At 38.1% G+C, this 243,793-nt stretch overlaps 4 protein-coding genes across 9 annotated transcripts; 1 reads left to right on the top strand and 3 right to left on the bottom strand.

The window, feature by feature from the left end:
• Nucleotides 1-2,615: 2,615 nt before the first annotated feature.
• On the bottom strand, nucleotides 2,616-161,300 carry LOC128014322 (N-acetyl-beta-glucosaminyl-glycoprotein 4-beta-N-acetylgalactosaminyltransferase 1). Of its 3 annotated transcripts, XM_052597802.1 has the most exons (21): nucleotides 161,246-161,300; nucleotides 160,862-160,944; nucleotides 107,335-107,447; nucleotides 80,820-80,921; nucleotides 68,867-68,962; nucleotides 57,108-57,198; nucleotides 56,906-57,006; nucleotides 51,310-51,377; nucleotides 29,991-30,069; nucleotides 20,314-20,380; nucleotides 14,430-14,573; nucleotides 14,125-14,234; nucleotides 13,492-13,592; nucleotides 13,207-13,280; nucleotides 11,039-12,332; nucleotides 10,016-10,374; nucleotides 8,814-8,967; nucleotides 8,507-8,579; nucleotides 7,701-7,854; nucleotides 7,491-7,617; nucleotides 2,616-4,703 (listed from the first exon to the last, which is right to left on the bottom strand). In XM_052597802.1, exons 3-21 carry the CDS (start codon nucleotides 107,431-107,433, stop codon nucleotides 4,589-4,591), a joined length of 3,408 nt encoding a protein of 1,135 aa, XP_052453762.1. In that variant the 5' UTR covers nucleotides 107,434-107,447; nucleotides 160,862-160,944; nucleotides 161,246-161,300; the 3' UTR covers nucleotides 2,616-4,588. The 3 variants fall into 3 exon arrangements, with proteins under 3 accessions (XP_052453762.1, XP_052453763.1, XP_052453761.1); XM_052597803.1 differs by lacking the exon at nucleotides 161,246-161,300 and having other exon boundaries at nucleotides 160,862-160,998; XM_052597801.1 differs by lacking the exons at nucleotides 160,862-160,944; nucleotides 161,246-161,300 and adding an exon at nucleotides 156,266-158,169.
• A 16,284-nt stretch (nucleotides 161,301-177,584) lies between these two features.
• Nucleotides 177,585-188,786, bottom strand: LOC128014203 (lysoplasmalogenase-like protein TMEM86A). The gene is made up of 3 exons (XM_052597582.1): nucleotides 188,619-188,786; nucleotides 185,505-185,769; nucleotides 177,585-183,495 (listed from the first exon to the last, which is right to left on the bottom strand). Exons 1-3 carry the CDS (start codon nucleotides 188,637-188,639, stop codon nucleotides 183,068-183,070), a joined length of 714 nt encoding a protein of 237 aa, XP_052453542.1. The 5' UTR covers nucleotides 188,640-188,786; the 3' UTR covers nucleotides 177,585-183,067.
• An 818-nt stretch (nucleotides 188,787-189,604) lies between these two features.
• Nucleotides 189,605-198,012, top strand: LOC128014202 (protein SPT2 homolog). Of its 4 annotated transcripts, none has more exons than XM_052597581.1 (7): nucleotides 189,605-190,126; nucleotides 190,403-190,517; nucleotides 192,702-193,976; nucleotides 194,013-194,117; nucleotides 195,851-196,007; nucleotides 197,133-197,210; nucleotides 197,525-198,012. In XM_052597581.1, the coding sequence occupies exons 1-7, from the start codon at nucleotides 190,067-190,069 to the stop codon at nucleotides 197,622-197,624; spliced, it is 1,890 nt and encodes a 629-aa protein (XP_052453541.1). In that variant the 5' UTR covers nucleotides 189,605-190,066; the 3' UTR covers nucleotides 197,625-198,012. The 4 variants fall into 4 exon arrangements, with proteins under 4 accessions (XP_052453541.1, XP_052453540.1, XP_052453538.1 ...); XM_052597580.1 differs by adding an exon at nucleotides 197,355-197,444 and having other exon boundaries at nucleotides 192,702-194,117; nucleotides 197,525-197,665; XM_052597578.1 differs by having other exon boundaries at nucleotides 192,702-194,117.
• A 4,967-nt stretch (nucleotides 198,013-202,979) lies between these two features.
• Nucleotides 202,980-231,682, bottom strand: LOC128014473 (USP6 N-terminal-like protein). Its single transcript, XM_052598067.1, has 14 exons — nucleotides 231,536-231,682; nucleotides 224,984-225,057; nucleotides 221,155-221,240; nucleotides 220,842-220,881; nucleotides 220,588-220,668; nucleotides 220,230-220,337; nucleotides 213,632-213,741; nucleotides 210,793-210,841; nucleotides 209,004-209,124; nucleotides 208,799-208,893; nucleotides 208,646-208,711; nucleotides 207,849-207,948; nucleotides 207,445-207,597; nucleotides 202,980-205,242 (listed from the first exon to the last, which is right to left on the bottom strand). The coding sequence occupies exons 2-14, from the start codon at nucleotides 225,047-225,049 to the stop codon at nucleotides 204,008-204,010; spliced, it is 2,310 nt and encodes a 769-aa protein (XP_052454027.1). The 5' UTR covers nucleotides 225,050-225,057; nucleotides 231,536-231,682; the 3' UTR covers nucleotides 202,980-204,007.
• Between the last annotated feature and the right edge of the window lie 12,111 nt (nucleotides 231,683-243,793).

Below are 243,793 nucleotides of genomic sequence, written 5' to 3'. Positions count from 1 at the left end.
CTCCCGTTCCACCACATCCCAAAGACGCTCTATTGGGTTGAGATCTGGTGACTGTGGGGGACATTTTAGTACAGTGAATTCATTGTCATGTTCAAGAAACCAATATGAAATGATTCGATCCCTATCTTTTCCTTCCCTTCGCCTCTTTATTAATGTGCTTGGACACAGAGCTCTGTGAACAGCCAGCCTCTTTTGCAATGACCTTTTGTGTCTTGTCCTCCTTGTTATAGGTGTCAATGCTCGTCTTTTGGACAACTGTCAAGTCAGCAGTCTTCCCCATGATTGTGTAGCCTACAGAACTAGACTGAGAGACCATTTAAAAGCCTTTTCAGGTGTTTTGAGTTAATTAGCTGATTAAAGTGTGGCACCAGGTGTCTTCAATATTGAACCTTTTCACAATATTCTAATTTTCTGAGAGACTGAATTTGGGATTTTCCTTAGTTGTCAGTTATAATCAAACAAAATTAAAAGAAATAAACATTTGAAATATATCAGTCTGTCTGTAATGAATGAATATAATATACAAGTTTCACTTTTTGAGTAGAATTAGTGAAATAAATCAACTTTTTGATGATATTCTAATTATATGACCAGCACCTTTATATATATACAGAACAGACCAAAAGTTTGGAAACATTACTATTTTTAATGTTTTTTAAAGAAGCTCCTTCTGCTCATCAAGCCTGCATTTATTTTATCAAAAATACAGAAAAAACTGTAATATTGTGATATATTATTATTTTTACATTTATTATACTTTAAATGATAATTTATTTCTGTGATGCAAAGCTGAATTTTTAGGATCATTATCACATGATCCTTTAGAAATCATTCTAATATGATGATTCATTATCAAAGTTGGAAACAGTTCTGCTGCTTAATATTTTTTCAGAACATGTGATACTTTTTTAGGATACTTTGATGAATAAAAAGAAAAAAAAGAAGAAGCTATGTTTTTAAAATATAAATATTTAGTAATAACAATATACACTACTGGTCAGTAAATTTTTTTTCTTTCTTTTGTTTTTAAATAAAATTAATACTTTAATTCAGCAAGGATCTGTTAAATTGATAAAAAGTGATAGTAAAGAAAATATATTAATAAAATATATTATTATTAGTTTATTTTTTTTGAATAAATGCGGTTCTTTTTAACCTTTTATTGATCAAATATATTAGACAGCAGAGATGTTTCCAACACTCATGATAAATCTGAATATTAGAATGATTTCTAAATGATCATGTGATCGACTGATGTTACATGTGACACTGAAGAATGGAGTAATGATGCTGAAAATTCAGCCTTGCATCACAGGAATAAATTATTTTTTAAAGTATATTCAAATAGAAAACTATTACTTTAAGTTGTAGTAATATTTCACAATATTACAGTTTTTTCTGTATTTTTGATCAAAGGCAGGCTTGATGAGCAAAAGAAACTTCTTTCAAAACATTAAAAATAGTAATGTTTACAAACTTTTGGTCTGTAGTGTATGTATATATACATATATATATGCTCATTGTAGGCCTATAAGATCATGTGAACAAGCATTAGACTTTTGCAATAATAGTTTACATGTTTAATACTTTTAAGGAGAATCACAATATAGATTATTCACCAATCCTCGACCCATAATCTCACACTCTGAATCATTACCTAAGGCTTATTTTTGGGTTTATGAATCAGAGTTTGACTGTGCTCATTGCCTCATGTTCAGTCTTGTGTAATAAAGTCGTGATTTAAAGTGTACTTAAGCTAACAGGAGATTGTGCATTCAAAGATATATGGGCAGTGGATTTGCTATGACTTTGGTTTCCATGATCCTGCTTGTATGCACATTTTAAAGTATCGCATCAGAAATGAGGATTGCAAATGCTGTATTTTGAATAAAAAATCCTTTTTACGCTCACTCGAGGTGGTTTTTGACTTGTGTGGAAAATGAGTTAATGCAAACAATGGGAGATGGAAATGTATTTTACAAAAAAGTCATATGTGTATCTCATTCCATTTAAAATGTTGTTATGGTCTTTCGGAAATGCCTGAGCAATTCTGTCATCAAAGTAATTCTGTGTTATTGCTTCAAAGAAATGTCCTACACTATATAGGAGCAGCATTCACTTTCATTTTTTTGCAATTCGTCTGCTCGCTCTGAGGTACAATTAATTTATTATATAAGAAAATTTTTATATTTAGTAGCTTCTCCTACTTTTCTTGATGTATAGTGCCAGTTTATCAGGAAGTGTCAATTTTGTTCTATTTGACTCATTGGATGGAAACAGTGCTTGTTTTCCCGCAATTGTTTTATGCAATATTTACATTTTGTGCAATAAATTAAATTTGCAACTTCGCAAGGAAACCTGGCTAATGACCTTGAACATCAGGTTTACTTTGCATAATGAATTGCAGATGTGACGCAAAAAAATTTTTTTCAAATACGTGCGTTAAAATTTGGAAGCCACAAAATGTTATCCCAAATGACTAAGTTCACAGAATATGTATATTTTACCCACGACCTCATTGTTAAAGTGATGCTATACATGTTGAGCTTAAAAATATGAATAATAAATTGTTTCTAAGATCAAAAAGGGTAATTAAACAAACATACCCAAGGTGCTTCAACTTTCAACTTTATTTTTCAGAAAAAGGAACCCAAAAATGTTAAAATAAAATGCAAACATTCTGAAAAATTTCTAACACAACAATTTCACAGAAATTACCTTGTAATGCAGATCCCTGTATTAAGCGTAATGTATTAGTGTCCTGTCTACGTTTCGTTTTAAATAGGCAGCCAGAAATTACATCGAACCAAGACGAGGAATAGAAGAAAGAAACATCTCCATTTAGGCTACTCTTTAAAAAGATGAAGTTTTACGCACACGTTGAACTTTATAAGTCTCGGTATTTCTGATATGAAATAAAAACACGTCAAAGTTTTATGCCAGCTTGTAAACATGGTCGTTTGTATGTTGCAGATGCTTGTACGGTATAGTGACATAACGATACATCATTTCACACACTCAAGCTGCCCGTATCAGTGTAAGACATTGTTTTAATCAAATATATGTAGTCAAACAAAATACAGTCGAATATCACCGAAAAATCACTTAGACTCGTCCATATTGTAAATTCGCATTTACAGTAACGCAATTACAATGGAAGTATATGGAGCAAGATATACCAGACTATGCAATAGCTGAAACTACAGCTATTTTTGGTTTTTAAATGATTTTCGCAGAAAAATAGGTGTTATTTGAGATGTAATGCTGTCTAAACAACACTTTATCTTTGGGCTACAGTTTAAGGTGGATGAATGCCAACAAAGGTGGATTTTAAAAGTAGTTAATTAATAGTTATGTCACTTTAGTTTCCGGTATCTTTTGCCATCTTTACCGTCTTTATGTGGTTCTTACAGCATTTGAAATAACTTATTCTACCACACGTCTCATGTTAACATCTACAATGTTATATTTAGTACCCCATATACTTCAGTTTTATGTCCTTTACTGTAAACACAAATTGTGTTTGTCTGTACAAGCTGGGAAAGAAGTCAAACTTATTTTAAAATGTGGTAAAACATCCACTTTCGAGGGTGAAAAGAATCTGGAACATTTCTTTAAAAATGGAACAAACAATAGGTGAAAACTCTGGACAAGTCCAAAATTCGATTAAAAAACATTTATTTTCTTTCTAAACATGTTTTACTATTCAATCATCTCCATAAAACAATGCTATTTGGGGACTTACACAACCCAGACAGCTAAACATCAGGTCTCCTTCTTAACCCTGTATGGACTGCCATGTTAAATTACATCAAAGAAAGGCACACAGCTTCTGAAGAACATCTTTATCCCACGGTTAAGCTCTGTAGAAATGGCTACTGCATCAATGGGACCGAGATTACGGCTAGCCTAAAACCCAGACTAAAACAGAAGTCTGAAAGGTTTTTCTGCATCTGTGAAACTAGCCAGTAAAGACCAAACCTCTTCTGAAATCAACCGGAAAGGAGGAAAGGAAGCAGCTCAGACATACAGACAAATGCAAAGATGAATAATTTGAATATCATAGCTCGACAGGCCATTCTTGGTCCTGTCGTGTCCAGAAGTTCAGCAGGACTTTAGAAAGGAGTCGCCACATATCAGATCATTTCAAGTGTAAGAAGGCGTCGCTCCTGAACAGGAAGTGACATTTACAGTTGTATAAAAGCAGACGTCTAAGTACCAGCGCACATCTAAACCTTTAGACAATAACTTCAGCAGGTAATATCTTAAGTGCAAACCATATCTATGTGACCCAAAGTGCCTGAGCTGCTAGTTTTGGAGTTAAAATTGAAACCATTTCCTTTAAATGTTCAGTAATCACTCAAGTTTCACTTCTGACCTAACAGACAGAGATACACACAAATACACACTCGGTGAATGAGTCTCTGTGGCTCTTTCCAGTGTGAGTTTGGACAGCAGCTTGGCAGTGTCACGGGTCCTCCTGTATGAGACGGGCCTCACCAAAGGGTCCCAGAGACACAACGCTTTGGTCCTTTAAGGTCCCGTTCTCGTGCAGAGTTAGTTTGAAGTCTCTCAGCGAGGCTCAGTTTTATCCTTTAGGAGCTTTACTGGACTGTGAGTTCCACATGCCTCTTTTCGAGTGATAGTAGTGAAAGAAGTTTCTCAGTCTTAAACGCTCAACCTCCAGACCGTTTTGTAGAACTCTGAAAGAGAGAGAGAGATTCATTTAATAATGAATGTATTTTTTTTATTCATTTGAAATTATTTACAAATTATATTAATATCTATTTTCAACGATATTTTCATTAATAATACTAATAATATATTAAATTGTATTATTATTCAATATCATAATTTAATTAATATTAATAACTTTTTTGTATTATTATTAACAGTAACAACATTTATTATTATTATAATTTTTATAACATCAAAACTAATGTCAATGTCAAATCCTCACTTGTCATTTCAATATTATAATTTTATATAGTTATTTTTATTTTTTATTATTATTTTTTACATTCATTTAACATTTATTAAAAATATTGTTATTAGTAATAAAAATAACAACAACATCAATGTCAAAATATAATTCACCTCAATATTATATTAATAATAATATTAATTATATCTAAGAATAATATATAAAAATAATTACACTATGAAAATCTCACAATTCTCACAATTTTAATATTATTAATAGTTATATTATATATTATCATCAACAACAAAATTATTGTCACAGTCTGAAACTCAATTCAATATCATAATTGTATAATATTATGTCATATTAATAATAAAATAATATTTAATATGACTGATGATGATGATTACTATATAATATTAACATCAATGTGCAAATCATCATTTTAATAACATAATAATGTTTAATATAATTTTAATGATATTATTAATTATATTTAACTTATTATTATTATTATTATTATTATTATTATTATTATTATTAATGATAACATCACTTTCAAATTCTCTAAATTATCATTAAAAATTTAAATACTACTACTACTATTATTATTATTATTATTATTATTATTATTATAACTGCAAAATGAACTACAAAAAAAACACATTATCATTATTATTATTATTACTGATAATAATACTAACAAAACATCACAGTCAACGTCTCTAAACCATAAATAACTTATACCATCATAATAATAATTCCTGAACTACTACTTCTACTAATGTCTTATGCTTCGTTCACACCAGACGCGACTTGCGTGAATAAATCGCTCTATTCGTGCGTAGTTGGACGCTTGAACATTTTGAGTTTAGGCGCTTCATTCGCGCGCGAAATTAACTTCACAACAGATGCGAATTTGCGTCATGGGGGGGTTTCTGCCAGTTGAGTTCACGCAGCATTTTCAAGTGTTCGAATTGTGTCGAAGCTTTAGTATTTCCTTGCATTAATTAATATTCACTTGTGTGTGCTTATACAAGTATCTTTTTAATGTATAATTTGAAAATCTAGTGTTTGATCATGTCTAAATATTTATTCAAGTGTAAAACCTAAAAGTAAGTAAGCAGTTAGGACCTGCAATACTCTTTTGAGCAACTAAACTAGATACATGTATATTTATTAGGGTGGGTAAACAATGGCATTGCAAATGGAAATAATTTTTCTGGCCACAAAATTACTTTAATTTGCCTCTTTGCATTCATTTAACCTTCAATACTACACTAATTGTATTAGGCTATACATAATAACAGAAAATAGGGTACAATTCATAACAAAAACGGTTGATCTGCATGTTTGCCTTCAGCGTAATAATCAATGCATGTGTGTCTCACGTTAGCAACCCTACTTTGTCATCGTTGACACAAAAAAAACCTTCACCTGATGAACATTTTCATCAGTAATAATGTCCTTATTTAAATCAACACTGTTTTTGAGCAGTTAAGGTTACTAGATTTAAAATTATTTGTTTAATTCAGAATGGGTGCAATGCTAGCTTTTTTCTCAGAATTACGTTAGATGGTTAATTTACAACTAACAATCCGATAGTGAGCTAGCATCATAAGATAAAAAAAACAACAATTGACAGACCAAGATTATAATGAAAGTGAGTGTCCGATTCGAAGATAAACACTTATTCAGTAGCAGTAAATTAGGTGTACCAAACAATCATAAAACAAATACATATTATCTTACCGTCACCGTGAGGTAAAATAATGAGGAAGGATCACTCTGCCAGCCGATCAGAACACAGCGACGTGTGGCACACTTGAGCGTATTTACAGACGCACATTTAATTTGAAGTAGCTTTTTATGGGAGCGGCAGCGCAATACTTTGATAAAAAATAGATAGGGCTATGTCAAATATTGTTTCTATTTTAGTTTTAATGAAAAACCAGGGGATCCTCCCAGCCCCCCCTCATTTCGAACACTGTTTTCAACCACCATTTTTATTCGGATGACTTTCAGAATATTACTGTTATCGTATCATGAAATGTAGTTTTAAAAGTATTTCATGTGAGAATGTAGTTGTTTTAAACTCAAATCTGTGGTTTATTTATAAAGTGTTAAATAATGTGTTTTGCCGATTTCGGAGACGGTGACTCCACACGATCAGCGGGAGCTCAGTGCTCATGTATCCGTCGAAAGCAGCCTCACCTCTGCTAGACCTCCTGACATGTGCCTCTGGCTCTGATGTCTCTTTAGTGGTTCAAGATAAAATATAACTCGTTTGGGGTAAATTTAATATTTGGTCTTTATTCAGTTAATCTATTAATATTATATATACTGTACAAGCAGGATCCGCGTCAAAATGCCCGAAACTTGCCATTTGCGCCGCCTCATTCACGCGAAACACGCCGCAGGTTGTCTATTCACGTCTTTGCATTGACTTAACGTTGAAATCACTCGCGCCAGACGCTCTATTCGCATCTGGTGTGAACGCACCATTAGATTGTATTGTATAAATTAATAGTTTTAAATAATCTTGTTTCCTGGAAAGCGCTTCTACCTGTCCAGTAGTTCCCAGTCTTCTCCTCCCCAGCGGTCCTTAAACTCCTCCGTGTTCATCCCACCAATCTTGTCAAAATCGGATTTGTAGATCCCAAACAGGCCGAAGCCGTTGACCTCCCAGTAACCTGCAGACACAGAGCCGTGGGATCGATGAAGTCCAGTGTGAGAGCGGCTGTTTTTGAGCACATGTGTGTGAGGTGTGTCGTACCGTCAGGCTCCTGCGGGGAGCTGCCGCAGCCCAGTCTCATCACTATCGGAGCGAAGGCCAGTTTGCCCTCCACACAGTGTTTCCTGATGCTCTCCAGGATGTTCAGAGGGAAATGAATGTGCAGGTCACACAGAAACACGATACTGTGACTGTCCTGCAAAACATCAGCCCACACTGCTACAGCACTGAACTTCACGACTGATCAAACACATCCTGCTCATCATCTTTGTTTTCTAAGTTACATTATAGCAACAGCTGTGAATCACCAGCCACATTTATACACTCATTAACACGAGGAGGATTCCTAGAAATGGTTGTGAATCACTGATAATCACACTGGTGTTGGGCTTACAGGTTTAATCTCTGTATGGGAAACCGTGACATAACGCTGCTTCATGCTGGATTTACCGCAAGTGTGAGTTAACAACTCATAAAAAAAAAAAAAATTCACATGCTTTTCAGACTGATTTCTGATTTTATGAAAGATGCATCTTTTTCCAATTGACTGTAAATCTTGGTAGTTAGTTTGTGTTTGGTTTAAGTCTTTGGGAACTAAAGCTACATTTGTTTATGCTGTATAAATTTCACACTTTATCCAAAGCATTTTACATCAGTACATATGAATCGAACCCGTGACCTTGGCATTCCTAGATCCACCGACAGGAACAATTTGTGCGCTGTTATGCACTTTACCACAGCTACGAAACATTACTGAGAATGTCTGAACATCTACAATGTGTTATTTTGGAATCATAATAAATCCGATTTGAAATCTGATCATCTTAAAGCTGTGAGTTTATGATCACCTCGATGGTGTCCACACCGATCTGTAACCCAGCAGAACGTTCAAAGTTTCCTTCTCTCCTCAGATACTCATATCTGTGTACAAAAATAAAAAACACAACTGTAATAAGCCTCTGTTTATTTGATAAATACACAAATGTCCATCTGATATCATCTGATATCCATTTTGTCTCTCAATTAAATTGCTATTTAATATAGTTTTTGAAGAAGTTTGGCACATTGGAGTGCAATGTATCTACTTCCCACAATAGCAAGTTTCTATATAAAGAAGAAACTAACAAAGTGGCATGAAAGCATGTGTTGGCGTACCGTGGAACGGAGCTTTCTCTGAGAGCCTGTTCCACGTCCATGTCTTCACTCTGGAAGTCCACGATGATGATGTTGAAGTTGTTGTCCTTGGTCTCACGGTGCAGGAACTCCATGTCTGAGATGAACTGCTGAACCCAACGCGCCTGATTCTTCACTGTAGGAAACAAATCAACACATACATTATAATACCACATAATATTAATACATCAGCTACATCAAAACAAAGATTCGCTGTTTTATTTCTTAAGCAGAAAACTTACTTGGGAAGAACTTAATAAAAAAAAAAAAAAAACGGAAAAATATACTTGTTTTTATATTTTATATAAAAAATATTTCAAGGATCCATTGGAGTGCAAGTGATGTAATGCTAAATTTCTCCCAATCTGATAAAGAAACAAATTCATCCTCATCTTAGATAGCCTGAGGACATAATCAGCAAATACTATTCCTATACAACAGTTTAACAGTTTATTCCTTTAAACCAACTTTTTTTTTTCTTCTACGAGTGAGAATTATCTAAACTGGTTGCCTGTAGTTTGAGTTTCTGCTAAACAAATCCAAATCCACTGCAATCCAAACTGTGACAGATTCCACGTACACGGCTGGAATTTATGATCAGGCAAGGGACATTTTTTTCTTCACATATCTGCCAATCACAACTAACCCACCATGCAAAACCTTTCAAATTCACTGCTACACAAAACAAATTGAAAGAAAATTGAGAAACAACCATGAAAAACAAAGCAGGTCCCAACCTTTATTTGAATTTTTAAAATATAGTGCCCCCAAGAGGTACAAATGTCAGTGCTCTCAAACAAGGTGGCATTTAAACAGAGCACAAGCACAGGATTTATGGCGATACATTTAAGTCACATCAGGGATTCTCAACTCTTATCCACGGGGTCCACTTCTCTGCAGAGTTTGGCTCCAAACCTAATTAAACACACCTGAACAAGCTAATTATTCATGATCACTAGTAATTTCTAGGAAAGTTACAAGCAGGTGAGTTTGAACAAGGTTAGAGCCAGAGTTGCCAGGTTTTCACAACATAACCCACCCAATTTCTACTCAAAACTAGTCCAGTCGTGTTTCGAGGGGGGTCCCCCAAGTACAAAAATCACATTCCTGAAAGATAACCTGTGCAGGAAAGTGGAACATCTGGGTACATGATTCACAAAAATAGATAGATATTTATCACTTACCTGGTACCACAAAATGCACCATGACATTCTTTTTCCACTGCAGCATCACTGGCTGGCACAGGAGCGGTTTGGCATACACTGTGCCCCACTGCGGGGTGCCGTGGGCCCCTCGGGTAGGTGTGCGGGAAGGTGGAGCAGGTGGGCTGGCGATAGGGGAAGAGGGGGATGATGCTGTGACCCCTTCCATATTCTCCAGACTGTCTTCTACCCGACCACGGTGCAACAGCATGTAGATGTACTCAGACAGACGGACCACTTTACGACCTCTCTCCATTAGCTCCAGCTCTATCAGGTAGCGGTTACCACGTGCAGAGTCACGCCGCTTCTCTACATTTATAATGCGGAGGAGAGTGTAAATCCTGAGAAAGAGGGAGGGAAAAAGAGATTGCATGGTGGAGTGAGTGGCTGTACGATTACTTGAAAATGCACACCAGTGCAATATTAAATGTAAACGAATGGTAAGGTGCCTATTTTCAACAATAATTACAGTAATTATTTTCATTGCTTAAAAACTGTGCAGTTGGAAAGAGGTAAAAGAAACTGAAAACAAATATTTTACACATATTTTGCTAATTAAATTATTTAAAATTTTCTGAAATTATTTTCAGCAAAACAACAACAAAAAAGGAACTTTACCAATATTTGCAAGTGAAATTTGTATGAATTTAGTTATAACAGTAATTATGAGAATTTTCAAATACTTGTTCAGTGAGGAAAAAGATATAAAGAACTGTAACAATAAATGGTAATATAAATACACGCATTCACTACTAATATTTTACAAGTATTTTCTAATCAAATGTGGATTAAATGTGTCTAAAAATACATATGCCAAAACCGATATTTACCGATATATATTGTGAATTGAATGTGTAAGTCTCTGAATCTGCAAATGGCTGTAGAGTTACACAGCAGAATTTGTTTTTAATATAAAAATACTGATATAAATACAAATATACAGTGTAAATACTGATTTTACAGATATATCGGAAACTAAAATATTGGTTTCTACATCAGCCTCACCCTCCATTAAGTTCATTGAGTTTCTCCATGTACTGTGCAAGAACGTCCACCACTTCGCTTTCAGATAGCTGCAGGTTTCCAGATACGTTGCACCGGAGATCATTCCAGTCAGAGCGCAATGTCTCAAAGTCCATGCTATTAACGGAAAACGTCCTCTGCCAATTAATGGCCTCCTCCGCCCACCCGGGACGAGGCTCCACATCCTCATAGCTATACTCCGAAAGGCCTCCTTCCTCCTCTGGTTCTGGGTCCGTGTCCTGCCGCTGCTGTTGGGACTCGGTAATCTCAGAGGTTTGCAAGTAGGAAGTGACACGGAGAGGCTCAGTTGGAGGCATGTTCTCAGAGGAGTTAGCAGACGGAGGGGTGGGCGCAGGAGGTGGTCGAGCGGTTGCGATGGGCCTCAAGGGACGCTGGTGTTTTTCCCAGACGCCTCGTATCCTTCTCTCAAAGCGGCTTGGGATTGCTGCTCTGTTTGGGGGCATGGGATTTTCAGCTGGCTTGCTGAAGTTGGGGCTCGCTGGAAAGACCTTGTTTTCATGCAGAGAAGACCGTGCAAATAACTGGGATGCACGTAAAGCTCCTTTGCTGAGCTTTGGTTTGGCACTGAGGTTCACCAGCTTTGTGGTCTTGCCATTCTGGTACAGGAAAACGCCCGGGAAGACCTCTCTGGGTTGGCGTGAAACAAGACTTTGCTTCTCCTTAGCAGGGCGAGGTCTTGTGACGTAGATTTTGTTGTCCTCCTTCTTGCGTTCCTTGTTGGTGTGGCTATTTCCAGGATTGTGGCTGTTGTCATGAGCATGGTTGTTACCTGGGGAAGGAACGGCGAGGGCAGGACTGCTGAGGGTTTGTTTAGCACGACTGTTGAGGGCCACCAATGAGGATTTTGGCGGGAAAAGCAAAGCAGATCTGCTTATTTTCTGTAAGCGATCTTCTGACCAACCCCCTCTGAGGTCCCGGCGGTCTCTTTGAACCCAAGTGAGAGAACGACCTCGCACGACACTCTCACTTTTTGGTAACCCTACCTTAGCCTGATGGTCCAGAGTGCCTTGGTCTGTCTCTTGAGGTTGAGACCCAACCACTTGCCTTGCTCTTGTGAAAAAGCGCCTTTGCTCTCTCCTAAATGTTGGGTTGCCTGGCTCTACCTCTTTTTTCTCCACCATTGTGGGAATGGGTTTATCAGAGGGGCTTGAGGTGTGACTTGAGTGGCTAGGTTGGACAGTCTTTGTTACTGACAGGGTGCCAACAACTTGTGCTTCATCCTCTGGATCCACCCCCTCTTCTTCTTCAAGAAAATCTAAAGCAGAATGCCAAAAACAAACAATATGAGTGTAACTCCACCACTTGTGGCCAAGCTCGCAAAGAGACCTTGAAAAATAATTCTTGGACATTTGCAACTTATAGGTCTATTCATAACAAGACTTTAAAGCTGCAGTATGAAACTTCTACAAGTGGCACCTAGTGGAATCGCAATATGTTTGAGAGACCCTGCAGTAGGAGTTGTGAAATAAACCTTACCTGTAAACACACTTTTCTGACACTGAAATAGGCCATGTACAGGTATGTGATTTATACAAATCTTGAGTTTATATGGGCATATGAATGCATATCTGACAGGAACTGACATGAAATGTTTTAATGGCATTTTCTTTTCATCTTAACTATGGGTTACGTTTAATGAAATCGTGTTTATGAGTGCACTGCTTTGTGTACAAGGTAACTGTCGTAGCTATTGTATTTCTGTTTTCCATAAGCGCCACCTACTGGAGAATTAATTTGTATTTTTATTCAGCCGGTCTTCTGTTCATGTTCAGACTTGTTGTTTTTATCAAAACTTGCACTATTTGAACAGTAAAGTTGTTTAAATAATAGTTTTACAGTTATTTTATAGGCAGTTACCAGGATTTTATAGTTTAGAATGTTGATACCTAAACAACATGTTGTTTGTCTTATGAAAGCGCCTTTGGTCTGCAATTTTCACGTTGTTGTCGATGTAACCAGGCCTTAACCCTTTGAAAATAAACACAACTTCTTTTCTGGCTCAAACCTAAGGCCATTATCTCCTGATGAATATATCAGCCATGTTCAAACATAGAAGCTTGTGACGGAGCGATGCACTAATGAAGTGTTATTCCTCTTCTGGATCACTGATCACACACATGAAAACTCACCATCAGGATTAGGGAAGAAGAATGGCCTGTCATCTTCCTCCTCATCCATCTTCATGTATTTATAGAAGCCAAACCTGTTAGAGATAGAGATGGAGAGAAAAAGATCAAGTCTGTGAAAAACAGAAATACAGAGTTTTAAAGAAATGTATTTATTCATCTCTGTTTCAGTGAAAATAACGACTCAGAGGACCATTTCATTGAGACATTGACTTGATAAATGTCCTTGGTCTTACTGTACACACTATTTCAATATATGTATTGCCAATATAATCTATAAAAGCTTACTTCTCCAAATAGATGGGTGACTCTCTATAGAAGCACTTGTTATCTCTTTCCATGTGTGTGAGGCGGGTGAAGTCATTGGGATAGACAAAAGAAAGATAGACCTGCAGACAAAATACCAGATATGACAACCCTATTAATTCACTTGGCATGTCAGTAGTTCACCACTGAACAGTAGAATATCTCTGTGAATACTAGATAAAAGCCTATTGTCTAGTATATGCTGTACTGCAAGCTGCCTACAAATCCTTTGAAAAATAATGTGAAAGTATGCAACAATATAGCATTTAAATATTGTGACAAATCTCAGGAAACTGACGTTATGTATCATATCTTTACCTATAGTATTCAAATTACACATAATAAGTAAAAAAAAAATGTAGCATTGTGAAGTCCAAATGTTTCTTCATTTGATGCTCTCACCTTAATCTTAATTGTTTTTCTGCTTTTGATTGGCTTTTACGGTATGCCTGTAATTACTTTTGTCAGCCAAAAGGGGGCAGTAATCACACAGGAAGTTTTAGTACACTGCAGCAGCAAGTCAATACGGCAACAGGTGCAAGTGTTACTCAAAAGGCATTTTCTGTTGCACTATTTTGCAAAATGTGTGCAGAAATATATGTTTGTTAGACTCACAAACTGTAGGCCTTGATAGCGTGCGATAGGGAAGTCTTTGACCACATATGTTGGCGAGTAGAGACAGGTGGGCAACACATTTTCAAGATGAGAGGGGTCAATCATGGGAACTATGGAGAGTATTGTGAGAAAGACAGTTTAATATTACCAGAAGCAGATTATCAAATTGTCCTTTCAAACATTATTTGTCACTAAGGAACACAAAATGAAGAACTATTTCAGTAGATCCAATAGCAAAAGAGAGACAGAGGAAACAAATAAAAAGGGACTATAAAGTGGACCTGAACAGACGGATAGAGGCTTACTGTTGAAGAAGGTGTCGCGCGGGTCTGGTTGCAGCATATCGGCACCGTGTTTGCTGCGGGTGTGGGTCACTGCTGGGACAGGCCCATGGCTGGCCAGTGTCTGAGGAATGTGATCCACATGGTTCATCTTCAAACTGCTCTCATCTTTCACAAAGAAAGAAGAAGGGATAAATGTTAATGGAGATGGGAAGCCATTGTTTATGAACAGTCAGTGCACAGAAGGACTGTAAAAGGAAAAATAAAGCAGAATTTACAGCACAAAGAATTTCTAATGAAACTGAAGTAGGGGACTAAGTTATATCTAGAAATCAGAATATCATAAAGAAGCACGGAAGGGATTTTTGACTTGGCCAAGTAAGGCCCTGTCAACTGTTTAACAACTCCCAGCTAAAACACAACAGGCATACCTTATGTTGTCAAAAGTACTGACTTCGGTACCAGTCGGTTTTAAAAACGTCCATTTCCCGCTAACATTTGAGCCCTGTTGAGCCAATTCCTAAACACTACTGATTGGCCAATGTGATCACATGCTCAACAGATTTGACTATGATAATCAGCAGTGTTCAAGAATTGGGTCAACAGCCCTCAGATGTTAGCAGGAAATCGACTTTTTTTTTATTTTTATTTCATAACATAATTTATTAATGTTTTTTTTTTTTTTTTTTGACAACACCACTCATAGTACCCCAGTAACACCATAAAACACCCAGAACACACTGGTATGTGCCTATCAACATTTGAATGCTTAGCGAATGCCTAACACGCCTCAGGAACCACCAGGAAAACATTAGCAACCATCTAACAACATCCCAGTCTAACAACTTCTTAGCTACCCCCAGAAATCCACAACAAGTGGCTAACAATCCCAGTTTAACTGTTCATGACAAACAAGGGACTCACAAACTAAAAAAAAAAAAAATTCAGCTGTAGATCATTCAGGTAACAAGATCAAGGGGATGTAAACTTTTGAACAGGGCCATTTTTATAGATTCAACTATTATTTTCTGTTGTCGACTGTAATGTATATTTTATGTGAAGTATCTTATTCAGATCAGTACTAAATAATTAATAACATGCATGATCCCTTTTATTTCAGCAAAATAATGAACATTTTGCAGATTATGAAAGGGGGATGTAAACTTTTGACCTTAACTGTTGTACACATTAACAATCACCCAACAGCAACTTCAACAACCCAAGAAACTACCCATAATGCCCTACCTAACGCCTAACAACATAATAAACACTCAGAACACCCTGACAAGTGCCTATCAACTTCCAGAAAACTCTAGCAACTAGAGCTGCCCAATTAATTGAATGCAATGGTCATGCGCAGTTTGTTATTAAATCATCATCACATGCTTTCAGATGAAGTAGCCTTTACTACACAGAGCCGTAGTTCACTAACAAGTTACACACACACACAAAAATTGCTGACAATATTATTGCGCGATTATGAAATCAAAGAAAGGGCACGATTTATTTAATTTCATAATCGCACAACAATATCATCTGCAATTTTTTTTGTGCTTTTTTTGTGTAACTTGATAATGAAAGCTGTTTGCGTAGCTTCTCAATGAACTATGGCTCTATATAGTAAATGCTGTTCCAACTGAAAGCATGTGAATATACCACATTTAATAACATTTTTACTCCAAACTCACTTCACAGCATCCAAATCGAGTGTTTGAAATAAATCCTTCTGTGAGATTACGTGGCTCCTTACACATAATAAGGCATGCTACTTACTTCATAGTATTCTAAGCAGTGATAAAGGCATTACATTATAAATATACTTTATTTTAATTAAAATTATAATAATAATAACTCGGATGAAATATATATTGTCATAATCGTGTGTTTATTAGTCACGTCGAATCAATAAAAGCAGTTAAATCTTCTGTTTATCCAGCTACGGCGTTTCCCGGGTTTCTACCGCGTGGCGTATTTGGAGTTTCAGCGCGAGAGCGCCCTCTGGCCTCCGGATGGACTGCTGATCACAGAACTGTGCTTCACTGAAAGATGAGCATGAAAATCTTCTGTCTAATTGATTCCATTTCAATTGAACGTGCAGCCCTACTAGTAATAAAAATGGCCTAGCAAACACCATCTAACAACACCCTAGTGACTTCTTAGCTAGCCCCCATAGTCACTGCATTACAACATCATAGAAAGATCTAGATCTGTGACGACATAGCAACCACCCATAACTCCCAAGCATCATTCTGACAGCACCCTAGCAGTCACTCAAGACCCACTGGCAACTGCCTATCAACAACCACAGGAGCCACACAGAACACCTGAACCATCATTAAACAATGTCCAAACCACCACCCATAACACTCTAGAAACAACTTACCACCACCCTAGCAACTGCCTAACCATGCCCTAGTAAACACCCAGAACTCCCTTGCAACTGTTTATCAGCATCCTAGTGCCCTTGAAGAACACTGTAACAATCCACTTGCCAACCATTTTAGGACTCCATTGACAGATTTACCTATGCCTATGTGCAGAGTATCTGGCTGCTTAAGTTCAATGTCATGCCTTGCTAATATGTGGGTCACTCCACATCAGATACACCTGAATGTCTGGGTGACAAATGCCGGTGCCACCCTTCAAACGGCGAGGACCACAGAGCCCTTCCATGCAGATGAGACAGGCTTTGATGTGTGCTTGAAACCCAAGAGAGAGCAGAGGTGGCTGCCGTCACACACTGCACTTTAATGTGTGTGAGACGAACACTGTGAAGTGCTTAAGCTCTGTGTTATGTTCAAATGGAGTTCACATGACGGTCAAAGATGCTAGCTAGCAGCTCAACTCAAACAAGAACCAAAAAGAAAGGGAACACAGTCTAGTATTTAACATTACAATGCCACCAACGTACCAAACAAGAACTTTCCATTCAGGCCTTGGGCTATTTTAGCACACAACAACAGAACAAGGTGTTCAAAATATACGTTTCTCACACATGCAAATGTGGCACTGATAATAACCAGTGGTGGCATGCTGTATTTTTGCGGCATGATTTAATTGTTCTTTTTCATGCATCAAATGTCTCATGGGTCTTACACCTACAACCCTTTGGTTATCAGCCCCAGTCTACCCCCTAATCATATCAAACCCTGCTGTCACTGCAAACTATATGAATGGGGTTCTTCATTATGTTGCATATGAAAAGCCTTGTACAATGCACAATACAATCACAATTCTGAAGGGAATTCATTTCATAGTATTTGACACTCGATGCAAGAAAGCCCTTGTCAGAACTCAATTTTTCACACGAGGCATTCAAGCGTAACTCGGAGTCTTTTAGGACGACTGATGGCTTTTACCAGTCGTGTTGCCTAGAGACACATTCACCACAAACCTTTGCTTCCAACAGCTTTGTCCCTGAAGAACTAAACGTGTAAAAAGAAAAGAGACTCACATTAATAGTTTATAGAAAGTTTTAACATTGAGGATAAAATGTTATTGCTCAGATGGTACCTTTTATAGCTCAAAAGCTTTCTTTGAAGCATCCTTCCTTTCTTGTAAAATTCCAAAGCATAAATAAAAAGGGACACTAATGAAGACAACTGGTTTTAAGTTTAGAGTATTGTGGCTAGCATAAATTAATTTTATGATAAATTCGTTCATATTGAACTGGCCATCCATCTGTTTCCATTGCTTTGGACTGAGATACTGGAATAGGCTCCAGCTTTGCGACCTTACAGTGGATATCAAAAATTAGAGAACAATATTGTTAATCTTCATCACTCAAACTTTGAAGTAATATTAGCTCTAGGTATACCACTGTTCTACTAACATGTTTGACAAAATAACCAAAAACCTTTATTTTGTGACAATAGTGATCAATATTAGAGAACAGTAACCACTGTTGCACAAAAGAAGAATACAACAACAATTTCGGAGCATTTTTAATTGTAGAGGCCCTTGCTCTGAATGACTTCAGCACACTGCGTCCTCAGGACATCACTAGTCTCTCACACTGTGCCGGTGTGATCTTGGGCCATTCTTCCATTGTTTGGTAGCTGTAGTGGGTTTCTTGGGTATAACTTTGTTGCCAAGGATTTTCCAGAGATTTTCAGATCAGGTTTATATCAGGACTCTGGATCAGCCATTTCATTATTTCAGTATTATTTCACTGAAGTGAACTTTGCACCAGTTCTCCTCTCTCCACACGACACGCTCCTCCACAAAGGTGAGTCTAGCCTTTTGATTCGTTGTTCTGATAAGAGCTTGGTCACTGCAGAGTGGGCTTTCAGTCCAAATTCTCTTAAACATTTTGAGAGAGATCCTTATACTATTCAGCACTGAACTGGCAAGCAATCCCAGCTGCAGTGCTGAACCTACTCCCCACTGAGTGTCTCAGCATTATCCTGTCTTCTCGTGCAGTTGTCTAACATAGACAACCAGCCGTTTTGGGCGACTTGAATTAGTGTCACTGTAAACCTGCAATATTCGAGAAATCACAGATTTGGAGTGACCAACTTCTCTTGCAGTTACTGAAAGGGTCATCCCTTCGGCCTTTATCTGGACAACCTCCTGTCACAGAATTTCAGTCACCCCAGAGCAGCCTGCCATCTAGCAATCCCAATGAAAATTGGAGGAATTCTGCCAGTTAAACAGGGTTTGGCATATAATGAAGAAAATTGGAAATTCAACGTTGATTTTTTATTTTGATCACAGCCGTACATAGGACAAATCGTTTGGAGCAGTGGTCCCCAAACACATTCCTTGAGTTCCCCCAGCACTGCACATTTTGCATGTATCCCTCCTGATTCAACTCATCAGCTCATTAGCAGAAACTCCAAGAATGGGTGTGACGGATAAATAAGACACGCAAAATGTGCAGAGTTGGGGTACTGAAGGAAAGTGGTAAGGAACCACTGGTTTGCAGAATGGACGAATAGTTCATACTGAGACATTGGGGAGATGTCTTAGGAAATTCAAGAATAGAGGTTAGATTATTCAGGTCTTTTTTTTCTCAGGAGAGCACTTAAAAGCAATATTCTTCTACTTTGCTACCTAATTAATGTCATTGCTTTCTAGAAGAAACCATTTAAATTTAATGGAGATTAAATTTGCAATTCTTCCTTCCATCTTGAACTCTATAAGGGATGTGTGCGCTGTGAAATAGCTGAAAACAGATAAGCGCCATTGTGTTTCAAGGTGGCATTTGTACTGAAGACACTTCCAAAAGGCTATCTGTGAAGGTCAGCATCATCACTATGGCAACAGTCTGCAAGCTAAGGATGTTAGCACTGCATGCCTGATCTCGCTTTAAGAGCACGCAAGAGCCAACAGAGTCTTTATAACCTTGCTCTTTTCCCCGTGTCCTTTCTCTCTTCATGTCACAGCAGCTCTAAGCACATTTTCAATTTTGCTTCACCTCAGGGCACTAACACCAAAAAGTGTTAAAAGCAAATTATGTCCACTAAACTCATCAATTTTGTAGCGAACTCTGTAGGAAGCTATTAAAATCTTTGCGCACTCAACTTTAGGGCACGGAAACCAACTTTAAACTGTAATGCAGCTAATACATCTAGTCATTTTAAGTCCTATGGGACACACTGCACCAATCCCTGCACAAAGCCCAGCGGTTGGAAACAGCATCTGGCAGAAGCAGTCACTGTCATCAATCTCAATGATCCCGAAAAAGCCACTTTCTTCCTTCTTGAAAACTCTCGGAGGCACGGTCTGTTTCATAAACCGTTCACACCGAAAGCTCTCAAGCACCTCAGAGAATAACATAAAAAACTGAAGTTCAAACTCTCCAGCATCAAGCCACTCAAACCATGATGGCGTGGTGGCAGTACGATGGCTGGTCAGCGCGGGTGAGTTTTGAAATTGGTGGAGTTGGTAAGAGAGGGAGGGTTACCTGTATACAAGGAGATGTAGGCAGAATCGATGACCTCGTACTTGAGTCCTGGCAGGAAAGGGCGCCACTGTAATAGAGACAAAGAGAGACATTTAGAGAGAAACTAGTCTCAAGCCTCATGTGGCATGGCCACGGTTGGCCAACAGACCATCCTTAGACTGCATGAAGCATATTGCAAAGAAACCAGCAAGATTTGGTTGGACTTGACAGTTCTAGCAATTTTTAGGAATCAGGGCACATAGGTTTTCATCAGTCTACCAGGAAATAGTGTTGTGTTTGGGTAGCAATTGAACACAACAAGTGCTATTGAGAAACAATCAGCTGATGAATGGTTCACGCTATTAAATCAATTGAAAGACATTCTAGAATTTTGTAGGATATGCTTGAGACAGTACTTTTTCATCCTTTTGCCTAAAGGGATAGTTCACCTAAAAATAAAAATTATGTCATTAATTACTCACTGTCATGTCGTTCTAAACCTGTTTTTATTAATGACGTTGATTCGATATCGGTTCTCAAAAGCCGCAAATCGATATTTTCCGGTATTTATTTCAGCAAACTTTTAAAACAAAATCTGATTAATGTGAATCTTATCTTATTATTAGTCTTTTCAATTAGATGTCAGCCTCTTATTTAACTTGCGCGATGTTACAACAGAAAACCTGTCATTGATTCAATGCTTATCAGGGCGGAGATACTGCTGACAAGAACCAAAAGTCAAAAGTCTGCCAACAATAGACTGAAAAGAAACTGTGTAGTAATGAGACACTAAGTTGTGGAAAAAGTATTGCACAAAGTGACGAAATCACCTGTTAACGACGGACATCTCATCAAACCCTTTAGTGCCGACAGGTCTGATTAAAGTTTTGAAATGGTGTAGCAACTGTGCCTTAATCAGATGTGATGGCAAGTTTCTGATCTCAATTTGGAAATGTTGCGCAACCGATAAAATATCATTACACTTGGAGCTACGGCTAGAAACTCTGATTAGCATAAAAGAGATGGAATTGCTTGTCAATTTATCACATTAATCCTATTTAGGACATGTTGAAAAGTCGTCTTTTTTTGGAATCCTTTATTCCTGTATTGATTGCGAATTTTTTTGTATTTTTATTGATGACCAATGAATGGAACTATAAGAGATGGAGGGATTTCCTGCATTGCTATTTGTCTTTATTTCAAGCAAGGTCACCCTCACGAAATAGATTCACCCGTCCAATCACAAGACAACATGCAGCAGGAAATGAGAGACACACTCACATCAACAGTAGCTTCTTCAGCTGCACACTTACAAGCCATCAGACAAGCTACAATTCTTTTAATGACGCCGTGCAATTACCATGTCACTTCTGCTTATGCTCGCTGTAATGAGGAGAGACGGGCCATTTTCTACAGCCAAACACACACATTAAGCTCATTTTACCCTTAAACTTTACCCTGAAATATCATTATCCGGATATTCATTATTTCATTATTTTTCATTTTAAAGTCAACATTAAATTAAATGATAAAATTAAAAGCAGTTCAACAATAGGACCATTATATATGAATATATAATGACTAAATTTTAATTTTAAAATTTATTAATGAACTTTTGCATCATGATAATGATAAAAAAGAAAAATGTATCAAATTAGTAAAAATACTTAATTCATAATTATAATTGTTAATGTATTGTCTTAAATAAATAAAATATTATTATTTTTTTAAAAGATAATTTCTTTATTTTCTTGACCCAGAGGTCAAGAAAGAGACAGAAAGAGAAAGTGCATGAAAAGAAAAATGTGTTGTGCCAGAGAATAACTATAAAAGGTTTTGTATTTGTGTGTGTGTGTGTGTATCAGGTTTTGACCAATTGTTATGCAACAATATCTTCAAATGCAAACAACAGCCATTCAGTAGGGTTAAGGAATAGTGTATTGTAATCACGAGGAGCTAATATTTAATATAAATTGTGATATGTCCCCATTGAGAAAGCTAAAGAAATGTGTGTGCTTTGAATTAGTTGTGCCTGTCTTCACGTCTCATGTCTCTGATGACATTTCTTCAGTGAAACAGAAGTCCAGTTCAGTGGCCTGAAGCATTCAGTGTGAAGAGACGGAAATCAATACAAGAGGGAAAACAACAAAATGCAACACACAGTCAGAAAAGTGCAAGTGTGGCTGACAGTATTTTATTATGCTCTGTGTCTGGCAAATGTGTACAGTCACGTAAGAGTTTTATAATGTGGTTTCTCTATCAAACGTTCTGACAAAGTTGAATTGCTGGGAATTTCAATTCATACTCAAAACAATGCTGTTTTTAATGTCTTAAAATGAAAGAAATAGTTCACCCGTAAATTTATATTTGCAAAATTGACTCACCCTCAGTTCATCCAAGATGTAGATGAGTTGGCTTCTTCATCTGATTTGGAGAAATGTAGCATTGCAGCACTTGCTCACCAATGAATGGGTGCCGTCAAAATGAGAGTGTTTTTTTTTACAAACACACAGCTTTTCACTTCACACGTCATTAACTGATGGACTGGAGTTGTGTGGATTACTTGTGGATCATTGTGATGTTTTAATCAGCTGTCTGGACTCTCATTCTGACGGCACCCATTCACTACAGAGGATGCATTGGTGAACAAGTGATGCACTTCTACATTTCTCCAAATCTGATGAAGAAACAAACTCATCTACATCTTTGATGGATTTAGGGTGAGGACATTTTCAGTAAATTTGAGTTTTCTTTAACAGCTCTATTTTTATTCGATGCATGTCTTCCAGCAACAACTGCTGTATGAGATGACATTTACTGCTAATAAAATATATTCAGAAATCGCTTATATTTTGTTTTTCCATTTACAATATTTACCAAATAAATATTAGAATATATAAAAATAGCAAGCACCACACCCATGACCTCACAGTGGAATGCATCTTCCCCAAAATTAGTTGTCAATAAATATTTTTTTATATATTTTTATATAATATTATTATTATTATTATTTTTTAACACTGCAACTACAAAAATATTAATAATCTTTTTCTTTTAGTCACCGTTACATTGTTAACTTACTCTATTGCACCAACTTTAATTATAAACAATTTTGTGCTTCTGAGAACAATTGTTTTATGGAAAAGTTACTGTTTTTGATAAAATATTTTTTCCTCATAAGCTCACCGAGCGACTCAGCTCAAGATCTTTTCTCAGAAGCTCCATCACCCTCACCTCAGTCCAGAGCAGACGGTCAAAGTCAGGAAATATATTCTGAAAATGTCATTTGGAGGCTCTTTTTTGTATTTGCTCAATGCTTTTAGTGAAATGAGGAGCAGCCAGCTGCAGCTAAATCAAACCTAAAGTAGTTTGAAACACTCTTTCTATCTCTCTCTCTCCTGCAGAGCGTGTGATACAGAACGATGCTTGCTGATGGCTTCACAAAAGGGGGCTGTAATTGTTATCTTTGGCGTTTGTGATGATAATGTGATGACGTTCATTTAATTTACCATGTTTGTTCTGCTTCTTTCTAAAACAACAGAAGGCTGTGCACATCTTTTTATGAACTATTTATATTTGCCCTCACATACTTACAGCATTGTCTATATAATTAGTGGGGATAAATAGCTTTTTTCCTTTTTGGTACTAACTAATATCAGTAGGCTGATGCAGACGGTTTGTGTATTCATTGACAGGGTTTGCAGAATTCTAGATTCCTAAAATATAAAGCCAGGTGTATATTTTCATGAATACCTATTTACATTGTTGGTCTCCCCTATGCAGTTATAACAGATTTCACTATTCTGAGAAGACTTCCATGAGATTTTGGGGCGTAATTATTGCCCATTCATCCAGTACAGGGATGAGAATGCCTGACGTATAGTCTTTGTTTCAGTTTATCCCAAAGGTTTTGGATGGGGTTGAGGTCAAAACTCTGCCCGAGCAAGTCAAGATCTTCCACACCAAACTCATCCAACCATGGCTTTATGGACCTTGCTTCGAGCACTGGGTCAAAGTCACATTGGAATAGAGAAAAGGCCTTCCACAAACTATTCCCAAAAAGTTGAATGCATAGCATTGTCCAAAATGTATCAGTGTGCTGAAGCATCAAGTTTTCCCTCCACTGGAAGTAAGAGGGCCAGACCAACCCCTGAAAAACGACCTTATCTAGAGCCCTATGATTACTTGGTGATGTGAGGCTTGCGTGCAGCGGCTTGCCCATGGAAACCCATTCCATGAAGCTCCCACCACAGATTTTAAGCTTATCAATGCATGTGGAAGTCTGGAGCTCTTCAGGTGGAATCAGCAGAGTGTCAGCAACTTTTACGCACCATGTGTCCCAGCACTCGGTACTTTGCTTAGTTTCTTCTGTTCATGAAAGCTTCCATTTTCCAATAATATCATTTCCAGTTGACTAAGTAATATCTAGCAACCTATCACAGTACCCCGCTTGAATTCATTGAGGTAGGAGGAGCCATCTGGTCAGAGAGAGTGATAGGCAGAGACAGGCAGTACTTGTCCAAATACAATAAACAAAGATTCCTACTGCATATTAATGGATATCAGAAACAAGGCACATTTGGTTGCATTTTATTCTGTGATTTTACTAAAACAAAGAGTGAGGTGAAGCACAGTGAATATATCACCTCTAAAAGGTCCAGCAACTGCCAGAAGACAAGTGCAATGCTTGATGTAATAAACTGAAAGGTTTAGTACAGTTGTAAAAATGAAGGAAGAAAAATGGACTGGAGCATAAATGGATGTTTTTTTAGGATTTTGTAAAAATATATTTTTTACACACATATATATATATATATATATATATATATATATATATATATATATGTCACACACCTGGACTCATTTAATGTGTTTTTGCCCGTGACCCAGTTTCTGTCTTTCCGTGTTTGATTAGTTCCCAGGTGTGTCCATTATCTTCCTCATGTGTTCCATGTCCCTGTTAATTTAATGATTCCATCCACCTGTGTTTCCCCAATTATCTGTTGTACATAAGCCTTGTCCCTTCTGTTCTGTTTGGTCGGGTCTTCTCACTTGTGCTCACTTGCAGCTCACTTGTGACACTTGCTACTTACGTGTGTCTACCTCTGTGCTCCATGTTGGATATCCCCTGTGTTGGATATATTAAAAACCTTATTCCGTTTATCCTCGACTCCGTATTCCTTCAGGCAGCGTAAAACCGTGACAGAAGACCCGACCTAAAGGAGAAAATAGAAAACTGCGTGTTCTTCCCTCCGTTTTGCTTTTGTTTTTTCACAGTCTTTTCGTTTCTTAGTGTCTATGGATCCCCTCTATCGTCCCGAATTCCTCATCCTCCTGCTGAAGCAGGAAGGACGTTCTCTCGAGGACCATACCAGACAGTTTTCCTTATTAGCTAATGCCACCAGCTACCCGGACGGCGCGCTCTGCACCTTCTACAACACCAGCCTGAACTCCAAATGCAGAGCGTTGTCGTCCGAAGATGGTCCTCGAGAGGATTTCGCCGCATACGTGGAGTGGACTCTGGCGAGAAATGGGTCACCTCTCACCGTCTGCCCCATAGAGGACCTCGCCAGCCCCACTCCCGTCCCAGAGACCAGCCAGCCACCATCACGCCGCACGGAGCCAGAGCCCACCGCAGCCGCAGAGCCCGAGCCATCCACTGTCAGGGAACAGGATCTCGAGAGCACGACTGACCAGGTGTGTGAGCCGGCAACACCGTGCATCGTGGGAGTCCTCGTGGAGATCGAGGGCGTGGAGGAAAGCCCTGCCCACACTCCTGCGACTGAGGGTGAGCTGTATACAGTCTCTGAAAGTCATATGGAGCAAGTTCTGGATCTGATGGACTGGTCTATGGAGGTAATCCCTAATTTTCCTGTTTCCCCGCTGGTTCCGTCCAGCCCTGATTCCCCTGTATACCCTCTCAGTCTCCCACTCCTACCTCCTCCAGTCATTTCCTCTGCTCCATTTCCGCTGGTTCCGCCCAGCCCTGAGTTTTCTGTTTCTCCGCTGGTTACGCCCAGCCCTGAGTTTTCTGTTTCTCCGCTGGTTACGCCCAGCCCTGAGTTTTCTGTTTCTCCGCTGGTTCCGCCCAGCCCTGAGTTTCCTGTGTCTCCGCTGGTTCCGCCCAGCTCTGAATCTTCTGTGTCTCCGCTGGTTCCGCCCAGCTCTGAATCTTCTGTGTCTCCGCTGGTTCCGCCCAGCTCTGAATCTTCTGTGTCTCCGCTGGTTCCGCCCAGCTCTGAATCTTCTGTGTCTCCGCTGGTTCCGCCCAGCTCTGAATCTTCTGTGTCTCCGCTGGTTCCGCCCAGCTCTGAATCTTCTGTGTCTCCACTGGTTCCGCCCAGCTCTGAATCTTCTGTGTCTCCGCTGGTTCCGCCCAGCTCTGAATCTTCTGTGTCTCCGCTGGTTCCGCCCAGCTCTGAATCTTCTGTGTCTCCGCTGGTTCCGCCCAGCTCTGAATTTTCTGTGTCTCCGCTGGTTCCGCCCAGCCATGATTTTTCTGTTTCACCGCTGGTTCCGCCCAGCCCTGAATCTTCTGTGTCTCCTGTATTCCCTCCCAGCCTCCCTCTCCCGCCTCCTCCCAAACCTGCTGGTCCCTCTACTCCTCTTTCGCTGGTTCCGTCCAGTCCTGATCCTCCTGTCCTTCCTCCCATCCTTCTCCTCTCTCCTCCTCCTAGACCAGCCAGTTCCTCGCCATCCCTGCTGGTGCCAGTCAGTCCCGCAGCTCACCCTCAGTCCGCGCCATCGGGGCGCGGTGGTTCGCCGCTGGACTGCCAGTCTCCAGCTCCGCCTTGGCGTGTTAAGGCCCTGTCTCCGCCTCCAGCCTCCGAGCCCTGGACTCCTCCTCGGTCCTTCGACCCAGCGGCTCCGCCTTGGCTCTTAGCTCCCTCGTCTCCACCGTGGCCTGTCATCCCACCTGCTCCACCGGGCTCCCTCGTCCCTCCGGCTCCACCTTGGTCAGTCGTCGACCATCCGCCGCCTCGGGACTCCACTCCTCTGGTTCCACCTCGTCACTCCATCCCTCCGGCTCTGTCAGGCTCCTCCTTCCCTCCGGTTCCACCTCCATCCTCGGTCGCTCCGGCTCCACATCGGTCTGCCAGGACCCTGCCTCCGCCTTGGTCGCCTGAGCCTTCTGCTCCACCTAGGCCCTCCGGAACCTCGACGTCCCCCTGGCTCTGCGGCTGTGCTGCTCCATCTTGGGCTCCTCACCCACCGGTGCAGTCTCCGCCTGTCGGCCCCCTGGTGTCGTCGACCCTTCCTTCACCATGGCTCCTCCCGCCGTCGACTCCACCTTGGATCTCCGTCCTGGCTGGTCTCTGGTGGACCATCTGGCTCCTCCTGCTCCTGTCTCCTCCCTGGCTCCTTCCTCCGTCGTCTCCTCCCTGGCTCCTCCTTCTGTGGTCCCTGTCTGCTGGCCCCCTCCTGGAAGTCCGTCCTCCACCGGAACCTCCTCCCAAGTTCCCACCTACGCCTCCCCCTGTTGTTTCTACGGTGCGAGGACGCACCTACCGGGAGGGGGGAGTACTGTCACACACCTGGACTCATTTAATGTGTTTTTGCCCGTGACCCAGTTTCTGTCTTTCCGTGTTTGATTAGTTCCCAGGTGTGTCCATTATCTTCCTCATGTGTTCCATGTCCCTGTTAATTTAATGATTCCATCCACCTGTGTTTCCCCAATTATCTGTTGTACATAAGCCTTGTCCCTTCTGTTCTGTTTGGTCGGGTCTTCTCACTTGTGCTCACTTGCAGCTCACTTGTGACACTTGCTACTTACGTGTGTCTACCTCTGTGCTCCATGTTGGATATCCCCTGTGTTGGATATATTAAAAACCTTATTCCGTTTATCCTCGACTCCGTATTCCTTCAGGCAGCGTAAAACCGTGACAATATATTTCATTTGTTATGAATAAAATACATGCAAAAATGTACTCCTCTTAAAATGTGCGCCTAAAAATTAATTCCAGAGGCAAATATTAAATAAGTCAATTTCTAGTACTGGATGTTCTAGTATGGATCCATTTAGGCAAGAAAAGGCTGTTTAGAAGAGGGTTACACAAAATATATTTGCCACAAAAAAGTGTGCATTTTTTTTTTTGACAATTTAATTTCATAAATGTATGTTTTATAATATTAAAATTGTTAATGTTTATTTTCATATAGAATATAATATTATTTTATAATAAATGTATACATTTATTTATCAATTTCTTATTCAAACCGCAGAACATGTTAAGTAAAGGCTATAATAGCATCTTTAAAAAAGTCTTTCCAACACATTGAACTCTTGGAAGTACTGATAACTAAACAAACAATAGAAAAACAAATAATAAAATACAATTTAGGTAACACCTATTCTCACAATTAACTAGCAGCATAGTAACATGCCAATATTGGTTGTTTATTAGTTGATATAAAGCACATGTTCTGCATGACCATATTCTATATCCCTACATCCCTATATTCTAAACCTACCCAATACCTAAACTTAACAATTACATTACTACCTATTAATAAGCAGCAATAAGTTGCTTATTGAGGTAAAAGTTGTAGTTAATGGTTTGTCAATAGCGATAATTGGACCTTAAGATAAAGTGTGATCAAAAGTAATGTAATGTTTTATTATTTATGTAATCAAATAAAAAAAGACTAAAATTTAATTAAATTAAATAAAAATAAGAGAAATCAAATGGAATGACCTGGTCACCCACTCTTAAAAACCTTAACGTGTGGCTTTCAGAGGATTCTCGGCTCTCTCAAGCCGACTGAAACTGAATGGTCATATCTGTTTTCACTGACAGCTTTTGATAACAGTCCAACTGTTATCGAAAGCTGTGAGTGAGAGCAGATATGGCCATTCAGTTTCTTTAGCCTCTATTTTCAATTGTCAGAATAGCCCATAGACTGAAAGGACTGGTATACTAGCGTTTATCAAAGTAGACAATAACAGCTGTTATTGCACTGTAGATAACGGATAGTGAAGGATTGGTGATTGTGCATTTTTAGACGGGATCAACAGAAGCTGAATTGGGAAGTGCTGTGTAGTCTGAAGCACATTAGAGGGATAGTCCATCCAAAATTTAAATTTTTATTTTTATCTGCTTTCCCTCAGGGCATCCAAGATGTAGGTGACTTTGTTTCTTCAGTAGAACACAAACCAAGATTTTTAACTGTTGTGCACGTTAGGAGGCGGCTGCTTCTTCTTGCTTTATGGCAGATCGCAGACTTTTGGCACTCTATCTACAATCTCAACTAGCAGTGTCAATGGTCCACCTGAGAGATAGGTGGCAGTAATGCACTTATAAGTCTGCGAACCGCCATAAAGAAGAAGCCTCCTCATGCGCCTGCTTAAGAACGTGCACAACAGGAAACCTTCAGGAGAGTTTTAACAGTTCGGACATTGCGTGAATCAGAGGTAAAAAAAAAATTATATATAAATACCGTTCAGTTTCTTACCCATCGTTTTTTTTTTATTGTATAGTTTTAGCTGTGATTCCCATCCACTTACATTATAAGACTGATAGACTGCAACAGTTTCAGTTAAAAATCTTGGTTTGTTCTACTAAAGAAACAAAGTCACCTAAATCTTGGATTCCCCGAGGGTAAGCAGATTAACATCCAATTTTTATTTTTGGGTGAACTATCCCTCTAAGAGTCCCCTATGAACCTCTGAGCTCTGAGTTGAACTGATTCAAACTCACCCCGACTTCAACATGATCCGAGCCTTTGTCATCCTGCTTGTGGAGAATCTCGAAGTAGTATCGTCTGGAGGCCATGAGACTGGAGAGGAAAGAACAGACATGAAATCTTAATACCTTTCATTTGTACGTCCTGTATTTTTATTACTGCATTATCACATCATATTGTATCTCATCATTTCCTATATTGTAACATCATAGTATAGCTTAAATAAACTGGATTATTGCTTTCAGAAAAAAGCAACAACAGCAATACTTTAAAAAGGGAGAATGTTCAATAAAGTTACATTTATTAATAGTAATAACTGGAAAATAGTTCCCTATCGGTCAGTCACTATGAGTTATTTTGAATGACATATGGTGTCTCATTTGGGAGCCCAATTATCTCTGAGTTTAAGAGAAAACACTGATGAGAATTGGCTAATGTTTTTTTTTCATGCTGACCACTTCCCATGTACATGAGTATATCAGGCGACAACGTGCATTCACTTATTAGATTTTTGCTTCGGAGCTGAGTGGTTGTATGAAAAGCTGTTATACTCCACAAAGCCATTAATCTGCTGTGTGTTGGGAAGCTGTTCTGGTTGGCGGTATGGTGCGAATGGCGGAGTCTCTTTCAGCAATTCCCCTGGGCACTTTAACTAAAATAGCATATTTCCTAAAATAGAAAATAACAGACGATTTGCGTCTTTTTAAAGATGCCATTTCATTTGTATCCTTCTGGTTATGGCCGTTACCTGTCCTCTGACAATGGCCATGAGCGTTGTCTTCCGTGTCTGGGCACTCAGCATGCTGAACAATGTTTATGTGGATGGTTCGTGCCCACACTGCGAGTGCATGACCATGGCAATGCTGAAATCTCTCTGTTCTTAAAGGGAAAGGAGCAGAGCCCTCTGTCACTACCTATCCCAGTTTCTCTGCCATGAGCCGAGGACCGCCGACTAGTGCTCTGGGAGATTTGAGAGTGACAGTCGTCAGGTCTCCGTCAGGTCACCCCCCACAGACCTCTTACACCTTCTGCCGCGCTTGTCTTTTGCAGCTGCAGAGTGATTCTGCTTCATTGTCTTATGGCGGTCAAAGCATTTCATGTCGCCGGGGATTGCAGCATCGGGGGATGGGCCATTGACCTCTGTAGATGAAGATTTGGTGGGGCTTCCTCCCTCGGGTGTTGTCGCCACTGCTGAATCATACCTAGAGTTGGCTGTGCTGTCCCGGGCAGCTGTGAGCATAATGGTAGAAGGTGAACGCACCACCCAGCCTTGAGTGCTCGCAGGTGGATAACTGGTTTCTCGTGTATAGTGTGGCTCACAACCGGGTTCTGCTCTGGTTCCTGCTCTGGAAGTGAAGTAGTCATGGATGGCCCCTTTTTAAATTAAATTTTATCTGTATTTATATATTCTGCGGAAGGCGTAGGACCAAGAAATGTACGTCCAATCAAAACGCTTGGTCAAAGCATTTTAAATAGCTTTCCTACCTGCCTGTCAACATATGTATCTGCACACCTCTGCACACCCTGTTCGCGCAGACAGAATACATCATTAGCACATTCTCATACACTGTGCAGACAGAGCTAGAGCGGTCCTTTACACACATCAACAACCCGGTCTTCCTTCCTGGTATTATAGTACTTTTAAAGTTTTCTCACTGCTTAATGACACATGATGTAGCCCAGCAGTTCCCAATTCCAGTGCTCGAGCACATATTTTGCATGTCTTGCTTAGTTAACACACCCGATTCAGATGACCATTTCAAACTACATGAATGAACTGTGTTCAAATTTATGTTTTCTACACCATGTTCATTGCTCCCTACTCCCTAAACATGGGTTTACTTCACTTCGGAACATGGACTGGAATTGGGAACTGCTGATGTAACCTATTGTAGTAAGGTTTTCTCTGGTATTCTGGTCTGTGAGCATAAATGCGTTCAGGGGGTGTGGCTTTGGACATCGATTGCAGGAAGGGTGGGACATTCACTTTTTTAGTGCTATCAGGCTAATGTTCCAAGATCTCCTATGAATGACTTAAGTCACGACATAGTCCCTCGGGAAATCAATGTCCACTCTGGTGGTCCAGAAGCACCATCTCTGGCTCAGCCTGGTCGAGATGAGATAGGTTGACAAAGTGCACTTTCTTGACGCTCCCATCTCCCAGGCTGGCCTGTGCGGCACCACTGTCGAGAGCTGTGCCAAGCAGTTCTCAGCAGTACAACAGCAGACTGAGGTCATATAGCACATCTTGCCCTCACGTGATCTTCCAACTGCCACTGTTCCGCCACGGTGGGTACATCGACTGTTTCTTTGGTCTCACTCGTACAGAGTTTAGGAGCATGGCTTGGGTTGTCCTACCCCTCCTTCAGGCTCATTCAGATGCAAGTTCAAGTACAAGTTCTTCTCCTTTGGGCTCTCCCTGTCCGCCCATAATTTCACGAAAATCACAGAGAACGCCCTTGCCCCAGTATGGGAAGTGATCAGGATCTGTCAATGATTGGCTCATCATGGCCTGGTCGCAAGAGGAGTTGTGCGATTACAGGGACTTGGTGCTTCGGCACATCAGTCAGTTGGGGCTTTAGGTCAACAGAGAAAAGGGCAAGCTCTCCCCTGGGCTAAGAATCTCTTATCTCGGTATGAAGTTTGAGTATGATGGCATGTCTCACCAACGAATGTGCCCAGTCATTGCTGAACTGCCTGAGTTCCTTCAGAGGTGGAACAGTGGTACCACTTAAACATTTTCGAAGGCTCCTGGGGTATATGGCATCCGCAGCCACAGTCACACCACATGGATAGGTTAATATGTGAACACTTCAGCACTTGTTACACTCCCAAGTCGGTACATTTACATTTACATTTATTCATTTAGGTGCCTCACAGTGGATTCGAACCCGGGTCTCCCACACCACAGACATGTGTCTTATCCACTGCGCTAACACCACCCCGCATTGTGTCACCACCATGGGCTGGGGTGCCCTTAGAATAAGTGTCCCGGCATGTGCATGGATGCCTTTCTGGCCCTCCCAGACCTGGTTTTCAGAACTCATGCTCCAAGTGACAGCCCCTCCCTGGCGCATCCTAGGAAGTCCTTCTTCAGGGGCTGAGCACCATATGACACTATCACTCAGGCTAGAGCACCTTCTATGAGGCAGGCCTATGCTTTAAAGTGGAGTCTGTTTACGAATTGGTGTTCTTCTCATCGAGAAGACCCCCGGAGATGCTTGATTAGAGTCGATCATGCTTTCTTTCCTAAAAGAATGATTGGAGCATAGGCTGTCACCCTCCACCTTGAAAGTGTATGTTGCTGCTATCACAGCATATCACAATGCAGTGGACAGCAGGTCCCTAGGGCAGCATGGCATGATCGTTAGTTTCCTGAGGGGTGGTTGAATCCTCCTAGGACACTCCTGATACCCTCTTTGGATATCTCTGTTGTCCTGGCTGGACTTCAGAAGGGTCCCTTTGAGCCGATTGATTCAGTTGAGCTGAAGTTCCTGTCTCTTAAGATCTCGCTCTTCCATCAAGAGAGTCAGGAAACTCCAAGCATTTTCGGTAAGCCTTGTGTTTGGGCCTGCCTACTCTCACGTTGTTCTGAGACCCCGGGCCTGGATATGTGTCCAAGGTTCCCACCACTCCGTTCTGAGATCAGTTAGTGAACCTGCAAGCACTGCCCACAGAGGAGCCAGATCCAACGTTGGCGTTGCTGTGTCCCATAACCGTGTTACGCATATATGTGGACTGCACCTAAAGCTTCAGAAGCTCTGAGCAGCTCCTTGTATGCTTTGGAGGTCAACAGAAAGGGAAGGCTGTCCCCAAGCAGAGGTTGGCCCACTGGATAGTGGATGCCATCACCTTGGCTCTGAGTTTTGCCTTCTCCTGGGTGCTGGCATGTGGCACCTCTCTGGCAGACATCTGTCAAGCTGCGGGCTGAGCGACACAAAACACCTTCGCGAGGTTTTACAACCTTTGTGCAGAGCCGGTTTCTTCCTGTGTGTTGGGGAACAAGTAATTGGCGGGAAGATCTGACTCGATGTCACGCTTGCTGCACCTTTTTCCTCTCAGTAGAGTTCCCCGGTTGGCGAACCCTGGTTGAGCATCCTCCAGCCCCCCCAGCAGTCAGACTTGGTGGAGCAGTCTGACGCTTTGCCAAGTACTGGTGTTAGCATGCCCAGGGTCCTGGTCAGGTGTTCATATGGCTTGATTCTCTACAGGTAATCCCATATATGTATTCTTCCACAGTAAGGTTTCCCTCTCTGTAAACATGTGTCTTCCCTTGAATGACCTGCTCTGTCGGTCTCTTCTGGCAGTTGTTCCATCCCTACTCTAAGGTAGGACCTGCCTCAAAGATCCATTCCATATGTAGTACTGCCCCCTGGGTCAGTCATAACAATATCTCTACATGTCACCTCCCTACAGGCAGGATGTAGTCTCCATAGCGACCAAGGCTTTCTTCCCCATCATCCTGTCAGGCTGAAAGAACAAATAGGAAAGATTTGAGACAATCTTTCACTGAAGGTTGACATCCCTTTCAAAAACTTTTTTTGTGAATGGAACACCAGCAGCAAAGTACTCACCATTTGGTCCCCTTAGGTATCAAGGTCAGTGAATTTGCACTGGGGCTTTGGGAAGGTTACAACTTTAAAGTAGCTTTTGTTTCGACACGCTATGGCTTCTGCCGCGCCACAGGGTTGTGACGGTGTTCAGGTTGAGATGTTTTCCCATTTTCATTCAACATAACTCGTAGTGACTGACAGATAGGGGATGTCTCGGTTACGTACGAAACCCTCGTACTCTGATGGAACGGAGGGAACGGAGACGTTATTTCACCATGCCACAACTTTGAACTATTTGTTGTTGCTGGGACATGTTCTTGACTCCTCAGCATACAACCTAATGAGTGGATGTACAATGTCGCCTTATATACCCATGTACACGGGGAGTGGATCAGCATGCAAAGTCCACTAGCCAATTCTCACTGGTGTTTTCTCTTAAACTCAGAGATGATTGCGCTCCCAAGTGAGATGTTGTTTGAGATGTCTCCATTCCTTCCATCAGGGAACGAGGGTTACGAACGTAAACGAGACCTTCTCTTGCCAAGTGATATGTGTCTAACTGTGAGCTGTTTACAGTTGCAGAGGAACAAAAAAACTATGAAATATTAATATAGAAATTATGGCCATGTTTACATGCATTTCACAACGCCTATAAACTTGAGCTCAGAATTACAGTCAGAACTGTAATATTTTGCATTGTTTTGTCTATATCTATATATAAATGGAACAAAGCAGTGTAGTAAATCATATTTTGTTGTTATGATCCATATAATATATCATAACATATCACATCACAGATCATAATATTGTATCGCTGTAGTGTTTCAGATTGCATCATATATTGTAACAGTGTAAATTATATAGCATGACATATGTTATAACTGTATTGCTTTACTGAATAATGTAATATGATGTAATATGTAAAATGCAGTCACATGCAAATGAGCTTCCCTAATACTTCTTATGAAATTGATTGTATTGTAATTACAACAACCCTTCCGCTCATGTCATATACTCACAACTCAACAAAACATATCTCCAGGGTGATTCTCCACCTTATGTTTACATGCACTTATTATTTTGTATAAATAAATAAATAAATAAATAAAATATATATATATAAATATATATATATATATATATATATATTTTTTTTTTTTTGGTGCCCTGGCAATTTGAGAGATGATATTTGTAAACATGAGGTTCCCCATGAGTAAATTATCTCATGCATATTCATAAGCGCTGCTAATGCATGAGACATAATTTAGCTCTGATGCTCACACAAATGTCTTGTTTGCTCCAGTGGGCCTATGAAATACTGAGAGCAAATACAAAGAGGGAGAACAGATGTGGAAAGGAGATAAAAAACTGATGAATTGAAAAGCAAGATAAATCAAGAAACAACCAATTTATACAGGGGAACACTATATTACTTCGAATCGAATCTAATCTAATCTAATATAATCTAATATAATCTAATATAATCAAATATAATCAAATATAATATAATATAATATAATGTTATTTATAATAAATAAATATGAAAATTGAGCAAACTGTAGAGAACCCACTATATAGTTTTATACTATACTTTACTACACTATATTTTAATATAAACACCTAAAACCAAACTGTAGAGAACCCACTATATTATTTAATACTATACTACACTATAATATAATATAAACAGATAGTTATATTACAACTATGAGTTGTAATATAAGCTAGTTAAAGCCAGTTAGCTAGTTATGTACAAAAATCTATTATTTATAATAAATAAATATGGAAAGTTAGCAAACTGTATAAAGAATCCACTATATTATTTAATTATATAATAATCCATTATGAATAAATAAATAAAAATAAGAAAAGTGAGCAAAATATAGAGAGAACACACATTATCATATTATAATTCAATAATATAATATAATAAAGCACACTATCTTAAATTTATAATTAATAGAGCATATAATAAACAAGTTTTGGATTCAAATTATCCTTACATATTTATATAGTTAATAATATATGAAATATTTAAGGGATAGTTCTACCAAAAATGAAATTTCTGTCTTTAATTACTCACCCTCATGTCGTTCCAAGCCGTTAAGACCTTCGTTCCTCTTCTGAACACAGTTTAAGATATTATTGATGGAATCTGAGGGCTCTATGACCCTCCATTGACAACAACACAACTGTTATGTTCCCAGGTCCAAAAACGTAGTTAAGGACATCAGTAAAACAGTCCATGTGACATCAGTGGCTCAAACACAATTTTACAAATTGTGCAAAGAAAACAAAAATTATTTATTTAACAATTCCTCTCCCCCGAGTTAAATCTTCTGCTATTTTGGGGAGTACCTAAGTGTTTATAATGTAATAAGCATTTTTTTACACATAGTGTAAAGTGTGCTGTGTGCGTATGAATTGATACTCTTCAAAATGGAAAAAAAAAAGATTTTTATTTTCTTTGCGCACAAAAAGTATGCTTGCAGCTTCGCAAAATTTAAGCCACTGACATCACATGGACTTTTTAATCGATGTACTTACTATGTTTCTGTACCTGGTAACAGTTTTGTTGCTGTCTATGGAGGGTCAGAGAGTTCTTAAATATCTTACTTTGTGTTATTTTGGTTTTACAGGTTTTTTTTTAATGAGATGAGGGTAATTAATGATATAATTTTCATTTTGGGGTGAACTTACCCTTTAAAATAAATAAATTATAAACAAACACAAACACATGTAAACGAACCTTACAACAACTTCACCTGATGATAACACATTGCAATGGCTCTCTGAGATCTGGTTGGTATGTTATGACCCGCACTACGGGGTCTCATAACCTCATACATCAAAAACTGCAGTAATGTACTGTAAAATTACTGATAGAAAAAAAAACATCTTTGTTTAAAACGAGGAAGAATCTAAGAGCCGGTGAGACAAAATGGAGGAACCGATAAAACGTGAAAGTGAGTGAAAGAGGAAAACCAGGAAGTGTGAGAGAGACTGCAGTAAAAGTAGAAAATTTAGGCTCACAGCAGGAGAATAGTGTGAGTGGGCCGAGAGCTCTCAGATTGAGAATTATGCTCAGAGTAGGGTGTCGGTGACAGTGCAATTTCCTCGACTTCACACCGACTGATCCACAGTACAATCAATCACAGCAGGTGTGCAGGCATCCTGCCAAAACAACCAGGACCTTCAGAGATCTGTGGACTTCTGCTCTCTTCTCATATCAATTTGCCCACCTAGACTTGATTTTAATCACCACTGTAGGAAGGGTTGTTTTAAATTACAATTTATTTGTCATGAAGATGGCAAAGATGGAAATTGGGACCTGGATCTTTCATGAAGATGGAAAAACAAGAGTACATGGGGGAACAGTTACATTTTTCCTCCAAGATTCCAAAATGAGCAACAGGAAGTAGAAATCAATATTCAATTATTTAGCCAAGTATGACTCTCAAATTATTTATTGCAAAATTGTAACTCAAGGCGGTAACAATTTAAACAATACATTTTATTTGTGAACTGATGTTGAGCTATTCTTTTAAATGTTTTTTCTTAAAAACTCTTTTTAATGTTTCGGATCATCAGTCATCAAAGCTTGGTAAATATTGGTGACAGACACTGACATTTACTTAAATTTGACCATGCCGATTACTTAGTAAAAACTCTCAAAGATCATGCTTTCACACCATTTCAAGTCTTATTTTGACAAAACAAAATGGTTATATCTAAGTGTGTGAGTTGTTTACTTACTTTTTTATTAGTCTCCCCATTAACGCCATTATATTGTTAATTCAGACTGATTTGTGAATGTGGGAGGCGGTTTTTACCACATGAACCAATCACAGATGAACATAACCAGTCATATCTGATCATATCGCATTGCCTTCTTTCATGTGACTTTCCCCCATTCATTCTCAATTACCCCCCAGCAAACTCACCACATGCTTTAAGGGGGCTGTTATAACTCAAAGGGCTCAGGGGAGTCAAGAGAAATGCTGTAACTTTAACTGCTGGTGTCGCTGTTGGATAATGTTTCTTTAGTTTCTTTATGTTCAAGCATAAGGGTGTCCATAAGTGCACTTTGCACCAGGACACCCTAGGCCGGAGATCAACGATCGACTGATCACCACCTGGTGGCGATCCGATGGCGGGGGAGGAAACTGGACAGGCTAGTGTAGCCAAACGTATTGTGAGGGTCTGTTGGGAACGTTTGGCTGAGCCCCCTGTCAGAGAGATTTTCAATTCCCTCCTCAGGCTGAGCTTCGACCAGGTTCCGACGGAGGCTGGAGACATTGAGTCCGAGTGGACCATGTTCTCTGCCTCCATTGTCAATGCGCCCACTCAGAGCTGTGGCCGTAAGGTCTCTGGTGCCTGTCGAGGCGGCAATCCCCGAACCCGGTGGTGGATACCGGAAGTAAGGGATGCTGTCAAGCTGAAGAAAGAGTCCTACAAGGCCTGACTGACTTGCAGGACTCCTGAGGAAGCTGACGGTAACCGGCAGGCCAAGCAGGCTGCAGCTTGGGTGGTTGTGGAGGCTAAAACTCGGGTCTGGGAGGAGTTTGGTGAGGCCATGTAGAAAGACTATCGGTTGGCCGATGGAGTTTCGCTTCCTTGCCGCTGTCGCCTCTGGCTTGCTTAGTTGGGGTCACTTCAGCGATATCATTGACTTGATTGCAAATAAATGCACAGACACTATTTAAACTGAACAGAGATGAAATAACTGAATTCAATGATGAACTGCCTTTAACTATCATTTTGCATCATTGAGACACTGTTTTCCAAATGAATGTTGTTCAGTGCTTTGACGCAATGTATTTTGTTTAAAGCACTATATAAATAAAGGTGATTGATTGATCGTCGAACGGTGGAAGGAATACTTCGAGGATCTCCTCAACCCCACCGACATGCCTTCCGTGGAGGAAGCAGAGGCTGAGGGCTCAGAGGTGGACTTGTCCATCACCCAAGCTGAAGTCACCGAGGTAGTTAAGAAGCTTCTTGGTGGCAAGGCACCAGGGGTGGATTAGATCGGCCCTGAGTACCTCAAGTCCCTGGATGTTGTGGGGCTGTCTTGGCTGACATGTCTCTGCAGCATCACGTGGCGGTAGGGGACAGTGGCTCTGGGTTTGTTCCAACTACAGGGGGATCACACTACTCAGCCTTCCTGGGAAAGTCTATGCCAGGGTACTGGAGAGGAGAATTTGGCTGATAGTCGAACCTTGGATTCAGGAGGAACAATGCGGTTTTCGTCCCGGTCGTGGAACACTGGAGCAGCTTTATACCCTCACCAGGGTGCTGGAGGATTCATGGGAGTTTGCCCAACCAGTCCACATATGTTTTGTGGATTTGGAGAAGGCATTCGACCGTGTCCCTCCTGTGGTGGGTGCTCCGGGAGTATGGGGTACAGGGCCCTCTGTTAAGGGCTGTCAGGTCCCTGTATGACCGGAGCAGGAGCTTGGTTCACATTGCAGGCAGTAAGTCAGACTTGTTCCCAGTGCATGCTGGACTCCGGCAGTGCTGCCCTTTATCACCGGTGCTGTTCATAACTTTTATGGACAGGATTTCTAGGCGCAGCCAGGGGCCAGAAGGTGGTTTAAGTATTTGATCACTCGACTAGTCTATGCAAGCCCTAATATATATATATATATATATATATATATATATATATATATATATATATATATATATATATATATATATATATATATATATATATATATATATTCCCTAATTTGACTGTAAACAAGTGCAAGTATTAGTACTGTATTAGTGTTTTTACTGCCATTTTTATCTGATTACGTCATTCAAAATTCTTCAAAGGATGGAAGTTCATTGGCTTATAAAAGAAAAGGGTTGGAGTTTTCTCTGTATCAGTGTGCAGCTCTGTCTCAGAGGTGTGTGTGTGTGTATGTTTGCTCATTCACACGTCCAGAGATGATGAATAGAGCCACAGTCAGACTGAGAGAGAGCGAGCAAGCGACAGAGAGGACAAGCTCCTAATTGTCTGACTAATTGCAAACTCGGTCTCTCAGTAACTGTGTCGAGTCGAGCCCAGACATGAAGATGAATGTGAGGAAGAATCTAACAACCTCATTACCGTCACACTCTGTGCCAACAAGATCTGTCACAAGCCATTTTATTTTATTTTGTCCAACAGAACAACATTTCAGCACAGAAACAAACAGAAAAATGCTTATCTGTTTCCACAACAGGAGAAGCAAGTGATGAAAACTGAAAATATGTGAAATGGTAAAACACTCAAAACTTCAGATTTTTCACAAACAGAGCAGGCCAGTGCCTTTTTCAATAATTCAGATGGTCTGATGGCCGAATCGCCTCCCTTTGCAGCATATCAAAAAATAACCAGGAAAACACAGTGTCTCTACTGACAGCAGAGTCAGATGGAAATGCTTTTCACTGAAGTTTGTCTTCATCAGAATAGACAGTGTTTTTAATTTAAAGTCTACATAAAATACAAAGCCTTTTACTTCTATAAAAAATTGCATGTATTATATTGTATGCATTTTAAAACATTAACTTTACTGAGTGGTAGCTTATTATGGGCTTAATTTGAGGCCCTGTTATTTGAAACAGCATTGCAAAAATTGACCGTTTTTGATTGGTAAAGTGATCTGGTAGACCTGTACAACAACATTGGAGACCCATGTATGCTTTATCAGAAGATAGTCTAGGGAAAATCGAACTTGAGTTGAATCCAAGCAATTTCATCGACTGACTTGCTTAGACCTTAAAACACGCGTCGCTGCTGCAGTGTTGACACCCTTGACTTTGACTTCATCGCACTAATGAACTCCACAAATTCTCGGGCAGCGGCGGTATCATTAAGATTCACACAGTTTTAGCTCTGTGTGTTTGTAGCGTAGAGTATTAATGTGAAGTGCATGGTTTCTGGGATCTCAGCCACTTCACAGCAGACGTCAGACTGATGTCTCCAGAGAGAGTAGGAGTTCAGAATCCAACGAGCATCAGCTACCATCAATAAACTGCATTTTTGTTTAATCTTAAAGACATATATGTGAAAGTTTAAGCTCACTGTGATATTCTGGACTTTAGATATGGCTCAGAGCCCTCTTTATAAAGAATTAGGGCTCATTAAAAATATCTCATTTCGCAAATCATAGTATTTTTTTTAAGTGAATCAGAAACTTTCAGTTGGACCAGTGTAGTCATGATTCACTAACAAATGACTCTTAAGAAACGGTTCATTTTAGTGAATCAGAACCATACAGTTGGGAGTAGTCCTGGGTCACACACACACACACACACACACACACACACACACACACACACACACACACACACACACACACACACACACACAAAAGCTGTTTTGAGCCAGTTCTTTTCAGTGAATCAGAAACATACAGTGTCCTGATTCACTAACAAATAACTTTTATGAAACAGTTATTTTTAGTGAATTAGAAACATATTTGGGACCAGTCTAGTCCTGATTCGCTCACAAATGACTCTTGAAATGGTTATGTTTTGTGAATCAGAAACGTTCATTTGGGACCAGTGTAGCCCTTATTTACTAACAAATAAGTCTTATAGTTCTTTTTAGTGAATCAGAAACATTCAGTATGACCAGTGTAGTCCAGATTAACTAACAAATTACTTAGTTCTTTTTAGTAAATCAAAAAACAGGCAGCATAACCAGAAAATTGTGATTAAGGTAAAAACGTCTCTTGTAAGTTTTTTTCCCCCTGCATATTATTGTGAATAAATAATCAAAAGACTGTATACAATGCATAAGTGATTGACATTGAATCAATCAATAAAGTTGAATCATCTAAATTAATGATCTAAATGAGAGCTAATGAATCAGAGTCAAAATAAATCTGAAAGTCTGTTTCAATACCCATCACTATAAGTCATATACTGAAGTGGAAGGATTTCCAGGCGCAAATGACACAGCACTTTTGTGGAAATGCCAGAAGCCTCACTAAAAACCCTTGGATATGCCGGGCTCTCTATCTCTCTTCTGTAAAAGGGCAGAAATGTATCAAGGGGTGAGTCACATCCAGTGGAATCCATCTCCATATCCTCCCTTTGCCTTTCTACAGGCATTAGGGCCACCTGGTCTTCCCACACACCATTTGTCCTCCAATCACATCATTATCCAATCACATAAGCAGCACTAATCTAATGGAAAGCCCAGCAGAGACTTCATGATTCAGATCTAATGTTCGTCAGCCATTTGATGAAGGTATTCCTTTCCCACAGAAGTACTTTGAGAGATGATCCAGCTTCTAAGAAGAGGAAATTATGCAGGAAATATTCTTCTTCTCTGTGAGGAACAACGTTTGCCAGGTATTCTACATATACACACATATATATATATATATATATATATATATATATATATATATATTAGGGGTGTGCCCGAAACCGAATACCTTGGCTTCAAAAATGAAACCAAAAACCGCATTGCAGTTGCCACGCCATACTTCTCTCAGAAATCAGAGCTTGGCAAGAGTAGGGTTGATATAACCTAAAATATTACATCATACACGTTCTACTATTTGTTCTACTATTTAAAGCTTACAAGCTACGGTATGATACACAAATGAATAAGTACAGTGCAATTGCCAATCAAATAGACGTGTTGCCCTCTCTGCGCGTCTCCATCTCTCAAAAACCAAACAAGCTCTCTGTCAAGAGTATAGGCCAATAATCAAAACTTAAATACAGATACATTTTCTATTAGTCCTACATGTTTGCTTCCTTAACTTTTGCTGGTTTGCGTGGCACATGCACATTTGTTTAGTGAAGTTTAATACGACTCGTTTAAATAGTTATGCGTAATGAAATGTTAGTCTTGAATTAATATATTCACTAAATGTTTGTCATGAAATCGTCCTACTTGTATGATTATTCATTTTAGATTCTAGAACTCTGAATAACTGAACACGGCAGTATCTGTCCAGCACTGCATAGTTGTGCAAAAGGCCCTGTTTAAGTCAAATTGTTTCATTTTAATAGTTCTATCAAATTCGATTTATTCTAGTTATTACATCAGCTGAGTAGGCGTGGTTACAGATAGTCTCGCGAGTTCAGAGAGATCAATGGGAGATTGAATGCAGCAATGATAGAAAGACGAAGATAACGTGCAATGGCTGTTATAAACTATCGAAGAGCGTTTGATTGAAGCCTTCGAGCGAGAGATTGGTCATAAGCATACAGATTGTAAGTAAATGGAAGATTTTCCACACGGATGGTTGGCTGATGCTGTGAGATTGCTACAGTTCGTTGGGATTACCTGTTGAGTTTTTCGTGTGCGTCATTAATGATTATATTTGTGGGTTCTCACGTTTAGCCACATGAAGCTTTAATGACTCAGCAACTGTTACACAGATCGCCTCGGAAACTAATTTAGTTTATTTTCTTTATTATAGAACCACACACATAAACATCACAAATCGCACAAATTATATGAGTATTGTCAGTACTTCACACGTCCAGCGTGTCACTACACAGAAAAGGACAACTATTCACCACATCTGCCTGTTCAAGTCTCCGTGTGAGGATTACTACGAGTCCAATCATCTGTTTGCACCTATCCCTCCTTTCAAGTAGACATTTCCCTGAAACTATCGGGACTTATCAGAACTGAGAACTACCTCACTGCACAATCTTAATACCTCTACATCTTTGAATCCTGTCTGTGCATACTGTTCTTTATTTTGATTATTTATTGTTGCGCAGGCCTGCAGTTTCCTTTATTTAGACAAATGTGTATTTCTATATGGGATTTACAGGTGTGAATAATTAGTACATACTGTAGTTGAATCCTAATATAAGACTCTGGCCTTTTTACTCCTCTCTTGGTCACTGGACATGAATTAGGGATTCCGCCTTCTAAAGTGATTGGTATCGCAATAGTAATCAGTGCTTCATACAGTCTCTAATACATTTTATGGTCCTTCGAGCCGGAGACTATAATCTCTTTAGCTATGATGTCCAGACCTAGAGAGGAGACACTAAAGCCAGAGACTGTCCACCTGCATAGAATAACTGGAAAGCCACTGTTTTTGCAAGACTACAAAGTTAGTTATACAAAAAAACCGCTATTGTTTAAAGATGAGCAGTTTGATATGCTTGCTTGTATTCAGGAAATTAGGGAGTAAAATAGGAAAATGAGGCATGCAACGCCTATCTGATATAATTGCTAACTCTCCTGTGTTAGTTTCTCAGGCTTCAGGACCTGTGCAGCAGCCTTTGGCTGAAGCATCTACACCAAAGTCTAAAGAGTATGCAGGTGTCATTTCAGGATGATGGAAATCCTAGACAGATGGAACATGGTAAATGGTAAATGTACTGCATTTATATAGGGCTTTCAACAGACCACATGGCCATCCAAAACGCTTTACAATCTGCCTCACATTCACCCATTCATTCACCCATTCACACACCGACTGCAGTGTCAGCCATTCAAGGCGCCATCCAGCTCGTCGGGAGCAGCTGGGGTTAGATGTCTTGCTCAAGGACACCTCGACACTTGGTCAGGTGGAGCCGGGGATTGAACCACCAATCTTCCAGTTTGTACACAACCTACATGAACCACTGAGCCACTGTCGCCCAATACTCATTTGATGCCACCTAGAGATGAATGAGGGATCTTGCAGTTCATGGCCGCAAACAAGATCTCATTGAGGAACTGACAGACAGTCTAAAGAGAGTAGGCAGGTGGAGCAATAGTCAGTGTAGTTCAGGTATGTCAACTCCTTCATATACCTCACCCCATGATAGCAAGAAGGACTCACCACGCCTGTTCCTGGCTACGATAATTATGTTCCTTTAAGGGAACATGGTCTGATCTCTCTCACCATCATACAGATGATGTTTCCTTACTGCGGCCCAGTATGCCGTTTCATGAGGTTTCTTATCGACCAACAACAGATCCTTACTATCGCCGCTCAAGTGACAGAGTAGATTACTTGAGGCTGTTTTGACTGATCGCTTTAATCATTCTTCAGGTGATTGGAGGTGATAGTCCAATCATGATAATAGACAGTTTCATACATCTGATCGTTCTTACCATTCATTGGGTCAGTCTGAGAGTAATCAATCACCCATTGCACCCTTCACCGATGCAATATCGAGGTCCCACTCCGACAACCCCGATTTCAGTCATGATGATCCCAGAGAATTCACTCTGCAATGTCCTTCCTGACGATGCTTCTGAGTCCTTCAAGTTCCAAATACTTTTGGAGCATCTTGAATTGGAAGATGCCTTGCTTGTCGCTGACTCCTATAGTCAAAGTGGTTATCCATTCAGCAACACAATAATAGCGTTCACTGATGTGTATGGGCAGGCACATCAGTTGGCCTTGCAAAGGATTACTAACCTTATAGACGGGCACAATATCAGGAGTGGAGATGTGAAGTCTTTCAAGGGATTCGCTCTTCGTGTTCGAGCACTGGTCGGAATGTTAAATCAGTTAGGTAGCCCAGGATGGACTGAACTGAGGTGTGGCTCACATGTTTCGTGGCTTTTAGCTAAGTTGCCACACAATCTAAGAGCTAATTTCAAGAGATTCATTAACCCCCTCTTCTGACTCCTATCCCAACACTGCTGGACTTTGCCGACTGGCTGGAGTACGAGGTCCGAGTGCAGGTAGAAGGAACCCAGTATGGGACCTCTCTTGAACATGACAAGCACAGTGCTCGTAAGGACAAGAGAACTGTCTTTGTCCCCTGAAGACCGACCACCGTTCTTCATGGTAGAGAGCTGAAAACAGGATCAGTGGAGATTCAAATGGCTGGACATACAGACTCAGACAGGCCACAGGAGAAGCCCAAGAAGTATTGTCCATTCTGTGAAACAGTTCAGCACTACAAGAATCAGTGCTCCAACTTAAAACTCTTAAATAAGGAGCAGATTGAAAGATCCAAATGCTCATTAAAAGCAAGGTGCAAAAGATGTGAGAGAAGGCATCTTGATGTTCTGCATGATGTTAATGCCAGTTCAGATACCCAGAGTAAAGGCAACATCAAAATGTCAGAGAAAACCACAACAATGTTTAGCCCTGCCTCTCAAACCTTGTATTTAGATTGGCCCACAAGTAGCAAGCAAGCGCTGCTTAAGTTAAGTCGAGTAAATATGTGGTTGTATACCTGCACAGTTTTAAGCAGCTTTAATCACCTTTTGGTAACTTCATGACTTAACTGACAATGGAATTACGACACTGCATGCTCATGGTTTCTTTTCACTCTTATGAACCTGCTCTTTTAATGAATCAAAAACGGACAACACAACCATTGTAACCCTAGTCTCAAGTAACTCGTATTAAGTTTTGAGACATTCGAGACATTCTGAACAGTTCAAAGATGAGTCACCATTTAAATGCCTCTCAGAAAGCAAATGTAAGTTTCTCCATGTTGTAATAACAGAATTTGTAAGAACAAAGACTAAGTAAATAGATTTTTCTCATCAAAGAAACATGTTAAACTGTAAACACATCTCGATTCACACGCAGGCTGGAGTTCTTCGGCATAAAAGCAGGTCCTCAGCTCAACTCAATATAAGCAGGCGAGTGCACTCTGAATGGGTGCCAGTGGAGAAGTCTGTCTTTTCTTGTGTTGGCTAGATGTGCTCTTAGATAAGATACCTTATCTAATCAATGCTTTGTAAGGGTGGAAAAGACTCTTCTACAGGATGAACTATCCTTCTTAAAAGCAAAGTGCTTAACCTCCGATCAATACCCATCATTTCCCTTCTCTTTCTCTTTTCCTCAAACTCAATAGCGGCATTGATTTATGATCACGGTAATCATGAAAAATGGCATTGTGAAAAATCTTAACTATGCCTACACATTTGTCTTTTTTTCCTGACGTTGCTTGATTCAATCTCTGCACTTTAAGACAGGAATGTTATTGAAATAATAGCTGTGTAACAAAAAATTACTGAGATTTTATGTCTTAAGACACAAAGATTTGTCTAAAGAGTGTAATTATGCTGTGCTAAGATACCTTCTTCTCTCTAAGTTTTAAGGCAGTATTGCATGGATCATTTATAGAAAATGAAGCACTGCGCTGAGCTCAGTAGAAAGGTCTATTGAAAATAAATATATTTTATTCAAATGCTGTAGAAAAAAATACTTTTTACCCAGTATTTGAGTAGCATTTATTTTTGTTAAAAGTATCTAGTTGTTAGCTTAGCAAAATGCTAAAAACAAGCTCAACTGAAGTCAATTCTGGTTCATGTTTATCCTGCTAACCAAATACTATTGTAAATGTGATTATCTGGTTATTAGCCTAGCAAAGCTAAAAATAAACTCAATTGGAATCATTCGCGGTTTGGATTTACCATGCACTTCACAAACGAAACAACGGGTTGTTATCTTAGCAAAATGCTAAAGCCAAATTAATGGTGTATGCACAGCAAAATTTAATGAAATTATTTTCTGTGAGTAGTTTACATTCAAAGTCAGTGCAAAGGTGCAAATGACGTGATTTGGGTGCAAGATTTCCACAAATGCACGCTATACACCTCAATTGCATCTTCTACTTGAGTTGTTGCATTGTAGCCCAACCAGTCAGCAAAAAAGCTTATTTATACATCAGGTTTGACACACCCTGTTGTATCAGAAAATGGAGGAGAGCATTACACAATTATTTTATTTGTGAGAGTGACATGAAAATCTAGAGCGATAATGCTTTGAGAATATATTAGTTTTATTGCACATATTAGGATTTGGTATGCACACACCATAACTGTAATCAATCATGGTTTGTGTTTACCATGCACCAAACAAAAAATATGCTAATAGGGCTGTGCGATTTGGGGAAAATATGTATTTGCGATTTTTTTTTTTTGCAGTAGACAATATTATAGTTTACAATAAAGCCTAATATAATTCCCATTATGACCCTTAACTCCATGAAATTTTCTATTGTGTTTTGGGAGGGGTTATATTGTTTTGTTTTTGTTTAGCAGGAAATATTAATTGTATTACTACTATTACAGAATTGACTTAATTATTGAATTTCACAGGAAAGATTAGTTTATTTTGTGTAAATAAAGAACTGTATTTAGTCAATTATTAAACAGTTACATAGGTTACATTTGTCTGTCATTTCGAAGCCAAGTAATCTCATAATCTCATACTCATACTAGTATTAATTTGCCTAACTATCGACCCTGCAGATGCCATAATCACACACACACACACACACACACACACACACACAAACACACACTCTCTCTCTCTCTCCCACTATCCTTTTTTTATGGTGGGTGTTTACGCAGTTTGTTAGAGCAGTTCTGATAGGGAAGAACGGAGGTGAGCTCACTCTATTGGTTAGTAAGGCTGCCACTCAAGGCTGCCAGTCAAGCATATGCTCTGGAACAGAGTAATATTGCGTCCACTTCGCAGGCTTTGCGATTAGCAAAATCGCAACGTCTCAAATCGCGATTGCGATTCGATTAATCGCATAGTCAATTGTGGGTTGAGATTACAATGCACTTCGTAAACGAAACATTTGATTGTTAGCTTAGCAACAGGCTAAAGCTAAACCCAATGGGAATCATTTGTAGGACAAGGTTATAATGCACTTCGCAAGCAAAACACTAAATGTGAGTATCTAGTTGTTAGCTTAAAAACATGCTAATGTTACACTCAACAAGGATCAAAACTTTGGGACACTTTTGTGCATGTGTGAGTTTTACTCGCCCATGTTGTTCCAATACAGTATGCCCTTCTTTCTTTTTCAGACCACAAAATGAGATTTAAAAAAAAAGTTCTGGGAGAATTAAAATGGGGTTTGGTAAGAAAAACAAACAATGTGTGTATAATTTAACAAAAATCCTGTTCTTGGCAATTGGATTCTGTTCATTAGCACAACAGTTAACTCCAAATCGCCTAGGAAAGCAAACAAGATTGATAAAACAACGTGAAATTCAATGCTTACTTCATTCATTGAGTTGAATATCTCCAGAGTGAAACTCCAGTTGACAGATGAACATCATGACTTGTTACGAAGAACACAACAGATATATTTCCCTCAGAGAGGAAAGTTCATGGATGGAATTGTTTTGTGTTTTTATTAATCTCGATTTGTCAAAATGGTGTACTTGTGTGTTTTTTTTCTGGGTGAGACAGTATGAACAGAGTTGCTAAGGAAGGACATGTCTTAAATTTCAGTCTTAAATTGAAAGAAGCCCATACGGTGTTGAAACTGTGACTTGAAGATGAAACTATAAAAAACATCAGCATGTTTCTTTGATATTGTTGTGAACCTTCTTGAATGGCAGAGAAAACAAGGACAAAACAATGCAGTTAATATTATACCGGCTGACATTCATCATATAAAGTGGGTTGTTCTTTGATATCTAATCTGAGGCTAATTATGGATCTGCTTAATTAAAAAGTAAAGTAATTAAGACATTATTAGCATCCACCAGTAATAGATAAGCCTTTTGATTCATAGCACACATCACAAGAGGTAAACAAAGTATCCCTGGACTTTTGGCAAAGATTAGCAATGAGTTCATTTTAATAAAAGCTTTCATGTTGGCAAACTTGCTTTTAATAATCTCAAAATGGGTTTGGTGCATTGGTCTGTTTTCTTGCCCTCTCTGTATACTTTCCTAAACATTTCCATGCAGTGGTCTTCATAAAAAAAAAAAAAAAAAAACTCATATTGTGCAGAAGGAGGGTTAAATGCTGTGTTTCTATTCAGGTCTGGGATCATAGTGTCATTCCCGAGGGGGCACTTCCTCCATCCAGCCCCACGTCAAGGGCAGTAATAGGTGAAACGCTTACACGCAGTAACACTGGATGAATAATGGAGAAAAATCAAATGCTCTTTAGTGACTCACAGCCAACAGCCAAGAGCAGGTGAGTGTGCTGTGTGTCAGAAAACAGCATTCAAATGTTCATATATGAGGATATGAGACATTTACATTATCCATATAATTACAGAGCCACAAAACATTACCAGCATTGTGGAAATATACAAGATTGTCAAATTACACACAGCCTCAATCTGGCAGCCCAGATGTCTAATATCCCGCACTTTTACAAATGGAAATGGTATTCCTAAATATAAAGGCTTAAATCATCTAGGCAGCGCATTATCTGCTGGAGTACAAATCTAAAACGGTGCCTCAGTGGTTACTATCTATACGCGCAGGTTCGCGAAATGAGGTCGGATTAGTTTATGCATAATTAAAAACTCTCAAGATAAAGGCCAGGCTATGGATCACTTTACAGCCACACAAATGGAAACAAACCCTCTGCTAATTCCAGCAGATCCATTTGAAGCCATTATTAATGGAGAATCAGTGCAGAGAGCTGAATTAAAAGGGTTTGCTGGCTTTTTATGGAAAGGCTAGAAATATGATATGCTAATCGACCGTTCGTACGCTGCTTATTTGAAGCGGTAAAGGTGTTTCTATATTTGAAGCGACACTGCTCTTTCTTCGATGTGATATTTAAATCACAGCAGTCATGCGGCTTTAAATTATGCGAGCGCTTAGAGCCGAAAGGCGATCATTAAATGCCCGATCAGATAAAGGCCAGCAATTTCCTCCAATTACCAACCCAATCGACACCATCAGGGGTAAAATAACTGCATCAATAGACATGAGTGTGGGCGGTCTGTTTACAAAGGGGGAATTGAGGCCCTCGATTGGACAATACAACAGGAAGTGATACACACAAACATACACAGCATGCACAATTTCCCACAGCGTAATGCATTCGCTCAAAGCTTCCTAAGATGTGACTGTGTGTATACAGTATGTACTTACTGCACAGACTTGGACACCTGAGACCGGAACTTGGTAAACTCTCCTGGCGCGGTCCATTCAGATCCCAGCTGAAACACAGAACACACCAAAGGATTCCTTGAACATTAATGGTGTAATGTAATGAATGTGTAATTTGGCTTACTTAAAATGATCTGCTAAATGAGACTTCAGTTACTTACAGGAATAGTTCACCCCCCAAAACTTACTTACCTTCAGGCCATCCAAGATATATAAATTTTGTTTGTTCACGGGGAACAGATTTGGAGAAATGTAGCATCGCATCACTTGTTCCCCAAAGAATCCTGTGCAGTAAATGGGTGCATATATATACTGGAGACATGTGGATTGCTTGTGGATTATTGTGATGTTTGGACTATCATTCTGACGGCACCCATTGACTGAAGAGGATCCATTTGTGAGCAAGTGATGCAATGCTAAACTCATCTCCATCTTGGATTTTCTGAAAATGTTCTTGTGGAAGAGATATTGCATGCAAGTTTTTAAGTACAATGAAGCCTTTTAAAGACAAAATGAATAACTGAGAGAAAATTCATTTTTGGGTGAACTATCCCTTTAATAAAAAAAAATCTTTTTTTATGTACACAATCCGAAACATCCGTTTCTTGACCCCCAGGGTGAGTGCAGCGATTTGCCCACCAAACCTCGGTAACTAACACATGCTTTTGAAGCAGTGATCCAGAATGAAATCTCCAGCGCTCATCCCAGCATGCCTCTCTTTAATTGTCATGTGTGGCGTCTCTCTCGCTCTCAATGCTTCTCTTCACAACACACATCGATGTAATGAATCATAATGCTTTCTGGATCATCCACGAGCCCCGCTGCCCTCAAAGACTCCTTTCATTCATCACACAAACACACACACACACACACACACTGACCAACAAAGTCCCGCAGAGCTGCAGATTCCCCAGACTTGCCCCTCTATTCGCCAAACGGAGCGTGTTTACTGTCGCACACCTTGCGCGGACATCAGCATCAACACATGTGTGACTCGTCCAATGCTAATCACATCCACTGCCAAAAACAACTCGTCTCTCGCAGGGATTAGAGGACAAAGACATGTTTTGTGTGTGTGTGTGTGTGTGTTTGTGCATCTGCCTCCAGAGGCCAAAGCTACAGTATATTTCCACTTTAAGGTGACTTTAGGAAAATGTGAGGGTAAGAGAAAACACTGAGTCAAGGTGTTTACCGGCAAGTTCAATACAATCCACAGCTTTCACTGTGGTTTGTAAAAGAGTAGGGTACAACAGCGTCCAAAGTGTATGATTGCATTAAAAATATATACATTTGCAATGAACATTTATGGAGCAACAGATTTTGTGTGAAAATGCATCATACAAGTTGTATGGCTTTTACCCCACACACAAGGTAAAAGGCTTACTAGCATGGGGTAAGCCTATATAAATAACAGTACATAACAGGATTGATACAAATACTTTAGCTAAAATCATTTTTATAACGTATTAAAGTATCAAAACAATCACTTTAGCAAAGTTTGTACTATTTTCTGCTTATTTAGAATTTTTTTTCATATAAATATACTGCCATTAAAATATGTTAACATATTTTAAAATACAGATTTTTGTTTACAAAGTAAAGATTCATAAAGCATTGAAGGAGATCCCATTATAATTTAATATAGATTTACAGCAGTAACAACGAATGATATTTTATTATATGATATGATTAACATCATGTTTTTAAATATGATGGTTTAATTCTAAACATGGTGATGATCTCTAAAATGGACACCCAACATAATATATGATATTTATCATCTGAATGTCAATTTGCTTCTTAAAACTACAACATTTTTAAAAGCATCAAATATTAGATCAAGTAAGCACAGGATCAACTTTGCGCTGTTGCTCGCGATCGCGTCAAGGATCTGCCAACCTTGCACCAGCATCTTAAAAAATGAAAGTGGGAAAAGGAAAGTTACTGTCTATGGGAGGTTCAGAGAACTTTGAGTTCTGAAGATGAACGAAGGTCTTACAGGTTTGGAATGACATGTTCGCAATGTGCACATTTTTTTATTTTTGGGTGAACATGCTCTTTTTCAGAATCGATTCAAGTGGGTTAAGAAACTGTTAAAAATTTACTATAAGTACACTCAGACTGACTTTTTCATTAAAATTATCTGAAAGTAGCTTCTTGAAAACAGAATTTTAAGATCTACACTACAAGTGCACATTCAATACAATTAAGCAGACTTAAGACATAAGAACATTAAAAATTATATGGACACACATGATTATTCCACTCTAGTACCGTTTCCCTCCAAAACACTGGGAGGGATACCCATAATGCTTTACAGCTAGAAGTATTTATATTTACACGGATGACTCATTTTTCTGCATGAGCTCCACAGAACATCCACCCGCTAAAGGGAAAAATGTGAATGGTACTTATGGAAAATTTGTTTTGAGCTACAGGGCGTTGTTGTGTAGTTTATAAAAGGGTATTCAGGGTGTTTTTCTGTGTTTGCTTGCTGGTCTGAGTCAAAAGAGTCCTCTCGTAGTCTCCAGATATGGAGTCATCCTTTCAGTGTATGTCTATGGGATTTTGTACGCATGTTTTATTGTCCATCAGGTGAGACTCTTAAAGGGATAGTACACCCTAAAAAACTTAATTCTGGAAGATCTTTACTCCCTTTCATGGCCAACTCTGGTGACAATCAATATGTCTGTTCACATCAGATGCCACAGGCCACCAAATAACAGTACATAACCAGATGTGCTGCGACACACAATAGATGTATCTTTTCATGTTAATCGATGTTTTGTATGTTAAGAGGAGAAATAAATAAAAATGTTTATACATTGAAATACGGCACATCAAGCAACAATTAATCAAAAAACAGACGAACCAATGCTGTTGTTGAACGGCCATCAGTGTTGGGTGTAATGCATTACAAGTAACGTAGTCAGCTTTCTTTTTCAAGTAGCTAGTAAAGTAATGCATTACTTTTAAATTTACAACATTTCTTCACTGACACTTCTCCTTTCCCCATGTTAAGAGGAATAAGGAATGCAAATGCAAAAAGACAAAAAGTAACGTAAAACAATTAGTTACTTTTTTTATGGAGTAGTGCAATGTTGTAATACATTACTTTTAAAAGTAACTTTCCCCAACACTGCTTGACATGGTGCATTACAGTAAATAAGAATGTTGTGGATAAGTTCATTTATTTCAGTAATTCAACTCAAATTGTGAAACTTGAGTATAAATTCAGTGCACACCGACTGAAGTAGTTTAAGTCTTTTGTTATTTTAATTGTGATGATTTTGGCTCACATTTAACAAAAACCCACCAATTCACTATCTCAACAAATTAGAATATTGTGACATGACAATCAGGTAATCAACTCAAAACACCTATAAAGGTTTCCTGAGCCTTCAAAATGGTCTCTCAGTTTGGTTCACTAGGCTACACAATCATGGGGAAGACTGCTCATCTGACAGTTGTTCACAAGACAATCATTGACAACCTTCACAAGAAGGGTAAGCCACAAACATTTATTTCCAAAGAAGCTGGCTGTTCACAGAGTGCTGTATCCAAGCATGTTGAGTGGAAAGTTGAGTGGAAGAAAAAGATGCACATCCACCTGAGAGAACCGCAGCCTTATGAGGATTGTCAAGCAATATCGATTCAAGAATTTGAGAGAACTTCACAAGGAATGGACTGAGGCTGGGGTCAGGGCATACAGACGTGTCAAGGAATTTGACTACAGTTGTTGTATTCCTCTTGTTAAGCCACTCCTGAACCACAGACAACATGAGAGGCATCTTACCTGGGCTAAGGAGAAGAAGAACTGGACTGTTGCCCAGTGGTCCAAAGTCCTCTTTTCAGATGAGAGCAAGTTTTGTATTTCATTTGGAGGCTCAAAGACTCAAAGACTTAGTCTGTGTGCACTAAATTTATTTTATCCATGATTTTCACAATTTGAGTTGAATTACTGAAATAAATGAACATTTCCAAGACATTCCAATTTATTGCAATGCACCTGTATATTCAATTGTTTGTAAAGACGTTGAGTTTTATCTTGTTTCCTATCCAGACACAATGTAATATGACTCTAGAAAAGCAGAGTCAATGGTTGGTTTTTGTGCTTTGCCATCTCGGCGTTAAGAGGACAAAACTTGTGAAAATGTACCATTTATCATAAGTTGCGGCATTACATGGTCTCAGCGAGGTGTTTTTTTAAGTAATTATTCAAAGGTCAGTCTCTTTCACACACAAAGCTTTTGTTCAGTCTCAGAAGACTTGGAATATAGTGATAGTAGCACTTCACCATTTTCATCATTTCTGGTGATTGACGGCCCCTCTGCGTATTTTTATTTATTTTTTTTCAGCTTAAGATATTTATCATTTTGGACACTGTAAATTTTTTAAAAACACTGAAAGTAAAGAAAGTCATTTAGGTTTGAAACAACAAAGTGTAAATGATGGCAAAATTTCATTTTTGAGTGAACTATCCCTTGAACTACTCTGTAACAGAATTTGCCTGGATATTGGACATGTAGTGTATAACCTAGCAGCTGTATTTTTCATCTTTCAGAGGCGTCAGAGGTACTTCTGTTGGAGTTGCCCCACTGCTCCTCTCTCCGTTATGCTCTTCTGTCTATTTTTGAGCCATGTGAACTTTCCCCAAACACAGAATTAAATTGAAGAAACTCATTTTGTCTATCTGCGACCCCGGAGTCTTGAATAAATGGAAAGGGGGCAAATAGAGAAAATACGAGAGCAATAGAGTCACACCTCTATTATAGTGAAGCGAGATATTGCTCTTTGTTCTTCGTGTCTTTCTTCCCTCTCAGCTCTTCTGTTCCCACTTCATTCTCTATTTGTCAAGTCGTCGCCTCAAAATTGAAACAAATCTTCGCTAAATGAACCTTCAGACGAATCTCGAAACATTTGTGCGTCTATATTTGCGCCAACAGATACAATGAGTTTCTCTGTTGCCCCATCTACAGGTGACTGGAAAAGGTCTGTCGCTTCCGTAAAGAGTCGCTTGGAATTCCAGACAGGCTGCGATTCTTTTCTTAGACAAAGAGACGCCTCTGAGCCTCGGCGTTTCAATCGATCACACGTCTCTGTGACAGGGTATCGAGTCCTTGGCTGGCGAGCGTGAGCGCCAAGCTCCGTCTGAGCCAGACGTAATCGATACGCCAGTAAACCGCACATTCCCTGTACAGTCTCTTCTGGCTGAGGCGCTAATTGTGTTTTACAAAGCCAGTGCTCCCTCACATTGTACAAATCTTCACTTCTAAGTACTAAGACCTCTGGGGAGTAAATCTAAATGAAATCCACCATGCAGTAACAGAAAGGTCCTCCGTTTGAGGAAATAACCGCCGCTGCCCGCAGTGACTCTGGAATCTGTTATTCAGAGACTAATGAAAGGAGGGCTGAATGATATTTATTCTTTAAAACCAACGCGACTCTAAACCCGTGATACAAACCAAACCGCAAGTTGAACCGTTCCACCCTTAATATATATATATATATATATATAGTAAATTTGTTTCACTGAATTTGTTTTCATTAACTAAGATAATAATATTAAATAACTTACCTTTCCCACATAGGCCATGAGACGAGCGTTGAGAGGACTGTCATCTGAACTCAGCCAGAACTCGGAGTTATCATCGGAAGAAACCGCAAACTGAAAATCACCTGCATATAAAATATACCTTCTTATTCTTTGATAACATGCATGTGTGTGATTGTGAGGGTTTGCACCCATTTGCACCTTGTTAATATGAACAAGCATTTACCATCTTTGTAAGGAAGGATGTATCCGAATATTCTCAGGCCATAGTTCTTCCATTTTGGAGCCACGGCCAGCTTCTTCACAACAGTTCTCGTCTGGAGAGATAAAATGCATGATTATGAAATTAGCATGTGGTGGGATGAGCAAAGACAAATAAAGTACTGTTGTATTTTTCAAACACCTTTGGAATAATTTAGCCTTGCTAAAGCTAATATTTTGGGTTCTTTCACACATTTAGCATAGTTTGACAAAATCACAGCTTGGTTGGAAGTGACAAAATATTTATTTCGTTTTTTTTTTTTCACACATCATTTAATATTTGAATAAAGCTCTTTGCTGACACTGCTGCCACCTTATTAAACATGTTAATAAACGTAAAAAAAAGGCATTAATAGTCATAAAATTGATGGTTTTGTTGCAGATTATGCCAGAGAGAAAGTTATAATGTGTAAAATAATAATAATAATAATAATTTCACATGCACACACACAATAAATAAATTATATAAAAAATACATTTATTCTATTGTATGTTTACATTTTCACGATTTTATAATAAAACAGCACTATGAATAATGAAGACATTAAAACTGACTTTACATTAAAACTTTTTATGTGATTGTCATCAAATTGTTATAAAAGTCTTATATCTGTCATAAAAATCAATCACTGAGACATAATGGAGCTCATTTTATTTCAAATAAAACACCTCTATGAGTTCTGAAGCCGTTCCTGCTGTGTCTGTACAGTTTCATCCTGACATAAATGCTAAACAGACACACATAATAACCTGTGTGAGACCAGAATCTCAGATATCTGTCATCTGTTTACAACAATCACAGAGACAGACAGACGGAGATAAAGAAGCGGAGGAACAGAGAGAAGGATTTCCGGAACAGAGTAAGTCTTTTCACAGTATGTGGCTGTACGTGATTTTAATTTGGGGTGAGTTCTGTCAGACATCTTGATCTGTGATCTATAAAAACAGGCCTGCCAAAAAAGAACCGAAAATGAAATATATAAATAAATGGCAAAGTAAAGTTGTGGAGGTGGGAGGACTGTGTAGGTGGTCTGAACTAAACAGAATTCACAAAGACAGATCAGGAGGAGCCAACTGTATAATTCCACCCATTACAACCTGTAGGGGCTTTCAATTAAATTCAACCACCCACACGAGGAGAGAACGCTGGAGGTTTGCAGACACACCTTCCAAAACCCTATAATAAATCAACAGAAACTGCAGTTTGCCATAAATCAAAGGAATACTTCACTGAAAAATAGGTGAGTTAAATGACAACAGAATTGTGCTATGGCAATGTCATAACAAAATAAAAGTAATACAAATAAATTAAATAAAATAATTTCATGGTGACATCAAATAATAATAATAAATGATTTTCATGGTTATAAACAAACAAATAAATAAATACATTTATTTATTGTTGACTCCAAAATAAATGTATTTAAATAACGACAACAATAATAATAATAATAATAATACATTTTTTCATGGTGATAAATAAATAAATTAATTAATTAATGATTAAATAAATAAATACATTTATTTTTTGGTGACTCCAAAATAAATGTAATTAAACAACAACAACAACAGCAATAATAATAAATTGTTTTCATGGTGATAAATAAATAAATGCATTAATTTTGTGGTGACTCCAAATAAATGTAATTAAACAACAACAATACATCCAAATAATTCATGATTCATTATCAAAACTAAAATATATAATCGTATAATTATTAAGCCAACAATCAACTTATATATTTTACTTATATTTAATAAACCAATAAATTTCTACTTAAAGGCCATGTGAAATTGATCAACAAGTGCAATTTCATTTATTTTCCCTATTTGTTCATTTTATTTTTTATTTTTTATTTATTAGGTTTAATTTTTACTTCTTACGATGAAACAGGAAGTTGGGTTGGGCAGATTGAAGGGCTCTTTCCATTTTTAATAAAGACCAACAGACTTTCATCACATCCCAGCCATCTAACCTGATTAACTAATTGCTAATACAAAAAGTAGTTGGTACAAGGAGGAGGGGCATTATTTTTTTTGAGAGAATGGGATTGGATGAAATTCGGACACGCCCTTCAGTGCAGGATGAAATGCTGGATTTTAAATGTTCATTTTAAATGCATATATTTAAGATAAAATATTTGCATCAGATGCTATTTTAGACTGGATTCCATGAAACCAAATCTAAAAGCACTGAAGTTGTTTTTCCACGGAAGAGAAATTTATTTTCCAACTGAGTTTAGCACACTGACAAGTTCTTCTAAAGAGCACATTCCTCCCAACGATCACATAGCTGCTTGTTTACTCGGCTTTCTGCTAATATTTACTTTCCACCGTTTCAGTTACGCTTCACTGGGCTCACTGTGCAAATTTACGGCCGCTGTAGTGAAAGACGTGGGCTTGTGTTTTAAAATCTAACCAAACACAGCGCTGTCACATTACTCTAAAACTCAATTATGTTTTTTTTCATATCAGCGGGACAGCTGCCATCAAACCAAAACACGCTCCATATCCCTACTAAAGTTCACTGTACCAATAACTATGTATTTTGTACATTTTTTCCCCTTTTTTATAAGAATACAGACTTCACTATTAGTCTTTCCATTTAGCTCAACTCCATCATAAGAGTGTCCTCCATCTCATAAATCATACAAGCTAAACAGATATTCAATAATTAATGTGTTGAAATTAATAATTAACTCTCTCATCTAAAAACAAATTGTCCTCTTTAAAGCTTCCTGCTGTAAAAACCGGCCATGGGCCAATCAAAAAGACTACAAACTGTTTCAAGATTTGAATTAAAGATTCATTTTTAATATCTCATGCACTGCACATCAGTAAATCCACACCCGTTTTTGCTATTAATTATCTCAGGAAACATAATTACGCACAATTTTCAGTATGCAGGGCATCATCTTCGACTATTTTTCCCTTCAAACTCCTGATGTTTATGTGAGCAGAGCACACACATACACTCGCGAGAGACAGGAATATGAGTTATAGCCGCTTCAGGACAACAGACAAACCAATTTCATCTCTACATCACCCAAGAATACATGAACGTGAGATCTGGTCTGTGGGAGTTTTGAATTATGAAAGACACAGAGAAGCACAGAAATGCACACACTCTCAAGAAAATAACAAACAGACACATCCAACTAACCAGCCGTTTGGGACTTCTTACATTAAAGGGGTCATATGAGGCTTTTTTAAAGGTCCCCTTCTTCGTGATCCCATGTTTTAAACTTTAGTTAGTGTGTAATGTTGTTGTTACAGTATAAATAATATCTATAAAATTCTAAAGCTCAAAGTTCAATGCCAAGCGAGATATTTGATTTAACAGAATTCGCCTACAAAAAACGACCCGTTTGGACTACATCCCTCTAGTTCCTGTAGTAATGACGTCACTAAAACAGTTTTTTGACTAACCTCCACCCACATGAATACACAAAAAAGGGGGCGTGGTCTTGTTGTGCTCGCACGGAGAAGAAGGAAGAGCTGCGTTTGTGTTCGACATGCCGTTGAAACGCTGTTATTTTCATCTCGGAGTCCAATCACCTTTGTTTGGGCTTCCCAGGGATGCTGTACTTGGAGATTAATGGTTACAATTTATGTTTAACTCAGTTCCCGAAAATTATAATCCACATGTAAAACTATGTGCAGCACATTTTGCTAAGGAAAGCTTCCTCAATCTCAATCAGTGTAATGCTGGATTCGCACAAAAATTATTCTTGAAAGATGGAGCAGTTCCCCCTTTGTCTGGAGAAGGCGTTGTTTATGGACCACAACCGGTAAGTGTATTTTATTATTTAAGTTGGTGCGTTTAACAGTTTCTGTAACTTACTACACAAAGGGCAAAGCTGTTTAGCTTTGTTAACTAGATGGTAGGGATGTGCAAAAAAATTGAATGCGATTTTCATGCGCATCTCGTCAGTAAAAACGCTCCTGTCATTATAAGTACATCTCCAGCATGTGCGTTCTAGCCCAATTGCGTTTCCAGGAGGGCAGCGTGCGCTGGTGTCGAAACACAACACAGGAACCGCTGGCCCAATCAGAACTCGTTACGTATTTCTGAAGGAGGGACTTTATAGAACAAGGAAGACATCAGCCCGTTTTTATGACACTGAAAACAGCGCTATACACATAGGTGAATTGTGTGGAAAATACCGTTTTTTTACATGCGAAACATGAACACATGTTATATTGCACACTGTAAACACAATCAAAGCTTCAAAAAAGCGCGAATAACGGGACCTTTACAGATCACTATTTTGTGTATTTGGTGTAACAGAATATGTTGGCATTCTTTAATTTTCCAAAAACACATTATTGTACATTATTGTAGGTCCTATATGCCTAGTCTCTCTCAAACGCATCGTTATCTACAAAGTCCCTCCCTCTGACAAGCGCAGTCTGCTCTGATTGGCCAACTGACCCGGTGCATTGTGATTGGCCGAACACAGCCAGCACTCGTCGGAAATGTAACACACCTTTCCATTATCTTGAGCTTCATCTTTCAAAATAAATGTAAAGACATTATAATGTCCTTAGTTTTACCATCACTTCAAGCCTGAAAGGGGAACAGAGTGGTGTGACAGACACAGTGATGAAGCTCCTATGTGTTATGTGTTTGAAGTACACAAGCCACAGACGGTTGAGACAGCTGACTCCACTGTGTGACCCTGTCTCTCTCTCTCTCTCTCTCATGATGCACAAAACAAAAAAAGCAGTTGAAAAGTCAATAGCAAATACTTAAACTAATAAGAGAACATACTTTCAGTAGCTGATTCAGAAGCACCAGATTGTCGTAGCAAAGTCAGAAGTTACCTCCTCTCTTAGGTTCACGAAACGGTCATCAATAAAATGCGTTGCTGTTCTGTTGTGAGTAATCTTAAAGATTCCGAAATGCATCTACTTTCAGAAGGCCAAATAAAGTGCTTTTGCTTTCTCCTAGAAACACACAGCATCTCCCTGACATGACTGCTTCAACACTAACTGTGCTACTGAAACCACGCCTTCTTTCTTTGCGTGAACATTTGGGCGGCATTACACAAATATTTCCACATAGTGATGTAGACATGTGGGGGCGTGGCAGAGTCTTAACTTTGATAAAGAATATCTCTTTGGATTTGAGACTTTACTCTTTGCAACCTTACAGATATTCTTTATGCGCCAAGAGCTTGTAACACTCCAAAGAAAAATATATTTTTTTTTATCTCATCATATGACCCCTTTAAAGCACAAGATGTTCTTTGGATCGTCTCGGTTACGTACGTAACCCTCGTTCCCTGATGGAGGGAACGGAGACGTTATGTCGACCGACAAATGGGGTCTCACTTGGGAGGCCAATCATCTCTGATTTTAAGAGAAAACGCCAATGAAATTGGCAAGTGGATTAACACACCTGAGCCACTCCCCGTGCCAGCGGGTATAAATAGGGCGACAGGTGCATCCACTCATTAGGTTTTACGCTGAGGAGCCGAGAACGTGTCCCGGCAACAGCGAATGGTTCAAGGTTGTGGCATGGGGACATAACGTCTCCGTTCCCTCCATCAGGGAACGAGGGTTACGTACGTAACCGAGACGTTCCCTATCTGTCGGTCACTACGAGTTATGTCGACCGACAAATGGGGTCCTATGGAAAACGCCATAACCTGAACCTCGTCACAACCCTGAGGCGCTGCAATTGTTGACAAGCCTTGGCGTGCCACAAAAGCTACGCTTAAGGTCGTAACCTTCCCAAAGCCCCAGCGCAAATTCACTGACCTTGGTACCGAAGGGGCCAAAGGGTGAGTACATCGCTGCTGGAGAAGGCCATGCTGCTGTTCCGCCCACATAAAGTAAATGGAAGGGATTTCAACCTTCAGTGAAAGATTGCTTCAAATCTTCCCTATTTGTTCTTTCAGCTGGCAAGACAATGGGGAAGCGAGCCTTTAGGAAAGGTCGCTACGGAGACCACATCCTACCCGTAGGGAGGTGACATGTGGATATACCGATATGGACTGACCCAGGGGGCAGTACTACATATGGAAAGGGTCTCTGAGGCAGGTCCTACCTTGGAGTAGGGATGGAACAGCTGCCAGAAGAGACTGACAGAGCGATCTGTCAAGGGAAGACACGGGTTTGCCAAGAGGGAAACCTTACCGTGGAAGAATACACATATGGGATTACCCGTAGGGAACCCAGCCATATGGACACCTAGCCCAGTACAGGGGCTGACCGGCTCCGGGCATGCTAACGCCAGTACTGGGCCTGGCGACAGACTGCTCCGCCAAGTCTGACGCCGAGGGTGCTGGAGGATGCTCGACCAGGGTACGCCAACCGGGGAACTCTACTGGGAGAAGAAGGCGCTCACATCCCCGTGTTAGGGGGAATGGCGCAGCAAGCGAGACACCCAGCCAGCCCTTCCCGCCAATTACCTGTTACCCAACACACGGGAGGAAACTGGCTCTACACGGAGGTTGTAAAACCTCGCAAAGGTGTTAGGTGTCGCCCAGCCCGCAGCTCGACAAATGTCTGCCAGAGAGGCGCCGTGCGCCAACGCATAGGAGGAGGCCACACTCCGTGTGGAGTGGGCCCTCACCCCCAGGGGGCACGGCTCGCCTTGGGAATGGTAAGCCAAGGCGATGGCGTCCACTATCCAGTGGGCCAACCTCTGCTTAGAGACAGCCTTCCCCTTCTGCTGACCTCCAAAGCAGACCAGGAGCTGCTCAGAGCTTCTGAAGCTCTGGGTGCGGTCCACGTATATGCGAAGCGCTCTTACGGGACACAGCAACGACAAGGCTGGATCTGCCTCCTCCAGGGGCAGCGCTTGCAGGTTCACCACCTGGTCTCGGAAGGGAGTGGTGGGAACCTTGGGCACGTATCCAGGCCGGGGTCTCAGGACAACGTGAGAGTAGGCCGGCCCGAAAACAAGGCACTCTTCACTTACCGAAAATGCTTGGAGGTCCCCGACCCTCTTGATGGAAGTGAGCGCGATCAGGAGCGCTGTCTTGAGAGACAGGAACTTCAGCTCAACCGAATCCAGCGGCTCAAAGGGACCCCTCTGAAGTCCCGCCAGGGCAATAGAGAGGTCCCAGGAGGGAATCAGGGGTGTCCTAGGAGGATGTAACCTTCTGGCACCCCTCAGGAACCTAACGATCAGGTCATGCCTCCCCAGGGACCGGCCGTCCACTGCATCGTGATGTGCTGCAATGGCAGCCACATACACCTTCAGGGTGGAGGGTGACAGCCCACGCTCCAGCCTACCTTGCAGGAAAGAAAGCACGACTCTGACCGGGCATCTCCGGGGGTCTTCCCGGTGAGAAGAACACCAATTCGTGAACAGACTCCACTTCAGAGCATAGGCCTGCCTCGTTGAAGGGGCTCTAGCCTGAGTGATAGTGTCTACCACCGCTGGGGGCAGATCACTTAGGTCTGCCGCGTCCCGTCTAGAAGCCACACATGGAGGTTCCAGAGATCTGGGCGCGGGTGCCAAATGGTGCCAGGCCCCTGAGAGAGAAGGTCTCTCCTCAGGGGGATGCGCCAGAGAGGGGCTGTCACGAGGAGCATGAGTTCCGAAAACCAGGTCCGGGTGGGCCAGTAAGGCGCAACCAACAGGACCTGTTCCTCGTCCTCCCTGACCTTGCACAGTGTCTGTGCGAGCAGGCTCACTGGGGGAACGCATACTTGCGTAAAGCCAGAGGCCAGCTGTGTGCCAGTGCATCTGTGCCCAGGGGGGCCTGGGACAGGGAATAGTACAGCTGGCAGTGGGAGGACTCGTGGGAAGCAAACAGGTCTACCTGGGCTTCCCGAATCGACTCCAGATCAGCTGGACCGTCTGGGGATGGAGTCGCCATTCCCCGGGGAAAGTGAGCTGTCGTGAGAGCACGCTGGCTGCACGATTGAGCTCCCCCGGGATGTGGACAGCACGCAGCGACTTGAGCCACGTCTGACTCCAGAGGAGGAGATGACGGGCGAGTTGAGACATGCGACGTGATCGTAAACCGCCCTGTCGGTTGATGTACGAAACAGCCGCAGTGTTGTCCGTGCGGACCAACACGTGCTTGTCCAGCGCTAGCGGACGAAACCGTCGCAAAGCTAGATGCACTGCCAGCAACTCCAGGCAGTTGATGTGCCACAGCAGTCGAGGTCCTGTCCAGGACCCTGAAGCTGCCTGCCCGTTGCATGTCGCGCCCCAGCCCGAGTTGGAGGCATCTGTTGTGACAACAACGTGCCGGGACACTTGTTCTAAGGGCACGCCGGCCCGTAGAAAAGCAAGGTCCGACCAAGGACTGAATAGGCGGCGACACATCAGTGTGATGGTGACACGATGTGTACCGCGGCGCCATGCCCATCTCGGGACTCGGGAGTGTAACTAGTGCTGAAGTGGTCTCATATGAAGCAACCCGAGCGGCGTGACTGCGGCTGCGGATGCCATATGCCCCAGGAGCCTCTGAAAGTGTTTCAGCGGTACCACTGTCCTGCCTCTGAAGGAACTCAGGCAGTTCAGCACTGAGTGGGCACGCTCGCTGGTGAGACGTGCCATCATACTCACCGAGTCTAACTCCATACCGAGATAAGAGATTCTCTGCACAGGGGAGAGCTTGCTCTTCTCCCGGTTGACCTGAAGCCCCAACTGACTGAGGTGCCGAAGCACGAAGTCCCTGTGATCGCACAACTCTTCTCGGGACCGGGCCATAATGAGCCAGTCGTCGAGATAGTTGAGGATCCTGATGCCCACTTCCCAAAGTGGGGCAAGGGCGCCCTCCGCGACCTTCATGAAGACACGGGGGGACAGGGAGAGCCCGAAGGGGAGGACCTTGTACTGCCATGCCTGACCCTCGGAAGCAAAGCGCAGGAACGGTCTGTGACGAGGGAGGATAGAGACATGAAAGTACGCGTCTTTCAGGTCGATCGCTGCAAACCAGTCCTGGGGCTGGACGCATTTGATAACGCGTTTCTGCGTCAACATCCTGAACGGGAGCTTGTGTAGGGCCCGATTCAAGACTCGCAGAACCAGGATAGGTCGAAGGCCACCGCTTTTCTTGGGCACGATGAAGTAAGGGCAGTAAAGCCCCGTCCTCATCTCGGCTGGAGGGACCGGCTCGATTGCATCCTTCGCCAGGAGGACAGCAATCTCCTCGCGCAAGACAGGGGCGTCCTGGACTGCCACCGAAGTCTCGAGCATGCCATTGAACTTGGGGGGGGTCGCCGGGCGAACTGAATCGCATAGCCGAGTCGAACCGTCCGGATGAGCCAGCGTGACGGGTTGGGCAGCGCAAGCCACGCTCCCAGATACCGTACAAGTGGCACCAAAGGGACAGTCGACATACCCGCAGTGGTGCAGCGATGGGGAGTCGTGCCGGAAGGCCCAGAAGGCACTGCGTCCTGGGTCATCGCAACCACACTCCCCGTGTTCCCGGAGGAACTGGCCAGAGACGCGTGGAGAGGCGTTGCGTCTCCGAACCGCGACCTCTTGGCCGCTGGCGAAAGGGGGCGTCGTGGGTGAGAATGAGGAAGCTGTGCGTCGCTCATTGTCAGCCCACAAGCCTTGCAACTCGGAGGAAGGAGAAATTGCTCTTCCAATGAAAATGTGGGTGCCACTGGCCGTTCGACCAGCGGCGGAACAGAACCAGAAGATTCTCCACCCGGCCCTCCTCCGGGGGAGGGAGTGGCGCTCTCTCCGCCATCTCCTGAAGAGCAGTTCTCCGCATCTCCGAGTTGCCCGTGTCAGGGCCGCTTAGTCGACTTCCTCGAGGACTTTGCAGCCGGGAGTGACACGGGGGGCGCCGCTCTCCTGCGCGGGGCTCGACGCGCCGGCCTCGAAGAACTCTCAGCACGGGGCGGAGCTGGTGTGGAGGACGCAGGGGGGCGCCCTCGGCGACGAGCAGGCTGAGGCACTGCCTGCGACGGAATGGTGGCAACCAGAGGATCACGTCGTGGCAAGATGTGCTGTATGGCCTCAGTCTGCTGTTGTTCTGTCAGGAACTACTGGGCACAGCCCCTGACAGCGTCGCCACACAGGACAGCCTGGGACATGGGAGCATCGAGAAAATGCACTTTGTCAATGTCTCTCATACAGACCAGGCTGAACCTGAAACGGCACTACTGGACCACCAGAGTGGACATCGCTTACCCGAGGGACTGCGTTGTGACTTCCGTCACCCAGAAGGGGGAGGTCAGTCGCCATGCGCAGCTCCTGCATCAACCTCGGGTTGGACCTACCCTCGTGCATTTGTTAAAGCCTTGGCTTGTTGGGTTTGCAGGATAGCCATGGCATGCAAAGCAGAGACAGCTTGGCCCGCAGCACTGTAAGCCTTGGTAGCGAGCGCGGCCGACAGCTTAAAGGCCTTGGGTGAGGGGCGCGGACTATCCCTCCCAGTGGCGGCGTTTTGCGGACACAAGTGCACCGCAATCGCACTCTCCTGCTGGGGAATGTCAACACACCCCTAGCTGCCTCGCCATCGAGGGTAGTGAGGACGGAGGAACGAAATGAGCTGCTTCCGGCCGTAAAAGGGGCCATCCACGACTACATCACTTCCCCATGCACATCCGGGAAGAAAGGAACCAGAGTAAAACGCGGTTGTGAGTCGCGCTCCACACCGAGAACCAATCAAACAGCCATGAGCACTCAGGGCTGGCGGTGCATTCACCTCCATCCTGATGCTCACAGCTGCCCGGGCAAGCACGGCTGTCGACTCTGGGTCCAATTCGGCAGTGGCGACAACACCCGAGGGGGGCAGCCCCGCCGAATCTTCATCCACAGAGGTCGATAACCCATCCCCCGATGCTGCAATCGACATCTGATCTCCGGCGGCAAACTGAATGACCCGCTGGGACTGCCATAAGACAGCCCAGCAAAATCACCCAGCAGCTGCACAGGACAAACACTGCGGAAGGGGTAAGAGGTCCGTGGGGCGTGGCCCGGCGGAGAAGCTCTCACGGTCACCTTCAAATCTCCCAGAGCACTAGCCGGCGGTCCTCTGCTCGAGACAGAGAAACCAGAACGGGTAGTGACAGAGGGGTCTGCTCCCTTCCCTTTAAGAAAGGGGAGACGCGATCACAGCGTTGCCATGGTCACACACGCAGTGCGTGCATGAACCATCCACGAACGCGCCTTCAGCGTGCTGAATGCCCAGACACGGAAGAGAGCGAACGTGGCCGTTGTCAGAGAACAGGAAACGACCGCATCCAGAAGGACGCGGACGAAACGGCGTCTTGAAAAAGACGCGAATCGTCCGCGATTTGCTCTTTTAGGAAATCTGCTCTCTTAGTTGAAGCGCCCAGGGGAATCGCTGAAAGGGACACCGCTGTTTGCGCCGTACCGCCAACCAGAACAGCTTCCCGACACAGCAGATGAATGGCTTTGTGGAGTATAACGGCTTTCATACAACCACTCGGCTCCGAAGCAAAAATCTAATGAGTGGATGCACCTGTCGCCCTATTTATACCCGCTGGCACGGGGAGTGGCTCAGGTGTGTTAATCCACTTGCCAATTTCATTGGCGTTTTCTCTTAAAATCAGAGATGATTGGCCTCCCAAGTGAGACCCCATTTGTCGGTCGACATAACTCGTAGTGACCGACAGATAGGGAACATAAGGTTTTGCTCATGTCAACTTGAGTGCTGCTGTCAGAAAACCAAATACTAATACGAATCAAAATGTTATGCTAATAATATGATATGCCAGCAAAAATGCTAAACAGAGGTAGTCTCAGATTTTGAAGCAGAAGGTGATACTCACATGGGGGTAGAGGGGAAAATGCAGGTTCTTCCTGAGCTGAGCGACTGAGGAGCCACACCAGTCCTCAAAGACGTGGAGATTCGCCTGACCTTTAAACTGGGAAGAAGAAGAAACATGGAAGACCTGAAGATTACTTTCTGACACATTGCTGAAGTGGATAAAATTTTTAATAAAAATGAATTTAATGTGTTTTTTAATTGAAGAATTGCGGTTTTAAAAAAAAAAATATATATATATATTACCAAATACTCATATAAAGCACACTGGCATTATGCTAACAAGAACAGTTAAGAGAAAAGAAACATCCGGCTGCAAGGTGGCGCACACAATAAAGCGCGCTCTATGAAAGACCATAACGTTACAGAGCAGAATGCATTTTTTCGTAGATAAAGATGGCAGTGTAATGGAAAAACAACACAAGGTTATGAGACATCAGTAACTTGAGTACTACTTTTAACTTGAGTAGCATATTTTTTGTTTCAAGCATGAGACGCTGCATAAGATGCAAGAGTTGAACGCAAATGTCAAACACATTTACACGAAAACAATGGAAAATCAGCGCAAGGGAATGAAAAACCTGTAAGGAACCACTACTGTATATCTGATATTTCATGCTTGCATGATGCTCATGGGCTGATTTTTTTTAAAGATATTTAATGTTAATGTTCTATGGGTGTTATACTTTTAGTCATTTTGAATTTGAATAGCCTTGACATTCAGAAGCATTTTGAAATAGCCTTGACACAAAGATGCTTTTTTTTTTTTTAGCATTTTTTAAAATATATTATTTCTGAAAATATATTATAGGATATGTTTAAGAAAAGTTTGTACTTGTTGGTTGACTGTAGCATAACATTTTGTGATGCTTGTAGTTTGGAAAGTTAAAGTTTCAAAGCAGCTTCCCAAACACTGGCAGAAACCCATGCTGAGACCAGCATCCAACACCCAACGTGCTGGTCACCAGCTGTGCTCGTCTCTTCAGCAGGGAGCCAGTGTGTTCCTGGATGAAAACAAAATATCCACAGTCTTTCAAAAAACACTAGCTTCTGTATTATGAGATTTACAGCAGGACCACACCAGGGATTGAGTCACCAAACCGCTGAAGATCTGTCAGAGCATCAAAACCTGTCCTGACCGCTGCCGTGTGACCTCAGCTGGACCGACCCGCCACAATCTGATCCACAGGGAGTTGAGCATTAATAAAACACCACAGCAGTTTAGATGACTGGTGTTTTGGCACATTGTTCCACACAGCATCCACAGGCTACCCAAAAACCACAACATCAAGAGGTGTTACAGCCTGCAGCGAAAAGCAAGAAAACCAGAAGATTTTCCAGCCAAGTAGAAAAATCGAATCGTTTCAGAATGCACTCACGGCGCTCACTTCTGATGGGCCGCGTCACAAACCATTAGCATCAGTTAGCACGCTAAAGCACGGATGACCACGCGCAATACAGAGACCGCCGGATCTCGCCGATGTCAGTTAAAGCTCTTTAAGCCCGACAAATAGAACCGACATATTCACATTAGACAGCCGGCTACACTTTCAACCCAGTTTATTTTATTCCCGGTATCTGGTGTCTGTCAGAAGACATTAGACTGTGGCAGGCAGAAGAGAACTGGGAGTTATTGTTTATTCCTTGCTGTTGGCGCAAAATTGATTCCTTTCTCTCCCTTGGCGAATTTTTTAAATGCGATCAATACAAGAAAATCAGAAGCACAATTCTGTTACACAGCACATTTGCACACACCACAGAGACTGAGGGAATAAAGGCACCTTGCGGTTGAAGTACTGGAGGGAAATTCATTCACTTTCATGAAGTGGAGAAACTTTGGTTGCATCAGTTCGCAATGAATCTTTGATGAACAAATGTTCCTGACCATCACAGCTGAGGTGAACTCGGTCAGCTCATCAGTTCTGTAGTTTATCTAATAGTCGTTTCGGGAACTGACCTCGGGTTCAGGAGGAATGGTTGGTGTCCTGCTGAGAAAGTGTGAAGTGGTTGATGATGCAATTTAAAGGCCTTTCTTACAGGAGTCATATCATGCAAAAACTATAAAAAATAATCATAGTAATATATTTTGATTATTTGTATTTAGTGGTTTGGGATGAGAAAAGTGCTATTAATTAAATGCATTATTATTTTTTTTGATAAATGTTACATGTAGTCATATAAATGTCATGATTTTGTTTGTAAGAATAATTCATCTGCCATGAATGAACGACTGACAGGATGAACATACAAACACATTAATACATTAAATTTCAATTTCATAAACAATATGCGTCAACCTCAATATGCTAATCAATGACCAATGCTATTTTTGTCAAATATCTGAATGATTTTTTAAATACTATTTACCGTTTAGTGAATTCTTTTGACTGATTCATTCCAAAGAACCAGTTCATGAGAGTCATTTGTTTGTGTAATGAACATCATAGTTAAAGAAGACCAAACTTAGACAAAATCCAGGAATCCAAGAAAGTGTAGCGAACATTTGAAAATGTCAATATTTGAAAATATTCATATACAGTATATTGCTATTCTACTGACAATAGGCAATGGATCTTTTCGTGCGAAGATTTTTACTGAAATTTCACTAATGTAACAACACACACTAAATATGAAATTAATTCCACCTCAATATTATATTACAAAACCGCATATTTATATTACCGGAAAGATTTCTCTCTTTTACATTTATACCAATTTTGTCACTATTTGAAGCCTGGGTGAAGCAGTGCTAGCTATATTAGAATAAGAGAAAAAACTATTGTGCCTTTGGATGTCAGAATTGGAATGGAAATCATTTTTAGGTTAGCCAATCATAACAAAAGATTAGCTCAAGCAGAAGTACATTCTGTCATCATTCACTGACCTTAATGTTTTTACACACCTCTATGACTTTCTTATATATCTTATAAGATATTATGAGAAAGAACAATGTCCAAACACTGAGACATTTTTTTACTTCTTTTGTGGCCAGAAGAAAAGTCTTAAAATGTTCAGGAAAACCATAAAATGATTAAAAAGTGAATGATATGACCACTTTAACTGCAGGTTTGAAAGCAGTGACCACACAGTGATCTTAGACCACATTTATTTCTATCCTTAACATGTCACGCCCACCCTTAATTTCTGTTAAGGGAAATTAAAGTTGCCGACATACAGAAATAGTTTCTGTTTCTACATCATAAACATCAACACCAGGGACTCTGATTGGATCCTCGCAGCTGTTTTATTACATACACTGTTGAATTCAGTGAGTCAGTCTCTCATTTGTGCTGTGAGCTTTTATCCTTGGTACCAGCCCACAAACTAGGCCACAGAGATTAACCCTGCGATTCCACGGCTATAAATAAACACCTTCAAGCAGAACATACTGTATTTTCATAGAGTGCCATTCTTTTTTAAACCGCAGGGATTTTTATGGGGAGGTTTTGATTAAACTCAATCGCCTTCATGGGTAAATATGGCATCTGTCTTCAACGTTTATATAATCCTTACGTGCTTTAATATCTCCTGCGTGTTTGATTCATAGCTATAAAAGTACAGTGATTGCTAACAAAATCAAGTCTTGTGAAGTCAAATAATAGCTTTATGTGATTTAACGCTTTTCAGTGACAATCTACTCTCCAGTCAGCGATTAACTCAAGAATCACTGAGACCAGATCAGTGAATCACTGATTCACTGAGTCACTGAGCTGAATTTGAAAACTGAATCAGTAAACGAATCGCTCTTTGGAAACAATTCTTTTCAGCGATCTGGTTCGCAAATCAAACTGAATACATTGTGAATAAAAAGAACTGATTCAATACTGAATTAGAACTCAATGGTTCTTCAAAAGTTCACATTTGGGTGTTTTTATGAAACTGGATGTGGTTATACAAGAAACCAGTGACCGTATAAAGAATCACATTTGCTCTTTCAGTAACGTTTATCCTAAAACACATCTTTCTCGCAAAAGAGAACGGCCACAGCTATGAATCTGATTTAAGAACCTTCTTATGCCTTTCTTAACGTGCTCAAAACCAAGCGTAATTACAAGTAAAAGTATTCAACAGGACACTTTACAATTAAAATTACACAAGTCGTCAATGTCCTTAGGACTTCATTGACTTGTGTAAATTTGCAATTTGAGTTGAACTGTATGAAACAAGTCAAATCCAGAACAATGTCATTCAATATACTCAAGACTTGAATCTACTCCAACATGAATAGTGAGAAATGCCATACATCAATTGGATTAGTTATTGTGTGCAGCGCTGTTTAATGTATCCATCAACCGATCTCTCAAGCGATCACTCATCTGTGTCCTTTATGATGTCACATGGCCTCACACTGATTGATGATAGTAATCAAACGTTCTCATTAATGCATTAATGGAAACCCTCCTGCTTCCCAGAACTGCTGCTAATGACCTGTATTTGGGAAGACGGAGAGACAGAGACCCGCTCCTTTAGATTAATGTTGCACAGCCTATAGGGGCGCAATGACATCATCGCATCGTCGTTGAATTTTTGAATAAAGGTGTGGTTACAGCACATCATCTACTAGTGGGTGTTAACTGCTAATGCTAACCTGATCTCTCATTTTATTAAATATTTTATGGAAAATTACCTTTTTTTTAATTATTATCCTTTTTAATGTTATTTAAATGGAGAATGATGTTTCTTGCATAAGTGTAGACACATCATCTGCCAGTAGGGGCGAACCAGAGCTCAGAATCTCACTAAAAACAAATGGCTTGTGGTCGCTTTGTCACTGCAAATGCCGTGAATGCCCCATGAGTGTTGTGTTTGGGAGTCTTCTGGTAGGGTTCACATACTACAAAACAACTGTGACATTCACTCACCGGTCAGAAAATCACACCGTATAAACTTTACACAGCCAGAAAAGATGGCTCTATTCCAGCACAAAGAATAACCAGAGAAATATTTCTCCCAGGAGCCTATTGTATTTCTTAGAGCAAACCTCATATCCCACGAGTGTGTCTATAAAAACATGACCTTCACTTTTCTCAGTCAGTCTGGTGGAGGCCCATTGATCTAAATCCTCTCAATACCAGACAGACCTGCTTCACTCCAAACTCTCCTCCTGTCTCAAGCACAACAGCAACCCACGGAGGAATCACGTCCCACGAAAGCAGGTTTGTGCATGACATAGACAAACAATTAGTCTCTGCTCACAATGACAAGCCATGGCAACATTTGTCACCTACAATTCCTCTGGGATTGGGCATCAGAGACGTGATGTGTACCACAATCATGCAACTGTGGGCATCTAATGCAGGATTGCTCTCTCGAGTCGCTCCAGACTGTATGCTACACCGCTGATGTGGAATGAGCCACAATGGTCGGCTAGTCTAACAACGACCAACAAGCTGATTGGTGATGTCCCAAGTTACCTGAGAGCACAAAGCATTTCCACAGTGCATTTTTTCAGCAACTTTGGTTCCGGATGTGTTTTTCATTCCTTTTCCATTCCAAGCCATGAACCAAACCAACCATCTATAAGGAGAACTAAATATTTATTTTAAAATCAGACAAAAAGACAAAGGTACAGGACTGTATTTAATGGTTTTAGTGAGTAAAGGGACTACAATCCCATGAAGCAATGTTAATGACAAATTAAAAACAATGGAGAGAAAAAAATGTCTACTTTTAAGTGTTCATTGTACAAAATAAATAAAGATGAATCTTTGTTAAAGTTGTTTGTGTTTTGTTGTTTGATTAAGGTAACTGACACCGACAGCAGCAGCTATAGCTGCTATCACTTTAAGACCTAATGCACGGATCCGATATACTGACTGTGTTTATGGAAATAATTGCAGAGAAGACTATTTTGAGATCATTTGAGTATATTCGTCCATTCAAACTCAAGGACTTGTGAAAGAGAGTTGAATTCTGTGATCGAAGTGCCAAAGCTAAGTTCTCTTTCACAATACAATGTTTTAAAATCACTTGAATATTTAAATAACAGATTTATTGTCTCTATGTATTTTAATTAGATTCGATTTTCCAAACTAATCATTTAATGTACTGGTTTAGCATACAATTATTGGATTAGCCTGATAGCTTAGTCTACAGTTTTACCCTGTGTAAAAATACATGCTAAGCTAATGTGTTTAGCAGGTAGCAGTCAAAGCAATCCGGTCTACAACACGCTTAACTGAACCTTTGCAATAGGTCAACAAATTACGCAATTGGAATAATAACTAAAGATGCGATCACGTCAATGAAATTTCAGCAACATTTCATAACCAAAAATAGGTCCATTGTCTATTGTTAATAGTGTAGCTATGTTTAAAGTACATCTCACATTTTCAATTTTGTGTTGGTCAACGTGACAAATTTGGTTGGGGAATCTTTCACTCTCACATAAAATTCCTAATCGTGTGGAGTAATAAAGAATTAACCAAAATTTGCTTCACGGTAAATGTGACTATATTTGATGTTATTCTAAGCATGTACAATGTTGTTTGATAAGGCATTGCAAACGGCAGACAGAACTCAGTGGATGTTGTGCTCTTGTGATGATATGTCAAGTTCATAACAATTAGAGCGCAATAGTCTTTGTCATGATCTGCTCTATCTAGCTGTTAAACTTGATTCATGCTAAGTTAAATAAAGTAATTAATTAATCACACTCATGTCGTTCCAAACCCATAAGACCTTCATTCATCTTCAGAACACAAATTAAGATATTTTTGATGAATTCAAAGAGCTCTCTAACTTGCATACACAGCAATGCAACTGACACATTCTAGACCACAAAAGCTAGTAAGGACATCGATAAAAATAGTCCGTGTGACATCATGGTTCAACCGTAATTTTATGAAGCTATGAGAATACTTCTTGTGCACAAAGAAAACTACAATAATGACTTTATTCCACATTTATTTTTCTCTTTTGTGTCAGTCTTCATCTTCATCATAAAATTAAGGTTGAACAGATGTCACGTGAACTATTTTAACTCCTTACTACCTATCTGAGCTTAAGACTTGTCAGTTTGCAGTCTACACGTTCAGAAAGCTCTATGATTTCATCAAAAATATCTAAAAAAAAATTCTGAAGATGAATAAAGGTCTTACGGGTTTTTAATGAAATAAGGGTGAGTAATTAATGACAGAATTGTCCTTTTTGGATGAACTATCCCTTTAAGCGTTCGTCACTTCATCACTTCCTCAAAATCAATTATTCAACTAATCTATAGTTTGGCTACTACAGAAGAAGTTCGTGTTTGAGATATATCACAGATTGAATACAGATATCCTACCGGCTCTGGTCTTCGTGACTGTACTGTAATAACCCGACAGGAAATCACTGATGCTCACAATTTTCTCAACTCTCTAATGACACATAATGGCTTCGGATAACTGCTGCCAGCACTGTCATTTAGTGGTAACTGGGAAACTAAAGAGAGTTCCTCAAAGGCGGAAACGGATAGCATCCTCAGATGAGGGAAAAAGCAATGATGCTCTTAGCACAGAGGCAACAAAAGTGGAAATGAAACTGAGAGGTCAAAGTCTTCTATATGGAACTGATGCATCATGTGGCCCACTGGCATTACAGCTCATCTATAAAGTGCCATTAATTCAAGACCCCGTCAACGGTCTGTAGTCCTGCTAATGGTCTGGGTGCCCATTACCATCAATCCTCCATCAAAGCGTTTCCCTTTTCCTCGCACCTACATCTCTCCACCTGAAGGATTCATAGTCTGTCAGAACGGTCAGATCTCACAAAAGCCGAACCTTGTGATAGCATTAAGAAAAGAATTGCTCTTAATTCAAGCGATAGCAGCCTGTGTTTGCATTGCTAAGCTGTGAACATCTGCCTGATCTCAGGGCTGTTATTCGGCCGGATATCACCTGTGCTCACTCCTATAAATAACACAGCGTCTGAGAGCTGTCAGGGACCGGCCATCCATTCCCCAGAAGCAACTGTGGCTGGTGCGCAACACAACATTCAGTTGCCAACACACCAGAGAAAGGCAAAAAAGACAACATAAAGATCCGTGCTAAGGATAGAGCAGTCACAAAAAAATTTAGAGATGCAGAATATATCAGTACCATTTTGACTATAGGACAATTTTACAAATTTTGTTTTTCGGGTAACGTTCCATTTTATATACTATATATATTATTTATTCATATATTTTAAATATACATTTTATATATTGTATATATTTTTGTATACAATTACAAGCTAGAAAAAGAAGGAATAAAGATGAATTTTTAAGATGAAACCAAATATTTTGAAAGAGATGAGTTTTCAGCTGTCGCTTGAAAATTGTCAAGGATTCAGTCTTCGGATAGTGGAAGATCATTCCACCAGCCAGGAATGGTGAACGAGAATGTTCTGGAAAGTGATTTTGAGCCTCTCTGTGGTGGTACCATGAGACGTCGTTCACTAGTGGATCTCAGACTTCTATCAATGTCTTGAAAGAGAGGTGTACCATGATCTCTTTTGGGTTCATTGAAGACCAGTTGTGCCGCTGCATTCTGAATCATTTGTAAAGGTTTGATTGTGCTTGATGGAAGTCTCTTATGTAAACAGATGCATATGAAAAATTATGTGATCATCAGCAATAGACAGCATATAAATGAAAACTGCATAATGTTACAGAGTAAACTGTTGATCCAGACCATCAAAATCATCAAAATGGTGGCTGGCAACTTTTTTCTAAAATGCAGGCGGGGAAAGAGTTAAAAATTCTACAGATTTTGTTGTTTTTATAGCCTAAATTAAAGTTGTAAACTATCAGCATTGTTGTTATTGTTAACTACAACTAGAAATCTGCATCTGAAATCAAGCTGAAACAAAATAAATAAATACTAGATGAAAAAGTTAAAACTGAAAAAAAAAAATGCTAAATGGAATATAAAGCTAAAATAAAGCCTAAATATAAATATATGAAAAAATAAATATATAAAAATATAAATATAAAATCTAATTCAAAATCTTAATACTTTTTAAATAACTTAAAAAAAAGAGTTTTACATAATTTTAAAAAGTCACAAATAAAACGCAAGAAATGCAAGTGCTGTCATTTATCACTGGCTTAACGTTATTCTTTAAACAATATTTTATATTACATTTTATAACACAGTTAAATGTAATCTTTGGCAAATGTTATCTTTTATGCTATACATTATAGTGTTGTGATGCCCAATTTCAGTAAGCATTTCAAACTATTACTTGCATTTCTAGCGTGTATTTATATATTTTAGCATTTAAAAATAATAATAATAATATCGGTGTATCCCTATGAAACTAGTTTAAAATATGATAATACTTTAACATCAAGTAACCTCAGTGCACACTTGAAAAGATCCAGGTTAAATCGTATTTAATGATGGTTTCTTTCCAGATGAGCACGAAAAATGCTAAGAGGGATCAGGCCTGGCCTTTGTGAAGGTCAGTTGAATTTTTCCACAGACTCAGTAAAGGGTTTCAGTCTGCACCTCACTTCAAGCACAGGGGTATTGTCATGCTGGAACCGCCACAAGTGGCTTGAATCCGTCTACAACCAGAGGCACCGAAGCGGCACGTCGTCTCTGAATGTTCCCTTACACGGACAATCAGCTGCTGTGAGCGATACTAAACTTAAGCAAAGGTAAGACGGGAAAAATAACTCGCTATCCTACTTTATTTACTGTGCAGTAGCTGTATAGTTGTCTGGCTAGTGAGTGTGAGAGCCCTGTGTTTACCGGACCTGAGAGCGTCAACAAACCTCTGCCACTGACCGGCAGAATATCCCTAGATCGCCATTATTATTTAAAAAGGTGCATCTAATTCTCCTGCATTTATACTGATTTCTGCAGCAGCTCTGGCTCATTATTCTGCATGTGCTGGTTTGTTTGACGGGCCTCATTGGCTGAAATGCCCACCGTTCTGAGCACTGCGTTAAATCCTGTGCTTTCCAAAATAAGCAGCTTAGGAGAAAACCTTTTTACTTTATCTCACAGGAATAATCATGACAATAATGTAACTTTAATGGAGATGGATAAACCATCCAATTTAATACATCATCATCCAACTGTTTGGAATGGAAGCTTGTTTCCATTACGCAATGAAAAAATTCAAATTAAAAGTTAATTGCTTTTCAACTCACAATTCTGATTCTTACATCTTGTAATTTTAACTTTTTTTTTTGCTCAGAATTCAGAACTCAGATTCACACACACACACACAGACACACACACACATAAGGTAATAGCAACTTTATATCTCAGTTCAGGCTATTATTTATGCAATTTGAAGTTTATGTCTCACAATTCTGACTTTTATTTCTTAGACTGTGAGTTTAGATTTTTCAGTTTGGACATTTTTCTTGGAATTCAGACTTTACATATGGCAACATATATATATATATATATATATATATATATATATATATATATATATATATATATATATATATATATATATTTTGCTACAATAAATAAATAAATAAAAAATAGAAATTAAAAGGTGTTTGGAAAATGTTGTGTTTGTATATATTTTCTTATTAACGTAATTATATTTGGGGATTTGTTTGTGATTGTATACGTTTTGTTATTAACGTAATTATATTTGGGGGTTTGTTTGTGATTGTATACGTTTTGTTATTAACGTAATTATATTTGGGGGTTTGTTTGTGATTGTATACGTTTTGTTATTAAAGTAATTATATTCGGGGGTTTGTTTGTGATTGTATACGTTTTGTTATTAACGTAATTATATTCGGGGGTTTGTTTGTGATTGTATACGTTTTGTTATTAACGTAATTATATTCGGGGGTTTGTTTGTGATTGTATACGTTTTGTTATTAACGTAATTATATTCGGGGGTTTGTTTGTGATTGTATACGTTTTGTTATTAACGTAATTATATTCGGGGGTTTGTTTGTGATTGTATACGTTTTGTTATTAACGTAATTATATTCGGGGGTTTGTTTGTGATTGTATACGTTTTGTTATTAACGTAATTATATTCGGGGGTTTGTTTGTGTTTGTATATTTTTTGTTATTAATGCAATTATATTTGGGGATCTGTATATGTTTTTTTTTATTAACGTAATTATATTTGGGGATTTGTTTGTAATTGTATACGTTTTTTTTATTAACGTAATTATATTTGGGGATTTGTATATGTTTCGTTATTAACATAATTTGTTTGGGGATTTCTTTCACTTTGTTGTTTGAAATAGTTTTGTAAAAAATTAAATAATATCATAAGATGCATTTTGCTTATCTAATTTAAAATTCATATTTGCTCACAAATAAGAGTTTTCATTTCATAATTCTTAATTTTTTACCAAAGTTTTCATCTCATGATTTTGATTAAAATTTAATTAAAAGGTGATTGCACATTTTTTTCTCACAATTTCAACTTTTTCTAAGAATCGCAATTACGGGTTTATATGACAGTTAAGACTTTTCTTCTCAAAATAGCAAATTTATATCTCACAATTTTGAATTTATATCTTACAGTTCAGTACTCAGAGTAAAAAAATGTGATATGTAAATTCAGAAGTCAAAGTCAGAATTGTGAGATAAAAAGATTAAAAAAAAAAACTTAATCTTAGTCTAATATAGGCCAAAAAAAAAAAAAAGCCAGAAATAAACTTCTTTTTTTAATCCAGTAAATTGAGCAGCAGTTCAATCCAGTATTCAGCGAATTTGAATACTAATGAGCACTTTAACTCTAGCCATGAAATCGTGGGCTAAATCTTGCCAGATATTACAGCTGATATTAAAATATGACATTAAAACAGTTTGTTCATTACACAAAATTGCATGTTACAGAAAATGGTGCAGGCCAGCATGTGCTAATTAAGAGCTTCAGTGAAAGTTTGAGAACTTCTTATTAAGAACCTACACAGCTGACGACAAACAAAAGTGCGATAATGAGTCATTGTCCAACGTAAAATGACAAAAATAAAACGAAAAGCATGATACTCATACCTCTGGTTTCCATGGCAACTTTTTGTACTTCTGTGTGATGAACTTGCGGATTTCAGCTTGATCTTTATCATGAAGGGTCCCAGCGTTGGGCTCATCCTCCTGCTAGAGAGAAACAGAGACGGCCATTTACATATATTATGACGTTATTAAATGAATAACTCATCATGCTATTTTCTAATATATTTTAAAATATTCACATTAACATTTTACTGACGTGTTTATATATATATATATACATATACAAACATTTTAATATGTATTTTTTAATTTGTATTTATAAAAAAATAATAATAATAAATAAGGTGACAAAAGGTGACAGATGGGTCACATTATCTTCCAAAATATTTATAAAAATAATAAATATAATGAAATAATCAGAAAGAAAAAAAATAAAGATTTGCATATTACTTCTGTTACATGTATATCAAATGTATAAATACTGTAATGTGAATCTCCATTGAGAATAATAAAAATGACAAAAAAAAAAAAAAAACTCTAAAATAATGGATGCACAATATGGGGTGAAAATGTGCATGAAATGTCATGAAAAAAATTCTGAATATATCTTAATTATCATTATGATTCTAAAACAGTCTTAGTTTTCCTAATACAAAATAGAATTATGCATGTTTTTTAAATGTCTTGGGGTTAAATTTGACCTGGACATGTTTATGACATTAGAAAGCAGCTCAGATATTAATACGGTCTGTCAGACATGCAGCAGCTTTTCTTTGGTGAGTTCATCGGCAAAGAAACAGAGTGCTCTTCTCTTCTCTTCTCTTCAGCTCTCAGTTCATTTCTCTCCATATTAATCTCCTGCTTCAGTCATGTGTCACATGTCAATGTTCAGCGCTAATTGAAAATTGCACCGAAGCATCACAAAACCCGATTAGGAGTGGCTTAAAGTCAATACTGTCGAAGAGAAGTCACAGTAATAAAGGCCTTTATATACCGTGTTAGTTATTATGTGTCTCATTTGACAGCTGGAATGACTGGCTATGTTCACAAACCCATAAGTATAAGTGTATAAGTATCTATACTGTGAATGCATATGTTCTCTATGCAAACAAGATCTGGATGACCTGAGCATATTATGCTAGGAATTCTATCCCAGAATGCAATGCACTTAAATTAACCTTGTATTCCCTTCATGTTATCCATAATCACTTCACATTAAACATTAAAAAAGAATTATTTTTCTTTGTAAAATAAAAACTGGATGCAAATGTTTGAATTATGCAAGTAATGAGGTCATGCGACAACAAAGTAGCACAATAACGATTAAAAGATGTATTTTTTTTTCATAAGGGACAATGGTAAACCAAAATGTCCATGATATAGGAGAAATATTTGAAAAATTACATTCAAGTTCTTAGAAATGTACAATTTGTATGCTGTTTCTACATTGTTTTGAACACCTTTTCTTACGATTTAATACAATTCTAATTAAATATCTGTAAAAAACATCATGTGATGTAAACAAGTAAAAAGCAACAATATTTCATAACACTTTGAATACATGTGAGTTTACTAAATCATAATGTTTTTGTATAGTGTATGTGTAAACCTTTGTAGGTAGTGTACAGTATATATTAAATTCATTTTTTATTTTTGAATAATCAATATATCCAAACCACTGACCGATAATGCATTTCACATAATATTATTTTCAAAGTAATAGATAGAATCCAGTATTTATGCAGTAAGCTACTATTCGATTTTAAATGTTGTGACGAAGGGGGGTGGGGCCAAAAGCCATGGGAACAAAAGCATTCTTCAAATTAAAACTTCTTGCACTCAAGTACTGATCCGTAACCAGCTTCCATCTTCAAAACCACACCCTCATCTAATATTACAATCACAGCAAAACTGATCTGAAGTCAGATCTCCTCTCAAGACAAAGGGACAAACACCACACAAGTTCTGAGATGGATCCCATGTGGGTTTGCAAGTACGAGACCAGAATATAAAGGAGGTTAATTAATTCTCCTCGTTCAGGGGTAAACAGGCTCACTCTAGGAGCAGGAGACTGGGGCACATTTTTCACGTCCAGTTATCCGGCAGAATGACAAAACACAGCCCCTCCACAAATCAAATTTTAATTTTCTCTGCCCTGTAACGTAGAGGATAATGACCCAAGCGATCGGTTTCATCAGTCATCTTCATCTCCGCTCTGATGAACTACAAACACTAGCTGGAGTGAGAAATGGAAAGGTGTTTAGATGATGCACACAAGGTTAATGCATTCATCTGACGACGAACAACAGCATGCTACACGTTCACGAAAAACTTGCTTATGATTTGTCTTCATGCAATGCACTCAACAACAATTATGGGTAAAAAAGGCTTTGGCTACATTTACCTCAATTTCAAGTTCACCGATCAGTTCAGATCAGTGACTGGTGAAGTGAGTCTAGCAGATTTGTCAATATATTGGACTTCAAAATGGAACAATAGAAACTCAAGAGCTGTTAACTGGATGACTGGTCATTTCGTAACCAGTAAAGGCTATTGGGAAATGCCCAACTCATCTTGTGCAAACACACCCGAAGGACACACAATGGAAGACAGTGTTAATGGGTTATTGTTGAAAGCCATATTTACAATACTTGACAGCTGCTGCAAATTGCAGGTGATAATTGATTTAACTGGCTGGTAATTAATAAAGTAAACAGGAGAAGGTCTAACAAATATGAGAGTCCTCCAAGCTTGAGGGATTCACAAGTTGTCAGCTGGGAGTATACAACTTCTATTGAAGGGATAGAAGAATGGTTTAATCAAAGAATGGATGAATAGATGGGCATTTTGATGAATGGAATGTATCAAGGGAATAATGAAAGAATGGATGGATAGAGACATGAATTAATAGATGGATGGATGGGTGGATGGATGGATGGATGGATGGATGGATGGATCGATGGACGGACAGACAGATGAAAATGGGATGGAGACCAATTAATCAATGGATGGATAGATTTATAGATATATTAATGGGTGAAAAGAGGGATGGAGACATTAGTTAATTAATGGATGGATGGCGATATTAATAGAATTCATGTATGGACAGAAAGGCAGTTTAATGAAAGGGTGAATGTAGTGAGGGATGGAGGAAAGAAAGAATGGATGGGTGAAAGGAGGTATGTAGATATGGATGATGGATAGATGGAGACATTAATGGATGAATAGATGGATGAAAACATGAATTAATTAATGAATGGTTGAAGAATGACAAAGTGAGAGATGCTTGGAAATAAGGATGTAGTGAGGGATGGGTGCAAATGCATGAATGGATAGATGGATATAAATCAATGGGTCTAACAGAATGGCTGGAAAAATAGATGGATGGAGACATGGATTAATCGATGCATGGACAGAAGGGCCGTTTAATGAATGCAGAGATGTAGCGATGGATGGAGGAATAAAAGAAGGGAGTGATTAATGGATGGATGGATGGATGAAAGGAGGGATGGAGAGATGAAAGGATGGAGAAAACTAATTAGTAGGTGAATTTAAGGAGGGATGGATGAATGGATGAATATAAAAATGGCTGGACAGTGGAATGATATTACAGGACATTATAGGTCAGCATTGACTTGAAGCCAACATTTTTGTTTTTTCAGCTTTTAGATGCTCAGATGGTTTAGCTGGTATCCCGGACTAACATTCCCAGTGTCCCTCAACACAGGCGACACAATGCTGCCACTCTGGACACTCTGGAACTTTGCCTGGACAAGAGGGCTGGAAAAATGACTGTCAAGCGTGAGCTCATAACAGCTCTTACCCTCCTCACCAGGATCTCCACCCAGAGCAGAGACAAAACTTGATTTATGTCTGGAAGTTTCCAAATTGCTTAACTGTTTTGATGTTTTCAGATTTGCTTTGGTACATTGAACCACCTATTGAACATTTGCTGGAACTGTATGTACAGTAATGCAGCGATGCTGACAAAACACTGTTCTGTTTACGCCATCATGAAGGACTCTTGAATCAATAGATCTCATGAGAATCAATCTCATGGAAAACTCTAAACAAATATTTAAAACATATTTCACAACAAAACTAAAAGAAATGCATAAAGAAAAGACTGTATAAGGATTTTATTTTTATTAGTATTATTTTATGTACATTGTCCAGGAAACATATTTAAACTAGAGACAAAAGAAAAGAAAAAAAAAGAAAGAAAGAAAACAGCAAAATTACAAATTAAGACCTTTTTTTTTCCTTTACACTGACATAATTTTCATAGTAATTAGGAACTTTTTAATTTCAAACACTTAACACCATAACATACAAAAATCATAACATAATTAAAACTGAAACTCAGTACAATATTTCTTTACAAAATTCATTTCAAAATGTTCTTTGCAAATTTACTTCACAATTTACACCGCAAAAAATTTTTTTTCAAGCAAATATTTTTTTTCTTGTTTCCAGCCAAAATACCAAAAACTTCTTGAATAAAGAAGGATTTTCTAGACCAGTTAAAATTGTTGTATTGTTTTCAGAAAAAAATCAAAAACAATCAAACTTAAGTGAGTTTTTAAACATTTATTTTGTAATAAATAAATACAAATTTACTATTTGTGTGTTTGTGTGTGTGTGTTACGATGATAAGAATGACTTATGTGTTGTGGTACACTAAAAAAAATTGGTAAATAAAGTAAATTAATACAAAAATAAATAAATAGTTAGAATTTAAGTTGTGAAGTAATTTTATAAAACTAAGTACATAATTTATGATTAAATTCAAATTATATTACAATAAGGAGATTATTTTAATAGTGAAGAATATGCATAATTTTCTTTATAGAAAATACAATGTCTCCTTTTTTCCTTCCTTTTGGGTATAAAATGTTTCCTAAAATATTCTTCATGAGATTTACAGACACAAGTATAAATAGTTAAAGACTTAAACAGAAAAACATCTTGAAAGACTCCAAGAATCAAATACACAGGAAGTTCACGAACACAGCAGGAATATGATGTCTGAAACTCCTCGCTATCAATGTATGAGCATCGCAATACTTGTCTCTTGGGAATGTTTTCTGTGTCATGATTTATTGGTCAACATCTTAGTTTCTTATGGCAGAATGGCAGATAGGCGAAAAAAATCCTTTAAAATAATTACTGCTTCATATATCACTTCTCAACATAAAGAGTTTACACCTCTCAGGTCAGATTTGTTCTGTGAAGATGGTAACACCGCACTACCAGCAGGTGCAGATCTCACACCAGTGCTTTTCTCCTCCCGCTGCTGATCTGGAATCAGTCAGGGGTGCGCGGCGGCGAGGAGAGTGACAGGCCAGCGGGACGGAGGAGACAGGGGACAGCAGGGGTGACGGAGCTGCCATACACGCTCCTATGAGACAGGTCTGATCCAGCGCAGGCTGTCAGACAACCACTGTCACATCACGGCTGTCACTAACAATCAGAGCGGCTTCACAAACACACCAGCTTCTGCTGTGAGTACTGCTGAGCAAACCTCAAACCCTACGAACAGATGCTAATGTTCTCCTACGTTTACAAGTCTGAATCTAAATTGAAATAAAACGTGTTAAGTTGGTCCGAATCAGGTTACATTTGAAAAATGCCTTTCATTAATGAAATAGTTTTTCATTAACAGATTTGGAAGATTGCAGCATTGCATCACTTGCTCACCAATGGATCCTCTGCAGTGAATGGGTGCCGTCAGACTGAGAGTCCAAACAGCTGCTAAACTTATATTTTAGACTCATATTTGGGCCAGAAGCAACAGTTTATAGATAAACACTTCTTAACGATGGATTTGTTCCTTACAAACGTACAGCTTTTCACTTCACAAGACAGTAACTGATGGACTGGAGTGGTTTACTTGTGGATTATTGTGATGGTTTTATCAGCTACTTGGACTCTCAATCTGATGGCACCCATTCACTGCAGAGGATCCTCTGGTGAGTACGTGATTCAGTGCTAAATTTCTCCAAATCTGTTCACATGAACAAACAAACCAATCATCAATTTGAAGTCAAATTAATTGTCGAGTGAACTAGCCGTTCATTACTGATGCTAAATATATGTAAACAGACGTTTGGAAGAAATCTTTCATGCTAATCAAAGTAAAAGATCCAAAGTTCATTATTATTTGGACCCAGAGCTGGACCAGAAATTCTCGTATGAAATTGAGAGCTTATATTAAATATGGTTATTAAATTTCTAAAAGCATAAATTATGTTTAATGCTTGCAATTTCTGAGGTAAACATCTATGATCTAAAAAAGGCTTAAAAAAATGTTTTTATATATATTTTAACTTTTATTAAAACACATTAACACATTTTACACATTAGTAACACACAGTAAAATCAAATATGTTTTTATAATAATATACACCAAACATTTTATTAATTTTATTAATTCAGTTCAGTTCCCTGTGGATGGTCATGTCTTGCTTTTTGTTTTTCTCACTTATTCATGCAGAAATATGTCAGCTTACAGAAGTAAATTGCATTGCAAATTCCATTTTATGTTGACTTTATGATTTTTAACCTGAATTCAAATGCTCAAACCGAACAGCTGAACACTATTATTTAGGGGGAATGAATTACTCAATCAATTAATCAATACATCAATAAATCAATGAATCGAAAAGTTTTTTTTTACATATTTTTGAAAGAAAATATTTTTTGAAAGAATTATCTTCCTCTAAAATTCATATTAAAATTCATATTTGCACCGAACGTTTTTTTTTTAATTTTCTTCCTACATTTCCAGTGAATTCCAGCTTCATTTTGCTTTCTAGCTAAAGATGCATACAAACAAGCAGATTTATGCTTATATTTATATGTATGTATTTACAATGGATGAAACAATGGACATTATATAATTAAGTAGTCTTATTAAAATGACTGGGAAATGAATGAGCATTTCACAGGTGGCGGTTAGATAAACAACCCTCGCTCGTCTCTGGTCAATGGTTTTCTCAATCACTCCATCGATACGGATGCAGCCGAACTGGAAGCTCAATGGCCATATCTGCTCATAAAGCCAGGCTCAACAGCGGCTCATGGCACAGCTGTGGGCCTGATTTATTAACTCTCTAATAGGCTTATGGCCTCAACCCCATCTCTGTCTGTGACATTTGTGCTGAGCTGCGATCTTCTGCCTCCGTGTGTTTGTGTCTCCTGACTCTAACACCTCACCTTCCCTCCAGACAAACCCCGCTCATCCTCAATTTCATGCCATTCACTTCTTATCGCAATTCTTTACCACGACCTATTGGTTTTGGACACTACTGGTATTTAATAACTTGACATTTTTTTGTGGGTGGGAAAGAAAAAAGAAACTATTTAAGATCATGCCCAGGTTATATTTCACCCCAAATTCATTGGTAACCTCTTTTTAGACTGCATGACATTCTTTGGGCAACTAAGTGCAGTTCTATTTCCCTTTGATGTATTTCCGGTTGAAACAGTGGGGCATATCGAATTAAAATAAGCTGTAGTTATGTTTCAAACCGAATAATTATTTTATTATAATCTGGCTATGTTTTGTGTGTGAGTGTGTGAAATACAAACTGATTTTAGGGAGAAATAGGACAAATAATGGAATTTTGTTTGTGAAACTGTTACACAATTACACAAATACACAAAACTTAATAACAGTAAAGGTGCATGTATGCAGTGTTATTTTTAAGTGCTTTCAAAAACACCCCTCGTTGCTTTATTGATTTCCTTTGTGCCATGTGTGTACCGCTTCAAATGCGCCTGCTCTCAAATCTATTTGTATTTTATGAAAGGCCCTCATAATAAAAACCCATTTAGCCTTGGCTCTGTCCTTCTCACCATGCGGTTTGCGCAATTATTTTCCCATATTTTCTCGCTCTGTTCATTTGGTCACTCAGTTGCAGGATGAGTGCCATGTGCCGCGAGCCACGCATGACGAGTCTCATCATTACACTAATAGGTGAGGATGACAATCTGATGAAGGGGAGATGTTGATGACTCAGAGTTTGGAGGTAACACTATGGCGATGACCAGTAAACAAATACGACACTTTCAGGTCACATAACGTGTTTGTGTGTGGAGGCTGGGTACACGTGGAAAGGCGTTCTACATTTTTTGCAGTATGCTGTGTGCGTGCTGTGCACAGTATGAGAATATTCTGTATGCATATGCAAAATACCCAACTGACAAAAGACATTTCCCAAAATATGCAGTATGCAACCACAGCAGACTGCAGGACACAGTATCCTACAATACAAATCTGCCCGACCGGAATTTAAATATCCATTGTCAAATGAACTGTTCTGTTTGTTTTGTTTATTTGTTTTAGTCATGTTTGTTTGTTTTTCATGATTCAGTCAATACTTTAATGTGATTTTTATTTTATTTTTTCTGAAATGGCAAAATCATTTTAGTCAACTACAACAACAAAAACATTTTAGTTCACAAATATATGCAAAATTAATAATGTGCACTTTTACAAACCAATTTTTTATATTGGTTTGTTATATCAGCCCCCTAAAATATAATTTAATATAAAAATAGAAGTATTGTATAGTATTATTACTCTTCAAAATTTGGTATTTGCCAAATTAAAAAGTAAATATGTTTTTGAAAGAAGTGTATTTTGCTCACCAAGGCTATATTTGTTTGATCAAAATGCAGTAAAAACAGTAATATTGTGAAATACCATTACTATTTAAAATAACCGTTTTCTTTTGAATTTATTGTAAAATGTAATTTATTGCTGTGATGTAAAGATGAATTTTCTTCATCATTACGCCAGTCCTTAGCGTTACATGATCCTTCATAAATAATTATAATTTACTGCTCAAAAAAACCATTTCTGATTATTACCAATGATTAAAACAGTTTGCAAATTACCATGTTTCCCGGAATTATTTGAAATATTTTCGAAATAACTTAATTTTATTGAATTATTTTGTTTATTTTATTATTTTATTTTAACTTAATTATTTTGTAACATAATAAATATCTTTACTGACCCATCTTGATCAATGTAATGCCTTATATTCCTTGCATATTCTACATCTTTTAAAATAATTCCACTTACGTTATTAGCATTTTTTTAGCGTCTTTTATTTTCTTTTATAGTGTTTGTTTTATTGTCGCATGTTTCAATATTAAAGGGATAGTTCATATATCATTACTGGACCTGGACTGTTTCACTGCTTTCTCATGATGTTACATTAAAACAGCCGACTTTTCACATTCTAATTATTTATCAAATGTAATATATATGGTCAAAAATGTTTTTGCCATTAAAGAATAAAATGCAATTTCAATGACTAGACTAGTGTCACTAGATGCTATAAAGGCATTCGAAGGAATTGCATTTTAATCTCACTCTTACAAAATCATACACTCACACTCAACAGGACGATTAAGAGGCATTCTAAAAAGAGCTGCTACTGGACCTGTTAGAGCACAGGAGAAAATATGCAGTAGAAAACCAACTGCAAAAATTAGCATCACAAAGCTAGCTATTATGTCATAAACTACAGCACCTGGGCTGCTCTTAAGACAGGGAACATGAGGACAATTTATGCTCCCATAAAGACAATTGCAAATGTCCGAGCTGTGAGCTGGAGTCCATGAATGGAAAATTAAGTCCTCTTTCTTAAACTAAACTTACAAAAACTAAAGTACATTTTGACAAAACAATAGAAAACCATGCATATAATTCATGAGCATAATGTTGGCAGTAGAAATTATGCCGGCCTTGATCTCCGGAGAAACAGCAAGCTGAATGAAGCTTTTGGCTCCGAGCAGGAGCAGAAGTCTACAGCTGAAGCCTGTTCTGTTGTTAATATTCAAAGAGTGCAATTACATGGCATTTCCCAACCCCAGCGGTGATAACACACTTAAAAGCCCTGCGTGTTTAAGTAGTTATGATCATTTGAAGTTAAGGCTGTGAAAAAGACAAAGTAGGTGAGTTCAGAACTTTAAAGTAAATTCATAGAACTTTGAAAGAGTAATGCGGTTTTGCTTGTTGGCACAACGTGTTTCCACTTCTTCCCGATGCTATGCTTTAATTTATTTTATTATATCTAGTTACTTTTGCAAGCATGCATGGATGCAGTTTTATTAGCAAAAATGCAAATTTGCTTATCATAGTACCATTTTATGGTAAATTCTTGCAAAACGTGATACACAGACTCATTTTAAGAGTACGTACGAAACATGTTCACTTTTAAAAAAGTCAGCCATTTCAACCTTACAAGCTGTTGAAATTTGATTGGATGTTGGTGGCCGTGTTTTTCAGTTTGTCTAATGCTCTGTGCACACCAAAAGGGAAGTGAATGTTCGCATTGCGTTATCACTAGATTACACATGGAATGTTGTCACTTGTGCAAATAAAAATTGTATTTTCTGATACAACCAGACAGGTCAAAAAACTATTCGCTTATTGGCTCGTGTGGCAATGTGTCATGCAAATTTTCTGTTCAAGTTGAAATGTTTCAATTTGTGTGGAAGACATGACTGAGGTGTATATTGCGCATTCGCAACAAGCGTTTCGCCCAGTTGGGACAACAGCAGCTACAGCAAGAGAACAGTAATGACGGACCCCAGCTTCTCACTCAGGGCTGTATACTAATAGTGCAGAGAGTGTCACAAATGGGTGGGACTTTCACCGAAAATGTCATCATAGTCTGGAACTGCTTGTGTAGACAGACTGTTTATGTTTTTTTGGAATTATAAAACAATGAGTGAGTGGATTTTTATCATTATAGGCTGGCTCTTTTCACACACTGAGGCCACACAATTGTCTGCAAACACCTTATAAAAGTGTTTTTGCATTCCATGGCACCTTTAAATTCAATCACTATATTTGAATACTTTAAATCTGTCTACTATTTTGTGAAGAAAACCCACATATAGTACTACAGATGTCATGAAATTGTATCCGCAAATTACCACAACTGCCTTTTTCCTTCCTAATACCACTTGCCTCTGACAAACAGTAGCTGTACTTGGTGTTTCATGACAAATTGTTCAGTAATTTCAGACATCTAATCAAAAACCTATTCAAAATGAATAAATAAATAATAAATAACCCATTGACAATGGTTTGACGATTGAACCGGAACTGCTAAAATGCTACCATCTCGCAGCAATCTATTTAATTACCCTTAAATTATGTCTTCTTTTGGGAAAGAAAAAATTGAAAAAATTTGGGACACACAGTACTACCTCGTCAAAAAATTGCATCTTCAAACAATGACATGCTTTTTGTCTCTTACTACCACTTGCCTCGCCCTCTTTTTCTTAACTCGATGTTCATCTACAAACTCTTTTTCAATTTTTTACAGAAGTAAACACACAAGCAAACAATGTTCAATGTTCATCAAACCACTTCATGGGGTCTTTGAAGGACTGTTGTTATCAGGCTCAAGGTATTCGAGCTCCTCAATATCAAACACACATACAAACACGCACACACAATCTGTCCACTGCCATGGCATATGTTGACTGTTAGTCATCAACTGCACCTTTGAAGGCTTCCCATCTCTGACGACACAACTCCTATGTCGCCAAGCCAGCAGGTACAAAAAGCTAATGACTAACAGTCATAAACCGGACAACGCTACCGTGCAACTCGCAGCGGACAGCTGGTGGTGATGTCATTTATTGGGAGGCTCGGACCCCTTTTACCATTTGTAACAATAGAAAAGTGTCTGTGGTCCATTTGTAGTCTCGGACAAAGGGGCTAAGAGGGTGAGCGGGGGAAATCAATGCTTTTGCAGGGGAGATCAATCACGGGGCCGGCAGGCTGATAAAAATCAATGTGAAGTGAGGACCATGGGTTGTTTTTCAAAAGGAGACAGTGCATTATGAACTGCAAACACAGAGACAGTAAGCGGGGTGGACTAGCGTTCTTCTCAGGAGAGAGCCTGCAATGACTTCTGAATCTGGGGTAGAAGCCAGAAATGGTTTCGGCCTGAGACCGTTTGGTGACTGTCTGGTCCATACGGCCGAACAAAAAAATAGCTGAAGAGTTAGCAACTAGCATACACAATCATACAAATAAGTATGTTCTTCTATGTTATGTCCACAATTATTAGTGCATGGACAGGCACTGTTTTCCTATTAGTTTAAACAACAATGGTCAACAATATTGCAGTATCGTCTTTTTCAGACTTTTTTTTGCCTGTAAATGTGAACAGAGGGCATTCACTTTATTTTAGTCAGACCTTTTTTAAAACAAAATGAGGCTCTTACACTACATACATTTACACTCTGTGGTTCAGTCCACTCGGCAGCCATTTAGTTAATGCCATGTTAACATGTTTATACCATGTTTGAGGATAAAAGATTCCAAAAAACAAATACTCAGAAATAGAGTATATTAAAATTAAATTAAATTAGTGCATTATCCAGACGCTTTTATCCAAAGCGACTTTCAATGCATTCAGGCTTACATTTTTTACCTAACATGTTCCCTGGGAATCGAACCCACAACCTTGTGTTGCTAACTCAATGCTTGAGGAACACTACAAAAACACACTTGTTACACACTGAAAAAGGAACACTACAGAGATATAACTTTTTCTAACACTCATAATCAGATTCCAGTTACTTTTTTTAAGGATCACATTGATGTTAATGGGCTTACATTAAGCCCAGTTTGAGAAACCCTGGTTTAATGTTGAATGCATATTATTGTAAAAACACAGATTTTACTGTGGATTCTGTAATAGCCTCTATTCACAATAGGGAACATGCAAAGCTTATTAAGAATTTGACCAAAATAATTTATTGAAGTAGTCTGTGCAATTAAGATGCCTAGCTTTTGGAAATGCCTCAACAATGAGAGAGTGCCTACAGTGCATTAAAATGCTGCCTCCGAAGGCAACTTGCTAGGTTTCGACTCACCTTGATCTCTAAAAAGTTTCATGGTTCAGGCCCTGAAAAAGAGCTAGTGGTTAACCAAGGCACATCTCCTGAGACGGTTCAGAGATCAAGAGCTCAAGAAGTTAGTCGAATACTGCAGAGAATTATGATACTCAAAGTTGAGATGGTCGAAAGCTTGAAAAGTCAAGAATATAAGGTGGACTGGAACGGAGAAGTCAGTGACCAGGGATGACAACTTGAACTGGAGGTGAATAAAGATCCAGGGATGTGGTTAAGAGCAAAAAATAGAGGTGGACACTGATTATATGTGGGTGGACAAGAAATCCAAGCAGCCAGTGTCATTTCCCAGACACATATTGCATGATTCAAGATATTATTCATGCAGGATGTATATAAAAAAAAAAAAAAAAGTGGTATGAATTTAGGGTTTATTTTTATGTATAAAAAGGAAAAGAAAGGACAGGAGCGGACGTGATGTGACCTGAGACTCAAACCCGCAACAATTTCGACTCTCTAACCATTAGACGACTTATTATAAAATACATATATAGTAATATTTCATTTACAATGTAGGTTTAAATAATGAAACTATTACATTTATGTGAAGTTACACATTTTATTAATGTAGGTCACCACTGAGATATAACTATATAACACTATAAAAACATTTAATGAGAGCGGCTTAAAGAGTATCAAGCCACAAATGTTCTTCAGTAGCGAGACGCAACAAAAAAAGAGAAAAAACGTAACAATAGGAAACATGCTGTCTTTGAAATGTACGGGGAAACATGAAAGCATGTAGACGTCCCACAGGAATGAAAGACAATGCAGACCTTAAAAACATGCATGCTACGGCAGACCAAAGACACAAGAGAAAAAATAAACGCTTAGACTGAGATTTTCACATCAATTATTCATCATGCTGAAGGCCTCCGTGCTGCAAGGCTGCCAAATCTCATGTCAACGTTTCTTTGCCTGGTACTTCAAACAACTGAGACTGCCAGAAAAGAAAAAAAAAATCCTTCACTATTTTAGTTTCTTTAGGGATCTTTTTATCTTCCACCATCTATATCTGACTTCTGCCCAAAAGCAAAGAATAAAAGTGATACAGTTCTGCTCTTGTTAAACTTTTCTTGGCAAGGCAACAGTGTTAAAGCAATAGCTTGTGTACGTGATTCAATCCGCTGACCTTGGTCATGCTAAAAGACAACACCGTGGTCTTAAAAGCTAATCCAATGGCAATGTGATGGTGCAATGGTGCCACATGTTCAACACAAGTGATCCTCTTCTTTTTTTTCAAACTGCATCAAAACAAAGAAATCGCTCAGATGTGCCCTATTTCTGTAACTAAAAAAAACTTGCCCCACATGTTATGGATTTCATTTTACATATCTAACGTTGTTTTTGCTGCTGGTCTGCTGTCATCTGGTGTTTGCACTGACATTTCTATGATTGTGAGTGATATTTTACTTGTTAAACTTCAGTGATAATTTAATATAACCATGCAAAGAATGTAAACAACTTTATTTTGTAAGACACACTACGGGCCCCATCATACACCTGGTGCAATGCTACGCAAGGGCGCAGAACAAGAGTGTTTGCTAGTTTCAGTCTGGCGACGTTCGCATTTTCCCGTCCAGCGCCATGTCGTTTAATTAGGAAATGCATTTGTGCTGGGTGTGCTGGTCTATAAAAAAAAGAGGTGTGTTCAGGCGCATTGGCGGCGCAATACTCTTTTAAGGAGCTGAAAATAGCCTGCGTTTCAATGTTTTTTCTTTGTTATTTAAAAAAACGTGTTAGTATAGGCCGGTCCAAAAAGCGCGTACACGCTGCTTATTCCCAAACATCCCAAATATTAAGAATTAAAGGATTGTTGAGATTATATATATATATATATATATATATATATATATATATATATATATATATATATATATATATATATATATATATATAAATTCCTACATGTCATAATGGATAGTCCTAACATGTATCAGAATTAGACTCTATTTGCTCATAAACGAGCAGCTCCGTTTCATCTCAGAGATGTTTTCTGCGCTTGCCAAATTCCGCCGTGTAAATAGCAAATCCATCATGGCACGTGCACAACTGGCTCTTAAAGGTAATTGAAGATGAGACTGTGATTGGTTTAATGCACGTTACACCCCAAAACACACATTACTCATTAAGAGAATAGGGACAACCCGTTTAGACCATGAGCCCAGGCTCGTCAACTGTTTTTCTTTCACTTTTAATCGCATCTGTGTGTGGTAAACATGGGAAGGGAAATGAAAGATTTAATGAATTAAGAATTCCTTCTATTTATTAATTTGTTCCCTTATTTCAACATATTAAGCCTCGTACACACCGGGAAATTAATCACGCATATGCTTATTGCCAAAGTTTTTCGATGCGTCATTTGTGTTCATACCCAAATGATTTTCACTGGCGATGAGCCAAGTGAACGTGCAAAATCCACTCCATGAAAATATATGGTGCATAAAGAAAAACAAATACACCAGTTCACATCTGCATTTCTTCTCCATAACAACTCCTTTTATCAAGATTTTTGTAGTCGCTGTCGCATTTGTCATAAAGCCCTTTGTGTTCAGACACCAATGAGACCAGCAGCTCTACATTCATCTTGCCTCGATGCATCTTGAGCGCCACCAAGAAGTGTTTTACTGTGACTTCAGCAGCTCCAGGCATGTGAACAATCTTTGCCAAAGTTTTTAATGCGGCACGTCAAACCAAAAAAAAAAAAAAAAACTAGCTTAAATTATGCTTTTGCGCCTCGCATTTTGCGTGTCAGTGTGCACACTCACATTGGCACCCTTCATTAAATGACGGCAATAATCATGCGCAATATTTGTCCCAGTGTGAAATAGCTTTTAGATTGATTTCCGAAAGATCATGTGACCCTGAAGGCTGGAGTAATGATCTGATTTGATCATAGGAATAAATTACATTTTTAAATATATTTTCATAGAAAACATTTTACAATAATGTAAAAAACATTTTACATTTTACAAATATTTTTACAGATATTTCACAATAATGATGTTTTACTGTATTTTCAAACAATAAATGAAATTGTAAGAGATATATATATATATATAAAAAAAAAACATACAAAAAAATCTTCCCAACTTCATGCTTTTTAACAGTGGTGTTCTTTTGCAGCACATAAAATACCTGGCAAGACAATGTAACTATCCTGACTATTTCAGTTATGACACATTAACTAAAAACAAGTTCTTCACATCTCTGACAGAGTCATCCCTAGAGTTTCAGCCTTAATCATTGACCTTGTCCTCTGGCTAAGCCCTAGAACCTCTTCAGAGAAAGCAAACCCCATGAGGATACACCCACCAGGGCCCTAAAGTAAATTGGTTTCAGCACCTCAATCCCATCCTCATTCTGCACATGATTTAGAGGAGGAGCAGTGATCTCTGGGGTGCCTGCAAGCCACAGAGCTTTCATACAGAACACAGTCTGACACCAGAGCCGCCCGCTCCATTCCCCAGGAACCTCCTGGAAGACCCGTGCTGTCGTTCCCTCAGTTTAGCCCATTAGCTGCAGGTTTATGGAGCATAGAGTGAAGCAGGAGTCTGAATCATGAGGAGATCATCAGCCCCAGGGCCCAATGCCTGCTGTGACCTTTGAAATAACCCCCAGTAAGAAGCCAATCAGAACCAGAGACATCTTCCAATTCTTCAATATTTAGTAGAAACGGTTGGGATAAAGGGATATAGGGCATCTAAGAAGCAGAAATATTTTCAGAGCAAAAAAACAATGAAATAGAGGGGTGGTCATTGGTTAACTGTCACTGGTTTAAGCTTGATCTTCAGAAATAATTTCTCTAGAATGAATCAATTATTCCTAAATCTACTACAGTAGTAGTAGCACAACAGTGTATTTATGCCCAATGGCATGTGGGTTTGTGTATAAACGAGATTGCATCGAGTGCAAAAATAGATCTGTCACTATAGCGCTTTTGTGTGAACCAGGAATGGCGAAATTCCCAACAGTTCCCCAGTATTTCAAGCACATAGTCCTCTCTGTCAACACATTCAAGAAATGCTTTCACAATATTGTCATACAGTTTGACCTCTGATAGGTTTAATAAAAGCCCTCACATTAAGAAATGGAAAAAGCGAGGTGGTGCTGAAAATATAGACCCACTCTGGTCTACCTCAAAGTTTCAGTTACATGAAGCGAAATCTTTGTGAAGGTCTTCATTCATTCAAATGCCGGCGCTTACACTGAAATGTGAAAAATTCCATTATCAGTGCTGTAATATGGAAAAAAAGGACATCATTATGATGTGTCCCAATCCTCAAGATACCTCGTTTTTTTATTACCTTTTTCCAAGATCTCCTCATTTTTGTTTAAACCTCCAAATCACTTCAAATATCAATCCACAAAAACGCTAATGAAAAAACAAAGTCAACCTTTGTGTTAGGGTTACTGTTAACTGAGCTAAACTTGCAACCTCAGTGTTTTATAGTGTGGTATAAAATGTATGTTAGCTTTGTAGTGGAGTAATATCACTATTTAAACAAGGCCTATTGATCCCCCATGACCTAATTATTGCCTATCCCACAGCACAGCTATTAAAATACCAACTAGGCAATTAGCAAGATCTACTGGTATATATGTAAAGCTTTAAGCATTAAGAGGTGTATCCTGGCCCCATATGAGCCTTATCAACCTCACAGCTGACAGGCTCAGATATTGATTTAACACGTCATCTATAATGGCCAAATCCATATTGACTGCCTGTTCGCCTTTACCCACCATTGACGATGACTGACTAACTATTTTTACAGCAGTGTGCTTGAGGAACTCTGCAAAGGGCAAGCTAAAAGCATAAGTTTATTTATTGGGCAGGCTGGAGCTGGAAACATCGGTCACTGCCAGAGTGACAGATGGTGTGACAGGCCTCCCCACTGCCCGTAAAGCATAAGCGAGGCTGAAGAGCTTTATTTTAACAGCAATAAGTTTGAACAGTCAGCATTCACTGCAAAAAGCTTTAAGTGGGTGAATAGACACCAAAGTAATTAAAATCTGGTGAGCCCTGAAAACCGGCTTCCATGTCAAGCAAATACCTTATTTAAAGTCTTACCAGAATCTATGATTTGTCCACGTCAATGCAGTAATCTGTCAGTGTAGTTTCTCAGTTGCCATGAAAGACTTGAAAAGTGCCATTTGAAATCTCCCATCATTGCTCATGAGAACTTATGGACAAATACATATTTGAGCCAATCACCCAAGCTGTAAATTAACTCTGTTCATTTAGCATATAGCACAGGAATTACAATTTTTATTTATATTATTTTAGTGTCTTAGCTTATTTTAGCTAAGACACATTTGACGATTCAGATTTCTATCCAGTTAGAGTGCTTCAAATGGTTGAAGTCACCAGTTAGAAACAGGTCCTCTCTCATGTAAATCCTGACTTCCAGACTCATTTGGTCTTTCCTGCCACCCTGCATCTCCACTGGCTCTGCAGCCATAAATCTTGTAGGAATTGCTTGTGAACCCTGAGACCCCTTCTTTTCCACAAAGTCTGGTTGCGGTAGACATTTAAACAATCAATTGCGGTTAGTGCCTAAGTGGGCCCATTACTACTTCTAGGGCCCAGCAATGGCATCTTCAACCATTAACAGTTGCATGGATTCCCAGGCAATTATATGAAGAGGCTGGCTACAGACTGAGTGGTTTTATCGTCTGTTTGCCTGGAGACAGCAAACCTCTTGCAAATGTCAAGAGTTCTGTTGTTCTGTTGGGGTATATAAGATGTATCCAGTGCTATACAAGGTGAGAATCTCTTTCGAAATATCTGATGGCGGTTCCTCTGCCTTTAGCTGTGAATGCTAAGCTCAGGTGCAAGGTCTCACCTTAAAGAAATCCTGAGAGTCATTAATATGGATGACACCCACAACACTCCGACCTCCAATTCTGCACCATACAGTGCTGCCACATCAACCCTTGGGGTAACATTCATAGGCAACAGGAAGGTGAAAAGAGTAACTGATTTTAATGAACAGTTGAACAACGGAATATATTTGCATTATTTACTAACACTGATCCTTCACAATCCTGAATGACCTTCTTTCATCAGTGAAACCCAAGAGGGGAAACCTTGAAGAATGCTTGCTGTTCTCTACCTTACAATGGGAACATGTAGTGAGGAGTCCAAATTCAGTCCTGGGGGGCAACTGTCCTGCAGAGTTTAGCTCCAATTTCCCTCAACATACCTGTCTGGAAGATTCTAGTATGCCTGGTAAGACCTTGATGAGCTGGTTCAGGTGTATTTAATTGGGGTTGGAGCTAAACTCTGCAGGACAGTGGTCCTGCAGGGACAGGATTAGACACCCTTGTCATAAGGTGTCAACCTAATATACATCTTCAGCAAACCATGAATATAGCACAGATAGTTATATACACTACATTCATGACACCTCTAAGGTCCTTATTTTCATTTTCTGAAGGTTGACAGGCTGTGGTCACTGTAAAACTCTTCAAAAGTGAGCCCTTTTTGTCACACTAAAGAAATGAAGTGATACGGGGAAGAACATTACGGTGGGATGCTGAGAGAATTTGCATTTTCGGGGTGAACTATTGCTTTAAATATGTGTTATAATAGATTTGTGAGCTATTCAAAGTACTTCAAAGTTAGATAAGACTTTGTGCTCTGGCAGATTGTGAAAATGTGACTAAATGAGTATAGGCAAAGCTATTAATTAGCTCTCATGCTAGCCTGTAAAGAACTACATCCTTCAATTACTTTAAAGAGTTCAGTTTCCCTCTAATTCAGTCTCAAGTGCGCTCTGGAATGGAGTCCACATGTCTCTGGTATTTTACACTCATCTGTCATTTTAGATATCGCAGACTTTCTGATGGTCTGTCAGCGCACAACTAGTATGGCCTGAAGAGCTTTGCTGGTTTATATGCATGTGGCTAGTGTATGTACTGAAGCTGGGCTCTTCCACACATATGAGAACAAAGAAATGATAAATGGATTGTCTAATTTTATATGAGAGTGATGCATAAAGGGCTAAAAAACATCCAACAGAGTCCAGTACATCCCTGAGGCTTGTGTCACATGCATGCACACACACACACACAAACACAAACACTGTTCTCTCCACCCTGAGTCCATGTTATTGGTGTAAGGCTGGAAATGATCCCACAGGAGTGTACCGAGTGTTACCATGGAGACCAGTATCTGACAATACAATGCTATATAGCCCACAGTGCTTTGCTAAAAAAGACTTTCAACCACTTCGAATTTTAACGAATTACAAAACTATTACAACGTTCATTTAACGTGACATTGGTTTGAGTCACATTTTCAAATGTGCACTTTATTTCTAACTGACTGGATATCATTCACTTAAATTGACAGTGAAGGATTTCTAGTAGGCAATGGTTATTAAAATACTTTTGTGATATGAATATGCAATAGATTCAGCTGTATTGTATTGTTTTCTTTTTTTTTTTACTTTTTATCGCATGTTAAATGACCATGCAAATTTGTAATTTAAAAAAAATACACATCAAAATGCAGGATTATTTAAAAATAGGTGATTCTAAACAGAAATGACAAGCTTAAATATCTATTATATCTAGTAAATTCATTTAAAAATCTTAATGAAAAAAAAACATAGATAAACACTAGTGCTGTCAAAATTAGCGCGTTAACGCATTCGATTAATTTGAAATATTTAACGCGTTAAAAAAAAATAACGCAATTAACGCGGTTGCAGTTTTTTTTTATTTCCAGTTGTGGCCTATGTGTGTTCAACGTGCAAAGAAATATGGATAAGACCAAGGAAGGACTTTTAGACGGAAAGTTTCAGTATAAAACTCTGCCGGATTACTCTTCAATCTGCCACAAGAAACAGCAACATTAAAATCATGAACTCAAATGTCATTGTTTAAAAAAAAAAACTAAAAAAACAATGACTGTAACAGTGCGTAAATCAGACCTTTCTGTAACGCTAACGTTAATAAGCTTAAACGAAAATAAGGAAATAATTGTGTAGCGGAGTATTTTTTGTACACAGTGCCGCGAACTGTCAATCACTCCTGTACGCGTGCATCACTGTCCTCCCCGCAGCTGCAGCAACTTGCGCTCTCTCTCTTCATCAAGCTTTAAAACAAAAAGGGGACAAAAAGATCATATTGTCTTTGTGCATGGGCTATAGATTAATTAGATAAATGAATATCTAAATTTGTGCCTTGCAGTCTACGGTATTTTTTTAGAACTTAGAAAAAAGATGCTGCAGCCAATGAACAGCCAGCGGGGGCTGCAGGACGACTCAACCTCCGCAGACAGTTTTTAATGTTTATCAGACAATAAATACTCAAGATTTTGCTTTAGTATAACTCACAACGAGTTTCACACACCTTCTCCGGCCACGTTGAGTTGTTGACACTTAACAGTGGGAAAAGCGACACATGCGCTATTCACTTGTATAATTTAAGGGTGAATGGGTAATGTAGTTTCTGCTCTGGGTGGGATGAATTAGGAAGCTTGCATTGTGAAGGGCGCTCTGAAAATCGGCAGTGCAGGTAAAAGATTAAAACCTCTATTAAAACAGATGTCCAAATGAGCGTAGCGGTACGCTACAAGCACGTTCTGGGCACACGGAGAGGTGGCGATACGCTCAAGAGCTATATTTGGAAGTGGCGGTACTGAGTGCATACCGGCCCACTTAAAGCACTGGCAATGACTATACTTTGGAATTTTTTTGCAGTACACTTAGAATTCAACATAACAGAAATCATTTTTGTTTTTTATTGGCATTGATTGTTTTGAAATTCAAATGGTACTTACATGCCTGTGTTTTTATTTCTGTAATAAATATGGCTTTCAAGCCAACAGTTAATTTGGAGGATATTGATGGTTTATTGCAGGTATGTTGTTTACATGAGAAAATCTGTGTTACAAGTTAAACAAAAATTCCAATAAACAATCATATTTTGAATTTAAATAGTTTCTTTGTCTTGAGTTTACATTAATTATTTACATTTTACATTTACATATCCAAAAAGTTTCAGTCTTTTAATCGCGATTAATTTTAAAAAATTGTGCGATTAATTAGTTAATTTTTTTTAATCGATTGACAGCACTAATAAACACACTTAGCAACTTAACTGCTTCACTAATTAACTGCAACTGAACAAATATTATCCTAAAAGTGAAATAGGGCTAAATGTTTGCAAACATTTTACAGTATATTTTGTGCAGTTACTGTATTGACAATAGTATGGTATTTAAAGTATGCTATTTAAAACTATATTCAGTTAAATATATTGGTATTGTATGGTATGATCAACATAACCGTTTATGTCAGTGATGCGCGGGTTGATCCAAAATGAGCGGGTGCCCGTGGTCACCTGCGGTTACGAGTCATCCAAAAATATTTCATTTATTTTTTCATTAAGTTTTGTTTTATAGAAAACTCTTTTTTAAAAGATTTTCGTTTTGTATAAATTGCATCTTAATTTTGATCAATGTTTTATAAATCAATTGCCTGTATTTAATAAATAAGAAGCAAATATATAGCAGACAATGTAATGAGGTGCCGGCATGTGAACTGGAGGGCGCCGAAACTCACCTTGTGCCTCACAGATTTGAGAAATAAAGGCTATATATTACAGAAAGTTTGAAATGTCTACTTTTAAGCGAAAATATTCAAACCAAAATAAATAGGCTACTCTCTGATTATGTAATCCATATGAAATGTGCATTTCTTTCTGGCGTTCATGGCGAGTCCGCATCCTCAACTTCATCTTTGCTATAGCCTATTTAAGTGATTAAATTAATATAAAGGGGCGATTTGTCCACAAATGGCTTAAATGAACAACTACTGGTCGACTTTTTATAATTCTTGACAAAATTAGAATATATTAAGTTTTTTTTTTTTTTTTTAGGTGGGCCTGTTCAAAAGCCACGATGCCGTGCTTGCTCCACAGGCTGGATTAATGGATAATATAGGCCTCAGCCTCAGATGTCACGCCTACAGTCCATTGGCTGAACGTCGGATGCATATGGGACACAAAAGTGGAAAAACTTCAGAAGTGTCAAAGTCGTCATCAGAATGGTTGAATCCTACAGCATTTCTATGAGACGTGTGTATTGCGTTCTTTAATGTTCCGCCTGCAAACAAAGATTCTGTGGTGCTAAACTTACAACTGTGACAACGAGCGATTATCAGGATCAACTTAATGCTGGATTTTCAAAAGAACTGTATGGTAAATATTTCAAGTTTGCGGCATAGAATTTTTAAAATATGTCAGAGAGTTTTACACACCAGTCTGTTATTGTGGCGACATTTCCACGCCCCAAAACGTGACGCTGGACGAAATTAACTGTGACTGGTTGTTTGACATGTCAGTCAAACAGCCTCATTGGCGGATATATATAGAAAGAGTTTGGTTCCAAAACGCAAACATTTTTTGATTTACCAAGAAAGTGGCAAGATAAAAAAAACTCTATTTTCTGTTTCAAATTTTCACATGGCATCTGTAGGTTATAATAACATAAAAATTTCCATGATTTTCAAATATTTATTAAATATTTATTTAAATGTTTTCTTTTTTTTATGTTTTTCCGATTTATCATGCGGCCCTTGTTTGTTGATCACAAAGTACAAAGTAAATGAGGAAAACTAGGATGTCGGGTGTATTCAAAGTGCCACCATTACTGTCTAGAGAGGATTGAATGGTGTGCTGTGATTGGTTTTTACCATCTAGAGTGTATGGAATGGTGTGCTGTGATTGGTTGAGCGGATATATTGCATTCTGCAAAAAAGGGAGACTGGCGTTTGTCACGGTTTGTAGAAAAAGGGAGAAAACATGACCTAATAACTAAAATTAAAAAAATTCCTTTACTTTTCCAGATGCAATACTGATTTTGGCGGAAACTCTATTGCGTTTTGGAACAGAACTCTTCGAGTGTGTGTGTATGTGTGTGTGTGTGTGTGTGTGTGTGTGTGTGTGTGTGTGTGTGTATATATATATATATATATATATATATATATATATATATATATATATATATATATATATTGTAATCATACCATATATTTGTTTTGAATATTGTTAGAAGAAATTTAAAACTATGTTAGATATACAGTACCATTAACATGTATGGCTCTTCATGCACATTTACTAATTTTTTTGTTTTATTTTAGCTCTATAAAATATTAAGACATGAAAGCAGATGAACTCTGTACACCTATTTTCACTTGTAAATTATTCATAATAAACTAACTGCCAAGTACCGCAGATTAATAGCCAATTGCTTGAAGGTGACGATTGTATGCAGATTATTGTGTGGGTATTAAATAATGAATCGTTTCTAAACAAGGTCTTTGGGAACTTCTGGCCATAATACTACATCATTCCTGAACTTCTGACTAAAAGAAAACTGCTTAGGGACAAACTTTCCGTGTAAAGGCTGCGTGTGACATTGAGATTATGAAGCAGAACTAAACAGCAGTAATGTATTCACAGCACAGCACAGGAAATGATAGATTTATCTCCACACACATAAATCACTCCACCAGCACAGCATCTGTCACAGACACTCTGTTTGTCCACATCATCTTCTGCAATCTCCATTCCATTATGACTTGATAAATCCTTCCCTCGCAGCTTTAAAGCCACAGAATTAAAAATTCCATGCTATGGTTTGACGAATGCAATTTGTTGACATATTTCCTATCGTAACAAGATTCATAAATCTGCTGAAAGTTAATTCTGTCAGCTTGTACACTACATAGATGACTTCAAAGCTAGCGGAAGGCGAAAAACTCTTTTTGTGCAGTAAAAATATTCACAACAGTGCTTAATATTAAGTGAGGGTGTTCGCTTTGCATCCACATATGGCTGTGCAACTGATGTTATTTGACAGTGAGGTTTTATTAGTCCTGTGAGTGATGCGGAGAGCATTTGGACTAGCTTGTGAGTGACACTGATAGTACGCAGTGTGCTGTGCTTGAGATGAAAGGTGCTAAAAGCCGTGCCCCTTTGTGCCGTGCGAAGGACGGAAATGCAGCGAAGACTCTTTTGAGTAACATCTTGGACGAGCGCAAAGGCCATCAATCATTTAAGCCGGTATGAACTGTATCTTATTCCCGACTGTATATCCTCATCTTTCAGAGGCTGAATTGACCTGATGTGTCCTCAGTAAGAGAAATAAAGTCAACTTTTAGGAATGGATCCATGGACTAAAAGAGCTTCTTGCAAAAAGTGCAGTGTGTTTCGGGTTTTCTCAGACAGAAACAGCTCCACATCAGCCTCGTCATGGTTATGTTTTTGAATTGGGATGAGACAGAGATATTACTTATTGGACCAAAAACTGCACACAGAATCTCTTGGATTACAATCTGCAACTAGACGGATGTACTGTTACTTCCTCTACAGTCAAAACTCTGGGTGTTATATTAGACAGCAACTTGTCTTTTCAAAATCTAATTTTGCGTGTTACAAAAACTGCATTCTTCCATCTTAGAAACATTGCCAAGCTACGAAACATGTTATCTGTTTCTGATGCAGAAAAGCTAGTTCATGCATTTATGATCTATAGACTGGACTATTGTAATGCACTTCTAGGTGGTTGTCCTGCTTCTTCAATAAACAAGCTACAGGTAGTCGTTACCAGGTCAAGAAAATATGATCATATTACCCCAATTTTACAGTCTCTGCAATGGCTACATATTAAGTTCTGTATCAGTTACAAATTATCATTACTTACCTATAAGGCCCTAAATGGTTTAGCTCTTGCATACCTATTGTTCTACCACGCTACAACCCATCACGCACCCTAAGGTCACGCTGGATTTTTGGTAGTTCCTAGGATAGCAAAGTCCACTAAAGGAGGTTGAGCTTTTTCACATTTGGCTCCCAAACTCTGGAATAGCCTTCCTGATAATGTTCGGGGTTCAGACACACTCTCTCTGTTTAAATCTAGATTAAAAACACATCTCGTTGGCTTCAAATAATGCATCTCATAATCTTGGTCTGCAGCTGTATCTGATCAAATGCACATTATTATTCCTTGGCTTCTGAACAAATCGTTTTTGCTTCGTTGGAACAGCAGCTACGCTAATTATGTTTCTATTTGTTTCTCTGTTTTTGTGTCACTAGGATTTACACAAGCTCCAGTGTGGATCCAGAACACCTGAGAAGAGATGATCTCAACCCCTCAGAGGACCCCAGATGATGCCAACCCTGAAACCACATGAACTACCAGATTTTGCTACAAGTTTGATTGAAACATATAATAAACGGAATTTTACCATGAATTTCTGCCATATGTACATCAATTTGAAAGTCACCACTGATAAGCTATTGCTAAATATATTGAAGAAACTTAATTTTGTGGTAACATTAAGGCTGAAATACCACTTTGTGATTAATTGGAAGAGCAATATATATTTTTTTAAATATAACTCCTATTGGATTTGTCTGAAAAAAGAAAGTCATATACACCTAGGATGCTTTGAGGGTGACTAAACATGGGTTAATTTTAATTTTAAGTATTAGGTACCAATTCAGTATAATTGAGTGCATATCTTTCGAAGCCCTGCATTTGGTTTTCTTTAAAAATGTATTATTTCAAAAGAAACAAACATCTTACTGCATTTTCCTCCTCCTGGCTGTTGCTGGCGTCTTCGCTTTTTCGGTACTTGTCTGATGAACGTGAGTCTCTCTTCCGGCTGGTATCAGTTCCCTCCATTGGCCTCTCACCATCTGTAAATGAGACAATGACAACACACATTCACTTTATATTCCATCAGCAGTATTATTGGTTCTCTATCATTACCATTTATATTACATACAACACACAGAAATGATGAGCAGCCATAATAGTGACTCTTCTTAGCAGTTTAAATCATTCTCAGAGAGAGACAGCAAGAGAACACATGGAAATAGCTACAGCTGGGGTGCAAAATTAACACTTGCCAAGTGCCAAATGCAAATAAAATTGCCTTTGGCAAGAAAATGAATAAATAAACACCTCTCGTACACCTGGATGCCAGCAGCTGTGTAGGCAAGTTTTATGAAAAATGCCTGAAGAAGGTCTTTGACCAAAATGTTGTTTATCAAAAGAATATTTGCAGGCTACAACACTAGGATTGCTTATTATATTATTTCCACTATTTTGGGGAGGAACACTGCCTTTCCAGTTAGCTGATGGCCTTACACAGCTAAACTTAAGCACAAGTTCAGGTCCACATCGCTGCTTATTCAAGCTGAGAACTTGGACAGGAAGAGACTGTCTTGTTTCTTCACTGATTTGAAATGCTAAAACCAGTTAGCCTAACTTTTAAAGGAACTGCAACATAAGAAACTTGAGTGTTGTGAATAAAAAAAAAAAAAAGAGAGATAATGGTATTCTAATGACAAACTTGAAACCTGAAGTAACTTCCTACATCATCTTTGGTTAATGCTGAATAATTGCAACAATTTTAATATAATGTATAACCCACAATGCTCACACCAACTTCCCAATTCTCGCTTTCCCAATACACCGGTCCAGGATAACACAAACACATACAAGTTACAACCTACCCAGGCTCACTGGAAAAATGTGCATATGGCAACACTTGCCTCTTTCACACTTTTAAGGTGAACTGTCCAGTAAGTGGCCCTAAAAGCATCTACAGTTTTATCTGAGACAATCTGGCGACATTTTATTATGTTGAGTGGTGTATGTATCATGGCAGTCAGAAATGAAATATCTGAAGAACACTTTATTGCATATAAAAAAAATGCACCACCTACATTAAACCCTACCTTAAACCTAACCAGCTGTGTTAACAAAACACTTGCTTGAAGCATCCATGTCAGTAACTTGCTTTTAGACTAAAATCTTGTGTTTTAACTTTTTTGTCTTAACTGCTTTTCTGGAACTTATACCTGATCTCTTCACATCACAAATGTTGCTTTACCAGGGGAGCTACTGAGCAAGTTTACTAGGTCCGAAAAGCCATACATACAGAGCTGGTACTGTAATGCAAATTAAGTTTATTAATATTCTAAAAGTGATTTGAGGACAGTGCATAGTATTGTGCAAGGAATCACACAAAACAATAAATCTTTAAATCTAATAATCTACCCCTGTAATCACTTTTGGAAAGCCATTCGGCCAATCAAATGCGAGGACCAGAACTAACTGTTGCACACCATGCTAGATGCATTAATGCTATATATATATATATATATATATATATATATATATATATATATATATATATATATATATATATATATATACATAAAATTTGCCCAGTATTTTCACCATCATTTATCAATTGTTACAGTAAGTTAATTTGGACTGGCTGTAGCCCAGAAACCAGTGCCACTAGGTCAGTGACACACTTTGGATGGATTATGGGATTGTCCTCCATTGACCGCCATTAGGAAATGAGGATCACTCAGTTGGCATGGTGAAAAGCCAAAAGGATATACTTGGAGGTGTGCTAACATCAACAGATGGATAAAAGATATTTTCGGCCGTCAGACAAGGAGAGAGACTACAAGGTAAATATGGCACAAAATCCGCCTTGGCAGAAGCTCCTTATAAAAGGAAACTGTGTCTCAAGAGAATAAAATATCATTGCATGAGTGTTATTGCCTGTGGGGTGATTATGACATTACCTCTTTACACAGTCACACATACAGGGAACTAAAACGGTTTAAGAAATTAAGTTGTACTGTAACCAGAGGGAATAAAGCTATAAAATATAATGAATGCTTCTCCTATAATAAAATATTATCCTGATATCTACTGACTATAGAGGAAGGGCAGTTTGGAGTCAAAGCCTGGAGGTCTAGGACACATTATGTATGCACTTGGTTAAAGTGTATGTATGTGTGTGTGTGTGTGTGTGTGTGTGTGTGTGTGTTTGTGTGTGTGTGTGTGTCACTGCAAGTAATATAAGAGAAGGCCTAAAAATGAACAAATATTGTAAACTGGACATCAGAAACTCATAGCCCAAAGTAATTTTCACCATTTATTTTAATTGCAATAAATTATTTTTAAAGGTGAAAGTCATTTTAAATCATTTTTCCATCTCCTGTATGACAGTGTACTTAATCTTTATACTGACACCTAGTGGTGTGGATGCAAGGTCAAACAAAAACAGATATATTCGGTTAAGAGTATAGAAGTCCAAAAATAATTGCATTTGTCAGTCAAGATTCATTCGTTGCAAAGATTGAGTTTGTGGAAACATTTAATAACAGTTATGCAAATGGTATTTGTCTGGTCATGTGATTTAAACATGGCCGCCATCATAAAGTGGCTTTTTCTGAATTTCAATGTATTACTACAAAATACAAAATTGCTGCAATTAAATGAATTTTGTATCAGTTTCTCATTTGTGGTCATTAAATTTAGACACTTGAGTCTTAAGACACCTAAAAGATTCAATCAATCACATTATGCCACAAGAATTCGATTCCCAGAGAATATGCAAAATTATATACACCTTTAAACACTGCAAGTCACTTTGGATAGCAGCTCCTTGCTTAAGTAAACACCATGCAGTTACACGGAAACTGATGGCTTGTGTTGCCTTCATAAACATAAGCTTCTCCCTGCGGAGAAGAAATAAGCACAGCTTGATGTGTGGTTTGTTTAACATTATAGAGCTGAGTCTTTGTGAGGCACACTGGTATTTATGAGCGGGAGCATGGTGTGTTCAGATGTTTCAGAAAAAGAAAAATGGCTTTCTGACCTGGTTTCTCAACTAGTTCGGTTGTTTATGGGCTTGATTAAATTTATTTAAATCAACAATAACGTGCAAAACAATTTTAGAAGCGCACTGTGAAATGCAAGGATTAGCGTCTGGGAAATTTACATCCTAACAATGCAATAAATTGACGTTATAAACATCTGCCCTTTTAGCCAGTCTGTGTAAATGCAATTGCAATAGCATTAAGTCAAAAAAAAAAAAAACGTATTTAGAAGCAAGCCATATTAAAAGTCTTCAAATATGTGTTTAATAAATCACATACTGTAACAGGTCTCATAGACGGGCAGATGAGTCTTGAGAGCTACTTTTGCAAGCAATCCTTTAGTAATCTGGCAATTCTAGCACTTGGCCACAAGCTTTATTGCTGGAATGGAGGTGTGGAATGAAAGGAGGGGGGAACTGTAAACAGAGAATTTCTCTACCGAATACTGTGAGGATTGAAAGAGGCTTCTGGATTATCCGAGATGTTGCCAATGTGTGAAATAGTAAGAGGGGCATGCTTATCACATTTGGTCACAAACAGAGTGAAGGAAAGTAGTTTTTATGAAAATCAAATGCTTACAGCATAATTTAGATGCTGCTTGGACCACTAAATATCTTATTCAGATTTCCAACATGCATGCTAATTAACAATGAGCTATGTTTATTTCATCTCACTTTACTAAACGTGTTAACACATTGTTTAGTAGGAGATAAAAAGGCAGTAAACAAATGAAAGTGGCGTTAATATTTGGGACATGTTTTAATTGCACACATCAGTGGAGATACGAGCTCTAATTAGTCCATTAACTTTACAGTGAATTGTGAGGGTGGAATATGACTGAGGAGGTAAATCATAACTGTGTATCAGTAAACACAATAATGGAGAAGTAAAGCTAAGAAATTCCATTTCAAGTTGTGTCTGAAGTGATTTCTTATTATACAGTGCATTAGTTTTCCAATAGCCACGTTTTTCGTACCCAAAGCCTAGCTGTAGCACATAAGCTAGCTAACAGGTTGGCCAACCAGGGAGGTTTATAATATCTTAACAATTTACTGTTATATCCAGTAGCATTTCCACCATGCATTTTGATTTGTAATGTTAAAAATAATCTTAATTTAGCCTAGCAACACACATTGCTAGTCTTTATGTGAACAATTAATCAATGCAATGCAAGTTAATGGCTTAGAAAGAATACCATTGGTTTGGAGGTGTGCTTAAACAAAGCCTACTTGAGGTCTAAGGGTATTTTTGGGGCCTGGAGATGTTTTGTCATGCCCTGACATTTGTGCTTTTTTCAGTTGCTTATAAACATCTAAATGGCTAAAGTCTAGTCTCACTGTAATCAGCACAAACTGGACTATAATAATACGTGAGCATGTATGTACATAATTGTGTTTTTGAGAAAAAAAAAATGTTTTGCATGAGAATATTTTTTCAGGTTTTTTTGTGATAGACTGAAAGAACAGCAGTTTGTTACATTTGTTACATTTACATTTATGTGTTACATTTATATTATTTACATCAAGCTTTTGAATGGTAAAGTAGTGTATATTGTATATTGTTATTAAAACTTCATAATGTTTCACTTGATTATACATTTAGTCAGGAATAGTTTGGAAAAAGTCTAACTAGTAAAATGTTTACACATTATGTGAAAACTAGTACAAGTATATAAATAAATAAAAGGACACTTTTTCATGTTTATGATCTCTGCTGAATAAAGTGCTTCATTCTTTTTTTCTGAGGAAATCCAAATCTCAAATCCTGAGGTAATTCACATGACATCTTTTTGGGGTTCCTTATGTCTTATTCCTCTTATCGTGAAGCAAACAGTAAAATAATAAAAACTTGAACAGTCTCGCTGCGTTGTCTTCTGTTGTTTGGGCGTATTTAAGCTGCGCGCTTCAGTTCGAAACATTAGAATCTGAATAGCGCATTCAGCGTGGGGGCGTGGTCTAAATTAAGATTACTGCAGATCAAGGCTGCAGACAGCGCAACTTGTTTGCTATCTTTATTTTATAAATGCACAAAGTTTTGTTGTTATTATGTCTGTACACAAAAAAGTAGACCCTTTACAGATTCTTTTGATGTATTGCTCTTATCTGTATGATCAAAAATGAAAGTGTAATTTAAGTTCTTTTAATGATTATCAGAAGAAAATGCCTCATAACGCGTATACGCGTTAATAGACTCCAAAGCGTTAAACTAGTCCTCTGAGCAGTAAATGCCATATGACTAAACATTGATTGGCTGATGGCAAAACAACAACATGGCCTGACAATTTAGGGATGGAATATGGGATATTGCAAGTGATTGCACAGACTGAATAACTGACTGTTTATAATTCAAAACATCATTTTCATGATGAGTTTCATATTAGGCAGTAGCTTGTGTACGAAGTTTTGAAAAGCAACTACACTTGGTTGTTTTCAGTCTGGAACAGCACTCAATGTTCTGTTTGGAGAGGATGTAGCCTACACCCAGGGCACGTTCTTGTGTTCAAAAACAGCGCAACTGATATAATGTAATGGAACAGAGCAAAGGGGATACATAGTTAGTTGAACTACATGTATTTTTAGCTTGACAAGCCATCTTAAAACTCATCTGACGTATGTGTGCTTTGACCAACACTTAAAAAGAGCACAGGCGGAACTCGCTCCATCAAACACTCCCTCCAGAGAAAGAGAGGTAGTATTCGGTGGTAGTGCATCTCTTTGCCAAGTCCACCGCCCCGTCCCGCTGCTTCTATTTGCAGGAGCAGATTCTGATAATGCAGCGCAGCAGGCCAGAAGAGTGAGCTCCTAAAATCTCCTTAATTTCCTGTAATCTGGGTCACAGGCAATGGGCCAGGAGTCCCAGATCCCCCAGGGCAGTCCACATACCTCGCTACACACTCTCGCACAGCTTAACAGGCTGCAACGCACACCCACATAACACATGCTTGACTGTGCCCATTCACATCTCGGCAGACCTCCGAGACGCAGTAAAGAGGGTCGGTTTGCTGGAGTGCAGATATGTCACTCTCAGCGTGCAGTATCGCCACGGCTCTTTGGATAGAATGGATTAAATTAATTGAATATAAGCAGATCAAGCCAGTAAGCTTGATTAAATAACGATTAGTAGCTTGAAAACACTTTCGCTGCTTTGATGGTGGAATGGAAAAGCGAATGGGTTGCTTCCAGAGACGAGCAGAGCAGATGGCCGATGTGTGGGTTTATGCTGTTCCTTTGGTCTTGTCAGTGATAAAATGAAAGCTGGTCTGCTCTTTGGGCTGAGGGAGAACAAGGACTCTGCTCTACTTCTTGTATCCTCATGTCTTGCCTCTGAGTCTTTTCTCATCTCCTCTCCTCAACCCCTTTACTTTGCATATATCATCTTTTATCACATCGTCATATTTCGACTCCTCTCCTTGTATCTCACCTCCTTTCTTTTGGTCTTCTATCCATCCCACCTCCTCATCCCACTCAGGTTTTATCTCACTATTTAACCCTCATCTCACCTTCTTTTAACTCTCTCCTTTCCTTTACTATTGTCTCCTTATATTTGAGCTACTTTTGCCCATCTCTTGCCTTTCATCTATTTTATTTTGACTTCTCCCATAATTTCTCCTCTCCACCTCCTCTACTCATCTATTGACTCCTCTCATTCTTCATTTCATATCTTCTCATAATTTGACTCATCTCCTCATATCTCATCTCACCTCCTTCTTTTGGTCTTCTATCCATCACACCTCCTCATCTCTCTCAGTTCTTTATCTCAATTGGTCACTATTCAACTCCTTAAATCATTGCTTATCTTTCATTAAAATTTTGGGACACAGTTCTCTCTTCTAATCAAATTTGCAAGGCTTTTCTTTCCATCCATCATCTAGAATATATGTTATGTTTTTGATCATTCAGATGGATTGGCGTAGTCCACTCTTCTTGCAAACAGGGCCCAACATTTTGGCATCCCATTGCCCAGCAATAAAATCTGAAGGACTTCCTTCCACACAAACTAATCTTCTCACAGAAGCGTGGAAGTCTCATCAGAATGAGGTATGCGCAGCACAGAGATGCCCTTACATACAAACACACATAAACACAGTTACGGCCAAACCAGTATTTGGCGCTCAGATGAGTGTTAGGTTTGTTAAGGCTCAGGACAGAAGGCTGGACTCCAAACCCAGTGAATAAAGTCCCGCCTCTCATCGCCACACACAAAGAGAACCATTTATCTCCAGCCCACTGCTGATACAGATAACAGTGATTTTAACTCTCTCTCACACACAGCTACATTTACAGTCCAGTATTGGACAGGGAGAGAAGTGTCTCATACTTTGTAATGAGGGTAAGTCATGAGAAAGAAACAGATCTCACAACAATTTAAATTCTGTAAGTGAAAATATTTGTGAGAAGGTTCATGAGAAGTGTACATTTTCCAAATGTCTACTTTTCTATTCCAGAATCAATGGTCAAATATGTCTGTCCGCATACCTCATGTCTACTTAGAAAAACAATGGAAAAATAGTGCAGTGAAAGATAAAAATCCAGTTGTCCATCTTCAAAAATCCATTTGTTGTTGCACCATTCCGATAAGTTTGTCAGAAATAAAACAAGGCATCGTTTGCTTCCAGCAACAATGTGCAAATTTACTGGGGTCTGTATGCTTTTCATAATAAAGGGAACGTAAAAAAGGTGTTCAAATGTAAGTGTGCATAAGAAATACAGAATGCAGAAAGAGAAAGACAGTCCAGAAGACAGACTCTTCTGTGAAGGTTAATCATGCCCTCACTCAAATCAAGCAGACACAAAGGAGAAGCCAATTTAACCAGAAAAAAAAAATGTTTAAAAAATAATGTTGAGTCGCTCTTTCATCTGTAAGGCAATAGAGCATGTGTCATTGAGGGGTGAAACTTAAAGCAGCCATATCATATAAAACACTAGCAAAAGGAACAGCTCTGTACAAGCATGTAAATCAGACATTAATTGAAATTCAACCAACAAAGTAACATAGCTATTATATAAAGGAACATAGCTATTTACGAAGTGTTGCAGCAAACTGGTATGGAATGCCCACAATTGGATGAGCATTATTTTTCAAAAGAATGTTTGATGAAAACACCACATTCATCTATTTTTAGTAAATTTCTGCACATATTGCAATTTTCTGTATGTCATGTTGGTTGTGTTGTAGTAGAAATCAAAATTGAACTGCTGAAGTATGATGTTTCTGAGTATGGAGAGATGATTCACAATTGTAGAAATGTTTGTCGCCCCCTTTTGTGTTTACTGGATCTGCCACCAGCAATTAGCATTTGATTGCTTAATTGCTTGGAAAATGCCATTGCCTCTCACTCGCTGTTTACAATGATTTCAGAGTCACCATTGTGTTCGTCATCATTTTGTTTAGAGTGAGAGGAGAGATCGCCAGCATTTTGGAGGCAGCAGAACTCTTTAAGCTCTCTTGGTTCAAAAGACGGAAACTGGGAGGCAAATATAGCGCTGTTGTTGTAAACAGGGAAGAAGTTTCCATGGTTTGAAATCCACAACCCAAGGTGAAGTGCAAGCTTACCTCTGTGCCAGATGACTTGGCTAATCCACAGAAAATACAATAGATTTATTGATTTCCAAAACAGGAAGTTTAATGTTTACAATAATTGTTACAACAGTGATTCTGTCCAGTCCTATTCATTCAGGGTTTCATGATAGTAAAATACAAAATAGCTTCTGTTTTCTAACACTGATTTATCAGAAGACATGACGATATGAAGCAACAGAAACTGTTGTCCAATTAAACAAGGCTGCAACAAGCACAGGAATTTTAGCAAATATTTGTCATTGGATTTCTCTACTTGCCCACCAGGAAATGTTATTGCTCTAAAAAAAAAAAACCTGTTCCAATCAACCCCCTAAAGGACCAATGTCTAGCACACCTTTCTCTAGGGTTGTGCCTCCATATACTTATATAGTGTGCTTTTTGAATGGACAACCATTTGTAGTGGTGTCCAAAACCCTAGAGGATATTGTTGAGTTCACTCATTCATTCCCTTAATTCACGTATGAGTATACAACTTATGTAAAGTTAACAATTAGAGAATACCCATGCACTACTAGCATTATAACTAATGTGTTTCTGAGTTTTGTTTAAAGATGCCATATGGAGCACTTCTAGCACATTTAGGGCCAGTTTTTCTAACAGCTTGCGCCACCGAAAACGTCTTTACTGCTGTGTGTGTCCACTTTGGATGGGTTAAATGCAGCGCATGAATTCTGAGTATGGGTCACCATACTTGGCTGCAGTGTTGGGTAAGTTACTCAAAAAAAGTAATCCACTACAAATTACTAATTACTGCTCTAAAATTGTAATTTGATTACATTACTGATTACTGCATGTAAAAAGTAATCAGATTACTAATTACTTTACTTTCAAGTTACTTTGAAAACCTATTAAACATACAAGGAAAAGAACTACAAACAAAGTGAAACTCAGTTCTTTCCGTAATTTAATATTGACTGAAAAATATTAGAGAAATATGAAAACAGCAACTTGAATTAAAAATGCAATGCATTTCTATAACTTAACATTCTTAACATAAACTTGCCTAACAATGAAAACTGTAGTCTTTTTAAATGTATCTACAGTATGTCTTAACTACATGGGTGTCATTCCAAGGAAGCTTCTATTATTACAAGTCCAGATGTCTGCGGTTGTGGAGACATATTCCAAACGATCGAATGTTTTTTTTAAGAACATACTCCATATCCGCATAGGGCTGTCACTTTTCGTTCGAAAATCGATTGCACAATCGATCGGACCAACCAAAAAAAGTTTCGAAAATGAAAATAGGGAATCGATTTTGAAATAATTATCGATTTATTTAAAAATAATTAAACAATTACAAAAATATAGATGTAAAAAACTTGTGTTATGGCTTACTTTATATCATGTTACGCTGGCTCGGGCTTGCGCTCCAGTTTGTGAGGTAAATGAACGTGATGTGTTTCGATTAGCGCGAGAAAGATGCGAAATGGATGCTGAGTAGATGCAACGGGGCTTGCCTCTGGCGAAAATACGTTTTGGTTGCATCAGCAGCTAAAGCAAAGTTCTGAGGTGTGGAAAAGTTTTGACCATGTTTATAATGAGAATAATGAGTGAATAATGACGCACCATCAGTGAGCGCATGGAACACATTGAAGACATCTACAGTGGATTCAATCATTTTCCTCCACAAAAAATGTAGACCTAGCCTAGTCTCTGTGTGTAAAGGTTTTTCAAATGATAACTATATATCCATTAAGGCTTAAATGCATAATGTGGACTGAGTATTTACGCTAATGTTGGCATTATTCTATTATTAAATGTCAGCTGATATGTGGAGAAGCAAACCCGGCGGAGCCTTTATCTTAATTTCGTTATTGCCAAATACCCATCTTAATTAAAAATGTATCTTAATTTAATCTGTTAAAAAAGACTCGTTTTTATTGGTGCGTTTTTTTATTTATTTAGGCTATAGGCTAAATTAGTCTGTCTATTTAGAGTGCTGAGATGTTACAATGTTTACAGAGGACTTATTTTATTTCTTTATTCCAACTTCCAAGTGGCCTAGTCTACGTTAGTTATGAATAAATTATGTTAAAACATGTATAAATGACTCATTGTTGACAAAAGGCAAAAGAGCTTTGTGTGTATGCGCACATCTGAATGTCGGGCTGCGCTGCACACGGGTTCGGGCTTTTAAAAAGCTGTCAATCAAATTGGAATACTACTTCTCGGGCTCGGGCCGAAACCTGTCGAGCTCGGGTCCTGTCGGGCCTAACTTTTAAGGCCAGATTAAAGCTCTAATGCCAATAAATAAGAAATATTGCTGACTTGTGCGTTTCCAAGCGCTCTATGTGGCGTTGAAAAAAAAGGAAACGTCTTTTTTTTTTGACATGGAAAATCGATTTTACAATCAATTCAGTGAACACTTATGTCTTAAAAATCGAAAAAGCTTTTTACACAAAAGTGACAGCCCTCCATCCGCATAGCATTTATCTAGATACCTTGCAAATGTCTTTCGGTCCTGCAAGGGTACAGAGCTGTCCGTCACGGGTATCATCGTAAGCAATTCTCTAAATGACTGCGATTCCACAGTCGACAAGGGCAGCATTTCCTCCACCACACACGCTGCTACAGCTCTCTTCACCTGTCCAGAAGTTACCTTCCCTCCCGATCTTGAACAAAAATCTCCGTCCATTTTAACAGCACGAGTTCTCCAGTAATTAATTAAAGCGCATGCTCAATAACTGACGCAGCCGCCCCAAAACGTGATTAGAAATGTATTTTAATTTATTTACTTTAATATTTTTTTCTTACCAATACATTTGTAACGCAAGTAACGTAATTTTATTGACATCAGTCAATTATTGACATTACTTTGTAACGCGTTATACCCAACTCTGCTTGGCTGAATGTCACATCACTCTTGAAACCATTAATTTTTTGGCCTGTGTTCTTTTCAACGTACTGTGACTTATTTATTTATTTATTCGCGACTACACTAGTTTGGTATATTATGTCACTCGATATGTAAATGAGCTGTTGCGTCTGTTTTTGTTTAATTTGCACATTGTTAATAAATCACCTGCAGAAATTTCCCCTCCCATTGGCACGGTTTTGGAATTGCACTCTCGCACTAATTTGCCCCGTTTAGTAAAACTGGCACTTGGTGCCTAAATTTGTGAAAAAGATCAGTAGACAGTGTTGGGGTAATGCATTACAAGTTATGTAATCAGATTACTTTTTCCAAGTAACTTGTAAAGTTACTTTATCAAACAAGTAATGCAAGTTACTTTTTTCCCCATTTCACGAGTTCATGCTAACAAATAATTAGCTGAGGTATGGTATGCGTATTTGGCGTGCTGTCCGGGGAATGGCTCGAACCTAGAGTACCCCACTTCCCCCTCTATTTATAAAATGAACTCAAAGTGGGGGGAGGAGGGATGCTGATAAACCATCAATGGATAGAAGTAAGTCAGCGATATTTATACTATGGTATTGATTACTTGATTGTGGTCCACCTGTGTTGATTAGGCTTATTTTCTGACAGCTCTCCTGTTCCCAGGTTAAGAGAAATTAGGATTGAAGTGCAGAGCAAGAGCCATTTCCTTTAGTCTGAGGCTTACTAATTTCACTTTAGGAAAAACAAAGTAATGAAAAAGCAACAATGCATTACTTTCACTAAATAGTAACTAAATAACACAATTAGTTACTTTTTTTGGAGAAATGTAGTGCATTACACTTAACACTTAGTGGAGTTGTTAATGAGGGAGCAGTTTCAAATACAGCCTAATAATCCTGGAGACCTTAATTAGCTGGTTCAGGTGCGTTAATTTAGGGTTGGAGCTAAACTCTCCAGGAAAGTGGCCTCCAGAAGCAGGACTGGATATCCCTTATTTAAACTCAGACTATAATTAAACAATTGTTTTATTTGTTTCTATTGTTGTCTCCCAAGGTCTCCTAAGGAATTTTTGGAGAAACATCTGGGACAATGATTGGAACTGAAACATAAAATATCAATACCACTAAGGGTCCTGGGCTATCAAAGAGCAACCTCGGAGCAATAAAATCTACCTCGGGGTGTGACTGTGGTGGTTTTATAAATACATTCATACCCAAGCATAATAACACACACATAATAACACATATGTGGAGATTCATGGCTGTTGTGGCAGGTGTTTATTCCACTGTCTGCCTCTTCTTTCTCTAACGGTCTCTCTCCAGAGATTCTCTTGAGCACCCGTAGACAGCAGCAGTCATGGCAGTCTCACACTTCACATTATTAACGAGGCCCTGTCCTTCTACACACCTTACTGTCACTGGACTCATACACAATCGCACAACCATGCTCTCAGTTGCTCAGGTACAATATGAACATCAGACAAATGGCAAATCTTGCTCTTCCTCCATTACTCCCAAACACAGTAGTTCCTCTAGGCCCCAACGGAAGTGTCACATTCTGGAAGCCAATTAAAGCCCAACGTCATTAAAAAAGTAGGGTGTTGCAGTGCCGTTTTCAATGGGTTCTGAGTGACTGCTAGTGTGTTGCTATGTTCTGAGTGGTTTATAATATGTTACAATGCAGCTGCTTTGATATTTTGATTGGTTTCTCAGTTTCTACATGGTTGTAAAGGTGTTGTGAATAGTTTCTTGTGTATGCAATTGTTATGGTTTGTGTGTGGTTGCCAAGGTGTGGTTACAAAAGCATTTTGAGTTGTTACTAGGGTGTTACTATGAAGTTGTGTTGGTCTCTTAAGTGTAGCCATGCAGTTGTTAGGGTGTTTAGGGTGGTTGCGTGTGCATTGCGATTATTTTCCGGGTGTGTAACTGTTTATTGCTGTGTGACAACTAGTGTTATGGGTGGTTCCCAAGGCATTGTGTTATGGTTGCTAAGGTGTTTTGACTGTTTACCAGAGTGTTACAATTCAATTGCATATCGTTTCCAGGTGGTTGTTAAGACCCCGATATACTTCAGACAAAATTGAAGAATGAACTGATATGACGTCATTTAGAACAAAATCAATCCGAAACGAAGTTCGTTTTGAGTTTGTTTCGGCAGTTCGAAACAGCTGACCAAAGCTAACTTTCTGGGGGAGTTTGTTTCACCATTGAGTTTCTATTGGTCTGTGGCAGTTACGAGCCCATGTTAACGGAACAGAACGTTCACACTGCACATGGTAAAAGATGAGAACAGAAAAGGTTATAAATAGAAAGGTGAGAGGAGACACGTTGTAAGGCAGCGTGTATCTGAGCCTTATACAGTCTATGATCTGAGCATGCGCATCTGGTTTTGTTATAAGAGCAAAGGAAATCAGCGTGCGAGGGGATAGATTCGCGTTTATGCATTATTTTATTGTGCTTTCGCGTTACAATAATGTGCTCTCGTTGCTACTTCTGAACCGCGTACATGCAGACGGAGTACGTGTGAACCTTGGGCAATAAATATATTGGGCAAAACATATGACACCTGAGGCAACGCTACAGTGAGTTTTATGACCAATGCTTGGCAAAAAAAAAAAAAAAAAACACAATCCCTGAACACGGGTTTTATTTTATTTTTGTATTATAATTTTTTGCCATATGTATAGATTTTGTTTGACATCTTTACTTAGTGATTATTTTGACTTAAGTCTGTTCTAGAGATATGTGACAACTTTTTGATAAAGCTCTCATTGGTTTTCTTTTGGAAATATGTTTCAAATTTATACTGAAGGCATTATGACTCTAAAGCATGTCTGTGTGTGTCAAAATCATGATTAAAATCAAAATCGAAAAATTGATTAAAAAAAAATCGCGATTGTTTTTTTTGTCCATATCGCACAGCCCTAATTGCTACACGGTTGATAAAGTGTTATGAATAGTTTAGTGTGTAGCTATGCATGTGTGGGGTTACCAGGATGCAGTTACAAGAGCATTTTGAGGGGTTGCTAAGGAGTTACTATTCGGTTGTTAAGTGATGACGTAAGAAGCGCTGCTTCCGGGTCCAGGCCTCAACTCGCTTCACTTGAGAATACTACCTCAGCAGCCGTTTATGAGCACTATTTATTCATATTAATCATTTAAGCTAAACGTGCTCACAGCGTCCCAAACACAAATAATTTTTATATATTGTTTTTATATTTATATTTTCATTGTGTGGCAATCTGGGACTTCAGTATGGAGTTAAAGGTTAAGATTATAACTTTCTCGCTAGTATTCTATCACATTGTGAGTTTATATTAGCAACTTTTGTTGTTTTCTCGTGGTAACTGATTGATCGTTTGGACACGGAAGCGCTGTTATGTGACGTCAGACTTAACAAGCGAATACAGTTGGGAAGAAATTTTTATTGTTGCATGCTAGGGTTTTGTGAGTGGTTCCCAGGACACTGTTAAATAATTGTGTAATTAAATAAAGTGTTTTGGTTGCTATATGGCCATTAGGTGTTCTAAGTAGTGTGTAGTTTTCCAGTTGCTAGGGTATTGTAAATGGTTGCCAGGCCTATTTTGTGTAGTCGCTAGGGTATTTTGGTTGTGGCATGGTCATCAGGTGTTCTAAATAGTTTAGTGTGTAGTTTTTCAGTTGCTATGGTATTGTAAGTGGTTGAAAGGACATTTGTATACAGTTGCCAGGTTATTTTTCATTTTAAAAGGTTATATTTAAAACATAGTGAATATGTTCAAGGCATTGCTACAGGTATGTAATTGTTACAAGGGCAATTTGGGTGAATTCTAGGCTATTGCTATGAAGGCTCTGACTTCTGAGCGGTTCTAGTATGTTACAAATGGTTGTTAGGATCTTCTGAGTGGTTGCAATGGCATTGCTTCATCAAACACTATTAATTCAGTGAACTAGGCATTAGGATTAGGATTAGGCAAATGTGAGGTATGCATAGTGAGACATACACAAGAGAAGTACATAAAAATACAAATTCTCACTATTTACTAGTTGCTTATTTGTATGCACCAGCATACTGGCTGTTTTTAGTAATATAATTAGCAAATATTAATGCCTTATTTTGCATGATAATATTTTACATCACTTTATCCAACATCTCACATAAACTTAACAATTACCCTACTATGAATAAGAAGCAAATTAGGAGTTTACTGAGGCAAAAGTTGCAGTTAAACAGTTAGTTAATAGTGAGAATTGGTCATCAAACTAAAGAGTGACCAAAAATAATAATAAAAAAAAAAAAAATGAACATACTTACCCAAACAGACATTCAGCTATATTTTGAGCAGGTGCAAAATCAATAATTCAATTTGTTACCATCAGCTACAACTCCTCCGGTGTGTCCCCTCTCCTGTACCTCAACTGGAAACTGATCAGGGAACTGTTTCCTTCATACAATCACTTCATCTATCTCTATCTCTCTAATGGAATAAAACCCAATACAACCTGTCCTTCCCCTGTGCATTCATCAGTTCTCGCCCTCACAGCCGCACCAAACTGGCACTGCCATGACTTCTATACTCTCTCCACCTCACATTTCATTTTAGTGGTGTTTACCAAGGCAAGCATCTCTATTACTATTGCTCATACTCAAGGTTGGTGATTTCAACAAACTACTCCCCCTAAGTATTAACCTTCAGCATGTAACTCCAACTTGTGCTACAGACATGAATGATATCTCAAATTGTGCAGCTTGTTGGGAAGAGATGTGTTATTGACTTTCTAAGCAATCTGACTCTTGCCTGGTGGATAAAAAAGGGATTAAGTTACATTGAAGGAAAAACGTGAGCCATATCTACAGACTAGATTATCAGAGACCTGGACCAGTAAGCAACCAACCAGGCAATCATGCAGAACACCCTATAGCAAACTCATTGCATCACACAAAAAACCACCCAGAACCTATCAACCACATAGCAATGCTTCGACAATGAACCAGAACAACCTGACCGCACATCATCAGCTGTTCACCAGATCATTCAAGAAGAAAATAATTATTTCAGAGGTTTTTATACCATAGAACTCACGCTCTTTGTTGAGACTGGCCTGCATTCTTAAGGAAGTATTTAATGTCTGTTATTAATTACTCTCCCTTATGAACCTTTGTTCATCACTGAATAAGATACTTTTGATGAAATCAAAAAGCTTTCTGACCTTGCACAGACAGCAACGTAACTACAACGTTCAAGGCTCAGAAAGGTAGTAAGGAAATTGTTAAAATAGTCTGCGTGAGAATAGTGGTTCAAACGTAATGTTATGAAGCTACGAGAATACTTCGTGTGCAAATTAAAACAAAAATAACTACTTCATTGAACAATTTCTTCTCTTCCATGTTTCCATTGCACACAGAAAGTATTGTTTTAAATTATTGTTTTTGCTTATAAAGCTTGGTGGTTGATCTGTGCATATTTCTCTCCTGATTCAGACAACTTTTTCAGTGAAGAAAGCAATATTATGAAGCTAAAAACATCTTACGAACAATTTATTTTAAATTCAATTCATGGGATGTTAATTGATAGACTGGAGTGGTGTGGATTACTTTTGAATGTTTTTATCATCAAGCGTTTGGACTCTCATTCTGACGGCACCCATTCACTGAAGAGGATCTATTGGTAAGCAAGTGATGTAGTGCTTAATTTCTTGAAATCTGTTCCAATGAAAAAGCAAATAATCAAATTTTTTGAAGTAAATCCTCAGCAAGTTTACATTTTTGGGTGAACTATTCCTTTCATGTAGGCCGACTTAAAGTCTTATGGATTTGAAACGTCATGAGGCGGAGTAAATGCTGACAGAGTTTTCATTTTTGGGTAAACTATCCCATTTACCCTAAAAACTGTTTTGTGGTTAGAATTGTATTTTAGTTGTTTAAATGTCAGTCGCATATACACATAACAAGAAAACTATAAAGTAGACCATTTTAGTTTTTAGGCTGTATGGGGCATTCCAAAAATGGAACAAAACTGTGCTACCCTAACCGAACCATGAAGTGCCACCCACCGGAGAGCGGATCTGTATATTTGAGGCCAAGAAGTGCACTGGAGCGTTAATGCATGCTATCTCGACAGAAGGTTCAAATGCAAACGCCTACCAATTCTGTACAAACACTGGTGATTGGTATCTTATTCATTGAATATTGACTTGGCTGCACTAGGATTAGTATGTTTGACATGACCAGTACAATATTTGCCAACATCAGCAAAAAAAAAAACATTGCTCTTTTGCCATTTTAACATTCTGCCTGTTTAGTTGCTCAACAACTAATTATCATGTAACAAGCTGTCAGGATTACATTTTTTTTTAAGGAATGGTTCCATTCCAAAATATTAGATTTTTTTCTGACTATTAATTCATATGTCAGGCTTACAGGGTTAAACAGCACCACTGTTTCTGAACCCCAGTAAAATGCCGATAACAAAGATGGATTTCTACTGCCACTGTCTTCCTGTAGCTGGAATGGCTCATTTGAGAGAGAGAGAGAGAGAGAGAGAGAGAGAGAGAGGATGGGGTGGGAGGTGAGCTAATTGATGTCCCTTCATTCCCCACAGAGCAGCTCTGGCCTGTCTATCTCACTGTCAGCCTGAATGCATCCTGGAGAAAAGACTAGACAAGAAAAATAGAGGTCCTTTCCTTCAGCCTCGGCAGTCTGGAACAACCCCTAACAGCAGGATGGGCCATCCAGACAGGCATTTCTGCTGTTAGACTCTATACAGCAGTCACCCAATTATTCTCCACCGAATACTCTTCCTGAAGGACTTGACTAGAGGCTCCACACGCAACACACGCGCACAAAAAAAGATCGCATTTCAGGGTCAACTGACTGAGAGGGTTTCGTATGGAGTTGTTGGCCTATTCACATCAAGTCCTAGTGGTTCACATGAAAAAGCACGCGAGACAAGATCGCAGAACAGAACGACGAGTCTCTATTAACTGCTCTAGAACTGCCTAGATTAATTTCCTAGATTCATTATTATTATTATTATTATTATTATTATTATTATTATTATACAGATAATGAACAAAATCTGTGCATGGCACCGCGTTGCTCATTAAATAAAAAATAAAAATTGGTGCATTGTAACTGTAACTGTTTGTGAAAAATATGTACTTAAGTACTGTACACTTTTCATAATGTGCACTTTCAACATTGCAGAGAGAATGATCATCATATAGTGAATGAAATATAAATTATTTACATATATATATATATATATATATATATATATATATATATATTTATATGTATATGTATATGTATGTATATATACACACACAAACACACATTAATGTACAAATCACTGTTATTTTTACATCATGTATGTACTATTAGAATTTTTGTTAATATTTAGAATTGTATAAAATTTTATGTTTTCTGTTTTAACTTCATTTTAGTTCAAGTTTTGTTCTGTTTTATTTTAATGTGTAGTTTTTCATTTATACTATACAGCTTCAAATAAATTGAAATTAAAAATGTTGCCTTGGTTTCTACCCTTAAATTAAATTAAAGTAATTTTAGCATCTTTTATATTCTAATATAATTTTGTAAATAATTTTAATTAAAAAAATCATTTTTGTTGTGTTTTTGCCATTTTTTCTTTGTTACTTTTTAAAAACATGTCTGTATAATGTCTTTTTTAAGTTTTATAATTAATTTATTCAATTTAAGTTATTATAGAATTGAAACTCAAACTATATTAAACTGAGAATGTCGCCTTAGGAACTATCTAAATTAAAATAATAATAATTATTATTATTTTCTGTTTAAATATTTAAGAGATTAAAGTCTATTTCAATGGTTTTGGTTTTAATAAACAGTGATTAGTGATTAGAATGTTTTACATTTTTATTTTAATTATTATTATTTTTCCTTTTCTTAAAGGGGCAGATCAGCCAAACATCCTAATTATCTCATCATTTACTCACATCGCATGTCATTCAAAACCTGTTTGCATTTCTTTCTTCTGTGCAATACAAAGAAAGATATTTTGAAAAATGTTTTTTTTGTCCATACAGGTCCAGTGTGGCTTTACTGATGCGTCAATAATTTCTTTTTAGAAATCAAGTTTATAGCTTCATTAATACTGAAGCCAGACACAAGTTTATTAAACATAAAGAGGCTCGATTTGATTCATAAGGCATTTTATGAATGTTTGCCTATTAAAATATGATTCCAATTAACTTTCCATGACCTCATCAACTTATGAATGCTATAAAGTGTGATTTGCTGATGTATAAAAGGGCTTTATAAAGGTGAAGTATCAAATTAGCTGCATGTCTTCTCATCAAACCGCTTCATATCTGTTCATAAGTTTGAATGAATTCAACTACAGCAAATGTTGCAATGCTCAGTGTGCAAATGCTAATTTCGTGTGGGATGTGAGCAGGTGGCGAGACCGAGCTGTGCATCTGAGGAAGAGGGAAAATAACAAATGCTTGCTAAGGTCAGGCACTAAAATACGTGTTACTGCTCAGAGCTGTGGTTTAGCCGCAGGGGACAAAAACACTTTGTATTCAAACTGGCACCCGGATCATGCTAACAACAACAAAACTACAACCTGAGCCAAACAAAGCTGCCTCAAAGATGTTTATAAAAGACAACATGATGAGTAGACACACACAGCTTTTCAGTGCATTTTCCATTATGAGTTTAAAGCTATAGACTGCTGATTCAGGACCCAGATTTGACATTGGACCTCATTTGGATGTTTTCGATGATGAGGGCATGTCACACAGACTGTCCATGCTGGCATCTGCCAAATTTGGCTTTTGCAAACGGCAGATGAATTGGCACCATAATAAATGGGAAGATTTTCTTCTCACTTTAAAAATCTGATAAGCCTATTATTGTTAATATTCTAAACTGGGTCAATGACAAGTAGGAGTGTTCACAAAAAATAAAGCAAAATAAATAAATAAATGTTTGTTTCTTCATCAGATTTGGAGAAATGTAGCATTGCATCACTTGCTCACCAGTGGATCTTCTTCAGTGAATGGGTGCCATCAGAATAAGAGTCCAAACAGCTGATAATAACATCACAAAACACTCCAATACATCTTGAGAAGTGAAAAATCATGTGTTTGAAAGAAACATACCCATCAAGATGTTTTTAGTTTGGACTCTCATTCTGACGGCACCCATTCACTGCAGAGGATCCATTAGTGAGCAAGTGATGTAATGCTACATTTCTCCAAATCTGTTCTGACAAAGAAACTATCTCATCTACTGGTACATATTGGATGGCCTGGGGGGGTAAACTTTCAACAAATTTTCATTTTTACCTGAACTATTTCTTACATTTAAATATATATAACTGATAGCAATGTAATAAGAAGATATCATGTTGTGTAATCAACAAGCAAAGGTTAATACAATTATATATATAGACATCGGCACCTCAGTGCAGAAAGGCTGCATTTCTGGTGTACCGGGGTGTTTAGAACACACAGGCGTGGTCACGCAGCTCCTTAGAAAACCAAGGGAGAACTAGGGAGATCAAGTGGTCCTCTGGTTAGATCTGGCCAATGCCTATGGCTCTATGCCCCACAAGTTGGTGTGGGAAACACTGGAGAGGCACCATGTTCCAGCTACAGTCAGAGACCTCATTCTGCATTATTACACCGAGTTCAGTCTGAGAGTCTCAGCAGGGTCAGCAACATCGGAGTCGCACAGATTGGAGGTTGGAAATATCACATGCTGCACCATCTCCGTGATCCTGTTCGCACTAGCAATGAACATGTCGGTAAAATCTGCTGAACCAGAGTGTAGAGGCCCCAAATCCAGGACCGGGATCCGCCAAACACCAATCTGTGCGTTCTTTGACGACCTGACAGTGACCACCGGGTCAGTGCCTGGAGCCAGATGGATCTTGAGAGGACTAGAGAGGCTGTTGGGATGGTCCAGGATGTCTTTTAAGCCAGCAAAGTCAAGATCCTTGGTCCTGAAGAAGGGCAAAGTGGTCGACAGGTTCCGGTTTTCGATCTCAGGAACACCGATGATTACCATCTCCGAGAAGCCTGTGAAAAGCCTAGGGAGGTACTTTGACAGCAGCCTCAGGGACACAGCTTCAATAAAGAACACCTGTGAAGAGTAGGATAAATGGCTGAAGAGCGTCGACAAAACAGGCCTATCCAGCAAATTCAAGGCTTGGATCTACCAGCACCGGATTCTGCCGAGGATACTGTGGCCACTGCTTCTGTATGAATTCCCGATTTCCACCATTACAGACCTGGAGAGGAGAGTCAGCCGCTATCTGAGGAGATGGTTGGGTCTACCGCGGAGCTTAAGCAACATCGCACTCTATGGAAACAGCTGCAAACTGACACTACCTCTGAAATCTATCGAGGAGGAGTTTAAGGTTTTGTGTGCAAGAGAGGTGCTGCAGTTCCGGGAATCAGCAGACCCAAAAGTCTCTGGGGCAGGGGTGGTAGTTAAGACTGGCAGGAAGTGGAGAGCAGAGGTGGCAGTGGAGCAGGCAGAGTCCCGTTTGCGCCATGGAGTCCTAGTGGGAACTGTGGCCAGAGGAAGGGCTGGACTAGGAGCCGTTGCAGCCTCCCGTTAAGATAAAGCGAGGGGGAAGGAGCGGCGGCAACTGGTTCAGAAGGAAGTCAGAGCAGCTGTGGAGGAGGAGAGGACCAGCAGACCGGTGGGGATGAGACAGCAAGGTGCATGGACTAGATGGGAGCATGTTGTGGATAGGAAGATCTCGTGGACTGACCTGTGGAGGGCAGAACCACACCGCATCAAGTTCCTGGTCCAGGCGGTCTATGATGTTCTTCCCAGCCCGTCTAACCTGCACTGCTGGGGCTTGTCCGAATCACCAGCATGTCCCCTCTGCCAGAAGAACAAGGGTACCTTTGAGCACGTATTGAGTTGTTGCCCAAAATCTCTGGGGGAAGGCCGATACCGCTGGCGTCATGATCAGGTGCTCAAGACTATCGCAGAGAGCATCTCTAGTGCTGTTTCCATCTGCCAAAAGTCCAGACCTGGGAAGCAAACCATCATCTTAATTAGAGCCGGAGAAAAGCCAGGTACAAAGAAAGGAACAGCAGGGCTTCTCCAAACTGCACAGGACTGGCAGCTGTCAGTAGACCTGGGCAAGCAGCTCAAGTTCCCCCAGCATGTAGTCAAGACCTCACTCAGACCTGACATCATCCTGGTATCTGAGGCGACAAAAAATGTTGTAATGCTGGAGCTCACCGTGCCATGGGACTCTATGGAAACAGCTGCAAACTGACACTACCTTAGTCAGCGACTGCCACAAACAAGGCTGGAAGGCAAGGTGCTTGCCTGTAGAGGTAGAGTGCAGAGGCTTTGCTGGACAGTCCCTCTGTAGGGCATATACTGCACTCGGCATCACAGGCGAAAGGAGGACAAGAGCCATCTGTAACAGCACAGAGGCAGCGGAGAAAGCCTCTAGGTGGCTCTGGATTAAGAGAGCGGAACCGTGGTTGAGGCTTGATCAGTTTCAGCTGGGTCGCCTGAGTGAGGGTGTCTGATGTTTGAGAGACCCGAAACACCCGATGACCTCAGGATACATCACTGATGATGTGCCCTGGTGCATCAGAAGATGTATCAGTACAAAAAAAAAAAAAAAAAAAAAAAAAAAAATATAATAATAATAATAATAATAATATATATATATATATATATATATATATATATATATAGGGCCGGGACTTTAACGCGTTAATTGAGATTAATTAATTACACAATAACGCGTTAACTAAGATTAATTAATTACAGAAACAAAATTCCCGCATTTTTAATAACGTATTTTTGCACCGCGGAACGTTTCTCACTGGATGAGTTTCGGCGGACCGAGCCTCAAGTATCACCTCAACGCAAAACATATAGCAGCTAGCGTGGACTTTACACTTTATGTTGAACTATGTATTATTTTGTTGGTGCAACAGTTTATGTTGAACTCTTTATTGTTTTGGCCAAGGTTATTGAGAGTTGGACTTAGTATGTTATGGCCTCTGAAGCAACAGAGAGATGTTTTCTAATAGTCAGTGTTTCTAATGTTCTGAATGTAATTGACAGTATTGTGTTTTACAAAAAAAAAAAACTTTACAGAAGGTTCCAGCACCTATAAGCTTCCTGAATTTCTGAAATGTACTATTTCTAAATTGTTTCTAAATATGCTATTGCTACACTTTATGGCAAAAAATTGCACTGGTCTGCTAGACTTGGTTGAACAAAAATAAACAATATTTTGTTGCTTAAGCTTATGTATTCAGTCATTATTCAATGGTATACTATAAATCCATGTGAAAAAAAATTACTTCTCACTGTTCTCAGGTCAAATATTTATATGCGATTAAAATGCGATTAATTTCGATTAATTAATTACAAAGCCTCTAATTAATTTGATTAATTTTTTTAATCGAGTCCCAGCCCTAATATATATATATTAGGGGTGTAACGGTTCACAAAATTCACGGTTCGGTTCGATACGATTCACTGGTGTCTCGGTTCGGTTCGGTACGGTTCGGTATGTTTTAGATACAGCAAAAAGAAAAAAATGGCAGATACATTTCCTTGATTTAAAAACATTTTTTTAAATAAAACTAACAAAGTATGTTTTTTTTTTTTTTTTTTTACATTGAACAATGATGGAGCTATTCTTTACCCATCTTCTATGGTGTTTTCTTAGCAGCATACTGTATAAAGCAAAAACAGATCCTTATTAAAAAGAAAATGAAAATGTTATATTGTTGTAGTAGTTATGAACAAATACAAAGATTAAACTTTTTATGGAACTCTAGAACTCTTTATATTGAGTGTGTTTTTACTCAATTGGTTCTCTATAGGGCTTATGTTTTTTGGAACAAAGCAGGAATTACGGTCTGGCTGAAATGGGCTCGTGAAGGAATATTGTAACGGGGCTCAATTACATTAAGCATGTTCTTAAAACCTGCGTTTTCCACTACAGAGTAAGGCGCTCGCTCACGCAGTACGCGCTGAAGGCTCCTTGCAAAATGACTAAAGGGTCTTTCACACAGGACGCGATATGCGCTGCGCTGCGCTGGACCCTGGGCTCAGCGTTGCCCTTCAGATACAAAGCGATTTGCGCAGCACTATGCCAAGAGCAAAGTAGGTGGAGTTTTCAAAACTGCCCGTGCATACGTTCTATTTATAACAGTTCTTCTATCTAATAACGTGCAGGCCTGTTAATTGTATCGTACTGCTCAGGAAATTCTGACACAGTACAGTACTAGTCCATTTTGATTTCCGTGCTTGTTTGGATGCCCCGATCGATTGGTAAAGTGCACCCAAACACCAGACCTGTTGGTTACTTGAGGATCTTATATTTCTGGTCTGTTAAACGCATTGGCCATTTTGCAACGAGCCTTCAGCGCGTGCTGAGTGAGCGAGCGCCTGACTTAGTAGTCTAACATAAACATATAAGTTGGTGTTTTTTTTTTTCTTCTTCGGGGGTGTCAGGGGCGTTGCCTGTTACGTCGTTTGGGTTATTGGGCTACCTTGTTGAACGCATATCATTATATTTTACAATTTTTTTATTTATTTTCCAAATATAATTAATTAGCCCAACGAACCGTTCGGTACATAATGCGTACCGCGTACCGAACCGAAAGCCTCGTACCGAACGGTTCAATACGAATACGCGTATCGTTACACCCCTAATATATATATATATATATATATATATATATATATATATATATATATATATATATATATATATATATAGACTGAGTGTAATCAAAAGGCTCTTTTAATAAGCTAGTGAAATGTCACACAATTACAGTGCTTAATGATCAATCATTGCGGTCACTTTCTAAAAACTCAAGGTACTTCAGGTACTGGTATCTCCAGGCATATTCACTATTATTGTGTTCTCCATTTCCTCACCTGATTCACCTCTATTCTACAATTCAATTTAATAGTTTATAATGCATTACCAATGAAAACCTCATTTATTTTTCTCTCGTCACCAAACACAGATTTCATCTCAGCAAATAAGACCAATATCAACCATCATATCCAACCAAATTCATTTGAGCACTGTTATTATTGCCATCTATTTGTGCTGTGTCTCAGTGAAATGAAATCTAAAGCTATAAGCCATTAAATCATTTTTCAAAAGGCATCCTATTTCACCAGTGTAAACAAAAGCTAAAATCGGTGAACTTTCAGAACAAAGCCCAAGGGCAGTAAAACAGTAAACCCCTTTCCGAGATATAAAAGCCTGATTTTAGCATCAAGCCTGGGCTCAAAATGAACGAGAAGCATTTTTCGGTGAGCTGATGAAAAATAGCAAGTGCTTATGAATGGATGCTGCTTTTAATGTCCACCAAAGAAGGTCGCTGTGTATCTCAAGGGCACGTCAATGAATAAATGGACATACTCTTAAAATAAGGGTTCTAAAAGGGGGGTTTCACAGTGATGCCAAAGAAGAAGCATTTTAGCATTTTTACATCCAGTTGGATAAGTCATAGTTCTTGCATTTCAAAGATTCCATAACATTTTTTACCATATAGGGTAAAAAAAAAACAAAGGGTTATATTTAGCTCTTATTATCTTATTAAGCAAAACAATTGAATTGTGCAAGGAACTGAACATCACATTGTGTCCTAACTATATGCAACAAGATTCCAGCGACAAGCAATTTGGGTGTCCACACCAAACACGATGATAAAATGCGACCCAACAATCAATCAAATATCACGGCCAATCAAAATCATGTGGGGGTGTGCTCTCTCTGGAGGCGCACTGCACTCACAACGAAATGGAAAGTTTATGATCTTATTAATAAATATCAAACCTTTTAACATCATGAAATGTTCGTACAGAGCGACTGATGCCATCTTTGTTATGGAATACACTCGTTGGTTCACTTTAAGTTTTAACATATATCTTTAATTGATTTTCAAGATCTAAGGAAACTATCTATTGTTGCTTTCAATATGGTTATAAGGTCTCACAAAATGATTTCAAAATTTTACTCCAAATTTTGCGTGCCGCCATTGCAGCTAGTTACTGTCGCGTGTAATCTTGGGCAAACTGGTGGTTTCGGACAGTTCTTTTAAATTCACAAATTTGGTTACGTTATCAGTGATGTAATGTCTACAAAATTATATTAATAAAAGGAGCCAATAATGATATGAAACATTGGTGTTTTGGACATATCACGTCTTATCGCGTCTTTTACACATTTAAGTTCATTATTTCCAATGAAGACGGGCAGCAGTAACACTTATAATTGATGCAATTGAAGCATAATATTAAGCGCGACATGTGAACGGCCACTTAATGTGTCTAACACATATAAAGTGAAAACCGTTTTACATAAACAATAAGAAACCATGAAAACTTTTATTTTGCCCCTGTATTCAAGTTCTTGGTTCACACATGCGCATATCAACTCATCGGTCTTTGATTTGAATCAGTTCCTCAGTTCAGTGACTACCGGAGGAACTGGAGCACTAAATACGTTTATTCATAGGTTCAGATGCGTCAATATTTTGGCTCATTTTGAGTCAGAGTGACTGTCGGATGTCTAAAAGTGATTTTTGATCGAGTAACTTATAGATCTGAGCTGCTTGAGCCGAGAACTGTTTCAGATGCTTCCGTGTTTACAACTGTGACGACGGTCGCTTACCAGGATCAACTAAACACTGGATTTTCAAAAGCATGTGAAATATTTAAAGTTTGCAGCATTGTATCTTTAAAATACATTTTAAACTTTAAACAGTTTTAACAGGTCTGTTATTGTGGCGACATTTCCACGCCTCGAAACGTGACGATGAACGAAATGAACAGTGATTGGTTGTTTGACATTTTGGTCAAACGTCCTCTTAGACAATGAATGCTGCCATGAATTCCAGACCTTCAGTCTAAAGGTTACGCAAGATTCTACATCTTGGCATGTAAATTAACAGCAAATTGTCAGTTTTGGGTGACCTATTCCTTTAAAGGTTCTTCATGGAATCATAGATGTGAAAAAGTAACTTTTATGTTTTAGAGTGCAGAATTGCAGAAATTAGAGGTTGAAAGATATATATCAGATTAGTTGTTTGGTTTGTTTAAGAGTACTGCTATCATGCTATGCTAAAAAACTGAAAATCCATTCTGTAAACCCCAAGTTCAGGATCATCTGCCTCAGGGTTGTAGTCTAGACGGCTCAACCTCTTCACCCGCTCATCTCACTGGAGTTTGAACTGAAGAATCCTTCCTGAGGCTATATGACCCCCCAATCAATAAAATAAACAGTCCTTTATCCGAGACATACTGTAACGGATTTAATGCTACAGCACCTTTCAGATTGGGTGAGAGAAAGTGAGGGATGCTTCCACTAAAACGAGCTTTCTGTGGCTGTGAGACAGTGTCTCCCCTGTTGAGAGACTTTCAATTATTAGCAGCCAAAACTAATTACTTTTAACTGCATCCATCCACCAAGATTACAACAGACAGGGGACAAAAGTGCTGAGTGTTAGTTAATGGGTGCCGTTAATCTCGGGTGAGAAAAGAGAGTAGGATCTTTAAGGAGGGAGGCATTTATCTGCCTTTACTTTTTGCTGTTGATATTTTATTCTTTATTTGTCTTTCTTACTTCTTATATTTTATTAGAGGAGTTCACATGCATGTTGGACACGTGGTGGTTACGTTTTCTTCAGTATATGGTCCAACTCATTTATTGAAAATGAGTAAATAGTTTATTTGAGATATTTACTCACCCTCTGGTCATGTAATATGTTATAGAGTTTGTTTGATCATCAGAACAGTGATTTTTTTGTTGTTGTTGTTTTTGATTGCTTCCATTGTCCTCATTTGTAAGTCGCTTTGGATAAAGCGTCTGCTAAATGACTAAATGTAAATGTAAGTAATTCAGCATCATTTCAGTTGCTCACCAATGGATGGATCCTCTGCAGTGAATGGGTGCCGTCAGAATGAGAGTCCAAACAGCGGATAAAAGCATCACAAGTAAACCAGACCACTCCAGTCCATCAGTTAACATCTTGTGAAGTGAAAAGCTGTGTATGTGTAAGAAACAAATCCACCATTAAGATGTTTTCAAATTTCAAATAAAGCCCTTAATTCAAAATATCGCTTTTCCCCAGAGAAATTATGGTTTAAAGTTGCATCTTACCAAAAACACATCTTTTCTCTTCACAAGATGTTGATTGATGGATTGGAGTGGTGTGGATTACTTTTTTTAGCAGCTGTTTGGACTCTCGTTCTGACGGCACCCATTCACTGCAGAGCATCCATTGGTGAGCAAGCGATGCATGTAAGGCATTCTAATTGTTACTGAAACAGTGAAAAAATGTTTCTCAGTCATTTTTTTCCTATGTACACTAAGCTAAGAAAGAGTGTTTTACAGTAGCATTGTATATTATTTTTCTTTTGAAGTGTCAGTTTATTTTTGCAAGATCTTTTTAACAAAAAGCATAACTTCACCGCTTCAGTTGCCTTCAATCACACGGTAAGTCACTCTGAAAAGCCACTCGCTCTCCTCTTTGAGACGCGGTGCAAACTGAGATTTTTCAGCAGTGGATGCCAAGGAGGAAGATTGTACCTTTTTTTGCAGTATACTCTCACTTCGGTCACTGTTTGAAGAGCATTTCCTGTTGCTTCTGTTCTTGTTTCTGTTGTGAGATGATCTAATAAGATATGTTGGCTTTGAAATGTTACTGTTTGCTTCTCAGCATTTTGGTGGGAATGGCTGGCCAAACCAGAGCGGTAATCTCTGTTTTTGTATGAGAAGACATCAAACCTTGGTTGTGGTGCTGACTCTGTTATTTCATTTGTTGTCATCATTACCAAGTAATGAGTGATTAGATGCTGGTTATCTGTCAGGATGTTCAAAATGAGTTTAATCATATTGGTGTGGATCTTTTTTTTGTTTTCAAGTTTTCGATACCAATCTAATTCTCATATTTGCAACATGAATCACTGCAGATATATTGCTTAAACAGTGAAGTCTACATTATAGTAGGGGTTTAAAGCAATAGTTCAATTAAAGATATGTTTAAAATGTACTTGTCCTCGGGTTTGTTTCTTCATCAGAACAGATTTGGAGAATTACAGCATTTTCTTGTAAAACATTCCAATAATCGCTGTTTTGCTTACTACTTCGAAAAAAAAATTAATTTAAATAAAAGTTTACTGTACATTGAAAAATGGTGTAGAAATAGATAGCGCTAATGAAAATTTGAGGAATGAAGACTGAAACGGTATTTTCTTGTAAAACGTACTCCAACAATGTTTGTTTTTAACTTTAAAATAAGTTTTGTTGACACGACATTGAAGAAAATTTTATGTAGAAACAATTTTTACTCTAAAATAATAAAAAACTACTGAGCCCTGCACATGATATGCAAGAAAAAAATCTATTTTGTGTGCGTGAAATGAAATTGTATCTCTCGTTAAAAATGTATTCTTATAATCGGCTTCATTTACAACTTCGAGAAGTAGCTTAAGTTTTTGTTAATTGACTTTTGTATAATGTATATGGTGAAAAATTAAATGTAACCAGACTAAACTAAGCGATTTATGAACATTTTATATATATATATATATATATATATATATATATATATATATATATATATATATATATTTGTTTTTTGTTTTTTTTCTTGTAAAAATTCTCTGTTAAAAAAAATAACAACGATAAGCATAATAAACAATTATATATATATCAGTGCATGCTACTATTACTATTATTACTACTCCTACTACTACTTTTTTTTCTATTTCAAGTGCAAAAAAATGAAATAAATCTTTTTATAAAGTTCTCACTGTTGGCAAGGCTGTGAAAACTGCTGTCAGGAGAGCTCTAGATAACATATATCCTGCCTGATTTATCACCAAACCACTTCCTGTAGTCATCTGGGAGATCTGAGCTGACTCACAATGTGGGCTTTCCAGGAAAATCAGCTCCAGACCCGTTTGCATAGCTTAGCTTACTACAGACATATTCATTTAAAATATATTTCAGCACCTATGACACATAAACAATCCCAGACGCCAAAAAGCAGAGCTCAAATTAAAGAAGAGAACACTGTTGTTGTTGTTTTCTGTTTTTGTGGTAAAGCGGCATTTTAAAAAGTGAATCCCTTATAAATGATGCCAACAGTTTGCATCTACAGTGTGTTTGCTATGAAACGCCTGTCAGACAAACAAGATGGAAATAAAATACCACGGGAAAGATGAATCTAGCGTTGCACCCTGACAGTTGCTAACTGCCTAATTAGTCAACAGAATGAGATTGGGCTGTTAGTATCAAACAAATATACTCTTCACTGAGGGCATATTTTGCAGATACCGACGGAGTCGAATAACAAAGTCTTCAAAAACCAAATCTGCTGCTTAATAAAGCAATAAAGCCACTCTGGGAGCAAAGAATCCAGCTAGAAGATCTTAATTTGATTGAAAACAAGTAGCATGACAACACAGGTCCCACTTTACATAATTCAGTAGTGAAAATAAGTCACAAAAAACCACTGCCAAAGCACTGATATAAATCAGTGTTAAAATCAGTTAATTTTTGACAGAACATTTTTTCTACACCAACTAGCTTAAATAATAAATGCTTACTTTTAATATTCATTTTATTGTATTGTTTTGTTAAGTAACCAACATATTTGTAAAGTTTTGGTTTTAGATTTAACCATAATAACCCTGCCTGAACATGAGATTCACCCATAATCTACACACTAATACACAACGCAGAATCAGAGCAGGAAGAAAAGCCACAGTGTTTCGATCCTATCAGACAGACTCTGAGCAGAACCCATCAGACTGCAGGAGGTGGTTCTGCGATCTCAGATCTGAGATGACTGTTATAAGTCACCTTTACATGCTGATCTCCATCCAGCCTCCCCTAATCAAACCCTAACAAGAGCACTTCACAGGGAACTGAGCTCAGAGACAAGAGAGCTACAACACTTTCTAACAGGCTAGATGAGAAACGCTGGAAAATATCCCCACGGCAGATGCAAATTTGACTAGATTACTTGAGGGAGGCATGTAAAAGAAAATGAGAATGATCAAATCACAAAAAAAATCACTATCACTGCAAGAGATGTGTATGTACTTATTGTTCTTTTGAGTCCTCTATTAGTCAAACAATCCTGAAAAAAGTATTATGACTTCAACAAGATATTAAGCAGAAAAATAACAGTTGAGTACCAACATAAATAATAACTGAGTAGCAAATCAGTAGAATGATTTCTGAGTGATGCTGAAATTACATCTCCTACATTTTAACATAGGAGTTATTTTAAATTGGAATAATTTTTCACAATTTTATGCAATGCTGCATTTATCAAATCAAATACATGTAGCATCGAATAAAAGCATAAAATTTTTATTTTAAAAACCTAAAAAAAACCAGTATTGTAAAATATGACTATTAATGCTAGGCAATGATTAATCACGATAAATCACATAAAAATAAAAATAAATTGTTTGTGTGTCTATTAGCGTGTACTCACACTAGGCACATTTGCCATGAACCGGGCCCGAATACGATTGTCCCCCCTCCCCACTCCCCCTCTGGCCTGCACTCACATACAGGGGGCAAGGAACTCGACCGGAAGTTGAAGTCGGGTGGGGGCTGCCATCTTTTAGCAGAACTTCACTTGTGTTAGCATCCCATTGACTCCCATTCATTTTTGCGTCACTTTGACAGCGAATAACTTTACATCTGAGGCATTTAAAGACTCCGTTTGTCCATTATTTATTTCTAAAGATACACGACAATGTATAAAGGGCTCCATTACCTTCTATGTTACATTATGGCCCCGTAGAAACAGTTTTTGTAAAAAATAGGCTAACGATTGCGTCATAACCACTCGTCTCTCTGTCGCAGCCAATTAACTTAATATGGCGTACTGGCGTTACATTTTAAACTACTATACAAAATAATTAATCAGAATACTTACTCCTGCTCACTCACGACAAAGAACTCCCCGCTCAAGCTCGCCATCTCTGCAAGATTAACGATGGCAGTTTGCACGCACAGCTACTAGAAGATTTACATCTGTCAGACAGGTTGCTGACGTCATCAAGCTTCGTTTGAGTCTGCGCATCAGAAACGGAAGTGCTAAAAAACGCTAAAAATGGGCTTCACTTGTCTCAATTGAGTTCCAATGGGGTCGCTGTGTCCATTTCTTTTACTGTCTATGTTCACATATAGGGTTTCATCATTCGTGCCGGAGCACGCTTACGTCATTATGGTGCGACGGTTTTGGGATAAACAGGAAGAGCGGCGCTCTCTGAACACAATGGAGTCCATTGCTCTGTTTTCTTTGTGGATAATTTTATGTCGTTTGGTCCACAGCCCTCTCACCCTCTCAGCCTGTTGTTAAACAGATGTGTCGCCTTAATGGCGCGAAAATTTTCATGTAATTGTGCTGCTCGTATGAGGATGTTTGCAAGGTACCAGCTGAAGTGCAGCAAGGACTTTGCAGTTTTTAGTTTTTATGCGTTTTGCACCTCTGCCTTAGACCAAAGCGACCCTTTCCCTGCCATGTTGGTTTTGGAGCGTCGCAAAACCAGAGGTGGGTAGAGTACCCAAAAACTTTACTCAAGTAAAAGTAAAAGTAATTCTAGAAATATTTACTCAAGTAAAAGTAAAAGTACTAGTCTTGAATAGTTACTTGAGTAAGAGTAAAAGAGTATCGGATAAAAAATCTACTCAAGTAGTTAGTTACTAGTTACTTTGGGTCATATATACGGAGCCTTTTTTTATATAGATATATAGACAAAAAATGTATGTAATGTGTGTGTGTATAAATGTATATATTTCATCAGCCTTTAATCCAATTTATGTAATTTATTATAAAACCCTGCCTGTTTATTTAAGTAACAAATATAGCTGTCATGCCATAACATATTTTTAATACGACTGACTTTATTTTAAATGTGAATTTAACATTGAAAGTTAATGTGATATAAATATTGCTACTAATCTTTCATTGTTCAGAAAGAGAGCAAATAACATTTACATTATTAAACATAATTTTCACTGACAGTCTAGATTTCATTCACTCTCAGAAACTACCATTAAAATCACTGAAACTGTTAACACTGTGAAATCAATATCTTAATTATAGATTCGTACACACATCTGCACTTTGTTGTTTCTGACGAGAGAATTCGCCAGAAAGAGGTATTCAGTCAGTGAGCGAGTGAAGGAAGCACCGGCATTTCAGCGATGACTCATCGGAACAGAACCGTGTGTGATTGGTTATAATGCGCAGCGCTGTAAAAACGCGTCTGTCTCTGGCTCAGCGCCAGCAAGCGATCACATATCTGAATTTAGCAGCTGATGATATGACTTGCTGAACGTACTCGCACTGGTGGGATTGTATTAAAATTAATAGAATCTTAATCGGCTATTGTTTGTCTTTTGGAAGCTGCATTCAACCTGTTATAAGCCACACACGTACAACAAACTAATGTCACAGTGGTATCGTGTACTGTAATCGAATGTAGCCCAAGTTATTACCTGTTAAACAGTAGACAGCACACGCGTTCATCTAATAAGGATCTCCATCGCAAGCAAATAATAGCCTTTGCAGATTAGCTTTCAATTCAGTGCAGTTCCATAGCCCCGTTTTCAACGCTGCTGATATTCTTAAACGTTACAACTCTGAGTGAACCGCTTCAGAGCTCAGCGCGTGCAGCATGGAACTGAACGACTCCTTCAAACTGATTCATGAACCAATTCACTCGTTTGCCAATTGGTTTGATCAAGCCTTTGAACAGAGTTGACTCAAAAGAATGAATCATTCGCGAATGGGCATCGCTCATTGACCAGAGAAAAGTAGACGGCGCGTTTGGAATAAACTGAAGCATTTATTGCATTAAGATAAAGTAACGAGAGGGGCGTCGCCCACAGTAACGAAGTAAAAGTACAGATTTTTCCCAAAAAATGTACTCAAGTAAGAGTATAAAGTACCCATCTTTAAATATACTCCGAAAAGTATTCGTTACCCCGAAAAATTACTCAAGTAAATGTAACGAAGTAAATGTAACTCGTTACTACCCACCTCTGCGCAAAACCATGACGCAACGCATCCTTTTCCATGCTCCGGCACGGTTATCGCTCACACTGCATGCAAACCGCGCCCGAGTCCAACTGAACCGTGCTCTGGCCCACCTCTTTCGGAGCACTCACACTAGTCAAACGAACCGCGCTTTGGTGGTCAAACGCACTCGGGCACGGTTCAAACTGGCTAGTGTGAGTACACCCTTAAGACACTATAATGTATATAGAGACACAACATACAATATACATTTTGAAAATGTGTATATATTTAAATGAATATAATTTATATTATATATAAATATATTTATTAATACATAAAAACATTGTTTTCTTAAATATATACATGCATGTGTGTGTATACAAAATAAACATACACAGTACACACATATATATTTATCATCCAAAAGCTTTTATTTTGGATGTGATTGATTACGATGAATCATTTCCCAGCACTAACAACAACAATACAAATGTAATTATGCATTCTAATATTTACCAACAAACACACTCCAAATGGCTTGATGACTCTACCAAATGACAAATAAACACACAGTCAAATGTGTGGATTTGTAACCGTGGAGCAGGTGGACAAAAACAGCCTTTGCTTTGAACGCAAATCCCTAAACACTTTTCAAAGCACACAGCACCTGTGGAGACTTTGTATGTAAAACATCATTCCCCGAGGCTTCGCACGCTGTAGATTAACCGCTTCTGACTGTGATTTCATCCGGCTAACGTATTCGGAGCCACTCCTGAGACACCTGGGGCTGGCCAAACATTAACCAGTCATTTAAAGTGTCCTTTTATGACTCGATCCTCTCTTGTGCTCCCAAGTGTAAGTTTCAGACCAGGGTGGTGTCGGTTTGCTCCCGGCAGAGATGAGAACGTTTGTTCTGTTAGCCTGAGGGCACTTTATCTCAACTGGGCAGAATACAAAAAAAACAATGAAAGCACCTTGAGTGCTGGTTTACAAAACACACTGCAGAAGCTTCCGGGTGGATATCAAGTCCATGCTGACCTACGACTGACAGCGGTTAATGAGTAAAGACTTCAGAAGAAGGCTGGAGTTTCCTTTTAGATGCTCTTTATACAAGAGATGTTCTGCCAAAAATGAAAATCCATCCTTCATTCATCCTAATGCCATTCTCTTACCTGTATAACTTTGTGTCTTCCATTTAACAAAGAAAGGAGAAATTCAGAAATGCTTTCTTCAAGGCAATAAATGGAGCTTTTAAAGTAGGTATGTGCAATAAAAGCATAGACTATTGTTTTAGAACTGTTGTTTAAACAACATGGAAGCTGACAGTATCCAGTTTGTAACTTACTTTGCCAAAAACAAGCCTTCAGAATCCAGACTTTCGATGTGTGATGTGGTATAGCTGAATGACCCCAAAATTCAATATACTTGACCAAAAATGTAGTTTTTGTCTTATATTTCTAGATGAGATGGTTAACCAATATTACAAACAGTAGGCAAGCACCCTGTTTTTTCTCAAATACCAGCACGATTGCAAATGAGATTTTTTTGAACAGTTCAATATTAGTATTAGTCACATTATTATCTCTGTTTTGGCAATGAAAACAGTTTCAAACTAGGGGTGTCGCGATATACATTATATTGATGATAACCGTGATTTTCAAAGCAACAATTATCGATATCGTGTTAATTTACTGTGTGACGATATACTGGTATTAGCAATAACCGCAATATCTAAAATCACTATAAACCCGGATAAGTTAAAAAAACTGAGGTAACTCGTTGCCTTAAAAAAGTTAAGTAATGAAGCATTAGTTGAATAAGTGATTAACAGCTCTCTTATGATAACACCACATGTAAATACTCCAGCGCCAGTACCTGGTTGAGATCCCAGGTGGCAATATTGTGCCTTAACGCTGACACCTGTCACACAAGAAGAAGACTCAGCGCTCGCAGCTACTCCGAGGAGAGCCGTGTTCAGCAGCGTTTATTTTACTAGTCATAGAATGGGAAACGTTATATTGACCTGTTAAAAGCAGTTTTCTGTGTTCTTATATTGAAGTAACGGATGATTATTTTAATAAGTACCACGTTTGAACAACATTTCCACAGAATATATTAATCTTAGTTCATTAATTTCAGCATTTGAAACTTATGAATTATTAAAATCACAAGCTGTGTTTTTAAACATTAATGCACTGTGAACAAACATGAACAATGAATGACTCTATTTTTTTTAAGTTAACAAAGATTAATAAATCGAGTAATAAATGTATTGTTCATAGTTCATTCATGTTACATTATCATTGTATAATATTTTAAAGTTTTACCATTAATATTTATTCATCATACTGTTGAACCTGACAGTATTTTCTCTCTTTATTTCATAGGAGCTTCAAACAAGACGGAGAAAGCCAGTCTTGTGCCCTGCATTTATCAGTATCCTTATGTTCGTGGGTGAAAAAGAAAAACTCAATTAACAAAGTATAGCCAACCCCCCACCCCCCGGACAGTAGTGTGTCGTTTCTAAATGAATCAGCATTTTAAACGAATCAATGATCCATTAATTCGGTCATACAGACAGTCACTTGCTTCATTTCTGAATGACTCAGCTGTTCGCACAAATTCGTTGAATAAAAAAAATCACCAATTCAGGCAATAATTAAGACAACATTTCAATATTCTAAATATTTTTTTAAACAATCTTTGTTATGAAATTGTAATTGCGGTGTAAATACATCTAAATGATGCCATTTATGGGGGGTGTCAGATGTTCAAAAAAAACAAGAAGGATACTTAGCGTTCAGTCTGACTAAACAAGTCCGATCTGATTCAAATGTTCATTTTCATTTTAGTAGTACCTCTAAAATCATGGATTTGTCTGCCAATCACATTTTCTGGTATGATAAGACTGCCATTTGGAAGCTACTATCCAAAACACGAACACACTAATCTGGTGCCTTGAACCTCCAGGAAATGGAAGAAGTACTGATGAGTCATTTTTAATTTCCACTGGTTTTCCAGTGCATTTTCCAACATCCCGCTGGATTTATGTTGGCTATGATACACTGGAAAGAATCCCACCTGCTACAGGCACATTAAAATGATGATGTCCCGTTGTTTGCTCTGCAGAGTCACATTAAAACCAAGGCAAATTAGTCCAATTTAAATTACCAAGTGCATCTAATTTTGAAAAATCTGATTCTACCGTAGAATAAACCCCAAATGCTACTGAAACCTTTTTTTTCCCAGTCAGCAGATCTACATACACATCACTAGGAACAGTTCAGAATCAGTTTGACTGCGCTCAAAGAAGGACTGAAACTCTGAAGATAAAGGCTGGCCCTGTAGACCTCAGACCAAACCACATATTCCATTTAAGGCAAATGAAAACGAGGCCGTAAGAAATGGAAGTATTATATGTTTAATACACATGGTTTTCTACTTTCGACTATGGACTGTAAAAATTAGAGGGTTTTTTTAGGAGCCTAACAGAGCTTTGATGCTTTACATTTAAATCTGTGTCAATTACAAATGAGAGTTACAAGATGAACAAATGCAAAAATCTTGTAATCTTTGTATTTGTGTGGTTGCGAGAAATTTCAGTAACACTTTACAGTAAAATTCCATTTGTTAACATTAGGAAACTGCATTAAGTAACAAACTAACAATAAAAATGTTTCTAACAAATTTATTAATCTTAGCTAATGTTGATTTTAAAATGTATACATTAAAATAAAAATAAAAAATAATGTTATCAATAAACAGTTGTATTTTTATGAACCAATGTTAAGAAAGATTAAGTACTGTAAAAAATGTATTAGTAAATACATTAAATATAGCTGACAAATGGAACCTTATTGTAAAATTCTTGACTATTGTACTATTTACTATTGTACTATTTACAACATAGTTTAGAACTTTTAACTGAAATAACCTTATGTCATAAAAAGGTCAAATTATCTGATATTTTAAGAAATTTATTGCACTTGATACAGTCAGGATGATCTCCAGGTCTTTATGTTTTTACAAATTACAAACATATCACATTTCATATAAGAGATGCATCCAAATCACTGTCATTCACATTGATAAATATAATTTTTTAATACATTTGTAGACCACGAGTCCACAAGTACCGCATTTGGGACAGGGGTAGACATTTAATTTCCACCTGTACAGAGAATGCAACCTTGTTCCTGCTCAATTCGTAACCAAATCTTTGCTTGGTACCAGTATGACAAAGCACATACTGGAACAGCTCACCGCTGAGTGTGATTGACTGATCACATCACTTCCTTTTTTCTTGTCATCGCTTGCCAACGTGGGTGCAGAGAGCAAACTGTTAAGGTGACCTTTGCACACACAACCACAATAAAAGCCCACTCAAGCAGCTTCAGGCCTTTGATGATCGATTGTAATCCAGCTTTACCAGATGGATCACTTACAGTAAAGCAACACCAACTTCAATGTGAAGCATCTCTCAGCCAGGACACTGAAATATGACACACTATGAGTGTGAGAGAGGAAGAATGCCCATGTGTCACTGATAAAGCCAAGCAAGCCTTGTGCTTTAATGCATTGTGACAAAATATCTTCAAAAGAGGATATTTTGGAGAATGTTTTGTCCATAAAATGAAAGTCAATTGAGGTTCAAATATCTTTGAGCTGACGGGTCTTGTATAAGCTATGGATCAATGTTGATGTCTTCTGTCTCCACACATGTAATAGTCTTGGGATGAAATACATCACTATTTTCAATAGGGATGCAAAGAATGTTCCCGAAAACAGCAACAACAAAAAAAAGCAAAAAGACCCTATAATATCTACTGAAAATGGTCTTAAAGAATTAGCAAATAAACTACAGAACTTTATGTTTTCTAATACACAGTCCAAAGTCCAAAGCATGAGGAAAATCTGTGCTAAAACACAATGTTACTCGTCATTATTTATAAATTTCTTCCTACGGGTTTCTGCCAAAATCAAAGCTGAGAAAAAGCAACGACTCCATCAACAGTCATAAATGTTAGTATTGTAATTTCACCGTTGTTCTGTAGAATAAAATTAAAAAGACAATAATAATGAAAATAATAATTACCATACAACAGCTTTTTTTTTACATTCACACATTACGTTCAAATTGAGATCTTTAATATTTTATAATGTTTTAAAAAATTATCTTCTGTTCAGCAAGGCTGCATTTATTTGTACTAGGGATGTCAACGATTAATCGATGATCGATTAATTGTCGATAAGAGATGCAATCGATTAAGGCTATCGATGGTCGGTTAACCGATTCAGTGTTGGGCTGCGTGCGGCTAATGCGCACTCAACACGTGCGAGCGGCTGTGAGTGACGGTGACGATATATAAAAGCATCATCATTCATTCAAAATGTACAAATTAAGCTTTTAATGTGATTTAAACTTTAAAGTACATTAAAATAGAAACAACATAAAAGTTATTCAACATTAAATGCAATAGAAATGTAGTTACTAATCATTTCATCAGATAACTGTTTTATATCGTGCGCTTTGCAGGGCTGCGGGACACAGTGACAGGACAGGTAGTCTATTCATTCCTACAACTTGTTAATTCATTCCTACAAATTATTAATGTGGCAATTGTCCATGTTTCATTAATTTTGTTCCCTAAATAACCCATGATTTAAGTGAAATAAGGGAACAAATTAATAAATCGAACGAATTCTTAATTCATGAAATCTTTAATTTCCCTTGCCATGTTTACCACAGTAAGAGATGCGAAAACAGTTATTAAAAGCGAAAGATAATAAAATAAACCTGGGAAATTAGAGGGTTAGACTATGAAGATTTAGGAAAAGAAACGATGCCTAAATATACTGAATTTGTGGAAATTCGTGACCAACCGGCAAACCAGAACAAAGCCGCGTAAATGAAGACTATGGGGTCCAAAAGCATGGTCGCGATCTAACATTTTCCAGTTAACCTATTATTCCTCTAATAAACAAAGCTTTTATACCACACTTGTCATAATCAGATCTTATCATTTCTAAATAAATAATTGCTGGATTCAAAACAGCGATTAATAGGCGCTGTGACCGACACATTCCTGGAGCATTCACTGCTGTCACTAAACGATGACGCAGAGCATCGTTCACAAGTTTCTGCATGGACCTGACTAGGGCACAGGTTCTAAGCCCTGGGACAAAATGGGATGCTTTAAGGAAAATTTATAGCCTACTAAGTAATAGGCCCAACATAAAAATAACAATTTGTTTTCATGTTTTTTTTTTTTTTTTTTTATAGGCTATGCGAAATATATCCGACTTAAATAGGCTAATTAAGATTAACGGATTTAAAACAGAAGTGTGGGCGCTCCATAAGTTCACAAAAAAAAAAAAAGGATGACAACGCATTCTGTTTGTTTGCTTTATTTTACAAGAGCACAAATCTTCTGTTTTTATTGTGAGTGTGCACAAATGAAAGTAAACACTTTTGCGGAAAATATATATTTTTTTTTAATGTCTCAGCTGTTTCGATCGTCCCGGAGCCTGCTGCACACGTATATTCTAGCGATTCAAACTTACATCGCAGTCTGTTCATTATCAAAATAAAATGTCAACTAAACATTAAAAGGTTACACTGGTCAGTTTAAATAGACCGTAGTATACCGGTCCACTCTGCTGTTATGCCAAGGACGTTTTTGCTCATATGAAGAGGATCATCTTTTCCGTCTATATGCGAATGCGTGTTAAGTACAAGCCTAGTTTACATTATAAATAACAGTTTAACATTCAAATACATTGCGAATATGGAAACATTTCGATTTGTGCCGAATGAGACATGAGCAATAACCTCCAAATAAATCTAGCGAGGCCGCGCTCGCTCATCCTCGTCTGCACGCATGCACTGTCACGATCTAATGCGCTGTATGCCGGATTTTTAAAAATCTGACATTTTCTAGGACAGAATCCAGCAGGATCAAATTAATGTGAGCAACTGTGTTTTGGTACAGCAGCGCCGATGTAGTTCACTTAATGTGCAGCGCAGTCACACGCGCTCCACATTTCGGATAATTATATACAATAATGTCAGTTGAAAACATTGCAATTGTGCTTTAAAATACAACAACGAGCACCACAAAACCATTTAAAGAGGCGCGTTCAGCGTTCTCCGAGCGGGATTGGAAACTGTCAACAAAGTAAAATGACCTCAAAAGTATGGCGCGCTCTCTTCATTTTATCAAATGATCATAATCGCATCTATTCATTTTATAATCCTGCTACTAGCATTTTATTCAGACTAAAACCTCTTTAATTCAAGTGAGAAAGCGTTTTGTGTGTGTGTGTGGCTTTTGCACATCCTGTCATACCGCTGACTGCTGATGTGCAGGTTGCCTCCTGCCATTTCAGTCATTTAGTAAAGTGATGCTATCTCGAAAGAGATGAGTTTTCAGCTGCCGCTTGAAAATTGTCAGGGATTCAGTATTCCACATAGGGGAGGGAATATCATTCCACCAGCCAGGAATGGTGAACGAGAATGTTCTGGAAAGTGATTTTGAGCCTCTCTGTGGTGGTACCACGAGGCATCACTCACTAGGGGATCTCAGACTTCTGGAAGGGATGTATATTCGTAATAGTGAGTGGAAGTAGGTGGATGCAGAGCCTGTGGGTTGTTCTATATTCTGTCTTAAACTTAATGCGAGCCACAACCGGTAGCCAATGCAAGGAGAAAAAGAAAGGTGTAACATGAGCTCTTTTGGGTTCATTGAAGACAAATTGTGCCGCTGCATTCTAAATAATTTGTAGAGATTTGATTGGGCTTGATGGAAGTCCAGCCAGAGGAGCATTGCAGTAGTCCAGTCTAGAAATGACAAGGGCCTGGACAAGAATTTGTGCCGCATGCTTCGTTAGAAAGGGCCTGATCTTTCTGATGTTGTGCAATGCAAACCTGCAAGAGCGAGCTGTCTTTGAATGTGGTCTTTGAAGGTCAGCTAGTCATCAAAGGTAACACCAAGATTTCTGACCGAGTTGATGGGGAAATTGTAGAAGAGCCTAGCTGGATGGAGAAATCATACTGTAGAGTTGGAGTGGCAGGGAAGACAAGAAGCTTAGTCTTTGCCAGGTAAGCAGTAAGTGATATTCTTTCATCAATGCCCAGATGTCCGCCAGGCAGCCTGAGATACGTGCAGCTACCGTTGGATCATGTGGTTAAAATGAAAGATAGAGCTGTGTCATCAGCATAGCAATGGTAGGAGAATCCATGTGCCTGTGTGATGGGACTCAGTGATGTGTATATGGAGAAGAGGAGGGGTCCAAGAACTGATCCCTGAAGAACCCCAGTAAAAGTTGATGTGCTTTGGATACCTGCCCTCCCCAAGCCACCCTAAAAGACCTATCAGTAAGATGGGATTCAAACCAGTGAAGTGGAATCCCTGTGATGCCCAGTGATGAGAGGGCAGACATGAGGATCTGATGATTTACAGTGTCAAAAGCAGCAGATAGATTTAGCACAATAAGAACTGATTATTTGGAATCAGCTTTTGCAATCCACAGGGCTTCCTAGACTGATAGTAGCGCAGTCTCCATTGAATGGCCACTCCTGAAACCTGACTGGTTAGCGTCCAGTTTGTTGTTCTGTGAAAGAAAATGATATCTGGTTGAAAACAACTCTTTCGAGGGTTTTTCGCCATGAATGGAAGGAGAAAGACAGGTCTGTAGCTATCTGTAAGATAAGTTTTTAATGTACAGTATAGACCAAAAGTTTGTACACACCTTCTCATTCAAAGAGTTTTCTTTATTTTCATGACTATGAAAATTGTAGATTCACACTGAAGGCATCAAAACTATGAATTAACACATGTGGAATTATATACAAAACAAAAATTGTGGAACAACTGAAAATATGTAATATTCTTGGTTCTTCAAAGTAGCCACCTTTTGCTTTGATTACTGCTTTGCACACTCTTGGCGTTCTCTTGATGAGCTTCAAGAGGTCGTCACCTGAAATGGTCTTCCAACAGTCTTGAAGGAGTTCCCCGAGAGATGCTTAGCACTTGTTGGCCCTTTTGCCTTCTGTCTGCGGTCCAGCTCACCCCTAAACCATCTCGATTGGGTTCAGGTCCGGTGACTGTGGAGGCCAGGTCATCTGGCGCAGCACCCCATCACTCTCCTTCTTGGTCAAATAGCCCTTGATGCCTTCAGTGTGCCTTCATAGTCATGAAAATAAAGAAATCTCTTTGAATGAGAAGGTGTGTCCAAACTTTTGGTCTGTACTGTAGGTATTTTGAGCAGTGGGGTTACCCAAGCCCGCTTGAATGCAGTGGGGAAGATGCCTGTGAGGAGAGATGTGTTGATGAGGTGTGTGAGTGCTGGTAAAAGTGTAGGAGGGATTGCCTGGAGGAGGTGTGAGGTGATTGGGTCTGGAGGGCATGTTGTAGGATGGCTGGGGAGAAGACTTTTTGATATTTCTGTGGGTGTGGTTGGTTTGAAGTCCTGTGAACATTCTGTTGCAAGTTCTTCAAATGTACATTAATGAAACAAAGCATGATGACAGAAGCAAGACTTTGGATGGCGTCCATTCTAAGCTGAAGGTGAATTTCTAACAGTCATAGGACACAAAATACATGTAACTCGCTAAAAACTTTCACTGCACTTGTAACCAAGATTAAAGAAAGAAAAATGAATAAGTAGTTTCTGCGTCATTGATTAACAAAGGCAAACAGGCATCCCACAGGTGAAGTAATTAATGCTCAATTTCCCTATTAACAAAAGAAACGTTAATATAAAGGAAATTACACTAAAACCATACTGTGAATCTGTGCAGGAATGCAGTTTGAATCCATTAATGTCATTAATCATAGTAAAAATAGGTGTGTAACATAATATATTCACTGCCATAAAACAGTCATTCTTTAATATAATGTAACTTTAGATTTTCCTTTTAAGAATTACAGAGTGCTGCATGTAAGACATGTTTTCATAGTAACAAAAGACCTTTAGGGTACCTTTTCAGTGAATGTAAAATGACACATCAATTATACATCAACGTAATTAACTCTGATTTTATGACCTTAACAGCCGTCATGCTTTAGTACGGCCAGATTATGGTGGGAAATGGCAGCTTTCCATTCACACAAACACACACAGCCGTATCATATGACCTTTCCCAAAAGCCCTTTCTGTGCCTGTAACCAACCTGCCAATCTCAACCCACTCCTTCTCAGTTCATTTGTGTGTATTTCTCACACCCTTTCATTCAGCATTCACAGGGGTCCCGGTTAGAGGTTGAACACCAATGCCAAACCGGGATCAGTTCCCTTGGATTTCTAAACATAGCAACCTAAAGCAAAAAGCTAATTTTAAAAAGACATCCTTTGTGTTAACAAACACTGTACTTTGGCCATCTCCACTATTCAGTTCTTCATGTTCCTTAACTCAAAATGTTTTTTTTTTTATTACCATTAAAGCTACAGTATGGTTTATGTTTAAACACTTTAATGTAAAGACATCTTTAAGTAAGACATTAGTAGGCTGGTTTCCCTAAACAGTGTTAACACTGTGGTGCTATCAAAACATAGCTCTGTTTGTTTGAGATTCCTGACCAGCCTGACTCAGCAACACTGAATCAACCAATGGCAAGTTGTTTTTGTTGTTGTTTTCGACCAATGGCACATTAGGGAGTGTTCTGGTATCTTTAGTTATGCAAAAATTGCACCCTTAATTCAGTAAATGTAAATAAATAAATGTATTATTTTAAGGAGGTTGCCAATGTATCACAGGGCTTCTATAGGTGCCTACTGGTTTCTTCATTTTTTTCTTCCTCTGATTTAAATATTTTAAACATTCAAACCATGTTTTCTCAGAAATATTGTTTTAATTGGACATCAAATGTTGTTTCTTTGTCCTCAAATTTACTTTGAAAACTTTTTGTCTTTTGTAATACCCCTTTAAGTTAAACATAGTTTCTTTAATGACATCATCACCCAGGAAGTGACATCATTTTTGGCGGGAAAGCAGCAGCACAGAAATAAGAAAATTCAGTTTTTTGGTCGCCCTACATCCAAACAATTTTGTCCTCACCTAGATTCTTATATATTTGATTCAGCCAATATTATACTACATTTAATTCTTGATTGACATATATATATATATAATATTAGGGCCGGGACTCGATTAAAAAAATTAATCTAATTAATTAGAGGCTTTGTAATTAATTAATCGAAATTAATCGCATTTTAATCGCATATAAATATTTGATCTGAGAACAGAGAGAAGTAATTTTTTTTTCACATGGATTCATAGTATACCATTGAATAATGACTGAATACATAAGCTTAAGCAACAAAAAATGTTTATTTTAAGAGTTTTTAAAGTAAAACACAATACTGTCAATTACATTCAGAACATTGGAAACACTGACTATTAGAAAACATCTCTCTGTTGCTTCAGAGGCCATAACATACTAAGTCCAACTCTCAATAACCTTGGCCAAAACAATAAAGAGTTCAACATAAACTGTTGCACCAACAAAATAATACATAGTTCAACATAAAGTGTGAAGTCCACGCTAGCTGCTATATGTTTTGCGTTGAGGTGATACTTGAGGTTCGATGTGCTGCAGTGATATGCGAAGCGAACGCTAGTTGGTGCTCCAGTATAATCGGTCCGCCGAAACAAATCCTGTGAAAACGTTCCGCGGTGCAAAAATAAGTCATTAAAAATGCGGGAATTTTTTTTTTCTGTAATTAATTAATCTTAGTTAACGCGTTATTTTTTGTGTAATGAATTAATCTCAATTAACGCGTTAAAGTCCTGTCCCTAGTATATATATTTTTTTTCATTAACATTTATCCACTTTTTATTACTGAATTAACCGTCTGAACTTTCTTTACCTTATGAAGAATTAAAACCCTCTAAAATTCCTTAAATATTTTATAGAAAATTCATGCATTTAGATGCTTTTCTAATGTACCAATGTCTATATTACTGTATGAATTCAATTATAGTATCTGTCACTGTAAAGTCATTTGCAATTTATGTTAAGGTTATGTTTTTTGCACAACTTTTGGCTTTTATCCCATCTTTATGCCATTCTTTTTTTTTCTTCTAACTATTCTCAGTTTGATGTGTGGGTGTGTGTGTTAATTATGTAGAACTGATCTATTGTTGGTATTTATTTGTATATAATCCCTTAGAAATGTTGTTTTAGTAATTGCAGTTTGAGCACTAATAAATAAAAAATAGAAATGAGAAAATATAAATTGGCTTAATAATAATAATAATAATAATAAAAACAATGTTAGATGCAACAACGGAAATTTGTGTAATAAAATATATTGTAATTAACTTCCTGACCTCATGCAAGCCAACTCAAAATCCCACACTGAGCAATGGCTAACTTTAGCTTTTTATTTCCATCCTGTTAATTTCCTTGCCATCATGTAAATAGGTTATAATGAATGACGTTTAAGAGTCTGAGCTTGACCAGAGCATATATTCTGTCTAATAATATGCTTTCATAGCAATGCCTCTACAAATTACAACCCAAGCAAGTTCAAAAGGTACTGCATAACAGAAATGACCCGACTGCTACTTCGACACATTCCTTCACACTTGGTTGCTTAAAAAGACCCTTGTTCACAGCAACCTATCACAGCTGGTGCACGGCTACATCTTGACCCAGCCCTACGGAGCCTGTAATTGGGAATAAGGTGACCACTGTGAGTCTCGGGCGAAAATAAATCAGCCTATTTGTGCAAACACGCACAGCCAACATCTCTGATTAAAATGTCAGTAACGTCACTCGGCGAGCCCCACAGACTTTTTTAATTTCACCGTAGATGGCTTGGTGCGCCGCCACGTTATTTTCCAGACATCTTCTTCTTTGTGCTAATGCAGGATTTGCACAGCCTTTTCTCACTTGAGTGCTTCCAGTGCTCTTCTCCTTGGCGAGAGGAGTGATTTGGTGGCCCACTCAAAGACTGGAGCGGTCAGACAGAGGCTGAAGTTCCTGGGTTATGATTGAGGTCAGTTTGGGGCAGCAAGGGAGAGATGCCAAACCACACACAGCTTTTAGCCGCTGTTAATGAGAAAGGAGATCCTCTTCTAGTGTCGGACACAAAAAAGTTGTTGTCAGACGGGCTCTAGGGGTCGGACACTGTGTTAGCAGACTAACGCTTTTAATATAAGCTTTAAGGTGCTGTCAAATTAGGAAAATTTCACTAGATAAACCTATTGGATATTGTCAATAGTGTAGCAATGTATAAAGCATAGTTGTCTGTTGGTCAACACACCAAATTGGGAACATGGGAACAATTGAAAATTTAGCTAAATCTGCTCAGGGAAATGTTTCCCCCACAAGCGAAATTACCATCACATGGATTTTTATTGAAAATACTGAATTTTGGCTGCAGCAAATACAGGGAACAATGGTAAATGTGGCCAATATATAGACCTGTAGCTGATGTTTTTTTTTTTTTTTTTTTTTTTTTTTACGTAACATTTTGGTAAATTTGGCAGCTTTGGTAAGACTCAAATGGTTTCAAATCAAGCAGCTTTCAGTTGGTCAACACTGCAAATTTACGAGACCAACAGAACTGATGCGAAATCTTCATTGGGATATGTTTTCTAATAATAACAATTTGTTGCATTTATATAGCGCTTTTCTAGACACTCAAAGTGCTTCAGAATGTGAGCGGCATCTCCTCATCCACCACAAGAGGAAACTGCTAATCCTGTTGACACACGTGTGTGTGTGTGTGTGTGTGTGTGTGTGTGTGTGTGTGTGTTTGAATCTGTTTTGCAGAGGTAAAGAGCTAGGATTCTCACAAGCACATGGCTTCTGCAAACACACTTCTGCTTAATCATAAAGCCGAGAATGTAGTTCCTCTGAATTCGTTTTATCAGAATAATGCTCATCTGAACATGTCTGCTTATGTTGTCCATATCTGCATAATTTAAACACCTTCAAATGAAACCAATATAATGTCAACTTAATTTAATTCAAAGTGCAATATTTCAGCTAATGACAAGGCATTCAATACTAATGCATTCAAAAAGCTGACAATACTATAATGTTACACTCCCAAAATGCCAATTTCCATCGGCCAATAATTAAAATGTGCAGGGCGCTGATGTTGAAACTCAGTATCAGCGCTGGTGCCTTAGTTAATTAAAGTTAATAATGAAATTGATAATTCAGCAATTCCTATTCATCTTGCTTCCATTCTGAACCTCAGCTTCATTTCTCCCCAACGCTCCAAAATTACACCAGAAAAAAAAAGATAATAATAATAAACTCCTTTCATAATTACAACAGTTTAAATAAATAATCCTAAATTATTATTTTCATATCATCTAAAATCTAAAAACCAAACACAGCTTACCTTTTCCATAGTTGAAGTGGAGTTTGATGGATTTGCCCTGGTTGATGTGGAGGTATGTAAACCACACGGCAAAAGTGAGCAGCACCAGCAGCAGCAGAAGTTTGAACTGCTTTCGTATCTTCTTCACAGGGAATCGCAGCATTTTCGCAGCTGCAGCATCATCAGCAGCAGCAGCAGCAAAAAAGAGAGCGTGAGCCGCTCTTTGGTCTGGCGCTTCAGAGAACGAGTCCTGATGTCACAATGTCATATTTGCAGCAGCAGCATCAGGTTCGGTTTGCCGCAACTAAACCCCCGGTATCACAATCTCATCTTCGCAACAGCAGCAGAATGAAAGTGTCAGCTGCTTCTCAGTTCGCCGCACTTAAATTTGTAGCATCACAATGTCATATTTCTCCAGACAGCAGCAGAATCAGTCTTGTTTTGCTAAAATTAAGACTGCTTATGTCACAAACTCATAGTTACAATATGTCAGCTGCTTCTCGGTTTGGCACGCTTCAAAAAAAAAAAAAATGTTGCAATGTCACATTACAGCAGCGGAAAAAAAGTCAGCTGCTTCTCACTTTAAAGACAAGCCATTTCCTCGATGGGGTTCTTACTATTCTAACTCTATAGAAGGATCAAACATGATTTGCAAGCCATGTCACTGTTAATGACCTCAAATGGACTTCATTTAATTCCCATTTAGCACAAACAAGTTTTAAAAACAGGTAAAGATGGAGAATAGTCCCATAGATGATTTGATTGTAGGCAAACAGTCAAAGAAAAGAGCAGCGGGCTGTTAATCTTGAGAAAGCCGCTCTGACAGCAGTCCAGCCACTTCAGACAGGATCATCCTCTGGATTTAAAGCTTTCGCTCAAATGACCAGTCTAACTTTTTAACATTGCGGTTTCACATTTAATTAACAATAAACAACATAATCTGACTGTAGAACCTCAATGTAGAACCTTAATTGAGAAACTGCTCCTTTCTGGGATGATTGAATGATATTTTAAATAAAACCACTCAATTAACAAATGCAATATTTAGCATGAAACCACATCAAACAAAAGCATATCCTTATTATGCATTTCCAATTTGTTTTCATTAATTTAACTTAGATTTTTACACATCTTCTTTGAGTAATTAGTTTTGAAGTGGTAAAAAAAAAGTGCAATGAACTTATCACTGCAGGTTATTAATGACTTTGGCAGCACTTTGAGTTCAATTAAAAATTGAAGGCAGTAATTATAGCTATTTGATATTTACAGCATATCTAGAATCAAACAGTAGTATTCTACAAAAAAATCTAAATAAACAAGACGTTTTAGATTTAATGAATTAAACACGCATTCGAGTGGCATTGATTCAGTATGCAACAGTAATTCTGAACATCACGAGACTGGTACTTTATCGCATTGCAATGGAAAAGAAAAGAAAAGCAATGCAAGCAAATAAATGCTGGTTTATCTTCAGATCTTATTTAAACAGTAATATGCGTCGTGAATAACCGCGGGTGAATCACATTGCTCTCGCGGTTCATAGGGGATGCGATCATGCACCTGCTATCATCCAAGTCCACGCGCAACTTACTCGCTCTTCGCAAGATTTCAAATCAAACGCCATGAACCGAATAAAACCTGCAGAAAACCGTTGGCATAAAAACAATAACAATGCTCTATTGGCGTCCGTGAGCTCAGATACCGTTAGCTGAATCTGACATCTTGATTCCACTCGTGCTCTCTGCGAAACAAACGCTTTGTTTCACCGATGCGTCAGTCTCTGCGCGCGGGTGTTGTCACGCCTTTAGTCTGATGAACTATTTAGCAACGAGTCTCATAAATCCCACAAGCTCCGCTTCCAGTCCTACGATGCGATCGACTCTCGATCCCCGCGTTCAACTGAGCATCCATGACGCTGCCGCGGAGAGACGTTACGAAGCCTACTATGGTACCGGATCAGCTCATGAATAATTAAATAGTCCATGTTGACGTTACGTTCAGCATCCGTGCGCGAGGTTCATAAATATTCATGAGGCAGGTGTTATCAATAGAAAACCAGTCATGCTTACTGGCCGAACGTCACCGTTACGTAATTAATATTCATGATCTCAGCCGTTACCGTAGTAGGATTCGGAGATTCGCTGCTGGGCAACCGAACTTGGGTGGAGCCGTTATGGGCAGGACGGGTGTCCAACCACCGGCGGAGCTCCAGCGCGAGAGATTATTACTGGAAGAGTTTAATCGTTTGCTGTGATGATCTCACCTAATTGTTGATTTGACGGTTCCATCATTTGACAGACGATATCAACACTAAACAATTATTATTATTTTTCAATGATTAATGTATAAAATATAAAAGATTAATTAATTATTTTTTTATGTAGTTCATTCATTTTTGACTTAGGAAAGCGCATTTTTACATGCATCATTATAATAATAATATAATAATAATTAAGCTAGTTGACGTATTCATTAAGATACTGTTCGTTTATTTGTTTGTCTGAAACGTGCATTTTAAAAAGTTAAATATGTTAATTAAAATATATTTTAAATTAAACTTTAATATTTGATTTCAAGAAATTATTTGTATTTTTTTATATGTGTGTGTGTGAGTGTTCTGTTTATTACTGAATTTTGTATGTATGTATATATATATATATATATACTTCATTCAGTATAATAAACAGAATAATATAATAGAACAACATTTATTAATTGATTATTTATTGTTCATTTGTTTTATTTTTACTGGTTTTATGTACAGAATAAGAGTTTTTAGATTTAGAGAATGTACCTGTTTAGACTCCAAATATGTGGTTTGTTAATAAAGATATTATGGGATCATTTAAAGCCCACAGCCTTTCTAAACTCCTATTTCACATTTTAAGTAGTCTGCATACTGCCTGACTTTGATCATTCACAGAATAAGCACAACTCATCACATCTTTGAATAATTAAGCCCTGTTTCTAATATGCATGAAGCTATAAGCCCATGCAGAGTTTATATGGTGAAATATTAGCGGTTCTTCAGGCAGTTCACTGTGGCACGACCACATCACAGTAATTTCTCTCCCAATGTTTTATTCATCCCATTTCCCTGAGAGACAGGGTCATGAGCGGTGAGTTAGAGCATAACTAGTAGGGGACGGGTTAATTAAACATGTAGCTGTCATCACACAAGAACTCACAGGTGAAAGAGAGAAAGACTAAGCACAACATTTCCAAAGCCATGAGATTTTCTTCCCAAGATATACATAGAATGGCCTTTTCCCTTCCTGTTTGTCTTCCTCGCCACTTTCCGGCGTGACATTACAATAAGATGGTCACCCTCAACTGAAATGTCAAGAGGATTAAAAGGAAGGCCTTCTCTTAATGTTGATCTAAATCTGACACCACTGTTCCTGCAGTAACAGGTGGAAACACTCTCCTTACTTTCCAGGAGCGGAGCATTTCCACAGCATCTTTATGATTTGAAACGGGATCCCACGGACTTCCACTTCCAAGACAAAAACAAACCAGAAAAGATTAGAGAAAGAGAAGAATAAATCTCATTGACATTGTTAAAGGAGCAGTTCACCCCAAAATAAAAGGCCATTCAAGATGAGTTGATTAGCATTTTATCATTGCATCTGCTTATCAATGGATCCTCAGCAGTGAATGGGTGCCGTCAGAACACAGTAATCCACATAGCCTTATGCATGTAAATTTCCATGTTATAGTGCCACCTAGTGCCAAAGGGATGTGTGTCTGGGTGGAGGTGCACCTTTGGCACCATCCAGCCAAGTTTAGGATCCATGTGATTTCTGCTCTATAAGTGTCAGAGACTGAAAAGAAGAAGCAAAGGTTCTTGGGCCACTAGAAAAGGAGATGGTTCAAATTGTGGTGTTCAGAGCACAGATGTGTTCAGGTTCAGTGTTTTTTTTTTTTTTTAAAGTGCTACTTGTTGTTGCTCTCCATTGAATAAAACATATAGATTGGCTTTTGAACATGCATGATATTCTGGTCCAAAAGCACAAATAATTTAGATATAGGCTACACTTACCCAGGTATATGTTTTGACTAATTACTGTATGCATGTTACCTACATGCTGTCAAACACACAGTGATATTATTTCATATTGAGTCATTTTATCTCAACCCCCCAAAAAATAATTCATTTGACAGTCATCGTATATATTTTGTGTATCTTTGGTTTCTGTAGTCAATTCTAGCGCTTACTGTGTTGTATGTTTATGTCTCTGTGAATAATACTTCTGCCTTTGCTCTTCAGTTTCTTTGTCAGAGCTTATAAATCTTTCACTGGCTGCTGTAGTTTGAGGCATTGAGCACAGATTGTGTGTGTGTGTGTGTGTGTGTGTTGTGTGTGTGTGTGTGTGTGTGTGTGTGTCACAAAGTCCTAACTAGTACAACATCACATATTAGCTCATATTTATTGATAAATATTAACAAAAAGACACATTTGAGTTCATTTCGTGTTCGTAGTTAATGTGATAAAGCACACCTGTCGACCTGTTGTGTGAACCTGCGGAAAAGCTGGATCACTAAAACGGTGTATTAGAGTCAAACATTTTCAGTTAATCTCCTCAAGAAATACAAACACATTAAAATGACCCCTACCTTTGACGCCAAGAGGAGCAGCATGAAGACATGAAGATGCTGCTCTCCACAGCTCTGTGATCAATCAGAAAATCACTGCTCCTCTGAGGAAAACAAGAACCTCATACATGAACGTGTTGATCTCACAACATGTGACCAGTAATTGGCTTTCCAAACAAACAGCTTCGTTCCTGTTTTCCAGTTAGAAATGATGGTATTATCACGGTCAGAGTTATTGGAGAACATGATTATCTTATCAACAACACTCATTATAGACCTGCACAGAAACCCATAGGATGCTACACGATTTCAAACGCTCATTTGATAAAGATTTCATCCACCAATAGTGCTAAACACTAGCGGTAACTTACTTTGGTTCCATTATTTTATTATTTTTAACGATACCTGAATCACTCCCGCTTCTCGATTGCCATTTCTGCAGTTTTTACATTCTTACGCCAGTTATTCAACCGATTCGCTCAAAAACTCCGATTCAATCACAGTTGACTCTATTAGTGAGTCACTGAATCGTTTAAAGAACCGATTCGCTCAAAAACTCAGATTCAATCACGAACTGTATACAGTTGACTCTACTAGTGATTCACTGAATCGTTTAAAGAACCGATTCGCTCAAAAATTCAGATTCAATCACGAACTGTACAGTTGACTCTACGTGTGAGTCACTGAATCGTTTAAAGATCCGATTCGCTCAAAAACTCCGATTCAATCACGAACTGTACAGTTGACTCTACGTGTGAATCGTTTAAAGATCCAATTCGCTCAAAAACTACGATTCAATCACGAACTGTACAGTTGACTCTATGAGTGAATCACTGAATCGTTTAATGGAATGAATCACCAATGTTGTGTGTTTCTGAGCGAAGCTCGACGTTTTGACCTCGTTCTGAACTGTTCTGTTAAAAAATAATGAAGTGAGTGGAAAAACCGTGTCTAAAATTTATGTTAATGTCAACTTCTTGTTTATTTAACAGTAACAATCTACAAATCATCAAGGTCTACCTACAGGAGCAATGGTATACCAAGAAACCAATTAATTTAATAGCATTTTGAGTCCAAAACATCCTTAAACATATTTTTAAGATATGCTAGACTTATCACCATTTTCAAACATAAAATAGTTGGGATGTTTTTGCTCCAAAATGTGATTAACATAATAACACAGTAGGATTTTAATTTGCATGTTTTTTTTTCTGCATGTTAATCACATTGCTTAATCCCTCTAATGACCTATTTAATAATCAAGGGCGTTTGCATGCAGCGCTCATCTCCTTCACTCTATTTGAGGTTTTGAATATGTAAGTGATGACAACCTGTCAGTTCTGAGATCAGGTAGAGCCGTAATAATCAGCTCCATTCACACACAAGCTTGTGTATTCCTGTCAGATTTCAGAGGCTTGCTTGCGAGTGCAATAAACCAAGATTTAGCTGGATTCTAAGCACGGATGAAACTGTCAGGCACAAATGTTTATTTGTTCATGCAGCACAGTGCCACTGGAGCTTTTCCTTCATAGCAAGTGAGAAAGCGAGCAGGTCAATGGAGGATAGACGTCACGTTCACCTGGACCGGATAAACGTCTCTCACAGCTGTCAGTGCAGCACCTGCCTCGCTTTTTTTTCTTCCTCATTCCTTTTGATGTTAGAAAAGAAGACCTCATTTCAACACGGGTTACAAGTGATCAAAAGATTAGGAATAGAACAGAAGAGGGGAAAAAAAATAACTTTCATTGAGGATTTTGTGCAAGGGCCTGTCTCGTTCTCTCTACGCTTTTAAAAGCAAACTTTACCGTTAGAACAGGGGTCACAATCTTTTTCAGAAAATGTTTTCATAGCCTACGAATGTGTTTTATGTTGTAATATCTTAATATTTCTAATGATGCATTTGTTTCCTACAAACTTGCAGCTTTTACTTCGCAGGATGTTAAAGGGTTCATATTAATTTTTTTGTGTGTATTTGGTGTAATGCATGGTGTTTATGTAGTTGATGGTTCAAAAACACATTATTTTCCTCATACTGTACATTTATGTTTCTCTTCTATGCCCCGCATTTCTGAAATGCGTCGATTCTTACAAAGCTCATCGTTCTGAAAAGTGAGGTGTGCTCTGATTGGCCAGCTATCCAGTGCACTGTGATTGGCCGAATACCTCAAGCATGTGACAGAAATTTTACCACCTTTTTCATACTGTGATGCCATCTCCTGGCACAACAAACAAAACAAATAAAACCCATTACAAACGAGGCATTTGTTGTATCCAGTGGGGACATAATTACTGATTATAATGACTTATAATGTGTTTTCATGCATTGCGTTGTGTATAGTGCTGCGTAAACATAAAACCATGTCTGCATCTGTGATCAGAGAAACGACAAACAACAAGCGGTACTCTATCTGCTCAAAACTTATGTTTGAATCATCAGTGGCAAATCCTTTACATATGAAAATGTACTTACAGGCTGCGAGTCAGAAGCTCCAGACTGTCCTTGTAAAGTTGGAACCACCCCATTTTATAGAAACAGCCTTTGTGCACAGAAGAATTGTAGACTACTGGTTCAGGAAACAACACTCAAAAAAATTATTTTTCAGTTTTGTTCACTTTACCTGAACAATTCATGTTGAATTAATGCCATTTTGGCTATTTTTCAGTTCAACATGATTGTGTCATGTTAAACTGACTTAAAGGAACACTCCACCGTTTTTTTTAAATAGGGCTTATTCACATTATTTCCTACATTTAGATAGGTGGGCAAATGCATTTTTGTGTCAGTGCATGCATTGTTTTAGTTTGACTGGGTCGGCGTTAGCTTAGCTTAGCACAATGAATGGAATCCTTTGTTGCCAGCTAGCATGGCCTGAGTAAAAGTGATCAAAAAATAAAAAAAAACCCACCTAATTACTTCTTGTGGCCTGCGTATTCACAACGAGTACAAATAGTGATCCAGATTAACACTAGGCGATTTCCTAGGCAGATATTGACTTGGGACTATATTATGGGGAAGCACAGGCGAAGCACTGCTACTTCGGCGCAGAGATATCATGCAACACATGAAATCCCACGACTTCCGTCGTGAATAGTAGCTGCCTGGCTATTTTCTTTACAGTACACGAATGGCGATGAACATGGCTGATTTTGAGAGAGACGAAGAGGGTGACTTCTCAGACAGTCAAGAACCAGAACCATACCTATTTGAACCAGAGTTTACAGAAGACGAGCTGCGTGCTTTGGAAATAGAACGACAGGAGGAGGAGGTTGCGATCGCTCAACAGCCTGAGGACGTGAGGATGAGAGCCAACATGAACTGGTGGTTTGAATGTGGGGGAATATGCCAATCTATGCCGACGGAAATAGAGTGAAGACCGTTCTGCTACCTCCTTTGGTCAAAATGCTAGTAGCCTTCTCTCTAGTAGTTATACTAAAACTCCCGAGTCTAACTCGGTGAGAGAAATATATCTAGCTAACTTACCCCTCAGTCATTTCATTTTACAGGTTCGTAGTCTAGATAGTAGTCTAGTCTATCTGTAGTCTAGTGCAGCATCTATTTTACATCCGAATAAAAACACAGATTAACATAAGGAAGAGAAATAAAAGACAACTTACATGTGTACTTTGTTCTTCCTGTGCTTTGAAAATAGATGGGACTGCCGTATCTTTCAGACGTAGTACCGTCTCTCTGGAGCCATATTCCATTTTTTCAAAGTAGTCCTCTGGTGCAAAATGTTCCTCGCAAACACGATACTGCTTTATTTTGTTGAGAGGCGTTGAACTACAGATCTCCAGAGCTGCTAGCCATTTATTTCTCATTTCCACATTATATGAAATTCTGTGAAACATTACATTCGTGTATGTCCTTTGCTTGTTCTCACAACCTTTTGCTATGCAGGTAATAACCATGTTTGCTGTAACTTCTCAAAATAAATCATCCAAAAGCGAAGACACTCGGTGCAGGTCACACCGGTATGTTCTTCTTCTTCAGTTTTTTTGACGCGTTGCACGCCGGTATGTTGACGGAAGTCGTGGGATTTCATGTGTTGCGTGATATCTCTGCGCCGAAGTAGCAGTGCTTCGCCTAAGCAGCAGTGCTTCGCCTGTGCTTCCCCATAATATAGTCCCAAGTCAATATCTGCCTAGGAAATCGCCTAGTGTTAATCTGGATCACTATTTGTACTCGTTGTGAATACGCAGGCCACAAGAAGTAATTAGGTGGGGTTTTTTAAATTTTTTGATCACTTTTACTCAGGCCATGCTAGCTGGCAACAAAGGATTCCATTCATTGTGCTAAGCTAAGCTAACGCCGACCCAGTCAAACTAAAACAATGCATGCACTGACACAAAAATGCATTTGCCCCTCTATCTAAATGTAGGAAATAATGTGATTAAGCCCTATTTAAAAAAACGGTGGAGTGTTCCTTTAAAACTGTCACTCGTTGGTTTAACATAAAGTTTTCATTTTGAAAGAACATCTTTCAATCAAGTACCTCAAAATAAGTTTTACACTACCCATCATGCTTTGCACAGGACTGGATATGGGGAGAGAAAATGTTGAAATAAAGTGTTATTTTATGCAGTTTTTAGTAAAATGTGATAATAAGGAGACTTTTTCATGTCTAATGCTATTATGTGGGCATTTAAAAAGACTTTATATTGGTGTATTTTGAGCGAGTTACCATTGTGGTGAAGTGTGGAGCTTGTGGTTGGGTTGAGGACCTGCCAAGTTAGCTAAAATAAAATGTTGGCAAGACAAAAATGTATATTGTTGACATGGCTTTGTTAGATATATTAGACATGACACAATTAAATGTAGTTAACAGGGCATTATTTTTTAGAGTCGGCATGGCAAAATTAGACCTAGTTGACCTGAAAAGATTTTCTCTATTAAGGATGGCAAAACTTTATCTAGTAGGAATAACACATTTTTTTTTAGAAGTCTTGACTAAATTAATTCAAGTTCATACAACAAGATTACAACAGATCATATCAAACAAATTAGATCTTGTTGGAATAATGTAATTCAATATCGTGGAAAACCTTTCCTTAATTTAATTAAGTTCGTTCAACAAATTTTTTTTTTGAGTGAATCCTCTGTAAAATGTGCTGCACACATCTGAATATTTGGATTGAAATGATCTGGAACAGTGTTGTAAATACAGGTTAACCACTGATTTCTATTCATGTCCTCTTGGAAGACCAAACAAAGTAGTTTCGACCCCTTCAACTGATTTACTGGAGTGGTGTGGCTTACTTGTGGCTTTATCAGCTGTTTAAACTCTCATTCTGACGGCACCCATTCACTGCAGAGGATCCATTGGTGAGCAAGTGATGTCATGTTACATTTCTCCAAATCTGTTCCTATGAAGCAAAAAACTCATCCGCATCTTGGATGTCTTGAGGGTGAGTACTTTTTTGACTCATTTTTGTTGTGGGGTGAATTGTTCTATCCGTTACAAATATATTATTTGTGGATTGCTTTACGGCAGCAACTACTTCCCAGCTGCGTCCAAAGTCACATATTCCCTTAAGTAGGTACTTTCTTTGAATAAGTAATTCACAACCACAAAGTAAAGTGTCCATCGCATGCACACTTCAGAATCACACCGGAAGTCATCTTTTGGTGACTCTTTTATGATTACCGTGAATTCGGATATACTTCTTTTGTTGCATACTATTCTTCACCTACTATATAGTAGGGAAGTTTTACTGCTATCCACTGTAGTTATGACAGTTATATCTTTACAACACTTAAATGTAGGGGGCTCCAAAGTCACAAAAATACTCAACTATACAGGCTACAGTTGCTTAAAATCAAACGAAATAGCAACTAGTTCACCCCAAAATGAAAATTAACCCATAAATTACTCACCCTCAAGTCATCCTAGGTGTATATGACGTTCTTCTTTCAAATGAATCCAGTCAGAGTTATGTTAAAACTGGCCTTTTATCTTTCAAGCTGTTTAATGTCACTCAGCAGGCGTTGGATGCATCAGTCCAAAAGATGTGAAATAAAAAACAGCCATCCATTAAAAAATTTCTCACACACCTCCGGTGGATGAATGAAGTCCTCCTCAGTTGAATCAATTTAATTTTGTACGAAAAATATTTATATTAAAACTGTAATAATCAATTTAATCTAGATTGCGCCAACAGTTGTACACGGAAGCAGCTCTGGGAACATGACGTATGGAGGTCAGCTTTGTACTGCTCAGAATTGATGAACACGGACGTCCAGTGCAGAGATTACAAAGAAACAACGGTCACTAATTAGAAGGACAAAACGAGGATTTGTAAAGAAGGATGCCAAAGGATTTCAATATAAGCCAAGAGGAGACTGGTTTTCCTTTGCTAAAGTAAGGAAACTTTGCCTCCTTTGATCCTGTAAATAAACATTGGTTTTCACGAGATTCACTGGTGTGAAACTAAAAAAAAAAAAAAAAAATACACAACATACAAAAAGTAGTTAAAGCACATATAATAGGACATAAATTGTTTATTTATTCAAACAAAGTGCTTATTCTTTATCAAAATATCAATCTTCATCTTTATGGCAGAAGATACAATACTGTACAATACAACGTTAAAGATACAGTAAAATCTTTATATTTACAATAACAATTTATTCAGAGCAATATTTTTTACCAGTGTTCTATCAGTTTATACATACTAAAATGTGTATATTTTATTTACCTTTACAAAGGTGTATTTTTACAAATGCATAAATAATGTTTTGAGATGTTAAACTTAAAATTTTGAATACTTCTATATTTGAAAAAAAAAAAAATCTTTAAAAAGTACTTTAGCATTGCGTTAGCAGCGCAAAAGGTTGTGGGTTCGATTCCCAGGGATCACGTTAGGGAAAAAATGTTAGACTGAATGTACTGTAAGTCGCTTTGGATAAAAGCGTCTGCTAAATGCATAAATTTTTATTATTAAATGAGAAATTAAAAATGTCAGTAGGCAGCAGCAAGTCACTGTTAATAAGTGAGTCATTTTGATTGAACTGAATCATTTAAATGTTTAATTCATTTAGGAACGAAACACTGTTATGTTGCTCAGAGTCGCAAAATAGCCCTGTGGTTTTTTTTTGGAAATTATTCATGTCGTCAAAATAGTGCAAACACAGAAAATATGTGTCTCTTAAGCAGGCACGTGCACAGGTAGGGCTCAACCTGTGCAGAGCACATGCCCTTTTTGCCCTTACACTCCGAAGTGCCCTTTTTTGGTGGTGTTTTTTTTTTTTTTTTTTTTTATCAATGCTATTGGTCACCCTTTACGTCTGTCTGTCTGTTTTACCAAATGAAAGTTCTTAAAACGAGTTTGTGTAAATCTTATTCGATCCTCAAGCTGTCAGTAAGCTGATAACTCCGCCCCCTCTATATTCATTGAATCAACTGAAGTTTTACAGCAGCCGCACAGTAGACAACAGCTGAGCTGAACAAAGTTTTGCGAAGGGTAAATAAATATCTTGTTGTTTGAATAAGTACTACTAAACACTATGTCTATAAAGGCTAATGTTTTATTTATTTGATGTCTGACTCACTGACTCAGACATGTGGGACGTCGCCTGAGAAAGAGGGCTAGCATTTGCCATCTAGTCTAAACCAATATATAGCCAACACTTAAATAGCCTGTGCATACAGTTGCATTTCATCTTTTATAAAATGCTAATTTGGCCAAATGCATTTTACCACAGGAAAAACTGAGCGCTCCGTCTATATAGCTACAAAAACTAGTTTGTAACCTAGATGAAAATGTAATGTGATGCCGGCAGCGGCAGGCGCCGTCGCCGTTTTAATGACGGACAGAAAAAAAAAAATCACATTTGCACACATTCGCTGGTCAAAAACGATATATTGATAAGTAATACAACAACATATAATTTGTTTTTACCATCGGAAAATCATAACAGGTGCTCCCCCCGCTGTTTCCTACTGGAACTTACACAAAGCGCAAGTGATCCTCTTCACCTAGATAACTATATTTCTAAGAAATTTCTTCTTTGATTTATGATTGCTGATACACTTAATTTATTAACATTTAGGCTAATCATGTTATGGTATACTCTCTGTATACTCTCTTTATAAAATGTTGTAAAACATGGTTTTACTACAGTAATGTAGTAGTAACTAAAAAAAAAAAAAAAATTACAGAAGATCACTGAAATCTTTATATTTTATCATGCAGAATGTAATTCATGATTCATTCCAAGGCTTCATTTATTTGATCCAAAATACAGCAAAATCAGTAATATTGTGTAATATTTTTACAATTTTAAATAACTGTTTTCTATTTTAATATTTTAAGATGTAATTTATTTTTGTGATCAAAGGTGAATTTTCAGCATCATTACATCAGTACTCTTCAGTGTCACGTGATCCTTCAGAAATACTTTTCACTGCAACTGTACTTTTCACACTATTTTTATTTATTTTTTCATTGCTGGCTTATTTTAGGGAAAGTTTAGTGAATAAGAGACATTCAAGAGACCAACATCCCTGCCCACCACAGTATAACATTTTTGCCAGATACATGGCTCACAGAAGGTTGCTGTTGTATTAGGTTTAAAGAAGCCCTTAAAACCCAGTTTATCTATATTATCTAATTATCTAATATTATTATTATGGTTGTTATTAATCGTTAATAAATCTAAAGCTTTTGAGACTATTATTTTGTGTTATTGAATTTGTCATAAAGATGTGACCATTTCTTCCTTTTATGCAGGCTTACTAAATAATCTTGATATAAAAAAAGGGGGGGGGGGTGCCCTTTTTCAGTTTCAGCACATGCCCCTCAAAAGGTCTGTGCACGGCCCTGCTCTTAAGTAACTTCTAGTTTATTGAACAAAAAATAAAATAAAAATAATCAACATTTGTAATCGTGTTCATTTTTGGAGCAGAAAAACTCTTCATGAGAAATTAACTATATTTAAGTGGTATAAATATATAAATTTTTCTGCCTCCAATGTCTTGAATTTGTGATAATTCTGAATGTATTTTAATAGACTGAATCATGCAATGAAAAAGTGCACTGTAAATGCGTCCGTTGAATGGCATTAAACATCTTGAAAGACCAAAGACAATTTTTAAAATAACTCTGACTGGATTCAAATGAAAGAAGAAAGTCATATACATCTAGGATGACTTGAGGGGGAGCAATTTATGGGTTAATTTTTATTTTTGGGTGGACTTAACCTTGAAGACTGGTTTTGTGATCCACGGTCACATACAAGCTTGCTCTGAAATCTGATCTTCTTAGTATTCTGCTCATGTAATCTTCCTTCAGCTTTACCCATAAATAAGATTGTTGCTCAGCTTGTTTTCTCATGCACGATCAGACATGGCAGATGTTCAGACAGCAACGACTGAAATGAGGGATTTTATAGATAATGATAAACAAATGAAAGTTACAGCTGAAAGCAACACTGAAAATAATAATAATTTAAAAAATGTACTGTACTGTAAATGTGTTAGTAACTAGATCCACTAACTTTTTAAGTAATAATAATAATAAATAAGTGTTTTTCTCCCAATATATTGCACAACACAATATCTGGGTCACATTGCGTTCACAGGAACAATCATCTCTTGTTTAATTACACACAAAATACAAATATTAACAACAAAAGCACTAAACAGAAATGAAACACCTAATTCTAAATAGCATTTATTTTTTCCTCACCATAAATGCTTGACCTAAAATAGAGGTTTTCATACTTTTTTGATACTATAACCCAAAAAGATGATGCTCCCTGTGTACGGACCAACTTTCTATAGACATATATGTATTTAAGTTTATTTTTTGCCTGGATAAATCTACTTATACAATGAAACATAAAATAAAAATATCATTACAATTGTGTAGAATATTATCTGGAAAATTTATTTTCATTAAAACTTTTTATAAAGTCTTTTTTTTCTGGTCATCGTTAGATTACTTTAAACATACGGCAGATACCTACGGTACTTACAAAATGACTACATTTCAAGTTTTCAACATTAATAGTAGTCATTTTAAACAGCAAATCAGCATATCAGAATAATTTCTGAAGATCATGTGACACTGAAGACTGGAGTAATGATGCTGAAAATATAGCTCTGCATTCACGTTAATAGATTGTAAAATAATTTCACTTTTTTTTTTTTTTTTTTACTGTATTTTCATCAAATAAATGTGGCCATGGTGAGCAGAAGGGACTTATTTAAAAAAAAAATTTAAAAAAAAAAAAAAAAATTCTTACTTACTGACACCAAACTTTTGAACAGTAGTGTAAATCGTTTACAAATGGCGCGAAATCGTTTGACGCTGTAAAGCTGCTTTGACACAATCTGTATTGTATATATTCTGTATGATAAATAATATACGTATATGCTAAAAAACACACAATCAGCACTGACCTCTGCTGATCATCTGTGTTAATGCACTGCTGAATGAGCAGTCGGTGTAGTTATTTATTATGTTGGCTTGGCAACAAGCCAACATACTGTTATGCTATTTAAACTTATTTTTATTTTTATTATTATTATTCTTCTGAGAAAAAAATTCTGAACGCTACTCCTCCTAGGGCTTTAAAGCCACAAGCCCCAAACTCGGCAGACACCTGCGGGATAGAGGGGTGGTGTGTGCTATATCTTTTCAGAGTGATCAGACTTAAAGTTTTTTTTTTATTAATTTTTAAATGTAAAAAAAAAATAAAAAAATTGCGCCCCTACAGTTGCAATGACATTTAGGGGCGGAGTCGGGTTTCGTTTCATTTTTAAACTGGTTAAAAATACTGCTGCTCAGCCCAGGCTGTCTACACGGAGCCGAGAACTAGCGAATTCATTCTTATTTAAGACCTTTTAAAAACGCGATTACACGCAATCCACACGTTAGAACACACCAAGAGCTAAATTCAGATGTTTCTGAACTGTTTAAAGTAATAACATTATATATTCGTGGCAGCCAACTGCTCGCGAGCTGGCAATGTATTTCTCTGAACACTTGAAGTCCACAGAGAATTTACAGCCTTTCACATTAAAACACTGCAGCGAAACGGCACAAAACAATTAGAATAATATATTAAATGGTTTTAAAGTAGTTTTGGCCACTGTCACGCTGGTCTTAGCTGGTTTCTAACTGAATCATCAGGCTGAACATCACAGCGAGCTCGCCATGTATTTCTCTGAACACTTGAAGTACACATTTACAGCCTTTCACATTAAAACACTGCAGCGAAACGGCACAAAACAATTTGAATAATATATTAAATGGTTTTAAAGTAGTTTTGGCCACTGTCACGCTGGTCTTAGCTGGTTTCTAACTGAATCATCAGGCGGAACGTCACAGTGAGCTCGCGCTTCAGCCCCGCGCTGCGGGAAACAACTGAGCAGCTGATGGCGCGTGTGCACGAGAGAGAGCCGCGCGTATCGCGGACAGGGACAGCAACACTGAACAGAGCTGCCGTTCAGGACGTTCACTTCCTCCTGGACCTGAACGAACAAATTCAAATCGCAGTTTAAATAAACAGAAAAAAGAGCGAAAAGCAAAAGAGCTCAATTCAGCAGCGCGGTGTTCTGGTGTTCAGGGAGCAAGCAGAGACGCGTCTCAAAGTCTTCTTGCTTTTGTACCAACAACAAATACATACAAAATATGTCGAAATACCCGTGTTGGAAAGTGTGTTCGAATAAATATGTGGTTATGTCTTAAGTGAAAGTAAAGATTTGCAAAAAAAAAATCGGATGTGTATCATCATAATGGATGCGTTTGTCTCTTAAAGGGACCGCGCCTAATTTACTAGCTCTGCTGTCAGTGTCTTTAATGTATGAAAATGAAAGTAAATCACTCACTGCTCTTGACTGAATTACCTTGTAGTACAAGAATTTATCCAAAGTCAATCCAAAAATCAGATAGAATTGTTTTACTAGTGGGTGCAGGCCACTAGTTCATTTATGTAAGTGAGTATGGCAAAATAGTGATCTGTGAAATATTATACCCACTAATTCTTCATACAGTAGGCTACCAGTGAAATTTATTTAAAAAAATAATAATTAAGGACCTGCCCATGTTTTGCTTAAGTGTTTCTTTCTTTAATTGTTAATGCAACCTTTTCACACCACAGACTGAACCAAATGAAGCATTTCTTGCTTGGTAACTGTTCAACAAAGTATTGATAGTTGTGTAAATATTGTCATACTGACAGTCTGAAGTTTTGGTTGATTCCATTACATATCTTTTTATCAAAGTTATCCGAAATTATCAAGATGAATTTGTTCTGAGTTATTGTCATATATTATTACCAGTTTCTAAACTACAGCAAATAAACTGTGATTATGTGAGAAATGTTGAAGGTGTCTGAATACATTTTGGTTTGATTGTGTATTTTATCTTACAGTGAAGACTATGCAGTGCTATTTTACATTAACAAAAACAAACTTAAAAAAAGTAAACATTATGTAAATAGCACAAATAAATAAATAGAATGAACATACAGTACAAATTAAACAATTTTAAACAGTGTGTAACTGCATCATCTATACAAACCATTGTGCTTGGACCCCTTATGATCTCCTTGATTTAAAATGCATTGTTTCAGTAATCTTGTGTGTCGTTGCCCACAACGCGACGGTGGCAGGACTGTGAAATACATACACGAGAAAAATAGGCATGACTTATTTCACATCCAGCTAGACAACCCTGTCATAGCTGTTATCATAGCCCAGGCTTTTTATTAAAAAAATAAAACAGCAAGGGAGCATGGAAAAAGACTGTTGCAGGTGTATTTTTTTATGGCATTATTATTTGTATTAATTTTGCAGCGGGGCAACTCAATGTTGGGCACACAAGTACTTTGGCTCTTTTGCTCCATGGCCAAGATGGCCAAGCCAACATCAAAGTTAGTTCACTAACTTTTAATTCTAGTTTTCTAATCTTTCTGTTATTGCTTAATAATGATAATTATAATAATAAGAATAAAATAATTCATTGATACAGCACCCTAAGTAGAAAGTAAAAACCACAAGAAATGAGAAGTACAAAGAATAAAATCATTCTGAATTAGAAAATAAATGCATTACAATATATATATATATATAATGTTGTGTATTTAGGATGCTTAAAAATGAATTCTCCCATGATGTATGGATATCTACTGTTGGTTATAGAGAAATCGGTGAGTTAATGAGAGGAAGCAGAACCATTTAGATCCTGTGTCGGATCGCAAGATGAAACTGAGGAACCGGTCACAAAACAATGCTATCCTGTATAATATATAACATGTGTGATCTCTATAGAGGTCTTGAGAGAAACCAATCTCCAGTGTCTGAGAGAAGACAGGAGGCGTTTGACGCAAAATTTCTCAGTGTTGCTGATGAGAAAGATACGAGCACATATGTGCTGAACATGACTCCTCAAGGAAATCAAGAAGATGGCAGATGTTTGATTCATGCATATGGCTTTTTTACTGTCATGCATAATTCAGAACTACTAGATTCCTGATTAAATTGTGAGTGTACAACACTTGAAACATGAAAATGTGCTGTTCATTTATACAGTCTTTCACATAATCTAAGATTATAATCAATGGGTCTGTGCAAGAAACTGAACAATAAACATTATTACGGTAGTGCCTCGGACAAACGGTCCAGAGTGATGTTCCGTTCATGAATGAATCATTCACTTCAAATGGATCTTTTTAGTGAACTGGAGGAATAAGAATAAATGACAGAATTTCTCTTTATCGTCAATCACATACGCTGACAAAACAATTTGTTTCATTGATGCTAGAAACATAAATGGCTAGTCTGGATAATCAATGACTGGAGTATAAAGAATGACTGAGGTTCTGTGGGTCTGAATCTGAATCTGATCATAAGACTATATTTCTACTGTGGCTTCATCAGAACTGCACCGTTTTGGGCCACTGAACTCATTCTGTGTGCTCAGATCGTCTTAAAACCAACCCAGGGTAAAGTCGAGATTGAGAATGGAAGGAAATGCATCAGAATGGCACGGAAAGCACCACATGATAATGGAGGAGTGATGGTGACCAACTTCATATCCAAGAAACACCAGCAAGACGGCCTGTATGATGGTGAAGGAGGTGAACAGTGATACAGTTATAGCAGTACAATTCACATCTGTCTTGCTATCTATTTAAAGTGCACCTAATATGGGTGATGGTTCATATTTTGGTTGACAGGTTGACATGCATGCAAGGTAAAAAAAAGAAAGAAAAAAAAACTTTTTTATGGTCTTAAAATATGCATTTATATTTACCTTTATTGCTCAACGATTAATTTTTCCAAACCCCTTCTTTGCATGACGGTAATCTGTGGTGATTGGTCGGATTGGTCTCATTTTCATGTCATCATGCCTGTAATGTCTGATAAAGCGGTGTTTGTGAGCGCAGTGCTGTTTTGTGTACAGCGTTACTGGGGAGACTGCTACTTGGCTATTTTTACCGCTCCAAAAAGCAGCACCTAGTGAAAATAATTCATTTGTATTTTCATTCAGACCAACACTAGAAGAACAGTAAGTAAAAAAATTAGTTTACATGCCAAGCGAAATTGTGCAAATTATGGTCGACGTTCCAGCATATCATGTGATGGCGATTTGGGAGACCAGAGTTCGAGTCCAGGCTCGTACTTTCTCTCAATGGAGGCTTGTTTCCATCATAGTATGACAAAAATAATAAAAAGGTGTTAGAACTTTTTTATCTCAAAATTTTGAGTTTGTACGTCACAATTCAGACTTTATAAGAAGAATACATTTTCGCAATTAGGAGAAATATTTCAGAACTGTTAGATAAAAAGTCACAATTACCTTTTTAAGCATTTTTATTCTTTGAAAAAAAAAAAAACGAATTGTGAAATTTAAACTTGAAATAGTGTCACTCTTACCTTTTTTCATACTTCTGTCCCATGGCAGAAGACGGGCTTCAATAATTTCCCCTTTCGTCCTTTATAAGTAAAGGTAAAAGTGAAAAATAAAAATAATGTAAATAAAATAAAAACAACTTTAAATATCCAATTCATTTTAATTATAATTTATATAATTGCTAACACCATTTTTACATTTATTTACAGATAAATATGATGAATGGCTTCTGGAGATTCTTTCAAAGAATTTGAGGAAAAGCAGCACACAAAATAAAAGGAAAGAAAGGTGAAAGCTGGAATCAGTCTCCTTCTGTGACCCTCTGAAAACAAATGACCGAGACCAGAGTGATAGTTCACAGATTGCATTAATAATTAAGTGAAAGCTGCCATTGAGAACTGGAGGCTTCTTCAAGTTTATGAACTCCTAGTCACACCACAAAATGTGCCTTTTACCACGACATTTATATTCCTTGCTTCAGGGGATTTTTAAGAAAGGTTAAACGGCCTCGTAGATCATTAATTGTCAATAAATGTTTTGTTCACATGATTTAACAATTATTATTCCCACAAGAAAACCACTGCAGACAGTTTGTATTATTATGAAGGAGCTTTAAAGGAACCCGAGGCACTGAAGTAATTGTTGCAAAACTGTTCTTAAAAGCATTTACATGCAGCGAAGCAATTTTCCAATAAATCAACAAGGTTACAGGGTGTTAACAAGAGAGCCATACTATTAGGAATTAACAGAACAAAGTAAAAACAAGGCTCTAATGATTTCATAATATTGCTGAATAAAGTACTACACTACTCTTTATGACCACTAGGGCACTTACCTTTAGGTCACCATTGCTCTTGTTCGAATTAAGATGTCTTCCCAAATGTGAGTCTTGTCTTTAGAGCAGTGTTTCCACACAAGAAGTCTGAATCTCGTGCTGTACACACCAGTCAGATCTTGTAATGGAGAGGGCTGTCCTTTGTTGGAAAGTCTATTAGTGTCTTACCTTTCCATTCAAGAATTTTGAACCGTTAACTATAATACGATAAGGATTTAGTTTAATTAATGATAAAAGGACAGAATGTTTATCTGGATAGAGCCTGTACAAAGTTCTCAGTTTGGGTTTCCCAACACTTAAAGTGTATGTAATTGAATATGTACACGGTGATATTCGGTTCACTGCACCACACTGATCCATCCGTCAATATTGGTTGAAAAGCGATCCATCCTTCTCACTTCGTCACTTATCTTCCTTAAAGTTAAGGAAATACTTCATCCAAAAATTTACATAAGACCATCCAAAATGTAGCGGAGTTTGTTTCTCATTTTATTTTTAATTCAATTTACTGTATCATTACATCACTTGTTCACCAATGGATCATCTGCAGTGAATGGGTACCGTCAGAATGAGAGTCCAAACAGAGAAAGAGTTTGAAACAGAGTTAAAAACATCTTAATGATGGGTGTGTTTCTTAAACTGATTAACTGGAGTGGTGTGGATTACTTATAGAAGCAATGCTACATTTCTACAAATCTGTTTGGAGGAACAAACAAACTCATTTTAATCTTGGATGGCCTGAGGATGAGTAAATTTTCAGCAAATTAAAATTTTTGGTCAAATATTCCTTTAAAAGAACAAATATGTCCCAAAAGCCCCCCCTTCATTTTATTCATCCTCGTATAGTTTCTAGCTTTCTTTCCTTTGAGAAATACAAAAGGAGATGTTTAGCAGTATGTTCAAGCTGCTCTTTTCCATACAATGAAGTGGAAGATGACTGGAACTGTCAAGGTCCCAAAAAGAAAAAGAAAAAATCATCAAAAAAAGTACTAAAATGTTTAAAGTTCCACATATGAAAAACTCTTACAGGTTTTGTAACTTCCTAAATAAAAATTATTTATTTTTGGGGTGAACCGTCTCTTTAAGGATTCATCATCTTCACAATATACAACAATGAGACAAACACATTTACAGCACATTTTCAGTTGCATTGCAGTTGCATTTATTTCATACTTGGACTAAATCACATTCATAGCAGTATCACTATAGTCCTTTAACAACAAATAAAGAAAGGAATTTAACTACTGGACATTATAACAATAAGGCAATATATTGAAAAATAACAGCATTCGTCACAACATAATAACTTCACAATGCTTAAGTGTCAACTGTAAAAAATACATAGATATATAACAAGAGAAAGAGAGAGGTACTCCAAAAAATGAGTTTCCCTTATTTTAGTAATATTGTACACAGACTTCAGACCATTAAACCACTTCATTTTTCTTCTATTTTTAAAGATTGTAATCGTAACTGCACGGTTTTTATTACTCAAATATTGTCACTGCCTTACTTTTTACATACAGCATAGTCATACTCATAAAATATTACAAATATTTGATTTTTAAGAACTCTATAACAATATTGGTCCATTTTATATAAGGTTCTGAAACTAGTGTTAAAATGTGACTTACTAACATTAGTACTGGAAAGCAGTTTAACTTACTTTTTTTTTTTACTTAATGTTAATATGACGGTATCATATAAGACTTCCTCATAAGATGGAACCAACCCAGATTATACTGTATCTGATGGTAGAAACAGCAACTACCCTTTGATTTACTATGAGGGCAGAGGTTAAACAATAATATAAAACAAACTTGGTAAAGTTGTAATTGTGCGCAATGTTTTCAGTAAATGCTAGAAAGCAAAAACAATCACAAATAGAAAAAAATAAGACCAAAAAAGATTTAAGTTGTTTTTTCTTCCAAATCTAATGTCTGAAAGCTTAATCCTAGTGAGTTACCTACCTAGACTGAATTTCAGGGAAGTTTTGAAAGATGCCAATATTATTTTGCCAAACTTAAAAACAGCGCTGCAATTAATTTTCAAAGAAAAGACAATCCCAGAATTCACTGAGTGAAAAATCAATCCAAGATGGAGGGCGAAAGAAGTGTTACATATAAATAATTAAATTTCACTCAATACTGAAAACACGCCAATAAACACTGGTTCAATCAAAATAAGATGATATATTGTGACAGTAGCTAATGAGTTAGCTTAGCAACATGCTAATGCAAGACGTCACTGATGTTTGATCTCTCATAGCAGAAAGCAGCTGATTTAGACAGCAGACAGCACGGTAACTCACTAGGTTAAGGGAACAAAACGTTTATTTTTTATTTCAAAGTGCATTTAAAAGGTGCTCTATACTGTGATGCAGAAATTAACTGAATTGAAAGGACGGAAGATTGAAATTTCGACATTAAATATCTGCAAATATATTATGGTATTATTATGTTGTAGTAAAGTAAAAAACTTACAGCAAATTTAACTGTGACGAAAAAGTAAAAAATAATGTTAGTAATTCTGACAATGTCCCTAATGGTAACGTCACAGAGAAGCGATGTCGTTGGAATCACTTTCAGAACAATTTTTTGTTCCAGCTGAAGAACAATAAAAACACTGATGACACTCTATGACTTTAAAGAGCTTGAGTATTTAAAGTAGCAGGCGATAAAACTGCAGTGTGCGCTCGTAATAAATGGAACGTTATTGTCCATTGGTGCAGACACTAAGATATTTATTGTTATGGTTATCTTTGTAGTTCTTGTTGTTGTGCATGGGCCTTAACTATAATGAAAAAGTTTTAGAAAATCATTGTAATTATATGACAATAACAAAAAGTCCACATTACATCCTTACTGATTGCTCAGTAAGATGCTCTTCAAACTGTAGCTCTTCCATGACAATGATTGATGCGAGAGAAATAAAAACAGCTTATAGTGCCCCTTGTGGCAATGCTGAGAATGCAGCACATTCGTGTTTCATTTTATGAATTGTGTAACCTGACATTATTCTGCACAAAATTGGCATTTGGGAATTGTTTCAAGCATTTGCGTAGAGTACATTTCAAGCCTCAATCTCGAATACAGGATTTCAGGAGGTTTATAAAGAGATTAAATGGAAAAGTGCTGATATTTACATCACTCAATGGTGTGCTTTGAACCAAGTGGTTTATTCCTCATTAACTTTAACAACAGGATCGCTATACCTAAACACTGTCATCAATACTGAACCGACTGAACTCCCAGCATTCTGTTTCACCCCCCTCGACTCGACACAAAAGCATCAAACACAGAAGCGCTGACAGAGGGGGCGTAAAACGATCGCACTCATTGCTATTTGAAAGTCGCGAACTAAAGCAAAGCCAGAAGGAAAGATAATCTTCCCCGTGTCAGTGACTGTCTCCACACTTCTCAACAGACAACATTTCAGTGATGGAAACAGAAGGCACCCGTTCTCCTCAATGGAGTTTGAATGAACACAATAGAGACGGAAACGCCCAGGCCAGGTCGAATTCTAACCAGCTGGGAGGTGACAGCAGGTGGGAAACAAAGGAAAAGAAAAGCTTAGCAGGAATATTGCCATCAAACAATGGTTACAAAAAATTATCTGAATCACTAAAAAGTCTGTCTGCCCCTAAAATGAGATTCAGGGGAATGCTCTGCCCTTGCAAATCACGTACGGTTTTACGACCACTCTGAAATGTTTTGCTGACAATTTGACCCTTGAATAGGGAACCTATGAAACTTGGCATAAAGCAAATGTGTCAAAATAGCCTCTCTGTTTCTCAAGAGCTCAGCGGTTGAGCGGAGTGTGTGTGTGTTGATAACAACAGTAGCATTTATTTGCGTAACAGTGTGCTGGACGCAATGGCCAACAGGATTGGGCAGACAACTCATTTTTACTTTGAGGTGCATGAAAACAAGTATTTGAATAAAACATTTTTGTAACCCAGAAGTATACAAAAGAGTAGGGCACAATTTTCATTCACATTAAAATAAAAACAAATTGAGTCTACTGCTACCACTGGACATTGATGCGCATCACGGCCAAGTTAAATATGTCATATCACTTCAGAATGGACCATTGTTGAGTGATCAGCTGTGTTTGCATTCAAAGCTCATGTCAACTCACACCTGAGGGTGCAACAGCTGAGCACATATCAGCCCAAGCTGTACTTTCCATCATGGCTGATGGTTCCCTCATTTAGTAGCAGTGAAGGATCAGATGATCCCTTATTGAGATTTATATATATAAACAACCATCAGTTCAAATCAACTGACAATAAATACAGTACATATGGTGTTTGTGTAAAATCTCACAATGCCTGTCAAGAAAATGTCCTGTTCTTATTTCACCCTAAAGAAAATAATATTTATAGCTGAATATTTTGCATAAATAAAATGAAGCCTAGTTTAGTACTTCTTTTATTGACTGATATTGATATTTATTATGTCAATTAAAGGGTTAATTCACCCAAAAATGAGTTAGCCCATGAATTACCCATATTTAAAATGTACTAATCAATTTAATCTAGCTTGCACTCACTGTTGAACATGAAAGCAGCTCTGGGCTGATGACATACAGTAGGATGTTGACGGTGCGCATGTGCTGCTCAGAAATGTTGAACGCAGAAACACAGCGGAGAGATCAAAACAAAACAACGGTCATGAATTAGAAGTACAAAACGAGGATTTGTAAAGAAAAATGTCGGAGGAATTCGATATAAGCACAGAGGAGACTGTTTTTCCTTTGCTAAAGTAAGGAAATTTCGGTTACTTTGCTCCTGTTAAGAAACGTTGGTTTCCACAAGACTCAACGGCTCAAGTGCACTGCCGACATCTCCATCCTCCCAGAGCTGCTTCCATGTACAACTGTTGTCGCATGCTAGATTAAAATAATTATAACGTTTTGAATATGGATATTTTTCTTACTTACAGGAGGCCTTTGTTCATCAATATCTAATTTTCATTTTTGGGTGACCAATCCCTTTAAGTTCTTATTAAGTAAATTAAATTTTGTATTTGTTGTACTCTAAAGAGGAAAAATATATACTTTTTTATTTTGTAGTGAAATATGACTTATGTATGTGTAAGTATGTGACTCGTCTAAAAAAAAAGCACAGTACCAAACACAATAAAAAGGAGAATGCTGCACTGTGAAATATTCACACGCTGTGAAATTTTCACACATTTTCATGTGGAGGATTGGATGGGAATGAGTTGAGAAAAGAGTGAGAATAAAATAAAAATACTGGCTTAAAAATAAAATACCAGCTAATTTAAAGCTGACGACACATATGTATATTCGCCCACCACAGGAGAAAAATGCTTCCTTCTGGCAATAGACAAAGGAAAGTGGTTGGAAGCTTGCTACATGTGTATTATCTAACATCACATCCTCTTTATAAACATTATCTGATACTATAACAGAAAAAATAAATAGTTCAGCTTGTACTTATTTGCTGTTTCCTTGTGGTAAAGGTGCTGAGCAATACTGCTGACTTTGGCAGAAACCTAAGACAAAGATAACAGACACTGTCACCGAATCCCCTCCAAGAAAGAGACCGACATCTCTTTTTATGAGTCTCACGCTGTGTTTTCCTCTTGGTAATGGTCACACCTCAGAACGTAGTGTAGGACACAGGCTTCATCTATTCCAAAGACAATGCTAGCACTGGTTGCAGTCAATTGGGTTTGACAAGACAACTTGTCCAGCACACGTGCATACAGGCATGAAGGTTTGTGTACTAACTCAAAGTTATGAAACAAAATGACTGTGACCGAAACTAATGTGTCAATGACACATTAAAAGGTATACCACAAACTACTATTAAAAGAACTGGTGCTTTGAATTTCAGTACAGCAGCACTTTGTTAATATATCTGCTTTAGTTTGTGACATGGCTTTCATGCTGCTCTCTGATTAGATTTGGAAAAATCTACAGAGAGACAGAGAAGCCAGCCCTCTAAGAAGAATCTGAACTACTTTGTATTGTTTGACAAACACTGGTCCCTCATGATTCACCCCTTTTTTGCAATATAACCCATCGGGGACTCTTTGAAGTGGACAAGATATGAAAGATATTGAGAAGACACTGGGATAGTCTCAGTCGAAATGGAGGCAACTCTTAATGGGAAAGCAAGTGGGGTATTGTAAGTTGGGAACTAGTAACCAGAAGGAAAAAACTCATCCGTTTTTCCTTTCTCAATACCAAAATAATGGTGGTAGTGGTACTACTACTGAAAGCAAATTCAGTATTGTAAGTATGAAAGAAGACCTGACTAAGACAGTAGACTTAAGACTCCAAGACTATCTAACCTTGTAATTTAATCCAGCATGGAATACTCCCATTGGTATGGTCTCACATGATCCTAAAAGGGCAATTCCTTAACTATAACCAATATATCCTGATCATGGTCAGATGGGGGAACTGTGGATGGACCTGGGATTGCAGAAAGTTGAGCATGTGTAGCTGCTAACGATGATGAATCATTAGGAGACGGTTGGTTAATATGTGGTTCCTCAGGCTCTTTTCCGAGCCGCGTCAACGTCTTGGCATTCCACGGCCGACAGTGCAATCAACATCTGGGCAGCATAGTAGGTGGCCATTATGATGGCTCGGGAGTGGGGAACCGGGAAGCAGAACTTGTTGACGGCAATGGTGAGGTCGGACACCATGAAGAGGACAGCTCCGAGGCAGGCTGACAGTTTCGTCCAGGTCCAGAGGTCATTGGTGAGCTGGACTCCAGCGATGGCCCTCCAGCCCATGAAGCCGATGAGAGCGATGTAAACAGCCACCAGGTAGGTGAAGGGACCAGAGAGGTAGGGGTACAGAAGGGTGTAGCTGAGGCCTGAGATGACGGCGATGATCAGACCTGCTCTCAAGTTGAGGGGCTTCATTCCAAAGGCCGAAGAGTAGAGAATGTGGGTGATGCCGAACATTAGCAGTCCTAATAAGGCAAATACAATTGAATTGATAATATTAGATGTACTACTGCTCTGCACATTTTGTATGCATCACCTATCACAGACGTTTGTTCTGTTCGACCATAAGTGCCCTGCAAAGTGGACATCACAGGATATTCTGCCATGATTCCAGTTTGAAGAGAGAGTATATGTTCCATCCAAAGGGCATTAAAGTGTGAGAGACGTGAATTTAAATTATATTGTATAATGTCACACTTCACACTTCTCTAGTAAGGTTTGTCTGTGTGTGAAGATGTTGTAGGCTGTGGCATAGCGCAAATCCGTAAATGAATGATGAAAGGTGGAGTAAACTTCAGCAGATACCCTGTGCTCAGAGAGTAGGGAGCAATGTAAACTGTGTTGGTGAACACAGTTCATGCATGGAGCTGTCCTCTAACGAGCTGATTATCTGAATCAGGTGAGTTAAATAAGAGAGATATGCAAAATATGCAGAGCGATGGTATGTGAGGACTGGAATTAAGAACCACTGACATATAGTATAGATTGTTTTTATATTACTTAGCCTATGGCTGGCCGATATGACGATATAAATCGGATGGACGAAATTAAAAGTCTATCAATTCATACATCATACATGCAAAATACATTGTTTATGGCAATATGTTTTCATAATTTGAATGACGGCAATCTTACATGCATTAAACCGGGATGCAGGCAGACGTGTGAATAACAGCATGCGCACGCTCACGTCACGTTGCTGTGTGCGTGGTAATGAAAACTTAATGTTTGCATGCATTTTTAAGCACTGCAGTTTAAAACGACTGATTTTAGGCCATTGAAACACAAACAGCAGAGCTATATGCGCGCTGTCTCTGTTTCTGTGTGAGGGGAGTGCATCAGCTGCGCATCAACTGCTAATAGAGCTTGTGAGCATTTTTGCCACTTTACTGGCTTTGAACGATTGCATAAACACGTATATGCGTCCGAATGCAAGTATCCTCATAAACACAGTCACTTAGATCTTAAGGGAATGTAAACAGTTGTGAGAGAAAGCGCATATGTAACAGTATATTGGATCCGGACTTTGGTCTTAAAGGGGAAGCTGTCCAATATTCGTCCTGTTTGCCATTCATGAAAATCTCTCACTGCTCTTGACTAAATCTCTTTTGTAACTAGAATAAGAAGAAAAGAAATAAATAATGCTAATGCTTATGCGTATATACAGTATTGATAGATATAACTTACACAGTGAAGAATAATTAATTTACACAATGTATTTCTTATTTATTGTAGTTTTTGTTCTATTGCTTTTAATTCGTTTCTTGTTCTTATTTCATCACTGACTGTTTATGTATCTTTTTTTTTCCCTTTTCTTGTATTAGTTTGATATTGACATTGGTGTAAAAGATTATGAAACGTCCATAGTATCAAATCTTAATATCATAAAAAACTTTATTAAAAGAAGAAATAACTATATCAAGCTATATATCGTTATCGTGATATGAAATTTATCATACCGCGATATAAGATTTTGGTCATATCGCCCACCCCTAACTTAGCAGGAAGCATGTTATTCTTGGCCTCATAACACTCTTCTTTGTTCCAAGGGAAAACTTTGCTTGAGTAACTTTGTGGTTCCCTAGGGTTTCTTCGGGAAAAATGGTTTGTTCCAACCCTCGACCCTGACCTAAAAATCCTCATTCCACCTCTAGGCTACGCTACTTTCTCCATGCAAGAGCTGCTGAATCAGACATAGGGTTCAGGGTTAAAATATAAAATGTCTTGCTTGAGATTGGTGACTTGCAAAAAAACACAGTCTTCTGATTTCAGATAAATTTGCATATACTTCTTGAACCCCCATTTGGAAAGGCAATACAAGTTAAATACAATATTATATTGATGCAAAGCTTCTGATAAACACAATTATTTGTTTTCTATTGATGACATATCTTTCCCTTCCCATCAATCCACTTAGCAAATAACTCTTAATCATTTTTAATCAAATCAAAGCAACACAAATTAATTTACTCACCATGACTAAAGTAGCCTTGTTCTTGCCAGATGAGAAATGCGTCGCCCAAGGCTGAAAAAATAAGTCCTGCCAGGATTTTCCTGGCACTGGAGTGGGCCCCTAAAAAGCTGATGCCATGGGCGAGCAGAAAAACCCAAAGACAGAAGATGGGCAGGCACTTGATGAGGGCACTGAACCAGGAGGGGCTTGAGGTGGGCAGCCACAGAACAAAGTAGACGCAAGTGGCTTTGAAGAACGGAACAAGCTTTGGACCCTCGCTCTTGACCTACATGACAAAAGAGAGACTGAAGTTGCATTCATGGGAAGTGAAAAACCATTATATGAGTCAGAAAGGCTGACACAGAGCTGTTCTTGAATTTAACAATCGGAGGAGATAAAAACACTTAAAAAGAAACACTGACTGTAATGTGATCCATGTGTATTGAAATGTGAGATAACATGAATAACAACTATGGGAATTGATAAGTCTCAGAAGTATAACAAAAATAAGAGAAATAATGTCTAAGTTTACTGTCCCTGGTTTGGGAAACTGGTTTAGAATTGGGCCTTTTTGCCTAGAGTGCCATCTTTAACTAAACTCACAACAGACGGTGTGGACAGTCCAAACCAAGAAACCCTAAACGAGCAATTAATGACTTACATCCCAAACATATTTGTTCTTTGGTGACCCATAGGGTCATATAAGTCTGATTGCACAACCTCCTCAATACCAAACTGGATGATTCTGGAAGACTCCAATGGAATGGAAAAAAAAAAGTATTCTTACATAAAATTATGTGTAACTAGTACTTGTAAAACTAGATTTTATCCTACTCTGAAGGAAATTATTTCCAAGGTATTGCTATGGTGGTCTTGGAGGCTTGCTAGTCGAGTATTGCTGGAGGGTTTCGAGGGTATTGCTAAGTGTTTGCTGGGGTGTTGTTGGTGGATGCTTAGGTCAAAAGAGCCCACCCCCTAATATCTATGATATTAGACATAACTTGTGTTCCTCCTTCACTGTAAGACTATTGTATTTTTTTGGACATTTGGCAGGAAATTTGCTCAAATTCTTTACACGTGTAATCTCTGTACTTATATATTGGAAGAAGTAGATTCAGTGGCACGGTGACACCTAGTACAATGACCCATAATAGCAAAACTATTTAACTTTTCTTGTCCTAATCTCATTCTCAGTCCATTGCTTAGTCTTGGAATTTGTAGTTCGAGTCTTTGCCCGTGGGGGAAGTGGAAAAAAAGGCTTTTGTTATCAAGTGTGTATTTCAATCAGATTCTGCTGTACCCCGCTGTGTGAGAAAGGTCACACCGAAATTCAGAGACACTGTGAAACAAGCATTTCTGATTTCTAGCCAGTTAATGTAAGGATATTGTATGCACACAGCACATCTCTTTATAATTAAAATATTGTGCTGATCTTTAAAATGAGGGGTAAAGTGTTGTGGTTAAAGATCTGAGCTGGTAAATGAAAGGCTGTGTGTGAACCCCACAAGGAATGATCAAGTAACCATAACCATTGTGCTGGTGGGACTGTTCACTGCGTTAAATAACTTTGGAGAAGTGCATGTCCTGAAAGATTATTTTCCATTGAGTTTAAGAATCATACAAACACAACAAATTAAGCATTGGGTCACTTTCTCACCAATGGATCCTCTTCAGTGAATGGGTGCCGTCAGGTTGAGAGTCCAAACAACTGATAGAAACATCAAAATAATCCACAAGTAACCCAGTCCCTTTTATTAACATGAGCTGTGTTTGTAAAACAAATGTATCAAGGCATTTCAACTTTATTTTGTCACTTTGTCAGTGCTTGATGTGCAGTTTTCTCTCTTAATACAGACAATATAATTTATTATGTGCAATATTATGGAATTGTTAATTACCAGTGTTGGGTGCAATGTATTACTAATTAACTGATTATACATATTTAGTTTTTCTTCAAAAAGTAGGGATTACTATTCAATACTATACAGCTACTTCTGATGTAATTAAATTAAATACTGTATATAGAACAATTCTATGCAAAACAGTAGTGTATTTAACCTTTAAATACTGATACGTTTTAAGAATAATTTATGAAATTAAATATTATTCATTTGAAAGAAATAAAACAGCAGATTCATGTTTTTCATCGTATTGTTCAACTGGCCGAGGTTGATAAGAGATTTAGAAACTATTGTTATTATTGAAACTATTATTGGTTATAATTATATCAACTGTTTAGACTCTCATTAGGACAGAATCCCTTTACTGCAAAGGATCCATTTCTCCAACATCTACATCTTACATCTACATGAAATATTTCATTAAATTATATATTGTATACAATTACACAGTTAAAACGTGACAACATGAGAAAAAAAAAGTTCAATTGTAAATATATTTAGTAGGTCAGACACCATATATTTAAAAATGCTAATAGTAATATTTTATTTGAAGAAAGGTGTTAAAAACGGAGTGCATTAAAGAAAAATGCTTTGCTGAAACGTTGATTATGCCTCTCTTTGCCAGTTATTCATAATTCATGTGTCTGTTTGAAAGAGGAATAAAGGTTTTTTTAGGAGCGTTTCCATGGAATGAAGCCCTTTGAAAGCAGACAAAAACGGGGAAGTACCGAGAATGAACAAAAAAATATGCCGCACAGCGACTTGCACAATGCTTATTTAATGATAGATCGATTGAATCTCTGCATTAATAAACCAGCACAATTCATGATAACATAGCACATGGTTCGTAGAGGTAGAGTAAACATGAGCATGCTGGCCACAATCACGTGATCATTGTTATTCCCAGGATAACAGACTCAAGGATGATGCATAGACAAGAATATACATTTAAAACAAACAATGATGTCAGCGAACTGTGTCTGGATTGTCACATCCTTAACGACAGCTCACTATATAAAGCATAATTTTAAAAATAACAATCATGCATTTACAACATGAAAAAAAGGACGTGGTTATCGAAGTCAAACGATAGATGAATACGAAATGAATATGGTCATACACTTATTAATCCATATGCACTGGCAGTTAGAGTTTAACTGATATCATCATGTCTTTATTAAGTGGTCGTGTCGATTTACAGGGATGTTTTGATGAAAAGCGGTAACAGACTCACCACAGTGACAGGAGAAACCATGTTTGTCTGCGGTTGAGCAGCCAGTTGAAGGGTGAACGGTCGCTTACAGAGCACACGCTAGTATTTACAGCCCTTTGTGTGTGAAATTTGTCTTATGTTTAGGACAGGCCATCCTCAGTGGGAGGAGAGCAATCCGCCGTACTGTGGGCGGAGCCTGGGAGTGAAGACACGCGCTGTCCAATCGGAATGCAGGAAGGTGTTTCGCCTCAGCAGATGTGGACGAGTGGGAGGGGTTTACCTGCGATATTTACATACAGCGCGTTCACGGCACGTTTAGTCCTTTTATCGCGTTTTTAATACGTTGTATTGTCCACAACTACTATTTCTGAATTATAATGCGAGTTCTACATAAATTGTAAAACATACAAATGATAATGAGACGCGTAAACGATATCTGAACTGTTTTTTTTTTTTGACTGTATCGACATCTTGTGGTAGCATTTAGTAACGTTATAAAGTCTATGGTCGCTACTCACTATTTTCCTAAAAAATCGTTACTTAGCGTACAAATAGATGTCTTAGTATCGCAAACTTTGTTTATAATACATATTTATAATGCAAAAGAAAAATGAGGGGTAATTTGTACTTGTGCTGGTTTTCATAGAATTTATCGATATGATTTATGTTTCTTTTATTAGATTTTATTTATCAACGTCATTTATATATAAACTTCGATGTGCTTTTTCATATTTTGTCTGTTTAATTATACCTCGCCAAGCCTAATTTCCCGGTATTTTTATTTTTGCAATAAAAAATCTGCAGAGGGCAGATACAATTTAAAAGAACGTGTCTTAATTCAGACAACTGAGTTCTATCTATTTGTGTTTATGTTAAGCAACCTATCCAAAGTACAAAATACCTAAAATATTTGGTCTTATGTAGTTGTGAGTGAAATAGGCCTATACACCATTGAAAGTTATGAAGGAAGATAACCATAGACAGTAAGATAACGCGTCTTAAAAAACGGAAGTGACGTGGGTATGTGACCCGGATGACGTGGGTTCGGTTTCTAGAACAGATCTTTCTCACAAGAGGATTTTCCACAGTCGCCTTGTTTCATATCGTTTAATGGCAATTTAGGCAAACTGGTCCGGTGTCACTGAACGAATACATAACCAATCTTTTTTTATTATTATTAATCTCGGAAACTGTCCGTTGTTTACGGGTTTAAATGTAACCTCCAGCAGCGGATCAGATATGGCGAACAGCTGCTGAAGGGAGTTGATTTCATCGAAGGTTTCCTCTCGTTTCGCTTCTCCTTCCTTCAATACTCGGGTGGTTTTAACAGCAGGACTTATTTGAGCTGATTTACAGACTGTTTTTACGGGTAAAAAGGCTGCCTGAGGTTAGTGTTTGCCGATTGGTAGCGTTAAGTGCTAGCTATAGCTAATATCTAAGTGAGCTGTGGACAGGTGACGTCAGGGATCATGGATTTCGACAGCGTGCTGTCCATCGCCTCCCAAAACCAAGGCCTCAGCAGCGTATCGGTATGTATGAGAAAAACACTTAGAAAAATAATACAACATCATTTATTGTCTTTAGTATTATGTAAATGTCTAATTGGAAGACCCAACTGCATGTACATTGATTGATTCAAATGTTTTATTTCTGTAATGTGCCAGTCTATCATGTTTTAGGGTTAGTATGAATTCATTTTGCTCACGTTTTGAGAAAAAGCCTCACTTATGTCATTTAAAGTGCTTATAATTTCACATGCACATGCTTGCATTTCTGTGGTTTTCAGTCATGTTTGTTTTCTGTAGAAGCGGTATAGCCTGAAAACCGGTCCACCCAAGAAAGATGACAGAGTCAAGGGAGTAAATTCGTCTGCGGTGCAGGCCTTCTTGAAAAAACAGGCCATGGAGCAAAAGAAAAAAGGTGTTTTTTTTGTTTTGTGTTTTTCTTTAAACCTTCTTTAGCTGTACATAATATCTCCTAAAATGCATAGTTCACCAAAGTCATTTTTTACTTGCTGTCATGCCATTGCAAACCTCTAAGACTTAGACCACAAAAGATAGCTCTTTTCCAAATGATTAAAATGAAGGGGGTGGATGATGAAAAGGACTTTGGGAACACCATAAATGCAGTCCGTATGACTTGTGTTTAGACATGTCACATCCACATCCACATTAGGGTTTACCTCAACCACATAAAATGTCACATTTAGCTTAAAAGTAACCATTTGTAAACCCGGAAAGTCACTTTGACTCTGTGTTCCAGGTTCTGCTTATTTTGACCCTGACTAGATTTTCTAGTTAGTTATCGCATTAGACAAAAATCTACTGACTTCCCAAAACAACTGGATAATCTTTGTACTTTTCAGGACCTTGTTACTTATGGGGGACTATCATCATAATAAAAGGATTTTCGGTACAGCATAAATGATAATAAAGACGCCCAAAACCACAAATGTGTCAAAACATTTAATCATTTGGGGATAGTAATGTGTTACTTTTTATTGTTATCCTATAAAGGGGTCTGTTTAACAGCCAACAACTAATATTTTATCAAAAGTAATATTTCAGTCAATCAATCAGTTGCTTTTCTCTGCTTTCAGTGGAAACACTCTTCTAATATTTGCAGATAAAATTCAACCTAATGCAAAACAAAAACTAAAATTTCAGTGCATTAAATGGCATACGCACCTCACAGGGCAGTCCTCAAAAAACAATATGGTTACAAGTAGTGGTCAACGATATATCGCCAAGGCCGATATATCGGCCGATATTTGGCATTTTTCAAATATCGGCATCGGCTGATAAGTTTTTCTGTTTGGCTGATGTGTTCGAGATGGTACTTTTATTTTTACGTATGTATGTGTATCCAACATGATTGCGTGTTCTCTGTGTGTAGGTCAGTCTGTGTGAATTCAAATTATAATATCAATATAAATAAAACGTGTCTCTTAGAAACACAAATGTAATAGTAGCTTAAGTTAGGAAGCAGATATAGATTGATGTTCATTATCAAAATCTGTAATATATCTGTTAAGTAATGTAGCAACCTCTTTTTTTTTTGTATGGTGAAATGTAATTATTTTTACTTTGAGTTTTTTCTATTAACCACTGGTCTTCCATAGTAACATACATTTAGATCATAATAATCACTGTTAAAACCACATGTAATGTGTTTTTTTTTTTTAGATATTTGTATGAAAAACAGTACCTAGCTACCCTAAATAAATTTTCCATAAATGCTAGGGTTGGATGATTAATCAAAGTAATCGAAACTGAAATTCATAACCTCTAACCAACTTAATTTTCCTATGTCGGTTATTTCGTTTTTTTAATCCTGTTAATACTTGACCCTTAAAAGCATACCTAGCACGTGTGTAGTCACATGACTCTGCTTACCAGTCAGTGGCATAAAAGCAAAACATGGAGGTGAAAGCCGGTTCAACACATAGTGATGTCGCGTGAGCGGTGAGCCTTATAGAATATTTTTCTACTTTTGAGCAATAATCTGTAAGAAATGTTACGAACATGGGTAAAATAACTGCTGATAGTGAGCTATGATGTCAGATCGCTCTTTCAAAAGGAAAAAAAAATATCTCTCGCCTTTTAATAGTCAATCATATTTAGAGTAAAAACCTTGCCAGTGAACTATGGGGGCAAAAAAAAAAAAATTTGTTCATTATTCGTAATCGAGGTGAAATGTTCAATTAATCGAGGTTTTGATTTTAGGCCGTAATCGTCAAGCCCTAATAAATGCTATAGCTTAATCACACACACACACACACACTCTAATTATATTCAGTTACTCCTGCAATACATTTAAAATGTCTTTTAATAATAAAAATTAAACACAAAAGAAAATAAAAATTCTGACACAAAACCATGGTGTAGTTAGTGCTACTACAGGAAATCTATGGTAAATTATGACAATTTCTAGATTAAAAAGTCTTCTAACTGCAAACCGTTGCACACAGTGTTTCTCCTGTTTGTCAGCACAGTTTCATCTGGCTGTAAACGGAGTTATTGGTGTTCTGTTGGGTGAGAAAATAGTCCTAGCCCTTTTAAAAAATAATTCATATTTTGATGTTCTTCTCGCTCTCTTTCTTAGAAATACAGAGTAAGAAAGCAAAAGAGGAACTGCTGGCCAAAAGAGTAGAGCTGAAATCAGATAGGAAGGCAAGAGCAATGGCTTCCCGAACGAAGGACAATTTCAGAGGTTACAACGGTATCCCTGTCATAGACCAGCCCAAAAAGAAGCGGTCAAAGGGGGAGAGATCGGGAGAGCAGCAAACATCGAACGATGATGATGACGATGATGACTGTGATAATTACGAATATGAAGGAACGGATTCTGAATCTGAAGAACAAAGCATGCCTGTTAAGCCTCTGTCTCGGCCTGAGTCCTCCAACAAAGTCATCAGCAAACCGAAAAAACACAGTGCTCCAGCAAGGCCCCCTCCATCATCAATGAACTTTGCGGACCTCTTGAAACTTGCGGAAAAGAAGCAATTTGAACCTGTTGAATTGAAAGTAGTGAAGAAGACCGAAGAGAGGCTTAGAACAGCCGAGGAGATTCGAGAACTCGAAATGGAGCGCAGAGTCAAGAATCAGGATAGAGGGAAAGAAGCCAAACCAGACAAGAATTCAGGACACAAAGACAGCCGTTCCCAATCCAGCTCAAATTCACAAAAGAAGAATGTAGAACGAGATGGAAAAATTGGGAAATTGCCCAAGCCATCAGGGGAAAAGTACCAGTCTTGTAGTACCAGCAAAAAGCCAAAGCTTCAATCATCCAGTGAAAGAATTCCAAGTTCTGCCAAACTACACGGAGACAGAAACTCAGGCTCCTCAGGTGCCTTAAGTGGTAAAGCTGCCATGAAGAACAGTGCTCCAATTCAATTGAAACCAGCACCATCCAGACCCTTACAAGGCCAAAGGCCCACAACCTCAAGTGACCTTACCCCAAAGAAGGGGATTACCTCATTACCTCAAAGGAAACAAAGTATTTTGGAAAGTCGTCCTGGAGTAGCTCCCGGTGCAGCTAGACCAAGTCAAGCACCACACAAAAACTCTGGACAAGTTAGACCTAGTCTATCTGGTGTCCCAACTCAGAAACTAGCTAAACCAGGACATTTATCACGACCTGGGAGCAATGGACATGTACTTGTTCCCTCTTCCGGTGACCCCACAAAGCAACCAAGACCAGGTGGTAGTTTGCCAGGTCAGCAGATTCCTGGAAGATCCAAGGCCACCATAAATGGACCAAGCAGAATGGGAGGTAGCGTTTCTGGGAGACCGGGAAACATCATGGACTCTGGCCCTGGAAGATCTCAGTGTACTGTTGTTTCAGAGACTATTTCATCTAAGAACTTTGTACCGAGACCTGGGATGGTTCCGAGACCTGGGATGGTTCCAAGACCTGGGATGGTTCCAAGACCTGGGATGGTTCAAAGACCATCAGGACCTCAGGGCCCCAGGACAGTGATTGGCCCTTCAGGCCACAGAGTCCTGGTTAAACCTCCTGGTAAGGGTCACGATAAGAAACTCTTAATGGCCAAGTGTTTCATTATTTCTGTTTATTAATATATTATTTAGAGAACTGCTGTTTTGGCAGATACAGTTTTTTTTATTGTTTGGGAGCCTTTTCACTTGGATATGTCATAGTAGAAGAGAAAATAATCTGTTAATGTTTCTTATATTTTACGTACTTTGTTTTTTACAAACGAAGAAGACAAGTTGAAAGTATTTAAGGTGGTAATCAACATCCCGTTAAAGATATTATTAATCCAGTTACTGTGAAAGATCCTTTTTGCTTCACAAAAGTTGATCGGATATTCCAACAGTTGATTTGGTGAATCATCTTCAAAACTAGGAATGATGTTTCTTGTTTGTTAGGCTGACGTTATATTAGTTGAATTCATTAAGCCTTCAGGTTTTGAAAGTTCTGTGCATGTATTTAACATGTATTCCGAACAAAACTTCAACGGAAGCATAGTTGCTGTGTCAGAAAGTCACTGTAAAAATATTTAAAACCAAACATATAGTTTGTATAATGTTAAAGCTATGTAAATATATGCATAATGGTATCTTAAAATGCGATTGAGAATATCTTCTGATTCAACAGTTTATATGTTCTCACTTGTTTTCCCATTGATCATAATGTTTTCGGTATGTGCCCTAGAGCTGTAATCGGGCCTTAAAAGTTAGGCCCGACAGGACCCGAGCCCGACAGGTTTCGGCCCGAGCCCGACAAGTACATTTTGATTGACAGCTTTTTTAAAGCCCGAACCCGTTTACAGCCCGACATTATTCAAATGTGCGCACGCACACAGCTCTTTTGCCTTTTGTCAACAGTGAGTAATTTATTCATGTTTTAACATAATTTACTCATAACTAACGTAGACTAGACCACTTGGAAGTTGGAATAAAGAAATAAAATAAGTCCTATGTGACATCGTAACATCTCAGCATTTTAGACATAGGCTCATTTAACCTATAAATAAACCAACGAACCAATAAAAAATAAAAAAGATAAATTTTAAATTAAGATGGGTATTTGGCAATAATGAAATTAAGATGAAGGCTCCGCCGGATTTGCTTTATTTAATAAAATAATAATGCCAACATTAGCGTAAATACCCTGTCAACATTATGCATTTAAGACTCAATGAATATTTAGTTATCATTTGAAAAACCTTTACTCACAGAGATTAGGCTAGGTCTACATGTTTTTGTGGAGGAAAATGATTGAATCCACTGTAGATGTCTTCAGCGCGTTCCTGCGCTCACTGATGGTGCGTCATTATTCACTCATCATTCTCATTATTATAATGGTCAAAACTTTTCCAAACTTCAGAGTTTGCTTTAGTTGCTGGTGACACCAAAACGGAATCACCAGAGGCAAGCCTCCTTTACACCTGCTCAGCATTCATTTTTGCATCTTTCTCGCGCTAATCGAAACACATCACATGACCGCGCGTTTACCTCGCAAACCGGAGCGCAAGCCCGAGCCCGGCCCGAGCCCGCGTAAGATGATAGAAATTAAGCCCGATCCCATCGGGTTCGGGCAAAGATCTTCAGCTCTAATGTGCCCCCCATCCAATTCTGATTAAAATTTGATTTGGATTATACACACTTGACATTTGTTGAACAAGGACATTTGTTTTTCATTTGTAATCTATAGCAACATTAATGCCTTTTGTGTAACGTTGCATGTTTTTAAAGTTGTGTCCCCTCTACTCCTGCTTTTTTTTGAAGGACCAGTGTTGCCCCCCATAACATCCAGTTATAAACGAAAGTATGAGGAAGAGGAAGAGTACGACTCCGAGATGGATGACTTCATCGACGACGAAGAAGGAGAACAAGATGAAATTTCCAAACATATCAGGGAAATCTTTGGCTATGACAAGACCAAGTGAGTTGTTGCGCAGTTTAAGGTTACTATAAAATAAAGCTGTCAAAATGGCTGAAAAATATTTTTTTTTACGTAAATATTATCTGAATTCTAATTTCAGTTCGGTGGAAAAATAGCTTTTAGCTTCTCTCCTGAGGCCACAAGAGGGTGCATCGAGCAAAATATTACGCACAATTCTTCAAAGCATAATTAAAAATAACATGACTATCTTTGGAAAAAATTGCATAATGTTTATTAAACTTATATAATTATGTTGCTTCAACGATGAGAAACAAAACTGCATCGTGCATATGTATATATAGTTAAATTCAAAGGACTGAAAACCAAACACGGAGTACTTTCTTTGTTTAAATCTTGAGATGCAGTGGGATGGTCGAAAACCACCTTGAGACACATTTTTTAAAAGTTGAGTTTGCATGAATTTTATATAGCTTTCTAAACATACGGCTGTCTTGTGCGAGATGCGAGGTCAATGGTGATAGATGTCCCTCTATAAGATGCAATTTATTTTTGTTCTGTGTGAATGGCTTGGTTTCAGTTTTGACGTAAACCTCTTCCCCGCAGTGATTTTTCTTTTTTTTTTATTACAATATTTTGAATGAACAACATAGCAGCGCCACCTCTAGTGGTTTCAACTGGATAGGCTAACAAAACCGTTTAAATACAATGGCACTTATTTTGGCGCTAGTGATGCGCTGGTTGTCTCGGCGGGTTGGGGTGGGTAAAGAAATTGGCACTTTATTATCGGGGCGGGTCATTAAAAACAATGTAAAATATCCATGTATTTTGCGTGCAATACTCTTTAGCCTATATTAAATATTTGGAATATATATTTCCATATACTATAAGGTTCTTTGATAAGGTTACAATATGAAGGTCAACGTAACTTGCGTGAAGTCCCCGATGCGCGGATCGTCTCATAACGGGTTGGGGTGGGTAAAGAAATTTGACTTTATTTGAGGGGCGGGATGTTGAATTTTATTTTTAAATTCAATCAATATTCAAAAAAAAAAAAATCTTGCTATTTATAGGTGACGTTTACTCGCAGATGTTTGCATACATGCATAGAATGTTTCTAGCCTTAAAACACAAGGATTGTGTTAAAATTGTCTTTCGTTTCAACAGATATAAAGATGAAAGTGACTATGCACTAAAATTTATGGAGAGCAGCTGGAAAGAACAGCAGAAAGAAGAAGCGAGGAGGTAATAATTCAGCTGCAAACTATGAGTGGGTCAATAGTAGTTCTGACAAACTGCTTTTGGTTCATCTTTTTCATTAAATCATCACACTGTTGCCTTCTTTTTTGTGTGTTTTCTGTTTTGCCTTGCCCCTGATTGTCTGATTAGCCTGCGAATGGCAGTGTATGAGGATCAGGAGGAGGAAAGACGAGAACTTGAGGAGATGAGGCTGAAGAACGCCAAGAAGAGAAAATGATTGTGATAGTTGTGTTCTCTTTACGCAGAGAACCAGCGAAAATGGCGTTCCTTAATGACACCTGTTTTTATTTCTGCCTCAGTTTACGCCTGGGCATCAAGGAGGATGAAGAGGACATGCGTTTGGAGGAGGAGGAGATGAAAAGGAGACTAGCGATTAAATCGAAGCAGAAGAAGATTTAGTTTACCTTGCTTGACTGATCTCGTCTTGTTTGGTTGGGAAGAACAGAGTGGAATGGAAATGCCTTCCATGTGCCGCTGATGTTGTTACACTATTTATTTGAATGCCCAAGCCATGGGAGCAGGTTTGCACTACCAAGAGCCCATCTGACATAGCTGAGCTTCGGAGAATATAATATATGAAATGAATATCTGAGAATCACGATAGCATTTTTTTGTATCTGTAGAAATCATGATAGTATATCTATGTGGATGCCTTACTCAAGCGCCAACTTCCAGATTGGTCCTGATTTAGGGAGAGTTATTTTATAACTTGTACTATATAATTGGTGAAAAAGACAGACGCCTGCCATTTTTCCAATGTATTTTTTTGTTAAAGTGATTTGACAGATTCTGTTGTCCTGTCATTTGTTCATTACGTGTGTTGTTACTGTAATGCTGGGTCTGGTTGCATAAACCTGGAAGTGAAAATGGGTAATCATGAGCTGGGATGAAACTCAAATATTAACTGTGTTGTGGAACACATTGGTCGCATTGCGCAGCTTATGTTTACAATGCAAATTACATCATTAACATTTCAACCATTTCGAAACTAGTCAACATTTGTAACATGGGAATACCATGGTATTCTGGGAAGAATCCTGAAGTACTTAGGGTAACTGTAAAACATCAATTGGACAGCACAGTCGTTTGTTTAAAAGCTACTGATCCAGACAACCTACTTAGAGTAAGCATTATGCTCAAACAAAGGTGTCAAGAAATAGAGCGGTAGACAATATTAGGATGACCTTTTCTACTCTGATAGCACACGTATATCTGCAAGATGTCTGGTAAAGATCACGTAATCTGGCAAGGATCTGCTGTGTACAGACATATTTGTCAGTTTTACATTCATTCTAATGAATAAACATCTTAAAGACATTTGGTAGGAAATGTAAATGCAGATGTCAAATAGATGTCTCTGTGATGATGAACGTGTGCTATCAAGGTATTTACTGTACCGTTTGCTTTTGCTGGTTTTGTCACTGGACCAGAGTGACCAAGAATGTCGCCATCATCTCATTATTATGCGCTTCAAAGCAAGACACGTGATATTTTACGCATTGGTCTGGCTGCTTTGCTAATTCCTTCTTGGCTAACAGATTCATGGTAAATTTTTACACGGGTAGGTAACTTATGAAGTAATTTATGAATAAATGATCCCCTTTATGAACCATGTCCTTGTAGTATGGTTCTTTGCTCATTGGCTGTTATTGGGATGGGGTTTGAGTTCTAGCAGCATTAGGCCTACTAACTCGAACAAAATCACGTTGGAAACATAAATTAGTATTTTAATGTTCACAAAACAACTATTTAGAATCAGAATGCAAAACTTCCCATATGCTAATCATTTTGCACATTGTTGGACCTATTAAAATACATAAATAGGTTTTATTACATAAATAATAAACAATTTTGGTAGTGTTGGGTTGCCTCTTGATCACTATTGTGAAAACTATCATTAAAGCCAATGTAGATATACACTTCATAGAGATGTACAGGAATACAAAATAGCGTCTTGTATTCAAAATCTTTGCGGTCTAAAAAATACATTTACACACAGTCAAAACATTCATGTAGCCTAGTGGAAGTTGATGTATTTGAAATACTATTATAGTTTTTGTTTATATTATGAATTTCATCTTATATTTAAATCAAATGTAACATTTTAGGAATTTTTGCTTTAGCAATTTGTTATAGACATGAACAAAGTACTAGTAAAAATTACAAAACAAATAAATAAATGTTTTTTTTTTATTAATTTTTAGTTTACTTTTCTTTCTTTTTTAATTATTTTTGAACTTCAACTTAAAGGAAATTAAGAAATGCTGTCTTATCAAATAGAAGATTTTAAAAAACAATTTTATTTAAAAAACAAAAATGTGCATGTACAGAGGCATCATCCCTGGTCTGGCCCAGCTCAGTCCGAAAGCCGTGCTGCTCATCGCCTCTCAACCAGATTCACAAACACCGAGATATCATCTGCTCACTCAGCTTCTGCTTAGACAACAGAAATTCAAAATCGGCCCTGTTTACTTTCTTAATTAATACTTCTATTCTTACAGTGAATGTTTAATAATCAATTACTCATCTGCCGGCTCAGGTGATCGGTGTGGGCTGTAATCTGGACTCGGAGAGACTGTCTCACATCATCAACATTTCACTGGTGCATGCCGAATAGCACAGGCAAGCAGGCCAGGGTCATCGTATAGATGTATACATCATCTTAAAGCTGAATAAAAAATCTTTCCATTGATCTATAGTTTATAGGACAATATTTGGCCGAGATACAACTATTTGAAAATCTGGAGTCTGAGAGAGAAAAAAAAAAAAACCAAATAATGAGAAAATTGCCTTTAAAGTTGTCCAAATTAAGTTCTTAGTAAAGCATATTACTACTCGAAAATTATGTTTTTATATATTTATGGTAAGAAATTTACAAAACATCCTTTTAGAATATTATCTGTACTTAATAACTTAATGATTTTTGGCCTAAAAGAAAAAAATCTATAATTTTGACCCATACTATGTTGTTTTGGGATATTTCTAAAAATATGCGACTTAAGACTGGTTTTGTGCTCCAGGGTCACATTTATCAAAACATTCTTAAATCAAGATAAATGTTTTTAAGATGCAAACTGAAGATCTAAAAAATGTAACCAAATTAGTCTAGAAGAAACAGACATTTTCTGAGTTCAGATATTTGTCCTTTTTTTTTTACAATATAACATCACTTCATTTTGATACATTTCTCAGAAAACAAAACAGGTCATCTTTAAAATCTGCTTTGATTTAAACATTTCTGGGAATTTGCAATGAAAACTTTGCAAATCCCTGTGCCTTGCCCCAATTCCGTCTCTGAGCTCTTCAGGCAGTTCCTTTGACCTCCTGATTCTCATTTGCTCTGACATGCACTGTGAGCTGTAAGTCTTATATAGACCAGTGTGTGGCTTTCCTAATCAAGTCCAGTCAGTATAATCAAACACAGCTGGACTCAAATAAAGCTGTAGAACCATCTCAAGGATGATCAGAAGAAATGGACAGCACCTGAGTCAAATGTCACAGCAAAGGGCCTGAATACTTAGGGACATGTGATATTTCAGTTTTATTTTTTGTTTTTGTTTATAAATGTCCAAAAAAAAAAAAATACTGATCTTTAATACTTATCTTATATTCTCACAGCAGCTGTGAAGTAACAGTCCTCCATCTGACAGCAATAGCACTTAAGACTTTGTCTTGGCTCACTGTGAAGCATTATGCATATTATTATTGCATTTTTTTTACAATAAAACTATGTATATGCAATCATGTTTGTCATATGACTTATAAGCGGTTACCTGTGAGAATAATGCAATGGGCCTGGCCTCACTAGCATGCGTGCTTTTGGCCCAACAGTGAAAACGCATCTAATGGTGCCTTTATGAAAGATAAATTATGGTAGAAAGGTAAAATGAATGGCTTTTAAGTCCGTGTTAAATGCTGTTACCCATCAGGCAGATCTGTGATGTAAGTTTTCCTTTAAATCAGTTAAAGGGCATGGGTTTCTGATGTGCTTTATGCAAGTGAATGTATATTAATTTATAGAGAAATATTTAGGGATGCATCGATCTGATACTTGGGATCAGTATCGGCCCCGATACTGACATTTTCTGCGGATCTGGTATCGGTCAGACGAGGCCGATCCAACTCCGATATTGTGCATATACTATTCTGAGTTATTGTTGAGACCCACACAAGGCACATAAACATTATAAAGCACCAAATATTGTGGACATATTTCAAGTGTTCTGAAGCTGCTCCATAGTTCAATGTGAGGTACAGATTTATACTGAAGTCAATAAATTCAAGCTCACGTAAACTCTTCTTTCTGCTACAGCTGTCTGTCATCCTCCATTCTGCAATCAAACTGTGTGTCACGTTCAGTTACTAGAGTCAAAACGATGACACTCTTTCCAAGAGCGCACATTAACTGAGGTTTAAAACTGTTCAAAGAAAAGGCTCATTAAACTAACGCACAGATTTAATAGAGTACGTATCAATATCTCTACCCTGCGCACTGTGACTCATCAAGCTCATCATTCTGTGTACAGGATGCGCATAAGCGGTCTGTGCTGCTCTGTATAGAGTCTGGGAACATGACGTCAGCAATGCAATGCATTCTGGGACTTTAGGACACGGACGCTGCTGTATGTATTGTATTGGATTGATAATAGACTGTTTTGTTTGCTCTCTACAGCTAAAAAAATAAGTTACAATGGTAAAACCTTGTTGTGTAATTAACTGCCATACTCGTACTCATGACCGGCATGGAAAAATCATTTGAATGGAGTGCCATTTTTCAGCTTTCCCGCTGGAAAACCACATCTTGATCTCAGGTCTCCGAGTTAACAAAGCGGCGTCACATGGGTTGGTTAGCAGCAGTAAGAAGGAAAAGAAGGATTGTCCCTTTGGTCTGATATATACACACGTATGCATGTGCATTTATATATATATATATAAATATACAGAAATGTACGTTATATAAACAACTTTTTTTTGGATGTGATTAATCGTTTTGACAGACTTACAATAAATGTTACCTATTCATGAACCACATCTCCTGCATTATCAGTGTTATGCATATTGTATACCAACTGTTACAGTAATAAACGGCAAAGCTCTATAGGCGCCTTTAGTATTATAATACTTTTCTGCGCAATCAAAGATTATTAATAGTCTTTTTAGTTCTGTCCTATCTATCACATGTTGCTGCCTTTAGTACTGTGCTATACATTTAAAAGAAACGCCTTTTAGATTTCTATATAAATTTATATAATTGTAAAATACATTCATGTAAACAACAATAAAAACGTGGATTTTATTGAAAAAATGTTATACAATTATTGTGCACCCATGATTTTTCTACAATCTAGAGTATCTTTTGCTGCTGAATTATCCACTTACCTAGTTTATAATTGTATTTTTGTCATAGATTATGATTATATATTTTTTCTTTTGTTATATTTCATTAAAATTAAGTTGTGTTTATGTAGTAGATTGTGACTAATGATCAGGTCAACACAGAGAAGTACAGAAATTCTACATTGATTTAAAAAAGAAAAAGAATCTGTGCTGGTAACGGATTGGATCGGTATCGGAAGATACTCAGAATTTTTGGGATCAGATTGGTTCTGAAAAAATGGTATCGTTGCATCCCTAGAAATATTTGACCCTGGTATTATATTATATCACGTTGTGCTTGTGCCATATACAGTACATCTGAATGTGAAATTATAATTGACAACAGCAATAATGTAAATATTAAAATAAACACTCAACTTTGTTGTAACAAAAACAAAAGTTTTAGTTGTTAATCAAATAAGTCAAGTGAACAAAGTTCAAACATTAAACTGTTTAAAAGTTTAAACAAACTGATCATCAAGACCATTTAACCTGAGAAGCATAATATAAATGCAATTAAATATAAGCTCTTAATACAAACAACAAAGTGCAAATCAAACCTGTTCTATATACAATTACACAGCAAAGCCATACAATGACCCTGAATATACAGTTTCTTCATTTAAACATTCATTGTGGTGGCTGTATTTCCCAGTATATAATTTTTGACCAAGCTGTGCTTCATCATCTCCCACAAGATGGCACAATAGGGCAGTATACAGCAATAAGGTTTACAGGTTTCCTTTTTTTAAATTTACTTTTTGAGCAAATCAGAGACTACTGAAAAACCTTTCAATGTAATCAGGGAACACATGTCAGTGTGGTAAGATCCTTGTTTACATTTCCACAACATCTCCATATTTAATGTGCATCGTTAGATGCATTTTCATAAAATAACCAAAGTTTAAAAAGAAAACAATTGCACCAAGATATATAAAAAAATAAAATAAAATACAAACTTAAAGAAACTTAAAGAAATAACAACTGATCAAATTGCGGGGAACGTAATATCTCCCATAAAACAACAGAAACAAACAAAATAATGGTCACTGTCACGTATTTTGTGGTGACCAGTGGAAATATCAGTAACTCAGTAAACGGATTTCATTTCATTTCAAACCACATGACGACTACCTGGAAGACTGGTTGCTCAACTAGCTAAATGGTTCTTCTGAAAACTGCTACAACTATAAATGTTTCACCTTAGAAAGGGGGATTCCAACACACAAAATTTGAATGGCACACTGATAAAACACATTCTAGCATTCTGTTTAGATCTGTCATGTATATGACACATTGCAACATCTAAAAGTTTGAAATACGTTCACTTGATATCATCGAAACACAAAAGTCCAAACGATAGAAACATGCCTTCAGTTCACACTACTTAAGTGTGACTCCAGCAACTAATGACTTGAAACATGCATTTGACAGAAGTCTGAATTGGAGTGTACAGGAGAAACCATTGTGGGTCGTGATTTTTTGGGCGGTAGTCTTGGGAGCTGGGACTGACTCCTATCTTGATCAGTCTGGTTTGAAACCACCTGATTGGGTCGTGATTTTTTGGGCGGTAGTCTTGGGAGCTGTGACTGGCTATTAACTTGATCAGTCTGGTTTGGAACCACATGATTGCATGGGACTGAAGATACGAGGATGGGTTTATCTGCAAAGTCAATAGGTGGTTGGGAAAAAATGCAGTCTGAAGACCCCCAACTGTTTGCCTCCTCAATGCATGAAGGAGGTGGGGGAAGTGGCGAAGAGTCGGGCGTGTAGAAGAACATAGATGGGGGCGGTAGAGAAAGAGACATGGCATCTTCTGGAGGAAGGGGAAGGGTGGTGTTCATGAGACTCAAGTCTGAGTTTTGTGGTGCTGTGGCCGCCATCTCCAGCATCCTCTCCACAGACTGATGCTCCTCTTCTGAGAGGTTGTCGTAATACGAAGGTCTCCGGTCACCTGGTGATGGTGGCACATAAAAGTTGACCGGAAACTTGTTTAGCTGGCGATAGGATTTAAACGAGGAAGGTGACGAAAATGGATCTTCTACAATGAGATCCAATGGTTGGGTATTTGGTGGTGGAGCTGGAGCAAGGCAAAATGGGACATCCTCCTCCGGAGGTGAAAGCTCATCCTCTTCTTCGGTACAGGGAGGAGGTGGAGGGGGTAATTCTTGGAGATTCAAAGAGTGGATACTGGATGAATCTGTTATGGGTGGTTGGTATGGAGGAAGCCAATCGTCAGACACCGCTGATAGGGGTCTACTAACACATTCATTTTTCAACGAAAGAGTCTCTGCTGAAAGCGGTGCAGATTCTGGGTGTAGTAAATTATCTGGTCTTTGTACAGGTGCACTGGCTTCATCCTTCACTGTGGTTCCTGGTTCTTCAGGAGTAGCTTGTGACAATAAAGAGTTGGAATTTAAGTGGGTGTGCTTTGAAAGTGGGGAATTGGATGAGGTAATGGTAGGGATTTGTTTTTCGTTGCTCTGCTTGTAGGTGGTGTTGCCTTCTGTCTGAGGCTTTGTTGAGTTTTGATTGTTGTGTGCTGATGGTGGTAAGGGTACACACTCCGTCTTGTTTACTGGAAGCAGTTCTATTGGACGTTCTTCGCCCAGGGGTATCTTTGGGAACTCATCTCCCTTGGCTACAAGTCAAGCAAAAAAATTAAATAAATAAATAATAAGAGTTGTTATAATAGTCTAGAATTGCATAAAACCACAGTACACTCTTTAGATTTTTTTTCTCTTTTTTTTCAAGGTTCAGCAAGTAACTGCATTATAGCTTTGTGAATGCTTCGAACTTCTTTGAGTCACCTGTCCAAATGATTTTCTAAACATCTATGGCATAAGATGTGCTTTGTGGAAGCTTCTCTAACCTGAGCCTTTATTTTTGAGTCTTCACCAGGGATTCTCAACTCTGGCCCTAAAGGTCCAGAGTTTAGCTCCAAATGTTTGCTCCTTGATCAAATTCACCTGCCAGAAACTTTCTAGTAATCCTGAAGTCCTTGATTAGCTTATTGAGGTGTTTGATTATGGTTCGAGCTAAATACTTCAGGAAAGTGTATCATGGGTGCCAGAGTTGAGAACCCCTGTTCCACACTTTATGACTCCAAAAGACATTCAAAATTTTGTGAACATGGCTTCCTTAATTACAGTATTGTTCAAAATAATAGCAGTACAATGTGACTAACCAGAATAATCAAGGTTTTTAGTATATTTTTTATTGCTACGTGGCAAACAAGTTACCAGTAGGTTCAGTAGATTGTCAGAAAACAAACAAGACCCAGCATTCATGAAATGCACGCTCTTAAGGCTGTGCAATTGGGCAATTAGTTGAAAGGGGTGTGTTCAAAAAAATAGCAGTGTCTACCTTTGACTGTACAAACTCAAAACTATTTTGTACAAACATTTTTTTTTTCTGGGATTTAGCAATCCTGTGAATCACTAAACTAATATTTAGTTGTATGACCACAGTTTTTTAAAACTGCTTGACATCTGTGTGGCATGGAGTCAACCAACTTGTGGCACCTCTCAGCTGTTATTCCACTCCATGATTCTTTAACAACATTCCACAATTCATTCACATTTCTTGGTTTTGCTTCAGAAACAGCATTTTTGATATCACCCCACAAGTTCTCAATTGGATTAAGGTCTGGAGATTGGGCTGGCCACTCCATAACATTAATTTTGTTGGTTTGGAACCAAGACTTTGCCCGTTTACTAGTGTGTTTTGGGTCATTGTCTTGTTGAAACAACCATTTCAAGGGCATGTCCTCTTCAGCATAGGGCAACATGACCTCTTCAAGTATTTTAACATATGCAAACTGATCCATGATCCCTGGTATGCGATAAATAGGCCCAACACCATAGTAGGAGAAACATGCCCATATCATGATGCTTGCACCTCCATGTTTCACTGTCTTCACTGTGTACTGTGGCTTGAATTCAGAGTTTGGGGGTCGTCTCACAAACTGCCTGTGGCCCTTGGACCCAAAAAGAACAATTTTACTCTCATCAGTCCACAAAATGTTCCTCCATTTCTCTTTAGGCCAGTTGATGTGTTCTTTGGCAAATTGTAACCTCTTTTGCACATGCCTTTTTTTTAACAGAGGGACTTTGCGGGGGATTCTTGAAAATAGATTAGCTTCACACAGACGTCTTCTAACTGTCACAGTACTTACAGGTAACTCCAGACTGTCTTTGATCATCCTGGAGGTGATCATTGGCTGAGCCTTTGCCATTCTGGTTATTCTTCTATCAATTTTGATGGTTGTCTTCCATTTTCTTCCACGTCTCTCTGGTTTTGCTCTCCATTTTAAGGCATTGGAGATCATTTTAGCTGAACAGCCTATCATTTTTTGCACCTCTTTATAGGTTTTCCCCTCTCTAATCAACTTTTTAATCAAAGTACGCTGTTCTTCTGAACAATGTCTTGAACGACCCATTTCCTCAGCTTTCAAATGCATGTTCAACAAGTGTTGGCTTCATCCTTAAATAGGGGCCACCTGATTCACACCTGTTTCTTCACAAAATTGATGACCTCAGTGATTGAATGCCACACTGCTATTTTTTTGAACACACCCCTTTCAACTAATTCAACTAATTGCCCAATTGCACAGCCTTAAGAGCGTGCATATCATGAATGCTGGGTCTCATTTGTTTTCTGAGAATCTACTGAACCTACTGGTAACTTGTTTGCCACGTAGCAATAAAAAAATATACGAAAAACCTTGATTATTCTGGTTAGTCACATTGTACTGCTATTATTTTGAACAATACTGTATTCCCTCTGGTATTTGCTCTCTCAGAATGGTCTCATTTACAAGAAAACACATTCTGTCTTTTACCTGGAGGAGGAAGGTCAAGCTTCATCCTGCGGAGTTCTGACATAGACGACTGTAGGTGCTCAATCACTGCATCATCGCTCATGTTGAAGGAAGAAGCAATACGCTCCTGCAGAAACTCCCTCAGGTCCTCCAGAGACATCTTCAGAAGACACTCTGATGGAAAACAATGAGGCTTTAGACTTCATAAGCTTCTAATTAAACTCATCTAAACTACCCAAACATGAAAATTAAAGAACTTCCGCCTGATAGAAAATCTTGGCAGCTGATTTACCACCACAACTTGTTTTTGAGCACTACTGCCCAAATTAAACATAGTTTTAACAGTTTACCAGAAACTATACAGTTATATGCTGTACAACAGCTCATGTGGGTCTATAGAGGTCAAGAGTGGGATTCATTCTTACTTTTGTGCAATTTGAGGAGCGTATAGGCCATGGCGGTTAGAACTTTTTCTCCTTCTAATATGTAGATGTCCCAAAGACGCAGGGTGAGTGTAAAGGGTGTCTATATAGTAGAAACACAACAGACTCAAGTCATCAACCAGCTAAGGAGAGCTCCAACATGAATAAAACATTGACACAGGATTCTCTAAAGGGTTCAGCCCGACCATATGAAACTTTTAACAGATGATATTTCCAGTCTTTTTCACACAAAAACTTGCTGACGTAATTCTCACTGAGTATTCAGCACAGAGTTGCAAAATTTGGACTCTCTTTGGATTCGGCTGGTGAAAAATTATGTCCTGTCGAGGCAAGGACACCGACAGGGTGTTAATAAGACCTTCTGTCCAGGGCCTGGACTGGATCAAAGAGAGGTGGTCAAGAAAGAGAGCACAATTTCACCATTTATCTACACCTAAAAGGTCCATATTTATGAGTGGTAATAGGTGCAATTACAGTACCACTATGAACCTTTTAGGGGTACATAAGCTACAAAGATGTATCTTTAAGGTTACTACCCAGTTACAAGCTGATGAACCCCTAAATGTAATTTTTTTTTTATATAAATTTGTTAAGGTTGCATTGTGGCACTTTTATAATGGACTGGAAAACCTGTTCCAACACACCACCTCTTATATTAATACAAGAAAAAGGGAATGTTTGTGACAATTTTTTTGATTTCTTTTTGATTCACTGAAAGTTTCAACTCCACAACTGACACCTTTACTAATGCTTTAAAAACAGTGAAAATGATGCCTCACCCTGTCAATAAAACACTGAAGGAACCATTTGGTTGTGTAGATACCAGTGGACATCTGTTCCTTTTCCTGAGTTGAAGAAATCATTTGAAAACGTAGAAAGTGCTTATACTTTGTTAAAGTCAAACAACCCGAGTTTAAAATAAGAAATCTCACCAAGTGTTTCCTCAGTTTGGAAAGGAGTTTGGACAGTATTTGGTCATGATGAACCTGAAAACGGTGGAGTTTGGGAAACCCCGGGATGAAGAATCCTTTAAGAATCCACAGAGGAAGACACAGAGATGTATCACCAATTACAGAGTCTACTACAAAAACAAAGAGATGTATTTATCTACAAACAGATTCCGAGAGACTTACTCACCATGCATGGCATGTTTCTGATTGGTCAGTAGCTGTGATAAAGCCCAAAATGCATCTTCCTCATTCATGTACATGAGCAGAATGGCAGCGACCTGACTCATGCCCTGACAGTAGCTCACTTCCTACACAAAACCACATAACCAGATAGACTGAGTACACATTGTCACAAACATTACTCAAGATTCACACATAGATAGAGAATGGCCTAAGGATTAATAGTGCCGATTTCACCAATAACAAAACAATAACTTTAGTACTTTTCTTTTCAATAGAAAGAACACAAGATGAAAGAGGTTAAATTCAAAGTCCCATGCTTCTCTCCATATCTCTCACTCACTCAATCTCTCCTTCCCCCCACCATCACCCTCTTCTTGCCCAGTTGACCCACGTTCTACTATACAACATCGGGAAGGAAAAGGAATATAGTACCATTTCCGGTCTCTTTGAGACTGACGCGCTCCTCGTTTTTTTTTTTTTGCAAACAATGAAATTTATGTGCATGTGTCCCAGTTGGTTTGTCAAACATCCTGTCAAACCATTATAAAAAAAACGATTTCTTCCATTTGTCTTGTCCAGCTTCTAAATCATCTATATTTAGGGTTAATTCCCAGTAGGTTCCCAGTAAATAAATAAAATAGCATATCATGCAATTAGCACCAGACAGACATCCTCTATTATTGTCCAAAAGACCCTGGTCACCCATAACCAGTGGGCAACATCAGAGTCACTGTCTCTGGATTACTCGTTCTCCAACCAGATTCTGCACACACTAGGTATATTGTTTCTAAACCTTGTGAGCTGCCTCGCAGTCTACTGCCACTAACTTCTAAATCAATATTTCTCTCATTTTGTCTGTCTTGAATAGTTCGCCTTCTTCACAAAGGATCCTCCTGTTAGATAAAGCCTATAATGGTTTGCTGGTCTTTCGGCCAGATCGAACTGGTTTGTTAGCTGGTTTAAGAATAGTTGTTGGGGTTGGCAAAAGTCAGAGCCAGTCTGCAGATTTTGTGTTGTTAAAGACGATCATTATAATATATAACCAGCAAAGACTGAAACAGACTATGATTCCATACAGAAGGATATCAAACTTGTTCTAAAACCAGTTCTAAATCATGCATTGTTTTCATTTGTTTCCTAGCAATGAGGTGCATGTTTCTGTATAAGTTCGCGGTGTTCAGAAAGACTTAATGTTTGGTATTTTGGGACTGATCTTCAGTCGTTTAGTGCATAATGCCCAGATTTTCTCTGTAAACATTTACATAGTCTATGATGCATAGTGTTTTACAACCAGGTTTTAAGAGATATGTTATCCATTCTAGCTTTAAGTTTATTCCATTATTATCTTAGAGCACATACATTTACAAACAAAAGGGATTACGGCAAAGTTAACCCAAAACCACAAATGTTATCATCTGGGTTTATGGTACCTACTATTATTAACATGCGACCATTTGGGACACAATTCTCCTTATCTTGCATTTTATACAGTACGGATGGTATTCACATTGGCATGTAGCCATGTCTTTATTCACTGATACAAATACAAGTTTTATTTTCAGGTTAGGGTCTATAGTCATTATATTTAGCTTATTGTAAGAACAATAGAAGTCGATGGGAAGTTGCCATTAGTGCAGTAATTGTGTGTGTGTGTGTGTGTGTGTGTGTGTGTGTTGACTGGGTGGGACACCGGACTGCCCTTCTTCCCCTCTGCACTGGTTCATCCAGTACATGCTGTTCTGAGTTACATAACACATTTACACACAAACATTCAAACTCTGTCAGCCTCTTACCGTGTTGTAGACTGAATACGCTGCCAGCACATTGAACAGGGCTTGCTGTCTGCAAAGGACAAAAAAAACAACAAAAAAAAAATGTCAAACAAACTGTTCCCAATATATTAGATGATGGCTATTATTAAGATTTCAAATACTGTATCAAGTTTCAGTGTATGCAGTAACAAGGTCAATGACATGCTAATATTTCTTTTAATCTCACAATTCAGACTTTTTTCTTGCAATTCTATCTTTATATCTCACAATTCTCACAGTTTTAGGTTTATATCTTACATTTCTGAATTTATATTCTTGTCAATGATTCGAGAACAAATAGATAATGGTGAGAAAAAAATAAAAATAAAAAAGTTATATATATTTTTAACCAATTACCTTTTTTTTCATTTCTATGGCAGAAACATATAATATAATATATAATAATCGAAAAGTTGAAAAACTACCTTCTTTTATATACATACACACACACACACACACACACACACACACACACACACACACACACACATGTTTTTGAAAAGTTTCTTTTGCTCATCAAGCCTGCATTTATTTGATAAAAAATACAGAAAAAACTGTCATATTGTGAAATATTATTATAACTTAAAATAATAGTTTTCAATTTGAATATACTTTAAAAAAATAATTTATTCCTGTGATGCAAGGCTGAATTTTCAGCATCATTACTCCAGTCTTCAGTGTCACATGTAACATCCAGTCGATCACATGATTATTTAGAAATCATTCTAATATTCTGATTTATCATGAGTGTTGGAAACATTTCTGCTGTCTAATATATTTGATGAATAAAAGGTTAGAAAGAACTGCATTTATAAAAAAAAATACTATATATTCTAAATCATATATTTTCTTTACTATCACTTTTTATCAATTTAACACATCCTTGCTGAATAAAATTATTGATTTTATTTAAAAAAAGAAAGTAAAAAAATTACTGACCCCAAATTACTGACTAGTAGTGTATATTATTACAAAATATTTATATTTTAAAAACATAGCTCCTTTTTTTTTTTTTTTTTTTTTATTCATCAAAGTATCCTAAAAAAGTATCACATGTTCTGAAAAAATATTAAGCAGCAGAACTGTTTCCAACTTTGATAATGAATCATCATATTAGAATGATTTCTAAAGGATCATGTGATAATGATCCGAAAAATTCAGCTTTGCATCACAGAAATAAATGATAATTTAAAGAATAATAAATTTAAAAACAATTATTTTAAATTGTAATAATATATCACAATATTACAGTTTTTTTCTGTATTTTTGATCAAATAAATGCAGGCTTGATGAGCAGAAGAAACTTCTTTCAAAAACATTAAAAATAGTAATGTTTCCAAACTTTTGGTCTGTACTGTGTATATATATATATATATATATATATATATATATATATATATATATATATATATCCTGGAAAAAGTAGTTTTTCAACTGTTCGATTTTATAAGAAATAGTGAAATAAATGTTTAATATTAAAAAAAATATTATCTGGAAAAACAAACTGTGGTATAACTGTGAGTCTCAAAAAGTCTCAGATTAATTTGATTTTTTCATGTGATGGCAAGGTATAACCTATTCTTGGTCAATGATGTTTATGCCATCAGATAATTTTTTTAAATACATTAAATACATTTTGGGTAATAAAGTTGCCATTTTCTATTAAAATATGTTTTTCCAAAATATATGAACCCAACATGAATCCAGTGATTATAAAAAGTTTAAAATGTGTCCTTTTTTCCCCATAATGGATCCATCTTTGTCAAAATTTTGTCCAAAAAGCACTGAGGGACCAGCCCAAATCGAACAGCAAAAAGAAAAAAGCTCACAGTAGCAGTAAGGGTCCATTCATGCATAAGCCATCACATCAGGAGATGCTTGTTAATAATTCATAATGTCTGCAGACTTGAGATTTAGTAATGCAGAGCAAGACCCTTCATGAGAAGCCAGAGGAAAGCAGAATTGGGACTAGTGTGTTGTAGAAACACATTTAGGAGCAACGCAAACAAACAACAGATGTGTTAAAGAGCACTTCCGCCCCATATCCTCTTATTGGCTGCGCAGAGCTAATAAAAATGTAGAAGTCATTGCTCAAAGCTTCCATCCACCAGATACCCCATGCAGAGAGGCTGGTGGTTGATCTATGTCTGTTGTGGGTGTGCCGCCCATGCAAACCACATGGCTGAAACCTTTTCGTCATGCACTTTGTTCTACAAGCTCCTTTCAATTTGTTAAGTAAGCAGGATGACTCTATCAAATGTCAAATTTACTAAAAGGTTATTGAGGGGCATCTGGCCAACATTTGTAAAAAAAAAATCATTATGCACTCATTTTCTGTCAAATTGTCATTTTAAAAATGGAAAAATAACCTAAATGTTTCTGATGTCTGTCAATTTTTAAGAGGATATACAATCCCAAGTGGGTCCTTATGATTTTCCTGTACAAAAGGAAATCTACATATAAATTTTTTTTTTCATGGCAGTGTGGCAGATCTTTCGTTGTTATGGACAACATCAAAGTATATATTTATTCTGGGCATAATGGTTAGAAGTCACCGGTTGTGTCATTTCCTGTGAGGCTGCTCACAGTAACAGGAAGTTGAACAAAAACTCAGTCACAAAGAGGAAGTAGCTCTTGTTTTGGTTAAGTTCACAAAGTCTGAGCACTTCATTTCAGAAACATCTTAACTCAAAACTCTTTATATTCGTTTGACTCAAAGTCTGCTTGCTAAACAGACCAGAAATCAGATCAGAACAGTCAAATGAAGATAAAGAAAGGCTTTCTTGTGCATGTGTAGGCATGAAATTGTGAAATATCTTACTTGACCCCAAAGCGTTCCATGAACATGATATGGTCTCTGAAAGTCCTGTTGACATCCAGGTCAATCTGCTTAATTTCTGTTGAATACTTCTTGGCTTGTTCCTTCATTGTCTACAACACAATTAAAACAAAAAAGGTTGACAATGAACAATTTTGAATTTTAAATGCAAAATTTTAGCATTGGCAGCACCAAATAGATTTGCAAAAATAACAAAATTTCCCAAGCACTCCCCTATCTGCCATTGGTCAGACAAACAGGTAGCCCCAACACAAACAAGTGTTGTAAATATAGCAATATACTCAAAGTAGGGATGCACCAAATGTTTGGCAACCAAAATTATTTGTCAAAAAAAAAAAAAAAAAAGTAAATTCAGTGTCCGGCCAAATAAGTGAAAAGACTGAGTGAATTGTACAAAACAATGATGTGATAACATCAAATAGAGGTGTTCATAAAAGCAGCAAACATGGGGGTAAAGTTGAGTCTTATTTTGGCCACAACTTTCTCTGTTTTTTTTTCTAATTTATTCTGCATAAATCTATTAATCAACCTCAGTCCTGATCAAAACTACCAAATATATATATATAAAAATATTACATTTTAACTCTTTAATTACCAGGTTCATAAATGGTGTCACTGATTTGGGGGAAAATAAACACACAAAATGACTTATTTTCAATGTAAAAAAAGAGATTGTGGACTGGATATTTTGTTTACCTTTTATCACAGTCTTGGGCATGTCAAAGATTAGTAACAACATTGACTTTGATGCATTGTTAGTTTTTGTGCAGCATTAGGTTTAAATTTTTTCTCCCTCATTTATTGTTCGTGGCTGTTTTTGCCCCATTTACTTCCATTATAACAGAATTTTTTGTTTGCAAAGCCATGACACCATATAATCATCCATTCTTGATAGTTGGTGGTTTTTCCTGTTGGGAAGAGGTCAAATTTGTTGTTTTTACAGTTGATCACTAGGTGGGACCAACCCTTTAGATAGGCCGATGCAAAAAAAAGCTTAGTTTCTGGCTTGTATATGGAGTTATATGGAGTATAGCAGCAAATTATAGTGTTTGTGTGTGAGATTCTTGATTGTTGGTGGTTTTTCCTGTTTGGAAGATGTAACATTGTTATTTTTACAGTTAATCGCTAGGTGGGACCATTAACCCTTTAGATAGGCCTGTGCAAAAAAGCTTAGTTTCTGGCTTGTATATGGAGCTATATGGAGTATAACAGCAAATTATAGTGTGTGTGTGTGTGTGTGTGTGTGTTTGTGTGAGAGAGAGAGAAAGAGAGAGTGTGAGAGAGACCTTTGCGCACTTACTTTGATGTATCTGAAAAAAATCAAAATACACCTCAGCTCTCAGAACTATATGGAGTAAACAAAAAAAGAAGTGTATTTATGCACCTGCTGCCTTTTGATGGTGAAAAGTACAGACCAAACAAAACAATCATTTCTAAAACTTCAGTAAAAGTCAAGCCCTTTCTCATCTTGCTTGCTGCTCTTCTCACCATCAAATGACCAGCAGGATGGCATGCAGGTTTTTAAATCCACGTACCTTGTTTTTTTTTGTCTGAACTGGTCACCACCATTAAAAGGCAGAAGGTGCATAAATACACTTACTTTGTTTTTGTTTACTCCATGTAGTTCTGAGAGCTGAGGTGTACATTTAGATTTTCTCAAATACATCAAGGTAAGTGTGCAAAGGACTCTCTCACACACTCTCTCTGTCTCTCTCTCTCACACACACACACACATACAATATAGTAGGGCTGCACGATATTGGGAAAAAATGACATTGCGATATTTTATTTTTCTGCGATATATATAGCGATATTTTTTCTTACAAACAAAAATGGAGTGAGCATACTTACATTGTCATTTTAAATGATTTAAACATCGACACCATTGTGTCAATTGTTTAATATGTACGAGGGAGAGAGAGCAAGACAGCGCTCGTGTTGTTTGAAGACGGCTCTCTCGCTCTCTGTCGCTCCCGCGTGCGTGCTCTCTCTCTCTCTCTCTCTCTCTCTCGCGCGCTCTTTCTCGGTCTCTCTTGCGCGCACTCTCTCTTTCTGTCTCTCTTGCGCTCTCTCTCTCTGTCTCTCTTGCGCTCTCTTACTCTGTCTCTCTCGTGCGCTCTCTCTCTCTCTGTTTCTCTCGCGCTCTCTCTCTCTCTCTCTCTCTATCTCTGCCCTGTTAAACATGTGTTTTTTAGTCCTGTCAATGATAAACTTTCACTCTATGATGGTTAATCTGTGCGATTAATCTGCGAATCACATTCGTCAAGGGCCGGGGAGCAGCTGGCCCGTACAGTTAATGAATAACAGATCAATTACGACAGCCTACATCGCACATCCTGCGATGTGAATATCGTTGAATATCGATTCGTACATCGCGATATCGATGCTTAAACGACACATCGTGCAGCCCTACAATATAGTATGCTGTTTGTGGCGAGTGGGGCGGGGCCGAGAGGCGTGGGAACGAGGAGTGAGGCCAGGTGTAGTGATTGAAGATGAGCTGCACCTGCGCCCCACCGCCGGTATCGAGTCCCACGTAGGAGATGGAAGGATATAAAACTGGAGCGACTATAGTGATGGACGAGAGAGGACCAGGCCTGGGCCATTATTTTATGTTTTGCTTTTTATTTTGTGCGCACCAGTTGTCCGCAAGGGGCTGGTGCGCTGTTTTGTGTTTATTTTGAATATTAAAGTGATTTTTGATTGTGCGCCGGTTCCCGCCTCTTTCTTCCCGATGATTACAAAGGTCTTATCGTTACACTGTTATACTCCATATAGCTCCATATACAAGTCAGAAACAAAGCTTTTTTAGCACAGGCCTATCTAAAGGGTTAATGGTCCCACAACCGTAAAAATTACAAATGTTACCTCTTCCCAACAGGGAAAACCACCAACCATCAAGAATGGATGATTTTATGGTGTCATGGCGTTGCAATCAAAACATTTTGTTATAATGGAAGTCAATGGGGCAAAAACAGCCATGAACAATAAATGAGGGAGGAAAAATTTTAATCTAATGCTGCACAAAAACTAAAAATGTTGTTACTAAACTTTGACATGCCCAAGACTGTGATTAAAGGTTTTTTTAAAAAAAAAGCCTTTCAGCCACAATTACTTTTATATTGAAAATAAGTCATTTAGTTTTTTCCTCCCAAATCAGTGACATCATTTATGAATTTGGAAATTAAAGTGTTAAAATCTTTGATTTTTTTTTTTTTTTTAGTAGTTTTGATCACGACTCATAGGTTATATCATAGGTTAATATGCAAAAAATTACGCAAAAAAGAAAAGAAAAACAAAACAAAAAAAATATCTGATAAATTTTTACAGCAGTTTAATTTAGTGGATGTTTTCATCCTAAACATAATGAAAGGGTAGTGATTTTGAACAACCAACAAGAGTTAAAAGTGTCAGACATATCATTACAAGTCGTGTACAAGCCATACAAATAAAATCATTACATTACAGAGAGAGACTGTTTGGTACTGCATCACGTCTTCCTCACAAGAGGAAGGGGTGGTTTTTGCTGGTTACTGTATAATGATTGAAAAATGGTCTTAAACAATTAGTAAATAAACTGCAGAATGTAGTTTTCTAATACACGCATGAATTGCATGTATTAAAGCAATGCACAAGCTCACTTTGCCAGGGTTCAAAGACCAAAGCGCAAAGAAAATCTGCACTGAAAAAGTTTTAATCTTCCTGCAGATTTCCTTCCAAAATCTCTCCATCAACATTCATAAGTTATTATTGTAATTTTACGGTTTTGTAAAATAAAATTAAAAATACAATAATAATTATAGTAATAATTACAACAACTCTTTTAATACAATTATTATAGCATTCACAAAGTAGTTCAAATTGGGATTCCGTAATATTTTCTAATGTTTTAAAAGATTTTCTTCTGCTCAACAAGGCCACATTTATCTGTACAGTAAAAAAAAATACATACCTGATTTAAGAAGGAGGCCTCAAAATGGCCAACAAATATTATTTTACTAACTTATTAATTTTAACTTCAATTGTGTTTTTTTTTTTTTGGTATAATATCTGCTAGAATAAATAAAAAAATGTTCAGTGTTAAGTAAATATTTCTAAATTGTTTTGTAATTGGTTCTTCCTTTGAAAAGCAGGACAAGACAGCAAGAAGCACATTTTGGCTATTTAATTTATGCGATGATATGGGGGAGGGGAATCATGAAAAACCATTTGGTAATTGGTATTCTGCCTTTTGTCTGTGTTTCAATTTGTTTGGTTTTGGCATCACCCAATAAAAGCCGCGGTACCCCCGAAGCAATCTAAAAGATGGAGAGTTTCTGCAAATGGCAATAGGAGCACTGGGAGGAGCCAGAGGAGCTTGATTTTTTTCACAGATTATCTGTCTCATATTCTACTGTCAGGACATAATGACAGGTTTAACAAATATGTAAAAAATATATTTTTTTACAAAAGTTCCCTACAGCACCTTTAACAGAATGTCAAACCACAAATGGCTTACTAATGGTTATCGCCACATATTATATATATATTTTTTAACATTGTCACTATAAACTGTTGTACAGATAGAGCTGCATTAACTTTCCACAGGAAAAACAACAACAGTATATACAGTACATAGGGTTGGAACTAGGGATGTCAACGATTAATCGATGATCATGAGAGATGCAAACGATTAAGGCTGTCGATGGTCGGTTAACAGATTTAATATTGGACTGCTTGCGGCTCATGCAATGACTGTATATAAATGCATCATCATTAATCCACAATGTACTAATTAAGTTTTTAATATAATTTAAACTTAAAACGTACGTTAAAATAGAAACAACACAAAATTATTCAACATGAAAAGCAATAGAAATGTAGTAACTAAGTCATTTAATCAGATAACTGCACTTTGCAGGGCTGCGGGACACATGCCAGATAGTCTATTCATTCCTACAACTTGTTAATTCGTTCCTACGACTTATCAATTTAAACAACATTTTCCAGAACCGAATCCAGCAGGATCAAATTAATGTGTACAACAGTGTTTTGCTGCATCAGCGTCAGTGTAAGCAGTTACTGCGCAGCGCAGTCACACACGCGCCACAGTTACAATTGGGATAATTTTATTTTAAATGCCATAATGTCAGAACATTGCAATTGTGTTTTAAAATACAACAACGAGCAACACAAAACCATTTAAAAAGGCGCATTCAGCGGTCTCCGTGCCAGAAAACAGTCAACAAAGTAAAATGATCTCAAACGTACAACACACTCTTTTCATTTTATCAAATGATCATAATCACATCTATTCATTTTTTAATCCTGCTACTAGCATTTTATTCAGACTAAAACCCCATTAATTCAAGTGAGAAAGCATTTTGTGTGTGTGTGTGTGTTTGTGATTTGTGACTGTGTGCATGCAATAGACACATTTTGCAGCATTATGGTTAATGATTAATCGATTAATTAATCGTTAATTTAAACGACAATCGATCATAGAAATAATCGATATTTTTCATCCCTAGTTGAAACAACTAACATTATAATTTGGGATGAACTTCCCGTCTAATTAAATTCACAGTGAAAGTTTTTAAAACAATGCATGTTTAATAAAGGCTGATTTTACTTTTACATATTTAGAAAATTAGCAGGCTACTGATTGTCACTTCAGTGCACACTGCGTTTCGCTGTTACTTGAATTACAGTGCATCTAAACCAAACCATCAAACCTGCATCTAAATTTTAATTCCGGAACCTTCATAGCCACTGGTTTCCATTTAAGTGCAACACTTCTGTCACTTACATTCGTTAGAGCAGCAAACAAGTTATAAATATTACAGCTGCACCTAGATATATTTAGAAATTCAGATATAGATACACTTCTAGTTATAAATAAAACTCTTTAGAGCTAAAGATTCAGAAATGACTGAAAACAAAAGTAAGTTCTGGTACCATGATAACATAAAGTAATCTGTTTTTTTAATGTTTTCAAGTTCTTTTTTTTTGTTTAGTATATATTATAATTCAGTAAAAATTATATTGTGAAATATTAATTTAAAATAACTGTTTTCTATTTTCATATATTGTAAAATGTAATTTATTCTTGAGATCAAAGCTGAATTTTCAGCATCATCACTCCAGTTACGATCCTTCAGAAATCGTCCTAATATAATGATTTACTGCTCAAAAAACATTTCTGCTTATTATCAACGTTGAATTGTATTATCAATATTATCAATGTTTTTTTTTTATCAGACTTTTAGTTTGCGATATAAAGACCGGGCAACTTAATGCAGCTTACTGTATTATATCACCTTTTATTGTGTTATTTATGTAAAACCTTGGATCTTATGTAATAACTGTCAGACTACACAAAGCAAGCAAAGCAGAAAACCTTTGTTGTGAAATAAAACATTGTTGTGCCAAAAGGGCAGACTGGAGACAAAACACATCTGGCTAATTTAAACCCAAACAATCACACAGGACAAACCAAACCCAAACAAGCGAGTCGTTGAATAAATGAACATCAAACAGACACTTTTTCAATCAAAAGACCTAAAACATCTCACAAACTTGATTCCTACAAAGCTCCTACCTCGTATTTCCTGTAATTCGCTTCTTTCACATTTTTCACATCCAGCAGCAGAGCCCAGGCCTGACCGCGCAGCTTTAAGGGAATCCCCTTGTATACCCGCTTCATCATCTGCAAAATATGGGAAGAGGAAACAAACAGATGGTAAGATTTATTTTTGAGTCTCCAAGTTTCTGAGAGAGCAGAGCAGCCTTGAGGGGCATTATATAGGAATACAATGGCAGCAACAGCAACATTGTTAAGTTAAGCAATGTTAATGATACAAAAAAATGATACACAATTCATAATATAGTTGATTAAGCAAACTATTTTAAAACTTCTTCAAATGTGAGTCATCCAGTTAAACCTGGAGCGAAGTTACCTTTTCACTTGTGCAGTATTTGTCCCAACTTTTCACCATCTTAACCCATTTTTCCTCCCTTTCAACCTCCTGGAGTTTATACTAGGGAAACAGCACACTGAATTTTAATCTTACATCCAAAATATTCATAAAACAAAGAGGACATTCACCAAGAACACCATAATTCAATTGGCTAATTTCTCTAAACTGTTTTTTGCCATAAAAGATTTAACAATAATTTCAGCTGCAAAGAAAGACGATATCCTAATAGTCACCTTCTCCTCCGCCGCGGTCGGTGTTGGCAGTTCCTTTTCACTAGGAAAAACAAATTACAAAGAAGAAATGATTGTTTAACCTGTACAAGAATCAGAAGCTCCATTCAAATAACATGAGATTTTACTGTGGCTTTATGAAAAATAATCCTGACAACACGTTCTAGTGGTCAGTCAGTTAACCAAAATACACATAAAAGCCATATTTTTCATAACATAGTTCGCACATATTCTCTGATGAAACAGTTGAGCGTTTAACATCTTCAACTGAAGACAGAGGTTATTGTGTGTTAAAACTGCCAGGACAGAGACTTACTGCAGGAAACCGAAGCGGTCCGTGACCTTGTAGATGCTGTAGTCTGCATCCTCCCATGGGTTAATGTGCACACCCTCCTGCCTGCCCTGCAACCGGCCCAACAAACAAACTGAGAAACTGGAGCAAAGGCAAAAGACCCTCAAACCAAGAGATGGCTGGAACTCTTAAAGTTAAAGGAATAGTTCACCAAATTTTCTCCAGTCGAAAACGTTGTCTTGTATGAATTATGAGAGATATATTTACATATAAAGCCCCGTTTACAAGCCAAAACAGTCTAAATTAGTTCTGATATGGATTTTGGACTTTTTCACTGAAGGGAACATTATTATGGATTACGAATGTGTGATGGTTTAAAGTTAAAATGCCTTAATGGTGGATTTGCTTCTTACAATCACGCAGCTTTTCTCTTCACAAGATGTTAATTAATGGACTGGAGTCTGGATTACTTGTGGACTCTCATTCTGACGGCACCCGTTCACTGCAGAGGATTCACTGGTGAGCAAGTAATAACTTTTCCAGCAATTTTATATTTATTTTGGGTTAACTATTCCTTTTAAGGAAGAATGTTTGAAAACGCCCCACTTCTTGAATAGAACAATTCAGATCTCCAAAATAAACAAGAGTTGATACAAGAAACCCCCAGAATCTAAAATTTCTGCTAACAGATTATATTTCTGTCTATCCTGAACATCTAATCTGTCTCCACAGCCTTATCTAAAGGTATCTGAAGAACGCTGAGAACTTCCAAATATGCAGTAGTCAATATTTGAGCGTAGCAGCAATGTTAGCATGACATCCAGCTGTTGTCTGTCAAAACACTTCCTCCTCCAAAGATTTTGGCTGTATCCGAAAGCTAAAACTTGCTGGTTTTGCAAGCTGTATATGGAAGCATGAAGGCACAAAGGATTGTCCAATGTTCACATAACATTCTGTCTACGAAGATCTGGCCTTCTTCTGGGAAAGCTTCTGTGAATGCACTTATTGGCGCTTATTGCTTCAGAAAAATCTAGTTAAGATTACATGATATAGTCAAGTTTTTATAAATTGGTCTCTGAATAAAATTTTAATATATTGAGTGATTTTGATTTGATCATGATTTTTTTAAGTTACATTAACATATTGAAATGTACAGTGTGCCGCACAGATGTACCTTCAATGATATCCCACAACCCTGTGTAGGCAGTTTATACACAATAAACTGCCATCTGATGGAGCAATTAAAAGCAGAAGAAACTAATACATATTTACATTTGAACTTGGTCTTATCTAAATTTAATTTGAATGAGTTTCAGATAAAAGTCCTGTAGAGTTCTGCTCCAACCCCAATTAATAAACAAACCTGAACTAGCTAATCAAGGTCCTCATACTCACTAGAAACTTTGAGGTAAGTGTGTTGGAGTTACACTCTGGACACTGGCTCTCCAGGAGCAAGACTGGACACCCCTGTTTTAGATCACAATTTTTGGGTAGTGTAGTCTAGTGGCTAAATATCTGGGATAGTTGATCCATGAGCTATCACAATCATTCCCTTGAGCAATAAAAAATACCCTCTATACTACTCCAAGCAGTGGCATAACCTCAAATAAGGGTTGTTCAATTAATCTGGGGAAAAAAAAGGGTTTGATTTCGGCCTCTAACGATTATGAAAATGCAATAATCCAGATTAAATGATTATCACGCCCTATTCCGCCCCCTTAGCAGCGCTGCACTTACATTCTGCCATATAAGACCAATTTCCCGTGCAAATCAGTAAAATTGTGTAACGTGACATTTGCTAAATGGGACGTGCTTGATTCATCAAAGTACAAACCCGATTCCAAAAAAGTTGGGACACTGTACAAATCGTTAGTAAAAAAGGAATGGATTAATTTACAAATCTCATAAACTTATATTTTATTCACAATAGAATATAGATAACATTAAATGTTTAAAATGAGATATTTTGAAATGTCATGCCAAATATTGTCTCACTTTGGATTTCATGAGAGCTACACATTCCAAAAAAGTTGGGACAGGTAGCAATAAGAGGCCGGAAAAGTTAAATGTACATATAAGGAACAGCTGGAGGACTTGCAATTGCAATTTATTAGGTCAATTGGCAACATGATTGGTTGTAAAAAGAGCCTCTCAGAGTGGCAGTGTCTCTCAGAAGTCAAGATGGGCTGATGAATGCTGTGGTGAAAAAAATTGTGTGGTAATAGAAAAATAGCGGAGCAATATCAAAAAGTGCATAATATCATCTAAAGATTCAGAGAATCTGGAACAATCTCTGTGTGTAAGGGTCAAGGCTGTAAAACCATACTGGATGCCTGTGATTTTCGGGCCCTTAGACAGCACTGCATCACATACAGGAATGCTACTGTAATGGAAATCCCAACATGGGCTCAGGAATACTTCCAGAACACATTGTTGGTGAACACAATCCACCGTGCCATTCGCTGTTGCCGTCTAAAACTCTATAGGTCAAAAAAGATGCCATATCTAAACATGATCCAGAAGTGCAGGTGTTTTCTCTGGGCCAAGGCTCATTTAAAATGGACTTTGGCAAAGTGGAAAACTGTTCTGTGGTCAGACGAATCAAAATTTGAAGCTCTTTTTGGAAAACTGGGACGCCATGTAATCCAGACTAAAGAGAACAAAGACAACCCAAGTTGTTATCAGCGCTCAGTTCAGAAGACTTGACTGCATCTCTGATGGTATGGGGTTGCATGAGTGAGTATGGCATGGGCAGCTTGCACATCTGGAAAGGCACCATCAATGCTGAAAGGTATATCCAAGTTCTAGAACAACATATGCTCCCATTCAGACGTCGTCTCTTTCAGGGAAGACCTTGCATTTTCCAATGACAATGCCAGACCACATACTGCATCAATTACAACATCATGGCTAGAAGAAGGATCCGGGGAGTGAAAAGACCAGCCTGCGGTCCAGATCTTTCACCCATAGAATACATTTGGCGCATCATAAAGAGGAAGATGTGACAAAGAAGACCTAAGACAGTTGAGCAACTAGAAGCCTGTATTAGACAAGAATGGGAACATTCCTATTCCTAAACTTGATCAACTTGTCTCCTCAGTCCCCAGATGTTTGCAGACTGTTATAAAAAGAAGAGGGGATGCCACACAGTGGTTAACATGGCCCTGTCCTAACTTTTTTGAGATGTCTTGATGCCATGAAATTTATAATCAACTTATTTTTCCCTTAAAATTATGTTTCTCAATTTAAACATTTGATATGTCATCTATGTTGTATTCTGAATAAAATATTGAAATGTGAAACTTCCACATCATTTTATTCTGTTTTTATTCACAAATTTTATAGTGTCCCAACTTTTTTTGGAATCAGGTTTGTACATTTATTCATTTAAAAGCATGAAAGAGAACTTGTCCTGCTCCTCAGGAAGAGATATGCGCTCAGAGACGGAACAGAACACGGACATGTAAAGTCATCTCTTAGCTCAAGGTGCACACCTACAGGAAATGCATATTTGATATCTATCACTATCTATAAATAAATCACTCATATAAAGTTTTGTCACCCTCATAATCGTGTTAAATAACCGTGATTACAATATTGACCAAAATAATCATGATTATGCTTTTTCCATAATCAAGCAGTCCTACCTCAAATCATGGCATCTCCAAAAGGACTGTTTACTGCAAAATCATCTGATTTGATTAATGACCACTTACTATTTTAATTGGGCTACTTTGTCAATATGCATTGCTGACAATCATTAACCAGTTTCCCCTTGTCTGGACATCGGCTCAACCAAAGATCAAAACTATAGAACAGTCAAAAGGTAGACAACTGAAAGGATGTAACTTGCCTTCTCATATTTTCTGATGATCTCAGCCCGTTCTTCCGCTATTAGAGTATCAATGTCCTTCTTCATTTCAAAATCTGGGAAAGGAAGAAAACAAACAGAAGACTTTGAGTAAACTGGCTCATCTAGGCACGGGCAAATTTGTTTCTTAGAGTCTGAATATGATGCTTTACTAATCAGGTCTGCTTGGCTGAAACACATGAAAATGATCAGAAGGCATTCACATTCCATCAGTATTATCCAAGTTCTGCCTGAAGCCAACAGACAAGTGCTGTGATGTCAGCTAATTCTTCAGACAACATTCTTGTGCAGGACAAACTCACAGAGTGCACAGGGACACCAGGACTTAAGTCACATGGGCAATCCATCAACTATTACGCACCGCTGTGCAGACCATCGATTCAGCATGTAGATGAACCAATGTGGTCAGCTTCAGTCACAAACCCAAGCTTTGATGGGAATTTGATATTTGAGCAAGGACATTTTTGGTCACCATTTATTTTAAGGTCCAATTCTCCTTATCAACAAACTATTAATTATAACTTTTTCTTCAAACTCCTTATATGCAGCTTATAAATAGGTATTAAGGTAGGTGTTAAGTTTAAATATTGTGTAGAATTAGGGATGTAGATTAGAATATGGTCATGCAGAATAAGTACTAAAAATAAACAGCCAAGATGTTGATAGGTATGGTAATAAGGAACTAGCTGATAGTGAGAATTGGTCCCTACTAAAGTGTTACCAAATGTTTGGTTCTGTGCTGGTCACTAGCCCCACTGTACAAGATAATCAGGCCATTTCAGGGTGAATGAACCATTAATAAGTTGTCTGTTAGTCAATTTGAATACAAATGCAACTCAAAAGTGTGTCCAAAAAAGTTTCCTCTTGTTTGAGGAATCAAATGAACTATATCCAAAATTGACAGAGCAGGACTTTCACAGCTGATACTTTCCTCCATGTGTTGAAAACTGTCGAGGTCTGTTAGTTCACATTCTCTGTGGACAGGTGGGACTCTTACAGAGTCTACAGTTCACCAGACAACTGCTCTGCCGAGACACATGGCCACCTTTCTCTGTTTAACCACCTGTCCCACTTAGATCATGGAAATCTAAAATTCCCTTTCATACTTCCCTTCACTCTCGGGAAAAAAAGGCTAAAAATTTTACCTTTAGGGGTACAGCAGCTTGTCACTGATACAGGACCCTTATTTTACCTTATTTACCCCAATGTATACATTATTAAAGGAACATATTAGCCTACTACATTAAGGTACTAATAGGCACCTTCAGGGGTAGAGAATGTGCAAAAAACAAGATTTTGTACCCATAAAAATACTTTAAAAATATATATATTTTTGTTCCTGACAGTATTTTAAACTTCTTAATGTGATAGACTGATGTTTTCTTCTGTGATATACTGCATAATTTATAAATAAACAGCCCACATCTCCTTTCACTTTCATTATATGTAAAACATTGGAGTTAGCCTACATTATTCAGCATTCCTTCATTTGTGTTCGACGGAAGAAAAAGAGTCATATGCTGTTCAGATTTTCAACATGTAGGCTAGATGATTAAATAATGAAACAACACTATCCTCAACCTCTTGAGAAGTCAAATGAGCCACAATAAACAGATCACAGTCTTAAGACTTGATCTTGTGCTAAAAACACTTTGATTTCTGTAGGGAAAGGCTTCTCTGAGAAGCATTAAGTCTCCCGTGAGCTGACCAGAGAAAACAGGTCACAGCTAGCAAGAGATGCAAGCATAATTTATTTACCACAGTGAGTCTCGTCTATGACTTGGGGAACTTAATGGCTTGACAGATATCATATGATCAAAAATGTGGGCCACTACAAGTAGGCCTTGTGATCAGTGTTGGGCAGTAACGCATTTCTTAGTTACTCGTTACTGTAATTTGATTACTTTTTTAGTAACAGTAATTTAATGCGTTATAATTTTAGAAATAGTAATTAGAGTAGTTACAAGCTGAGGTCTCTATACGTTACTGCAGCATTACATTGCTGACAGAACGCAGTGTTTTATAATCTAGAGATGGTAAAAAGGATGTAGTAGGCCTACACGCACTGTCAAGTCAAGTACCAGTGTATAAGAGACCTGCTCCAGCGAGCCCCTACGCAACATCAGCGCGGGAGAAGATGCACGAGTGCTGGTGCAAGAGGGTGGACACTCGTATGTGCGGGAGAACAAAATGATTCATAGGACTACCGAAAATAGAAATATCTAAAGATAAAATATCTAAACAAATAAATGGTTATTCATCTATTGCACAAATAAATGGGAAGTTTCTTAAAAAGGGGAAGTCGTGGCCTAGTGGTTAGAGAGTTGACTCCTAACCCTAGGGTTGTGGGTTTGAGTCTTGGGCTGGCAAAACCACGACTGAGGTGCCCTGAGCAAGGAACCGAACCCCCAACTGCTCCCCGGGCGCCGCAGCATAAATGGCTGCCCACTGCTCGATGTGTGTGTGTGTGTTCACGGTGTGTGTGTGTGTTCACTGATGTGTGTGTGCACTTTGGATGGGTTAAATGCAGAGCACGAATTCTGAGTATGGGTCAGAATATAACACACGTTTGCAGCGTTGAGCAATGCAGTGCTGAAATTTGCATGCTCACAAATCCTCTCATTGTAATACACGAATTGTAGACATTATGAAAGATGATGTTTATTGTGTTAGAACAGAGATTTATGAGATTGCGATGAACTGAGATGTCTTTTAGAGATTATAAATGCAGCGCTCTTTGCTGGCATTCTGCCATCCAAACCATGCACGCAGCAGCATCTTGCTTTAGTTAAAAATAACTGTTCTGTGAATGTTGATGCTGTTATAACATATTTATTAGGAGCGTGTAGCCTATGCTGGGATTTCATAAATTTCATGGAGAAAAAAGTAACTTACCAAGTAATGCAACTAATTACTTATTACTTTTGAAATAAAGTAATCATAACAGTAACGTGATTACTTTTAAAAGAAATAATCAGTAATTAGTACTTTGATTACATTTTCAGAGTAACTTGAGCAACAGTGCTTCTGATGTCAGTAGAAACGTCCTTCCTTGTGCAGTAAATGGTACTTAAAACTATGAACCATTTTTCTTTAGGTTTAACAAAATCACCATCCAAGCAAAGGTTAGAACCAAAGCTCTGCTTAAAACTTCTCATGAAACTAAAGAAGACAAGTTTCCCACAGGTCTTAAGAAATAACCGCATGCTTCCAATTATAAGTCTGCTGCGATGCAGTCATTCTTTGAAGTTTCAGATGAAACCAGTGGCACAATTTGAGTGCAACTATGTGAGATGCTAAAGGTCTAAGGTCTAAGTGAAACAAAATGTTAATAATTCAGACTTTTTTTTTTTATTTTTTTTATCCATTTTTGACACAAAAGCATAATGGAATAAGAAGCCTTGAATGTTAAATTTTGATTTACACAACTACAAAATGCATCATGCATTACTTCTTTAAACTAAATGCAAGCTCTAAAGCCACAGTTGGATCCTGTTGAAAAGACCATGGGATGTACAGCCAAAGCCATACAGGTGTGTCACCACCACCACCAGGCTGTCATTTGCACAGCAGGAGCGTTTCCTTTGTTAAAACAATTAATCACAGGTCAGCGGCAGGAGGGCAATGAAAAGGTGCTGATGGGGAAAGATCTGTGCTCAATTCAGCAGATTTTACTGGAAGTAGCTAATATGCAGACAAGAGCAATGCACATAGCAGAGATGCACTACAGTTTATATGGAAGTGTGAATATTCACCTTTGGGACAGCTTTGGGATCGTTTCGAGAACGACTTCAACAAACACTTGAACTTTCCCGTGTAGGTTATATAAAAAAAACTGTGTACAAAAGTGAAGTTTAGCCACATCAAGTTTCACATCAGGCTCAGACTTTCCCCGGACTGACCACGTAATTTGAAGATATGTAACCAAGCTGCAGAATCTCACCGAAACCCAAGAGTCAAACAGACAATAAATTAACACAAATAAATAGGGGTTTTGTAACATCTCATGTACTGTATGCCATGGATCTTCTCAAACTGTCTGGAGTACAATATTGTAAAATCAAAACAATCAGCCTACATCACAGCCTACATGGAGTTTAGCATGTGATACACACTATGAAATATCCCTGGGAAACAAAAAGTGATTTAATAATTAAACACATAATGTCACAACTTAAAGTCCATACGCCAATATCTTAAACGTATGTGCATAAGCCTAACTTAAACTCAACCAAACCGAGAGTAATTCATCACAGGAAATAGGAATAATATTTTCTTATATTAATATAGTGTATTTTATTTATATTTTTATATTTTTACAGTACGTTTTAATTAGTTGTATGGTGTAGGCTAGCAGGGCCGTAGCTGGGGTTGAAACTGTTTAATTTGTATGTTCGTTATATTTTTTTAATTGTGCTATTTACACAATGTTTAAGTTTTTTTCAAGTTTGTCGGTGTCCAGGTACAGAAAATGAATAACTGAATGTAAAATAGCACTGCATAGTCTTCAATGTAAAATAAATGATTTTGGGGAATAATATGTCACAGCTCGCTTTATTTTGCTGTACTCACTTGTGAAGTGAGTTATAGTGCCCTGCACCGACTAGTAAAACAATATAAACAATTACATCTGGTGTCTGAATAATTTTTGGTTTGTAATTTTAATAAGAATTTATCCACAGTTAAAGTAATTAAGTCAAGAGCAGTGAGTGATTTTCTGTCTTTCATCTTCTTGGATTACATTAAAGACACCGACAGCAAATGTTAAATCAGGCACGGTAACTTTAAGAGACGACTGTTTAACTTTCACTTACAGTTTTTTCGAACGCACTTTCCAAGACAGGTATTTTGACTGTGAACTGTAACAATTAATCAAAAATAGACTTTTATTATTATTATTATAATTATTATTATTATTATTATTGATGGATCAGGCTGAGCCCTGTGCTTAGACACAATGAAAAACGGTTCATCGTGTTGCTCAAGTCTAGCAAAAAAACAACAAAAGCAAAGTTAAAATAGCTCAGCTTATTTCCCCGACTCTTCAACAGGGAAAACTCAATTGGCCTTTTCAACTTTGGACACCGAAGAAAAGGTGTGAGGTGTGAAAAATTTGAGCGTCTGGAACGTTTGGCCTCTTAATGTCACAAAGTTTTCATCAGAAGACCAAAAACCACTTTACAGAAACGCTAACCATTTTGCAGAGCTGTCCACCAAACTTATTGAGATGCTTTACAAACATTAAACGTCTTACAGCTGCAGATATCCAAACAACTTTAAAAAAGGTCGAAAATTAGCCAGATATGAATTTTTGGTGATGAAAGATCTTTTCCAGCTGCGTGCACAAAGTTTAAACAACAGTATTTCTAGAAGCGACACAAAATGAGACAGAGCACGTAACCCATTATTAGATGACAGGCTGCAACATGTTACCTTCTTCCCAGATGATCTAATAGTGTATTGCATGCACAATGCAAATTAAGCAGTCTGCAAAACATGCTCAATGTCACAGTTCATCTTTCAATGCTTCATTTAACCCTCCAACATTATGACAAGCAAAATGTAACGATGTAAGGCTCATTCAAAGTGTCTCCGACACAATTATCCTCTTTCTGAGGTTACACATATGTGCAGCAGGCCACACATGTCAGTGTGACTGTGGTTCATTAGTTCTCACTGGAGGCTTTCAGAGAAAGAAACGCATGGTTTCCGCTGGCCCACATCCTCTGGTGAAAGTATTTTAATACAATGCAAAAGAACATCTAGTCCAGTGACTTCTGGCAACACCTTGAATGCGATATGAGGACACAGTGAAGGGTTTGATATTAGGTAGCTAAACACACAAGTGGAAACAGGCGTGGGCCACACCTTGCGCCCTGAAAGAAGGTAAGGAAGTAGGCTGGTGACCACAATGCATCCCGTCCTTCTGAAGTTCAAGGTTTCACCACGAAGCTCATGTCTCATGGGAGCTGCCAGCAAATGGCGTAGTGCACTGGAACTGAAGCACTATTTACCTTCTCATTTCCATTCTGAAAATAAGTCATTTTTCACATTTTAAACATTAAAACATATAATTAAAGTAGGTTTAGTGATAAAATGTTATTTTGGGAAGCTGAACGTGATCCGGGATGGATTTATTTGACATGCAAGAGTTCTAAAACAGACTTATGGCTGACACAATTCAGTTTAGATAAATAATGCGGCATTATTTGAGCTCTTGATGTAAATATAAATGATAAAAGACTCCAACGGCAACATCAATCGCTTTCGCATGTGTTGCAACTAAAGTCACATTAAGTTTATTTACCCGTAACTTTTAGTTGTGAACTGGCTATATTTTAAAACAAGACCAAGTTATTCTAGTGTCTAGACAAAATAAACACTTCCAAAGCAAGGCTCCAAGTAAGATCAATAGACTTTCATCCGAGTTGTTTCCACGCACGGGCGCGACAGTAACAACACCGGCTGATAAAAGACACTCTCATCAAACTGAGTGGGAACAAAACAGCAGTATAATCCAAAGAAATGTCTTACCTTTGAAAACAGACGCTCTGCGCTGCTCAGGCTGTTAGTAAATAACATGCGTGTTCATAGTGAAACCGCTCAGCGTGGACAGACGAGACTCCAGTTTTACTCTGACTGATCCGAGCGTGAGAACACGAGCGCACGCGCAGTTTCGCTTCACAGGCAGCTCAGAGTGCAGAAATAGTTCTACTTTAAATGTAAGAGCATTTGATAAAATATACACATTTTAAATAATATCATTAAAAAAATGAATGCATACATGTATTATTTTAATATCACCATTATAATAATAATAATTATTATTATTATTATATTAAATATGTTATATATTATACATTTCTAATAATACAATGCATAGCATGATTAATATAAAAATTATATATTAATAATATGATATATAATATATATATATATATATAATAGGATTGTTATACGGATTATTCAATTATTAAACTATTGTTAGATTTATTTGCTGTTCATGGTATTATATAAAGCAGTTAGTTGTCGTGTTGCGTCCTCTAGCGGGCATTAGAGAATTCAAGTTACTGTCCAGCAATAAGGTTTAGGTATATTTACATAACTTCTCATAGAGGTTTAATATTAATGCATGTCTTATATGTTCCTTTTTGTGATTAGCTGCTTAGCAGTTGATGTTTGTTAGTTATATATTCGTCTTTTAAAAAAATGCTAAGCACCAGTTTTAATATATAATGTAACATTAAATATTAAAATGTAATTAAAAATGTATGTTGTGGAAATTGCTTGAGAAAAAAATGAACGCAATATGTTTTCGGACAGACAAGACATATTTGTATTGTTGTTCCATGTTTCACCACAGGAGGGTTTCCTCTTGAGAACAGTGGTTTAGAAACCAGCAGATTTTAGATAAAATCACATTAGATTAGACTCTATTAGATTAGATTAATTTGGTAGTGAAAGTAATAATAAAAAAAAGTAAATAAAAATAATAAAAAACTGTCTAAATCTAAAGGCAGCTTAATGTTTTATTTTAAACATTTATGAAAAAATATTGGATTTATAAGATTTTTTATTTTTGTATTTATTTAGTTTTTTGACTTTGATTTTGGAAATCCATCTTCTGAAAGCACGTAATCCTTTTTCATAGTGCACTATTGTCTTTAGGCTTTGCATAGAACCTCTATGTTGACTAATTTTCTGGCTGAATAAAAGTAATTTCTAATTATTATAAGAGATCAGATGATGTTGCTAAAAATAACATTATTTTGTGTATTTGGTGTAATGAAATGTGCTTACGTGGTTTAAAAAGCACATTGTTTTCCACACGCTGTACATTATATTTTCTCCTCAATGTTCTGCCTTCTGAGACGTGTTGTTTTTTTACTAAACTCATTGTTCTGAAAAGTGAGGTGTGCTCTGATTGGCCAGTTATCCAGTGTGTTGTGACTGGCCGAATACCTCAAGCATGTGACAGAAATGTTACGCCCCTTAACATACTGTGATGCCATCTCCAGGCACAACAAGACGAAAACAGTAAAACCAATTACAAACTCGGCATTTGCTACATCTAGTGGGGACATTATTACTGAATAGAATGACTTATGCTGTCTTTTTACACGTGGCATTGCGTATTGCGCTGCATAAACATAAAACCATGTCTGCATTTGTGATCGGAGAAATGACCAACAACAATTGCTACTCTACGCTCCACTTACAGACTGCGAGTCACAAGCACCAGACTGTCGGTGGATTTGACGAAGGAGCTTGCGGCAACCACATGTGATGACCCCTTGCTGGACCCGATCCTACAATCCACAGCTTGAAGTTAATGTATTTCCTCAGCGACCTGCACGGATCAGCTCTATGATGAAGCGCATATCTTGCTCTTTTGGAAGGCCAAACAAAGTAGTTTCACTTTCACAGTGTCACACAGCGTCTCCACAACATGGCGAGAATAAAAGTTACACCTTTTTCTTTGCATTAACATTTGGGCAGCATTATGAAAATCTCCCCACATCGTGACATAGACATGTGGGAGTGTTTAAATTAGGCGTTTTAGGAGGGTGTGGACAAGTCTTTTTTTATTTAGATATCAACTGAGTAGTGATAAAAAAATATATATATACAAAAAATGAAGAAAAAAAAGATTCACCCAAAAATACATAAAATTGCTGAATATTTACTCTGGCCATCCAAGATATATAGATGAGTTTGTTTCTTCGTCAGATTTGAAGAGTGAATGCATCAGAATCCTAAAAAGTGTTACCAAGCCCCCCATCCCCCAAAATACTTGAAAACACTTCAAATACTCCTTACTAGTCTGGTGCAGGTAGTATGGGTGTCAGTGTTTGGTTGATTAGTATTAGCCCTGCTGGTAGACAATGGAATTACACCATCTGGAACCAAACTGTGTGTTTTTCTATTTATTTCTATTCAGAAACAATTGTGTATTCTGATAAAATACATATTGTTTTGGTATCAACATATGAATGATTACTGTGCTTTATTATGCTAATAATGTTTGCACATTTAGCTCAGTTGGGTTGGGTTGAGGGATGATTGGTGCTATGTGCTCTTTTGCTGCCTGACAGATGCGGGACAGCTAGTGACAGGGTGTGCAGCCTGAGGGGCCGAATGTGGAGTGTCTGGATGATCTCAGGAACATAGTGACATTTACCGGTTACTCTGGATGCTAAAACAAACATTACTGTATAATGGTAATGCTAATTCTGCCTATAGAGGAAGTGTTTAGTTCTGAGAGCCTTTGATTTCATAGTTTATAAAGCTTAAGGGAGTTCTCCATAATTTTTATCTGAATATCAATATTGTTTCTGATGTTTCTTTGAAACTACCTCAGAAGTGTCATGATTCTGCCTTCATGTCCCGACTTTTCTCTAGTCTTGAGGCAGGATCATGACAGACCCGTGTTTTGTGTACAAGCACATGGCCTTGTCTTTGGGCCATGTGCTTGTGTTGTCTCATTCCCTTGCCCCGCCCCCCTTGTTATCCTAGTCTTGTTGTGATTGCCGTATCTGTGCCACCTGTCGTGTCTTAATTGTTCCCCTATTTAGATCTCCTAGTGTGCTCTGTCTTTCGTCGGTTCATTGTTCTACTTATGTGTTCCTACATGTCATTCTCCTGAGATACCTTGTCCTAGAAACCCCTCGAAGAAGTCTTTGTCTTGCAGTGAGTGTTTGTTAGTATTTAGTGTTCAGAGTCTTTGTTTACCTTGTTTATTGTGTTTTGTAGAATTCTTTTAGTGTTCACCCTAGCCCTTGTTTTCCCCCTCGTGGGTTTTGTTTTTCCCCTTTTTGTATAATAAATCTTGTGTTCAGTACATCCTGTCTGCATCTGAGTTCGTCCCAAACCCATCCTCACAACAGAATGAACCGACCAAATAGGAACTCAGCAGACAGGATGTCCCCCACTCCTCAATCCCAATTGGAGTTCCGCCAACAGTGTTGGATGTCGTCCCCCGCCGAGAAGAAAAGGGTTGCCCTGCCATACTCGCCTGAGAACGAGTGGGTTCTCTACAATTATGCCCGGCTGTGGGAGAAGTTCTCCCAGGAGGCGCCGCAGGGTACCCCCCAGAGGTCCCCACCTACCCAGCTGCCGGCGATCCCGGAGGGTCGTGTCCTGGCCGTGGCAACCCTGGGGGATCAGTTACGTCCCTCCCAAGATCCTGAGGTACCTCCCACTACCTTAAGTCTCCCCAACAAGCGAGGGAGACGGCTTTCATGGGAGTCAGCTTCAGAGTCTTCGGCGTCCGAGGCTGCCCTGCCCGAGACCAAACTCCCCCAACCCGCCTCTGACCCAGCTGTAGCCTCTGCACCGCGCCCGAGGAGGAAGAGGAGGAAGAAGGGGCCTGCCGGTCCTGTGACCCTGTCTCCTCCCGTGCCAGCAGCGGAGAGAGCTGGCGTGCCCGAGCCAGCAGCGGAGAGAGCTGGCGTGCCCGAGCCAGCAGCGGAGAGAGCTGGCGTGCCCGAGCCAGCAGCGGAGAGAGCTGGCGTGCCCGAGCCAGCAGCGGAGAGAGCTGGCGTGCCCGAGCCAGCAGCGGAGAGAGCTGGCGTGCCCGAGCCAGCAGCGGAGAGAGCTGGCGTGCCCGAGCCAGCAGCGGTGAGCGCTGGCGTGCCCGTGCCAGCAGCGGTGAGCGCTGGCGTGCCCGTGCCAGCAGCGGTGAGCGCTGGCGTGCCCGTGCCAGCAGCGGAGAGCGTGCCCGAGCCAGCAGCGGAGATCGTGCCCGAGCCAGCAGCGGAGAGCGTGCCCGAGCCAGCAGCGGTGACTGTGCCCGAGCCAGCAGCGGTGAGCGCTGGCGTGCCCGGGCCGGCAAGGATGAGAACTGTCACTAAGTCAGCAGTCACGAGGGCGGAGGAGAGAGCCGCGGCCGACTCTGCAGCCAAGGCTTTACTACAATCGGTCTCATCTCACAAGGAGATGCCCATTGTAATAGCTGTAAAGTCTTTTTCTGATTATTTGTCCCGTCTTGTTCAGATTTTAGAAGTCCCCGTCAGTCCTGTCTCGTCCCCGGACCCTGTCCCCAGAAATCCCGAGTGTCCTGTCGTTGCCTCCCCGTGTCCCGTAGATGTCGTCTCCCCGTGTCCCGTAGATGTCGTCCCCCCGTGTCCCGTAGATGTCGTCCCCCCGTGTCCAGTAGATGTTGTCCCCCCGTGTCCAGTAGATGTTGTCCCCCCGCGTCCCGTGTCTGCTCCTGTCATGTCCCCTGTCAGTTGTCCCGAGACCCCTCCCCGTCCCTCACCACCCAGACCTGCCCGTACCCCCCGTCGTCAGCCTTCGTCCTGTCCTCCTAAGATTCCTACCCCACCCACCCACCCTGGTCTGTCCCCCATGAACTTTGTGGTCCCGCCCCCTCCCCTTCCCTGTTTGTTTTTTTTGATTTGTCACCCTAACCCCGTCATTGTCTATTCTTGTTTGCCTTTGTTATTATTTGTCATGTCTTGTTGGTTTTTGTCTCTGTCCCAGTCAGTCTTGTCCCGCGTTTGATGTTCCCTTGGGGAGCGTCTGGAAGCCGCTCCTTAAGGGAGGGGTTCTGTCATGATTCTGCCTTCATGTCCCGACTTTTCTCTAGTCTTGAGGCAGGATCATGACAGACCCGTGTTTTGTGTACAAGCACATGGCCTTGTCTTTGGGCCATGTGCTTGTGTTGTCTCATTCCCTTGCCCCGCCCCCCTTGTTATCCTAGTCTTGTTGTGATTGCCGTATCTGTGCCACCTGTCGTGTCTTAATTGTTCCCCTATTTAGATCTCCTAGTGTGCTCTGTCTTTCGTCGGTTCATTGTTCTACTTATGTGTTCCTACATGTCATTCTCCTGAGATACCTTGTCCTAGAAACCCCTCGAAGAAGTCTTTGTCTTGCAGTGAGTGTTTGTTAGTATTTAGTGTTCAGAGTCTTTGTTTACCTTGTTTATTGTGTTTTGTAGAATTCTTTTAGTGTTCACCCTAGCCCTTGTTTTCCCCCTCGTGGGTTTTGTTTTTCCCCTTTTTGTATAATAAATCTTGTGTTCAGTACATCCTGTCTGCATCTGAGTTCGTCCCAAACCCATCCTCACAACAAGAAGAACAAAATAGACATAATATTTCTATACAAATACAGTGAAGCTCAATGAAGTAGGAAATATATTTAAAATATAATTCGTTTTAACATTCATATACCAAAATTTATTTCAGAATGTATTTCGAAAAAAAAAAAAAAAAAAAAAAAAAAAAAAACAGTCTTGCAGTATAGCCTACATTTAGGTTTTATTCATTATTTATTTTTATTCAAATATGTTATATATTCACATAAAACTTATTTTCAGACGTGACAAATGTGAATGAATTTTCATGGATTGAAATATATGACGGAAAATAATATTTTAAAATGGTTTTGAAAAATACATTTTCTAAATATCCATACAAACATGGCAAAAAATATATTTTAGATAATATATGTTTTCTGTTAAGAAAACACTAGTTGTTTTATAGGGAAAACTTAAAAAAAAAGGGTATATTTTGGAAGGATTTATATTTTTAAAAATATATTTTAAATGATTGTTAGAATGTTGCAAGATGGTTGTTAGCTTGTCTATATATTAGTTATGACAATTTATCTAGTGCTATTACAATGCAAATAAAACAATATAAAAAATCTCCACGTACCAATGTACAGTAGTTCAAAAAGTGAAAGAGTTAACTACAAATAAAAACTATTTGTAATTAGCATTATCATTAAAGAAAAAAGGCATTATGTAAGAACATTAAGTGAATTTGCCCGATTTAAATTTATCTGCGGATCATTTGCATGTTTATGTGTGTATCTGGGGTGATAAACTGTGTTCCCTAAAACTGTGCTCATTATTGTCTAATCAGTGTCACAGTGAAATAGCCACCATTTACATCAACAGCAATTACATTAAAACACAGATCATCTCTGTATGACACGATAATCTATAAAACTACCAGTGCTACACGTTCCCCACGCAAACCAGTGCTGACAGAGTATCCATTCCCACTAGGAAGAAGCTTGTGTGCTGTGAAGGGTGTAATTTTCAAACAAGATGGCATGATGGCAGACACCTGTGACAGACAATAGGCCCTTTAACAAGCACGTCAGTGGCATAGCCCATGTCATTTGCCCTTCTGTGCCCCCTAAACCACATGTGGCCAAAAAACAATGTCACATTCTAAACATCTGCCTGATCAGGTATTAGTAAAGTACATCATTTGTGTGAAAATATGTTTTTGGGACACATTTTGGGATAATTGGGAGGTTAAGGGTCTCTCTCTTTACTGAGTCATAGGCAGAGGAGATGTTTTGGGTTTGCTCTAAACATGTGACGATGGTTGATGCATCTTAATTTGTGCCCCAGCAGGAGGTTGAGCAGCTAGTAGTGCTTTTTACCATGGCCATTGGCCTTCAACTAGTTAAAATGATTTCTGAAAGCAGTCAAATACAAGAAAGCAGACCAGTCGTGCGGTAGTATGCAAATATTACAAGGACGTCATTACTGTTGTTTAGATTTTGAATGGCGAAAGTTCTTACAATTTAAGAAATCCTAAAAGTGTCTTACATCCTAAAAGAGTCTTACATTTTCGTATTCAACATCCTTTCTTATCAAAATGCTTGCAATGTCGCTGTAAATTGTGCCTGCCCAGGTACTTGAAGGTGGTAACATTTGAGAGCTGGGTGCCATTGATGGTGATATATGGCACTCAGGCAGGTCCAGTTCATAGACTGATGTCAGAAGCCTGTCGAGCATAATGTGTGAGAGGATTTTGTCTGCGATGGAGAGTAAAGAGATACCTCTGTAGTTGCCGCAAACTTCTTGTGGGACTGTCTCTGCACACTGTGATTTTTTGAACTTGTAAATAAAGGTAGCATCAGTTAAGTAAATTTTACAAACAAATATTATTTTGTCTTTTTACTTGAGGTTTAGTTTTTATTTATTTAACTTAAATACAGAAGTAGATTCAAATTGAACTGGCTAAGTAGAAATACAAGTTTAAAGTATATTTTACTTGGAACTGTTTGTTATTTTTACCAGGATTCTTTAAGTAAATATCAAAGATTTGATCTCATATTTCCCATCATGCAATGGGGCATTTATAATTAAAAATGTACTCTGTTTTATGGTTGCTTTGGTTATTAGTTGTTTAGTTTAGTTGTTAGTTGTTGTTTGTTTTAGTAGCATACTGTTTTGTGACACCTGGAGTTTATTTTCTACTCAAAATGACCCATTGTTACTCAAACACTATTCACTGATTGTTACCGTCAATGTGTGTGGTGTACCAAGTATTGAGGTCTCTGTGTTCAATTTATTATTCATTTTATTAAGTGGGTATGTTATCTTAAAAGGATAACAGCCTGTCTACATGCTTACTTACATGTTTGCAAGTAAACTACATGCTTAAATAGCATGGTGGTTATCCAGTGTTACTTTTTTAAAGTAAATTGTATAAACTTGCAGATTTTATTTAAATCAATGCTTAAGAATTACTTAAAATATATGTGCAGAATTTTCTAAATAATTTTTTGTTTTACACTTTTAAAGTGATAAGCATTACCTAATGTTAAATTTACAAACAAAGAATCAACAAAATTAACTGGGAATTTTCAAGTAAACTTAACTTACAAAATTTCTATTTAAACTTACTTATAATTATGTTCAGGCTTTTACTTGGCAAATGTTTGTAAATTGACTAGCCTTTTCTGAGTTAAAAAACTTTCCAAGCTTTTTTCAAGTAAATCCTCCTCCACATTTTTAACAGGCTCTTCCACTTTAATCTCCCTCATGCACAGATTTCTTTGTGCAAATTCAAATTCCTATGTTGATGGGCGAGTGGCGACACAACAGGTGGAGATGACCACTCTGCCATGAAAAGGCAAAAGACCATAACTTCTTTTTTTTGTCGAAAAAGAGTTATTGATATTTTTGGACCATTCAGACATCCTTTATAATGTTTATAAGTATCTTGGGTCAACTTTGTTGTTTTTCTGAGAAAATAATGGGTCATAAATTCAACTGTAACCGTACATTCGAAAAGCCCTGGAGAAACCAAGGCAGAACACTGTATAACATCAGTTACCGCTCTTTCACTTTGTTTAGAATGTTCACATTGAGTTACCGTGTTCTGACTTTGTTTAGCTGTACATCAATATGAAGTTACGGTGCCAGTTTTCAGTTATAAGTTTTTCTGCCTTTGTTTGACTGTCCATTAAAGTCTGCCACATTTTTACTATGGAGTAGACAAACAAATCTGAAACCAAACATCGCCATATAACAAAGCACTGTAAAGACAAGATACCTTGCTAGCAATATGTAATCATTAATAACCTTTAGATATTTTTTTTTTCTTTTTGTAATACAGATTGATCATCAGGCTGTCACTTCTATTTGGATGTGTGTGGACTCAAATGTCGTAGCTAGCATGATCAATCATAAAATCAGCAGTGTTGTAGTCGAGACCAGCTCATTCGAGTCCGAGTCCAGATCGAGTCCAGAGAGGGTCGAGTCCGAGACAAGACCGAGTTCAGAAAGGTTCGAGTCCGAGTCAAGACCGAGTTCAGAAAGGGTCGAGTCCGAGTCAAGACCGAGACCAGAGAGATTGGGTCTTTGACAAGACCTAAAGAAATCTTCAAGAGTATGTAAAATGTTTGGTGGAAACAATAAAGGTTAAAAGGGCCACATAGTATGTGGTGTAAAGGTAATTTTATTAGTATTATGAATTTTAACTTGTCAATATTAAGTGCTCATTTTCACATAACATCGTTGTACCACTATACACATCCATATAACCTTTCTAGTACAAGTAACATTACTGTACCACTATACCTGTAAATGTTCAACTGTAACAGCTTTTACATAACTTTTAACCTTGAAGCTTAACTAATGACTGCTAATATCCTTACAATGTCTTGGATTATGTGCACTTTAGATGTTGTGAAGATTAGAGATGGGCATAATTACTTTTCAAAAAAATAAGTGAGGAGACCATCCTGCTACCCAACCAAGCACGATGTGGTCTCATGATCAATCCACCCAGACTAAAAACTCTCTCTACTGGTGCAGAGGAAGCAGGGACTGACAACAGTTACCATTTTATCACTTTCTGTAACAGCAACGGATAATCTAATGCTAATTTCCCTGGATGGTGCGTTTTAATGCAGGGTAAAATACACACTAGTCCAAGTTTTTAGTTACGGAGGGCATACACACAAGAGCCGACTGACTGTCCAGGAAACATTTCATGCAAAAGTGTGTATGTGCCAGGGGAAGAAAGCTGGATGAAATGCCATATAAGTTCAATGCATTCTGTCAGACATGTTTTTGGGGGGAGATGATTAGTGTTGAGACTGTCTGTATTCATTATATAAGTTTATTAAACGATATTTGTTTTTTTTCTGTGACCATTTTGTCCTACTTTGTAAAAATAACACAGTTGAGAGAAATAATGTAGCAATGTGGCTTCCTGGAAAGCATGGCAGGAGGGTAACTTAAGGCCGGTGACACACTGGCTGCGTGGCGTCTCTGCTGCGTGCCAGAAGCATGGTGGCTGCTTCGCGTTTTCTGTGTCTTTACACACCAGAAGCGTGCCTGCACGCGGCGCTTGGTGCGCTGCTGCGGCTGTAGGTGACATAGAGGGAGGCCGCCGAAAAACCAGGCTCTTGTCTTCATGACAACAATATCAACTTTTTTTTTTTTTTTTACACACCTACTGATAGGACACCGTCCACAGTATTGACGGCACAATAGAGTATGTTTGACAGGTGCAATATTTGAAAATCGTTCATTATTCATTTATTTTTTTTAATTAATTTATATTTTTTATTTTTTATTATGCCAACCTATAGACTTTCAAATATTAAAATGTCATGAATTAATATGTATTTGTGTACAAAATGACATATAAACATATTTTACTTTTTTGCCTGGAAACGCTTCCAACATGCACGCGTGTCGTGTGAAAAATAGGCGTCGGTTCTATTTCTAGCATGCACGGGTTTTCCGCGCGTCTCACGCAGGCAGTCTGCAAGATCTAACCTGTTAACATGGTAGCCGAATTAAAAACAGACACGCCACGCAGCTGAGACGCTTGCGCCACACATCCAGTGTGTCGCTGGCCTAACGTCTCACGTCAAAAGAAAATCAGCAGTCATCGGATGTCTCAAAATACATCAATTTAAATAAACATTAACATACAGTAATAATCATGAAATATTTTGATTGGGACTCGAGTGGACTCGGGCATAAGTCCGATTCCTAATATGTTCGAGTCCGAGTCAATACCGAGTCAAAATGCACACGAGTCCATGACAAGACCGAGACCATTAAAATACGGTCTCGAGACCGAGTCCAAGACCGAGTCCGAGTCTCGAGTACTCAACACTGAAAATCAGTAGCCTATGAACAGTTCACAATTAAAACTATTTCCTACCTATTCTTGTAACCCGATAAAATCAATCCATGGCGATGAATGTCTTCGGAGATGTTTAATCCACAAGCATTGAGCTTTATTCCCATTTGTTGGCGTGCACATCAATCCACAAGCCGTTCTTTTAGGTTAGGCTATTTCATACAAATCAATATAAAAGCAATTATATAAATAAATAAATACATAAAAAAACCTTAATACAGTCACATTACAATATCCTATATGAGACAGCCCATGATCACTAGATTTTATACAGGTGTTACTATAATGATTTTGTAAATGGTGATCAGCAAACAAATATTAATTATCTGGAAGTTACTGCCTTTTGACTTTGTGTGACTTTTCACATTACACGTCACATCACACACAGACAATGCAAAGGCGGAGAACATTAACTTAAAATTAGGGGTAAAAATCAAGTTTGAGCTCACAATTATTTTATGTAGATAAATGTAATTACTAAAACATCTAATTGTTAAATTACCAGTGTCCTACCTATAATTAATTTGTCTGGAGAAGTAAAAAACTTTTTTTGCCTTTGTAGGGCAGCACTGGCAGTTGTAGTCACAACCCTGCACATAGGCGGCCCATGGACGGTGCTCCACACCCGGGGCAGAGAAGAAGTCTGGCAGCATTCTGGGCATCTGAGCAGCCTTTTTCAGGATAGCACTGCTCACCCTTGATAAGGGAGGGGCCTAGAAAAGGTAGCCAAACATTGCCTGCCCTACGTATATCTGGCCAGCAGACCCAGTTGGCAGATCATCCATCAAGCCGTCTAAACAAAAACAAAATCCAATAAAGAAATTCCTGCTGGGAGCGTGGAACATAAGAACACTTTTGAACAGAGAAGAGACAGCAAGACCAGAAAGGAGAACGGCACTTGTTGCAAAAGAACTCGTACGTTACAACAAAAGGTTCATGAAGATCCACCTACCTCTCATCTACAAGCAGTACGCGACAGTCATCAGTGCATACACCCCCACACTAACCAGCACAGAGGGGAAAATTGAGCATTTTTATTCCGACTTCTGTTCCGTTCTTCGCTCTGTACCAGCCAGCGATAAATTGATCCTGTTAGGAGATTTCAGTGCTTGTGTCGTCCAAGATAAAACCATGTGTAAAGAAGTTCTTGGGAAGCATTGAGTGGAAAAGACAAACAGCAATGGCCTACTACTTCTCAGCAAATGTGCAGAGTTCGAGCTCCTCATCACGAACAGTATATTCAGGATGGCAAATAAGTACAAGATAACTAACGTCCCTCACCACCCAAAGTGTGCTAAGGTCATTCTCACAGCATTCAAATTTCCTTCCTACCTTCACAAGTTTCAGTCCACCCTGCATAAGAAGCTGTATGCCAATG

This window comes from Carassius gibelio, chromosome B25, assembly GCF_023724105.1.
Source record: "Carassius gibelio isolate Cgi1373 ecotype wild population from Czech Republic chromosome B25, carGib1.2-hapl.c, whole genome shotgun sequence".
In the NCBI taxonomy this organism is placed as follows: Eukaryota; Metazoa; Chordata; class Actinopteri; order Cypriniformes; family Cyprinidae; genus Carassius; species Carassius gibelio.
The sequence above is the reverse complement of the archived record's forward strand: the minus strand, read 5'-3'. Positions and strand labels throughout refer to the sequence as shown.

What these genes read in the sequence shown, in the direction of transcription:
- LOC128014203 (XM_052597582.1), bottom strand. Translation starts at nt 188,639, where the DNA reads ATGGTTTCTCCTGTCACTGTG. An exon ending in TGGTTTCTCCTGTCACTGTG is followed by an intron (nt 185,770 to 188,618) that starts GTGAGTCTGTTA and finishes TTTGTCATGTAG; the next exon opens with GTCAAGAGCGAGGGTCCAAA. An exon ending in ACAAGGCTACTTTAGTCATG is followed by an intron (nt 183,496 to 185,504) that starts GTGAGTAAATTA and finishes TTGCCTTATTAG; the next exon opens with GACTGCTAATGTTCGGCATC.
- LOC128014322 (XM_052597801.1), bottom strand. Translation starts at nt 156,407, where the DNA reads ATGCTGCGATTCCCTGTGAAGAAGATACGAAAGCAGTTCAAACTTCTG. An exon ending in AGTTGCCATGGAAACCAGAG is followed by an intron (nt 68,963 to 80,819) that starts GTATGAGTATCA and finishes TCTTCTTCCCAG; the next exon opens with TTTAAAGGTCAGGCGAATCT. An exon ending in CTCAATGAACTTAATGGAGG is followed by an intron (nt 10,375 to 11,038) that starts GTGAGGCTGATG and finishes CCTCTTTCTCAG; the next exon opens with GATTTACACTCTCCTCCGCA.
- LOC128014473 (XM_052598067.1), bottom strand. Translation starts at nt 225,049, where the DNA reads ATGAAGAAGGACATTGATACTCTAATAGCGGAAGAACGGGCTGAGATC. An exon ending in TCATCAGAAAATATGAGAAG is followed by an intron (nt 221,241 to 224,983) that starts GCAAGTTACATC and finishes GGCCGGTTGCAG; the next exon opens with GGCAGGCAGGAGGGTGTGCA. An exon ending in TTCAGTGTTTTATTGACAGG is followed by an intron (nt 207,949 to 208,645) that starts GTGAGGCATCAT and finishes TCTACTATATAG; the next exon opens with ACACCCTTTACACTCACCCT.
- LOC128014202 (XM_052597578.1), top strand. Translation starts at nt 190,067, where the DNA reads ATGGATTTCGACAGCGTGCTGTCCATCGCCTCCCAAAACCAAGGCCTC. An exon ending in CATGGAGCAAAAGAAAAAAG is followed by an intron (nt 190,518 to 192,701) that starts GTGTTTTTTTTG and finishes TCTCTTTCTTAG; the next exon opens with AAATACAGAGTAAGAAAGCA. An exon ending in AGTCCTGGTTAAACCTCCTG is followed by an intron (nt 194,118 to 195,850) that starts GTAAGGGTCACG and finishes TTTTTTTTGAAG; the next exon opens with GACCAGTGTTGCCCCCCATA.